The 288358-nt window shown below is 44.3% G+C and overlaps 8 protein-coding genes, 1 non-coding gene and 2 pseudogenes across 27 annotated transcripts; 3 read left to right on the forward strand and 8 right to left on the reverse strand.

The window, feature by feature from the left end:
- The first annotated feature begins 3999 nt into the window (after positions 1 to 3999).
- On the forward strand, positions 4000 to 4072 carry Trnav-uac (transfer RNA valine (anticodon UAC)). Its single transcript has one exon. It is a non-coding gene; the product is annotated as a tRNA-Val (tRNA).
- Positions 4073 to 14464: 10392 nt separating this feature from the next.
- Positions 14465 to 18862, reverse strand: LOC124086334 (chymotrypsinogen B). Its single transcript, XM_046434454.2, has 7 exons — positions 18728 to 18862; positions 17362 to 17465; positions 17192 to 17271; positions 17009 to 17087; positions 16614 to 16794; positions 15699 to 15832; positions 14465 to 14690 (listed from the first exon to the last, which is right to left on the reverse strand). Exons 1-7 carry the CDS (start codon positions 18777 to 18779, stop codon positions 14529 to 14531), a joined length of 792 nt encoding a protein of 263 aa, XP_046290410.1. The 5' UTR covers positions 18780 to 18862; the 3' UTR covers positions 14465 to 14528.
- Positions 18863 to 24143: 5281 nt separating this feature from the next.
- Positions 24144 to 29710, forward strand: LOC124086335 (chymotrypsinogen B-like; annotated as a pseudogene).
- A 2890-nt stretch (positions 29711 to 32600) lies between these two features.
- Positions 32601 to 71903, reverse strand: Bcar1 (BCAR1 scaffold protein, Cas family member). Of its 11 annotated transcripts, none has more exons than XM_058575873.1 (8): positions 71606 to 71903; positions 45625 to 45809; positions 45177 to 45333; positions 39494 to 39655; positions 39170 to 39286; positions 36839 to 37936; positions 35822 to 35911; positions 32601 to 33578 (listed from the first exon to the last, which is right to left on the reverse strand). In XM_058575873.1, exons 1-8 carry the CDS (start codon positions 71894 to 71896, stop codon positions 33066 to 33068), a joined length of 2613 nt encoding a protein of 870 aa, XP_058431856.1. In that variant the 5' UTR covers positions 71897 to 71903; the 3' UTR covers positions 32601 to 33065. The 11 variants fall into 11 exon arrangements, with proteins under 11 accessions (XP_058431856.1, XP_046290402.1, XP_058431855.1 ...); XM_046434446.2 differs by lacking the exon at positions 71606 to 71903 and adding exons at positions 70183 to 70293; positions 71241 to 71386 and having other exon boundaries at positions 45177 to 45809; XM_058575872.1 differs by lacking the exon at positions 71606 to 71903 and adding exons at positions 65737 to 65802; positions 71241 to 71385 and having other exon boundaries at positions 45177 to 45809.
- Positions 71904 to 91916: 20013 nt separating this feature from the next.
- Cfdp1 (craniofacial development protein 1) lies at positions 91917 to 202778 on the reverse strand. Of its 2 annotated transcripts, none has more exons than XM_046434456.2 (7): positions 202556 to 202778; positions 187580 to 187697; positions 185355 to 185565; positions 183786 to 183913; positions 172865 to 172984; positions 102641 to 102799; positions 91917 to 92215 (listed from the first exon to the last, which is right to left on the reverse strand). In XM_046434456.2, exons 1-7 carry the CDS (start codon positions 202617 to 202619, stop codon positions 92125 to 92127), a joined length of 891 nt encoding a protein of 296 aa, XP_046290412.1. In that variant the 5' UTR covers positions 202620 to 202778; the 3' UTR covers positions 91917 to 92124. The 2 variants fall into 2 exon arrangements, with proteins under 2 accessions (XP_046290412.1, XP_046290411.1); XM_046434455.2 differs by having other exon boundaries at positions 185349 to 185565.
- LOC124086338 (large ribosomal subunit protein eL13-like) lies at positions 122486 to 123180 on the reverse strand. The gene has a single exon (XM_046434457.2). The coding sequence runs from the start codon at positions 123143 to 123145 to the stop codon at positions 122510 to 122512; it is 636 nt and encodes a 211-aa protein (XP_046290413.1). The 5' UTR covers positions 123146 to 123180; the 3' UTR covers positions 122486 to 122509.
- LOC131423820 (small nuclear ribonucleoprotein G-like) lies at positions 133087 to 153938 on the reverse strand (annotated as a pseudogene).
- A 4508-nt stretch (positions 202779 to 207286) lies between the features above and the next one.
- Tmem170a (transmembrane protein 170A) lies at positions 207287 to 221970 on the reverse strand. Of its 7 annotated transcripts, none has more exons than XM_046434459.2 (3): positions 221713 to 221970; positions 213362 to 213463; positions 207287 to 210928 (listed from the first exon to the last, which is right to left on the reverse strand). In XM_046434459.2, the coding sequence occupies exons 1-3, from the start codon at positions 221843 to 221845 to the stop codon at positions 210798 to 210800; spliced, it is 366 nt and encodes a 121-aa protein (XP_046290415.1). In that variant the 5' UTR covers positions 221846 to 221970; the 3' UTR covers positions 207287 to 210797. The 7 variants fall into 7 exon arrangements, with proteins under 7 accessions (XP_046290415.1, XP_046290414.1, XP_046290417.1 ...); XM_046434458.2 differs by having other exon boundaries at positions 213293 to 213463; positions 221713 to 221968; XM_046434461.2 differs by lacking the exon at positions 221713 to 221970 and adding an exon at positions 221213 to 221691 and having other exon boundaries at positions 213293 to 213463.
- A 17078-nt stretch (positions 221971 to 239048) lies between these two features.
- LOC124086764 (carbohydrate sulfotransferase 6) lies at positions 239049 to 252384 on the reverse strand. 2 transcript variants are annotated; one of them, XM_046435271.2, is made up of 4 exons: positions 252360 to 252384; positions 246642 to 246703; positions 241860 to 241924; positions 239049 to 240762 (listed from the first exon to the last, which is right to left on the reverse strand). In XM_046435271.2, exon 4 carries the CDS (start codon positions 240752 to 240754, stop codon positions 239567 to 239569), a length of 1188 nt encoding a protein of 395 aa, XP_046291227.1. In that variant the 5' UTR covers positions 240755 to 240762; positions 241860 to 241924; positions 246642 to 246703; positions 252360 to 252384; the 3' UTR covers positions 239049 to 239566. The 2 variants fall into 2 exon arrangements, with proteins under 2 accessions (XP_046291227.1, XP_046291229.1); XM_046435273.1 differs by lacking the exon at positions 241860 to 241924.
- Positions 252385 to 254784: 2400 nt separating this feature from the next.
- Positions 254785 to 271339, reverse strand: Tmem231 (transmembrane protein 231). Its single transcript, XM_046434584.2, has 7 exons — positions 271127 to 271339; positions 270863 to 271032; positions 261509 to 261637; positions 261067 to 261210; positions 258083 to 258164; positions 256977 to 257082; positions 254785 to 256610 (listed from the first exon to the last, which is right to left on the reverse strand). The coding sequence occupies exons 1-7, from the start codon at positions 271263 to 271265 to the stop codon at positions 256430 to 256432; spliced, it is 951 nt and encodes a 316-aa protein (XP_046290540.1). The 5' UTR covers positions 271266 to 271339; the 3' UTR covers positions 254785 to 256429.
- A 5473-nt stretch (positions 271340 to 276812) lies between these two features.
- Gabarapl2 (GABA type A receptor associated protein like 2) lies at positions 276813 to 287954 on the forward strand. Its single transcript, XM_046434585.2, has 4 exons — positions 276813 to 276969; positions 277324 to 277379; positions 278478 to 278650; positions 287347 to 287954. The coding sequence occupies exons 1-4, from the start codon at positions 276936 to 276938 to the stop codon at positions 287453 to 287455; spliced, it is 372 nt and encodes a 123-aa protein (XP_046290541.1). The 5' UTR covers positions 276813 to 276935; the 3' UTR covers positions 287456 to 287954.
- The last annotated feature ends 404 nt before the right edge of the window (positions 287955 to 288358 follow it).

Raw genomic sequence — 288358 nt, forward strand, 5'->3', positions numbered from 1 at the left:
GGTGAGCATAGCTTCACCCATGGGGCTGTAGCAAGACACACCCATGCCCGAGACACCTACCCTCGAACCTAAGAAGGGTGGGGAAAGCTCTGCCACATTTCTGTGACTGAGCGCCTCAGCACCCAGCCGGGGAGTGTGACCCAGTCATGTGCAAGTTGGTCTCCCATACCTGTCTCTAAGTAAAATATAAAAAGGGCTGTGTCTGTGGCTCAGTGGGTACCAAAAGAAAAAAAAAAAAAGGTTTCTAGAATATAGGGAGAGTTGAGATGGAAACAGAGGATATATAGAGCCCAGGAAGGTCATACTGTCAGGGGGTGACCTGGGAATCCTAGGCCTCCTGTGATTGAATAAATGAGGATAAAGGTCTTAATGACATCAGTCATGACCTCAAGGTAGAAAAAGGTGAAGAAGCTGGAGTGTTGGGAGGTCAGGGCCCTGCACCCCCTCTTCTCTCCTGCTAATGGATGTGTGGAAGCCTGGGGAGGTGGGTCTTACATGGTGTGCTTGGGGGTCCCTCTTAACCCTTGCCAAGAGGTTAAGAAATGTTGAGAATTCTGTGTGGTTCATTGCATAAGGTAGGCACCTCAGAGCTCCTAGACTGAAATGGGTCAGACTAATTATATTGACCTGGAAAAATATTTATGATCAAGTTAAAAGCAAGTTTCAAAAAATGTGTACCTGGGATGGGTGGCAACATACCAACAACTGGCAGATCTAGGTGAAGGCTGTCTGGGTGCTCTATGTTTTTTTAATTTAATTTTTTTGTCATTGTAGAGGGACATCATGCCTTCATTTGTTTATTTTTATGTGGTGCTAAGGATCAAACCCAGTGCCTCACACATGCTGAGCAAGTTCTCTGCCACTGAGCTTCAGCCCCAGCCCCTCTGGGTGTTGATTAAACACTTTCTACTTTCTGATGGGGTCAAAATGTTGACAATAATACAAAAGAATGTTGCAGAGCAGTATATACATAATGGTGTTTATGGAAGTAGATGTTTATATGCATAAATGCAGACCTATGTTATAATCCTAGAATCTAGCCCTGACGACAGTTCCCTACAGGGATTTGATAGAAGGGCTTCGACTTCCCATCTATTGGAATCTATTCCAATCATTTTAAGCAGTAGGGTACAATAGTGATGTCTACATTTCAAAGATTTTCCCTCTATTTAGAAGATAAAAATCAGTGCAAGGTGATGAGCTCTATTTGGCCCATAGTGATATCCTCACATATTTCTAGACATATCTGTTATTTTTTTTAAAGATTGCTTTTTTGGTCAATTGACCTTTATTTTATTTATTTATATGCGGTGCTAAGAATCAAACCCAGGTCCTCACCTTTGCTAAGCCAGTGCTGTACCACTGAGCCATAGCCCCAGACCTGTTAATAACATCTGAGGACAGTTTTGTGCCCTATTTCTACCTACATTCTGTCTCATCCTCACAGGGGTCATTTGTATCTGAAAAACCCTTCTAGGATGAGTTCTCCTCAGTCAACAGTCATTACCATTCTTATTGCCTAAACTAAGCTCATAGATCCTTAAACACTACAAGTCTATTAAAATGGCTGCAGTTATGTAATTAATATCAGCTGATGAAGTGTGGTGTCAGGTGGGATCTCTTAACTACCGAGTGGCTGCTTTCACAGCTGTAGAGAATACTTGATACTGTGCGGGCAAACAGCACATATTTGACTTTCATTGTTCACAGAGGGATCCTTTCATACAAGTGTATTTAAAAAAAAAATAGAAACAATGCAGGAAGTGTCAGGCTGTTATTGGTATAAATTACAGATGCTTTGAGACAACCTAACATTCCCAACTACAACTACAGAGGTGACCATGGGTGCAACTGTTTTCCTTAGTTATTTACTCTCAAGGCCCTAAAAAATCCAGATTGAGCTCTGTGTGTGCGTGCCCGTGGTGTGTACGTGTACACGCATGTGCATGCAATACTTGGGATTGAATACAGGAGCATTTTACATCTAAGTTACATTCCCAGCCCTTTTTAAAATTTAATTTTTTGTGACAGGTCTCTCACTAAGCTGTTCAGCCTGACCTTGAACTTGAGATCTTTCTGTCTCAACCTCCCAAGTAGCTGGGATTATAGTCATGTACCACCATGCCTGCTGTAACTTAAAAAAAAAAAAAAAATGTCTTGGAGGCTGGGGTGTAACTCAGCGGTAGAGTGCTAGCATGTGTGAAGCCCTAGATTCATTCTTAGCACAAGAAAAGTAAGAACTTTTAAATAAAAAGGCGCCTTGTAATTCCCATAAACAAAAAGTGGTTTTAGATGAAACTTGGCAAAGACAGGTTCTTGTAGCACAGCCTATCTCAGGATTTGACTGTATTTCACTTAATCCTTCCACAAGCTTTGGAGGCAGCGTCCCAAGAGAGGGCGGTTTGCACAACACTCAGCTAGAAGACCTTTCAAGGTTCAACATCTTCCTGTCTGACAGCACAGTCCACGCCCACTACACTTGGCTCTCTGGCCTGTTCTTATTCTGATATTTTAACTTTGTACATTTTCTTTCCATTTTCATAATAGGTTTGTTTGTTTATTATCCAGGCTGTCCCAATTTCCTGGGCTCAAGCCTGCTTTTTATGTTAGCCTCCCAAGTAGCCGGGCACCGCCATGCCCAGATTATTTCCATAGATACCCGTTTTATAAGAGAAGTATTCAAATATTTTAGTTTGTTCACATTGATTCATGCCTTTATAAGTTGAAGCTGGTGTGGATAAACCTAGTTGGCATCATTCTGCTACTGGTCAACCCAAGGACTAGTCAAGTGGGGAGCAAGTCAAGGGCACCTCAGGCAGGAGGTACAAATCTTGCAAAGACAGAGGCCCTCAAGGTGGGGGATTTGGTGGGAGGCTGTCCCGAGATGGGGATTTAGGAGAAAGAAATCCTGAATCTTTCTACATTGAGATGTAGAAAGCACAGCTGGCCCATGCCCTCATAAAATGAGGGAGATATGCAAGTGCAGGGAAAACTGTGCTGTGAAAATTTGCAACTCCACCCTGGATCCACCTCCAATGCAGCCCCCGACGCAGCTCTTCCATAAATATTGGACCCTCAGCCCAAGTTAGGCTGCTTCTCATTGAGACAGCCTGTGTTCTCCTTGAATGCATGTCTACCTTCCTAAAAACCCTCTATCTATGCCTTTGCCTGGCTCATGCTGAAATTCTTTTCCATTATGTATGCCAAGAACCCTGCTGGTCCCAAGTTGAGTTCCTTGTCTCCTCTGGGAACTCTTGGACCCTTCTCTGGAGACATCACTTCTCCCTTGACAAGGCCATCACTGAGGCAGCAGGTGGCGTTTGAACAGGCTGATGATCTCAGGAACCCAGCATGGCCTGCAGGGAGGGGGATGGGGCCCAGATGTGAGCAGAGGTTGGTCCTTGACTTCCAGACAGATGTGGGTGTCCCTCCACACTAGGAGCATGCACAGAAGGGAACAGGGAGGCTTGCAGCCAGTTATGTTGACAAAAAATGCAAACTTTGTTTGGGATGCACACACAGCAGACCAGGGGCACAGCTGAAACTGGCTGTGTTCAGCTGGGTTGGCTGTCCCGTGGTCTCAGGAAGTCAAATGCCAATAACCCGTCACCACATACCCACAGTAACCACAGCACTGTCCTGATGCACTATCTCTGCTAGTAGTCAGGTGACCCATGAGGTAAGCTCACTGTTCTTTTTATAAATGAAGTGACTGAGGTTCATAGAAGTTAAAGACTCTCATGGTGCACAAAGTGATACAAAACCAACTCTAAAACTAGAAAAATTTAAGGTTGTAATTGAGCAATCACTGAAAAAGAGAAAGAGGTTTGTCTAGAATTCCAGTAGATAAATTAGTGGAACTCTTTTTTGGGGGGCAAGGGGAACTGGGAATTGAACTCAGGGGTGTTCTACCACTAAGCTACATCCCCAGTCCTTTTTATTTATTGAGACAGGGTCTCACTAAGTTGCTTAGGGCCTTGCTAAGTTACCAAGACTGTTGGGGATATAGCTCAGTTGGTAGAGAGTTTGCCTTACATGCACAAGGCCCTGGGTTCAATCCCCAGCACCACCAGGGGGGGAAAAAAAAGTTACTAAAACTGGCTTTGAATCTACAATTCTCCTGTTTTAGCTTCCCAAGTTGCTGGGATTACAGGTGTGTGCCACCGCGCCTGGCAAATTACAGGAACTCTTAATTTTTTTTTTTTTTAAGCACAGCACTGGGGGTCAAAACATTAACTCAAGGTGATACAACTTACTTAGGCAAAGTGGACTTCAAGACCTATTACCAGAGATAAAGGGTAATCACAATAAGGGGTCAATCCATTGAAGTACACCCCCAGACCTAACCTTTTTTGGTACCAGAGATTGAACCCAGAGGCACTTAACCACTGAACCACATCCTCAGCCCTTAAAAAAAAAAAAAATTGTACTGTGAGACAGCCTCACTAAGTTGCTGAAACTGGCCTCAAACTTGTAATTCTCCTGCCTCAGCCTCCCGAGTTTCTGGGATTACAGGCAGGTACCACAGGCACCTGGCAGCCCTAAACATTTTTAGCCTAGAAGACAGCAAGAAAGATGTACCCAAAAGGCATCAAGATGACATGAACAAATAGAAAATAAAAAGTGACAAATCTAAAATTGAACAATACCAGCTGGGCATAGTGGTCCACGCCATGTAGTTCTACCTACTGAGGCGGGAGGATCCCTTGAGCTCACCAGCAAAGCAAGACCCCACCTCAAAACAAAACACCACAACCAAAGACCCAACTGAATCATATTAAACTGTCAAATAAAAAGACTAAGCCATATGCACTAGAAGAGTCACACTTTAAATATAAAGACAGATGAGCGGGAAGCAGGTAGGGAAAACATGCCACACAACCTGGAAACATTGAGCCTGGTGATTCAACTCAGGCAAAGTGAAATTCCAGACCTATAACCAGAGATAAAGGGTCGTTACAATAAGGGGTCAATTCAGGAAGACGTAAGTGAGCACGTGCCTGATAAAAACTTCAGTGTAGACAAAGCAGAAATGGGATGGCAAAACCCCAAGCATTGGAAAGCTACTACCCTCTAAGCAATTGACACAACAAAAATTCGATGCAGAAGAATGAACAGCACTACTTGTACTCTATCAGACTCAGACTTGAGCTTGCCTCAGAATCACCTGGAAGGTTTGTTAAAACTTCATTTCTGAATCCCTAGGTCTGGGTGCAACCTAAGAATTTGCATTAGTAGTATGTTCGCAGGGGCTTCTGCTGTATTTGGTGGAGGACTCCCACACCTCGAGAGCCCCACAGTGATCAAGTCCCCTGCTTCTCTCCTGAAGCAGCTCCTGCCTCATAAGGTCTGCCATGTAGCCTGGGCCCCATCAAGTTAACAGGTGAGAGCAATGAATGGGAAGATCCGTTCCTGAGGCACATGCAGGAGGAAGCATCTGAGGAGGCAGAGGAGGGGTGTCACAGAAGGCCAGATTTTTTTTTTTATTGAGGCAATCTCGCCTGCCAGTCACCTGTTTCTGGTTTCTTTTGATTGTGAGATTGAGTGGTCCCGTGCATGTCTTTGGCCCCGGGTTGCCACATTCTTAAGCATCTGCATAATTCTACCTTGCCTGCCTCGTGCTCGTTAGGGTAATTGCATCCACTAGCCCATTAGCCCAGGCTCCCAGCACCCATGTTGCCCTCTGCACCCTGGTCTGCAGCCGCATCTCCCACCATCACCTTGGCCTGTGCAGGAGGACATCCAAAAAGCTCTTAGCCATACAGGTGGCCCCTCACCAGCACATTCCTTCCTGCCTTTCCATCAGACGTGGTACAGCCACTCCACCATGCTCACCACTGAGCCTGTTAACCCCTCTTCCACCACCTGCAGCAATCCTGGCATTTCTACCTCACTTAGTGTGCTCCGTTGCTTTGTCCACGCTTCTAGGAGTCGTTTGGCAGCACAGGGGCAACCTCTGGGGTCCCCAGCGAGGTGTTAAATCCTATGTCCCGAAATAGCGTTCCCAAACAAGTGAACTCTCCCTCATCCAGTTTAAGAGCTTGCCCCTGTGACCCAGTACTCGCACCGGGTTCAAATCATCCACTCCTCGACACCAACAGCACCCGTGGACCGGTCCTGCAGCTCCCTCTGGTAATAGTCCCTCTCCTCTCTCCCCAGCCCTGAACCCCATCACGGCCAGCAGCAGAGGTGGGGGCAGACTGGGGCTGGGTGTCTTCTGGAGGGAAGGCTGTGGATCACCTTCCGAGGAGGGGGAAGGGCCAGCTCCTGATGGGGAAGAGGAGGCCACCTCCATGAACTCAAGGATTCGGAGTTCACGATATTGGGGTGCATCAACCCAGAAGTCTGCTTGGCATATGCCAGGCTCTGCCCTGGGCATAGCTGACCCTTCTCAGTTGAGGTTAAGCCTCTCACGTGTGCAACTGTTCTTACAAATAAATCCCATCCACAGCTTTAGCTCTGAATGGGATTTATTTGTAAGCTTCAGTGCTCCCGGAGGCTCCCAGCTCCCATACATGGTTATAATTATAATTATAGCCTATTAATCACTCAGCTTTTTTATTTTTCCAAAGTCTTTTTGTGTTTAGCAACCATTACCTGATTTCACCATCCTTAGGGTTATTCTGGGCCCCTGTATTTCCCAGGCTCCTGATTACATAGAACCTGCTGATGAATTCTCTTCCACTAGAATACCAGGCAGTTCAGGCTATCTGTGCTCCCCCCACGAGCAGTAAGGGGGTCCTCAGTGTGGGCAGGTTGCCAACAACCCTAGCAGATGCTTTCTGCCCCAGCTCGCAGCTCCTACAGCCAATCAGGAACTCCCCAGGACACAGCTCTGAGACCAAGAGGAGTAGGGAAGGACGTGTATCAGGGAGTGCCCCGGGAGCCTTACCTGTGTCAGGGAAGCCGCATGAGCAGAGTTGAGCCTCAGCAGTGTCCCAACTGAGAGTGAAGCAACTAGGCCTTTAAATGCCCCGCTGACCAATCAGGACAAGGCTCTTGAGTCCAGGATGGGTCTCTGAAAACTGAGATTAGATCAGGTGAGACTCCTGATTACACTCAGGACTTTTTGCTTAACTGTGCTTTTCAGTTTAATACCTAATTGGAAAACTTTTAGGTCTATTTGAAATAATTTGGGTAGATGATTCTACTTTTTCAACTGCAAATCTTATTACGCTTTAAATACAGATCAAGTATTTCTGACAAAAACCTTCTGAAGGGAGATGTGTTGTAAATGCAAATTATATATTGGATTTCAAAGACTGCATAAAATGTAAAATACATCACTAATAATTTTAAAATGTTGACTACATGCTGAAATGATAAATTCTTGCATATATTGGGTAAATATATTATTGAAATTAATACACCTTTTTTGTGTTTTTTTTTTTTTTTTGAAAACAGCGCTGGGTTAGAAGAGAGAAGCAAACCTGGCTTGCAATTTTCATATTGGCCACCAGGGGACGACCTTATCCCAGGACTGTCCTTTCCAGATTCCCAGAAGGTTCACGCAGGTTGGTTGACAAGAGGCAGGTCTTATGAGCAAGTGAAAAAGTAACTCCACTCGTGTTACGTGTTACCTCCCGTTCATTTGTATCTGAATGGTTTTTGATATAATATATCTCCTTTGTTCCCTGTGTTTAAGAGTAGTTCTTTCCCACTGAGCTGGGAGTTTCCTTAAAACATTAAACTTTTTTTTTTTTTTTTTTTTTTTGGCGGTGCAGCCATAGAACCCACAACTTCATGCATGCCAGGAAGCCCTCTACCACAGAATCATGCCCCAGTCCCCAATCCCTGGCCCCCTTAATATTTTAGATAGTTTATTTCAATTTCTACTTCTCTGCCTAGCCTTTCTCCTTTTGCTTTTCTCATTTCACATGTTTCTTTTCCAAATCAAGCTCAGAACTGGCTCTCTTTCATTGCCCTTAGTAATTAAATTGTACACATAACTGTAGCTGTAACATCCCCCCATCAGGACAGCTACTATTCCACAGAGGAGGATACTTGGACAAACACTACAAGAGAAATGCAGGACCAGCCCAGCTCTCTTGCTGGTATAGAGCGCTGCTGCCTCCACGCGAACAACTTAAAGGGACTTTGGAGGGAGTCACAGAGAACCACAGGAGAAAGATCTGGGAGAGGAAGGCAGGATGTGACCTGTGGTGGTGCTCATGGCCAGGGGCAGGAGGCTGTTGGGTGAGCGGTGAGATGATGGAACAGAAATGAACGGTGAGAAAGCTGTTCTGCGCCTCCCCAGCTCCAGCGCCTTGTGTCAGTGGGTGCTGCCCCAAGCTTGCCTCTGACGGCTAATCCAGGGGCCCACGGGGAAAGGGTTTCTGTGCCAGTGAGGAGCAGGAGGACTGGCAGACCATATCCTTGGCCCCATCCCGTGAGCACAAAATGCAGACTGAAGAAGATTCTCCGTGGGATAAGAAGTGGTTAGTGGCTTTCTGATGCCTGGGCTCTCCAAACTCGGGCTCACCCACAGCTTTCCACAGCCTCAGCCAAGGGATTGACACCGCTAGAGATTTTGGCCTCTTTCCAAAGACCTTATGGGAATAAGTAAAATCACAAGATGTCTGAGAAGCTCGGCTACTTCAAAAGAAAATCCATAAATTGGGATTACAGATTCCCTTAGAAACACAGATACGAGGGGGGAAATGAACCCACATTTAAAACAGGCATAATCAATACTAAACACGATAAAATGTTAGTGGTATCAAGTATGAAGAAGACAGTGGCACACGCCTGTAATCCCAGCAGCTCACAAGTCTGAGGCAGGAGGATAGCAAGTTTGAGGTCAGCTTCATCCACTTAGCGAGACCCTAAGCAATTAAGTGAGACTCTGTCTCAAAATAAAAAATACAAAGGGCTGGGGATGTGACTCAGTGGCTAGGCACACCTGGATTAAATCCCAGGTGCCAAAAAACAAAAAGGAAAGAAACAAGCCCCAGGGCTGGAGGTTGAGCTCAGCGGCAGAGCGTTGCACTTAGCACGTGCAAGGCCCTGGGGGCTCCATCCCTGCGGCACAGCGTGGAATGAAAAAACAGGACAAAATTATAGGCATGAAAACTGGTGATTGAAGTGAGAAATAGAAGAGATTTTTTTGTTTTGTTTTGAGTTACTAGGGTTTGAACCCAGGGGCACTGTACTCCTGAGCTACATCCCCAACTCTCTTTAAAATTATATTTTATTTTGAGACAGGGTCTCATTAAGTTGCCAAGGCTCACCTGGAATTTACAATCCTCCTGCCTCGAATTTCCAAACTGCTGGGATTACAGGTGTATGCCACCACACCAGGCTTTTTGTTTCTCTTTCTGCTTCTTCTGGGAGAGTTAATTGACCTTATAGTCTATTCATTTATGAACTGTATTCATTTTACTATTGATTCCATCTGTTATGTTGTTGCAGGACACGGTGGCACACACCGATAATCCCAGCGCCCAGGAGGCTGAGACAGGAGGATCACAAGTTTGAGGACAGTCTTAGCAACTTAGTGAGACCCTGTCTCAAAATAAAAAATGATTTTTAAAAGGGCTGGGGATGTAGCTCAGTGGTAGAGTGGCCCTGGGATCAAACCCCAGTACTAAAAAAAAAAAAAAAGATATCATTTTCCAGTTGAAGACAGATGGAGATAAATTCCTCAGATTGAAGACAAAATTGAAAAAAAAACAAAAAACTTTGTTTGAAAAAACTCAAGGGCACTGCTGGATGATTCCACTTATGTCAAGTTCCAAAGCTGTCAAAACTGAACTATGGGGGCTGGGTTTCTGGCTCAGTGGTAGAGCACTTGCCTAGCACACATGAGGCACTGGGTTTGATCCCCAGTACCACATAAAAAGACTAAACAAAATAAAGATGATATGTCCATCTACAACTAAAATATACACATATATACTCATATTTAAACAGTGATAAAAAAAAACTCTAGGGGTGGGAGCTGAGGACGCAGAGGGCACATGGGGTCTTCTGGTTTATTTCTGGACCTAATTGCAATGTAAATGTCATTCAAATTGTGGAAAGTCATTGAATTGCACACTTCTGAGCCATGCACCTGTGTTATTCTTCAATAAAGTACACACTAAAGCTGGAGACCATGTACTACAAAGTACCTCAAGAATTAAAAATGAAATCATAATAGAAATAAAAATAGTATTGAATACATTTCAAGGGCTGGGGCTGTAGCTCAGTGGTAGAGCGCTTGCCTAGCATGTGTGAGGCACTAGGTTCAATCCTTAGCACCATATAAATATCAATAAATAAAATAAAGGTATAAAAAAATATAATAATATTATTTTTAAAAATTTAAGAATGACACCAAAGCAGCACAGCCAGAAATATATTAGGAAAGAAAAAAGGCTGAACATGAATGAGCTGACTATCCAAATTAAAATGTTTTAAAAATCACACATGAATAAACATGAAGAAATTAGTAAGCCAGCATTACCCGATACCAAAGCCTGATAAAACATCGCAAGAAAGAAAAGTTAATGCCAACATCCCTCATAAATATGAATGCAGAAATCTTCAATAAGATACCAGCAAACCGAATCCAAAAATAAATTAAAAAGATTATATACTATGACCAAGAGGAATTTATCCCAAGCATGCAAGGGTGATTCAACATGAGAAAATCAATCAGTGTAATATACCACGTTAATAGAATGCAGGGGGAAAAAAAAATCACATGATCATCTCAATTGATGCAGAAAATAACTTGGAGAAAATCCAACATCATTTCATAATAATAATAAAATAAAAAAGGCATTTAGAAAAGCAGGAATAGAAGGGAACTTCTTTAACACGATAAAGGGCACTTGTTAAAAAAGAAATACCCTGGGGGCTGGGGTTGTGGCTCAGTGGAGAGCACTTATCCTAGCGTGTGTGAGGCACTGGATTCGATTCTCAGCACCACATAGAAATAAATAAAGGCCCATCAGTAACTAATAAAAATATTTAAAGAAAAAAGAAAATATGCCAGATGTGGTGGCACCTACCTATAGCCTGTAATCCCAGTGGCTTGGGAGGCTGAGGCAGGAGGATCACAAGTTCAAAGCCAGCCCCAGCAATTTAGCATAATCCTGTTCCTAATAAATAAAAAGGGGGTAGGGGGACTGGGGATGTGGTTCAGTGGTTCAGTGCCCCTGGGTTGAATCCCTGGTACCAAAATGAATAAATAAATCCCCACAGAGAACATCATGCTCAGTGGTGAAGGGCTGGGCCACAGCCCAGTAGCAGAGCCTGGCCTGGCTTGCACGAGGTCCTGAGTTCCATCCCAGCCCTGCAGACATAGTAATGAACTTCAGTGGTTCTGAGGTCCTAGGAGAAAAACTCCTATTTTATATCACCCGAATCCCTGATGAGGTAGAATTGATCTGAAGATGCTAGTGCCAATCACAGGTTTTCAGAAGCATAAAGAGGTCTCTGTGAAGGAAGATGAAACCATACAGAGTTCCCAATCACCTCTAGAAGTTTTATCATATAGTGCCCAGAACTCAATTAAAAAAAAAAATAGCTCTACATGTGGATCAGAGCATGTGCAAACCTCAAGAGAACAACAAGGAAGCAGACCCACAGGACACGTGGATAAGACTGAAGTATCAGCCAAACTCAGGGATGCATGCCTGTAATTGGAGCGGCTCTGGAGGCTGAGGCAAGAGAATCACAAGTTCAAAGCCAGCCTTAGCAATGGAGAGGTGCTAAGCAACTCAAAAAGACCCTGTCTCTAAATAAAATACAAAATAGGGCTGAGGATGTGGCTCAGTGGCCAAGGACCCCTGAACTCAATCCCTGGTACCTCCACAACCCCTCCCCCCAAAAAGACTGAAATTTCAGCAGAGAACTCAGAAGTGTTTTAGAAGACTCAAAAGGAAATTTTAAAGAGAAAGCTACAGTAACTGGGCTGGGGAGATAGCTCAGTTGGTAGAGTGTTTGCCTTGCATGCACAAGGCCCTGGGTTCAATCTCCAGCAATTAAAAAAAAAGAAAGAAAGCTACAGTAACGAACATTATTAGCTAAATGATTGGGTTTAAGAGATGAAGGAAAAATTAGTACAGTGGAAAAAAATCCAATCTGAAATAGGAATGAAAAATACAAAACACAACAAAAGAGTCACCTGGGAGAGAGAGAAAAGTCTAGCAGAGGTTTGTTAGTTTCCTGAGATTGTTACAACAAATGACCCCAAACCAAGAGGCTTCGAACAACAGAGATTCATTCCCTCACAGTTCTGGGGCCTGGGAGTCCGTCGTGAATCCCACTGTGCTGAAGTTAAGGTGTTAACAGGGCCCCACTCCCACCTGTCGCCTCTCCAGCTTCTGGTGGTTGCAACATGCCAGTCTCCACTTCACCCCTTCGCGTCTCCGTTCCTCCAAGTACAATCTCCTGTGGCTCTCTCGGGACACTTGTAATTGGACTCAGGACCCACTTGGATAATCCAGAAACGCTTCCCACATGGAGATTTGCGACACATTCACGTATGCAGAGGCCCCTTTTCCTCATGAGACAGCAGGCATGACGTCATACGTCATTGGGTGGCCGTGACTCAGCCTGTTACAATGTGTATGACTACCGTTCCTGAAGATGGAGGGAAGGGGCAAAAGCAGTATTTGGAAAGATGACAGCTGAGAAATTTCCAAAACGGTTTTTTGATCCACAATTTCAAGAGTCTCCAAGAACCCCAAGCAGGATAAATTGAACGAAAAACCCCAAATCATGGTAAAACTGCTGAAACCAAATCTACAGTCTTAAAAGCATCTAAAGAAAAATTATAAAAACCCTTTAAAAAAGGATGCTAATTCACAAAAAGCGGGGGGCACTAGAGAAGAATAGCATTACCTTTGATTAGGTAGAGGGAAGGGAGGGGAGGGGAGGGGAGGGGATGTGGGGACAGGAAAGATAGTAGAATGAACCAGACATTATTACTGTATGTATCTATGTGACTGCATGACCAATGTGATTCTGCAACATGTGCACTCAGAAAAATGAGAAATTATATCCCATCTATCTATGATAAGTCAAAGTGCATAAATGCATTCTACTGTCATGTATAACTAATTAAAACAAATACAAAAGTTAAAATGGTTAAAAAAAAAACAGGAACAATAAAGACCTGCAGGCACTGACAGGAGCTGGGGTACCTTGTCATGGTGAGGCAGCAACAAAGGACCCTGTGGACCCCGATAAACATCTGGAGAGCTACTGGAGAAGCTCTGCTGGCCAAAGAAGGGACCCTGTGAGCTTCAATAGGCTATTACAATGGATCACAATCCTCAAGCGTGTCTAGATCCCCAAGTTCATGATTCTAAAATACAAAAACAAAACCAATTGTATCACCGTTGGAGGAGGGTGGGGAACAAAATCGCTATCTTAAAAACTGGTAAAGGACACAGTAGACCTGGTGACACATTCCTGTAATCCCAGTGGCTCAGGAGGCTGAGGCAGGAGGATTGCAAATTCAAAGTCAGCCTCAGCAACTTAGTGAGGGCTTAAGCAACTTAAGGAGAGCCTGTCTCAAAATAAAAAATTAAAAAAAAAGACTTTAACTCAGTGGTGCTTAAAAAAGTCATAAAGAGCAGGTGTCGTGGTACACACCTGAAACCCCAGCTACCTCAAGGCAGGAGAATCACAAATTTGAGGACTCCTGGACAACTTAGAGAGAACATGTCTCAAAGTTTTTGAAAAGACTACAGATACAGTTCCATGGTAGGGTGCCTGCCTAGCCTGTGTGAGGCCCTGGGTTCAATTCACAGCAACACACACCCACACACACACACAAATGGTAAAGGGAAAGGTAAAATTTTTCCCTGTGTGTTCTATGTGAATAGTGTCACTGGGACTTAAGTGATATACTGGGGAGGTATCTTCATGGAAATATACTCCAGGTAATAATGAGGAGAAATGTTGACAAGGGACACCACCAATCTGCATCTCCTTAAAGAACTGATGGCATTGGGCTTCACGGTTGGCTAACCTCAGAGAGAGAGAGAGAGAGAGAGAGAGAGAGAGAGAGAGAGAGAGAGCCAGTCCTTCCACCGCCTGAGGAAAGAGCCAGCTCTGCTGCAGCCGTGCGAAGGGTTATGCGGAGGGCGATCAGACCTCTAGGACAGCAGAGCCAACGCTCAGTGCTGTCCTCGCTAGCAGCAGGGTGTGTGTGCCGAGGCCGGGGTCTGAAGGGACACTGGGTAGGGAGAGGCTGTGGGCAGAGAAAGTGGCTGGAGCCTTGGCAGAGGCAGAAGGGCTGCTGCCTTCCAGAAAGCTGCATGGGTCCAGCTGGCTCCAGGAGGCAGGGCTTGAGGCTGACCTGCAGTGGAGTCCAGAGCAGGGAGGAGATAAAGACCTCAGCTTCCTAAGGAGAAGGGGTTGCCAGGACACCTGCACTGGATAGGGAACAGGAACGCCATCCCTTGGGGGGCAACATGGACAACCCCATTCCCATGTCCCCTGGGTCACAGAAAGACACACATGGTCAGTGTTTCTGATTAGATCAATTTATTGGAAATCACTGGAGTGAGAATGGCCAGAACCATGGTTCAGTTGGCCGCCAGGATCTCCTGAACCCAGGGCATGAGCGCAGTGACACGGGCATACACAGCAGGGGTGGAGGTGGAGCAGGTGCCGCTGCCCCAGGACACGATGCCCACCAGAGTCCAGGCTCCATTCTTCTGGCAGACCAGAGGGCCCCCAGAGTCGCCCTGGAGGAGAGAGAAGGAACTTGTCTCCAAGCCTGACAGGGGTGCCTGGCTATGGGAGACCAACCTTGTACATGACTGAGTCACACTCCCCGGCTGGGTGCTGAGGCGCTCAGTCACAGAAATGTGGCAGAGCTTTCCCCACCCTTCTTGGGTGCGAAGGTCGGTGTCTCATGCATGGGTGTGTCTTGCTACAGCCCCATGGGTGAAGCTAGGCTCACCTGTTCCTTTGTAATATAACCCCTTGCCCTGTTTAGGATAGAATCTTCCATGGAAGTGCCTTGTGTGTGTCCCCTCCTCTTACTGTGCCCTTAGGTGTGGCCTACCCAGGTGTCCATCAACCTGCTGACAGTGGACATCATGAAGATAGACTCAGCCCCCTGAAACCTGACCCCTTGCCTCATTTGAATAGCTTCTCCTCAATAAAAGGGGTCAGCGCATGTTCTCGCTCTCTCTCTTCCTGCGGACCCTTAAGGTCAGAGGAGCCGTCACAGCGACCCCAAAGAGAAAGGTAATTATGTCTCTTGTGTGGTTCTTTTGCGCAGCCCAGTTAGCCCAGTTTACCTGCAGTGACCCCTGAGCCTTTTAGTTGTGAGAACAGAAACCCAGCACCTGGCCCACTGGAACCCGGGGAGCGGGCAGGGAAACGACTTTTGTGGGCACAGTGATCATGACCGAACTGCGCACATCTGGACTGGTGGCAGTCCAGCTCTGCTCCTGGAGGAGCCTGGCCATTGTCTGAAGCCAGCTGGCTCCTCCAGCTCACAGAGCCCAAGTAGGGACTGGATTCCCGTGGGCAGCACAGCACCAGGCCTGGCCAGGGGACCCTCCTTGGGCATCTTTTAGCATCAGTCTGGCCTTCTGGTGGGCACTGGGGAAGGTGAGGGTAAGCAGAGAAGGGCAGAGGGGAGTGGGCAGCTCGGGCCTCTGGGGAGAGAGGAGAGCTGTGGCCCTCCTGGCCTGACCAGGTCTGGGCTCTGTCAGGGAGTGGACAGCACTGAGTGGCCGTACCATGCAGGAGGAGACGCCGCTGGCCCCAGCACAGATCATCACATCAGTGATCTTGCTGCCCCAGGACTTCTTGCAGTCAGCAGTGGACACCAGAGGCAGGACTGCCTGCTGCAGCTTGTCAGGGGTCTTGTTGGCTGCAGAGACAAGAGAAGGCAGAGTTAGGGACCCTCAGCCCCACCAGCCACGGAGAACGGGGGACCAGGAAAGTTCCTGATCCTTAAAATCAGCTGTGGGCACAGCGCCTTTCAGGTCCAAACTGTCCAGCCCTGGGGCCTCTGCTCGGCAGCCACTGTGGGCAGGCAGCATGAGGGGCCCCTTCTTCCTTCCCAGGGAAGGAGTAGACTTCCTTGAAGGGGACACCTGCAACCTGCCACTCTCAGAGAGGGCCAGGAAGCACCTCCCTCCTCCCCTCCTTGGCCGCTTCTGTCTGGCAGCAGAACTGGGGACTCTGGAGGGAGAAAATCGAGTGATAAGCTGAGAGGTGGCTCGGGGCAGGTGAGCCAGGCTTCCTTCTCAGGACTCTGAACAGACCTGGGCATTGAACTCCTAGCCATACGGGGGAACTGGACACTCCCTGCCTGAGCCAGACAGACGCCCACACTGGACACGTCCCCTGTGGGTCCCACACGGGCCTGTGAGGCCTCCCTACTTGTGCCTAGGTTTAGGGGCTTTCTGATCAAGCATATCACTATTTCACCCTTTTACCTTCATTTTTATTTGCATTTGGTCGGTCTTAAATTTTTAACTCATTTGGACATTTTATAGATTTTTAATAAAGGAATGGGAAGATTTACGAATGTTGGGATTTAGACAAAAAAAAAAAAAGCCAGATAAGGCCCAGCTGGAGACTCCCACTGGTCAGGCAGCCCCAATGCCAGGGACAGCACCTGCTGGGCAAAGGCAGGTCACACTTACCATTGTACTTGGTCTTGCCCCAGCCGGTGGTGACACACTGTGTCCCAGCAGGGAAATTGTCATTAGCGTCAGGCAGGCACACAGCAGACACAGTCTGGGAGAAGCGGGCAGGCGTGGCCAGCTTCAGCAGGGTGATGTCATTGCGGACAGTCAGCAGGCTGAACTTGGGGTTCTTGAAAACCTGTGGGCGAGGACCAGACAGGTGAGGCCCGTGAGTGCTCAGGGTCTGCGGGTTTCCAGGAGACAGCCTCTTTCTGGTGGCCCTTCAGGACAGCAGACCCACAGGAGCCAGGAAAAAGGATTCTGGGGCCATCCCAGCCCCACCGCGTTCCCTTCCTGTGCCAGCTCCCCTGCCCCTGAGCTGGGCCCCTGCCCTGTCCAGCAGGCCTGTGTACCTTTGCGATCTTGATGACCTGGATGTTCTCCTTATCAGAGCCCTGGTCAAACTCTCCAGCCACCACCAGGTCGGTTGTCCTAAGCAATGAGACATGGAGGGTTGAGGACAGGGAGTGGGCCCTGTGCCCTGCCTCACCCTGACTGGAGCTGGTAGCAGAATCCCGAGGCTTCCCAGTGCTCACTTGACTCCGCAGTGGGCAGCGGTGACCACCCAGTTCTCGCTGATGAGGGAGCCCCCGCAGAAGTGGAAGCCGGTTTTGTCCTGGTGAGGAAGAAGATGAGAGTCACTACTCCCACCTGGGCTGCAGCCTGTACCCCCAGCCCGGCCAGCACCCCAGAGTGCCCCTCTCACCTGCAGGGACACCTGCCAGGGCCAGGAACCAGGGATAGCATCCTCTCCGTTGACGATCCTCGACAGGCCACTCAGCACGGGGTGGATGGCAGGTACCCCGCAGCCTGAGGGGGCCATAAGGGAGCCAGGTGAAGGGCTTTAGCTGGGATTCAATCTGACCTAAACTGCCCATTTTGCAGAATTCCTGATTCCTACTTCAACCCCCGAGTCCAGCTCAGGACCCCACAGAACAGTACCACCTCCTCTGGAAAATTCCCCTAGCTTCCCTCCAACCTCCTGGCTCAAGAGTCCCCCACCCACAGGCTGCCAATCTCAGTCATGCTTCCAGGGATGCAGATGGACATGGCTGTCCCCACCCAGACCTGCCCTGCCAGAAGGAAAAAATGGGCTGGGCCATCAGACTGCCTGGGCTCCACCTCTAGGTCCCCCTTCTTCTCTGTAGACCTTAGACCAGTCAAGGCTGCATTCCAAAATCAGTTTTCTCAGCTGTTAAATGGAGAGAACAATTCAGCTTCCCAGGTCAAAGCTTTGCTGTTAGATTATTGGGAGCAGGGGATGTCATACCCCCTACTTGAGAGGCTTAGGCAGGAAGATTGCAAGTTTGAGGCCAGCCTCTGCAACTTAACAAGACCCTGACTCAAAAAATAAAAAGGACTGCGCATGTAGCTCAATGGTAGAGCAACCCTGGGTTCATTCCTCAATAAAACAAAGAAATAAATAAAAACATCTTAGCAGGGTGCTGAGCTAAGTGGTACACAGCTATAATCCCAGCCACTTGGAAGGCCAAGGCAGGAGATTGCTTAGAGCCTAGCAGTTTAGGGGCAGCCTCAAGAGAAAACCAAAACCTTCCAAAAATAAAATAAAAACAATTAACAAAAGAAGATGTAATACCTGAAGCAAACCTACAAAAAGGTAAGAACTGCTAAATCCTGACAGTAGAGATGGTGATGCCATTTTCTTTTTATCATCTCTTTTCTTCCTCTTTAATAGAAAACACAATGCTCAGCACGTGCCCAGCATGATAAATACGAACACTGTGTGGACGCCAGGGAGGTCTGCAGCCCTCACCCCGCCCACAGCACCCCAGCTGAGCCCCTTCTGGGCCACAGACCGTGGCTGGGTGTAGGTTTGTCTTTTCCCCTACTGAGCAGGGTGGGAGGGCTCAGAAAGTCCCCAAAGACCCCTTTCCTCCCTGCAGGTGCCTGTGTCCTGCTCCTGGGGACAGGGAATGGGGCTCAGCCCTGGCTCAGGGTCATGCCCCTCTGGTTCCTCCAATGGGACCCCACTGCAGGGTCCACAAAGGGCTCAGGAACCTCCTCCCTGGCCTCCTCCCAGGCCTGGCCGGTTACTGGGTCCCAACACTCACCGAAGGCGGTCCCCAGGAGGGCGAAGCAGGAGAGAAGCCACAGGGAGGCCATCGTGCTTCAGTCAGGGAAGGTGCCGCCTGCCTGCCCTGGAGCCCCTTTTATGTCGCTGAGGATCTCAAGCTGAGGCCAGTCCCTCTGGCCCTGCCCAACCAGGGAGGCCTAGGAGCCACGCTCCCTGTTATCCAGGGTCCTTGGGCGATAAGTGGGGGCCCAGCTTTCCCACTCCTGGCTCTCATCCTGGAACACCCTGGGAAGAGGACAGCTGCTCCATTCCAAAGCCACCTGCGAGCCTCAGCAACACCCGGCACCCCAGGCGCTGAGGGCAAGACAGTGCCAGGCAGGCGCTCAGCCCCTCAGAGCCAGCTCATGCAGACTTTGACAGAGCAGGGGACTCCGTCACTCCCAGTGTCACCGGTGGGCTTCCCAGCTCCTAATTAAATGCAATCCCATCACAAGGTTCAAAGAAGCCTGACCGGGTAGCCCGGAGGCCCTCAGGATCTCTCCTGCTGCTGGCCCAGGACTATAAACATGGACTTCAGGTTCTCGGTGAAGAGTGTTTCAACAGTGGACACTCAGGGAAAAGCAAAAGGTTGCATGGACACTCGGAATTATCTAGGGGGTTCACCTGTGCCCAGTCCCACCCACAGTCCCCGTGTGGAGAGGACTGAGAAGGAATAGCAGAAACTGGTCCAAGCGAGCAGGACAGTGTCACTGGTCTTTGTAAAGTCAAAGTGTGGATTTGAACTTGAATCAGTTTTGGAGTTGTGTGTTCTCCGTCACGGAGGCCAGTCACAATGCTTAGCATCTGGTTGAAGTGGAACCAGGCCATGAGGGTCCTGCAGGCCCCGGCCCGTGTCTGTGTGGCCCACAGTCCCAGCCTAACTGACACCCAGGCTTTTCTACACCCTAACCACCTGTGGGGCAGCCCAGGGGTGCGGCTCAGTGTCAGCCCTGACTTTGAGCATAAGGAATTCATATAACCCAGGTCCCAGGCCTGGGTTATTTATTGAAATATTAATATTTGAGGGGGGGTTCCCCGTCACTCATTCCAAGTAGATGGCCCACACATTTGTATTTTCCTTCTCCTAGGGACTTTACCAGAGCAGCAAGCCGCAAACAGCCCAGTTAGGTCGACTGTGAGAGCTAACCTCACTGTGAACTTGAAAACAGGAGACGTCTGTCCTGGGAAGGCTCCAGGATGAGGGAGGGGGACAAGCCTTGAACCAGCCTTTGGGGGATCCAAACTGGAAGTGTGGAGCCCCAGGGGGGGTCACAGGGCTGCAGCCAGCCATCACCTCATCTTACTTCCCTGGTGATGTCCTTATGCAACCGTGGTTTGGAACAGCAGAGGCTGGGTTTGAATAACAACCAGGCTTGTACCTTGCTTGTGGTGTTGGCTGCACTTAGAGCCACTGCACTTTAAGACACTGATCTGTGGCTTCGCCATATATAAATACTTCAATATACTTCAATAATAATTATTTATTAATGGAAAGGACAGTTGGGATATGACTCCTCAGAGGCAGGACCTGAATGGAGGGGTTCCTTCATCTACAGAGGCTAGACTCTAGTCAGGTGTCCAGGTTCCAGTGTCTTGGAAGTGCCAGTATTAAGGGACCCATGTCCAGTGCCCCACAGACCCCTCCAATGTCCCAATGTCAGGCAGGCCTGTTACTTCAGCACAACACCCACTCAAGGCCAAACCCAAGGAAGTTGCTGGGTACAGTCGTATCCGAGATCAAGGCCTCCTATTTTTACAAAGCACTTCCCCCAAACCCAGGATGCCTTGGAGAGCCCTACCTGTGGACACCATTCCCTGTGAGAACACGGATCTCCTGAGTACCTCTCTGTAACTGAACTTCTCCCGGCCTTGCTTACTAGAGGCCACATGCGACAGGGCAGTAGTGCAGACTGGGTAGGGCTTCCTGAAATCCCTGGGGCTGGTGGACCCAACCCATGAGCAGGGAATTGCTTCTCCCTAGGAATTTGCAGGAGCGGAGATGGATGCGCTCCAGGAGCCTGTAAGAGGCATAGCTCCAAGCCAGACCAGGAGGGAAGAGTCAGAAATTCTAGGGTAAAAGTGGAACCCAGGAAAATACTCTTTACTGAAAACTTGAGAGACTAAAGATCCATCAATCATCCATTGACTGATGGCTGCTTGTTCGTTGTTAAGCAACAGCCAAGGCAGAGCCATGGCCTGAGGGGAGGTGAGACTGATGTTCTGCTCCACAGTTTTCACGGTCCCTAGCTGACAGCACTCTGCCACCAATGCCTGTGTCTTCCCTGTGCATTAGCACCCAGCAGGGGAGGGGAAAGGGCATGGTGGTACTTCCTTGGGAGGTTCCCCTGGATCAGGCCTGAAAGTGACACACTTTAGGGACCCACATTCCATTGGCTAAGCTCTGCCACATGACTGCATCTGACCCAAGGGACACTGGCCATGGCAGTGGTCTAGCTGGGTGTGGAGGAGGGAGAGACCATTCATTTTGGAAGCTGTTGGCACTCTGGGAGTGGGAGCTGGCGTCCACTTAGCAGCACATGCACTGGGGATGCTGAGAGCTGGCAGGCAGAGAGGAAGTCAGCGGAAACACGGGGTTGCACACAGCACGAGAGGGGACTGTCTTCCAAGTGAGCTGCAGTGGGACCTGCTAGACTGAGGGGGCAAAATGCACCTTTCATGCAGAAAACATTCCCCTCCACCACACCTGGAGCGGGATGAACCCTGGTGGAGAGAGTTTGGGCAAAGAAGCGCTCTTAAATTGCTCCACACGGGGATTGTGGGGTCAACTACTGGCTCTGTGAGAAACGTCCTAATCTCTGGGGTAAACAGTTCCCAAATTCTATGCCCTTTAGAAGTGCCAGTACTAACGGACCCATGCCCAGTGCCCCACAGTCCTCTCCAATGTCCCAATGCCGGGCAGGCCTGTTACTCCGGCAGGGAAATTTCAATAAGGTGACCCTCAGAATGGGGCAAGGGTTCCAAAGCCTCTATTTCGCTATTGAAGGAAAAGGTGGACAATCAGTGGCATGACTTGAATGGTGGCGAAGCCCACATAACAGCAACTTTGCCATCTTAGCCATTTGTAAGCCATTGAACAGTCCAGTGCATGAGGCCCATTCCCAAGAAGGCCATCAGACGTCCACATCAAGATGCAGAGGTGACTTCCCAGACCACAGCGCACGCACAGGGACGCCCTTAACAAAAAGGGAGAAGCTGCTGCCCCCCTGGACCCCTGGGTGAGCTTCAGAAGCGTGGTGACAGGAGCAGGATGAAAGGAGGACCGCGCACGACCATGTCACATGAAGTTCCAGAGCCCATGGACAGAGTCCAGCATTCTGCCCTCCCACCCCGGGGTGGGAGGAAGGAAGGAGAAGGAAGGAGGCGACAGGGCCGGGCACCAGGGACGACCACTCCTCTGCCACCTCTGGCCTGGCTGTGGTCCCGGAGTGGCGCGGACCTCGGACCCCCGCGCAGCCTCGGACGCGCCCCTAACTCCTGGCTTTCCGGGGCTTCTGGGTCTCGGGTGGGGTAGGCGTCGCGAGCGCAGGGCGGGGCCGGTTGCAGGGTCCCCCAAGCCGGAGTCCCGCACCTGCGCCCCGACCCAGATCCCCGCAGCTGCGCGGGTTCCCACGGCCGGCGCCGGAGGTGCAGGCTCCCACTGCCACGTGTCGCAGCGGGCGAGGCTGCAGGGACGGGTCCGGGGCGGGTCGCGGGTCCCACCCCACCTGCTGGGCCCTCTGGGCAGCCGGTCAGGTGGCCCCGCCAGGCCCTTTCTCGGTTGCCCCCTTAACCGCTGAACCCCCCCGCTGCTGTCCCTGGTCTCAGCCCTTCCGCCACCGGGGGCTGCCTCTGCTGTTCCCTCTGAATGACAGCACCTCCTGCAGGGTCCTTTGGTCACTCAGGAAACTCCTAGTTTGTTAAATTGGTGTCCTTTCAGAGTGTCCTAAAGGCCTTGGCCTTTTTGTCTCAATGAAGATAAAATAACTTTTGAGCTGGTGGCCACGCATATTTGACTTATTTATTTTTAATTGACTTTTCCTTGAAGATCCGACCCACCCCATGTGTCTGCCAAAGGCAGGAATTTGGGTTTCTTTTCCTTCTTCTATTCCAGGAGCGGCCTGGCCAGCCTGGCTGACAGGGCGAACTGCAATGTGCACACAGGCCAGGGGACACTGAATCCTGTTCCCCTTCTGCTTTCCCACCGGATACACGTGGCCATGCCTCTCCCATCTTCTAACATGAGTAAAGGGCATGAGCACGCAGTTGGCTCAAGAAAAACCAAGGACTGTTAGGCCTGGTCCTGGTGCTTTCAACATGGATCATGTCCTTCTGTCCCACATAGAAAGGAATCAGAAAAGGTAAGTAAATTGCCTGAGGCTCCACAGCTTCTGACACCAAAACCTGTACTGTGAACAAATACATCATGGTCATTGATGCAATGTCATTTCTTGTGCCCTTTGGGGGCTTGCCCTACACCTGGCAGCCTAAACCCCAAATTTCTCCCTCCCCCCCAGTTCCTACCCTGTGAACCAAACCAGTAGCCAGGTCTACCTGCTGCCTCCACGCCCAGCCTGGTGCCTTGAGCCCAGCCTCCGCCAGCTCTCGTGGGGCAGCTGATGGCCCAGCACCCTGGCTGCTCCATAGTCTCAGTCTTGCCCCAAGTAGCCACATGCCCACCTCCAGGATCCTGTGCACACTGACTCCTGAAGGAGGGGACTTTGCACGGAGTGAATGGCAGCTTGTCCCTCTGAGCCACTCAGCCCAAGTGGCTACCCCAGACCTCCAGCAGAGCCCTCACTGAGCCTTCCTGGCCATTCCCAAGACCAGGTGGTGCGTCCTCAACCCCTGGCCAGTCACTCCTGTGTTCCACACCAGGGGGCAAAAACCTGGTCCCCAAACCTCTCCCCTCTTGACCATACTACCCAGGGGTATTTGAACAACAAATGGACTCAGGTATTTGTGCAAGGTCCTCCAGAACACAAGAGATTAATTTGGGGCTCATATGGTGGGCTTCTGAACGCAACCTCAGAGCAGGGCTGGAGGAGGAAGAATGCAGGTCAAATGTCCCCTTGTTCAGCCCCGGCTTGGCCCTTGGCCCTTGGCCCCACGCTCCACTGTGGACTGCAGCTGCTGCCATCCCAGGGACCCCTGCCAGCCCTGTTCTGTTACATCTTCCCACCAGGGCACACACCCCGGGAAGGGATTATCACTCCAAGGTCTCAGATAACAGCCTGGCGCTCAGGGATATAAAGGGCAGCCCTAGGCAGGTGCGCTCGTCTCTTTAACTTCAGCACCACCTTTGGTTGGTGCCCGTGCTGACAGGAAGGCTGGGTCCCCTTCACCCCTAATCCTGCCCCCGGTTGAGCCGCGCAGTGTTGGGAGCCAGGGTGAGTCCCACCCCCTCTGAGCCTCACTGGCCCCAGCTCTACAGGGGGGACATGGGGAGGGTGGGACCAGATCACATTCTCGCTCACAGGTCCAGATGCTATCCCACAACCTGGCAGCTGGGGAGCCCTGTTCCCAACCCCATGTCCAGTCAGCCTGAGGCCCCAAAGGAAGCAGAATTTGTAAAGCTGTCCTGAGGCCTGAACCCTGTCTAGGGGACAGGGAGGACTGGTATGGAGGGACAAAATCTTCTCTGAGCAGTCAGCAATGAGTATGGGGCATTGGTGCCCCTTCAAACCCTTCCCTTTTGAAACTCTGAAACTTATCCTTTTAGACTCCATTCACTGAGCACCTACTATGTGCTGAGAGCAGAGCAAGCCCTTTGCCTGCTGCTGCTTCAGGCAACTTTTTTATTTTTTTTGGTGCTGGGGTGGAACCCAGGCCCTGATGCAGGCTAGGCCAGCACCCCACCACTGAGCTACACCCCAGACTTTTGTCACACATCTTCATACCAACCCTGTGAGCCTGGCACCAGATCTTCTTTTGCTGGTGGGGAAACTGACTTCCACCAAGCAGGCAATGCTGGGCCCAGGCTGAAACACAGAGCCCAGCTCCCTGGTCCTCCCTGCTCCCTCACTGCCCCTGTTGGGCTTCCCCTGACAGGCAGTCTGAGTCTTCTGCCTCCCCTGCTCAGCACAAGTCACACCGAGTTGCACCTGGGAGATACCAGGACTGAGGTGGGAGAGTCAGGGCTGGCTTTCCAGAGGAGGAAAGGGGTGAGCCAGGCTGGGTCCCAGAAGCTGGCACAGGTAAGGGTGAAAGAAGTTGGGACTTAGTGGCCTCAGTCTCAAACTTGGCCTCTCCCCTCACCCTACCCTAACCCCCAGGATGCAGGTTCCTGCCATCCACCTGGTGCTGAGTGACCTGTTCAGGATCATCAATAGAGAGGATGCTGTCCCTGGCTTCTTGCCCTGGCAGGTGTCCCTGCAAGTGAGAGGGGCATTCTGTGTATGTCGGGGGCACTCTGGGGTGCTGGCCAGGCTTGGGGTGCAGGCTGCAGCCCAGGTGGGAGTAGTGACCCTTATCTTCTTCCTCACCAGGACAAAACCGGCTTCCACTTCTGTGGGGGCTCCCTCATCAGCGAGACCTGGGTGGTCACCGCTGCCCACTGCAGAGTCAAGTGAGCACTGGGAAGCCTCAGGATTCTGCTACCAGCTCCAGTCAGGGTGAGGCAGGGCACAGGGCCCACTCCCTGTCCTCAACCCTCCATGTCTCATTGCTTAGGACATCCGACCTGGTGGTGGCTGGAGAGTTTGACCAGGGCTCTGATGAGGAATCCAGGTCATCAAGATCGCAAAGGTACACAGGCCTGCTGGACAGGGCAGGGGCCCAGCTCAGGGGCAGGGGGAGCTGGCACAGCAAGGGAACGCGGTGGGGCTGGGATGGCCCCAGAATCCTTTTTCCTGGCTCCTGTGGGTCTGCTGTCCTGAAGGGCCACTGGAAAAAGCCTGTCTCCTGGAAACCCGCAGACCCTGAGCAGGCCTCACCTGTCTGGTCCTCGCCCACAGGTTTTCAAGAACCCCAAGTTCAGCCTGCTGACTGTCCGCAATGACATCACCCTGCTGAAGCTGGCCACGCCTGCCCGCTTCTCCCAGACTGTGTCTGCTGTGTGCCTGCCTGACACTGATGACAATTTCCCTGCTGGGACACAGAGTGTCACCACTGGCTGGGGCAAGACCAGTCACATTAGTGACAAGCCAGTCTGGTTGGGAAATGAGGGCTGTGGGCTGTGGTACTGACCACTCATCCTGCCCACCAGACTGCAGCACTGTGCCTGGGGGCCACCAAGGCAACCAGGCTGCACAGTGGTGGCCCTGCCCTCCTCTCAAATTCCAACTGCACAGTCCTCAGCAGCAAGATCACCGCTGCCATGCAAGATCATCCCCTGCACAGTCCAGGCTCCTGGCTCTCCCCACACCCTCTCCTCCCCGATCCTGGGTGGGTTCACACAAAAGCCAGGCCTTGGGTAGGGAGAGAGGAAACAGGAACACTAAATAGGTGTTTCTCCAGGACCCTTCCCTCTCTCCAGGGACATGTCAGCCATGAATAGGCAGGGAGACAGGACCCTTGGCTGATCACTGATGGCATCAGCAGAGGGTGCCAGGAAAGGGCTCTACTCTTAGAGTTGCCATTGGCATCCAAAGAACAACACTTCCTGGAGTTGTGCAGTATTCAGCCTGGACAGTGGGACATGGTGGCCCAGAAAGGCTCAGGCAGCCCTTGCCTGCTTACAGTGGCCCTATAGCCACCCCCACCCACACTTTCTTCACTAGTCAAACCAGCTTTACGAGCTTCTATTTTGGGACCTCACCCTGAGGGTGGCCCAGACTTCCAGGGGCACAAACCACCCAAGGATCTGCTGACTCTTCCATTATCCATCTACCCAGTGAGCATGTGCTGAACATCTACTGGTGTCAGGCCCTGGACTGGCCTCTAGGAATAATGTCCAGGGGTCCCTGGGCCAGGCTGCCTGCACTGCCTGATCAAAGCCCCTTCTCCCTCTCCTATAGTCTGACTCTGGGGGGCCCCTGGTCTGCCAGAAGGATGGAGCCTGGACTCTGGTGGGCATCATGTCTTGGGGCAGCAGTACCCGCCCCACCTCCAGTATGCCCGTGTCACAGAGCTCATGTCCTGGGTGTAACAGATCCTGACGGTCATCTGAATCCATGAACCAGCTCTGGCCTCCTCTTACCCTGCTCCCCACAAAGCTGAAATGCCTGGAGTGCGTGTCAGTGCTGTCTGTCTCCCTGGGGGGACTCCAAGTCCTCACTTTGCTCCTGAACTTGGGCCTTCCCTGGTTTGGACTGGGCTGGGTCAGACCAGGGTTTTAAGAGGGTCCGTTGTTAGTCTTCTTCATTTGGGCTTCAGCTTCCCATGCGGTGGCCAGGAAGGACACAGGCAAATTAAATGGGGGTGAAAAGAGGGATGATGGAAGACAGGCATGCACCTGTAATCCCAGCAATTTGGGAGGCTGAGGCAAGAGGATTGTGAGTTTGAACCCAAAAGAAAAAAGAAAAAGGCATAGCCCGGGAGGATCGTGAGTTCAAAGCCAGCCTCAGCAAAAGCGAGGCACTAAGCAACTCTGTGGGACCCTGTCTCTAGATAAAATACAAAAAGGGGCTGGGGATATGGCTCAGCAGTCAACTGCCCCTGAGTTCAATCCCTGGAAAGAAAGAAAAGAAAGAAAGAGGAAAAAGGGAAGAAGGAAGATGGGATCTGGATGGGTGGAGCTGCTGGTCAACCTGCAAGGCCTTCTCCACTCCCGTCTCATGCCATCAGGACATTGGGGCCCTTACCTGTCAGAATGCTCAGAGACCCTCCCTGGGGAGCCAGCAGCTGGGGAACTGGCCTGTTCGGCCCCACCAGGGTGCCTCTTTCCCAGGCCTATGCTAGAGTCAGTGGCCTTATCAGCCCAAGGACCGTGATAAGGAGGGATGGCAAGGCAAGCTGTGATTGGTGGGCTCAGTAAATATAATGCCCCCTCCCCCGCCATACACCATCACAGGCCTCTGGCTGGTCCTCAGCCTCCCCTGAGGGTAGCAGCTGGTGAGTGGGTGGCCCAGGCAGCCTGGAAGCCCCCTCCCCCTCACACCTGCCTGCTGGGGCCCAAACACCCAGAAGCAGGAAATGGGCTGTGGGGATGCAAGTCCTTCTACCACTGAGCACCCCCCTCTGTGGGGCACCAGGTTCCCCCTGGTGGCCAGTTGTGCCATCTTTTCATACCCTGCCAGGCACCTGCCCACTCCTCTGGGCACTCCTTCTCAGCCCCCCTGGGTACTTTTGCTTGGCTCTATTGGGTCTCAGCTATGCTTGGAGGAACCTCAACCTCAAGTAGACATTTCTGGGTCCCCTCTCTTGTCTTGGTTTCATCCATCTATTCAGTCACCCACCCCAGAAGCCAGGGGTCACCTGGTTTGTTCATCTTCTAAATTTGTCTTCCAGCCCCTGGATTCTGCCACCCCAGCCATCCCACAGCCATCCCTCCAGCCCCCTGTGAGCTCCTTGGGCTCAGCCCTGTGGCCCTGTGGGCAGCCTCTTGGGTCTGTATCTCCAGGCACCCAACCCATTCCTGCTGCAGACTCTCAGGGGAGGGTGACCGAGGCCTGTGTCCCAGAACTCTGAGCTCAGAGGGGAACAGAGCAGGTCAGAGCAGCTGCCCACTGTGGGGGTCTCTGAACCCAGCTTCCTAACTCTGATCCCCAACTTAATGCTTAATGCCCAGATTCTTGGGCCCCCTCTGCAAGGGCACCTGAAGGTGGCTGCCAGGCTAGGGGCAGGTGCCCTGCAGTGGTCAAAGCTCTAGATACAAGTGTGCCAAGGAGTCCTGGAAGTGTCAGGTCTTTACCCTGGCCTGATGGGCACACCATTCCTTGCCCTGTCCCCACCCTCCAGGCTTCAGAGTCTCCCCTCCTCCCCATGCTGAGGGGCCCATCCAGGATCATCAATGGGAAGAATGCTGTCCCCAGCCCCTGGCCTTGGCAGGTGTCCCTTAGGTGAGAGGGCATTCTGGGTGTGTGGGGGTCACTCTGGGGTGCTGGCCACGCTAGGGGTGCAGCCCAGGTGGGAGTAGTGACCTTTACCTTCTTCTTCCCCAGGACAGCACTGGCTTCCACTTCTGCAGGGTTCCCTCATCAGCGAGAACTGGGTGGTCACTGTTGCCCACTGTGTGGTCAGGTAGGTCTTAAGCTCAGGAAACTGGGATCCCCAGTGCCAGAGGACCCTCATCCCTCTCAACCTCAACCAAGCACTGCACTCAGAAGCAAAAGGGTCTGAGCAAAACCTCCTATAACTCAGCTGCAACCTGCAGAGACAGCCACCCCAGTGCTGCCACTCCACCTCCTAAGACCTGCCCCCAGGCCACCTGGATTGCAGCATGGGGAATCCTGGACGGTCAGTCCTGTGACTTCGTTGTGCAAACAGGGAAAACAAGACCCAAAACAAGAGCGGGATGCACTGAGGCCCTGAGATTCAGTGGCTCAGCCAGGGTGCAGCCTACTGGGAACACTTCCTTGCCCTCTGAGGTGTCAGCCATGAGCCCTTGTATGGGCTGCCACCTCTCCTCTCCCCAAGAAGGGACACTGCATGGTAGCCAGGGCATCTGGCTTGCCTCTGAATAGGAGCCCCTTCAGGCTGAGGTGGCTGAGGTAGTCAGGAGATGGACTGGTGTGACAGCAGGCTCTGGGAGTGAGACCTCCTGGGGAAGGGGCAAAGCCCCTGGCCAGTGCCCTTGGCCCTTCAGGGCCCACCAGCAACTCTCCCCTGATGCCTTCTCTTTCCCACGCATACCTTCTGCTTCTGAAATGTTTGCGAGGCTGGGATGTGGCTCAGGGCTGGAGCATTGCCTGGCATGAGCGAGGCCTGGGCTCGTCCCTAGCACTGTAACCAATGAATACATTTTTCTCATTGGTTTCTTATGGTGCTGGGGCTTGAACCCAGGACCTTGGGGATGCTCGGCAAGTGCTCTACTGTTGATATACACCCCTAGCCCTTGTGCATTGTTGAAAAACATGGAAATAAAAAATTGAACAACCCTGAATGTCATGTGTCATTTCTCCCTGGGTCTCCACAGCTTCCTCTGCCCCATTGTTGTTCCTATTCCACCTGCTCTGATCCCATTTTGTCTCCCAGCCCAGTATCCTCAGAATTCTCCCCTGTCCTCCACTCAGAGGTCCACCCAGGCCCCACCCTGGTCCCAAGAGTGTTTGAGCACACCCTAGGGGACCTGTGTGCTGTTCTCCTCAACAATACCCTGCCAAGGTTTCCTGCCCTCCTCTCAAGCCTGGGTTCCTGCCTGCCGGCCCAGCTCCAAGGCCAGCTTCCTTGCAGGCTGTCAGGGGTCACAGTGGCTGCAGGAACACCTAGCACAAGCCTGTGTTCCTACAGGGGCTTTTTAGGGAGATGCAATTTAGATTCTGGTCAAAATTCCAAGAACACTTCTGAATTGTAGCAGTCATAAATCATTCCATTTCTTTCAAATCCTCTAAATTAAAAATCCACCAAACACAAAATGAAAATGAGAGCTAATAACAGAGCCTGAAGCAAACTCCAAGCACAAGCAGGCCTGTGAGGCTCTTCAGGGCCAGGCAGGGAGAGTACGGTTCCCCTGCATCATGACTGGGAGTCCAATGGACAGTTCTGGTCCAGTACTCTGGGAGGGTGGCTCTGGCTCACCTTCCTCACCAGTCCTTCCTACAGTCCATGGCCTGATTTTCTTCCTCTAGAACACCTGGTTCTGCCTTCCAGGCCCAAGCCCAACCCTGCTGGGCCCAGGGTTCTCGCCTATCACTGACAGAATCAGCCAGGAAGGGGAAGAGGGAGGTGCTACCTGGTCCCGATGTCTTCATCAGAGAAAGACCAACTCTTCCATGGGAAGAAAGAAGGGGCCCTCACACTGCCTGTCCACAGCAGCTTAAGGGCTGAGGTGCCCAGAGGTGGGCAGGGCATGGCTGGTTTGCACTCTGTTGAAGCTCTGCCTGGGGTGGGATTTGACAGGTGCTGTGCCCACAGCTGATTTTATTAAGGTTCAGGGCGCTTCCTGGATGCCCCTCCATGAGGCCTGGGTGGGTCAAGGGGCCCTGTCTGTTGCCTCCTCTCTCTGCAGCCAAAGACCCCCAACAAGCTATAGCAGGTGGCTCTGCCCCCTGTGGCCACCGCCAAATGTAAAAGTCCTGGGGCAGCAAGATCACTGATGTGATGATCTGTGCTGGGGCCATTTGGTGCTGTCCACTCCCTGACAGAGCCCAGATCTGGTCAGGCCAGGAGGGCCACAGCTCTCCTCTCTCCCCAGAGGCCTGAGCTGCCCACTTCCCTTTGCCCTTCTCTGCTTACCCTCACCTTCCCCAGTGCCCACCAGAAGGCCAGACTGATGCTAAAAGATGCCCAAGGAGGGTCCCCTGGCCAGGCCTGGTGCTGTGCTGCCCACGGGAATCCAGTCCCTACTTGGGCTCTGTGAGCTGGAGGAGCCAGCTGGCTTCAGACAATGGCCAGGCTCCTCCAGGAGCAGAGATGGACTGCCACCAGTCCAGATGTGCGCAGTTTGGTCATGATCACTGTGCCCACAAAAGTCGTTTCCCTGCCTGCTCCCTGGATTCCAGTGGGCCAGGCACCCCCATCAGGCTTGGAGACAGGTCCTGTCTCTTCTACAGAGTGACTCTGGGTGCCCTCTGGTCTGCTAGAAGAAGGGAGCCTAGACCTTGGTGGACACTGTGTCCTGGGGCAACTGCACGTGCCTGTGTCACTGAGATCATGCCTTGGTTCTGAGAGGTTCTGGAAGGTAGCCAAGCCTCCTCCTACCCCAACATGCATAATCCGCTCTCCCTCAAATCCTACCAGGAGCAGCTGCCTGCACCTTTGTTGCCCCCACCTAATTTGCTAGGGGTTGCTGGGTGTAGGTGGCCCCCCTGTGGAGCCAAGAACCAAGGAGGTTGGCAGATCACCCGGCCTTACCTACTTCTGTACAGACAGAGCCAAATTCTTATGCAGAATGGCCAGAGCTGGGGGCAACAGCAGGAGTACCTGGCACACCCTTGAACCCCCACGGGCCACAGGTGCTGGTGGAAGCCTGGGGAGGGCAAGGGCCTGCTCTGGGCCTCTACCCTCCCAACTTGGAGAACCAGTTCACGTTTGATTCACATAGTACACTTTGGGAATCCCACAAACTGAAATGAGTTTCCCTATAAGAACACAGTTTTGGCTGGGCACTGTGGCGCATGCCTGTAATCCCAGCAGCTCAGGAGGTTGAGGCAGGAGGATTTTGAGTTCAAAGCCAGCCTTAGCAAAAGTGAGGTGCTAAGCAACTCAGTGGGACCCTGTCTCTAAATAAAATACAAAGTAGGACTGGGGATATGGTCAAGTGCCCCGAGTTCAATCCCGGGTAACCACTCTCCCTCCCCGCAAAAGAAGTTTTAGATAAATTCTGTGAAAATCAATTTCTTGGTGTGCACAACCAATGTCCTCCAGCAGTGTCCTTGCTCCATGGGACCCAGCAGGGCTTATCCTCTTCCTGGAGCTGCTTTCTGGCAGCAGGGGCTGGCTGCTGGTGTGTGGACACGCACTCTCTGGAATGGCCTCCACCATATGCCAGGGGGACCACACAGCTGCCGTCTTGATGGGCTGTGCTCACACTGAGACTTCTGGGCCTCAGGCCCTGAATCCAGTGGCAGGCTGTGCCCAGCCCTCTCCCCATCCCGTCCAGTACCTGAGGCTTCATCTCCCTGGTCCAGGCTGGCCCTACTTGTGAGGGCCCTGGTTTTCTTCTAAGGGAACCCACTTTTCCTTCACCCTCCTGAGAGGCCACCCAGTCCTCTTCTCTTACATCACTCCCCCTTAAATCTGCCATTCACACTCCGCAGCATCTGAGGGCTCAGGGCCCTTCTGCCTCTGAGCCACCAGCCCTGGCTCTACCCTCACACTCCTTAGGCAGCTGCTTTTCATTTTCAAAATTTTATTAAATGTAGACTATTAGTCAAATGATTGGAAAATCAATAATGAAAAATAGTTCTTTCAGGTTTTCTCCCACAGAGAAGGAATACGTCACTGCTGCACTTACCCGTCTCGGGGACAGGGTTAGGCCAAGGGCCACAGGAAGCCCGGGGGACTGGAACATATGGGCCTCCACCCTGGCCCTCTGTGGCCACCCTCCTGGTTCTATAGCTGTCTCAGGGACAGCACCAGCTGGCTCCTTGGCCCTGGCTCCTCTGAGGTGCCATCCCACCATCCTGCCCTGTCATAAATATGTACAAATCCCTGGACAGTAGAGGGCACTGGGCCCGAGGCAAAGCTGGGGTTCCCTGTCTCCAAGCCTGTGGGGCATCCACTCTCAGGATGGCTGCCTGGGGTAGCTTGGGCCATTGCTGCCGCCTCCCCTGCCTCCACACCCTTGTCATCTGCTCTCAGGCAGTGGCCAGCTGGCCTAAGACCCGGCGGAACTGTTGGGTACTGTGGCCCAACTCCTTGACCCTGTCCACCATGTCCTGGGCAGCAGAGGGTGATGGGTACTGTAGGGCAGCAGCCTTGGTGGTGGCCACAATACCACGCAGAAGATCGCACAGCAGGTTGCTATAGTGGGTAACCTGGCTGCGTACGTCAGCTGCCTTGGCCTGCCGTGACAGCGTGTCCCCAATAAACACTAGCTTGTGGGCGCTGAGGATGACGAACTTGCTATGCGCCACGAAGATCTTGGGCGGCTGGTTGGTGGCCACAGCGGTGAAGAAGGCTTCCACTGCGTCGGTCAGCGTGGTCAGGTTGGCTTCACACTGCTCGAGGTAGAAGAGCAGCAGCTGCCGGTCGGAGGGCCCTAGGCCACCTGTGCGCCCTGGTGCCAAGGGCTGGGCCGGTGTCCAGTTGGCCAGGTCATGGTCTATGGGGCGTGATACCTCCTGCTCCAGGCGCTCAAACTGCTTCAGCTGGGGAGGTGGGGGAGCAGGACAAAGGTGAGGCTCTCAGATAGACATGTGCACCACTGTTCACAAAACTAAAACTAGGGACAACCAAAGTATCCAGGAACAGGATTAGAACAGAACATGCTGGAGGCAGGAGCGGGGGCGCTCCTCTGCTACTCCAGTCACACGAGAAGCTGAGGCAGCAGGTTGGAGGATAGCCTTGGCCACTCAGACCCCGCCTCAAAACACAATTTTTTGTTAAATTTTATTTTTTAGTTATAATTGGACACAATACCTTTATTTTATTTATCTACTTTTATGTGGTGCTGAGGATTGAACCAAGGACCTCAGAACACGCTAGGCAAGCACTCTACCACTGAGCCATAACCCCAGCCCCCTAAAAACACAATTTTGAACACGGGCTGGAGATGTGATTAGTAGAAAAGCACCCTTAGTTTCAATTCCCAGTACTGGTGGGGGGATCCCATGATGCAAGAGTACAGAAGGAGGATAAAGTAGGTGGCTATTTCTTAAAACAATGTAGATTCCAGGGACTGGTGTGTAGTTCAGTGGTGAGCACTTGCCTGGCACGTGTGAGGCACTGGGTTTGATCCTCAGCATATTAAAAAAACATATTCAAAAAATATTTAAAAATGTCACAGATATATGATTTTCTCAAATATGGATATCTATATTTGGTTTCAATTATTAATGCTCCTCTTCCTAAGTATCTTCTTCGTGCCAGGCTCTCCTCAATCATTTCACATTCCACATGCCCCAGTTGACAGTGTGGAAGCCATGTGGCCAGGGCTTAGGGTGGCACAGGCTCTCTCCTCTGCCTGGCTCCGTACCTTGATGGGTAATGTCATTGTCTTTATTTTGTGCTATTCTATATTTTAACTCTTTTAATTATCTTCACAGTTGGAAATGAATCCTCTTAGCACTTTTTTTTTTTTTTTAGTTGTATATGGACTCGATGCCTTTATTTGCTTTTATGTGGTGCTAGGATTGAACCCAGTGCCTCACACTTACAAGGCAAGTGCTCTACCATTGAGCCACAACTCCAGCCCCCCTTAGCATTTTTAAGTCACCTCTTTCCTAACCTAGGAGATGACTGAAACTATGAAGAAAACTCTGCAGATAAATGAAGCAGTGTTATTTAAATAAGGACGTTTTGGTACAATGTAAAAAGGCTAGGGTAGTGGCTCAGCGATAGGGCACTTGCCTCAGATGCGTGAGGTACTGGGTTCAATCCCCAGCACAACATAAAAATAAATAAATAAAATAAAACAAAGATATTGTGTTCATCTACAACTAAAAAAATATTAAAAAAAAAAAAAACTAACAATAGATGTTATAGGGCCTTCAAAAAGAATTTATGAAGAGTGTCTTTATTGTGGAGGGGAAGTGGGTTGCTGAGAGGCCCAGAGTTTAACTGCTCACAAAGTCTCCTCTGTAGCAGGTACAGGAAGGACCTGGGACAGAAACCAGCTGGACCCAACTCCCATAACCACCTCTCCCTACCAGGGTTTGTGTTCTGCTCTATCACACAGTTCTGGGCTCCCTACAGTGTCTCTGACCATTAACAATAACTTAACTTCATTGATTGGTACCAGGGTGGAACCCAAGGCCTTTGGCATGGTAACAAGACTCTCCATGACAAGGCTATACCCTCAGCTCTAGAATAATCACTTTAAAATAAATCAGATTAATCACGGGATGAGGTGGGACACACCTGTAATCCCAGCAGCTAGGGAGTCTGAGGCAGAAGGATCAGGAATTCAAAGCCAATTTCAACAAAAATGAGGTGCTAAGCAACTTATTGAGACCCTGTCTCTAAATAAAATACAAAATAGAGATGGGGATGTGGCTCAGTGTTCGAGTGCCCCCAAGTTCAATCCCTGGTACTGCCACCACAAAAATAAATAAATAGATAGATAGACAGATGGATGAATCGATTGGTTTAGGCCAGATGTGCACCTGAAGTCCCAGTTAATCAGGAGGCTGAGCCCAGGAGTTCATGGGCAACACAGTGGGACCCCACCTTGGATAAGATAGGACAGAACTGAATATTAACAAACCAAGTCAAAATTTAGACACAGATGGTCACGAGACCGGACAGTTACTTGCTGTTGGGGGGTGGGGAGTGGTAGCAGGTGGGTCTGGAGAGGAAATGACCTTGCTGGGAGAAGCTGGGGACTAAATGTGTCAGGGCTGCACCAGGCCAAGCAGGGGGTCTGGGATCTCCCTGGCTGGACAGGGCTCACCTGCTGCAGCTCCAGCTGGCCCTTCCCCTGCCGCATGATGTTGCCCTTTTCCAGCAGCTCCTTCTGCGTCTTCTCAAACTCTTCCTTCCCCTGGAGGGGGAGACAAGCCTGGGCTGAAGAGTGTCTTCGGGACTAGAAGCACCAGCAGCCACCAGGGGCACAGTGAGGGCCCAGGCAACACTAGGTGGCACTGCATGTGCACGCAGGCTAGGAAGGCAGCCCATGCAGGAATTCCTTGCAGGAAGGGGCTGGGCACAGGTGAAGCCCCTGCACTCCCATGTGACTCACCAATGTGGCTATGGCCAGCCTCCCTGATCTGGTTCCCACAGCAGCAATCAACTCCATCCTCTCCCCTGATCTACAAAGCCTGGCCATCTGGTCCCCACCCACTGGTGCCACTGTGGGCCTTGGCACTACAGGCCCTCAGTCTGGAATGCTCCTCACCAGGACTTCTCAGCTGGCGCAAAGGTACATGATTGGGGACCCAACCTCAGAGACCTGGCCCTACCCGACCTTCCTATCCTTCCTATTTCCCCAAACCTCCATGTTTGCAGCCACCTCGGCTGGGATCACCAAAAGTCCAGCTCCAAATTGTTTGAGATTCAGTCCTGTAGCCCTAGTGCTACAGGACCCAAGAACAACCACACTAGATACTGGCACTCATCAGTGACCAAGCCTGAAGTCAAAATCTGACCAAAAGCTGGGTGCGATGGCACATGCCTGTAATCCCAGGGCTCGGGAGGCTGAGAGAGGAGGATTGCGAGTTCAAAGCCAGCCCTAAGCAAGGCCCTAAGAAACTCAGTGAGACCGTCTCTTAAAAAACAAAACAAAACAAAACAAAAAAAAAAACACACAAAAATAGGGCTGGGGATGTGGCTCAGTTGTCAAGTGCCCTTGGGTTCCATCCCTGGTACCCCCCTCCCCCAAAAAAGACTGACCACAAGAACCCTGTGTGTGTTGGGGGCAAAAAAGGTGGCAGAGCTAAAGCCCAGGAACCTGGGTAGGGAGAACACCCACCTGCAAGTGGACGTAGTCATAATCCTCCATCCAGCCCCCCTCGCTGTTCTCGTACTGCCCATCTGGAGAGTCCTGGGAGGTAAACTTTGGGGGTGAGGGCAGGGGCCGTGACTGGATGCTGCTGGCCTTGTCAGTGGGATTGGGATGCAGGGTTCCGCCCCCCTCAGGCCCTGGGGCAGTGGCCTTGGTCCGTCTGAAGAGCAGTGAGGCATTGCCATGCAAGAAGGAGGCCAGCTGCTTGGCATCCTCAGGTACAGCCCGGGAGCAGGCCACCAGACGGTCCATATCTTCAAGGGTAAATGCTGGACCTCCCCGGCCACTGTCAAGGACTGGACCATGTGCCACCAATGTCTGGTACACATCCTCCATCTTCTGTAGCTGCCGACTAAGCTTGGCATGTAAGGTGCGATCAGAAGTGTGGGCAGCATTGCTCACGGCGCTGCGGGCAAACTCCAGTAACTCATGGACAGCCGCTTGGACAGCAGCCACTGCAGCCCGTAGGTCCTGCACTGGTGGCTCCTGAGGCTCAGGGGTGCTACGCCAGCCTCCAGCCCCACCAGCACTGCCCACCAGGTCCAGAAGGTGGGACACAGTGGCACTAACACCCTGCTGCAGCCGTGCCAAGGACTCCACAGCAACCTCTAGCTCCAGGGGCTCCCGGCCTGGCACTGCCACCTCCAAGGAGGATGCCGACTGGCTGCTGCGCGTGCTGCCTGTGCTGGAGGCCGACAGGCGCTTGCCCTCGGCAGGAGCCTCTCGCTCAGCTGGTGGGGGCACAGAATACACACCATCATCAACCACAGCACCATCAACTGCCTCAGGAGGAAGCACCCGTTCACGAGGCACATCATACAGGGTGCCGGCACCAGGCCTCCTCAGGCCAGGGGGCACATCGTAGAGGTCAGGTGCAGGGGGTGGTACGTCATACACATCCTCAGCTGGCGGGGAGTCCGGGGGAGGTGCAGCAAGGATTAACGGGTGGCGAGCTGGGTCAAAGGGCTTGGCCTTGGCAAAGGCAGGGGGTACATCGTAGGTCTCCTCGCGCATCAGTGGGCCATCGGGCACATCCTTGCTCACCGATGGAGGAACATCATACACCTGGGGGACCAAGAGGTGGTCAAGGCTGTCTTTCCATCTTCCTGTCCCAAGAACCAGGGCTGGAACCAGCCACACACAGGCCCAGCCTAGGTTCACACATGTCAGCCCTAAGGGCCATGGCTGAGGAGTCAACCACTCTGAAGTCAGATGACTCTGCTTCTCTATGCCCATCTGCTCACCCATGAGAGAAGCCCCTCTTGGGTTTGCTGTGAGGATATGTTTACTAGTTTATGTAACCCTGCCCCTGTGAACACTCAGGGAGAGGTTAGTATCATACTGCCACCCCCACTGCCATCACACCATCACCTCCGCCACCGCCACCACCTCTTCCACCATCACCAACACTACCACTGCCACCATCAGCACTGCTACCTCCATTACCATCACCTCCACCTGGGAACTTTCTACTCTGTGGCAGGTACTTGGCTGAGCTTTGTATGGGTTGTACTTGGGGTTGGCCCAGGACAGTCCTATATAATTATCAGTCCCATTTTTGCTCTCAAAGTGTCCTGGTTCGGGCCTGGGGCTGTGGCTCAGTGGCAGAGCGCTTGCCTAGCATGTGTGAGGCACTGGGTTCAATTCTCAGCACCATATATAAATAATAAATAAAATAAAGGTCCATAAAGTGTCCTGGTTCATGGATGGGGTTGTAGCTCAGTGGTAGAGAACTTGACTAGCATGTGTGAGGCACTGGGTTTGATTCTCAGCACTACATATTAAAAAAAAAAAAAATGAATAAAATAAAGGCCCATCAACATCTTAAAAAAAAAAAAAAGTCCTGGTTCAGCCAAGCATGGTAGCACATGCCTGTAACTGGATGTCATACTCATCCAGATGGCAAGTTCAAAGCTAGTAAGGTGCTGAGCAACTCAGTGAGACCCAGTCTCTAAATAAAATGCAAAATAGGGCAGGGTTTGTGGGTCAGTGATCAAGTGCCCCTGAGTTCAAATCACCAGTATCTCCCCTTCCCCATACCTGTCCCAGTTCAGATGACAAATTCAGTGGTCATCTTGCTGATATTCTCTCAAGAACCTTTCGAGAAGGTCCAACAATGGGCCATCTTCTGGATGACAAAGCTGAAGCTCATAAGAAAGCCCACATCTGTTCCAGATCAAGTGAGGAGCTAAACTGTGGTCTGCAGACATAGTCCCCACCCAGGTAGTGCATAGGCTCAACCACACCCGCACAGCCCCCTCGACACCTCTGAGGTCCTAGCATTCACAGAGTGCTCACCGCGTGGTGATTAGATGGTGGCAGGCCCTTCTCCACACTTGGGGGCACATCATATACATCCAGCAATGGGTCTCGGCCATTAGGACCCTTGACAGCCATGGGGGGTGTGTCATATACCTGTTGGCAGGAAAAAAGGTACAGTAATACAAGTGTCAGGGTCACCTGGGTTTAATGGGAAGATTGGAACCCTGTGGCACCCACCCCAGGACAGACTGTGGATGCCTAGCTAGGGCTAAGAAAATCCAGTTCCCCAAGGGAGGTGCCAAGCAGAGGCATAGGCTTGCCATCTCTGACCTCTCCCACCCCTCGATCCCCAACACCTACCTCTTGGCCATACTGGCTGGGAAGTATCCCCCGAACAGGGGGTACATCGTAGATGTCCTGGGGTCCTGGGGCCAGCAGGTGGCGTGGGATGTCATACTCATCCTGCTCCAGCTGGGAGGCCTCATATACGTAGCCCTGCCCCACTCGGGTGGGCACCACCACCTAAGGACAAAGAGCTGACTTCACTACGGCCCTCGAAGCCAGCTTCTACAATCCACCCACAGGTCCTCGGGAAGACCCGTGAGGCAGGTTTAGAGGCACTGGTTCTCATCCTCTGACATTTCTGTAGTGGAATGCAGAGCTTGGGGTACAACTTAGGCCCCTAGGTTTTGTTTAGACCTGTCTAGTTGTCATGCAGCTGGACGACCACATGGTTTCAGAAGAGGGTATATGTAAGGTGGGTGGGAAGCCACAGGCAGGGTGAAGGGCTCAGACCCTAGCTTCAGAGTGCATTGCCAGTGGGGCAAGGGGCCACCCTTGATTGGGGTCCCAGCCCTGCAGGACAAGAGACCTTATGCAAGGCCTTCTGAGTCCTTCAACAGCTCCCAGCCTGCTCAGCAAGGGAACTGGCTGACAACACTGACTCAGCAGACAGCCGCAGGTGCAGGAAACTAGGCTAGGCCTAATGGAGTCACCTGAAGGAGATGCCCAACAGTCAGGGCCTAGGTCTCCCAGAAGCTGGAGGCATGGCAGAGCAGCAAGCACTCTTCCCCTGTTCCCCACTATACATCTTGGGGAGACTCCTGAGAGCAACCTCAGGGCTAGTTCTTGGGCAGATGGACAGGGATGATTTGGGAGGTCAGGTATTTGGCAGGGGATCACAACTAGAACCAAGACCCCAACCCTCTGCCCCCACACTGACAGAGCTTGCCCACCTGAAATGAAAGGGTAAGGCCTCAGTAGAAGCTGCTGGCGGGAGCAGTCCAAATCCTGCTTCCCCAGGGTCTCTGGCCCTGACTCCAGGTCTGTGTCAGTCAGCCCCAGCAGCAGAGCCCTGCACTGGGTAGTGGGTTAGCAGGAGCCTGAGGGTCTGACCTGGAACACTCACAGCACTGTCCAGAGCCATGCTGCCCTCACAACAGCACTCATCCTGGAAGGGGCAGGGGTGTGCCTGGCAGCCTCCTTCTCTGCATGATTCTCGAGCCAGGCTAAGGCAGTCTCCCCCGCGGGGCTCCCTGTTTAGCTCTCTCCACAGAAGGACCTTTTGTTCCCTAATCAAAGGGGATGTCTGGGACAGGGTTGACTCAGGCCCTCCCCCTCAGGCTTCATGCCCCTAGAGCCCTGCCCAGGCCCCCCAGCAGGCATGTGCCAGCACCCCCCCACCCCACCTCTCCCAACCAAGCAAAGCACCAGAGCCCAGGGCCTGGCAGAGCCTCCTGGGCGGCACAGTGGAGCTGGGCGGGTACACTCAGCCAGCTGGGTTCTGGGCTGAGTCTGGCAGGAAAGCTGAGAAGGCTGGTGTGCGCAGTTGCTGGGTCCACCATGGGGTGTCCCCCCCAGTCCCAGTGTCTGGGGGTGGAGTTGTGGCTGCCTCTCTAGACTCATCTCTCTCCTCCAGCCCCAGACTGGAGTCTCCTCCAGAGCTATTTTTAGTAGCTAGAACCTGCCAACAGTGGGGCAGGCAGAGTAGGCAGGGCTGGAGGGACGTGGCAGGTTGGCCAGTCCTGGAGGCAAGGATTCTCCAGGCCCCACAGCCTTCCAGGGAAAAGCAAGCCTCTGGGCTGCAGGTGAACCTGCCCTTGGTGCTGGAAGAGGGGTGAGCACCTCCCCACCCGGGCAGGCCCCATGAGTGCCCATCTGTCCTTAGGCAGATGAGGGCTGGGAGAACAGACCAGAGGGCTCTGATGGCCAGACCCCCGACCCAGGGCTAAGGGCAGCCTGCCACTTCTGCTGCCAAGTTGAGTGACTGCGGCAGCCATACAAGCCACCAAATTTGTTTTTTTTTTTTTTTTTTTCCTGTTAGAAAAATAGAGGAAGCCAGCAGCCAGCAGGGAAAAGCTTGTTAGGGAAATGGAATCCCCAGAGAGCTGCTGAGTCCTGGCTAATCACAGGCCACCCAGCTCTGCACCTGAGGCCCCATTAGCAGGATGTGGAGGTCTCTGGGGACAAGGGACGCAGCCAGTGCCTGGGAGGAGGAGACGGAGACAGGCACCACCTCAAGATCCACACACTTCCTCCCACTCTGTGCAGCAAACAGCATATCGCACGGGACACACGCATGCATATGAAGGCAAGCAGGGCAGGAGGCTGCTATCCCCCCAACCTTCCCCTCCCTCATAATCAGCTGTCTAGGGGATAAGTGAACAAACTCAGAAATAGGCCAGCTGGTCAGGGAATGAACTTCCAGAGCAGCCCCAACTCTACCAACCAGGGCAGGACATCAAGTGGCAGGTGGCAGGAACAGGGGCAAAGAAATCCCTTCCCTCTTCCCTCATTGTGCATTCTGTCCCATATACTGACCACCTCTGGGCAACTCAGCTGCTGGTCTCCCCTTTCTACAAAATGGACAATGCCCCATGGACCTGGGCCGGCACCCTCTCTGATGCATCCGTGCTGTCTCGTGTCTAGGAGTCTCAATTTGCTTCTCTGGGAATGGAGCAACACTGGAGTGCCACAGAGTCAGGCAGGTGATCACTTACTCTTCCTGAGGACCAGGACACACCTGAAGGCCAGGTCTTACAGCACTGCAATACAGTCCCCTCCCTACCCCAGCTCTAGGCATCTCTGGCCCAAGGACCCAGCATGCCTGGGAGGAAACCAAGCTTCTCAGGTGAGCAGGGCAAAATCCAGGTAAGTACAATAGCCCCCATGCCTGGCACAGCTGGCCCAAAGGAGCACCTGCAGAGTGGCTTTCCCCTTGGGGTCTTACATACATGTGCAGAACACCTACCCTCAGCTTTCTGGTGCCCCGGGGTGGCCCTGAGCTCCCATTCCCAGCCACGCACCAGATGGATATTGCTCCAGGGTCTAATCTCTTCTGGCTTCAGCCTTATTGCTTGCCCTCTTGGCTTTCTGGATGCCAGGGCCCTTCCTCTTCAGTCTAGCTGACCATGACCCTGGAACTAGGAGTCTGTTTCCCAGACATCCAAGGAGGAGGCTATAAGGCTTATGGAGGCAGGACTTTGAAATGTGGGCATGGATGGACATATCAAGATGTCTAGGAAGGCAACAACACAGCAAAACTGGGAGCAGCCATTCCAATCAGGCTTAGGGAGAAAAAATTTAAAAACTAATAAAATGCCTTGATATCTAGTGTTGGATCTACAACTTCAAAATGCAGAAGAAAATGAACAAATCTGTGAAAGACAAATAGAGAATATGCTAGACAAAATATGCCAAAATTTCCCAGTAATTACCTCTTGATTGGGGAACTTTCTCTCTAGACTTTCTCATAAATTATGCATTTCCTACAGTAAACAAGCATCCCTTTCATGATCATAAAACAAAAGCAGATGCAATGAAGGCTGCCCAGGCCAGCAGTGATGAGGCCTCCTGGAGAGGGCAGCTGGGTCCAAGGCACAGGATTCCCCTTCCTGGGCCACCAGCCAGGTCAGTATCCTTGGGACACAGGTCTCGGCAGAGAAAGGCTTAGCCAGGTGAAGCCCTGAAGCAGTGTGAGAGCTGCTGCTTCCTAGTGCATGGGCTTCTGCTGCCTGTTGCAGCCTTGGTTGCACCAGTACAAGTTTTACTACAAAAAGGAGGGAAGGAGAGAAGCCTGCTGTGGGGTGGAGTATGGACCATGTGTGCATTCGTACATGATATGGGGCTTGTACCCACGCGCACGAGATGGACCACAATGTATCGTGATGCTCACTGGCCAGGCACTGCTCCCTGCCCCTTCCCCATAGGACTGCTGGCCCTAGAGGCCCCTGCTCCTCCCCATGGTGAGCCTGGAAATTGTCCCACTTTGGGCTGTACCAGCCTAGCATGGCAGGCTTCTGTTATCTACTTGTCTCTGGCCAGATGGCTGAAGGAGCAGGTAGGTCAAGAAGAAGGAGCCTGTGACCCATAGCCCTGGTAGTTAGGCTTGAGGGCCAGAATCCCAGAATCCCATCCTCTGCCTGCCCATAACCCCTGGCCAGGTTCCCTGGGTGCCAGGCCACTCTGTGGGTAGGGCTGGGATGACACTACCTGCTGACTCATGTCCCAGCTACTACCACCAAGGTCACCCCCGCCCCCAGCCCTGGGCATTTCTGCAGACAAAGGCTCACTGCCATGACTGAGTGTCCACTTGGCCCAATGTCTCTCCAGATACAGGTGGCTCTGGACTAGACATGGTAATAACACGAGGCAGGGCTGGGATCAAGGAAGCTGGCTCTGCTCTGCCTGGGCTGCTTCTAAGGGCCACTATGCCTATCACCAGGTGGCTGTGCCCGCCTGGCTGTTCAGGTGCTCCCTGCTAGTCTGGTCTGGATCTTGGGGTCCTCTTGGTTGAATGCAATGGAGGGGCAGACATGGAGGAAACCAGGAGAGCTGGCCATGGGAACTCTACCCTCCAAGCCTGAAGATACCTTCTCTATTTTGGGGGCCCAGAAAACTCTATTCTCTCACTCTTAAAGTGGCTCTGGCATAGGAAGACACAGGTTCAGTGAAGGTGAGAAAAAGTTGCTCCTGACTCAGCCAGAGGCAGCCAGGGGGTCTTGGTCTTCACTCTAGTCCTATCTCCTTCCACAGGTAGACGGACTTGGGGGGACATGGGGGCATGCAGTCAGGGAAATACAAGGGTGCTAGGCGCATAGTCAGCAGCCAACAGGTCTTGTCCCACTGTGGAGCCAGGGACAGCCAGATGTACCTAGACCCCACTTAGGAGCTGACACACAAATCCTGAAGACTCACAGGAGCCCCTGAGCACAGTGGTGTCCCTCTCCCTCATCAGGGTCTAGAAGGCCTCTGAGACCAGAGACTGCTGAGGGACCTCCAGGAGCCCTCAGCCCTTCTTCCTCGGGAGAGCCCCTATCAGTGAGACATGCAGCACACGGCCACCTCCCGTGCAACCAGGGGAGCACAGGTTTAAGTTCTGGCCGACAAACTCAGAAGCGCCTAAGTAATGTCTGGGAGGGGTCATCAGAGAGGGTGCAGCCTCCTCTGTCCTTTCCTTCTTCTCCTGCTGGCCAGAAAGTGGATGTGAGGACTGGAGTTCAGCAGCAGCACGTCAGTTCCTGCCTGCTTGCCTCCAGGTATGGTTTATGGAGGAAGAAAATAACTGTTCCTGCTGTTCAAGGTACGCTCTCCAAACAGACATGATGCCCTCCATTCTCCTCTGCAAGTGCCACCCCAAACCCCATGCCCTCTTCCTGAACTCCCTGACCTGGTCCAGGCCCACTGGGCTCTGACATGGACTAGGGGAGGTCCCTGCTGCCCTTGCTTCACCTGCCAAGCCCCACCTGCCCACTGCAGGCCTGTCACAGGCAACACCCTATGGCTAACACCCTCTCACCTGAGACAGCCTGTTGAGGATCTCCTCATCCCCAAGGCCAGCTTATCTCCTCCCTGTTCAGGCCCGTTTCCACCAGATGAAAGAACACATTCCCCCCAAAACCTCCCATCTTGACCTCGGACCAAATGCACAGCCATGCTGTAGTGCAGGAACAGAGGTGGCTGGGCCCTCCTGTACTCCAAAAGCAGGGCCTAAAAACTGCACTAAAACCTCACTGTGCTGCAAGCTGTGCCAGGATGGCCTTACCTTTGCAGGTGGCTTCGTCCCATCCCAGCTGCGAGTGTCCATGGATGGTGGGACCTGGTAGATGTCATGCCCTATGCCAGCAGAAGGTGGCACCTGGTAAATGTCTTGGGCAGGACTTCCAGGTCCTGGGGGCACCTGGTAAAGGTCTGTAGCTGGGCTGGAAAACGGGTGATGGGGTGTCTGCTTAGAGGATGTGGATGCCTGCTTAGCTGGGGGTGACTGGAACTGTGGACTGGGACCAGGGGATTGGTATAGGCCTTGCTGAGCCTTGCTGGGTGTGGGTACCAGGTAGACGCTGTCAGACTGGGGCTGGTATGCAGCGGGGAGCATTGGTGTGTACTGGGAAGCTGGGGGTGCTGTAGCATGGAGGCCCTGGGAGAGGCCAGGCTGGGGCTGGGCTGGGGTGGCAGGTGGGCCAGGGCCAGGCCCTGCTGGCTTCTTGTCGTACATGCCCACCAGGATCTTGAGGCGGTTCCCAGGCACAATGCCCTGACGCCCATGCAGCGAGCAGAGCCACCAGCCATCCAGGCCCTGTGTGTCCCGCTCCAGCACTGTCATGATGTCACCCTTGCGGAAGGAGAGCTCATCCGGGGACTCAGCCACATTGTCATAAAGGGCTTTGGCCAGCACATTCTGGGGAGAGAAGACACAGGTGGGCATGAAGGTAGAAAGATGGGTACAGGGATTCCTCCAGCTCCCATTCCCCTGGGATCGGGAGGCACCTGGCTTTAGTTCTGTAAAACAACAACACAATTGGGGCTAAAAAGATTCTGGGACCTTTACCCCCATTGTCCCCACCTGTCCCCCAACAAAAAGGTTTACCTGATCCCAACATGTCTTTAACTGAGCTGGAGGGCCCTGAAGGTCAAGTACAGCAATCAACATCAACACCTGAGATGGCCCTGAAGATGTTCCTAAAAACCACTCCTCCACCACATGCCAGCCTCACCACACCAGGAAGGGCAGCAGTGATGATAATCATGGTACCGGGTTATGAGACAGAAAGATTATCCCAGGAGACACAAGAATCACAGCTTCTAAAGATTAAAAACACTGAAGAAATGAAATAAAGCTTCCCAAGTCCATTAGCAAAATACCAGTAATTAATGGAGAAACTTCAAACACCTTCCCTTAAGATTGAGAAGAAAATAGGATGCTCTCTATGCTTTAGTCCCAGAGCCCAGAGTCCTGCTGCCCTGGTCAGTTCAATTCACCAGGAGGAAAGAGATGACAGGGGGTGGGGGGAGGTATGCACATATTACCCAGGGACGAGATGGTCACCATTTGCACATTGCATGATCACCCATGTAAGAACCCACAAACTATGGGGCTGGGGTCGTGGCCCAGTAGTAGAGAGCTTGCCTGGCAGGTTTAAGGCATGGATTAGATTAGTAAATGTCCGTTGACAACTTTAAAAAAAAAAAAAAGCCCACAAAGTAGAACAGATACTGCCAAGAAACGCCATAGCAAAGACAATATAAGAACTACCGACACAGTGAGGCATGGTGGCATATGCCTATAATCCCAGTGACTTGAGAGGCTGAGGCAGAAGGATTTCAAGTTTGAGGCCAGCTTCAGCAAATTAGCAAGGTCTCAGCAACTTAGACCCTAACTCAAATAAAAAAATAAAAAATGGCTGGGGAGGGCTGGGGTTGTGTCTCAGTGGTAGAGAGCTCGCCTAGCATGTGTGAGGCACTGGGTTCAATAAAACACCACATAAAATAAAATAAAGGTGTTGTGTCCAATTACAACTAAACAAACAAACAAAAAAAGGGCTGGGGAGGTGGCTCAATGGTAGAATGCTGCTAGGTTCAATTGCTGGTACCAAAAAACAAAAACAAAACCAAGAAAACCCAACCAACTCTAGAAGTTATTCAGGAACTAATCAAGCAACACTGCACAAGACTGCAGAGGAGAAAATGTTTAAGTTCTGTCAAAGCACTCGATACAAAACTTGAAGTAAAGGAAAAAAAAAAAATCTATCAAGTTCACAGAGGAATGACCAACAATAAAAAGTTCACTTGCAGGCTGGGGATGTGGCCTGGCATGCGCAGGGCGCTGAGTTCGATCCTCAGCACCACATAAATATAAAATAAAGATGTTGTGTCCACCGAAAACTAAAAAAAAAAAGTTCACTCGCCCAAGCTTTCTTAGGACAGTGGCCCACCTTATCCTTGGTTTTGCTTTCTGTGGTTTCAGTTATCCTGGACAACTACAGTTCCAAAAACAGGAAAATTTCAGAAATAAGCAATCCATAAGTTTTTTTTTTTTCAAATATTTATTTTTTGGTTGTAGTTGGACACAACACCATTATTTCACTTGTTTATTTTTGTATATGGAGCTAAGGATCGAACCCAGGTCCCGCACGTTCAAGGCGAGCGCTCTACCGCTGAGCCACAACCCCAGCCCAATCCATAAGTTTTAAAATCGTAACAGTTCTGAGGAGCATGAAGAAATCTCACACCATCCCACTCCATCCTGCTTGGGATACGAAGTCCCTGTGCTGCCTGTGTGATTTGCTCTTGGTCACTTAGCAGCTGTCTTGTTTATCAGATCCACTGTCATGGCAAGGAGGTAACACTTATTTTTATTAACAATGGCTCCAAAGCTCAAGAATAGCCATGCTCGCAATTTAGATATGTCAAAAAAAAAAAAAAAAAAAGAGGCTTCATTTAAGTAAAAAGGTGAAAGTACAATAAGATATTTTGAGAGAAAATGAGACCACAGTCACATAATTTTTTTTTTTGGTGGTGGGGGGTTACTGGGGATTGAACTCGGGGGTACTTGACCACTGAGCCATATCCCCAGGCCTATTTTGAATTTTATTTAGAGACAGGGTCTTACTGAGTTGCTATGAGGGTCTCACTTTGCTGAGGCTGGCTTTGAACTCACAATCCTCCTGGCTCAGCCTCCCAAGCCATTGGGATTACATATAGGCATGCACAACGGTACCCAGCAACTTTTATTATATTTTTATAATTGCTCTATGTTGTTATTATTGTTAATGTCTTACTTGCCTAACTTATGTTAAGCTTTGTATTGTATATATAGGAAAAAACATAGTATATAGAGGGTTCAGTGCCACCTGAAGTTCCCAGTATCCACTGGGGGATGTTCCCAGGATAAGGAGGGAAGAGAGCAAATTTACTATGATTATGATAAAAATGACAACAGGGTTTTTCTTATTGGTTTGTTATGGTATTGCGTATTGAACCCAGGGCCTCCCACATTCTAGGCAAGCGCTCTACTACTGAGCTACATTCCCAGCCTTTTTATTTTATTTTGAGACAGGGTCTCCCTAACTTGCCATCCTTCCACTTCAGCCTCCCAAGTAGGTGGGATTATAGGAATGTGCCATCATGTCTAACTTTGTGTTTTTAAGAAATTTGACCAAAAAGGGAAAAAAATCTAGAATGAAATGGAGGAAATTGGGGTTTATGAATAAGGTAAATTCTTTTGAAAATGAAGGGTATGGGAGCATCCCCTTTCCAACATGCCCAACTCCAAGTGGGCCTGGAGGTAGGAACAGGGATCACAAAGCAATGGGGGAAAGGCATCGCAGGTGACAGCAGGAAACTCGGTCACTATGTGAATGCTCAACATGGACATTACCCCATATTACAGATAAAGGTGATTAAAAACCTAAATATATAAGAATCAAACACCTAAGTGTAGTGTTCTGGCACATGTTTATATTTGCAGGGGGTGTTATGGTACATGCTTATATTCGCAGCAAGATGGGAATACGGGCAACTTAGTGAGACCCTGTCTAAATAAGGATTGGGAATGTAGCTCAGTGGTAAAATGCCTCTGGGTTCAATCCTTAGTATTGGGGGGGAAAAAGTGAGAGAGAAGAAAAACCCAAGTATAAAAGGTCTGACTGTATAGTGAATAAAAGTGATTAATCACAAATTTGAAGGAGATCCTATAATCAACAAAGACAAGAACACCCACAGAAAATGCCACAAACATCATGAGTTCCCCAAGGGGAAACTGAATGCCCAAGGCCTACTGAAGGATGCTTAAGAGTTTCAGCAAGTAGAGGTACAAATTAGGTCCCATCTGAAATCCAACTGTGTAGTCCACCTGGTGTTCTACTATTTGGAGAAGTGGCACCCCAGGGATGGTGCTAAAAGGAGCTCACTGACCCCACTGACCTCTGAAGCACCCAGCACCCCAGGTGCTTGCCCATCACTGCACAAGGTCAGCTAAATCTTGTTCTTGGCTTAAGAAACAGAAAATTGATGGTCTAGAGCCATTCCTATAAATGCTATGAACATCTATGAAACAACATTCTATATATTTCAAAGACAAATTATCTGGGGACAGATCCCAGAATATTTCATTAGCTAATGTGGGTGCTTCTGGGAGACGGAGGGGAATGAGAAAAGCATGAGGAACAAACATGTTATGTGAAAATAAAACAAAGAAAGGGCCTTGTATGGACAAGAGTGCCAAAGAAGAGCAGCAACGCCCCCCTGTAGTGAAGCTCTTGTTGATTCTCACCACCACCCCAAAAGTGGGACCTGCCAGGGTCCTGTTACATCTGGCAGATCCTCCTGGAACATGGACATGTGCTCCATGTGGCCTGTGTGGGACTTGGACAGGCCATGTGGCTAGACGCAGGAGGACCACAGTGCAGGCAACCAGGGAGCAGGGAGGCACTGGGGACACAAGAGCCTGGTGGGAAGGCTCTGTGGTCCTCCATGCCCACTCATGTGCTCCTGGCACTGCCTTCCTAGCCCAGCTGCAGGCTCAGCCTGGACCCAGAGACAGCACAGAGGGCAGGAAGTGCCTGGATGAGATGAAGCTGGGTTTCTATGGCCTCCTCAGATATCAGAGAACTGTGTGCTCAGCAGGGGCCCCAGGGCTCACAAAAGGGGAAGCCAGGTCCCTAGGAGGTCATCCCCATGAGAGCTGGCAGAGAGACCCCACCAGGCAGGGCTGGGTACTGAGGGAGGCCAGATGGTTCGCTCTGAGCTGCTGTCCCCACAGCCTGGCCTCCACTCTGATCTAAAGATGCACAGCCAGGTCTAAACTTGCCATGGAAATGGGACCTAGCTCTGGCAACTCACTTGCTGTGTGTCCTTCCCCATTCACCTGCAGACTCTACCTCCAAGGAATAAAAGATGAGCTGGAATTCTAGGTGGCAGGAAGGGCCAGGGAGCAGGAAGTGGCAGTGGGGCTCCCTCCCCTACAGCAGAGCAGCAAGTCTGGGGAAAGGAGGTACCCTCCTCCCCCCAGACCATCAACGGAGGATAGCAAGTGCTCCTCTGAGTTCCCTGGTCTTCTGATCCACCATACTGAGTAGATGGAAGAGGATCACCACAAGGAAGAGGACAACACCACCTGGGGAGATGCCCTGGCAGGCAGTGGATGCTCCAGACCCCAGCAACAGGCCTTCCTGGATACACCACTCTCTCGCCTCAACTCACTTCTCCAAGGCAGCTAAAGGCCTCCAACCCAAGAAAGGGCCAAAGGTCAAGAGAATTAGGAGGCAAGAGAAGCAAGGCCCAAGGGAGAAGCCAGACCCAGTAGGCAGCCTAGAGAGGATAGAGCCCAGGGCACTCACCTCAGTTCCAAGGTGAGCATTACAAAGGCAGAGCCCAGGAACTGCGCAAGTTAGGGAAATCCTGTCCATGCCACCATTACAAGGGAATTGAAAATGCACTGAAGCATAAATTATGCCTCAATAAAACATTCTTCAAAATTTTTAAATGGGGAGACTGTCAGAATGCCACTGGTAATGTTTCAGACAATGAGGGAGTACTTTCTCTTATTGTTTTCAAGAATTTTTAAATTTTTTATTTAGTAAGTAGTTCTTCACTTGGGGTTGAAAAAAATATACATATCCTGAAAAAGAAAAGAATGGATCACCTCCTAAGCTCTGAGGCAGGATGAGACAAAGGCAGCTGTAACAGACCAAGGCCCCAGGAGGAGCAGGCAGGGGAAAGACCTGCCCCCCAGTCCACCAGGGCTCCTTGCCCCCATCCCCAGGCTGCCAGTAAGAAGCAAATTTGCCAAATATGGTCTACAGCCTGCCTCCAGGAATCATATCCCGTCAGGGGGTGGGACACGCGGGACACCCTCCCCCAGTGACCCCAGAACATAGAGCCGCCTGGCCAGGTCCCCCAGCCCCTGCCCTGGTGACCACAGGAAGTGCCAGCAGGGTGAGTCACAGGAAAATTCCCCTCCAGCCAAGTCAGGGGTTGGGGGTGGGGGTGCAGACAGAGGGGACTGCCCCTTGGAGGTCCCTCACCTCTTAGGAGGGCAGTCCAGGGAAGACTGACAGAGAGGCCCCACCAGGCAGGCTGGGAAGGAGCAAAGACAGGGAGTACCAAGGGCAGAGTCCAGTGAGGACAAGGGAGGGGAGAGAACTGGTTTGGCCCAGGTGAGCTGCTGATGCCTCTGGCCTCCCAGGGCTGCCAGAACCCCTTCTCAGCAGGAGTCACTGAGCAGGCCAAGTCCACTGCAGCTGTGTAGTGTGGGGCAGCTGGAGCCAGGCTTGGAAGCACCTCGCAGGCTGGGAATGTGGCACAGGGTGCCTGGCACAGGGAGCTCCTTTGCCTGCGTCAGCTGGCATTCTCCAACCCAGAGCTCCCCATGCAGCTTTTCCCCAGTCTTGCCTGGGTCATGGGCACTGCTGATGCTCAACCTATCAACTGCTCCACTTGGCCAAGCCCCCCGCCCTTTTGGCCTTTCTGCCTCCCCCGCTGCTCCTAGAGGCCACACTCCTCTCAAATCACTGAGCAGCAGTTAAGCCCCAGACCCGGACCGGACCCATCTCTCCCTCCCACTGTTGTGTGACCTTGGGAATGTCCCTTGCCCCTGATCACCAGATCCTCTTCTAAGATGACAGCCCTGGCTTCACTGGATTGTTCTTTTTTGGCGGTGCTGTTGATAGAACCCAGGACCTCACACATGCTAGGTAAGCACTCTACCACTGAGCACCCCTATTCCCCAGGATTATTCTTTTGTTTAACAAAAGATTCACCTGGCTCCGCCTCTTACCCAAGCTCCCAGAGACAGTGTAACTCAACAAGCCTCTATCAGCACAGGGCTTACATTATAATGGGACAGAAAGATATCAAATAATTTGCCATAGCTGAGAGGAGTAACTCAGTGGTAGACCACTTGCCTGGCACACTTGAAGCCTAGGTTCTCACCCCAGTACACACACACACAGATGACCTTCCTGAGGAAGAGATACTACTGGTGACTCACCACAGAAAAGCACAGGGGCAGAGGACAGGCATGAGGCAAGGTGCTGAAGCAGGGGTGAGGATGGAGGGAGACATGCTGTGGCCCTGGGATGACAGGTAGACAGGGGCTGATCATATAGCAGGATCCCATGGGATAATGAATGGATGGCGCAATAAATGTCATCCAAACAGTGCTATGGCCAGTAAGCTTGGATGGGGCAAAGTGCGCGCCACCATTGCATTCCTGCTCTGGATGTGCTCCCCACCTCCCTGTTTTCTCTCCTGAGACCCTGTTTGTGGAAGATTACAGGGAATGTGTGTCATGACCCAAATCAGAGGAGTCAGCCTCCCAAGCCCACTTTCCCAGGCTCCCTCACTGCTGGGTATAGTCAGTCGTATGACTCATGCTGGGCCAATCAGGTGCTTCCACTCCATTCTCTCAAGCAGCACAACTGGGATCTTGGAAGGGAGCAGAGCCAGAGCACAAGTGCCAGTCCAGGCAGATGCTATCAGCCATCTGTGTCAGGCTGCTACCTGACTTGCCCACCTCTGGCCATTGCATTCCTCCCTCTGCATCCTACCACTCCTCGGGGCACACTTACACATCACCCTCCTCCAGGAAGGCTCCCATGACTCTTGGGGAGCACCCAACCCCCTTTCCCTCACCTCAAATTACATGTGTTGTCGCTGTCCAACTCACGACCCTGACCCTGGTACACCTGTGAAGGACACTTCTTCAGTGGAATCTTGGGTGCACACACACAGGGCCTGGCGTAGGATGTGCCATACCAAGTGCCTGCGGAGTGGATGGGGCCAAGGAAAACCCCCAGCCCAATGCCATCACTCCTCAGCAGGGCCCACTCCAAACAACATCCTGCATGTGGAAGCTGACAGGGCTGCCCCGTAGGCCAGCCTGACTCTGAGAATGGCCCTTGTCATGTCCCAGCACAGTGCCTGATGTGGAGCGACAGATACTCAGTCTCCTGGACTCTGCCAACTGCCTGGAGGAGCCCTGGAAGTGCTGTGGGTATTTCTAAACTCCAGTTCTCGGGGAGGGGCAAGCTGGAGGCTGGGAGTGCTGAAGGGAGAAGACAACATAAGGTTTCTCCTCCAAGGAGCCCTCCAGCAGGCCCAACCTAGGGCGCCTGTGAAGGACATTGCAACATCAGAGGACTGCAGCTCTCCACATCTGACCTGAACCAGCAAATATGTTCTCAGCACCCACAAGCCAGCCCAGGGCGGGAGCCAGAAGGAACAGACAAGAAAAGGGCCACACAACTGATGGGTCCTGATGGAAACAAAAAGATGATATATTTACCCAAGGCCAGAGATGGAGCTCTCTCTTTCTCAGTGATTGTCTCATTTAACCCTCAAAGTGACCCTAGGAAACATTAGGATCATCCCTATCTTATGGATGGGGAAACTGAGGCTCAGAACAGGTACCTGAATTGCCTGGGTCACAGACGGGAAGCAGCAGAGGCAGATCTGGGGCTGAGAGATAAAATGGAGCTCCCTCACTGCTGGGTATAGTCAGTTGTATGACTAGGGATTCCTAGGGTGGGCTTAGATTCGTGGAATCCAGGAATGGAAATTTTAGAAGCCTTTCTTACCTGCTTAGTCCCCACCACACGCACTTACTCACCCCACCACCACCTCAAGCACAGAGCATCACATACAGCAAGGAACTCAATTAACACTGGCTCCCTTCATACCCAGAACCACTGCAAATACGGAAGGCCACAATTTTTATTTCTGGTATATTCTGTTTGTTTGTCCCAAAGAACCTCCAGTGGCCAATGGACACAGGTATGACAGGCACACAGATGACTGACAGTAGCACTGGGGATCCAATGGGAGGCAAGCAGTCACAGATCCACTGGACTGGGTCCTGATCACCCCACCTCACACTGTCCAGGCTCCAAGGCAGTTCCTAGGGAGAGTGCCTCTTCCTTTCCCTGCCTGGATGTGCAGGGTGAAACTCTGGGACCTGCCAGCCTTAGCAGTGTCCTCCCCTAACATTCCCATGGACAATTTGATTAGCCAGGGTCTGGGCTAAAGTCCTTGGTGCTTGCCTGTCAGGGAGCAAGAGTGTGGAGAACCCCGTGGCTTGTGTGCAGGTCTCACATTCAGGTGCTATTTCAAGAGGAGCCAAGGCTTTAGCCATGCCTGTCTCAAGAGTGTGTGGGGCCTAAGGGCAAAAGAGGTAGTGTGGGGGTCCTGGGCCCTGTGCCTGACACACAGGAACCAGAGGAAAGATCTGTAGAAAGAGGGAACGATGAGGGTTCTTGTGGGGTGGGCATGCCAGAGGCTCCCCTTTATAAGCACAGGCTGGCCTTGGCTGAGCAGCAACCATGAAAAATTTTGTATGCAAGGCGAGAAGCATGTCCCTGCCCCAACTCCTGCCAAGAAGCCACAGGCACTGTCCTTGGGAAGCTGACAGAGGATAGGTGGCAAGAAGAGGGCCCTTCTGCAGCCCCTAACACATCCTGGAGGGTGGGGGCTATCCACTACTGTCCTTTCCTGGGCCCTGATGAAGGACTTGTGAGATTGTGGCTGGAGTTCACTTTTATGATGAGACCCTTTACTTCAGGCACAGCACTAGGCCCAGAATAGGGGTAAATCCTCAACCCCAGATTTATCATCATGGAGGGGTCTGGGGCCATACGTAGAAGGGACAGCAAGAACTTTACTCTGTACAAGACCTTGGTTTCTCCATCTTTACATCTAAAGCCCCATGGAGCTCACCCTGCAGACCTTTATCTGGGCACTATGGCCCTCGTCGTGTCCCAGCACCGTCAGGCACTCTGATGTGGAGCGACAGATACTCAGGTGTCCTATACTAGGACACCTCCAAGCCTAAATGACAGCTTTTAGAAGTCCCTAACATAGCACCATCTGCCTGAACATGGACAGAGGAAGAGGTCACAAAAAGTAGGGTTCTAGGGCTGGGGTTCTGGTTCAGTGGTAGAGCACTTGCCTAGTGTGTGTGAGGCACTGGGTTCGAGCCTCAGCCCCACATAAAGATAAATAAAGGCATTACCCACCCACAACTAAAAAATGAAAAAATACATATATATTTTTTTTAAAAAGTAGGGTTCTACAGCTTAAAAAACATACCAAATCCCTGATTTCTGGAATGCATGTGGGGATGGGGCCCTGTGCCTAGGCCTGGGAACTGCTCCCACCTCAGAACCCATCCTTTGCTCCATTCCTCACATAGAAGCAGTAAGACAGGTGGAGCCAGGGTCTCTCCCCACTATTCAAGGGACCAGAAAGAGTCAGATGGAGAGCAGAGTTCCACCCCCTTGGAGTGAGACCACCCTGCAGACCCTTATCTGGGCACTATGGACCATGAAGAAGAGAGAATTGTCAAGTGTCTTTGCTGGAGAACAATCCCCATCCCCCAATCCTGCTCCCCACACTTCAAGTCTGACTCTGATACTGCCTCTCCTATTCTAGGACACCTTCTGGAGGGCAGGGGAGGGAACTGTCCAGGCCAAGGGTAAAAGAAAACAATGGATGCTACCAGAAGGGGGCCACAATGGCATAGACTTGCAGCCAGAGGGACCTCACCAAGTTGACAGTCCCAGTTTCACCTGCCTCAAGGACTAGAGCTTCCCCCATCCTGGTACAGGGAGTGGAGGCACATAGGGTGCAGCACATGGAAACTAGGTTCTGAATGTCTTTCTCTGTGCCTCAGTCTCCCCCCTCTGCACCATCCAGAGGGGGAGGTGAGAGCAGCTGTCTGGGGACCTTTCCCAGGGAGACAAGAGGCCCTAGTACCACTGCCCTTACTTCATTTTATTGGCTATCCCTACAAAGATGATACCAGCCCATAGTGCTCACCCTCCTGCTCAGCAGAACCAGTAATGGCCAGAGGCTCCAGTCCTCCTTTCCCTAACTAAAAGTGATTTTTCCTGGCAGAACCTGGGGCTGCCCTGCCCTGACTCCACCCTGCTCCCACTGGGCTCCTTCTATGCCCAGAGCAAGAGGGAGGTGGTTGCTAATGCCAGGAGGGTGTGCCAGCAGCTCCTCCCCAAGGGCTCCCTTCTCTACAGATTCCACCTGCGCCTGGGCCCGGATCCTCCAAGCACTCACACCTGCACTTGTGTCCTGCCATCTCTCTGCCCCCAACAGCCAACTCTCCACCTGGGGAAAGGAGGGTGTGTCCTCCAGCCCAGGACTGTAGGAAACCTCCTCACTGGCTGAAATCCGCAAGGAAAAGATGCATGGTCTTTCCGTGAAGGTGACCAAAGCCACAGCAAACCCCCAGAAGTGCCCACCGCAGAGGTGCAGAGAATGGAAACCAAATGCCCTTAACACCTATATGGGAGCCTTGTGGATGTAAAAGAGAGCTGCTGCCCCCAGTCTGGAATTCTCAATCCCCAAACGCCCCCACCCCAGCCCTAAGCGGCCCGCTCCCTGCCCGTGTGTACTACTCAGCAAATCCCGGCTTCCCCGACCCTTCAACGCAGCAGGGAGCCCCGCCCATACCCGGGCTCCCCGCGGACGCTGGGATTCTGGGGCTGCGTACGCTAAAGGGACACCCTAGCTCTGTAGGTTGTCGAGCCAAGGGATTCCCCAGCATGGACCCCAGAGCCCCCACGTCTACGTTTCGCAGCCTGCACTAGCCCCTGCCATGAATCCCCGAGGTGCGGCCCTGGACTCCCTCCGCTGGAGATCCGGCTCCCCAAACCTTCTGGCAAAGCCGGCGGATAAAGGCCCCGGCGCACCGCCCCGGTTCCCGGAATCCAGCGCCGGCGGGCTGGGGTGAATCATTAACCGGCCCCGGCTGGAGCTCCCGCCGCGCCGACCTCCCGACGACGCCACGCACTTGCTCGTCCGGCCCTCAATCCCTACCCTCCGAGCGACCAAAAGACAGACGTACGAACCGCCACCCCGCCTGGAAGTGCAACTTCTCGACCCCAAGGAACCTCCGACCCCTCCTCACGGTCGCGGAAAGGGCTCAGAGGCTGGGCGCAGAGGCCCAAGGTCACACAGCAGGCAGCCACCGGCAGAGGGAGAGCGGGCCGTCCGCCAGCAACTTTCCCGGATCCAGGAACTTTCCTGCGGGCCGGCGGCCCCTGCGCCCAGCCCTTCCAACTGCCCTCGAGGCCCACTGGCTCTGGGCTCCTCCGCAGTGCCTGCCTCCCAGCACCCGGCCAGAGCAGGAATAGGTGCGGGACCGCGGGCCCCGGTCGGGAAGCGCTGAGTATCCAGCGGCTCCCAGGACCCGCAGGTCCGGCAGGAAATGCCACTAGCTTAACCCTTTCCCTCCCGGGTGCGAGCAAGGCAGCCGCTAGGAAGCCGGTTCGCCAAGCCCATCTAAGCGCGCGGACCCCGCCCCACGGCCGGGAGCAGACCTCGGGCCGCGTCTGCCGCACTCACCAGGTAGTTCATGGTGTCCCGCCGGCCGGAGGCCTCGGCTCCCCTAGAGAGCGCACACCGAGCAACCCGGGCCTCGTACTCGGGGTTCTGAGAGCGCCGCAGCCGCCCCGGCCCGGCTCCCGGTCCGGCAGCCTCAACCACAGCCTTCGCCGCCCAGAGCCGGTCCCACCTAGCTCCGCCCGCCACCGCGGCCAGGCCGGCCCAGCCAGGCTCCCGGCATGCCTGGCCGAGCGAGCCCATTGGCGGCTGAGGCTCCCATGCAAATGAGCCGCCTGCCCGGGGGGCTCAGGCGCGCAGGGGAGGGGGACGCGGGAGCGCGCGAACCCGAGCCTGCCCAGTGGAACAGCCCCCCTCGGCTCAAGGCCCCAGTCCGGTGTCGGGCTTCAAAACCTACTGCAAGGGCTGGGGTCCTGGCTCAGCTCTAGAGCGCTTGCCCACCATGTGTAAGGCACTGGGTTCGATTCTCAGCCCTGCATATAATAAATGAATAAATAAAGGTCCATCAACAACTAAAAATTTATATTAAAAAAAAATAACAAAACCCCTGGCTGGGGTTGGGGCTCAACAATAAAGTGGGCTCGCCTAGCATGTGTGAGGCCCTGGGTTCGATCCTCAGCACCCCATAAAAATAAATAAAATAAAGGTACTGTGTCCAACTACAACTAAAAAAAATGTTAAAAAAAAAAAAAACAACAAAAACTTGCACCCAGCGGCTCGGGAGATTGAGGAAGGAGGATCGCGAGTTCAAAGCCAGCCTCAGCAACAGAGAAGCACTAAGCAACTCAGTGAGACCCTGTCTCTAAATAAAATACAAAATAGGGCTGGAATGGGGCTCAGTGGTTCTATCCCTGGTGTACACACACACACACACACACACCAAAACAAAAAACAAAACCTACTGCAAGGGATATCCCTTTCCCTCCAAATACAGGTCTCCCAGAAAATGCCTTTCTTGAAGGTCTGTCTACTCAAACAGCCTCCACTTCCTGGAAGACTGTCAGGATTGCCTTCTCCAGAGCAATAATAGGTGGGCCACAGTCCCCTCTTCCCTCCCTCCAGGCACCGGCCTCAAATCAACTTTTGTCTTTCCCACCCACCAAACCCTGGACATTCCACATGTGTCTATCAGATAATCCGTCTCAGATCTGAATCTAGATGTTATGGGGAGGGAGCATGCCCCAGCCTGCAGAAAAATAACAATAACTAAAACACGACCTTGGACAGTTTGACTGTGTGAGGACCCCAGGAAATGAAGACTCAAAGGAAGGAGATTGGAGCTCTGGCCTGACCTGACTTTTTTTATAGGCAGCACTGCCCCTCCCCCCGCATTCCTCGACCTTCCGGGGACTCAGGCTGGCCCCCAAAAGCCCAAAGGGAGCAGGGCCAAGGCTCATCCTGTCCTACCCACCCCCAACCTATGTGCTCCTGGCCATAGCAACAAGGAACTCAAGAACCAGAGACCTGATCTGATCCCTGCCTCCCTGAAGCAGCATTCTCCTACTCTGCTCTCACGTCTGCCCTAGGAGACCTGTCCCCTCCATTCTTGAGTCAGTCCTGGCCATGGATAAAACCTGTGCCCAGGACTCCCCTGAAACCTGCTCCAACTCGTGTGTGTGTGTGTGTGTGTGTGTGTGTGTTTGTGTGTGTGTGCGCGTGCGCGCACTCACTGGAAATGAAGAAGTAAAACCACCCCAGTAACACCTGAGTAAGTCTTGGCTCTCCTAAGTGCCCCCTTGGTAGGCTGCAGGTCAGTGACTGCCACCCCACACAGCAAAGCAGGATGCCAGAGTCCAGCGATGCACAATGCTCTGCAAGGAGGTCTAGGATGGAAACTGTTCCAGAACAGCCAGAACCCTCACAGTCAGCGAGCAAGTGCTCACTATCTAGAACCTCCTGGAAGCATTAGGGTAGACCTGTTTCACCCAGCAGAGAATCCCTGGCATGGCTTGTGATATGCACACAAGCCCCTCCCATCTGACAGGCACTTGGCACCCAGAGCTCAGCGCATAGTCCCTACCCAGATTTGCAATTTAGGCAACCCTCTGCATCTTGGGTTCCTTTCTCATCTATAAAATGGTAAAGTATTGTACAGTCAGGCTTCTCACAAGTCTTCTGAAGAGCTGATTCAAACAGGTTCCCGGGTCTCACCTCTCCTGAAAAGTGGGGCATCTGCACCTGCCTGAGCTTTCTGGCTTGGAACCCACTGGCCAGAACTCACAGCATGAGGGTAGGTAAGGAGCAGTGACCCGGGAGTTCTGGAGAAAAAGGGGATAACCAGCCAACACTCTGCCCTCCCCAAGACTGCCCCCCTGCCCCGCCAATATAGTTCATTTCCCCACAGAAGAGGAGCCAGCACTCAAGAGCACAGCCTAGGGCACCCCTCCTGCTGGACCCCAGGCACCCGTGCCTCTGGCCCTCCTACACCCTATCCTTGTGCAGCTACCAACTCCTTAGTCTGAAGTGAGTGGGTCAGACTCTCAGGGAGTGGTCTAAACCAGCTGGACCAGAAAGAAGTGTTGGAGGCTGAAGGCAGTCTTCAGCTTGTCCCCAGGATCTCTATTTCTGAGGGCAGGGGCAGGACCAGGCCTCACTGCCAACTGGCATCCTGCTGGTAGGCCTCCTGGTTGAAGGTCTCTGCGGGAATGGGCAGGTATACTAAAAGCCTGACCCTCAAAGGGGCTAGCTTGTCAAGGAAGGGAGATACAGAAAGGAGGTGGGACCTTGGGAATGGGAGACCCTCCCCTCTCTGGAGCTGGATTAAAGTGGCACTGGGGGTGGGGTTGCTGGTGTGGGCGGGCAGGCAGGGGGAGGGGAACTGGGCTCAGGCACAGGCATTTCAAAAATTTGCTCCTTTTCTACTTAAACTCCCCCCTCCCAGCCTGTGCCTCCTAGAATGGTATTTCCGCTTTGGATGATGGCCCCAGGATCCTTGTCCCACTGTTTGGGGAGGTGGGGAAGGCGGGTTATAGGGAGGGATGCCCCTTCCAAGGCAAGTGGTAAGAGGGGGGAACAGGCTCTGGCTGAGGTGCATGGTATATGGGAAACAGAACCTCACCCCACCCCAGTCTGGCCTCCCAAGCTGCCAAGGAGCACTGACAGGATGCACCCCAGGCGCCCAGCACAGCCTCTGTACTGGCCCTATGCCAAATGCCCACAACAATCCCCCATAAAGGGCTTCACCACTGGCCCCATTTTATAGGTGACAGGGGTGAGACTCGATGTACTGGCCCTAGCCTCATACCACACATTCCCAGGCATAGAAGGGAGAGAGCAGGCAGCCAGAAAGGGGTATGGGGGCGCTGCTAGATTTCAGCACACCCTGACTACCCTGCAGCAGGAAGGAAACCTAGGGACAGTAGCACTCCAGGCTTGAAGCCAGACTCCAGTCACATTGAGTCTCCCAAAGGACAGGCAGCCGAGACCTAAGCACCATCCCCAAACAAAACTGAATTCTGCACTGGGGGCCAACACCTCCCCCACCCCCACTAAAGTTTAGCCCATTGGCAAAGAGGGCACATTAAATATCTGTTGATTGGATGGGACCTCAGAGGTGGCCCTGGTGGGAAAGACTGGTGAGTAATTCAGTCTCCTGAACAGGAGGATAGTCAAGTCATGCCCAGTGTATGTGTGCAGGCACACACAGGTACATGGGCTGTGGGACTGGCAGAAAGGAGAGAGGCCCAGCTGAGGAGATGGGATATGATGTTGGAGGAAGGAGGGCAGTGGTGGGAGCATGGCCTGGCACCAGTGCCAACACTCTCCTGAAGGGGAGATATCACCAACCCCTGGGGCCTGAAATCGTCATCTGTGCAGGGAACATGGTGGGCCCAGCACATGAGGACCCTGGTTCTCGCTGTCATTAAAGGGTTCACTGGGAAGGGAGCTGCTGCTGCTCATGCTGGATCCCAAGTAGGGAGAAGAGCCCCAGGCAGGGTTCATGCTCTGGGCTCTCTCAGATCTTGCCTTCAGTACAGACCCACTGCACTCTTGCTTGATGCCCAATAATGTCCACTGAACCATTGATACCAGCAGGATGGGAGGGGCACAGTGTAAATGCCCAGCTCCAGGGGAAGGCTAGACAAACCACACTCCCCAAGGAAGATCATGCTACTGTAGAGAGGGCCACTTTCAAAGACCAAAATAATGCAGGAAAATGCTTCCAACAAGTGAGATCAGGCCTAAAATGACATGCACAATATGATGGTGTATAGCCCCTTCCCTTTCTGAAGCCTTGGTCTTCTCAGAAGCAGGAGGTGAGCTGGCCGGTCAGCGGATGGCCAGCTCTGGGAACAGCAGCAGGAAAAGGTTTCCCAAGGCTGGAGGCTGAGTGCCTTCCCCTGGGCTGGCCACTCGGAGTGGCAAGTTCAAACGTGGGAGAGGGTACACGGACTCTTTTCAGATGGCACAGAGAAGAGGTGAGGTGGCACAAGAGCAGAGTCCTTGCTGCTGCCCTGGGGACCAGGATGAAACTACCACTAGCCAGAGGCTCAAAGGGCAGTGCCTCAGCCAGCTCACATGGCCAAGAACACCAGAGCTCATACTATGGCCTCCCAGCCCAGCATCCCAGGGGTGTCCCACAGAAAGGCAACCCTAGTGACCCAGACAGAGCAGAGTACGCACTCTCAGGGTGGTGTCAGAGCTGTCAGCCATAAACAGCTCTCCACCCTCTGCTCTTCAAGGATCCCAGTACACCCAGTGCCTCCCACAGACCATGCAGCTCTAGCTTCTCCCTTCAGGTGCTTCCCAGAAGGGGCAGCACAACTCTCCCAGTTATTTTCATTGTTTTTCTAATGTGAAAAATAAAAAGTAGGAGAGGCACCCACAGGGAGGTGTCTGCCTCAGGGTGGGTGCTGTGCCTAGCGGGCCCAAGCTTCAGGGGGCTAGTATGGCAGCCAAGCAATGCTCAGAAGCTCTGCGCCCCACCCAGGGTGATCACCATGGTGGTCTGTTTCCCTGCTTTCTGTCCCCCTTCCCTCCCCCCACCTCTCTGTACTAGGGATTAAACCCAGGGGTGCTCTACCACTGAGCTACATCCTCAGCCCTTTTTATTTTGAGTCAGGGTGTCACTAAGTTGCCTAGACTGGCCACATACTTGTGATCCTCCTGCCTCAGCCTCCTGAGTCACTGAGTTTACAGGTGTGCACCACTGTGCCTGGCTGTTTCCCTTTCTCTTCTGCACCTTCCTTGCCCATCTCCCACTTCCCTCTCCCCTCCAGCAGGGTGCTGCCACAGCTGCCCACACATGTGTATGGAATGAGGAGGCCGGGACCTATGTACTACCCTCCCTGCTGACTGAGATCTGGCCCCTGCAGCCTTGCTCCATGGCAGAGGCAGCCCCTCAACACTGCCTGCAGAGTAAAAACGGCCTTGGGGAAGAGAGGAACAAGGCAGAAGGAGGGGCATGGGGTGGGGCAGGTCCCTGTCTTCAGAGAAAGCTCAGCTGCTGGTAGCTGCCTTTCTCCTCTGTTTGACAGGCTGGGTGGGCAGGGACAGGGTGTGGTCAAGAGGCCTCCCCAGCCTGGCCATCTGCTCTTGCCTTTCCCATGGCAACCAGCCCCAGCAGATCAGGCAGAGGGGGGTGGCTTCACAAGCCATCTGCTGCCCACCCCAGGCTGCTTCCATCAAACACAGTGCCCATACCCACAAATACCCACAGAGGGGCAGAACTGTGTTCCCTGCCATTGGGCTGGGGTTAGTAGGGCAAGGGACCAGCAGGTTCATAGGAGGGGACCTGGGGCCTCTGGAATGGGAATACAGGTAAGAGTGGATATACAGAAGGCAGAGCTATAGCAGCCACTAGGAAAGCAATGCTTTCTTTCCTTGGACGTAATGCAGTCATCCCACCTGAGCCTGTTCTAGCCTATAGACAGGTTCCATTTGCCCCAGGAGATCCAGTCCCAAGCTTTTGCTTACCTTTAGTCTATAAGGACAGGAGCAGACAATGATTCCAGCTAGCTGTGGGACCTCCAGTTAGTCACTGCCCCTCTCCGAGGCTCAGTTTGCACATCTGTTAAATGTAATCCCTGACAGCAGCTGTGCTATCCCAGACCCTGAGAAGGGTGGCGTGTCTGGGCTGCACACGGAATGGTAACACCCCGAAGGCATGCTGCCAGCAGCACATCAATACTCCACACTGTCACATGTCCAGTGCCACCCTGATGGGCACAATCCCTCCCCTGGACCATACTACATGCACAAGTATACCCTGTTAAGTCTATTCCCCAAGACCTCCCGGCTCTCCCCACCTGCAAAGAACTCCCTCTTCAGGTGCGCTGTGATTCCTTCTTCTTCCCCCAAACCTCATCTGAGGCTCAGGGGCAAAATCCTTCCTTGGAGTTTGGTTGCCCTCAAATCCACAAGCCAATACAGGGGGTGGGCAGGGTCTCCCTAGAACCAGGTTCTAGGATGCTGTTTATGGGGTCTATCTCTGTCATTCATACCTACAGAGTGAGTATCCACTGCACACTACGCATCACACTAGAATATTGCTGCGCAAATAGTCCCGTCCTCAGGGAACCTATACCCTGGGCTGCCGGGGTGCAGGACATTATGAACAGCTAATCACACAAGGACTCTGTGGGAGAACAAAGCAGACAGCAGCAGACTGATGGGGAGGGGTTGTTTTACACAAGGTACTTGGGGGGACCTCTCTGAGGAGGTGGCATTTGAGCAGATGTGTGAATCTTTTGCTAAGGCTCATTATGCAGAAAAAAAAAGTAACAGTAAAGACTGGTAAAAAAATAGCACAGGCGAGCCCACTCCTTCCTTCAGTGTGAAGAGACACTTTAGGCGCCCAAAGAACAGCTCTCAACACTCCCTCCCCAGGCTTGGCTTCTTCTGCTGGGCTTGGGGCTCCCATGGTTGAAGCAGGGGCACCCTAGAGTATCTGACTAGCAGGGCATCTCAGTAGGCCAGTAGAGACTAAGGAGAGAGGGTGGGACATAGCTCTCAGGATAGGCTGCATTCTCTCCCACCTCCTGATCTCTTTGAAGTCCTCACAGCCAGGACCTGGGGGAGGGGGGTAGGCTGGAAAAAATGCAGATGCCTCAAATGGCTAAGGTTAACCTGCCAGGTAACTGAGGAGTGGAGACAACTGGAGAGGGCTGTGAACTGGGAAGAGCGTCATTACAGCCCTTTCTAAGCAATCATGTTACTTTGGAAAATTCAGGATTTGGGAGCCCAGATAACTCTCAAGGCATGCCTCAAGGCTGTATGATTGGATACCAGGTTTTATAAAACACTGAAACAAGATATTAAACCAACCTCTGACAGTGTTCTGGTACTTAAAGATACACAGTACACAAAAGATAGTGACAGCAATCCATCAGCAAGGGAGTAGATCAATGCACTGTGACATATTCACAAAGGAAACACCTCTCAGCAACAAAACAGAGCAAACTATCAATACCACCACATGGATGAAAATCTCAAAACCATCAGGCTGAAAAAAGAAGCCAGATCCAAAAGAGTACCTACTACATGTTCCTACTTATGTAGAGTTCAAAAATAGTCAAATCTGCCAGGCACACCTGTAATCCCAGCAACTTGGAAGGCTGAGGCAGTACATATGAGGCCAGCCTCTGCAACTTAGCAAGACCCTGTCTTGAAAGAAAAAAAATCAAAGGGCCAAGATGGGCTGGGGTTGTGGCTCAGTGGCAGAGCGTTTGCCTCACACATGTGAGGCACTGGGTTCAATCCTCAGCACCACATAAAAATGAATAAACAAAATAAAGATATTGTGTCCATGTATAACTAAAAAATATTTTTTTTAAAAAAAGGGCTGAGATGTAGCTCAATGGTGGAGCACCCCTGGGTTCAATCCTGGGGGTAGAGTGGGGGAACAGACAAATTTAAGGCAGTGATAGCAATCAGAATGGTGGCTGCCAACTGAGGTAGGGACACTTGACTGCAAAGGGGCTTTTAAGAACTTTCTGGGGCTGAGGATGTGGCTCAAGCAGTAGCGCGCTCACCTGGCATGCGTGCGGCCCGGGTTCGATCCTCGGCACCACATACAAAGATGTTGTGTCCGCCGAAAACTAAAAAATAAACATTAAAAAATTCTGTCTCTGTCTCTCTCTCTCTCCCTTTAAAAAAAAATCTCTGCATTAAAAAAAAAAAGAACTTTCTGAAGTGATGGAGACATTAATTATCTTGATTTCACCAATGGTTACATGGAAGAGTCTACATTAGTCAAAATTCATCCAGCTATACATTTAACATAACTCAGTAAGAGTCTCAGCTGGTTTAAAAAAAAAAATCACAGAAGAAAAATGCATGGCATTATATACAACTTCAGAATTAAAAAAAAAATAGGTATTGCAATCCTAAACTCTTTTTTCCCTGGCTGTCAGGGAGCTTAAAATTAAATTTTTATGCCTAATTAGCCTGGACTTTCTGGAATAATCTTTCATGTTTCCCAATACATTACATAGTTCTGGATCTTTTGATGAGTCCAGACTATTTGTGTCTTCCACTATAATCTGCTTCAAATCTTTCTTGGAATTTGGCAGAGTTTAAGTAATAAATTAAAATTACTGAAAAGCCCCCTTAGCCTCTAATCCCTCCTAGAAAGGAGATTAATTTTAGAGCTGCAACTTGTGACCCTCTCTCCTGCCAGAGCAGGCATCCTCCAGCACCTTTACTGAGGTCCCTAACCCACCCCAGCTGAGTTTCTTGGAGGGAGGGAGACAATGCCACAGCAAAGGGTGACTAAGAGGAAGACAAAGAAACAAAGGGGTTTGGCCAGGATGCAGTGAAAGCAAGCAACAGCTGTTAGGCAGTCAAGTCCAGAGCTGGGAGCTGAAGATGAGCCTGAGGGGGCAGGAGGGGCACAGTGAACCACAGAGAGAATAACTTCACACCCAGGGAGGGAAGTGGGAGGTGCAAGGGTCATCCCACCCCTACAGCAGGTGCTCAGTCACAGCCTTGAGCCTACTCCTTAAAGTACCTGATCCACAGGATGAGCTGGTACCCTGTCTGCCCTGTGCCTTGCCAGGCCGCTATAGACCATGATAAGGACAGATCTGTACCACCCCAGTGGCTTCTACTACCTTCCACTGTGCCCTACTCAGGGAGCAGAGTATCGACCTGGCCTGGGATGCAGTGGGCCAGCTAGTGGCCCTACCAGATGGCACTCTGTTACTCTGTAGGCAAAGTGATGACAACAACCTCCCACTCAAGGCTTTAGGAGGGTGGGTGCCTAGGGCGGGGGAATGTGGCTGGGTGATAGAAGCTTGCTTAGCATGTGTGAGGCCCTGTGATTGGTGGGGAGGGGGAATATGGAGGGGGGTTCTTGCTGGCTGAGCCAGAGCAGGGAAGAAGCCAAGGTCATTCCACCACTAAGACCTTGGAACTACAGTCACCTCAAAAGAAGGGCCACTGGAGGTGGCCCTGAGCAAGCCACAGAGAATGACAGAGGCATGAGGCAGACTGCCTGGGAACCTTCCCCACCCTGTTGTCCAGGAGTCAGAAGCCCCAGCAGGAAAGGATAACAATCTCCACAGATTCTTACTAACAGCATTGTGCATCCCTCACCAAGTTCTCCCCAGACCCTGAAGGCTCAGTGCCATCAACATCCCCATCACACAGAGGATGAACTAAGGCACATCAAGGTTCTCACTTAGGGCACAGAATCAGCACTTTTTTTTTTTTGTAACAGGGATTGAACCCAGAGGCGCTTAACCACTGACCCACATCCCCAGCCCATCCCCCTTTTAAAAATATATTTTATTTAGAGATAGGGTCTCACTGAGTTGCTTAGGGCCTCCCTAAGTTCTAAAGTCCTCTCACACTTAACCACCAAACACTCCTCCCACCCTGAAGCAGATTCTCTGGGATCCCTCTTGGCCCCCAAGTCTCCCAGGACAGTGGCTGAAATACCAGGCTCTGCACAACAATGCAGCCACGGCTGGTGGGGTTCCACACCCTCAGCAGATGGCCAGGGGCAAGCTGGAGTCCTGAGGAGAGAGTGAAGAGCCAGGTGGGCGTGGATCCTGCTCCTGATGAAGCCTGCAGTCCTGTGAAGCAGCCTGACAGCAACCGAATGACCTCACCAATAAATGCACAATCACAAATGAAGGCTAGGAGAGCTTCCCAGGGGGTTGATGCATGGCTGAGCAGGAGCAACCTGGGAAGAAGGACAGGGCTGGCCTTGGTTTCTCCAGAGAGGAGCAAGCAGAGCCAAGCCTGTGGCAGGAGAGAGTATGGAAGGGGCTTTGGGGACTGAGCTGCAGACTCTGGACTTGGACACTGCTTCTTCCCACCTTACCCTCTTCAGCCCTTTCTACACAGCCTCAGCGGGCCACTGCCTGGCTTCCCAGGCCAGCTGTGAGCCCCAGGGCAGACCCTCCTGGCTCCTTGGCCAGCCCTCCCACACACAGCACCTGCTGGTACAGAGCCAGGCACAGAGGTCACCCCAGTAACACTGGCAGCAGTTCAACCAGATACCAAGCCCTGGCCACTGCTGGGCTGGTCAGGACTAGACAACCTTGCTACATAGCACCAGGCAAGCTGCCTGCTTCCCAGGGGCACTAAAGGGGTTACACAAACTCATGCCTGGAAGGCCGCAAGCAGAGTATTAGGCTCTTAGCAGTCTTGGCCTGTCAACATCTCAACAGGCTGTAGCCTCTGCAATTACAGAGGCCACGCAGGATGATGGTCACTTTATGGCTTTAGATTCTGACTGAGTCCAGTTGGCTCCTGCCCTGATTCCAACTCTCTCACTGGCCATGGGACCCTGGCAAGACATGGGTCCTCCCTGAGCCTGGGAGGCCCAGCCCATGCCTGGCACACAGGACATGTTCCACACAAGTCAGCATATGCATCCCTTGAAAAGACCCATCCCTTGGTAAAGGAGCACAGGAGGGGTGGGAGGAACACCACTATTTCATCACAGGAAATGAGGCAAAAAGAGACTTCAGGGCATTTCTCTGCAAGCTGGAGGTGGCCTCCTTCCTGACAGTGACAGCACAGTAAGCATCTTGCCACTCCTGAACAGATCCCATCCCAGTACTGGCCAGACATCAAAGGTAGGCCATTTCTAAGTGTGAACTGCCAACTGGGAGGTACTATCCAGGGCACTGGACAGCCATGCTCAAGAGGAAAGCATATATTAGAGAACAACCAGGAAAAGAATGTCCAGGCACTGCCAAAGCACTGATTTTGGCTCCCAGCAGAGTAAGGAGCACTTAGCAGGGGGGCAGGGACACTGTGGTACCTTCTCCTCTCCAGCCTACCACTCCACAGGAGTCAAATAGCACGTGAGATCCTTACTTAGCACAAGGCCTGCTCAAAAACCCAGGGAGTCATACCCAGCTCAAAATGGCCCATCCCAATGTCTTCTCTCCCTGCCATCACCTCCCATCCTGTTCGGAAGCATCTTGTAATTTCTGTGGGTCAAAGTGCCTGCGTCAGCCCTATCCAGAAAAAGATTGCCCAAATGAGCGGGTATGCTTAAAACCCAAACGTGTCCCTGAGCACCACATGGGCAGTTACCACTCTGGGTTCCAAGAGCAGGGCTTGAGCAAGCAGCTTAGTCTGGAAGCCTCCATAGGACCTCCCCAGCACATGAAAATAATCTGCTCCAAAAATTAACTTCTAGTCCTACTATTCTTATACACTACCCAAGGTTCTAGGAGACACCAGGTGATCTGACAGCTCAGCCACCCTCTGCAGAATGCATGAGGGCTGTGACTATAAGCAAGAAGGTGGGGAGTGACTTGGAGCAGACCATAATGGGGGGCAGATTAGTTGACCTCAACTGTAGTTCTCCAGTTATACCTATCTGTCCAGGTCCCACCCAATCTGCCACCCTCTCTAGTTATAGATGGGGCACCCAAGGCAGATTTAAGGACAGCTGCCCAAAGTCCCACGAGACAAGTGGGCTGCATGCAATTCCAGACTCCGCATCCAGAGCTTTGCACTGATTATGGACAACCAAATCAAATGTAGGTCTCCCAACAAGGCCTGACCAGGCTACCATGTGGCCAGAGTGGCATTCCGTTTACCACTGCCCTAGAGACCTTGGCCCTTAAGCAGACCTGGAGGTGGGGGTCCACTTTATTTTTCTGAACAGTGTTCACAGAGGCAAAGCTAGTTGGGCCCTAATGCTCTAGCCCAGGCAGATCCAGAGCTCTGCAGGAAAGCAGAGCAGAAGAGGGTCTGGGCAGGCATTTTCTATCTTTTCTTTTTGGAAATGAGGCAATTATGCTCTGAACCAGAACAGATGGGATGGGGGGGTTCACATCAGCTCGGCCTGGAAGCCCTAATTTTTCATCTGTAATTCTGCATTACCACTTCTGGAGGTGGGCAGGAGCTGGGATCTTTAATTCCATAATAACAGTGCTTTGAATTTACACAGCATCTCTCCTCCAGTAATCTCCATACACTTTAAAATAGTTAATTAAGAGACCACTTGCCTGCCAGGAAGCCCCAACTGTCTGCTTCACCAAAAGGATGGGGTCTCTCGGGTGAGAAGCAATTCCAGAAACAAGGCCAGCCTGGGCAGGGCTCTGGCTTATTGCCTCTTCCTGACAGAGGGAAAAGCCCCTGACTCAGCAGAGAAACAATGGCTGGAGGCCACAGCTCTCCCAGGCAAATGGTGCCCCCTCTGGCAAGAAGCAGAGTACAGATTCCCACCTCAGTCTGTCCATCTGTAAAGTGGGCTGGGGCCTGTATGTGAGGCCTGGTCACCCCAGATAGCCAGGATCACTTGCCACCCTCAGGAGGTGAGACCCAGAAGTCTAGGGATGCTGTCCCATCTGCGGAATGTACAGCCATGGTCTGGTGGCTGCCCAAAGCCACCTGTTGGGCCAGGAAAAGGGGGTATCAGGAAGAGAAGACTCATAGATTGAAGGGAGGAAGCTGCTGGTCTCAGGGGCCTCAAGGTTCAGCCAGGGAGCAAAACTTCCCGGAAAGTAAGTGGATCAGCCAGGGCAAGGGTGAGAAACGGCTGTCTCTGGAGACAGGACAGACTTTGACCCAGGCCTGGCCATCCTGGTGGGGACATAGAAGCACAACAGGGCAACTATACAAGGGAGTTTTCTGGGGGTCAGCACAGACCTCCCCAACCCTCACCCAGCCCAGACCTGGACCGACAAAGATCCCTCCCGACTAGGCCTGGCCATCCGAGTGAGGATTCCAGCGGGACTGTACAGGCTCCTGCCCAGTGGGGGCAACAAAGACCCCTACCGACCCAGCCGTCCTGGGGGGCTTCCCGAGGCGACAGCACAGACCCCCAGCCGACCCGTCTCTCCTGGAAGCTGATGAAAAGGCAGAGACAGAGAGGAGGGCGTGGGGGAGACGCCCCCAACCTGTCGCCCGACCCCTGCGCGAGAAAGACCAGATGGAGCGACCCCCAGTCTGGCTGTCCCCGCGGCATTAGGCCTCAGCCGGCAGCTAAAGGTTGCAGGCCGGGCCGGGGACAGCGGGCCAGGGGGGCGGCGGACCCGGGGTCCCGGGCGGCATCGGTACTCACCGGCACAGACATCGTGGCCGCTGCTCCCGGGGCCCAGCGGGCAGCGGCGCCGGCAGGCTGGGGGCTTGGGTCCGCCCGCGCCGCTCACAGCCCCCGGCGCGGGGTGCCGGGGCTCTGGAGGCTGCCCGCGGGCTCCTGCGCGCTCCCGGCGGCCGGACGGTCCGGCGGCTCCAGCCCGCACCGCGCATGCGCCGCCCGCCCCGCCCCGCCCCCTCCCGGCTGCTGTGCGGCGGGCTGCGTTAAAGGCGAGGACCCCGGACCCCGGCATTTTTCTGTCGGCCCAACGCAGCGAGGAGGCCCGGTCCCCACACCTTATCCCTCCTTGGAGGACCACCTCCAGACGCCTCGTCTCATGTCCGCCCAACCTTTTCTGGAGGCCAGAACCTCCGCCCACGGCACATCCCGGGTGCTGGGCGCCTATCCCGCGGCCCTGGCCGGGCTCCCAGTCCCGGTGTCCGGTCGTAGACGGGGGTGGGGCTGGGCTCCGCTAAAGGCGATAGCAGGTCAGCGGAGCAAGACTTAGAACCCTTTTGTCTTCCCCCAGCGCAGAGGGAACCCAGGGATCCCTGATACGCCCCACGGCGCCGCCCAGGGCTCCTCTGGCCACATTCCCAGGACAAGGGAGCTCCTGACTCCCCAGGAGCAGACTGGCCCATCCTTGGGTCCACCAGACGGATCTGGACGTTTTTAGGGAGGATCCTGTCTCCTGGTAACCCTCACCTATGGGCCCACCCACAGCCATCCCTGCGTGGCGGGCCAGCCCTTCAGATGCTTGAAGCCTGGCACACACGGACCTGAGCCTTCCTTTCCCCAGGTTACACACCTCCATTCTTCAGCCATTCTTCGGCAAACATGGTGGAAATATGCACCAGCAAGCAGGGAGCACATACATGTTCATCATCATCCCTCCACCTCCCTTGCTGCTTCCATATTATTCTTAGATCCTTCAGCTACCAAAAGGCCGAAAGAATCAGGGGCCATTCTGCTACCCACCCCATACAGCCTGTTCCTGCTTGGGGGTAGGTGGACTTTCAGGCCAAGGAGAGACACAGGATAGTAGCTGCCAGTTGCCCTGGGAGGATGAGGACCAAGACCAAGTGGGGATCAGATAGGGGAACTGGCCAAGGGCAGCTCCTAGAGGTAAGCCCTCATGACCACCCAGGGAAGGAAAGACAGAGCCATTTCCATGAGGCTAGTTGGCAGCATCCTTGGCTCATGGGGGATCTGGATTGCGGACAGGGAATTCTAGCCCCTTAGGAAGTATCTCTGGGTGCACTGTGGATCTGAACAGGCTCTTTAGTCTACCAGCTGTGCAGTGGCAAGAGGCCCAAGGTGATTGGATGTTGGAAGCAGAAATGGGGGTGCTGACTTCCCCAGGGCTGGCCCCAGCACCCCAGACCTTTACATTCCCCATCAGCAGATCATCCCTTGAAGTTTAGAAGGCTTTCAGCCTTCTTCCATGAGGGGTGGGATAGCATTGGTCTCCTCCCCAGGATGGTTCTGAAAAAGTTCTGATGGTGGCCACCTGCCATGAAGAGAACACAAGATGTCTTAGAAAGGGGACATCAAGTCCTGCCACCATACCCAGATCCTAGTTCTAGGACTGATTCGAGGTCCCTTTCTGCTCTGATTGAGCAAGGTTGTCCCCTTCATCCCTGGAGTGAGGGGTCCCAGTTGAGCATCTCTGTGTCCCTAGCCCAGTACTCAGCAGGGTATTGCTGGAGGGGGCAGGCGGGGCCACAGCAAGTGGAGGGGTGGGGTCTGGGCTGACAGCTGCCACCTCCTCAAAGGGTGCTCTGTGTGTGTTTGGCACATGGCCCTGCTCGCGCCCACCCTCCTGCGTCCAGCTGGCATGGGGGCTCCTAAGTTGAGAGCAGCAGCTCAGCCTGGCGCTTGGGCTCCCGGCCACACGCTCCGCTATCATGGAGGCCCCCTCCACCACGGTGGTACCCACCCCTCCCTTGCTCAGGCTCCACCTCCCTTTCACTTTTCCTAGGTTCTCTCCTGTCGCCCACTTTCTGACTCCTCTCCTTTCTCCCCCATTTTAGGTGCCCAGGCCAAAACAGGGTGAGCAGCAGAGAAAGAACCCTTCCGCACAAGGCAATGGAGATCAAGAGGAGGGCTGCAGCTGGGGCCGATCCTTAAAGCCACGTCCTCTTTGCCTCCAGCTGCCTCCGGGGCTTTGCTAACTTGTCCCTTAGCGCTAGGAAACAGGACGCTGGCAGATCTGTCTTTTGCTCTGAGGACCTTGGGTGTGGGATGGAGGCAGCTAAAAGAACCCCTTCGGGGCACTGAGGGCCCTCTCCAGACACTACCTGGGTGCTTCCTTCATTTGCCCTGCAGGGGAAATGATCCCGGGATGACTCACTCAGTCCTTTGGAGAACAGCCTCTGGGGGCCTCATTACCAGCAGTTCAGACTAGAAGCAACTGCTGGGCTGCCCAAGTAGGCGCCAGTGACCCGAGAGGGACCTTGAGGGCAAACAGGGCCCTCATACCAGCTCCCCACCCAGGGAAGGCTTATAGTTGTTCCTGACACTAAGGGAAAGGAATTTGGATGAGGCCTTTTGGCCATATAAATTAGGGTGGAGATAAACTTCACACCCGTCATCCAGACACCTTGTCTCCTAGGCCTTTCCATGTTTATAGAACCCGAGGGCTGAGATGTGGCTTGTTTCTCCTTCCCTCCAGGTTACTCTGACCCAGGAGCCTCTACCAGGAGAATGCAGAATGTTATGAAGACTTTCCCAGGCCCCGTGTAACAATCTTACATGGTACCTTGTCATTGTAAATGAACAAATATTGACACATCCTTAGTAACTGAAGTCCACACTTTATTCAGATCTTCTTAGCTTTCCCTGCTGTCCTCTTCCTGTTCTGGGCTCCCATCTAGGATCCCATATCACATTTAGTTATCATTCCTGTCACCTCAAGTCCTCCAGACTGTGGTGGTTCTCAGGATTTCCTTGTTTCTGATGCCCTTGATGGTTTTTGAGGTTTATCAGTCAGGAAGTTTGTAGAATGTCCCTCAGTTGGGACTTGTCTGATATTTTCCTCATGATTACACTAGGGTTATAGATTTTTAGGAGGAGGAATCCAGAAGTAGAATGTTACTCTCATCACATCATGTCAAGATCGCTCATCACCTGGCAGAGGTGGTACTTGTCAGGTTCCTCCAGTGTTGAGCTCTCTTTTCATTTTACTCTTGGAAGGAAATCACTGTGCACAGCTCACACCTAAGAAGTGGGGAGTTATGCTGTGCCTCCTTGAGCACAGAGTAGCGACTTAAGTGATCTGGAATTCTTCTGTATGGGAGAGTTGCTTCTTCTCCCCTATATATTTATTTATCAATCGTTTGTCTAGGGGCTGGGATTGTGGCTCAGCGGTAGAGCGCTCCCCTAGCATGGGTGGGACCCGGGTTTGATCCTCAGCACCACATAAAAATAAAGGTATTGTGTTGTGTCCATCTGCACCTAAAAAATAATAATAATTTGTCTATACCACATGGACCCATGGATATTTGTTTTATACATTGGACAATAATTATAGATATATAATCCAGTGCTACTATATGTATTTTGTTGCTCAAATTGTTCCCTCTTGGGCCATAGGGAGCTCTTTAGTTAGTGAATCAAATTTTTCAAGAGAATCTAGAAACCCAGATTGTTTTATAAAATCTTTGGATTTCAAAATGACTGAGCCAAAGAAAATGTTTCTGCAGATCAGCTTCAGGCAACTCTGGGCTCTGGAGGCAGAAGACCTGATTTGCATATTACTCTGTTGCTTGCAGGTGAATGACCTTGTGCGAGGAAGTTAACCTGCCTGAGGCTCAATTTCCTCAGTTCTGAAATGGGAGACTACTTCTCCCGGGGTGTTTGGGAGGATTCAGCTGAATGATGCAGTGATACAGGTACAGTGGGTAGGCACTAGACCTAGCATAGATTCCTTACTTTTTTCCCCCACCTGGGTTCAAACCTGGGGGCTCACACATGGTAGGCAATGCTCTATCACTGAGCTATATCCCCAGCCCAGAATCTTTGCTAATTAAACGACAGAGATTATCCCTACCCATATGCACCAGCCATACGTGGTTCGGCAGTTCTCTGTGAAGGGCAAAGAACTGAGTTTATTCTTGGGAGGTGTCAAGGGAAACTTCACGAAGGGGATGGCTGAAGGCCCTGGTGTGGTCAGGAATAGGAAGTACCCACCCCAAGCCTGGTTTTCCACATGAGAGTCAAGCCCCACCACTCTATAGTAACACTACATTGAAAGGTGGGAGGAGTACCAAGAGCCAGAGGTCTTATCTTACTCTCTCTAAAGAATGAATGTCTTCTAGCTGGGCGCCATGACCCACTTGGAATCCCACACACCTGTAATCCTAATGGCTCAGGAGGAAGAGACAGGAGGACGGCAAGTTCAAAGCCTTCAGCAAATTAGGGAGACCCTGTCACTAAATAAAATACAAAAAAGGGCTAGGGCTGTGGCTCAGTGATTGAACTCCTGGGTTCAATCCTTGGTACCAAAAAAAAAAAAAAGAGTGACTTCTTCACCCCAGGAAAGTAAACCAGACTGGCGCAGAAAGAGAAGCTGAGCTTAGTGAAATGGCTAGGGAAGCCATCAGTCAGCCAGGCTGGATGCTGGGTTTGGTCCTGATACCACCTCACACCCACTCCAGGACTTTAAGCAGGTCCAGTTTCCAGCATTCTTGAGTGGTTTCACAGTTTGAGCAAAGGTGGGCCTTTGTGAATGGGGTAAGACAACCCCCTTGTTTTTCTCCATCACAGAACCCTGGGTACCTCCTATCTAGAGAGCACCTGGTTAGGGGACGGTTGATGTTCAAGACATTGGACTGCTGGGGGCACAGAGAGACTATTGTCCCTTAGATGAGGGCTTTCAAGAACTGGGGGTGAGGATATATTAGTTTCCTCTTGCTGCTGTAACAAATTATCACAAACCTAGAGGCTTACCATAACAAAAATTTTCAGAGGGGTCTGAGGTCGTGCTCACTGGTAGAGCGCTTGCCTGGCATGTGTGAGGCACTGGGTTCGATTCTTAGCACCATATATAAATAAATAAAATAAAGGTCCATCAACAACTAAAAAAATATTTTTAAAAAGTTTTTAGAGGGGATTTTGTTTTGGTGCTGCAGGTTGAACCCAGTGGACACTTTACCACTGAGCCACATCCCCAGCCTTTTTCTTGTTTTTTTTTTTTTTAATTTTGAGACAGAGTGTCATTAAGTTGCTGAAGCTAGCTTTTATTCTTTCCATGCTGGGGGGTGAACCTGGGGCTTTGGCATACCAGGCAGGTAGGTGATCTACCAATGAGCAGCATCCCCAGACCCAAATTGGTTTTTTTTTTTTATTTTTTTAGTGGGGGTGTACCAGGCATCGAACTCAGGGGCACTTAACCATTGAGCCACATCTCCAGCCCTATTTTGTATTTTATTTGGAGATAGGATCTTACTGAATTGTTTGCCACCTTGCTTCGTTATTGCTGAGGCTGACTTTGAACTCACGATCTTCCTGTCTTAGCCTCCTGACATGCTGGGATCACAAGCGTGTGCTACCGCTCCTGGCCAAAAATATAATATTTTTCTGAAGTCAGAAGCTCAAAATGGGTTGCCAAGATTGCATTCCTTTTGGAGACTCCAGGGAAAAATCCCTTTCTTTGCCATTTCCAGTTTCTAGTAGCCACCCACTTTCCTTGGCTCACGCCCCAACTCCACTCTGACATCTGTTTCCAGTCATCAGATCTTTTTCTATAGTTCGGACCATGCTGCTCCCTCTTATAGGACCCTTTTGATTCCTATAAGGGTCCTCATAGGACTGAACTGAACCCACCTGGACAATCCAAGAAATTGTCTCCATCTCAAAGTCTTTAGTCTAATCACACTTGCAAAGCATCTTTTGCCTTGTAAAGTAATGCAGTCATTGATTTCAGGGATTAGAATGAGGATATATTTGGGGGGGTATATTAGCTGATTGCAGGGAGCTTGGGCATCACCCTACTCCTTGGAGTAAGACCGAGTCTCAGTATCTCACCTGATCCCACTCAGAAACCCAGCTCTTGTCCTCCCACTGCAAACCACACCCTGCCTGTGGCTAAGGCACAAATAACTATGAGACCCTCATGTTCCCACAGCGGCTCTCCCACTGGGCGTTACAGCCTGAATGTCTACCTTAGTGATTTGGCCAGTATAGGAATCCTTTTGCTTAGTTTAAGCAACACATCTCACTGTTCTTGGGAACAGCTAGAAATGATGTGAGGCTACAGTGTGCAGACAGGATGATATGTATGGCTCTTTTGACCCCAAGATTCCAGGAATTTATCCTAAAAAATGCACTCACAAAGAGCCAAAGAAATGCATGCAAGGATGTTACAGATTTCCTTTTGATTGGGAAACCTTGGGAATAATTTATGTGTTCAATAATGGGCATCAGTTGAACAAGTCACAGGACTCTACCATAGCAGAATCCCGGGTAGCTGATACAAATAATATGGGATGACATGAAAATATGATTATCACGTGCTATGAAGAGAGAAAATTATTACCTTATTTTAATAAAAATTCACATTTGTATATATGTCGCATATTTTCACTGGGAAAATAGAATAGAAAGCAGGATATCAGCTCTACTTATGTTGGAAGTAGGGGTGGGATTTTTTCCCACCATATGTGATATTCAGGGATGGCCTTTTATACAGGTTCAGAAGTAGAACCTCTTCTCAATCTTCCTGGGTTAGAATTTCACAAACTAGTTTTTTTGTTTGTTTGTTTGTTTTTGGTACTGGAGAGTGAACTGTGGCACTGAGCCACATCCCAGTCCTTTTAATTTTGAGACAGAGACTCACTCAGTTGCTGAAGCTGGTCTTGCAATCCTCATGCCTCAGCCTCTCAAGTTCCTGGAATTTTAGATATATGCCACTATGCCCGGCTTATTTTCTAGTTTTTCTTGAATTAATTTATTACTTATCCGATTATTCATAGTAAACACACATTTTAGATTATGTTAGAATAGGCATAACATGAAAGTATACATTTAAACCATTGTTAGGTGCACACTTCAGGGGACTAAATACATTCACCATGCCATACGTACAACCATTACTGCTGTGCATTTCCAGAGCAGTTTCATCATCTTAAACAGAAACTCTGAACTCATTAAACAATAACTCCCTTCTCCCCTCAGCTCTTGGCAACCACCATCCTCCATTCTGCTCTGTGAATTTGCCCATTCTAGGTACCATATGGATATGTGCAATCAATTGTACATGATCTGTTTTTTCTGTGTTCACCTTATTTCACTTAGAATCAGATTTTTCAAATGTATTTATTTATTTTTGAGTTGGGATCTCACTATGTCTTAAACTCCTGGGCTCAAGGCCTCTTCCTGCCTTAGCCTCCCAAATAGGTGAACTATCGGCATCAAACCCAGCTATCAAATGTAATTTTGGCACACACCTATCATCCTAGGTACTTGGGAGGCTGAGGCAGGAGGATTGCAAGTTTGAAGCCACTCTAGGCAATTTCGTGAGACTCTGTCTCAAAATAAAATTTAAATAGCCCGGGCTGGAGGCACATCGCTGTAATCCCCTCAGTTTGGGAGGCTGTGGCAGGAGGATTATGAGTTCTAGACTAGCCTCAGCCAATTTACAAGGCCCTAAAGCAACTTAGTGAGACCCTGTATCAGAATAAAAAATAAAAAGTCTGGGGTCATGGCTCAGTGGTTAAGTGCTGTTGTGTTCAACCAAAAGAAAAAAAAAAAAAAAAAGAGCTGGGCATTCAGAGGCAGAATGCTCTGGCCTCCTCCTGGGTTTAATCCCTAGAACCCTGCCCTCTGCCTCTGGAGCAATTTTTCAGGGAAAATACAATCACTAAATTCTAGGAACCGCAAGCTGTCCTAGAAAAAGTTTCCCATGGACATTCTGGGTCCTGGGTGCGGGTCTTTCCCAGCAGGTTGAGACTGAGGGAGGCTTGGTGGGGAGCTATTGAGTCATGAGCAACAGTGTGGAATCCCACATGCCAATCCCCTTCACTCCAACCAGGTGAGAGGCAGAGGGACTCCCCTCCCCAGGTAGCTGAGTTGGGGCAGACCCCCAGGCTTTCGCCTTGGCTCCCAGGATGCTGGCTTCTGGCCTCCTGATCTTCTAGGACATCTGTAAACACCAAGCAACCAGAGCCCCTTCCAGGAACAGCCTTCTTGTCCTTAGTGACTGTGACAAGTGGAATTTCACTCTCCACTGGAAAAAATCCCCAGGGCATTGTATTTCTGAATCCAGAAATGAAGCCAAGCGGCTGGGTAGTATACATTCTCTAAATTATTAAAGAGCCTGAAAGAGCGGCTGCCACACTGGGGTCACCAGTGCGAGTCCCCAGAGTCACAGTTTCACATTCTCAGCAAGGATGGATCACCAGGCATCCTGGTCAGCAGCTCTGATGTTGCCCAAGGTCAAGGATCTGCCCCAGGGTGGGAGTAGGGGGAGCACTGGGAAAATACTGCTGCTCCCTGGGAGTGAGACTGATCTCTGTGAAAACAGGAAGGAACTCACTGTAGGGAGTGAGGTCCGCACTTTGGCAACAATCCAGGCTGCCTATCACCTCTGACCTCCAGTGGCAGGATAGGGTGAAAGGCTGGCCTGGATTCTGGTCCTACCATGTGAACTTCAGTATGGTATTTAGACTCTCAAAGCATGTTTTCTTCCCATTTCTACAATGAGAGTGCATCAGGCAGCAAGGTCTCCCACAGCTGCAGGGAGCACCCATCCCCATTGTACTCTGTGAATGGTGTCCCTAGGGGCATGCGGTGCAGTGGCCCTGGTTTAAATGCACAGCAAACATTTTACTGGGAAGCACTGGGACTAGTTGGTGTGGCACAGGGCTCTCTGAATGCGCTCAGTTGAACGCTGATGCTGCAGGAGTCGCTGTGTGACTCAGCCTCTCCATTCTTACCCGCCCCCCTATGCCTGGCTCCGGGGCTTTCTGCTTCTCAGGATACCCTGTCTACTGAGTGGAGGGGAGACCCATCAGGATGCTGAAGGTTGATGCAAGTTTTGGTCTCTTGGCTACACTGAACAAGTTCTGCATGTAACATTTTTCATATAACTCAATATTTGACCAAAGCAATGCCTGGTAGAAGATTCTAGAAACAGCTGAATGGTGTGGAGTGATGCTCATTGAGAGCACTTGGCCCCATCAGAATGCATCCCCATGAACACGAGGCTAAGGCCCAGATACGTGGAGATAGACTCCAATGGAGGAATGAGAGTGACAGACCCTTCTCTCCTCCTGCTGAGATTGGTAAAAATTTCCTGGGAGGCAGCCCTGGAATGGGAGCTGGAAGATCAGGGGAAGCTGGAAGATCTCTGAGCAGAAAACTAGTATGGGGAGGGCTGGCTCTGGGATGTGGCTCTGGATGTGACCTGGGCAATCTGACACAAAATCAATCTTGTGATAAGTCAAAGGTCATTGGGGCATAACTGTCCTGTCCACTGGGCTGGTGCAGCAGAAGTTTCTGGAACTCAAAACTGTCCAGTTCTGTCTGCTCCTTGGATAAACTTTCTCTTTCTAGTTCAGAGTCGGTCTCACTTAAAGCACTGGCTGTCTACTCAGAGAAGGGCAGACAGGGTTGAAATAAGCAACTTGCCCTGTTGAAGAGAGAGACCTTTCTGGGAGAGAGTATTCTATTTCAAGCCCTTGAAAATGTCACCTTCCCTGACACAATTCCATGTGTAGAAGTAATCTAGAAATAATCAGGGATTCAGCTAAAGACCTAAAGACAAGGCAGTCCCACCCTGCAGTTTGTAATAACAAGATGTAGGTCACCTAAATGACCAATGGTGGAAAATTGGTAAAATAAATTATGGTATGTAAACCTTAAAAATCATGTCCTTAATGGATGGAGTTGGGGAATATAATGCTAAGTGAAGTTAGCCAATCCCCAAAAACCAAATGCCGAATGTTTTCTCTGATATAAGGAGACTGATTCATAGTGGGGTTGGGAGGCAGAGCAGGGGAAGATTAGATGAACTCTAGATAGGGCAAAGGGGAGGGAGGGGAAGGGAGGGAGCAAGGGGTGAGGGAGGGGAAGGGAGGGAGCAAGGGGTGTAAAAAAGATGGTGGAATGAGATGGACATCATTACCCTAAGTACATGTACGAAGACATGATGGTGTGAATATACTTTATATACAACCAGAAATATGAAAAATTGTGCTCTATATGTGTAACATGAATTCTGCTGTGTATATAACAAATTAGAATAAAAAAATTTAAAAAAATCATGTCCTTAGGTGGGTGAGGTGGTGCACACCTGTAATCCCAATTGTTTGGGAGGCTGAGGCCGAAGGATTGCAAGGGGCCAGACTCTGTGATTTAGCAAGATCATTTTCAAAACAAAAAGTAAAAAGGGCTGAGGATGTGGCTCAGAGATATTACACCCCTGGATTAAATCCCCAATACCATAAAAAAGAAAGAAAAAAAATTGTGTCCTCAAAGAAGATTTGAGCAAACAGGGAAATGTTAATAGTATAATATGGAGGGGTGGTGTTGTTTAGTGGTAGAGCAATGGTCTAGCATGCAGAGACCCCCAGCACAGGAAGGAAGGAAGGAAGGAAAGGAGGGAGGGAGGGAGGAAATAAATACAAAAAGGCACGTAGCAGCCAGTCTGACAGAATTCTGCCGTGAGGGAAATGTTCTATACCTACATAGTTCAATACTATAGCCAGGGGTATGTGACTACTCATCACTTGAAATCTTTGGCTGCACAAATGAAGAACTTCTGCTTTAATTTTAATGAATTAAAATTTTAAATTTAAGCAGTCACATGTTGTTAGTGGTTTCTATTGAATCACACAGACACAGTATAATCCCAAATGTGTTAAGAAAAGGTATGAAAAAAGAACTGAAAATATCCTCAAGTGTATAGAGTGATTTTCTCTGTTAACAAGATTCTCGAATTTACATTGTGTTATTCTGTTTTCAAAGTTTCCTTTTTTGGGGGGGCGGGCAGAAGAGGGGTGATTGAACCAGGACTTCAAGAATGCTAAGCATGCACTCTGAGCTATACCTTCAGGAACTTGCTTCAAAATGTCAAGTAATGAACAGATTCCCTTCTATAATCAGAATAACTAAAAGGACTATCAGGAGGAGGGTGGGGAGAAAAGCCCAGAGCAGGTTAAGCTGGTGCTTGGAAGGGCCCAGCATGGCTATGCTGGTGAGGAGCTGGAGACCTGACCTCGGGCAGGACTTATTTTGGCAGAAGTGCTGCCGTCTGGTGCCTGAGTTTTCTCGGAGCTGCAGGGCAATCGAGTGGACACGCTGCAAACTTGGCTAAGCTGGTGTGGGTGTGTGCACAAGGATGTCACCATCTGTTTCCAGAGGCAGCAGAGTGTTACCCCTTCAGCTGTGTCTGTGGGTCTTGGGTGAATTTTGTTGCTTGAATTTCTCCCTTGCTTCGTGGGCCTGACTCAGCTCTGCTACAGATTCCTGACATCTTGAAGGAGGTGTCAACTAAGCTCCTTGCTGGGACTCCACTGACTTTGGAAGGGAGCAGGAAGTTCCTGCAGGTGAGTCTCAGCAGACACAGGGAGGGAATCTGGGCTGGAGACTCATTATGGTTTTGCTGGTGCAGCAAGAATTTAGGAATTTGAATTATTTGGAGTGGCAAGAATAAAGGAAGATGTAATTTTCCCAAATACATAGCCAGAGGCTTAAATATATTCTCTTTTTACAGGTAAGAGGTCATAATGGTAGTTCTCAAACACTGGCGTGCCTAAGAATTATCTGACTGCTTGTTAGGTCGACGGAAGCTGGATGAGGTGGCTCATGCCTGTAAATTCCAGTGGCGCAGGAGGTGGAGGCAGAGGATTGCAAGTTCAAAGCATCCACAGCAATTTAATGAGGCCTTGTCTCAAAAAGTAAAAAGGGCTGAGGATGTGGCTCAGTGGTTAAATACCCTCGAGGTTCAATCCCTGGCACACACAAAAAAAAAGAAAAGAAAAGAAAAAGAAAAAGAAAGCCAGGTGCAGTGGTGTGCCTATAATCCCAAGTATTTGAGAGGCTGGAGCAAGAGTATTGCTTGAGCCCAGGAGTCCAGGGCTAGCCTGGGCAACATAGAAAGACTGTGTCTCTCTCTCTCTCAAAAAAAAAAAAAAAAAAAAAAAAAAAAGATTCCTAGTGTTAAATCCCAGTGATTATTAAATAATCCACCCTTAATTTTACAGATGTAGAGATGGGGTGGGGGAGGCAGAGGGCCAACCGATGTGCCTGAGGACACCAGCTGGTCAGCAGAGCTGGGATTAGAATCTGGGTGTCTGATGTGGATATCTTTCAACATATTACACTCCCCTCATTTGCTCGTGGCAGCTGTTTGGCCCTAAGGGCAGACTGAGATAGAAGTGAGGTGTATGATGTTTCTCAACACCAACCGGTTCTCTAATACCAACTGGATGTCCAGTTCAGTTCTGACACTGACTATGCAGAATTAGTGCATACCCCTCAGGGTAAGGGCTTGGTGTCACAAGACTGTCTCCATTTCACATATCAGCCAAAGATGGATTGCCCAGGCTGCTTCTGCCCAGCTGACTACACATTTGAGAGTTCCCATGACCTCTTACCCCTATCAGGTCTGATGATTTGGTGGAATAACTCACAGGTTCTGGAAAGTGCTATTCTCAATAATACAGCTTTTTATAAAGGATGCAAAGGAACAGCCATGTGAAGTACACAGGTCTGGAAGGGTCCTGAGTGCAGGAGTTTGTCCTGGTAAGTGGATGCAATCATCAACATCTCTGAACCCTGTTGTTTGGGAATTTTTATGGAGGTTTCGTTGTGTGGATAGAATTGATTCAATCCTTGACCATCGGAGATTGAACTTGATCTCTGGCTCCGCTCCCCTTCCTGGGAGGTCAGGGTGTTGCTGAAAATTCCAACCCTCTAATCATATGGGCTCTCCCATGCCAGGACCTAGTCCTTCAATAGCATACAAAGACAGTAAATTCCAAGGGTTTTAGGAGCTCTGTGCAGAGAACATGATAGCCAAATATTAATTTTTTTACTATATCATATATTTGCAACTTTTTGGAAAATACTGCCTGCATTGCAAAGACAAGACAGGCCTTTGCAATGCTTATTCTCTCATTTCTAGCCCATTGCAGCTGGCACAAGGGTGCCCACACCAGACTCTGGAGTACAAGAGGGTTGGAAGAGGTGTAACTGGGGTAGGAAGAGGTTCCCCTCTCTGAATCTCAGGACCCTGATGCTCAAATTTAAAGATCTGATAACAGAGGTCGATGGAGAGCTGTAGAACAACTATGGGCCCGCTAGAGACACAGGTAAAGAGGCAGTCTGCAGGAGCACACTCTCAGACCTCCAAAGGGCTTAGAAATGTTTTCCATTAGCCAGTCAGGGTGCCTCAAGCTCTTTCAGGCCAGGTTATAATGCAAATGTGTTCAGTGGAGAAGAGATTGGAAGGGGCTGTTCACAGGACAGCTTCTTGACCTCCCCACAGAGGAACCAGGACTGGAGGCTTAGCACAGCCAGAGTTGGCCACACCTCCCACTGAGAGAGGGCATCCACTATAGTCTCCAGTGCCCACTGTGGCCCAGAGTTCCTGGGCAAGCTCAGGATACTGGGCAGAGTTTGAACACAGATCATTCCATAACTTTTGCCAGAAAATTGAGACACTGATTGTATTTCGTTTCTCTGCCTTCAAATTTCAAGCTCGTGTATCCAGGTCAGGAACCATTGACTGTGTATCCTGCAAGTGCAAGTCCAGGCAGCGTCTTTCTAATACATGGTCTGTGCTTGTCCTGTTTCTCTGTGTCTGCTGGGGCTGTGTTGGTGAGGGAAGGCCAAAGGCAGGCTGTACCATTGGCTGCCAGGAACAATCCCACCATCCAGCTGTGCTGGAAGGGGGACTGTAGCCTGCCCCAGTCCCCTCACTTTCCCCAGCCACCCTGAACTTGCTTTTGAAAGGGGCAGAAGGGGCATCTGATAGGTCACCTGTGTCACCTGTGTGTCTTTTCTCCTGGGAAATATTCCAGAATCCACTTGAGGGGATTCACTGTTGAATGCCTAAACTAGAATGGGATGCAGAAAAAGCTCTTGGGCACGCTCATCACCATGGTAACGCTTCCATTTGAATCTCTGGAAAGGAGACTGAGGTCAAATACTAAAATGTGTCAGATAAATAGACATAATAAATAATGTAAGAAATATCTGTTTTCCTCCCTCCCAATTTAAGCCTTAACTCTCAACTGTAAATGAAGCTCCTTTTTCATCTTCCTCTCACGGTAGGGCCTTCCCTGTCCCATAGAAGGAGCCATAGAAGGAGCTCAGCTGAGTGTTATCGCTAGGTGTCAACATGTATATTTGGAACCAATTAACATATATTTTACAAGGTTTTAAATTTTTTTAAATTGATATTCACAGATTATAAAACTAGCCATTGTATTTACTTTTTGTGGTGCTAAGGATTGAATCCAGGGTCATGGGCATGCTAGGCAAGTGCTCCACTACTGAGCTACATCCCCAATGCCAAAGTAATGATTTAAAAATGGACAATTCTGTGGCATTTAGCACATTCACAATGTTGGGCCACTACTGCCTCTGTATGTGCATGTTTTCAAGCTGTGTAACTAAGATTGCACTTGGGTCTTTCCCATTTTGCTTTTTGCATTGATATGTGCCCTTGAGCCAGCTGCAAACAATTGGGCTAGAAATGGTGAGAATAAGCAGCATTAGTAGAGGCCTGCTTTTTGTGTTTGCAACGCAAGTAGTGTTTTCCAAAAACTGCAAACACACCATGTGGTATAAAAATAATGCACGTGGCCCAGCTTGTTCATTCTGCAGCCAGATCTGCTGCGGCCATCCAGTGTCTGTTTTCACAATTGATCCATTTTCCTGGTGGGCACTGGGTGGTGCAGAAGTTCAGAACAGGTCACCCCTGTTCTCATCTCCTGACTTTTTTGAGTTAAAGGCACTTGAAAGACAGTAGATGCCAGAAGGACTCTCTGATCATCCTTCCTATTCTTTCAAGAAGATGGAATTCCCATGCAAAATGTGTCCTCACTATTCCAGAAGGAAAGAGACATTCTTATCACCAAGGACAGGAAGTCAAAGGCAGAGAAAAATCTGTAAAAACAAAGCTTGTTACACTAACCTTACCCTCCTAGTCACTACTCTACCCCTTGTGCCTTGTCATATTTTCATGATTTAATACTCTTTGCCAGACTCAGTGTGTCTATTATACACACACACACACACACACATACACAAATACATAAAATACACATATTTTGTGTGGTGCTGGGAATTAACCCAGGCCTTCATGCATGCTAGGCAAGCGCTGTACCATGGAGCTAAATCTTTGGCCCCCAACTCAATGTATAAGCCTTCAACACTTGCAGCTTCATATTTCTTATGAGGATTCCTGTACATGTTAAAAAAAATACTTAAAGCTTGTATGCTTTTCTCCTGATAATCTGTCTTCTGTAGGTTTAATTTCTTAGGCCCAGCTAGAGACCCTGAGGGCAGAGGAGGGTCTTTCTCAGCTACATTGGTTTCCAGGCTTTTTATCATTACCAATAATCCAGCACATGCTGGAGCATCTCTTGGATGTAAACCTAGTAGAACTGCCATGTCACCAGCTGGGAACAGGTCCAGATTTATTAGGTACTGCCAAAGTGCTCTTCAAAGCAGTACTAATTTATACTCCTTTAAGCTTGGCTTTCTTGCAGAATGAGAAATCAGGTGCAAAATTATAGTAATTTAGCACTTGGGAAGTGTATAGCACTTAATAAAATGTAATGTGGGCAGAATAGCATCATTGTATTAATAAATCATTCACAGCAATCTATATATACATATTTTTTGAGATGTGGTAGATCAAACCCAGGGCCTTGTGCATGCTATGCAAGCATCTTACCATTGAGCTACACCCTAGCCCTCTCAGCAACCTCATGAACATGCACAATCTGAGGCTCAGAGAGGTCAAGGAGGTTGGCTGGATACACAGGTAGGAAGATCTGAGGCAGGAAGCCAACTCCTGTGTTGGAGCCAACCCGGGGTTCTCCTTGGGTTTGTTTCTCAGCCTCGTTCTCCCTAATGTGGCCACCCTGTACCATATATGCACATTCCATCCATTTATGAGGTCTCAAGCAACCAGAATTTGCTATGGGTCCTGGAGAAGCAAACCTGAAGGACAGGCTGTGTGGTCTGGGCTGCTCCAGGGAACCAGGAAGAACTCTGCTCAATTCCCACATCCTGGTTGCCTCGATGGGGTCAAACTACTATGTACAAAGATGGCATCTGGCAGTACTTTTGGGTCTAAGTTACCCTGGGAAGCCATCAGAAAAAGCAGACTAAAAAAAAGACCTTGCAGAGAAGGCTGGGGCAGGAATCAGGGAACACCTGGTAGCCCTGGGGAGGCAGTGCTGTGGGAGTGGCCCACACACTAAGTGGCTGCTGTCACCTGGGCCTCATCCCTCCTCCTCTCATCCCCTGGAGCCAGGTAACATTCCCAAGTGAAGAAAGTAATAACCGCTACGCTGCTCAGCAGAGCTTGATCATGGCGCAGAGTCTGGACACGACACTATATGCCCAGGCCTGTCGGAGCCACCTCTAGGTGTCCCTCCTGAGGGCTTCTCAGCAGCACACGTCCTCCTTGGGGAGCACCTCAGACACTGCCCTGGCTGGGCGGGACTGGGTGCTGTGGCCAGCCTGTCCTTGGTCTTGTCCTAGTGTTCCAGCTGTCATGCTTTCAACAGCAAGCATCTGTGCATCCTCGGCCCTGGCACCAGAGCCGCTCCGTCCCAGCAGGAACCCCCCAGCATGGTTGTGGGAGCCAGAAGGCTGGTCATCCTGCCCTTCCACATTGTGCCCTGCACATGTGACTGCTGGCTGGTTCTCTGATGACCTCAGACAAGTTTCCTCCTCTGGAAAATGGAGAGGCTTTAACAGCACAGAAGGAAGCACTGCACATGGGAGCACAGATGGTGACACAAGGAGCTCCTGGTTCTTCCCCAGAAGCCCACCATCCTTATACCACCTCCTGTTTGTTCACTTGTGGGTGTTAAGTCACCAGTCTCACCAACCCGCCTGAGCACTTCCAGCTCTGGAGAGTGGCACAGCAAAAGGCCTGACTGCACTCTGCAGGCCTGTTCAGGCCCTGCCAGCCCACACCACACACTATACCCCTCCTCATCAACCACTCCGCCTGTCCTGCTGATGCCTTGAGGCAGCACAGCTCCCAGGAGCCCTTCACCTGGTCCTCCAGTCCTGGGCTGGGAAGTAGCAGCTTCGCTTCACTCCCCTCTAGGGGTTCTCCATGTCTTCCCATGGATCAGCTAGTCTACCGTGCCATGCAGTTCTCGGACAGGCCCCGGCTGTCTGCCAGGGCCCCTAGTCCTGTTCTTCCTTGCTAGCTCTGGCAGTATACTGCTCACTTCAGGTCTGGGTGTTAACCTGTTCCCTTTAGCCCCTTGAGGCTCTGTGCAGAGTTCCTAATTAGAGCACTTTGTTCTGCAGGAAACCGGAGCAGAGCACAGAGTCTGGTTTTATCCTTTGACCTTTACTGTCTTAGGGCAGGTTTTTCAGTAACGAGAAGGCACAGGTGCCCTGGAAATCTGACACATCCATCTGGGACATGGAGAAGACTAAGGACTAATGGCTAGGGACAGGCCAGGAAACCCAGCCCATGGGAGTCTCTAGACTCTATAGTACCAGCTGAGAAGTGTCCCTGGACGGGACTCATCAGTTATTCAGGCCAAGGGCCGAGAGTACTGGCAGAAGGCTGTCAAGCCACCCCGAACACTGACTCATTCTTTTCACTTCCCACTTCCTGCAAACATTTCCTTGACAATTCCCAACTCCTGGATAAAGAGACATCATTTCCTTTGGGTTACTTTTCACTAAATGTGGATGTGAAGAGCTAGATAAAATTCTTTTTAGTGTGTACTGGGAACACAGCCACAGTCAAACACAGGGCCTTATGCATGCTAGGCAAGTGCTCTACCACTGAGCCAACTCAAGACCAAGGAAACAAAGCTCTTTATTTTTTAAACCTGCCGAGGACAGGACACAGGGCCTTGCATAGCCCGGCTCTACCACTGAGCAAACAGCACCAGCTCTTTTCACTTATTTTAAAAACTGCATAGAGGGTCTTGCTAAGTTGCCCAGGCTGGCCTTGAACTTGTGATCCTCCTGACTCAGCCTCCTGAATTGCTGGGATTACATGTCTGTGCCATTGTGTCCTGAGAAAAGGTGATTCTCTTGCTTGCTTTCTTCTGTGGTCCTGGGGATTGGACCCAGGGCCTTGGGCATGCTAGACAAGTGCTCTATATCCCCAGGCTGAAAAGATGATTTTTTTTTTAATACCTTTATTTATTTGTTAATTTTTTGTGGTGCTGAGGATAGAACCCAGTGCCTCACGCGTGCTAGGTAGCGCTCTGCCACTGAGCCACAACCCCAGCCCTGAAAAGGTGACTTTTTTTTTTTTTTGTAGTTGTAGATTTTATTTATTTGTATGTGGTGCTGAGGATCAAACCCAGTGCCTCAAGCATGCTAGGTAAGCGCTCTGCCACTGAGCCACAACCCCAGCCCTGAAAAGGTGATTCTATGCATTCCTTGACAGGTGGTCAGATTCTGTCAAAAGGGGATAGACTCCAGAGGCTTTTCCAAAGACTCATCACAGGTCAAGTGACACAGCAAACACGCTGGGGAAAGATACACCCAATCAAGGGACAGCAGAAAGGAATCCACCTTTCTGTAGAGTTGTGACAGTCACTAAACGCAGGACACAGAGGGAGAAGTCTACGTGAAGCCTGGATCCTGAGCGAGACAGGCAGGGCCTAGGCACACAGCTCCAATTTTCACTAAGGGGCTTTGTTCTCCAGGTGGAAAGTAAGAAGAGCAAATCCAGCTGTGTGCAGAACACACATGCTCCTGAGCTTTTGTCCTAATTTCTTAGACCTCAGAGGTGTGAGCATTTGCTAAAAGGAAAAACCCTAACTTTCCCTGAGCTCAGCACCACTTACTCCATAGGATTCCATATCATTTTCAAACAGAGAGGAGCCAGCTGATGCACTGTTTATACGCCAGCTGCTGAGCTGAAGGGCCCTGTGAAACGGTATGCGAGGCACACAGACTCTAGATGCCAGCTAGGGAAACAGTCATCTAAGCAGCAAGGGGATGGGTGATGCGCCAGACAGCACCACATGGTGGGACTTTCACCTTGAACCTCGGCTGGTAGCTCCTGCAGGCTGGAGGCCCTACACTGGTCAAAATGCTGGCTGGGCTTAGGCTAAAGAACTCTCCTATTATTCCTGTGTCCTACTGAATGGCCACAGCAGACCTCACAAGTCATGAGTTCTGATGCCAGCCTGAAATGCTCTATGACCATTTCTAGAACCTGCTATCACAGTGGATGTGAACAGTGTGTTCAAGTGTAGCTTATAAACTACCTTTCTGGGTAATGATACCCCAATATCCTAACCATCCAGTCAGGTTTTGGTAGTCACAAATGCTGACCACACATCGGCAGCCTGGATGTGGAGACCTGCTGTGAGCTAACACTCATCTCACAAAGGCTGTCATCCACTCCCTTCAAGCCTGAGGCACTGGCGATTCACACCAAAAACCCAAAGTTTAGAAAACTGATCCCATTCTTTGAAACCCCACCATCACCCACTCCCAGGCCCCAGCAGTGGTTGTGGGGCTTAAAGGTTCAATAACATGAATGGTCTCTACCCTCCCCTTCCCTCTTCACCAAAGATCAACTGTTAACCTCCTTGCTGCTCTCCAGACAATGTCTCATGCTAAGCAGGAAGTTCAAAATTTTGATTTTTTTTCAGTACTAAAAAGAAAGAGTTCTTTAGAATATTCCCTCCCTCCCTTCCTTCCTTCAGTACTGGGGATTGAACCTGGGGGTGATTTACCACTGAACTACATCCCCAATTCTTTTTTATTTTGAGGCAGGGTCTCACTCATTGCTTAGGGTCTTACTAAGTTGTTGAGGCTGGCTTTTTAAAAATTTTTATTTTTTAAAATTTTTTAGTCGTAGTTGGACACAATACCTTTATTTATTTATCTTTTTATGTGGTGCTGAGGATTGAACCCAGTGCCTCACCTATACTAGGTGAGTGCTCTACCACTGAGCCACAACCCTAGCCCCATTGAGACTGGCTTTGAACTTGTGATCCTCTGCCTTAGTCTACCATGCTGCTGGATTACAGGTTTGTGCCGCTGTGCCTGGCCTTTAGAATATTCTCTGACAAACCAAAAGTTAAAGAATTATTCAGGTGAGAACACATCTAAGTTGACTCTTCTTTGGGAAGGGGAAAAAAGGATAAAGGGAAAAACCCAGTTCAGTAATAATATATCTTTAACTCTCGGCCTGACATAACATCAGTAGGAATTCCATTCAGAAGAGAGAAAGATCAGGAGAGAAACCTGAGCAGAACCAAGAACGAATGCCCAGGGTCTTGGCATTCCTCCACCTAAGTGAGCCTCCTGGCTCCAGAAAATCCACACCCAGGCTGGTCGGTTCTCCCAGCGTGGCTGGCCAGAGCTCTGCCAGCCCAGCATGCCTGGGATGTGCTGGCTGGGCCCAGGCTGGACTTTGCAGCACAGCACAGAGAAGATGAGTGACTTCTTCATTTCCCCAGCCTCACAGAGGACTGATTTTTATTTATTTATTTATTTAAGGACAAACTTTTAAAAGTAAAATGAATGAAACCACATGAGATCAAGATACATAAACAGAACCTCAAAGTAGAAAAAGACCTTGCTGGGAAACAGTGGATGAGGAACACTGGAAATGTTTCACAGATGCACAAAAAGCTCACATTGTCAACAGGATTAAGCTGCTATGGATTCTCCCAGAACATCAAGGTTTCATTTTGCTCAGTCTGAGATCCCGTTCAATTTCAAACTGCCTGTGGTCCACTCGGTCTAGAAAAGCTTTCCGTTCAATGTACCTAGAAGATAAAAAAAAAGTTTGTTAGCAGAATCCAACAGGAGAAAGGGACTCCTCTGTGTTGTCCTGACCCTTAGGGATAAACCAGGCTGTACAGCAATCACATGCAGATGAGCCCAGCTGGTGCCTAGCCTGTCAGTGACATTCAAACCACTCCATTTGGTCTATACCAGAGATGATTCTGGTTCAGACATGAAAGAAAACTTTTATTTTTTTTTTTTATTTTTTTTTTAGAGAGAATTTTTTTAATATTTATTTTTTAGTTCTTGGCGGACACAACATCTTTGTTGGTATGTGGTGCTGAGGATCGAACCCGGGCCGCACGCATGCCAGGCGAGCGCGCTCCCGCTTGAGCCACATCCCCAGGCCTGAAAGAAAACTTTTAAAAAGGAAAGGACAAGGCAACGGCTTATCAATGGAAAGTAACTAGAGGCACTGAAGTAGGAAAACACTACACCTTTGTAACAGACTTTTAAAGCAAAAAGAAATAACACCAGCTTAGTACAAACCAGAGGGAGCACACAGGCTGGGCAATGCTAGGTGAGCCTTGTTTTTTTTCATAGTGACAAGGTGATTCCACATTTCTTCAGTCGTGGCAATGTGTTGGTTTCGTGATGAGAGAAAGCTATGCATATTTTGTGTATATCTCAAAACACACAAAGATACCATTTGAAAATGGAAGAAATAGGACAGAAAATGTCCTAAGACCTACTGAGTAAAGCAAGCTGAGATTTATAGAGTGCACTCTTTAGAGGCTATTTAATTGCATTTAGCTCTTTCCTTCCCACCATCCTTTGCTCTCCCTGGCATCTTCCACACAGTTTGGGGCCAGGTTGCTTCTGCTAGGTAACAGGAGAGGCTCTTCCCCAAATTCCACTAAGGAACAAGACTGAGTGCCTCTACCTGTGGTCCACACAGGGTCCTCTTAGGAGGTTGGCACTCTGCTTCTAATTTGGGATCAGGTCAGTGGCCCAGATCTCCCTCGGTCCTCCAAGACAGGGTGTGAGGAGGACAGGCCAAAGCAGGCAGGCACCAGTGAGGCTGGCTGCTGAATGAACCACAGCTGCATTTTAATACACCTTCTTGCTATAATGTCTGCTGCAATTTGCCTGGGGGGAGGAGATCTCTGCTGCTAATTAATCTATTGAGAGAGAAAAATTGCCATTGAAAATGGGAGACATAATTGAATCTCTGCACTAATTTTTCTTTTGTTGCACTGTGGAAAATGTGCATCTGTGGCTACAAGGTTGTTACATTTATGTGAGAATGTTACCAGGTTCAGGAACCTGTGCTCCTTTGCTGAGTTCAGGCTTTGCTTTCCCTCCCCACAGCATCCTGTGAAGCGAGGTCCATCCTACCTGCTAACCAGTTACATCTGTGGCCATTAACTCTACATCTAGTACCAAATGCTGGCCAGAAACTGCAGGCTCTGAGGCCAGAAGAAGCTGACTGTGAGTCTTGTCACTCATTAGCTGTGTGACTCTGGGCAAGACACATAAGACAGACAAATCCTCTCTACTCTGAAGGGCTGCAGAGAGGACTCAAGAAAAAATCTACACCCAATGCTTGGCACAGAGCAGGCACTCAATAAAATAGTAGCTAGCGCTGCCACCAACATTTTAGGAAGCCAGCTTCCATCAGGGTTCTAGAGGACAACAGATGGCCCAAGTTGGGATGTGTGCTATCAGCAACTAGTAGCCACCACCTGGCTGGATCAGGAACTGAGGTGCTGTGTTAAAACTGTCAACAAGGATGTAACGGCTGGAAACACTAGGGCAGGGCCACTGTTAAACTTGACATAAGCCCCAGGCTCAACGCTGTCAGATTTAGCAACTGAAAATACAAGTTGCCCAGTTAAATTAAATTTTAGATACCTTGTAGGGAGGAAAGCTGCAGATATTGTGGACTTCTAATCAAGAGAAAGTAGAGAGCCTGGAGTGGTGAAGAGTAGTCACACAACTAAATAACTCACTTCTATCACTAAAAGACCAAGGTTCACAAGAGGTGGCTGCTAACAAAAACAGACCAAGGCCTTCCTCCTGATGCAACCAATCATGCCTGCACCATGGGCCTGGGGGAAGCTGGCTACATGGGAATCAGGGTCTTGAGGATAAAGTGTTTTAACTGCCCTGGCAGAAGAGCCATCCATGTGCAGAGGGATGATCCTCAGCAAGAGACTACTCTGCTGCCAACGTCTGCGGGAGCAAGGGTAACAGAGGGAGGGTTTCAAGAGAACTCCCAGGGCTATCTGGCTGAGAGATCAGGAAGGGGAAGGAGGAGGAAGTATGAGGCTTTGAGCATTTGTGGTCTTCTCCCTGACTTTCCTTTAAAGAGGAAGTGATACCCCCACTGAGGGTTCCTGGAAGCTGTGCTGGGTCCAGCCGCCTTGAGACCATTGAGTGAAAAGCCCAGGATGGGCATGAAACAGGCGGGTACAGGCAGAATTGAGGCTTAGGGAAGGCCTCAGACAGCAGTGAGGGGCACATGTGCAGGATGCAGCTGAATTCTCAAGGGCGAGCCAGACAAAGGCCATCAAGGCGGGCGACTTGATTCCCCTGTTCACACTATCAGCAGCTGCTAACAGGATCTGTGACAGCCTTGGTTTACTGCCAAAAGCTGACCATGAAGAAAACTTCTATCAGACACAACTCCCCCATGGCCAAGAGACAGGAAAGGTGCTTCCATGGCTGACTCTGTACTTTTGGGCAAGATACTTAATTTTCTGTGCCTTATTTTTTCTTCTTGGAGAAACAGGAGTAAAAATGACAATATGTCTTTGACAAAACAATTAAACTGTGAATCGTGCTTTGTAAACAATAAAATGAAAAAATAGCTATGCTAGTTGATCTGGATTCCAGGATTCTTGCTTCCCGTTTCTGACTTGACTGCCCTGTAAATGGCCTCAGAACCTGGGCAGCCGGCACAGAACTCAGACAGTGAATGCTCCAGAAAGGGCAAAGGCTCTTGGGAAGCCACCTGTGTTCACCTATTTCACTTCACCTAGGCCTCAAGAGTTTTCAGGCATTTTAAGTGGGTCACAGTCCCAGAACAGACCTGCCGTCGGACGATGCAATGGGAATCCTGGCTTCTGCACATTTTCTGTCTTGGTGTTTTTCTGGCCTGTGCCCAGTCCTCCTGGGGGTCAGCCTGATTAAGCCCAGTCCATAGGGAAGCCTAGGTTAGGGGTGCATCATTCTTTCCTGCTGTTTTTGTCTTTGTGGCCCATTTAAGAAGTGACAGCTCTTTATTTTCATTAACAAAATATGTTAATAGTATCAAGAACCTAAGGGGTTTCTAGTTTTTCCTTTTAAAACCAGGTTAGACTCAACAGGCTCTGACATCTTTTGAATCTTCTAACCCAAATTACTTTTCTGCCACAATTTCCCTGAAATCCAGGACAATGGGGAGGGAGAGAGACATGGGAATGTGAATAAGAGAGAAGGCATGCTACCAGGGAAGATGTTGATATCTCCTGTCTGGGAACCCACCCTTCTAGGGATCAGTGAGCTTTAAGGGTGGGCAGAGCTGGGGGCAATGGCAAGATGATCTCTGAAATCTCTGTCATATGGTCATCTTATTACTGCACACTGGTCAGGAGGAGGAGCATGGGGAGGGCAGGGCAACCTGAAGCATGCACAGGTAACTCACAGGGCAATTGTGTTATTATCATCATCATCATCATTATTGTTTTGTGGTACTAGGGATTGAACCCAGAACCTCATGAATGCTAGGCAAGTGCTTTACCACTGAACTAAACTTCCATCCCTTTTTCTTTTTTATTTTGAGACAGGGTCTTGCTAAGTTACTCAGGCTGGCTTGTGATCCTCCTGCCTCAGCCTCCTGAGTGGCTGGGATTATAGGTGTGCGCTACCTGGCAGGGCTGCATCAATTATTAGGCTGTCCAAGCAGAGCCAGCATTCAGTTCCCCAAGTAAGCATTCGGGGGGCAGCACCAACATGGGATGAAAGGGGGTAAACTTCAGTTCCTAGAATAAAGCTCTGGGATTGATGTACTGAGAATTTTCTGCCCTGAGAAATGCAACTGAAAGAAGCAAACTGCCCAACATGGCACAGGCATGCCCATACCGACCCAGGACCTAACTCGCAAACATTTTGAGGGCCAGACTCAAAGGGCGATGGTTTTAATTCAGTTTCTTCTCCACTGCTTTCTTCCTGTACCACCTCACGGCTGTGATGGCTCTAGAAGAGGACTCCTGAAGGTCATGGAGAGAGATTCTTTCGAATATTATTTTCACTGGTGCCTTCTTTTTCAGGCCTCTCTGAATCACAGACACCTGGCTTCCAATCACAAGCTCCTTGACCTTCAAATTGATTGGACGGATAGCAGCAGTAATGACCAAGCTGTGTTTTTCTTCTTTCTGTGCATTCATTGGTCCCCTCCCCTAAGCCTGCTGGCCTCTGCCTTGGCATTGGCAGATACTGAACTGCTGCTGCTGAACACCACCAGGAAACTCGTGTGCGGCCTAGAGGAAACCACACTCAACACCCAGGGGGGTCTGCTGACACGTCTGGAGTGCTGCATGGGCCTAGAGGCTGAGGCTCAGAGAAAAAGCAGAAATTCCTTGCTGGGCAGACAACTGGCTCTGGCACAAGCATTTCAACCAAATTGCTGACTGAAAAAGGTGCCTGGGTGGAGACATCATTCTGATGTATTATGCCCATCTTTTCTGGGTGGCTAGTGCTAATCCTATTAGGCCGCCAAACAAAGTCACGGCTATTTACTAGCTAGCGAAACAGGCATTTAGATACCACAATGGTGCAGCACCTGCTCTGGGATGGGGGCTGTTCTGGGTGCTGGTGCAGAGTTGGGAACAAGATCCTGCTCTGGAGGGTTACTAAAAATGAATCAAAAAACAACATGAATTAGCCAATAAATGCAATGGGAAAAATTAAAGAGGGTGATGTGATTGAGGGGGCAAGGGGCTATTCTAGAGAGTGGTGTCCCAGTCAAGTCTTGGATGGCAAACCAAAGCCTTCTCGGGGAGGAGTGCTACAGGATAGCAGTAAGGCCAAGTTCCAGCAAGCAGGGGAGAAGAGGCAGAAGTGGGCAGGGAAAGGCTCAGGGAGGGTCTGGCCAAGGAGACAAACCCTGATTGGAAGTGCTACTGCAGGGCTTTCTGCAGGGAGATGAAAATGGTCTCTATTTTTAAACAATCATTTCAGCGGCAGGGGGAGAAGGGATGAAAAGGTCGAGGAAGAGGCGGGGGGACAGATCAGGGATCTTTAGCTGACACTGGGTTGGGGGGAATCACACAAAGAAGGATGGGCTGAAATACTTTGATGGGACAGAAGCACCAACTAGACTTGCTGGGTGTGGTGAAAATAAGAAATCGGGGACGATGACCCAGTTTTCTTCTAACAGTAGCTGGACAGTGATGGTGGCATTTTTCTGAGAAGTCTGAGGGAGGGAGTTCATTTATGGAGAGAGACCAAGTATTTGGTTCTGGACATTGATATGTGCGTTGGACATCATATGGAGATGCCACCTCAGTCTGGAGCTCAGTGGAGCAGTCAGGGGGGGGGGATACCAGTCAAGGGAGGCGATAGTGTGCTTTTTAATCCATCAGCAGAAAATGGTAGCCAAGTCTTGAAACTTGAAAGTGAGCTTCCCTGGGGAGAAGAAATGGCTGCTCAGGGCCCAGATCCCCAAGTTGAAAAGCTCAGCAAAGAGAGAAAAGCCAGTCAGGGAGAGTAAAAGAAGATGTCTCAAAGCTCTACTTCTTACTGATGTGGAAAAAATTCCTGAAGAGTTGGCACAGAATTAAATGGATGAAGCATCTAGCTTTCCAGGAAGGCCCGAGTCTTGGTGTGGTCAGTAATGGCAGGTGGGAAAAGAAATTTGAGCAGAGGACTAGGGGCCAGACAAAGAGAGGGAGCTCCTATTTATAAACATGCCAGGCATTTTCCCAACTTACTTAATTCCCACAAGGATCCTGAGAGTTATATTAAAGAATTTCCACTTTTTTGATGAATAAACTGGGGCTAGTACCCATGGCAGGTGGGTGGCAGGGCCAAGATTTGAAATCTATTTATTGTAAATATAACCCATGAATAGAAGAGTTCATGAAATGGGCGAGGCAGCTGGGTGTGGTGGTGCTTGCCTGTAATCCCAGCTACTCAGGAGGTTGAGATAACCAAATAAAATAAAAGGGGCCCAGGATATAGCACAGTGGTAGAGCTCTTGCCTACCATGTCCATGACCCTAAGTTCAGTCTCCAGCACCCCACCCCGCTGCCCCACAGAGCAAGGCAAATGAATCATTATAAAACAAGTGCCGACATGGATGTCACTGAGTCAAGGGGTAAAAGGCTGCCTGCCTTGAGGCCCCTGCACAATTCCTACCCCACACCTCCAAACTAACCAGGTGTGATAAGCTTGTGCAGGACTTGGGACCTCATTTTCTTGCTTTCAAGTTTTTTTGTTTCTTCAAGATTAAAGCTTAGTTGTGCCTGCTTCCGAATCTGATGTAAACAGAATTGCACTGGGTGTATTCTTTTGTGACTTGCTTCTTTCACCAACTGACCTAATGAACATATAGCTTTTGCCTGTTTTTGACCATCGCCTAAATGGAATCATAAAGCTCTTTTTGCTTTTGTTATTGTAATTTATCCATGTTCATTTCCATTGCTGAATAGCATCCCATAGAGTGAAGAGATCACATTTTACTTGCATAGTCACATGTGTCTTTTAGAGAATATATAACTGATTTTCTGTTGGGAATAAGTTAGGAATAGAACTGCAGAATTACAGGGAAATGACTATGTGGAGCTTCAGGAGGTAATGCCAAATGGCACACTCCAATTTAAACTGTTATATTTCCCAGATGAAGTGGATGTTTTTATCACAAAGAGACTCCTTTATTTCTGGTAATGTTTTTACCTAAAATCTATTTTGTCTAATATTACTATGGCTACACCAGCTTTCTCATGATTAATATTTGCATGATTTATTTTCTCCATTTTTAAATTTTCAATAGTCCTACATACTATATTTGGGGCAAATGTCTTTAAAACACCAAACAGTTTGCTGGGTTTTTAAAATTTATCTATCTGTTTATTTATTTATTTTGTGGTGCTGAGGAATGAACCAGGGCCTTGTGCATGCAAGGCAAGCCTTCTAAACTGAGCTATATCCCCAGCCTGGTTTTTAAAATTTAATTTGTTAATCTGTTATTTAATTAGAGCATTTAGTTTACTTAATTAAAATATTAATAAATTTAGTCTTAAACCCACCATTCTATTGTGTGCTTCCCTCTTTGTCCTGCCTTTTCTTTTCCTTTCCCTCCTTCTTTCCTTCCTCTTTTTGGTATTGGGGATTGAATCCAGGGGCACTCAATCACTGAGCGACATCCCCAGGCCTATTTTGTATTTTACTGAAAGACAGGGTCTCACTAAGTTGCTTAATGCCTTGCTTTTGCTGAGGCTGGCTTTGAACTCGCAATTCTCCTGTCTCAGCCTTTCAGCTACTGGGATTACAGGTGTGCACCACCACGCCTGGCCCTAGCCATTTTTATTTTGAGACAGGGTCTCACTAAATTGCTTAGGGCCTAAGTTGCTGAGGCTGGCTTTGAACTTGTAATCCTTCTACCTTGGACTCCTGAGCTGCTGGGGTTATAGGCATGCACCACTGTGTTCAGCTTTCTTTCTTTCTTTCTCCAGTACTAGTGAACCCAGGACCTCCCATATGCTATGCAAATGGTCCACCATTGTGTTATATCCCAGCCCTTTTTATTTTGAGACAGGGTTGCCCAGGCTTGAACTTGTAATCTTCCAGTATCAGTCTCTCAAGTAGCTGGGATTACAGACATGCACTACTGTGCCTGGCCTGGTTCTGTAACTCTTTTTTTTTTTAATCTATCTTCTTTGATTACTTAAAAAAAAATACAACATTCCATCTTTTCTCCATCCCTTACTCAGAAATTATATATACTGTTCTTATTCTAGAAATTTCAGTATATACATTTTTTCCCCCCAGAACTAGAGATTGAACCTGGGGTGCTCTACCACTGAGCTACATGCCTAGATCTTTTTATTTTTTATATTGAGACAAGATCTTGCTAAGTTTCCCAGGCTGTCTTCAAACTTGCATCTTCCTGCCTCAACTTCCCAAGCAGTTAGTATTATAGGCATAGGCCATTGTACCTGGCTCAGTATGCTCATTTTGTCAACATCTTTCCCTCTTTTCAGTGCTGGTACTGTTCACACATCTCAACATTACCTACTTTGAAGCTGGCTCTCTAGCTGTGTGTGTGCTGGGAAAGCTTAGCCAGCAACTGGTTGTCTGGCTCTCGGCTCTATTATTTTGATTCTGTGGTCTAGTGATTGTGAACCCCAGCTGTGCATTAGAATCCCTTGAGGAGTGATTGAAAGATATAGGTATTTCTGATCTGCCTATTCTAGACTCAGTTCAAAAGCAGTTCTATCCAGGGTGGCTTTATTGCCTGAACTTTGGGGAATGTTCTAAGGCATTCTCAGGCTTAGCTAAGGTGAGCCTCAGAGCTGTAATCCCTTCCCTGGAGTAGGAGTCAGGCCTCAATAATCTGCCTGCAGGAGTTGAGAAAGGTTAGTAAGCGGAGGTGTTAGCTGTGCACTGAAGAAGGCAGGCATGAAGAGCCAAGGCAGAGCACAGAAGTCACCAGATCTGCACTGGAAAAATACAATCAGACCTCTGGAATCATCTAGTTGTGGTAGTTGGGGGGAGAAGAGCCTCAGACATAGGAGGGAAAAGCAGAACACAAAAGTGGCATGCTAGGGGCTAGGGTCATGGCTCAGAGGTATAGCATGTGCCTAGCATGTGTGAGGTACTGGGTTCAATCCTCAGCACCATATACATACATACATACATATATAAAAAATATAATTAAAAACAGTGGCATGCTATTAATTGTTCCCTAATTCATTTTTTCCACTACCTGAAAAAGTCCTTATTGGGAAGATGTCCTTTTTAATCCTGTTTTCTCTTCTTTTATTAACTTTCCCTTATTTTCAATAGTGCCATTCCTTACTTTTATAAGACCTCTGTTGGCTTGAGCAGAGTGAACAATGTCCAACCCATATAATCAATACTCAAGAGAAGCATGGAAGTATAGCTTAATATCCTTGTGCAAACGTGAACAAGAGGGGAAAAAAAAAGTGAATAGCAGGGAGCTGAGTCATTAGAGCTGAACCAGAGAGAAAAGGTTTGGGCGGATGTCAGAGCCACACCAATTTCTGTCTTCACTCCACCCAGGCCTTCCCCGGGGAGTGCTGGTGCCCCTGCTTCTGTACTAAGGCTTTCCACTTAAACACACTGACCTGGATCTGATCCCTGGACAAGCTTACAAAATCATTTGCACTTTTTTATTTTAAAACATATTGGTTGGCTTTCAGACTCATTCAAAAAATGTTGAGGACTATTTTAGAAATATGGCTCCACCCAACCCCCCCCCATCTTAATTATAATTTAGGTTATTAATAGCCTGAATAATTTGTACTTAATGCAGGTATTTACATGTGTTATTTCATGAGATCCTCACAACCACATGGTGGAGTGGTATCATTATCCCAATTTTATCAGTGAAGGAGATGAGCCTCCATCTTACCTCCTGTGCTGACAGAGATCCTACTGTGAGGGTGGGGCTGATGAGCACCCTCAGCTGTAGGAGAGGCCAATCAACACTTTCACTGTTAGGGGTGGGGAATGTTGACCTGGGGCTACAGACACGCTTCTACTGTAACTCTGTTCCTTGTGGAACCCCATTTCTTTCTCATTTTAAAATCCAATTATCAGGAAAAGTAATATGACAAGGAAGAGACCCTTTTACAACTGAACAAACAGTTCACAGACACCCTCTCAGTATTCCAAAGTAAAGAGAGAGGGGTTCAAGCGGAGGCCTGGAATGCTGTCTGAGAGTCTGTGCCTCATACAGGTGAGGGTGAAGCCCCATCTAGGGCCACAATGACAAGAACCAAACCAAAACCAAACTGAACAAAAAAACCTCAAAATAATGTGACAACACCTAAGTACTCTCTGTTGGCTCTGCTTTTGAAGTATTTGAATGACTATTTTCCCAGAAGGCTCAATGGTCCAGACTAGGCCAATATTGCGGCCATGAGCCAGATCTGACCATGTGAATAAACCATGTGACTTGGAGGTTCACTGGAGCTATGATTTAGCAAATTCAGCTTGGCAGATGTGACTGGCCCAGAGCAGTGCTGCCAGCATACCCTCCCTCCTTCCCTTCACCCTGGTGGCTTCCTCACTGATGAGACCTGCCCCACGTTAGCACAGAGCGCCACTTGACAAATCAAAGCACATTTTTCGCTTCACCATGAAAAGTTCCTGCTTGCTGAGGCTGGGCAGAGTGTCTGTAATAACTCATCCAGAGTTCTGTGGAGGTCAAAGGAATCCAATCCACTCCTTCTTACCCCTCTTTCCCTCGATTATGGATGGCAAGTTCTTCTCCTATCCCTTCCTCCTCCTTGAAGTTCTCCCAGTCCAATTTGGACTTCTCAAGGGTGCTCATTTTCTGCTTCTTGGATCCAATTTTCCCCAAAAGGCTGCTCATGCCACTTGATCTTTTTAACCTAAGGAAAGAGAAAACATGAAATACGTAAAAACTCTGATGCCTCTCTCTCTTTAAAAATTTATTGTAACAGTACTGGGGTTGAACTCAGGGGTGCTCTACCCCAGTCTTTTTACTGTTATTTTGAGACAGGGTCTCACTAAGTTGCCCAGGCAGTTGCTGCTGTGCCTAGCTAAAAACTCTGTTCATTTGATTAAGATTTTCTGTTGGGCACAGGGCTCCCTGGATTGGAGGCATTTATCTTACTGGAATCCATGTTCACACTAGGGTATTTCCTTCCTGGTGTGAAGAACAGTGTAAGTGGAGCAGAATTCTAATGTGCTTTTCCTGCCTAACATCTCTGACTGCTCTGAGGCACTGCAGACAGGAAACCCTAACCTCTTCAGACCTCTGTGTACTTGGTGTGGCAGGTCTCTGCTTGCAAAGAGGGAGGAGAGTGGTGGGACTCAGGCAAGGCCTTGGAGTCACATGCTCAGGTCCAAATTCCAGCTCTGCTTGAATGACTAGAGGCTGGTTATTAAGTGTATGTACCTTGGTTTCCTAAGGGACAAAGTGAATGCTTACTCATGGGCTGTGGCATCTTCTAAGCAAAGGGCTAAAATAGCACCCAGCACAGGGTCAAGGTACCACGAATGTTGGCTACTGAGTCACTGTCATTATTGTGCTCTAAAGCCCCAGGGGGCTCTTTCAAGAGTAAGAACCAGTTCCCAGCACTGATGAGCAAGAAGTCACAGTACCATAAAAGGGATCTAAAGTCAGTTGCCTTTCAACCCTATGAGTCGGGCCTGGTTTTTCCCAGGAGTGTGGAGAACATCTCACCCTGAAAGCAGGGAACGTATATCCCGTGCTCTGGTTGCTGGTGATGCTATCAAGGGCTGAGGGAGAAACCCCACATGCCCAATTCAAGCCTTGGCAGGTCAAATGTTTCTAGTCAATGTTACATGTATTAGATAAAAATAAGAAAAACAGAGGGGCAGCTACTTTGTAAGAAGATGGTTCCGGGGTGGGGTGGGGAAGGAACTATGGAAGAAACATAGCTTTTGGTCTTTTTATGAAACTAAAACAAGTTATCTACCAGCAGGTAGAAAACTGGAAATTATTTTCTGCCTCATGGAGATATGCAAGAGTTAAAATATTTAAAAACTATGAGCTGGGCTGGGGATATGGCTCAGTTGGTAGAGTGCTTGCCTTGCATGCATAAGGACCTGGGTTCAATCCCCCACACCACAAAAATAAATAAATAAATAAAATAAAGTGAATTGAATATATATTCAAAAAACCTATGAGTAATATCACAGTGCTCCATCTCTCAGTGCTTTCATAGCCATTGTCTCATCTGACCCTCATTACAGCCTGGGACAGTGCATCTGAGTTAGACCTAGTATGACCTAGTATCCCCTCCAACCCATTATGAAACCCCACGTGTACCCTGGCGAGAGCCAACAGGACAGTTACAGACTAAACACAAGACTTCTGAGGCCAAACAACTGCCCTAAACGTTCTCATTCTATTAACCTTGGTCCAGAGGATGTCAGCTTCCCTCGTGGTCATGCCCCACTAACGCTGAGCTTAGGCTCAACTCAGAACAGGCCCGCACCATCACCCTTGTGTTAACGAACCTGGACAAATAAAGTTCAGAGGGGTTAAATGATACAACGAAGGTCAAATCAATAGAAAATGTGGACCCAGGAGAAGTGAGGTTTCCTGGACTCAGTGTAGTTTACTGCCCTGTCTTGCCTCTAAGATAAAAAGTTGCTGGAGAGATTTTTGACAGTCATTTTACTTTGCTTAAGATAACTCCAAATTGCTCTTTATGAGCTTTCAATGCATTTCTAAAACTTTTATTTCCCAGATAACCTATTCCTTATGACAACCTACACATACACACAATTTTATCACAAGCACAGCAGAGTGGGGATATAGAAATTCCTCCCTCCTTCCCTCCCTTCTTTCCGGTGCTAGGATTAAACCTGGGGCCTCACCCATGCTAGGTGAGTGTTCTACCACCGAGCAACATCCCTGGGATATGGAAATTTAATGTTTCAAATCTTTCACTTTCCCCTTCCCCTGCTACTGTTCTGACTCTCTTTCACCTGGATAATTTGGACTCTTCACTAGTCTTCCTGGTTTTGTTTTGTCCCACCCCTTATTCAATGGCCCTAACCTGGCATCTACTGATATGCTGTTTTTAGGACAAATTTTCTAAAACCCCAAACTTATCCTGTCTTTCTGCTTGTATCTCTTCCCTGACCCTGTTACTGCTCTTACAATAAAGTCTAAACTTGTGAAGTCCATCTCGACCTTCTCTGGTCATATCTGCCCTTGTTACTTATGCTTTACAGTCCTGAACTGCAAAACTTGCAGTTCATCTCGACCTGCTTTCTTTCATCCACCTAGTTCTACCTCCTCTTAGAAGCCAATTCTTCCTGGAAGCCTTCCCAGAGTCTTCTCTGATCTCTGGGTCAGATGCCAGTGGTGTTTCCCTCACTCCCTGGTTCTCTTCATCTGGTAGGACTGATCCTTCTGTAGCAGACAGTTGGGGCTCTCACTTCAGCTGCAGCTGATTGCACAGTTCTGGGAAAGCCAAACTGTCAACAACATTCCATCAAATGCACACACCTAGAAGCTTTACTGAGCTGGCCACAGAGCCTCCTCTGATTCTGCCTGCCATGTTTCTTTGTTTTGGGTACTGGGGATTGAACCCAGGGGTGCTTAACTACTAAGCCACATCCCCAGACTCATATATATATATATATATATATATATATATATATATATTTTTTTTTTTTTTTTTTTTTTTTTTGAGGAAGGGTCTTGCTAAGTTGCCCAGGCTGGACTGGAACTTGTGCTCTTCCTGCCTCAGCTTTCTGGGTCACTGGGATTATAGGTGGGTGCTACCCTCTGCCTGCATGTTACAAGCTCGGCCTGGACATGTGGTTAAATGGCCCAGCCTCCTATCTTCTCCCAGACAATTCTGGGAGATTAAATACTTCTCAGAATTTTTGGTGGTGGCCCCATGGCCTTGAAAACACAGGCATGTACTGGTTTTTCTTGCTTCTTTGTCTTGTTCTTCCTGCCCCTCACTTTTGCTTTCTACCATCACTTCCCAAATAAACTCCCTGTGCTTGAAATCCTGGTCACATTTTGCTTTATGATTTTCCTCATTTAATCTCTTTCTTTGTGGATATTTAAGTTCCTGTGTCTCTAAACCTCCCTATGCTATGTGGCTGTTGTTCTGCAGATAATGGGCACTTAACACAATTAATGATGTCCCCTGGATCACAGAACCAATTGTTGGGAAAGAACCAGGTATCTGTAGAATAACAGGTGTTCAAGAGCATTTCTAAACTGGGAGTTTTAAGAGGAATAATGTCCACGTTTATTCTCCTACCCACTCTCAACATCCCAGGGATCCTCATTTTTTAAAATTTTATTTTATATCTTTATTTCTTCTTCTTCTTCTCCTTCTTCTTCTTCTTCTTTGGGTCTCATCCCAACCAAGAGATAAGCAGCTTCTTCCTAGAATCTGGTATGTGGGGTCCCTGAATGTGTCTGGGTGCTCCTAATCACTCTCCCACCTTGATGTGGGGTTTAGAGGCATAATCCTGGCATTAATCCACGTTTTAGGAGGGCAGATCTGCCACAACTCTGCCCCCTCTCTCACTAGGGTACATCCATCAGGCCTTCTGGACCCAGGGCGGTGAGTTGGCTTTGGACAGAAGCCCTGTAGTGGGCCTCTCTCTCTGAGGATGCAGCTACCTAGAAAAGAGTAAATCAGCACTGATTTCCTTTGGGCATTTGGCAGCTGGGAGGGAGGTAGTCAGGAGTCCCTGGGGATATGGATCTCTCTGTTGTTACTAGGACCAGTGCAGTTCCAGATAATCAGAACCACTGATTTCTCTTTGTTATAGATCTGGAGCCATAGGGAAAGGTATTGACAGAAAGTCAGCTTTGACAGACCACCCCCAAAACAATGCTACTTCATTCAAGAGAATGCTCACCTTCCCTACAAGTCAAAGTTCAAGGAAACACACCATGCATTTGCTCACTCACAGATTACACCCAGAACATCACAGAGACCTGTGCAGATATTTCCAAGATATGTCTGATGTCTCAATGACATTTCTACCACCTAACCACCTTCTCCTGAATATCACACTGCTAATGACTTTGCTGCCATAGATTCTATGCAAAGACATGGAGTGTGGGCTTCACTCTAACCAGCCAGCTTCTGTGCCACAAGAGAGCAGAGCTGAGTGTAGTTCACACTGGTGGATGGAGACTATGACCAAGCTTTCTTTCCTTGTGTATTTGGTTCAGCTGTCCATCAAATCAGTTAGCATGATTATATTCAGCAATTCCTTCTCACCACACCTAGCCCAATGACCTGTCCTAATAGTAGACCCCAATGAAGACCTTGTACAAAAAAGACTCATTAATTCAGAAAAGCAGAAGCAACAGAGAAGGCAAAATGACAGGTCATCTTTTCCATTTCTGAGTTCAAAGTTTACAATCATAATTTGCTAGAATACACTCTGCTTCTCTTTTAGCCCCCAAAATATAATTTTAACAAACTTCATTGTAACTAAATGACAAACTCCATCCTGTGCAGTCTGTCATGAAGATACTATAGTAACTTGTTTGCTTTGTTCCAGGCCCCTCAGCACAGGCCCTGCATCCCAGGATTCACACTGTAGCGAGAACACTGAGAACACTGCTCTATCTGCTCGCCCTGGGCTGCTGCTTTGTGTTTACAAGCGGATCTGGAAGGAAGCTGGGAAAGTGCACTCCCACAAGGAGAGGCTGGCAGGGTTTATTTACCAACTGCCAATGAGGGCGGGTGGGATGATCTTTCCCCATAGTTCTTAAAATTAACCCCAGGCACCCAACCATCCCACTGCAAAGAATTTTTGGTTTGGGGAAGAATTTAAGAGTCATTCATTCACTCATTGTATTCAACCAATAGAGATAACTGAGCTCTTATGTCTATCAGACACTGTGGTTGGAACTGGACGTAAAAAATATGAGGCATCAATCTTTAGCTTCAAAGTGAAAATCTAATGGAAAAGAGAGCAACATATAAGCATACTGTACCCACAGACTTTTGGGTACTACAGGATGAGCAGCCAGGCATGTACACCTGTAATCCCAGCTATTTGGCAAGCTGGGGCAGGATCCCAGGATGGGGCCAGTCTGGGGAATTTAGCTGTCTCAACAAACCATTGAACAAACAAACAAAAAAGAGGGGCTTTTTAATCCAAATTTTTTTCTTATATAGATAAGTTGTACTCCCAAAAGGAAATGAACCTGCAAGTTCATGGTGGGAGACTCTGAAGTAGCACTCAGTGCTTCTGACACTTAGCCTACTATATTCTCCCCTGTGCTTGATGCAGCTGGGGGAAAAAATACTCTGGAGATCCTACCACACCCCAGTTTCTGTTACTGGAGGTGGCGAGGGAGGGGGTCTATTCTTATTTTGCCGGTTGTCCTGAAGCTCCCTGTACAGAGTCCATGTCTTTCTTATTCTTTTCTTGCTCATGGTACATGACCCTTATATTTTAAATGACCTAAGTCCCTGGAATTTGACAGTGGACTTACCCAAATGATTTCCCCCCTCATAACAAAGAGATTTAACACTGTGCTCGAACTGACAGGCCAGAAAAACTAGTTCCAATAGTGGATCAGTAAGAACAGGGTTAGCATGTGTGTACTGATGCACTCTGGACCTTTACTCAGACTTTGACATAGGGAGCTGGATTCAGGTCTCTGCCTCCCATCTCAGAACTGGCATAACCACCAAGATGCAAATGATCTGAAACAGTAATTCTTTGGCAGAGGCATGCAGTTTCCTTAGTATCTGTTCACCACACAGGAGTGAACCTTTTTTTTTGCCGGCAGGGGGTGGGGGGGAGGGGTTCCTGGGGTTTGAACCCAAGGGTGCTTAATCACTGAGCCACATCCCTATCCCTTTTTATATTTTATTTAGAGACAGGGTCTTACTGAGTTACTCAGTGTCTCACTAAGTTGCTGAGGCTGATTCTGAATTCCCGATTCTCCAGCCTCAGCCTTCTAAACTGCTGGGATTACAGGCGTGTGCCACTATACCCAGCAAGAGTGGACCTTTTTGTAGTTTACACATGAACTATTTTCCAGAGGGTCTGGAAATAGTGACACTCTTGGACAGATAGGAAGAAAGTTCAAGATGAAAATTCCTCACTGAGTGCTTCTGCTTGGAGCTACTGCTATCTTTCTGGATTTAGCTGAAATCCACAAGAGTGAGAAATAAAACCCAAATCTCTGGGCCAATTTCACTAACTACCTGTGTAAGTCTCTACGTCATCTTCCCAAAGCCCAAGATCAGATCACTCAAGGAAAGGGACTGGAAGTCAGTGATACATTAGGGAGACTATTCAGCTTCTGTTCATTTCCCAACACTGTATTGACAGAACTCTAGGGACTTTGGGATAGGAAAGCAAAATGCCAGAATGCTCCTAAACATCCTGTGGCTTGAGAACTGTCAGGACTCTTGGTATGATTTGGATGTGAAATGTTCCCAAAAGCTCTTGTGTGAGACAATGCAAGGTTTTGAGGAGAGTCTTAACCCAATCAGCGAAGTAATCCCTTGATTGGGATTAACTGGGTGGAAACTGAAGGCAGGTAGAGTGTGGCTAGAGGAGGTGGGCATTGGGGGCATGGATTTGGGGTATATATTTTGTATCTGACAAGTGGAGTCTCTCTTTCTGCTTTCTGATCATCATGTGAGCTGCTTCCCTCCACCATATCCTTCCGCCATTATATTCAGCCTCGCCTTGAGCCTGGAGGAATGGAGCCACTGTCAATGGACTGAGACCTCTGAAATCGTGAGCCCTCAAATAAACCTTTCCTTCTCTACAATTGTTCTGGTCGGGTCTTTTGGTCAAAGTAGCAAAAAAGCTGACTAAACTCTCACCTACCACTGAAGCTGATACAATACCAGCAAAAAAAAGTGACATCTATCACCAAAAGGTGAAAATAAAAGCTGGCAAATAGCAGCAGTGTCAGTTTTTATACAAATAGAAAATAATCTGCTATTATTCAGTTCTATCACTCTTGTGCCAATCCAGGAATGAAGGGCATTTAAGTCTGTCTGAGTCAATTTCAATAGTTCTGTATCTTTGGAACATGTGAATGAAACATATATGATTATCCTGGTGGCAAAAGGCCTGGACTCTTACCTCTTCTGAAACAATATATTACAGAAAACCCTTTCTAGCTCTTCCTTCCATGTGGTAAATGCAGAAGTCTGTTTTGCCCTGTTCTGGCTTCTCAGCTGACGCTGTCGAGGAAGACAAGGTCATTCTGGCTGACTTTGGTTTGGCTTAAGTGAAGAGCTGTTGCTAGATAAGACAATACCATCCATTATAGCCAATAAGACATGAAGATTTTTACCAAAAGCAACCAAGATACTCCAACTGCACAGTCTCCTGGTCTCTGTTATGATCAAGGGCTTTCATTTTGGGATAGCTAATTGGGGTTAGGTATTCTCAAGTGACACTGAAATGGACTTTTTCTCTGGAACAAGTTAACTGATTTGTTGGGCAGGCTCATTCCTAGCATCATACTCCAAGAGGCAGCCATGTCCCTCTCTATAAACAGGAGACCTCTACTGGTCTACTACTCTACTGAAATGGTCAACGCAGTGGGTTTCAGTCCGCTGCCACAAGGGGTAATGTGTTGTCTGTTTATTAATCTGCCTAGTTTAGACCTTTTGGAAAGAGCCTAAGTTTGGTAAGTGTTAGGAAAAAGTGGGGCCCCTCTCCCGTCTTCCTTGGTACACATAAGGTGTCTGCAATGCCTGATTCACATGTGTGATACAAAGAAATGCCACTCAAGGATGCACAAGGATGTGCACTAACAGTGGGGTACAGTATTCAAGTGTTCATCCCATTCCTGCTTCTGAGGGATGTCAGATGATGGAACCTGCCTCAGTTCTTCAGAGAGGAAAATACTATCAAGCTGTCTTTTTTTTAAAAAAAAAAATATTTTTTTTTTAGCTGTAGTTGGACACAATACCTTTATTTAATTTATTTATTTTTATGTGGTGCTGAGGATTGAACCCAGGGTCTCGCACGTGCTAGGTGAGTGCTCTACCGCTGAGCCACAACCCCAGCCCCATCAAGCTGCCTTTTATCTTTGCATGTATATCCTTGAATTACAAAAAAGAAATTCCAACCTTAAGTTGAAAATTCAAGTTGCTCAGTTTGCCCCTAACTAAAGCAAATGAGATGCATTTATTAAATTGAATGACTGAATGTTTACTGTTACATTTGTCTATGTGGATAGAGAAGGAATGGAATAATTACTTTCAAAGGCAACAAGATAAACTACTTAATGGACTACAAAAATAAATGAACCAATACATGCTACAACATGGATGAACTGTGAAAACATGCTAAGGGAAAGAAGACAGTCACAAAGGACCATATATGGTATGATTCCATCTATATGCAATGTCCAGAACAGGCAAATCTATACAGACAAAAGTAGACGAAATGTTGCCAGGATAGAGAGGGAATAGGAGGAGTTGGGGAGCTGACAGTTACTTGTAGCTAAGGGTACAGGACTTCTTTCTGGAGAAATGAAATTCTCCATTGGAAAGACTGTGTGGGAAGCCACAGCTTGTTTTCCAGATACTGGTCCTAAAATTGCAGCAATGGATGCACAAGTCTGAATACACTAAAGTTTCCTGACAGAGTAATAGGTGGGGAAATCCTTCAATAAAACTATAGAATTTAAATGGGTATAGAGAATTATATTTCAATAAAGGTATTTGAAAAATATAAATAACTACTTTTTCTCTAGGCACTTAATTTCAATGTCCAGTTCATCTTTTCTCATTCAGGAAAAATAAAAGAAACTATTTTTAAAACAAAAATGTTTCCCAGATCCACCAAGCATTTTAGAGTTGACCTATCATGCAGCTGGTCTAAAGGAAGGCTTCCTGCTGGGCATGGTGGCTCGTGCCTGTAATCCCAGCAGCTTGGGAGGTTAAGGTAGGAGGATCACGAGTTCAAAACCAAACTCAGCAATAGCAAGGTGCTAAGCAACTCAGTGAGACCCTGGCTCTAAATAAAAAAAAAAAATAGGGCTAGAGAGTTGTTGCTCAGTGATTGAGTGCTTCTGAGTTCAATCCCTAGTACCAAAAAAAAAAAAAAAAAAAAAAAAAAAAAGGCTTCCTGGCACACCAGTTTATAATAACAACAGAAATGGGCATCAGTATTAATCAGCTTCTTAGCTGTCTCTTGTTTTTTGTCTTCTTTGCTTTATAATCTTAAGGAGGTAATTGGCAGGGCTATGAGAAATCAGTCACTTGGTATAAGAACTCTAATGTGGCCTGGAATGGTGGGGCATGCCTGTAATTCCAGCAATTTAGGAAGCTGAGGCAGAAGGATTCCAAGTTTGAGGCCAACCTTGGCAATGATACCCTATCTTGAAAGGGCTGGGGAGGGAGTATTGCTCAGTGGTAAAGTATCCCTAGGTCCAATCCCCAGTACTGTATAAATTAAATAGATAGGTAGGGCTGGGACATACTCAGTGGTAAAGGACTCTGGGTTCAATTCCTAGTACCAAACCAAAGAACTGCAATATGATCTAGTGAGAAATTTCCCTCAACTTTCTAGTTTGGGAAATATCAAACTGACAGAAAAGTTGACAGCACAGAGACACCACTATCTGAATACTCTTCACTTAGATCCATCAATTATTAACATTTAGCCACATATGCCTTTTATTTCTATATATAAAAATGTACTTCTGGAGGGAGAGTGTGGAGTTATTTTTAAGGAATTTGTATATACCATGTCACTTTACCTCTAAATACTTTAGCATGTATCTTCTAAAATGCTCTCCCACATAAACTCAACATCTTATATCAAGTTCACATTCAAATGTCCCTAATGCCAGCTCAAAATGGCCTTGACTATTGTTTCCCATCACACACCACATTTGGAAGTTTCTTTAATCTTTTTTCCCAATACTGGAGACAGAACCCAAGGCCTTGCACATGCTAGGCAAGTGTTCTACCATTGAGCTATATCCCCAGTCCTCTTTAATGAAGCACAGTCCACTGCCTTTTGGCCTTTGGTGTCACTGTCAGTGTTGAAGAGTCTACTTTGGTCGTCTCATAGAAAGCTGCTCAGCGGATTCACTGTTTCCCGTCAACAGATGAAGGTTAAACATTTCTGCTGGGTATGTTGAGTAGATGAGGGTGGGTACTTGTTACTGTACCATCACCAAGAGGAACATGGTATCAGGTTAGCCCACTCTAGGGATGCTAAGTGTGGTCTCCAGGGTACAGTGACTGCGGGAATTCTCATTTGTAATTAATTTGTAACTAATGAGTAATCCATGGGGCAGTATTCTCAGAAGTAGGGAATTTTTGACTACTTCTTATTTCTGTTGCTTTGCTCTGTCATTCTCTGGCCATATCTAAGGACAGACAGGGGTGAATGAATGAGAGAGGATCCGGCCTGAAGGACAAATATAGAAAATACCCAGAGGATAATAAAGCTCTACCTTTGAGAAAGCATTGAAGAAGTAAAAGAGCAGTAACTACAGAAAAGGCAAAGGGTTATGGGACTATCAGTAGAGGCTAGGTTAGACAGGACAATGGTGAGGATAGCATCTCTGGGGCCAACAATAAAGCACTCACCTAGAAGTGGGGGTAATCTTCTCGAGAGGCCTGGTACATGTCAGGGTTAAATAACATGCAATCAGTGGCAAGAAAAACCCCCTGGCTGGGTCTTGGTCTCTTGGAAGTGAGACTTCTGACTTCCCTTTCCCCTTTGTCCCATTCCAACGCAGCTTTGCTCATTCCCGGGAAAGAGATAATGCCACAGCCCTTCCTGCCTGTGCTCCGGCAATATCCTTCCTTGAGCCATTTCCAAGTGGGGGATTCATGGCAAAGCAGGGACGTGCCACCATTTCCCAACAGTAAGGGAGCAGAAGAGGCTGGTGGGCTCACTAAGGAGGAAATGTTGAATTTGCTGGTAACTAGAATTGTGCCTGGGGTGGGAATGTTTGTTGCAGAAGTGCAAACTGTTACTGCCTTTATTTGTACAATCAGATACGACTGGGAGAATAATTTTATTGACCAAACCAAACAGACCATTTATATTTCTAAGGCAGAAATCTTAAAGGGAATATTAAATACAGTTTCTAACAAAAACCATACTATTATTTTTCTTTACACAAAACCTTGTGACCCAGCAGCTCAGGAGGCTGAGGCAGGAGGATAGGGAGTTCAAATCCAGCCTCAGCAAAAGTGAGGTACTAAGCAACTCAGCGAGACCCTTTCCTCTAAATAAAATACTAAAAAGGACTGGGGATGTGTCTCAGTGGTCGAGTGCTCCGAGTTCAATCCCCAGTACTCCCCTGCCCTGTCCCTCCAAAAAACCAAAACCTTGTGAGCTCACGTGAGGAAGATATGGCTGTTTTTTCAGATACTGATTCCACGTGGGTTCCCAACTAATCGCAAGCACAGAGAAGCAAAAGCAGAAACAGGAACTGGCATTTAAAAGGCAATGACCTCTCTATAGGAGAACACTGCCTGGCTTTCTGCTGTGGCTGTACCATGCCTGTGCAGGTCTGCACTGGGCTGAGGGCAGGAGCCACACGCATACCATCATTCTCAGCAGGACAACACTGCTGGGCAAAAGGCACCTCTCTCCAACTAGCCAATGTGAGAAGCAAAGCACCAGGCACAGAAGACCAATGTGAATCAAAGACGGGTTGTTTGTCTAAATGCTGACAGGGGACTTGGTATGCTTTCTCAAACCTCAATGTTCTGCTTTTTCTTTGACTTTCAGCTTTCTTCTTTTCTCCTAGGCAAGCCTCTGCTTCCTCATGGAAAAAAATCTGAGGATGTCAACATAAATAAATTTTAAATTCCTGGGTACCACCCAGATTGAGGTCACGTTCAAGTTTTCAAGGCATGGGGGTGTCCTCCGTCAGACCAGAAATGATTCCTTTAGGCTTATATCACAGAGACCTCATTTAAATTGGATCGTGCCTGCCCCTTTTTAGAAATGGGTAGACATATTAACCACATGGCCTTAAATGAAACTCAGATGAGCTGGCTAGCATACATTTTGCAAAATTATTCCCCCTTCTTCCCAAACTTCTCACTGCTACTAAATAAGCATATGAAGTCTCAGATGAGAAAGATATGGATGTTGGACCTGGCTGTGATTCCCGACACCTCAGAGTTATGTCTGGAGGGAAGTGTGCGTTACAGTCCTTTCATTTGATGAGGATGAAGTGGTAAAGAAGGTAATTTTTCAGCACTTGGTGCTCCTGCTGGGATCCTACCCCCAAATCCCTTTCTTGGCAGCATGAGCAACACTGCTTGCTTACTCAGTTGCCAGGGTAGTGTCTCTGGTCTCCTCGAGGTCCCAATCTGCCAACTTCAAAGGGCAACTTAATGAAGCTCATCCCAACCTGCCCTTCTCCTCCTAGGGGCAGCTCCTGCCTCTCCTCAAAAAGTGAGATGTAGCACCAGCAGCTTTCCCCTTGTCATAAGTCAGGGTTTAAAGAGCCTTTGGAAAGCAAAGGCCTGCATAAGGGTGACCACAGGAAGGGGCTATTTAAGAGGAGTCTAAGATGTCACTCTGCTATGGGAATGCAATGGATTTCAACAAAGCAATATTTGTTCCCATGTACTTTGGTACTAAAAGCAGAAAACTACTGCATGCAGGAAATGGTTTTCATAGATGCTAGCCACAGCTGGGCCATCTGCAAACCACAACATCATTTCTCTTTAATAAATGGAAGATTTTTACTCATTGCATCACTGACCACCAAAAAATATTCCCATCTTTAGAGCAAGAGAAAATGATAAGTAGAGTCTCTTTCCTTAGTCTGCCAGCTAGGGGTTGCTAACGCAGCTTTTTCATACAGAAACAAAGATTGTTCTCCAGGGTTCCAGTCATGCATTCCTACTTCTGAGTAAAGAATGAACTCTTGGAAAAATCCAACTTCTTTGCATTCTGGGACCTGTCAGAGTACGTGCTTTTGTGACCATGGCCCATAATGGGTCACAGTGTAAAACATATGACTATAGGTCCTAGCCAAGATGACTAACACAGGTGTTTGGCCATTGCTGACTGGCAGGTGAAGGTCTGCTGAAACAGACCATGCCAGGAAGAGCCTGAGGAAAACAACAACTACTACTACTACTACTATTACTACTACTACTACTACTACTACTACTACAAAAATCCAAGTGTGATCAACTAAAAAAGAGCAAGCTATTCAGTTTTCAGATTTGTCCTCATGCTCTGGGAAATTTGGTATCACCCTCCCTGCTGAGAAAATGAAGCCTCTGACTTGTGGCTAGCTGTGACTAACACCCTCTCCTGGGGGACCGCTGGCTTTGTGCTGTCCTTCCCCTTACCACGAGGCTCGGCTAGAAACTCTGCAAGGACTGCATGAGTATGTGGCCCAGATGCAGGAAGGAGGCTCAGAGCTAGGGGACACTGTCGGTGTCAACTGAGCAACACAACAAAAAGGTGGAGCATTCACAAGAAAACCAGAATCAAACTCAAAACAAGACCCCAGTCTCACAGAAGATAAACTTTCCTCTAGGAATAAAGATAATGAAGACAACCCAAATATATCAGTTACTAAATTTACTTGTACTCTGAAAGAATGCTGGAAAAGCTGACCCTCAATCCATCCCTACTTTTAGCTAATATGTTTTTTTGGCAATATTGGAGATCAAATCTGGGGCCTCATGAATACCAGGCAAGCATTTTACCTATATCCTCAGCCTTCAGTGAAAATAACAGCTTTCTTGAGATATGAGTCATAAAGAATTCACCCATTTAAAATTGTATAATCAAATGGTTTTAAATGTGTCCACCATCACAACCTGATTTTAAAATAGTCACTTCACCAAACCCCCTGTGCCCATTGGCAGTCACTCCCTGTTCCTCCCAGCTCTATGCAACCATTCATCTACCTTCTGTCTCTACAGATCTATCTCAGTTTTGTGAAGCATACTGGGCTATGTGAGCATTGTTTGTACAGTGAAGTCTCAGATACCACAAATACTATTTTGTTTTGAAAGTACTCACATGCAGCGGCTTTGCAGTAAGTGCAAAATTTGCCTCTGTCACTTAATCACTATTTATTTATTTTTACCCTGGGCAAGTTAATTTCTCTGAATCTCAAGTAACCAAGTAAGGGGCAGTATCTGAGATGGGAAGGATGAGAAGGAATTTGCCCAAAGGACAAGCTAGGATAGAGAAATCCAGAAAGAGAAAATAGCATTTGTGATGTGCACAAATGCATTTGGCACAATGTTGGGTACACAGGAGATGACCAATACTTCTTGTTGTCCCCAAACCTCGAACATTGCCTTGGCATCTGGTAGGGGTTCAATAAATATTTGTTTACAGAATGTTAGAATCTCAGAAAATGATGTCAGCCTTGTTTATCATAATAAATTCCCATATATGACACCTAGTAAAGTAACAACTCTGCATTGGCTAGTGTCTCAGATGTTAATCACCCTTACCTACCTGTTAATCACCCTTTCTAGAGGGGAGCTAAGTCCTTTAAAGCAAACAGAGGAAAAACATGTGTTTATCACAGCAGTTGATAGACATTCTTGAATAGTTGTTAGTATTCTGGAATTTGTCTGGGGCAGGCCTGGGCACCATCCCCGAAGGGTCCTGTAGAATGCCTGACAATTTTGTCAGAAACTGCAATCTGAGATGAAGGAGTTAAGATATCTTAATTGAGATACAAATAAAGGATAGAATTAAGAGGAATGATGAACAAATCTTTGCCCTCCCTTCTCATGATAAAATGCAGGAAGGGGAGAGGGAGACAGGAAGAAGGAAGAAAGAGAGAGGGAGGGGAGATAGCGGGAGGGAGAAAAGGAAAGATTCATTTTATGTGAAAATGGTATTCTATAATAAATAGGCCAGAAAATCAGCCAAAAAGACTTTCTTATATATGGCAAAAGTTTTCTCCATTGCCACTGGCTATAACACACCTGGGATGCTTTTGGTTGGTGGGAGGGGGCAGTCCCCCCTTTGGAGTGCTAGGGATAAAACTCAGGGCCCTACACATGTTAGGCAAGTGCTCTGCCACTGAGCTACACTCCCAGCCCCAGGGGCCTGGCTTTTAAAGTCCTACACACTGCTACACCATGAGCCAGGAGCACTGCTTGGATACAGCCTGGAAGCTAAAAACCTACACGGGATGGATGTAATTGGAGCCATTAGCTAACTCAGTACTCAGTTAACTGAACAATTTCTTGTCAGAATCTGAATTATTCAGGTGTACAGATTTGCTACAGCAGCAAGCTGAGCTGCAGAAAAAAGATGGCCACTTCCTCCAGTTGTCATAGCCTGCTATGGCCAGGCAAGAGAATTACACAGACACTTAACACTTTCATTTTGTGGGGATCTGAGCTGTAGGCACAGTAGAACTGGCAAGGCAGCTACTAGCCGCTAGAAAGAGAGAAGCAAAAAGAAACCGTGTTTCTCACTACTGGTGAGTGTGGTGTCCGTTAAGAACCTCAGTTAAAAAAAAAAAAAAATCCACATACTTTCAAAGAGAGATGGGGGTAAATGAGGTCATGCACAGATTCAAGACTTCCAAATGGCTTTAGCCTTTTCAATGCTGGAAGCTAACAGTAGAGCAATGTCCTCACCATTCTGAAGGAAAATCCTTTCCCACTGCAGCGCTGCACCCAGCAAAAGCACTAATAAAATGTGGAAGGCAGAAAGACATTTCCGTACATGCAAGCTTTCAAAAATTTAACTCCTATAAACATTTTCTTCAGGAAATTACTGGAGGATGAGCTTTATTGAAATGGGGAAAGATATCTAGAAAAAGGAAGCTAAGGATTCCAAGAAACAAGAGAGGTCCACAAAGGGGGAGAAAAAGCAGTTGTTCAGCCTAATAGGTACACAGAAGGCCAAAAGAACAAAGACCCAAATTGGAGCAGGAGAATGGAAGGTTCTAGAGGGGATGTGTAGGGGGAGGGGTTTGTAGGGGGAAAGAGGGAGCTGACAGAATTCAGAATGTAATAAAATACAGAATGGAGTACAATATAAAGTATAGAATACATAGAAAACAGTCTTGTAGGTCTGGGGGGTGTACTCAGTGGTACAGTGTTTGCCTAGTACGCATGAGGTGGCCCTGGGCCCAATCCCCAGCACTGCAAGCAAGCAAGAGAAAATATGCACGCACACTCGTATGAATGAAAGTGAGAGTCCACTGACTTTGGCTCCAAAGTGAACAATATTAACATAACGATCATCACAATAGTATTAAACTAGAGGAACTGAAAGAGAACTGGAATGCCAAGGGGTAGGGGTTGGTAGGAGAATGTTTGGCTCTCTTCTTGTGAAATAGGAATCGGTGCTGCTGCTGTGGCTTCTCTCTCAGAACTCATGATTCTCCTGCTTCAGCCTCCAGAGCTGCTGGGATTACAGCAGAATGACCCTCATAAGAATGACCCTCAGTTTACTAATCTTCAAGTTCCACTGTCCATCCCTAAATACACTGAGTCCAAGAAGCACAATTTTACTATTATTTGGAAGCCTGCTTCTCAGGCAGACAGCATGAATTCACTGCACCCAGCATGAATTCGTGGTCTTATCATCTAATGTGCGCTTCTACTAAGCTACACCCCTGACCAAGTTGGTGCTTCTTAAAAACTAGAGTGAAAAGGAAGTTAAAAAATGTCTAGGTAGGTGTGGGAGCACACATCTGCAATTCCAGTGAGCCTATTTTAATGTACCTGTTGTCAATTTTGTTGAAATATAGAACTGAAAGCCTGGGATTTAATGATTTAACATGAGGTGAGATTTTAAAAACGATGCACATATAGATATGGGATAGAGGTAGCCAGGTGCAGTGGTGTACACCAGTAATCCCAGCTACTTGGGAGGCTAAGGCAGGAGGATTGCAAGTTTGAGTCCCAGCTTTAGCAACTCAGTGAGACCCTATCTCAAAATAAAATATTAAAAGAGGCTGGAGATATAACTCCAAAATAAAGCACCCCTTGGGTTCAATCCCTAGTAACAAAAAAACAAACAAAAAAATTAGGTAGAGGTAAGGCCAAGATGGGGTGATTTATCTTCTACATCTGCTTATTTGTTTGGTACTGGGGATTAAAGCCAGGACCCATATGTGAGCACCGCTGGCCCTGTCCCCTCACAGGCAAGCTGTCTACCACTGAGCTACTTACTCTGCCCCTACATCTCTCTGTGTGTATATATTTTAGTTTTAGATGGACACAATACCTTTATTTTATTTGTTTTTATTTTTATGGTGCTGAGGATCGAACCCAGTGCCTCACACGTGCTAGGCAAGTGCTCTACCACTGAGCCACAACCCCAGCCCCACAATACCTCCTTTTATTCATTTATTTATATGTGGTGCTGAGGATCAAACCCTGTGCCCCACTTATGCTGGCAAGCACTCTACCATGAAGCCACAATCCCAGCCCCCTATAAATGTTTTTGAATTCCTCATTAGGGGGCAAAAAAAATCACTCAACTTATTGCTCTTTCTCTATTGGCAAAACTGATGAATCTAGCTGAAATGATGTCAGGGATGAGAGCTAGAACATTCTTCCAGCACCTAATATACAAGGTTTTATTGTTTATTTCTCAATAGATTCTGTACTCTGTTCACTATAATATGAAGAGTGTATATCTCTCATAAGAATGGCCCTCAGTTTACTAATCATCAAGTTCCACTGTCCATCCCTAAGTACACTGAGTCCAAGAAGCACAATTTTGCTATTATTTGGAAGGCTGCTTCTCAGGCAGACAGTCCAGTCCTTATGAAAAAATAAAGCAAATTCCAGTTATTAAAAAAAAAAACACAAAGCGGGCCTTATTCAACAGGACTACTTCAATGGGCAATGGGACTTATTCCCCAGCTATTTAGGACCAGCCTCCTCTGTCACGGGCACTTGCTGCTCCACCTGCTGCGTGCAGGCATCAAGCATTAATGGTCAGGAGCTTAGAAGGAGAAATCAAAGGCACGACAAAGCCTGCCTTAGCAAGCACCTGTTCTGCTTCAGTGGGGACCCAATGTAGCCCCTACCCCTCCCGCATTTGCACACTGATGGCAAAAGAAAAGGGTGAGCAATCACTTCAGTCTTTCCCAGGCTCCCTACCCTGTGCTGCTTTTTTTGGCCCTGAAACTTATATATAGTGAGGCGCACAGATTTGAAGATATGGTTTATCTTCCATCAATTTTAGCAAATGCACACTCTGCGTAACTCACACTTGTAGTCAAAATATAGAACATTTCCATACTGGAAAGTTCCCCTCCCAGTCAGCTTCTCACGTGCCCAGCCATGACTATTCTGATTTCTATCATCAGAGTTCTGCCCTGTTTTGAACTTTCTTATGGATGGAATAACACCGTATCGCTGTGTCTGGTTTCTTCCAGGCAACACAGTGTTTCTGAGATGCTTCCATGTGGTGTATACCAGGGGCCTTTTCCTTGTTACTGCCATTTTGTTATTCCTTCTCCTGCATCCCTGGACACCTGGGCTGTTCACAGTTCTAAACTATCATGAATAAAACGTCCTTGTATTGAGTTCTTTTTGTAGACATGTTTTCATTTCTTCTGGATGAAAATCTAGTAGGTAGGTATATGTTTAAGTTTACAAAAACAAAAACAGAACCTGCCAAAGACTTCTTCAAAGTCGTGAGCTCTCATAATTTATGCTCCCACCAGCAATGTATTGGAGTTGTAGCTGCTCCGCTGGTAACACTTGGGGCCATCGGCCTGCTGCTGAGATTGTCAAGTCAGAGTTGTGGGACTTTTTGTTTTGTTTTTAAATACAGGGAGAAAAGTAAGAGAGACAAAAAAGGAAGTCCTTAAAGCCTTTCATACCATACCCTCTTATTAATGTGCTTATTCCTCTTCTTGCTCTCCACAGGCTGATTAAAAAGAAGGAAGTTACAGTGGCTAGAGCAAGGTGTGGAGATGCCATGGCTTCCGGGCACCCTCCTCATTCATCTGCATGTGAGCTGGCCCCTCCAGCACCCCATCACTCCTTCACTTGTTCTCCTTCAGTGACTTAGACACAGAATCCGACTGACCTCTGGGAGAAACTGAGTTTTATTAATCATCAATGCTCTGTAAGAGCCTCTGTGAAACAGAGGTGCTGGATTCTCAGTTACTTCTTGATCGTTGGAAAAGCCCAGCACCGCTGGCCCTGTCCCCTCACATGCATCTAGGATGGGCCGCTTCCTTGTAGTGCCTAAGCCCCTGCTGCTGGGGAAAGGTTTGCTTTCTTTTGTCTCCTGCAATTAATCCCAAGAAAACCCTTTAAAAAAACAGAAAAGGTGAACAGGACTAGGAAAGAGGAGAACGAGGATAAAATGGCTACAGTAGTATCTTCTTGTCCAGATCATCTTGCCAACCCCAATGATCTAAAAACATTTGTACTTCCCTGGGATGAGAGTTCCCCAAATAAGCTGCTGGTGGCTCAGCTCCTGTGCACTATGCTGCCAAACAGAAGCCAACACAAGAGGAGGTGCAAAGGGTGGGGGAGGCTGCCCACAGAGTGAAGGAGAGACACGGAAAGGCCACTTGCCCCCTTACACTATTGGAGTTAAAATGTCAAACCAGTCTTTTTTTTTTTTTAGCTTCATGGAGAGCATTTATTACAAGACCCCACAGCGCTTTATTTTTTCTTTTCGACATCCTGTTCTGCAGCTTCCTTGGCCCTTTTTGCCCTGATGCCAAAGAGCCGTGCATTGGCGCGAGCCATGCGGAGACTGGCAAAGGCTTTGAAGTTCTTCTCCTCTTCGGTGATGACTCTGGCTTTCTCCTTCTTGTACACGTTCCGGATGGGCATCACCGGTCCTGTCAGCTGGGTGGCCAGTTTGAGTTCTTCAGCAGAGCTGTCTCCCTTCTTGGGGGCAGAGGGCTTCCTGGGGAAGAGGATGAGCTTGGAGCGATACTCCTTCAGCCGCTGCACGTTGGCCTGTAGGGACTCGGTGGATTTGTTCCGCCTCCTGGGGTCCACAGAGATGCCAATAGTCCGGGCCACCTTCTTGTGGATGCCTGCCACCCTCAACTCCTCCAGGCTGAAGCCCCTGCCAGCTCGGACTTTGGTGTGATACCGCACCGTGGGGCACCTCACTATGGGCCGGATGGGTCCCGACGCAGGGCGCGGCGCGATGCGGCGCGCTTTGGCTTGCCGGGCCTTGCGCCTGCGGATCTTCCAGGCCGGCTGGTTGAACCACGTGGCCACGCGCCGCTGCCAGTCCTTGTGGAAGTGGGGCTTCAGGATCATGCCATTCCGGCTGGGCGCCATGGCGGCCTACGGCCTCTTGCGCGGAATCGGAGGACGGAAAGCTCAAACCAGTCTTAAAAAGAACATGCACGGCACAATCTCAGTCTTACCAAACTGAAAACTCTAGAAACAGAAAAACACCCATTCAGTAGGTCAACTGACAGATATAGAGCATCACACGTGAGGGCTGGGAACAGCTCAGGTACTACTAAAGTTGGTCTCCCAGTGGGTTATGGACCCACCTAATTCTATGACTATTCTGAGCTGGTCCTTAGTTTTGGGTTGGTCTTGCCAGCCATAAATGTAGCCTGCCCTGGATTGGGTTTCAAATGCCCTCGTCTCTTTAATTACAACTAAATGTTTGCACTATTAGAATATAAGTGGGATGTGACAATTCACTGTAATCCTAACAACTGGGGAGGCTGAGGTAGGAGGATCACAAGTTGGAGGCCAACCTCAGCAATTTAGGGAGACCCTCAGCAACTCAGCAAGACATTTTCTTTTTCTTTTTTAAGAGAGAGAGAGATAGAGAGAGAGAGAGAGAGAATTTTAATTTTTTTTTTTTTAGATTTTGGCGGACACAATATCTTTGTTTGTATGTAGTGCTGAGGATCGAACCCGGGCCACACGCATGCCAGGCGAGCGCGCTACTGCTTGAGCCACATCCCCAGCCCTCAGCAAGACATTTTCTCAAAATAAAAAATAAAAGGACTAGAGATGTAGTTCCAGGATAAAGCACCCCTGGTTCAATCCCCACCCCCCCAAAACATGAGGTATAAATTTGTCAGATAACTTGTCTATGCCTCTTTGCCCTTATGGGGCAAAATAACAAACAAACAAACAAAAAACCCCACCCAACTTTGAAATGATCAAAAAAGAAACCCAGTGAAAAATAATCCCCTACCTGTCCTCTCACTCCCTTGCCACTCATTTTTTCTCCCAGGCAACCAATATTATGTTTTCAAGTATCCATCCAGAGAGAGTCTCTGCATATACAACACTGACAGTTCATTGGCAACTTCTTCAGTAGTTGATTTCCAACTTGATATAAAAGCATTTGTGATAAATTTTCATATACTTACTTTTCTTCCTTTTTTGATAGTAGGGATTGAACCCAGGGGCCCTCTCCCCCTAATCGATATTCCCAGCCCTTTTTGTTTTGAGACAGGGCATCACTAAGTTGCCAAGGCTGGCCTTGAACTTGTGAATCTCCTATCTCAGCCTCCCAAGTCACTGGAATTACAGGTGTGTGCCACCATGCTCGGCCCTATTTAGTTTTCATTTGAATCAGGACATAAAGCTCAATAAGATTAAAAAATGTGAAGGATATAAGAGGGGCTGAATCCAACACAAAAAAATAGGTGACTCCTTCCAAAATAATCACAGAAATAGGAGATGATTGGGAGACACACACAAACAAAAAAAAGATCATCAAAGTGAAATTAACATAAGCACCCCCTGCCGCAAGTTGATGCTACCCCTGCTTCTTCCTCCCACCCCCATCAGAATCAGGTTCACGTGGGGTTTTAATTGTCATTGAGATTTGAGACCAGGAAAGGGTGGATTCAGGACACATTCAGGGCAGCGTGAATGTGAGCACTGGGAAGATGAACACAGTCTGGAGGACTGAACTTCGGATGGCCATGAGACCTCAACACCGCTGTCGTCAGGAGCATGCAACTTCTCAAGTGCCGGATGGTTACTGACTTCATGCATTGTTTATTTTATTTGCTCTTCAATGCTTTTGTTCCCTGGTCTGGTTTCTAGACAATATCACTGTGGTAATTCTATAAAATTGAGAGGCCGGCCTCATTCTTGCTATTGGTAGGCTGGGCTGTTTTCTCTCTCTGAAAGATCTTAACACATTTTCTCATCCTTAGTATTCTGAAATTTCCATTATTTGTGTGAAATGTAAGTCTTCCTAAACTTACCAGTTGACAAATTCACAGTGGGCACTTTCATTCTTGAAATTCTTGTTTTCCTTCTGTTCTAGGAAACATCCTTCCATTGTCTTGTTGGGTACTTGCTCCCTCTTCCTCCATTTTTTCCCATCTTCTTTTAGAACTCGTGGTGGATGGACACTGGAACTTGTGAAACATCCCTCATTGTGTTCTTTTTTGGGTCACCCTTTCTGTCTCTTTTTATCATGTTATAGTCTAAGAAAATTCTTTGCCTTGCTCCTCCTGCTCACTAACTCCCTTCCGCTGTGACTTGTCATTGGAGGAGGTGTGAGGAGTTCTCAGAGGGGAAACTCAATTCAGGATGAGTGGGGTTCTTGAAACACCTAGCAGAAATGAATTTAAGGAGCCAGAAACCCAGACTGAAGTTTATTTAGGAAAGTAAGGATTATGCACTAGAAAGGAGAGTGCAGGCTTTCTTGAGGGTGAAAGTAAGGCCTTAGTCTGGGGTGTTATTTATAGAGGGACAGGAGCTAAGGGGCAGAGGAGGAGCCAGAGGGGAGCTGCACAACTTCATGCTAGCTCTTCTCATACTCTAGTAGAATGCCCCCTTTAGGTTACTTTGCAAGCAAAGACTTGAGCCAAGGACTCAGGCTTACTGCTCGCTAGTTGGTGTTTTGTACTGCAATGGTTCCTGGGTACTTCTCTTTTGAGGCTTGTTATTTCTTTTCTTCCTGTATCCTCCAATTCCCATATCACATATTCAGCCCCTTTAATCATGTTTTACTTCCAAGATCCAGGAAATAAAATTTGCTTTCCCCCTAACAGCCTGTTCTTATGAGTGTTTTATGAGTGCAGTACTTTCTCTTCATCCTTACGGGATATAAACACATTTCCCTAAGTCTCCTTTATGTTCTATTTCCTTGGATCCTCTGATGTTAGCTCTTCCTGAGCTTGGTGCTTCTCTCCAGTGTTTGACAACTCTTAGTTACACGCTTGTCACAGCAGGTATCAGATCCTCTGTGTGTAACAGCTAGCTATGCCTGCTCACTACAGCAGGGAAGAGTGGGATGTTCAGGGCTTTTGGACTCTATGATTTCCACCTTTAATCTTATTCCAGCTGCCGCATCCTTTTAGAAATTCCTCAGGTTTCTAGACTATTCCAGACTTTTACTTCCAGCATTGTTATAAACCTATTATTTTGGGATTTGGGGCATATGTGTGGTGGTATGTGTTTAGTTTGTCATCATGAGCCATCTTAGGATGGGCCATTTAGCACTAACCAGGTAGAGACTGTCTTGGATACAAACCACTCACACAAAGCATTCAAAATGCACATAGTAGAAGCATTGGTGGTTCAGTGGTAGAATTCCTACCTGCCAAAACGTACATATCTTATAGTGGAAAACAAAAATTCCTTAAAAATCTCCAAACAGTATGTTTAGAAACTGTTTTAAGATGATCAATCAATCTCCTTGCCTTGGTTATCAAAGTTTCCTGCTACTTTTTATGATTTTCTAGGTACTGGTTTTGGTAGGCCCCAATATGACAAACTCCTCTAGTTACTGAAATATATTTATAAGTTAACAAACAAGCTTTTGGGTTTTCTAAAACAAATGTTAACACAAGCCTTACGACTGTCATTAATCAATCAATCAATCAAGTAGACTGATAAAATCACATTTCTAAAACTGCAGGGTTGTTGACAGAGAGACTGTCAACAACCCTGTATCCTCTTTCAAATTATAGAACATTATCAACAATCACTAAAGAATTAATTTCTGGTTACTCAAATATAACTGATTTAAAGGAGATGGGTCTTCTTAAGTAAGCTAAAGACAAGATCTGCCTCCTTTAATAAGATACTTGATTCCTTTTTTCTCCCTCACATTGAAATGTTTACATAAAACACAAACCACTTACATTGTTCTATTTAAACTAGTTTCTTAACAGAGTAAAGGGTGGGGAAATCCTAATAAAATGTCACTGCCTCAGGGTAAAAGGACATAATTAAAAAACCAATTTGGATGGGAGTATAGCTCATGCACAATCCCCAGCACTGCAAAAAAAACCATAAACAAGAACAACAAAAAACAGTTTTATGAAGGTTCTGCAATAGCAAAAAAATGTGAATGAAATTTCTTTTTAAAAATGAGATTACAGTTCAAAAAAAGATTTAAGACATAGAGGCTCCTTGGTAGGCTCTGCACTTTTCTGCTACAGGTTCTTTTCTTGCCTCCTGTTTCTCATTTGCTGACTAATGAAGAGTTAACTCATAAATTAGAAAAATGTTGTTTCAGCTCCACAGAAAGCTTTTAAGAACAGGGTCAATGCAAGGACCAGATTCTTCATTAACTCATTAACAGAACAGGTCAACGTGGCCTCGGGGTTCATTTATCAGCAGGAAAACCTCAGCTGGTAATGGTTGGTTGCTTCCTGCACATCTCAGAATGCAGAGTGGAGAAGTAGACTCCATTGTGAGTCTGTTTCCTGACTCAGAAGGAAAGAAAATATTTTCAGGATAACTATTCTTTTCTTAGGCTGGCTACATTTGGCCAAAGGCATAATGGGTAAACTCGGGGGCTTCTACTCCCAAAGCACTTTCTAAAGCTTTTCTGTCCTCCAGTTAATGGCATTTTAATGATGCTATGTGTACCTCATTGGGCTTTACTGACAAGGCCTTAGTTTTTAAATGGATTTTTATGTAAATATTAATAGCTGTAAATTAGACAAGTTTCAGCAGTAATTGCCTGCCCATACACCTGTACCACATACCATGAGCTTCAATTCTCCATGGCTGTTGATCTTGACGGGGACCTACTCCAAAGTGGGATTCAAAGGTATTAGTAACCCTTGGAAACCCAAATCGTTTGCTATAATGTTCAGCAAGCCTTTCTTTTATAATACAGCATCTGACATCTTCCATGAAGAAAACTGCAAGACAGAGAAATTATCATACTGTCAAGAGAAGACTGTAGTTTCCAAAGTAAGAGATTGGCTGCATTAGCAGAGAGCTTAAAGCACAAGTCCAGAGGAGATTTCTCAGTGAGTAGATGGTACTACTCAGTGGTTGTATTTGCCATTGCTGTGGTAATTACACCTTGGAAATGTTTCTTTGGCTTTTCTGCAAATAGCAGGTTTCAGCTGGGTACAGGGGAAGGAAAAGAAAAAAAGACCTGACCCAGCAATACCCACACTTTCAGTAGCTCCAGCTGTGCACTTCTAATGAGGCCAAGCTGTTGAATTCCCTTTTCATTCTTGCTTTTGCAATACTGTCCCTGTTTCTAAGCCTTCTGTTTCACACTCAGTTTACTGCTCTTCTCAAGTGGCCAGGTAAGGAGGCAACAAGGTTCTATGGAAGAATAACTGGCTGGACAATTCAGAAGCTCCGCTCCTGGGCTTCTCTGAATTTCATTTCCTTGTGATAGAGGGTCCCTGTGGTCTCTTTCACTTCTTAAACTCTAGTGGCATTTTATTAATTCCATTTGTACTGTAAACACATTCCATGTTAAGAGTTTCAAAGATGGAATTCATGGGACTGAATATCACAGGTCACACCAAAAATTGCTAGCACAATGCCAGAAATCCATTGCTAGAATCTATTCATGACATCTGCTATGCTAGAGGCTGAACAATGCTCTTAGCATCAAAGCGTACTTTTTTCAATTTTTATGTGGTGCTGAGGATCAAACCCAGGGCCTCACCCATGCTAGGCAAGCACTCTACTATTGAGCCATAACCTCAGTCCCCCGCCTTTTTTTTTTAATATTCATTTTTTAGTTGTAGTTGGGCACAATACCTTTATTTCACTTATTTTTTTATGTGGTGCTGAGGATCGAACCCAGGGTCCCACATGTGCAAGGCGAGTGCTCCACCACTGAGCCACAACCCTAACCTCCTTACTTTTTAATATAAGTAGAAAACAGGGAGCTGACGCTGTGGCTCAGTGGTAGAGCGCTTGTCTAGCTCATGAAAGGTGCTGGGTTCGATCCTTAGCACCACATAAAAATAAATAAATAACTACAACCAAAAAAAAAAAAAAGGGATGTAGAAAACAATGGTACTTTCTTTCTTTTTAAAAAAGTGTTTGCATACTGGGCATTGAATCCAGGGTTGCTTTACCACTGAGCCACACCTCCTTTTATTTCTTCAATTAGGAGACAGGGTCATGCTAAGTTGTTGAGACTGGCTTCAAACTTGCCTCAGCCTCTCAAGTTGCTGGGATTACAGGCATGTGTCACCATGCCCCGCAACAGTGGTACTTTCTAATTATTGTGAAAAATGCGGTATCTATGGTTTTGAAAAATTGCCACTCACTATAGTCACAAGTCTTTGATGGCACTTCCATTTTCACTGGTATTACTCCCTATTTTCCCAGGGAAAAAAGTCAGTAGAATAGAAACTTATGTGTTCAGAACTCTATGTCTCAGCTTCATAATAGCTTTGACAAAAGAAGTACGTTTTCTTTACCAGCTGACTTATTAACAGTAAGACTATAAAAGTCTATTTAATTAGAACAAGGGAATAGGTGTTAAGAAGTCACCGAGGCCATCATCCGGGGTCACCGAAGACAAAAGCAGAGTTAGAGTTCTGCCTGGCTCCTGGATGCCAGACACCTGGGTCAATCTGTATACCAGAAAAGAACACTCATCCTTTCTTTAGGTTTTATTTGGGAAAAGAAAAATATTTTGGGGTTGGGTGGCTGGGTCAAGGATTAGGAACCTTCATCCTGCCTTTGGGAGAAATGGCAGGGCAGTGATACTCCACATTGAGCAACTGTGCCTTCAGGATATGTTTAGCAATGACCGGAAATTTTTTTGGTTCTGACGTGGAGGCATTGGTTCTGGAGAGGCATTATGGAAATCTAGTGGATAGAGGCTAGCAACACTGCTAAATATCTGTAATGTACAAGACAATTAACTATCCAGCCAAATGTCAGGGGTGCCAAGGCTAAGATGCCTCATGTAAAACGGCACTTGCTCCATCCAATCTGGGCAACTCTGCATATCCAATGCAATGAGGACAGCAGTCTCCATGACAAAGCTAGTGTGCTCCTCTGAAGAAAGCAACCAGATTTAAGGTGAGGGCCACTAGTGAACACACCCCATTAAGTACCAACTTCTGGATGTTCTTGGAGTGGACAGATGTACTTGGCTATCAGAAAAATGAAAAAAATCCCTTGACTAAAATGACTCTATTACATGATGCTAAGCATTTTTAAATATCAGTCAGCAAAACCCCTTCACAAAACATTCTCTTGTCTAACACAGTTCTTTTGTCAAGGATTCTAACTCTAAGAGGCCCTCAAAGGGTAAGCCTGGGAAGAACCAGGCTATGATTCCCTCACACTAATTGTGTTGACTTCATTTTTCTTCAGCAAAAAAGGAGCTGCTCTACATCCTGCAGACAAGGAATAAACACTAATGGAATTTTCCCCAAATGTAAAGGAGTTGTATGGAAAATATACATATATGATAAAACAGCCTGGGCAATTCCCAGAGTCACTAGGGGGACAGGCCCCAGAGCACACAGGAGACTACCAGGGAGCTCATGACATACATACACACACACACACACACACATATATATATATATATATATATATATATAGTCAATGGATATTTATTTATTTATGGTGCTAAGAATTGGACCCAGAGCCTTACACATGCTAGCCAAGCACTCCACCACTGAGCTACAACCCCAGCCCAAGGTTAAAGTGTGGTAAAGAACAGGGAATAAGGAGCTGGGGTTTTGGCTCAGTGGTAGCATGCTCACCTAGCATGCTTGGGGCACTGGGTTTGATCCTCAGCACCCCATAAATGTAAAATAAAGATGTTGTGTCTACCTAAAACTAAAAAATAAATATTAAAAAAAGAACAGGAAATAATCCAATAGATGATCTGAGAGCTGAGTAACCTGAACAATAGATGAGCATGCAGTATTTTTTGTGAAATTAAAAAAAAAGTTCGTTCATTTATGACATTTCAAAAATCTCTAATAGGAAATAGTTACCCCTTATTATGAAATTAAAGCAGCACAATTTTATAGCTCTTATTTAGTGTGATTATAGTAAGTCAATAGGCTGAAATAAACCATGGTTACTTAAAATCCAAAAGACCAACTACATGGCTGCTGAATAAACTGTTAGCAGTAGTACACCAATTCTGAAGCCAATGAAAAGCTTTCCCTCTCAGCACAGACAATGCTTTGGGGACCCATGCGTATTTTTTCCTTTGTTATACACAAACATAAAAAGGAATCAGAATTATGACAATATTATGAATGTACTAAGTGTCACTGAATTATATACTTCAAAAAGGTTAGTTTTTTATTATGCTATTTTACCCCAGAAGAAACCAAAGGAATTAGGAATCAAATCGCTTCAATTTAGAAAACAAAATTAGGAGCAGTACATCCAGTAGGAAAAAACCAATAAAATAAGGGTACAATTTATGACCAAACTACCACATTATAAGTCATGTTCATTTGTTTTACAGCAGTATATTCACATGAGAAGAAAAAAGGAAAACAAAATGAAAGACTACTCAAAACATACCTTTAGAAAGGGAATAGAAGAGCCTTAGGGAGAGTCCAGAAACAACACCATTTTAGAAAGAACATCTCCCAAATCTCTGACAGTTTGGTAGCAGGAAATCAAAATAATTTGTTTTCCTACTGTGGTTGGTTTGAGGTAGACCAATTTGGAAGCTGGATTACAAGAATATAACTAAAAAAGATCACCCTTTCAAGGCACGTTATCTGATCCTGAGTCAGTGTCCAGTTGCTGTTAAGACCTGGTCATGTAATCAGTGGCTAAATTGAGGCTGCGCCAGGGAATAATTCAGGTCTTTTATGGATAAGGTCTGAAGGGTCCCAGGTCTCTATCCAAAAAGAAATCTGAATGTCTGTTAAAAAAAAAAAAAGTGGAATTGGATGTAAGGGCGAGCCACATGGAGTGAAGGCTCAAATGCCAAAGTTCAGCATTCAAAATCCATCTCTTGTGAACACTTCACCCTTCGTGCTTACTAGAACACAGCTAGTGTTGGGAGTAGAACGATGGTGGGGCTGGAGTTGTAGGCCAGTGGTAGAGCACTTGCCTAGCATGTGTGAGGCACTGGGTTCCATTCTCAGTACCACATATACATAAAATGTCCATCAACAAAAAACAAAGAATAGAAAAGTGGCGAGACTTTGTCCTGGATTTTTTAAAAATATTTTTTTAGTTGTTGATGGACCTTTACTTTATTTAAGTATTTGTATGCGGCGCTGAGAATTGAGCCCAGTTCCTCACACATGCAAGACAAACACTCTACCACTGAGCCACAATCCCAGCCCTGTACTGGATTTTGACATAAAAGCTGCAGGTGAATGTAAATGAAGCAGCCCAAGGACCAGGAATGTCAATTTGCTGAAGTTCTCTAGGGGCAAACTCTAATGAATAGAGTACCAGGTGGACAGATAAGATGAAGGAAGCAACAATAAATGAAGTTTTTAGATAATCTACACTGGGCATAATTTGATTTTCCAAGATAGCTCTAAAAGGCTCTACTCCTCCCGATCCCCCCCAAAAGTCAACACTCCCTGAAAGAGATTGGTGAGCCACCCAAACTCTGGAAATAATTCTGTCCTATACCTCTCAGAGACAGTATTTTGCTGTCTAACAAAAACTTAGAAATCCTGTTGATCAACAAAACTTCTCTTTCCCACCCTAAAAAATGGCTTTATTTTCTTTGGGAAAATGCAGATGGTCTCTTTTTTTATTATTATAGCCGCTCTAGTGGGTGTGAAGTAATATCTTGCTGGTTTGAACTGCATTCCCCTAATGAATAATTATAGACTGTGAACTCTTTAACTAAATATTGTTGTTATCTTAAAACTATTGCAGACCTTTAATCAGCCTCAACTTAAGTAGAAAACCTTGCCAAAACCCACAAACACATAGCATAAGACAATTCACTGCAGGAATCTTTGTAATAACAAGACTAGAAAGCACCCAAATGTTTATAAAAGAAAAATTAACCGAATAAACTGTTAGATCATACAATGAAATACCTTGAGTGTAAAAAATAAAAAACGAATGAGGAGCTCCTAGGGGTGCACGCCTACAATCCTAGCTATGGGGCAGATTGAGGCAGGAAGATCACGAGTTCAAGGGCAGTCTTAGCAACTTAGTGATACTCTGTCTCAAAATAAAATATAAAAAGTGCTGGGGCTTAGTGGTAGAGCACCCCCTAGATTCTACCTCAGTACCAAGAAAAAAAAAAAGAAACTCTAAGTACTACTTTCAAGTGTCATAAGTAGAAATGAGCAAGGTGGAGGAAGCTATCTGCTGTACTACTGTAAATCCAAGAAAGGGTAGATAAACACCAGAAAATTTAAACAACAAAAGCAATCACTAAAAATTTAAAAATTAATCTAATATATATCTAATGTTGACATTGAAAAAAAAAAAGACAAACTGTTCAAAGTGACTTTGGAACACAGTATTATACCCTAAGGACAAAACAAACTGCAAAAACAAAACACCCCAACTTAAGCCACTTGTACTAATTCCAACAGGTGATGGTGCTGACATTGTCATTCTGAGAGGTGTATGTACCTTGAAGTAAAGTAAAATTTCAACATTCCTGTTGTTTTTGGCTTATAAAGGAAGAAGCTTTAAATTATAAGCTGGGAGTTCTAAGCTTGATTTGGAAGTAGTGGTATTCTTTTAGAATTAAGGAAATAACAATAAAGCAAAATGTAATTTTTTTTTGCTTCTATGTTTTGAAAAACTCTGTAAAAAATGACCGACTGAGTAAGAACAGGCATCCTCATCCCAAGTGTCTTGAAACATTTCCTGCTAAAAGGGACCAGGGCTCCAGGGGTAGATGACTAATACCAGATGTGGGGCAGAAAAATGTACAAAATGCGCCAATAACATGGAAGCTATTGAAAACTACTAGGGTCAGTGTCAAAAGGACTTGTGAACTTATCTAAAGGACTACTTACTGGCCAAAGGTAAAATGATTGAAGAATCAATACAGATAATGACTGTAATGGACTGAAATAATATCAAAATGTTTAAATTCATGAATTCATAATAAAAATACTAACTAGTTACAACTGGAGGATGTTAGTGAACCAACTGATTTTTAAAATGGGTAAATAAAGGAATTTGTCCTTCCTATTTGAACTAGGAACTATGCTGAGGAAGAAGAGATTTATATATTGAAGGACTGTAACTAAAAATCAAGGAAGCAATGATAGAATCAGACCACCATCATTTTATAGCCATGAAGGGATCTAGAATCTTCAGTAGCTAGCTGGGCATGGTGCGCAGGCCTATAATCCTAGAGGCTCAGGAGAATGGCAAGTTCAAAGCCAGCCTCAGCAAAAGCAAGGTGCTAAGCAGCTCGGTGAGACCCTGCCTCTACATAAAATACCAAATAGGGCTGGGGATATGGATCAGTTTCGCAGCAATCCGCACTGGCGAGATGAACTGGGCTCAAGAGCTGGCTGCAACATTAAGCTAGGAAAACAGCAAAAAAAGCACAGGACACAGAAGTAATTTTCATAACGAGGGTGGGACTGCTCTGCGACCTTAATAAATCAGCTTCCACACCGGAAACAGTCTTTCATTTATTTTTTAAAATATTTACTTATTTTTTAGGTGTAGATGGACACAACACAATGCCTTTATTTTTATGTGATGCTGAGGATCAAACCCGGGTCCCGCCTGTGCTAGGCGAGTTCACCACCGCTGAGCCACAATCTCTTTATTTTTATAAGGGGACACACGAAGGAGTTTCGATAGAATGTTCTTCACCAAATAAGGCAGGGGATAAAGTTTCAGGGGGGGGGGGGTGTTCAATTCCATTAGGTAACACCCAAATCCAGAGTTAGAGCAAACTTCTTTGCCAAATGAGGGTGGAGGCCACTTGCATTGCACAGGGCAAGGTACCAATACCCCCTTACTCAAGGCTGAGAGAGAATGTTTAGCTTATAGGTGGGTGGCTTTCCACAGCTCAGTGGTCAAGCGCCCCTGAGTTCAATCCCTGGTATCCCACTCACCCTAAAAAAAGTTTGAGGTTAGTCTTAGCAACTTAGGGAGAACCTGTCTCAAAAAAAAAAAAAAAGTACACTGGGATGTAGTACAGTGGAGAGCACCCCCTGGGTTCTGCCCAAGTACCAAAAATAAAAAAGGGCTGGGGGTGTAGCTCCATCATAGAGCATTTACCCAGCATGCCTGAGGCCTTGGGTGAAATCCCCAGTACTGCAAAACAGCTTCAATAGTAATTTGTGTGTGTGTGTGTGTTTATGTAGCTGGAATCTGATCAAGTCCTTAGATCCAATTGTTAATTTGTAGGAAAATAAGAGGATAGAGGAACATATTAAACTTTACCACAAGACTGTAACTAGTTAAATCCAGGATGTGGGAAACTCTTTATGACAAAAAATCTATCAAGACCCTGCCTCAAAATTTTAAAAAAATTAAAAGGCTCAGTGATAGAGTACCCCTGGGGTTGATTTTACAGTATCAAAAAAGACAAAACTAAATAACCAAATACGTGAGAAAAATTGGATATTTGAACAGTGACTGAATAATTGGTAAAATTATAAAAACACTGTTAATTTTTTCCAAGAATTATAACAGTGATTATATTTAAAAAAGAGATACATATTGAAATATTTATGGGCAAATATTTTTTAAAGATATGTATTGAGCTGGATGTCAGACATGAGCCTGTAATCCCAGTGGTTCAGGAGACTCAGGCTCGAAGTAGCTTAGTGAGACCCTGTCTTAAAAAAGACTGGGGATATGACTCAACACCTCTGGGTTCAATTTCCATACCCCTCACATCCCCCCCCAAAAGTATTTAAATATTTATAGGTAAAATTATGTATCTGAAATTTGCTTTAAAATAATATGGGCAGGCTTAATAGGAATACTGGTGAAATAAGAAAAAGAAAGAAATGGAACCAGGGGTGATGGCGCATACCTGTAATCCCAGCTACTCAAGAAGCTGAAGCAGGAAGATTGTAATTTCAAGGCCAGACTGGGCAACTTAGCAAGATCCTGTCTCAAAATAAAATTTTAAATAGGGCTGGGGACATTAAAAAAAGAAAAAAAAAAGTAAGAAGGGAAGAAAAGGAGGGAGGGAGGGAGGGAAGAAGGAAGAGGAAAATAGGACCATGATGTTCATAATGGTAAAAATACTCCTAATTTACTGAACCTTTATTCTTTTTCTCTTTCTGGGAACATAAGACAACATTTGTAATTGAAGTAGAATGTTTATACCCTCTGTTGTAATTACTTTTTATGTTTAGAGGAGGAATTTCTACCCAAATTATCATAAAAACCCATGTCTCCAATGAAAGAAGTATGCTTCCCTTATTATCAATAACAACAAAAAAAAATTTTTTTTCAGGTAACATAAAAGTTTACCAGAAAAATAAACTTGCTTACTTTAATGAACTAAGTGGTTTTCACTGGGGGAATATTCAAATATATTAGAAAAGGTAAATGTGAATCTGGCCTTCAGGTGATTTCTCAAAAGAATATGTAAAGTCCACAGAGAACAAAAGCCCTTCATTTAGAAAACTGAAAGGGTGAAAAGCCAAAGGAAGAAAGGATGGCCTACAGCAGGGACATCAAATATCTTGCAATGTATCAGTGGTTCCTCCACTTCCAAGGTGATGGCCATGATCAATGTGATCAGGTGTCAGGAAACCTATCTGCCACTTGTATTCATGCCTTTGCTTCCCGGCTTCCATCTCCTTGGAAAAGCATCATGATGCAGCAGAAAGAGCTCAGGTTTTGGAGGTAGACAAACCCCATGAATCTGGTTCTAAGCCTGTTTCAACTCTGGGCAAATTAACAAACCTGTATAAACATCTGTGTAAAATGAGGATAAAACTCTTCTTCAGGATTAGAGACAATACACATTAAATAGCCACGGTAGGCATTCATTGAATAACTACTACCATCATTATCTCTTGAGACTTGCTGAAAGAATAGAAAAAAAGCCAGGGACATGCCTGTTATCCCAGTGATTCAAGAGGCTGAAACAGGAGGATCTCAAGTTCAAGGCCAGACTGGGCAACTGAGCAAGACCCTATCTCAAAATAAGAAAGAAAAAGAGATGTTGTTCAGTGGTAGAGGGCCCTAGGTTCAATCCTAACTAAAGAAATAAGTTTGCAAATAAGCAATGGGGTGTTCTGGACTGGATCCTGAAACAGTGAAAGGCACTTGAGAGAAAGTGAAGAGATGAAAATAGTATGGAATCTGGTTATCAGTACTATCCTAATGTTAATCTCTATTTTTTTTTTTTTTTTTTGGTACTGTGGATTGAACACGGGCACTTTACAATTGAGCTACATCCCTAACCCCCAGCAAAGCCAGAGTTACTGAGGCTGGCTTTGAATTTGTGATTCTCCTGCCTCGGCCTCCCAAGTCACTGGGATTACAGGCGTGTGCCACCACACTGGGCTTTAAATCTCTTATTTTAATGAATGTTCCATAGTTATATTAGATGCTAACACTAGGGAAAGCTGAGTGAAAGTATATGGGAACTCACCATATCATTTTCAGAAGCTTTTCTGATATAACCTATTAAGATTACCCAACATAAAATTATTCTAAAACAAAACCTTTTTTAAAAAAGCCTTTATTTTTATTTAAAAAAACCTGAAGGGCTGAAATTAAGTAAAATAAATATTTTATATATTTGTAATATAATTTGTGTGTGAGATACTGCAGATCGAACTCAAGGCCTCACAATTAGGTGAGTGCTCTACTGCTGTACTATGGGCCTCAAACCTGTCATATATTTTATCTGTAATGAAATAAACATAGTTCTATATAAAATAAAATGATTAAAACCTTAATTTTTAAAATAGATATATGTTTTTTGTGAGGATGGGAAATAATCATAAAACACTTCTGCCAAGATTAGAGGTCTCCCAGAAAAGAATTTGTGCAAGCAAGCTGCAAGCTGAAGGATCTGCTTGGATAACAGAATGACAGTTTTACTTCAAAGAATGGAAGATAAACTAAGGCTATTCACACTTGGGTATTTGGCTGACATTTTTTTCATTACTCAAAAATGAACAAAGTCAGTCAGTCTGTCACTTCAAGGAGAACTGACAGTATTTTTGCCAATGCTACATTTCGAGGTTCAGAATTTTGGAATATTTTTGTATAGATGATTGTGAGCTGGACAGCTTCCCAGGACTTAAAGACTTCTGATGAGACTGGTTATGCTATTAATGACTGTGATTTGCTCTAACGAAATTAGGCAACAGAAGATCTGTATAATCCAGCAAAAAAAATATGCTCCAAATGACTAATGCACAATGTTACAATTCATGCATATTGGTAATAAGATCATTCAAGGTACAAGGCAGAATGAAGGATTTTAATATACTAATACAAAAATTTTATTGACGTGGTTTAGATTTCACATCATGACTAAACTTGAAGAAACCACCACTGTTCACATTTTGATGTAGTATCACAGAAGGTTACCAAAGTTATCAAAACAGCTATTAAAATACTCCTTTCTTGTCAGCACAATGGTGTCTCTGATCCCAACCAATTGGGCGGCTGAGGCAGGAGAATCACAAGCTCAAGGTCAACCTTGTCAACTTAGTAAGAATCTGTCTCAAAATAAAAACTAAAAAGGATTTGGGATATAGCTCAGTGAGTTCCACAAAAGTACCACAAAAGATAAGGGAGGGGGGGACACGGCAGTCAACTCTTTCCTTTTCCAACTACATATCTGCTCAAGGCTGTATTTTCTTCTATGATTCAACCAAAACAACCTATCAAAACAGACTGGGCCAGGCATACGCCAGTAATCCCAGCAGATTGGGAGGCTGAGATAGCAGGATCATGAGTTCAAAGCCAGCCTCAGCAATGGAGAGGAGCTAAGTAAGCACTCAGTGAGACTCTGTCTCTAAATAAAAATACAAAATAGGGCTGGGGATATGGCTCAGTGGTTGAGTGCCCCTTAGTTCAATCCCCAGGACTCCCCACTCCCCCCCCAAAAAAAACACTCTAGATTGAATGGCGACGCAGCTCTAAGAGTCCAGCTATCCTCTATTAAGTCAGATAATAAAAAGATTCTAAAACTTGTGCTACTTTTCTAATTAAAAAATACGGTTCTGTTATTTTAACATGTAACAGGTTTTTTAAATTATTATTATTAAAATGAGCTATTTTTAATTTTCTTAACTTCAGTTACTTATACTATAAATAACAACAGTCCATAACCCACTCGATAATTTTGAAAAATGCAAACAGGCCCTGAGAATGAAAAGTTCCAAAACTGCTGATATAGAGTAATGTGCACAATAAGCTGCTTTTCTCCAGTAGGAAGAAAAGCCAGATTCATATTAACGGGGAATAATTCACACCAATGTTCCAAAACGGCAAAGCTCTGTGGAGGCAAATATACTGTGAAGTGGATTAATTGTTGGATTTTAGTCGGTCTGTGCAATGAATTTTCCCCAAAAGACTCTTAGAGAGGGGGAGATAACACTGGGGGTGGGGGAACACATGACTAAAATCTCATGCCTTGAATTTGTCAAATCATCCAACCAGTCTTTCCTGAAAGTCCAGGGTAGTTACAACGTGCAAGCAGGCACTACCTCTACCTGGTACTAACCAACAGTGTTGACCTCCTATCAGATTCTCTTATCTTTTTTTCCAGGGGTAACAGCCTTAAGCAAATCTCAAGACATATTCTGACCACTGAAAGTAAGTTTGAACTCAGAACAAAAAGGTAACAACCTCTGGCCCCACAGGTATAGGTATATATATATTTGTCTACTTGACCAAAGGTGATTTCCCTGGGTGCCAGTATTTCTTAAATGGCAACTACAGTTTTCAATGTTTTGTTTATTGTGTGATATAAACACTCACATGTGCATTGCTAACTCCCCAGAAAAAGCTAAAAAGATTTGCTGAGAGACAAGTTTTCTACCTCAATGAATCATCTATACTTCCTTTTACAACTCTGATTTCCCAGTTGGACATGGGGGGTGGCATACCTATATTCCCTGTTATTCTCCTGCCTCAGCAGGAGAATCTCTGTATGCAAGAGATTGAGACCAGCCTGGGCAACAAAGAGACCCCATCTCAACAAATAACCCCCATCCCGGAAATCTCTCTGATCTTCCAATAAAGCTTAGAATATCTGTTTTGTGACTTACCCGCACATATTTATCACATCAAATAAAAGATGGCTTCTGGAAGAAGTCATTTCAGAAAGTAAACACAAGGGTCCTCATATATTGCAATACAGCTTTTATTTCAGTCTTGTAGACTCTGGGGTAGAAGGTGGGGAAGAACTAAAATGTCTCAGAAGAGAATATAGTGCCTAATTAAGTTTCAAGCTCTGAATGAGTATCAGATGGCTGGGTAGAGAATAAAGCTCCTTGGAACTAAAGTAATGGGACTGATTCTAAATCCTGGCATCAGATGAATAATAGAAGCCCTGGGGAAAAGACAGCTGAAATTTTTTTTGTGGTACTGGCAGATAAAGAAAGCATAAACTAATTTTCTTTCAAGATTAGTTTACACATGTAGAATTATACCTGTCTAATAACTATATCAGTAGCATGAACAAATTATGTTGTACATAACTGGGGTCCACGTAACCCTTATCAGTTACCAGGTATCACCAAGGCCTCAAGGCTACTACTGGATTATCCTGTCCATTAAGATTTAAATAAAACTGGTACAATTTGCCATTTAATGGGAAAACATGTATCTCATTTACTCCTATAGTCTTGGAGTCTTTCTTTTATTAGCTGCTTCCAGCTTTTTTTAGTTGTTGTTTTGTTCTGATGAATTCCCAATCTCTGTTCTGTGACTCACTCATCTTTAGCACACATTGTATACATACACACTGTTCCATATATTGAGAACCCAATGTATAAAACTCTAGGTTATCCACTTTACACCCATGAGACTGGCAACACTGAAGTCTGCCAACAGAAAGGACTGATGCAAAAGAAACTCACCTGCTGCTAGACTGGTTCAATCACTTCAAAAAACAAAACGACCATATCTCTTTAGGTTAACATTTAAACATATTCATCAAATTCATTCTTAGTTTTTTAAACTAGCTGGTTGTAATCCAAAGGATCATGAATTAATTTAGTGGGTCATAGCCTGTATGCATGCATGCATGCATGCATGCATATATACATGTGTGTACTGTGGTGCTAGGGACTGAACTCAAGGTCCCCAAGCATGCTAGGCCAGTGCTCAACCACTGAGTTACACCTCCAGCTCTAAAGGTAGTATTAAAATGAAACAGAATAGAACACAATGTGACATTTTGCCTCATTACACACTATGTACTGTATTTTACCTTATTCTGTGTAAGTTCAGTAAATTTTGTTTTAGTTGTGAACCCAGTTAGTATGTGTGTACATAAGGCAGTCATAATGAAACTATATTTCTTACTAGGGGGTCACAAAAACTGGACCTGTAGAACTATTTTTCACATGCGCAAGAAACATGCAACAATGTTTGTGGTAGTATTTTTTCCAATATTGGAACTCTAGAAATAACACAGAAGCACACAAAAATTGTGATATATTTGTACAGTAAGATATAATAAAGTATATGAATGTCTGGCACCATGACAATGGATAAATTGTGCTATAATTGTACTATTGTATAATTATCTAGGCAGCTGTTTAAATGGTGAATGAATAAAATAAGTTACATAAAAAAGATATAATAAAGTAATAAATACTAATGAAGTTAAACTGCATCAACATGGATCTAAAAATAACATGACATAGAAAAAAAATCAAAAAAATATATTGTAAACTATCAATTATTTCAAGTTTAAAAACAAGCAAACCTAAATAATGACTATTTAGGGGTACTCATATTAAATGATTAAAAAAAAAAAACACTATAAAGAAAAGGATGAGAGGGGCTGGGGTTGTGGCTCAGCAGTAGAGTGCTCGTCTAGCAAGTGTGAGGCCCTGGGTTCTATCCTCAGCACCACATTAAAAAAAAATAAATAAATAAAAATAAAGGTATTGTGTCCAACTACAACTAAAAAATAAACATTAAAAAAAAAAAAAGATGAGAATGATAAAATTAAGATGGTGCCGGGCCTGGTGGCATATGCCTGTAATCCCAGCAGCTTGGGAGGCTAAAATAGGAGGATTGAAAGCTCAAAGCCAGCCTCAACAACTTACTGAGACCCTGTACCAAAATACAATATAGCTGGGCATGGCAGCTCACGCCTGTAATCCCAGCGGCTGGGGAGGCTGAGGCAGGAAGAGAGTTCAAAGCTATCCTCAGCAAAAAGTGAGGCACCAAGCAATTCAGTGAGACCCTGTTTCTAAATAAATACAAAATAGGGTTAGGGATATGGCTCAGTGGTCGAGTGTCCAAGTTCAGTCCCCTGGTACCCACTCCCTCCCGAAAATAAATAAATTAAAAAATAAAAATAAAAAGGGCTGCAGATGTGGCTCAGTGGTTAAATGCCCCTGGGTTTAATCCTTGGTACCAAAAAAAAAAAAAGGGAACCAGTATTTGGATGGGAAATGACTTCATGTCTAGAGGCAAGAAAACAATCAAGAGTGGGCTAGGGATGTAGTTCAGTGGTAGACTGATTGTCTAGCATGTGCAAGGCCCTGGGTTCAATCACCAGCACAAAAACAAAAACTAAATAACAATAAACAAGGCCATCCTGGTATTTTAAGTAACCAGAAAGCAAGAATACTTTTTATTTCTCCCAGTACACTGAGGATTAAAACTAGGGGCCCTCTACCACTGAAATATTATCCCCACTCCTTTTTATTTTTTGAGACAGTGTCTCACTAATTGCTTAGGCTGGCCTTGAACTTATGCTTCTCCTGCCTCAGACTCCTGAGCAGCTGGGACTACCAATATGACTGTCATAATCAGCGCTGAAAGGACAAAGAGGTCAGCTCAATGACAATGCTATTAGCTAGACAGTGACAATCTAAACATCAAAACCTCCTGAGGGAACATGAAGTAAGGACAAACAGAAGAGAGCTCTTTTTTAAATTAACTGTTGAAAATCAAGATAACTGAAAATCTACCATCAGATTACCCCCAAACAGACAGTAGTGCTTTGTAATAACTGTATTTATATTTTAACAGTTAAGGTATTTTAAAGTGTTTAAAAGAACAAGCCATATTATATATCAGTTCACATTTAATATTTAAGCAACATTAATTTCTAATAGACAAATAAACTAGACATTAAACATACCACAAATATGTCACAGGGAAGATGTTAAGAAGATACACACAAGACTTCTTTCTTTTAAGAGTAATAGTAAAAAATAGTGGTTGAAACCTATTCTCTAGAAATGTTATTTAATTTCTTGCACAGTAAGATGCATTTTGGCTATCCTGTCAGACATACCCATTCATTTCTCAATTTTCTTCCTATAAATCAATTCATTAACCAACAAATATTTATTGCATGCATATTTTTAACATAAATTGTTCTAACTGTTGCAACTGGGTTCCCACTGTCTGGTGCTTACAGCTTTATCATATAAACGTGGCTCTGCACACATTAACAATACCTGACCATTGCCCAGTAATGCAGACTTTGAGAGGTAAAATACTGGGTTCAAGTCATTGATTCAGGTCTCTATTAATGTGTTCCAGACATTAACATCAGAGCTAGACTGCTGTCAATGTCACAGATTTTGCTGCTTTGGGACAAGAGATCCAGAAAGAACTAAAACTATAATTTTAAAACAGAATATTTGGTCAGATAAAAAAAATAAGTAAATAAAATTTAAGAAGGGATAACCTTTTGAGAAGCTAAGAGAATGAAAAAAAAATCTGATTTTTATAATACACAATAGAACTGCCAAGGCATCTGTACTCTCCATAAATATACTATAGAAAATAACTCAGAACACACGAACATGTTCTCTACTTGTCTGGTTTCTTTTGGAATTTCTCAATGTCTGTTTCCTCTTTGTTCCCCTGGTTTCCTTGTATTTGTTCTCAGAACTTTTGTTATTTCTTTGCTCTCTTCCTTCTCCTATTCCACAGCGTGCTGGAAGCATGGCCTAAGAAAAACAAGCAAAAGAGCCTATCTTGACCATAATTGTCAGATCTATAGGAAACCATTTGTAGGACGTGTAGAAAAACACAAAGAATTCAATGAAGTTATTGGTCCCCTTAGGTGCTTTCACTACCATCAAACAGCTAGTTCCTCCACTGTAGGATCTATCAAACTAGGTGAGGTTAGAATGGGACAGTTCTGGGTCAGTACTGTCATCTTGTGTTTGTACTGTCTGTCCTACAGTCTTCCAGACAAAGAACCAAACCAAGGTTTGCCTACAGGCAATACTCTATTTTGGGTACAGAGGGAGGACCAGACTACAGCTCTAGGAGTTCTGATACCTTCACTGTGGTGAAAACCCACAAGAATCAAATTTAAAATTCAGTATATTCCTCTCTTAAAGGGTCAAATTCCTGTCCTCCAGGAAATGTAACATGGATTTTCTTGGATATATCCAATTGTTTTACTCCTAAATGTATAATTATATCTGGCTTACTTTAAAAAAAAATAATATTTAGACTTTATTAAAATTAAAATTTTCTGCTCTACAAAAGACACTGTTGACAGAAAATGCAAGCAATGGACTGGAAGAAAATATTTATCTTAAAACTCAACATTTCACCAAAAAAGATATATGAATGACAAAAAACATAAAAATGTTCACCATTATATTCACCAGAGAACTGCAAATTAAACTAACAATGAGATACTACTATAAAACTATTGTAACAGCTAAAATCCAAAACACTGACAATGCCAAATGCTGGCAGGGACGTGGAACAAGAGGAGCTCTTATTCATTGTTCATTAAGAATGCCAAAATGGTACCAGATGCTTTGTAAGACATTAAGGCAGTTTCTTTTTTTATTTTTTTAAATTGGTTCTTTTTAGTTATACATGACAGTAGAATCCATTTTGATATAATCATATGAGTATTCTAATTAGGATCCCATTCTTGTGGATAAATATTTGACTTTCTTCTGAAACCACCATAAAATCCTTCTGATAAATAATTCTATAAATAAAAAAAGATGCTGTCAAAAAAGGTATGCTGATTTGGGGTTTAGAAAATACACTCATGATAGCCCAAGAAAACAGGCACCACAAGAATGAACCAATCTTAAAGACATACTCCTCATTTCTTCACTTACAAGCAAACCTAAGTATTGTGTAAGGAAAAGGATTATTTCACTCTGCAATTTCCCTTCCCCGGATACTAGGCAAACCCTCTGCCTGTTTTATATAAAACAAGTGCTAATTTTTAAAAAATATTTATTTTTTAGTTGTAGTTGGACACAATACCTTTATTTATTTATTTTTATGTGGTGCTAAAGATAGAACCCAGGACCTTGCACGTGCTAGGTGAGCCACTGTGCCACAACTCCGGCCTCAGTGCTAATTCTTTTTAAAAACAATATTACAGGGAAATGGAGAGGCAAAGGCAGGAAGCTTCTGAATGAACTTCAATGGCTGTAGCAAGAGCACGAGCTGAGATTTTTTTAGGATGGCAGGGGTAGATCTTGTGGCAATGGGTGGCCTTAAGTTTGCAAGGAAACTGTCTGCTCTGAAATCCAGCCACTGGCCTTCTACTGGAAGAATCACATTTGGCCAACTTCATTCAGGCACAAGAAAGCATTTGGTATAATGCTCTTTTTTAATTTTTTTGCTATTGAAGTTTATTTAACAAAAAGTTTAATATGAAAATGTACATGACCTAATTTTCAAGTCATAGTTAAACAGGGCTTCTGGAGGGAGGACACGGATTTCTCTGCTAAACAGCCGTTATTTATACTCATTCTAAGGCTTCTAACATGATGATACTGTTTCCTCATATTACCACCATTCCAATATTGTTCTGTTGTCCACTAGTTGCCGTCTCCACACATTCATCTATTACAAGATTCATGAAGGGATCAAATCCCCACAATATTCTTGGACATGTCTGCCACATTTAATTTCAATGATAATTTCTTGTCCATAATTTTTTCAGCTCGGGAGGGTGAGCTGCTCATATTGTCTACTCTGCAGACTCAGAGATGTTTTGAAACGGTGGTATAATGCTCTTTATTCTGGCACTGGAGTCAGGGCTTACAAAGCCAATGAGGTCTTCTGGGGGAAAAAATGCTAATTTTGTTTATCTAGAGAAAAACACAACAAATCAAAGAACGAATAGGAATTTTTAAAGTAGCAAAAAAAAAACTGTGCTTAAAAGTCAGCATAAGAGAACCACTTTGTGGTCCCCTCTTGTGAAACCTGACTTCCTAAATTGTTTATTACTATTGACTGCTCATCTAGCACACCACCTATAAGGAACCAGTACAAATGCTGCAATCACTAACCTATGCTAAAAAGGTGTTTGGGTAAGACATCTGTCTCTGGCAACTATCCAGAATTGCTCAGCACTGACAAATGGGAAACTGGTACAAATTCCCACAGATCCTCAATCATTCATTCATCCAGTATAACCAACTATTACGAACCAAGTCCTGAATGAAGAATAGTGAGCAAAGAGATTTGACTTATGCTCCCACAGAGTTAACAGTCTAGAAGGAAAGAAAGGAAGTGAAAAAAAAAAATACACACATACACAATAAAAGAAAACAGGGGCAGTGAGAGTTAATGATAGTGGAAACCTAACCCAAATGGGAGAGGTTTCTCCAATGTACTTCTCCCTATCCCATACGTTTTTGCAGTGCTGGGAACTGAACCCAATGCTCTACCACTGAGCTACATCTCTAGCCCCTAAAGTAAAATAACTTAAAAAAAAAAAATCTACCTTTTTGAGAAGGAAGATAAGGACTTTAACAGTTTACCTTTTAAAAATAATAATTAATGTACAAGGCAAAATATTCAAAATATTCAAGAAGAGTCAGACTCCAGTCTACTCTCAGCTACCAAATTCTCGTTCTCCTGAAACAAATATTATGCTTAGCTGATTGAGAATCCTTCAAGGGATATACCAAACCTACAGTACTTAAAATGTGGTTCAGGGATCCCTGAGAGACCTGAGAATTTTTTCAAGAAGTTGAAGAGGTTAAAACAATTTTAATGACAACACTAAGACACTATTTACCCTTCTCTTTCACATTCTCTAAAGTATACAGGAGTGTTTTCCAGAGTCCCATGATTGGTGACAATATCAGCAAGGGTCCATGTGAAGTGGCTATGAATGTTGGCTACCTTCTAAAACATCATACAGCTGTTGGTCCTGCACAGTCTACTAAGATAGATATTAAAGAAACTTGTTAAAAATGTAAGATGCACTCTCCTTACCAAATTCCCTTTTCATTTTAGAAAATATACTTATTTTTTCACAAAATTATGCTATTTATGTTAATATATAATGAACTTACTACTGTTACTTGAAAATCAATATTTTAAGTTTCTCAGCTTTAATTTCTAATACGGTAAAATGTCAGTAGGCATCAAAAGCTCTTTGGAGTCCTTTATAGTTTATATGGATGCAAAATAGTCCTAAGACAAAATAGTTTGAGAACCACTAATCTAAGCACTTATAAATGTATGTCAATTGTTCATTTTTTTAAACCCTGCTAAATACTAGTTACCTAATATACTGTTTTGGTAGATATTTCTGAGAATGGTTATTTACTTATTTATTTTTATAGGGCTGGGGATCAAACCCATAGTCTTTCACACATGATGGGAAAACCCTCAACCAGTGAGCTACATCTCTAGGCCTTTAATTTTTTTAAATTTTGAGACAGGATCTCACTAAGTTGCCCAGGCTAGCCTTGAGCTTTTCAATCTTCCTGACTCAGTCTCCTGAATAGGTCATTAGAGTTTTAAATGGATGAGTGCTGAGAAGGAAACCAAGTTACTTACTTGTGGCTATGATCTGTTGTGAATTACCTGGCCATCAATACAATACAAAGTCGGCCAAGGTGACTGGCTACTTATTTTTCCATCTCCCCTTAAATATTTAGTGGATTAATACAAGGAGTTACTCTAAGCCTTTAAAGAGCCTACAAATTAGAAAGGAATGATAATTTAGATGTAATATTTGAAGTTGAATAACAAGGTTAAACATTTATCCATGATGTAAGAATAAGAGAAAAGCTATTATTAAATGGAATAACATGGTAATGGAGTAGGGTGTTTTTTTTTGGACAAATCCTCCCCGACGCATAACAATTATAAACTCCAGCTATCACACAGAAAACACAGGTTTATTTAAAGGCACTGGAGAGCAACCAAAGACAGGTAGAAAGTGGAGTGGGATCAGCCCTGAGGAATTGGGGACTGACTTTGTGAGATCTGACCGACTGCCTGTGGTACAGAGGGGCTGGATTCAAGCTGAAACCTGATTCTCCATGACTGAATCTGGCTGTCAAAACAGCTGGAAAGTAAGGTGGGAAATCCTAACTTGATCAGAAGGTGTACAATCTATAGCCTATTACAGGAGATATACACGGCTAGAAAAGGCATGGAAAGGATGCTCAACATCAGTAGACATTAGAGAAATGTTACTTAAATATAATGAGGTACCCCTACAAACTTGCTAGACCAAAAGGATTGACCCCATAAGATGTTGGTGAGAAAGTAGACAAATGGAAACACTTGTACATTGTGGTCAATATGTAAACTGGTGAGGCCACTTTGGCAAACAACTGGAACATTTTTAAAAACATAAATTTATCATATGTCAAGTAATTCCACTCCTTGTTATCAAACCTAAAGAAATGAAAACATGTCTATACAAAAATTCATACAGAAAATGTTCACAGCAGCATTATTAAAAACTACAGCCAACAAGTAGAAATAACCCCAATGACTGTCCATCAATGAATAAATAAAATCATTATAATGGAATGTTATTTAGCAATAAAAAAGAATGGATTATTGATATGTATTATACCATGGATGAACTCAAAAACATTAAAGTAAAAGAAACTAACAAAGACTATATAGTATGATTCCAATTGAATGAAATTTCCAGAAAAGGCAAATCTACAGAGACAGAAAGTAGATTAGAAGTTGTCTGGTGTTGAAAATAAGAGCAGAAATTGACTGTAAGAGGGCAGAAAAGAACTTTATGGGGAATAGAAATGTTCTAAAACTGATTTATGAATGAAGGCTACAAATGTTAAAAATTTACTAAAAATCATTAAACTATTACAGGCTTATAGTAGACGAATTTTAGGAGTATGCTAAATTATCCCTAAAAAAATGCTGTTAAAAAAAATGCTGGAGAAAGATGTAGGGTAAGGAAGGTAAAATGAGACTTAAAAGGTTTATCAGTCAAATGTAACATATGGACCTTATTTACATCCTTACTCAAGCAAACTTGTCAGAGAAAACATCAATTTTTGATAGATCAAGGAAATATGAGCACTGAATGACTATTTGACATCAAGCGATTATTGTTTGTTTTATTTTGTTTTCCTTGTACTAGAGATTGAACCCAGGGGTGCTCTACCACTGAGTCATACCCTTGAGTCCTTTTTACTTTTATTTTGACACAGGGTCTTGCTAAGCCCAGGCTGATTTTGAACTTGGGATCCTCCTGTCTCAGTCTCCTAAGCATGCACCACTGTATCCAGTACCTCAGTATAGTTTTTGAAGGTAAAATGAGACTAATCTCACTAGGCATAGAAGAATTAAAAAAAAAAAAAAATTGTGGAATAATAATAAAAGTAGTACAAAGCACATACTGCTTTGGAGAATTCTAATTTGTGCTTCTGCTCTAGATTTATCTAGGCTCATGGCTTTGTAGCAGGAGCTACTTATTCTCCAATGATCTAAACATAGACTATTGCTAGAGACATACATGCCCCCAAGCTTGTTTCTTCTGATGAAATAGAAAAAGCAGTATTACAAATGTGTCTATTGGATCTACAAAGGCCATTGAAAAAGAATTGTATTAAGGCCAGTCGATTCTCTGCCACTCAGAGCCTCAAGATAAGTGAAAGGAAGCTGATCAGATCAAGTCTTCAAACTGGCCTACTTTCTTTCTTTCTTTCTTTTTTTTAAACTATATTTTATTTTTTTATGTGGTGCTGAGGATCAAACCTAGGGCCTCACGCATGCTAGGTGAGCGCTCTACCTCCGAGCCACAACCCCAAGCCCCAAACTGGCCTACTTTCTTTTGACCCACTTAAAAAAAAATTTATACAAATCCACATAAACTCCAAATCTACAATATCTCTTGAAAAAACCATAAAATATGGTAATGTTTCCATGTGGCAAAAACTGGCTATTAGATTTTGGAACTGGTGTAGTGGTGCATGCCTATAATACCAGATGCTTGGGAGGCTGAGGCAGGAAAATCCTAAGTTATAGGCCAGATCCAGCAGCTTAGTGAGATTCAGTCTCAAAATTAAAAAAAAAAAAATTTTTTTTAAAAAGAGTTAAGAAATATATCTCAGTGGTAAAGTACCCCTGGGTCCAACCACCCCCCGTTTAAAAATGACACTGGAGTTGGAGGACCCCTGTATAAAACTGACATGAAGACAAACACATGTTCCCTATATTTGTTAAGCAGGTAATATTAATTTAATTGCAACAAGTGTATGTGTGTGAGTGTGTATGTGTGTGTGTGCGTGCGCACGCGTGCATGCAGGGGGAAAAGGTGCCTCTTAAAATTATTTGCTTTTTTGGTGACTGCTTTATTACATGCATCTTTAATATTTTATTTATATGTCTTAAGAGCTTTTAATTGTCACTAGGCTCATAACAGTCCATGGCTCTTGCTAAACAAAATTCAAGATTCATTTGCAAAAGAACCTGCCTGCTACAAAATTTAAGACAGAACTTACCTTTCTTTATTAGTTTATTCATTTTATCAAATATCTCCTATATAAACATATACTGTGCCATGTGCAACAAAGGCCAATTCCAGAATGATAAAAAACAAACTAAATATCTTCATGGGTTTCACTGTAGTGCTTAACAAGGTTTCTCAACCCTGTCACTATTGACATTTCGAAGGGGAGAACTCTGTTGTAGGGAGCTGTCCTTTGTACTGTAGAATATTTAGCAGCATCTCAAACACTCAGAATCTAAAGGCCAGTTACATTCCCTATCCTGCTCTGGTTATGACAACCACAAATATCTCCAGACACTGCCAAATGTCCCCTAGGATATGCTACAAACTGAAACAATAATATACAGCTTCATAAGTATCTCTCTCACTCTGTCTGTAAAATAGTCAAACACTAGCTAATATCATTTTTGTGTGTATGATGTTGAGGATACAAACCAGGGTCTCACACATGGTAGGCAAACACTCTACCACTGAGGATAATATCTTAAGTAAATGAAACTGTGGGCATTTAAAAAATACTATGTCAAAGCAAATTAAGACACTAAATAATGTCTCTATGAAATCAGATTTTTTTGAAACAGACTGCATGAAAAAGGAATTATGATTTTTATTTTACAACCAAATGAATCATGCAAAGCAACAATAAGAATCAGGCAAGTCTGGGGCTAGAGTTGTGGCTCAGCAGTAAAGTGCTTGCCCAGCACGTGTGAGGCCCTGGGTTCAATCCCCAGCACCACATAAAAAAAAATATAAACAAATAAAATAAAGGTATTCTGTTCAATAAATAAATATTTAAAAAGAAAAGGAAATAGAGTTTTCTAGTGGGAAATTAAAAAAATAAATAAAGAAAGAATCAGGCAAGTCTGCCCAAGTCAAAAGCACAGACAAGTGCACTCTACCTACTTCCCTTCCCAGAAGCCAGCAATACTTACAATGGGGATCATCTTCCCTCTACTGTAAGATAAATCTTAAAGAGACTCAAATAATAACTATTAGCAGGGTTTTAATCTGAAGAGTTGGAAAAAGAGCTAAGAATGTCCAAGTTAATCAAAAAAGAAAAACTCAAAACTATCTACTGGTACCCAAATTTGAATGTATACATGTTTTTTTTTTCTTTTCTTAATTTTTTTATAGTTGTAGATGGACAGAATGCCTTATTTATTTTTATGTGGTGCTAAGGATTGAACCCAGTGCCTAACATATGCTAGACAAAGCGCTCTGCTCCTGAGCTATAGCCTCAGCCCATATATATTTTATTATCTATTTGTGAATAACCACACTAAACAGCAGTAACACTCCCACAATTATTATAAGACTGTTGACCAATCTCAGTAAAATGTCAACTGCTGCCAAAGGATCCAAATCAGTGGGACTTTCCAGTTCTCTAAGGAAGCAATGCAAGATTGTCTGCAAAATGGTTCCAGAACCCAACCCATACTAGAAATTAAAAGTAAAAACAGATGAAGCTCTGGGCATCAAATAGCTCCATGAAAGAATCAACAAAATCTAAGTGACTACTCTAGCTGTGTCTCAATTCAGAGTTTCAGGTCTGGAAATCCATTTATTTTCTCAACTGTTTGGAAAGTTCATTCAATTTTTCCTTCTAAGTTTTGTTTCATGGAAGAAAAAACCATCATATCTCTCTTTCTCTCTCTCACACACACACACACTCTGAATGCCTGTTTCAATTCTAAATAAACCAGAACATGTGTCAGGGAGGGTATTAAAAAAGTCTCAGCAAGGAACATTTTAGTTATGTTCCAAGGACAAACTGTTAGCTGAAAAGGAAAATTAACTTTACCAACTGTATGAGAAAGAAAAAAGCTTGTGACCTTGCTGATTTAAAGGCGTTTCCAGGCATGGAATCAGACCATAGCTTTAATTCCTGGTGTAGGAACTAAACCACTCTGGCCTGAAGATGAAGTGGTGACAGTGTGCTTGACACACCTCTCTTGGAGCAGCTGCTCCCATCTGTCCACTTTCCCTCCTTCTAAAAGCTCCTGCAAGGTTGGGTTTATCCAGTTAACATGTGCTAAGTGAAAAGGCGGCACATTTCATAGGCCACAGCTATGAAAATAACACAACTACTTCAACACTTCCACAAGCAAGTGAAATCAGCCAAAGTATATTTAAATAATTTTATTCATTCTTGCTAAAGTTTACCAATATCTTTCTCTTATGGGACCTTCCTCCCACAGGAAAAAAAAGCAATGCTGGGGATTGAATCCAGGGATATGCTAGGCCAACACTCTACCACTGAACTACATCCCCAGCCCTGATTTTGTTAAATGGAGAAGGGGATTACATACACATATACATCCATATACATTCATATACATGCTTAGGGAAAGGTCTTCAACAAATCTGTATAACAGGAATACGGGAGCCATATACATAACTTATAAATTTATAGTAGCATGTTAAATAATATGAAAGTGAAAATATATTTAATCCTTTATTTAATCCAATAAATCCAAAATGTTGCTTCAACAAAGGAACTGATATAAAATTACTGACAGCTTGCTTATTATTTTTTTTCTTACTAATTCTTCACACCTTAGTGTGGTTTTTACACTACACACCTCAAAATTCAGACTAACCTCATTTCAAGTGCTTAATAGCTACATAGGGTCAGTGACAAAGGAGGCCTAAAAAATAAACACTAAACTATTAACTTCCATTTTGTTTTCCGTGCCTTTCTGGGTCGTTAACTTTTTTTTTTTTTTTTTTTTGTGGTGCTGGGGATTGAACCCAGGGCCTCATGCATGTGAGGCAAGCACTCTACCAACTGAACTGTATCTCCAGCCCTTCACTGTTAAAGGGTTAGGGATGTAGCTCAGTGGTAAAGCACCCCTGGGTTCAATCCCAGTACCCCAAACTAAAAATTTAAACATAAAAACGACCCTTAGTTTAAAAAAGAAAAAAGAAAGAAAAAACTTCTTAACCTCAGGTTAGGCAGATTTCTTAGGGTTCACCAAGCATAAAAAAGATACAAATCCCATCAAAATTGAATTTTTTTTGCCCATATAAACACTTCAGGGGAAAAAAAAAAAAGGCAAGACAAGGCCCACAATATATAAAGAACTACAAGTCAACAAGAGAATGACAACCCAATAAAAATGGGTAAGACTGAGACAATGCGAAATTTTACATATAAAATTTGCAAAAGATTACATATAAATGAAAAGATGAAAAGATATATAATCATTAGTATTCAGAGCAATGCAAACTAAAACCACAGGAGACATTATTTTTGCACTTACTAAAAACAAACAAACAAACCCCGACAACACTACACATAGATAAGGATATGGACTAAGTGAAAATCTTAGGCATCAGAAATAGGAAAATGAAACAATATGACTATCTTGGAGATCTGTTTGGCAGTTTGTTATAACATTAAGTGCACATCTACCCTGTGACCCAGCAAATCCATTCTTAAGCATTAAATAAATACACCTAAAATAAATAAAAACCTATGTCTTCAAAAAACAATGCATAGGCCCATCAACAGAATATAAAAAGAAATGAACTGCTAATATACATAGCAACGTGATAAATCTCAAAACTATGTTGATTGAAAGAAGTCAGGCACAAAAAGCTAAACAATATATGATTTGATTAACATTAAGTTCTGGAACAGGCAAAATTAACCTACCACAATGAAAATCCTTTTCTGGGGTGATGTCACCATGCTATACCTTACTTTAGCTTGTGGCTACATGGATGTATACAATTGTACAAACTCACGGAACTTAATGGTTCTATGATAACTAATCTATCTCTTCTCATGAAAATCAAATGCTAGGGGAATCAAAAAAGTAGTACTTCATAGATGCTACATACAATGACAAATAGATTAAAACTGAGAAACTAATGCAGCTTGAAGGAGAATTATCATTAAAATGCTCTTCATCATTTTAATACTATATTGATGTGAGTTCACACATCTCTGTATTTTTGATATAGTTTATCATTTATAAATAAGACAAAGAAATACTATAATTAAGATGATATATCCTTGTCTCTTTGAAACCTTGTTTTTTGTTTTTTTAAAGTAACTCAACCTTTTCTTCAGGATTTCTTTTCTTTTATTTATTTATTTTAGTTTTCGGCGGGCACAACATCTTTGTTTGTATGTGGTGCTGAGGATCGAACCCGGGCTACACGCATGCCAGGCGAGCGCGCTACCGCTTGAGCCACGTCCCCAGCCCCTTCTTCAGGATTTCTAATGAACATCTATAATAACAAGGCTACCAGGTCAAGTAACCAGAAAAGGGGGAAAAAAGAAAAAAAAGATATGGTGGCAAAGAGAAGAAACTAAGTAGGAGAGAAGATTAAAAAAAAAAAAAAAAGGCTTCTTGTGTTTAAGTACAATCTAGTAAGTTTAGTTCCACAAGGGGAAAGACATGAAGCTACTATATGCTCAGAACTAAAAATCAGGGGAACCACTGAAAAAGGTCAACATTTTATACCTCCTCCTCCCTAGCCAGTAAAAGTCACAGAAAATCACTTAAAGCAATAAACAGGGAGTCACTCCAAATCATCTTAGCAATAAACAGAATACCATGCCAAATGGCAGTAAGTTAAGCTCAAGTCCCTGTAATGTCCCTTCCATCTCTTCCATCTATTCTACCCAGCACCAGTCACAGCCTGAAAAAATTAGTAATGGGGTATATCATACATCAAAATCCCTTAGATACATTTTAACCAATGCTGAATGGGAGAAAACAAACGAATGGCTTTCCTGTTATCCAGAAGGCAACCCAGCAAAGTACATGAAAAGCTGAGGGAATACCATGTGTTTCCTGACTAGGAAACAGGGCTCCCGGGCAAATGGCAGGGCTTCTGCATACTCCACAAGGATGTGCATTGTGAAATACACTGCTGTGGGAACAACACTTCTATGAGAGGACAAGTCAACCTGAAATAAAGGAAATAGCAGGAATTGCAAAATAGGTTCTTGTGGAATGAGTAAGAAACTTTCCACATGTCTATGCTTGAACTCTGGCATGATTAAGCTGAAATAAAATGTCATTCTAATCATATAAGAAGATATTACACAGTCTGTTTCCGGGTTTAGTTACTTCCTGAACTCAAGCTGTGGAACCCAAACCACCCTGCTGTTGAGATTATAACTGACAGGAGAATACACATAAGCAAAAAAATAAGAATTAAATCTTAACAGATTCAAATTTATTCATTAGTTTTTTTTTTAAAAAAATGTGGTGCTGGGAACCAAACCCAGGGCCTAGCGCATACTAAGCACATTCTCTGCCACCTAGCTACACCCTCAGCCTTACCCATTACTTTTTTGTGTGTGGTGCTGGGGATCTGAACCCAGGGCCTTGTGCATGCGAGGCCAAGTACTCTACCAACTGAGCTATATCACCAGTCCCTTATGCATTACTTTTTAAACATAATCACCATTAATAAAAGCTATTCATTTACTCATTCATTTAAATACTTGTAAGTTATTTACCACACACCAAGCTGGACAAACAAAGAAAAGATAAGATCTGTGCCCTCAAGCTCACAGTGCAGTGGGGAAACTAACAGGTAAGCCAATTGGGAGTTCAGTTGAGTAATTATAATAAACACTACTAAGTGCAGTTCTAAAGGAATACTAGAGTTTTTATATGTAAAACAGACCAACTGGCTAATTTAGACAGAAAAGGAATTTATTATAAGATATTGGAGTAATAAAAAGAGATACTGGGCTTTCTAAGTGTACTGAAACATACAAGATAAGGCCATCTCCTGGGACCACAAAACTAATGCAAACAAATTCAAAAGAGAGTCGAAATCTTAAGAGTATGTTCCCCCAATGATAATGTATTCAAACTAAAAAGCAACAGTAGAAAGACAACAGAAAAAATTCTAAACACTAGGAAATGAAGTTATACACTTTTAAATAATTCATGTGCCAAAGACAAGTCTCAAGGGAAATTTAAAAAATATAATTAATAGAATAAAAATAAGACTAATGTATCAAAATTTGTGAAACAGAGATGAAACAAGCAAGAAGGAAATTTATAGTGCCAAATACTGTTAAAGAGAAAAAGTCTCCAATCAATAATCTCGGCTCTCTCTCAAGGAACCTAGTAAAAGGAGAATAACACATAGGTCAAGTATCCCCTATCCAAAATGCCTGGGACTGGAAGTGTTCCAGATTTCAAAATAATAAAAATTTTTTTAAAAGAATATTTGCATAGAGTTTACCAGTTGAGCATCCCTCATCTAAAAATCCAAAATCTAAAATGCGTTAAAGTTTGAGACATTTTGAGCACCGATGCTTTTTGGATTTTGATTTAAGGTTTTTGGATAAGGAATGCTCAACCTATGTAAGCAAAGCAAGCAAAAAGTAAGAAAATAATAATAACAGAGTAGAAGTCAGTGAAACTGAAGACAAAGACAGGAGGGGGAAATTCTCTGAAAACATAATAAAACCAACAAGAGTCTATCAGACTGACAAAAAGAGAGGACACAAATTACTAGTATCAGAAATGAAACAGGATATCATTTACAGACATCAAAAGACAGTGAGAGAATACTTTGAAGAACTCTACCCACTAATTTGACAACCTATACAAAGCCCACAAATTACCACAACATACCCTTATGAAATAGAGAATTTGAAGAGCCCTAAAACTATAAAGGAAACAGAATCTGTCGTTTAAAAACTCCCCCAAAGGAAATTTCTATATTAGTGGTTGCCAGAGATTAAGGAGGGGAATTAAGGAGCTATAAAACTGAAACATAAGGGATCCTAGTGGAGATGAAAATGTTTTGTACCTTGACTGTATCAACCTCAACAGCCCAGTTGTTCTATTAAGATGGCACTTTAGGGGGAAACTGGGTCAAGGATGCAAGGGATCTCTGTTATTTTATAACTGTGTAAGTCAATAATCTCTCAAAATAAAAGTTTTTTTTTTTTTTAAGGTATTGGTTTACTTAAAAAATCTAGGAGGACTTAAGAATCAAGTTCAGAGACCAAATCAATGACCTAAATCATATGCAGACCTAGGCAGCCAGCACCCTCAAGGGCCCAAGAAAATTTTCAGTGTTCCTTCCCTCTGCCTCACCAGCCCTGGACTCAAAGTCCTAGGTTGAGGTGTAATGTTAAAGCTGAGGACCGTGAGTGACTAAGAACTAGATGCAAAGGAGCTGGGAAATCAAATATTTTGATTCATGCCTCCTGCGCCCATCAAGAGTGGCATCTATGAGGTTTCTTGAAGATTTCTAAAGGAGTCAGATGTTAAACAAACAAAAAGGTTCCAATAATGAGAGGTAAAGATTTTCAAGAGACATTAAAAAGAAGCCAAATAGAATTTATATAGACTGATATGGATGAAGGGAGCTTCAAGCAAGCAAATTCATGTTTTAGAGTTAAATATTCTTAGGGTTGGGGGTGTAGCTCAATGGTGAGGCATTTGCCTAGCATGCATGAAGCCCTGGTGTGATCCCCCAGCACCACCAAAAAAAAAAAAAAAAGGGAGCTGGGGTTGTGGCTCAGCGGTACATCGCTCGCTTAGCTTGTGATAGGCCCTGGGTTCGACCCTCAGCACCACATAAAAATAAATAAATAAATAAAATAAAGGTATGTGTCCAACTATAACTTAAAAAAATCTTGGGTATTTTGTTTCTAACTAGAACAGAGAAAAACAGCAGATGGTACAATGTAAATATAGCTCAAAAGAGAAGAAAAGCAACAAAAATTTAAGTTATAAAATATTTTAATGATGAAAATCAATAGGGCTTGGCTAGAAGAAGCTCCTCACATTGCTCAAGAAAGAAAAGTCATCAAATGTATTTCAAAAGGATATTGACTATTCCTTCCTATGTGACAATAGAAAGATAACGTTCCCTTTAAGTCTATTCAAATTTGTCAAATGCAACGAAAAACTTTAAAATTCTGTACTAGATGCTGGGAAACCAACCAACCAACCAAACTACATCCCCCACACCCCCAAAAAGGGTATCTCTACCCTTAAACAAAAGAGCTCATATTTTAGGCAAGAGAGAGATACTTAAGATAATCTAAATATCTTCCAGAAAAAGACACAGGAATGCTAGACAAAATATATTTAAAAATATTTAAAATGTATAGCTAAACTCGCAAAAAAAGAAAGGGAAAACCCCAGGTGCTAGACTCAAAGAAGGAACTGAAAACCGCAGTAGTACCACATGAGCTGAGGGGGGGAGGCTGAAGAGGGGGAAGACTTTTAATAACTTCCGGGCTTGGGTTTCGTTAGCCACATGAACAAAGTATTGGCCTTGGGTTTACAAAAGGTAGGGAACTGGAACTAAAATCCTAACTGAAGTGGAAACTATGCATCCGCAATGAAAGGACAGAATGGGGAAAAAATTCACCTAATAGCCCAGGGAGCAAACAAGAAAGTTTGTCTTTGGTTAGGTTGTAGCGGAGTAGGGAAAGTCTCTTCTGAAAATAGAATTGTGAGTTTATCACTCATATAGATTTGGGGTTCAAAATTATAGTACATGAATGGTCCAGGAAGTCCAAACTAAGAAAACAACATAACTAGAACATCTAGATCCTTCCCCTGGACCCTTTTTCAGAGTTGGGGATTGAACCCAGGGCCCGATGCTCAAGCACTTTACCACTGAGCTACAACTCTAGGTCCTTTAACCAGGACACCTAGAAGAAACAAATTCATACCCACTTCTGAGAAATACAACTTAATCCCAGGCCTTCACACAGCTGAACTTTTGCCTGGCTTAGGCCTGCATGATACTGTAAAAAATAACTGACTCAAGACACCCCAATAGGAAAGCTGGCTTCATTCACCATACCAGCACTGAGAAACTGATCTAACCTGGGACAAAATGGGATGACTTTCTGAAATGCTGTAAAAAGTCTGAATTAGTTAGCCCAGGGCACAACACAGAAACATGCTGGGAAGCAGACCTGATGATGTGGATTCCATCTTAAATGGAACTTTTCCTCAAATCCTTCCTTTGAAGGTAGCCACTCCATACAAGCAACCAAGATAAGAGTGATTTGTACTTGGTACTCCTTGGATCTTACCAGATCTCACTTTGGGTCCAAACAAGTCATGTCATGTGCTATCTGGCTGTGGAGAAAACTCCTCCTTTGGCTTCCACCTCCCATAGCATGCCATCACTCAAGCAGCTGGACCTAAAGAATCTCAGCTCAAAGCAGAAATCAATGCAAAACATGGGCTTTTCCTGCTCACCCTCAAAGTTGCAACCACTGACAATGTACAACATTCAAATTCAAGCAAGCTAATTATCAAAAGGCTGTGATTTTTTTTATAATGATCTTAAACATCCAGATTATTAAGTCTAAATTCGTATGTTTGCCTAGGCTGCTATTTTCTTAGTGATATGGACATACTAGCCTAGTTTTAAATTATTTCAGCTGAATTTTATCATAGGTTCACTTGAATAACAACTTTGGCAAGAATCCAGGACTAAGTGACCGAATATAGTAAGTGACAGATTTCTGACCAGTCTGATTTTCAATCCCTAACCAAAATAATTAGAACACAGCTGCTCAGCCTCTCTTATAAGAAAAATTCTCCAATCAAAACAAAAATATTTATCTAATATGAATTTTTCTGTATAATCATATATAATCACAGCCATCCACAAAATGGTATTAAGATTCCTTTATCAGAACCTTGCCAGCATACATGAATCGCTGATAGTCATGCTTTGAATGAACATTCTTCACTCACATTAGAAATTTGGGGGCTAGTAACTTTCAACACAAGATATTTTCAAAGGATCAATACTATACAGTACCCAAAGTGGCTCATAATTTCTCTTAGTGTTCATTAGATAGATTATTTTTTTAAAACCTGAACTTAAATTGAGAATTTACTTTGATGATTTGATATAGCTACAATACCCAAATCTAATGTATTCATTCTGTATACACTTAACAAATGCACAAAAATGTAGCATTAGTTTAATTTTTGAAATAAAAGTCTATTTTCAGTGGAGGTTTTCAACGGAGTGGAAATTGTAAGGCACAACTCAGATAAGCATGTTAAGAAGTTTTGGTTGATATAGTGATTATAGAGAATACCCTGATGGATGCTGGTGATTGTATTGGAAATAGGCACTTTCATGTAATATGGGTAAATCGGTATTACTTTTGGCTACCTCTGTTAGAATTTAAAATGCACACATTTAATGGCCTAGCAATCTCCCTTCTAAGACTGCTTAGAAGAAATGACAGAAATGACAGAATGAGAACATAAAAATACATGATCAAGGATTATTACAGAATTATTCTTAACTGTAAAGTTTGGAAAACTAAATGTTCATCAGGAAGGGAAGGGCCACTCAAATTATGGTACGTTCACAAAATGGAGTACCAGGTAAGTGTTAAAAAAGGAAAACAAGATTTTTATACTAAACCTGGAAAGATATCCAAGAGTGTCTGTTAGATAAAAATATAAGTTGCAGGACTGGGGATATAGCTCAGTTGGTAGAGTGCTTTGCATGCACAAGGCTCTGGGTTCAATCCCCAGCACCACAAAAAAGTTGCAGACCAATATAGACAAACTGAGTGCATTTTTTCCTTAACTGTTATGTATCAAAACAATATGTCAAAATGGCACAGGGAAGGATCTGCATACAACTGATAAACAGTTAACAAAAGCACAAAACTATTAGCCTCTGGGGCTGGGAATAAAGAATTAGGCAGGCAGAAATGAAAAAAAAAAAAAAAAGACCTTTTTTTTTCCTGAAAAAATTTAAGTGGTAAGAATATAGGTCATTTTTACTTTCTTGTATGTAATTTAAAAAGTAAACCCACAAGCAACAAAAACACTTCTGCATCTCAAGGACAAAAATGAGAGGGAAAAAAATATTTCTCTAATAAACACATATGTAGGGTTGAAAACAAATTCTAATAAAAATGAAGAAACTGCATAGAACAAAGGAATCTCATATCAAGAAATGACCCTAATCAGAAAATAAAAACATACCACACTCATATATCTGTCCTAGAAATGTTTCAGGTTCCTGAGAGCTATCTTTTCAGGGGGAACTCTGCCCTCTAGTGCACACTAAAAGACAAAGTCCATGAAGAAGTAACTACCAACAAATAAATGTTACAAAGTTAATTAGAATTTTCTCTTCATGCCGAGAGCATCACAACTCTCCTTAAATGAGGGTCTTCACATTCTTATTCCTAAATAACTATCTATTATTATACTGAATAAACTTTGACTCTTCTCTTCTACACACCCAAGAAACACCAAAAGTGCTTAAAGACTCATTTTTTACACCAAGAGAAATCCAGAATGGTCAAAAGTGTAAGAAAATATAGAAAATTAGTTTTACAAATTTAAAATACAGATAAACATCTCACTCTTAAAACCATGTTTTTTTTTTCTTTTTGAAACTTGTTGGGACTATAATTCAAGAATAAGAATAAAGGAAAAAGGCTGCCGTGTGTAATAAAGTTCATTTCCTTATAAGATTTTCCTTCTAAGAACACTAGAATTTGTTCAACTGTGGACAACTCTGAAAACCATTAGTGACACTTCCTAAATTCATTGTATTTGCTGTAGGTATCCAATCTAAATTATCAAAGATTACCCCATCCTGGTAACTACAAATGAATAAGTTTTTGCTTTGAAAGCTTTCCTATGTTTGGCATCTCACTTAAATGCTCACTCTGACAGAGACTTCAGTTCCTGATCCAAATGTTAAGTATCAACCCCTCTGCCCCATTTCCAAAAGAATATCACTAGTCTCCCCATTCATACATCTCTCAATACTAGCTTGGCTGGAACAATATCTCTGAATCAAGAAGGTAAATGAAATCACCATTAACAGATTCAAAATATTCGAAACTATTTATCTTTAAAGAATTATTTTCTTTATTTAATTTCAAATCTAGTTTCTACGTATTTGCAACAAAACTTATGAAGGTATGTTTTAGTCTAATTCAATTTAATTTCTGGAGGGTGCTGGGGATTGAACCAAGGGCCTTGTGCATGCTAAGCAAAAAAAAAAAAAGCTAAAACCAAATGGAGTATTAGCACTCACTGAAGAACATGGGCATTCTTGCTCCAACACAATTCACCATTCTACAGCTGAAAGGTAAGACAACAGCAGTAGTATTACCTGGGTTGCAAAACCATTTACTTCACTACCACTAGTTTCTAAATAGGATTTTTCTTTTTTGAGGCACCAAAAAAAAAAAAAAAAAAAAATAGTTTAGGGGTGCTCTGCCAATGAACTACATTCCCAATCCCTTTTATTTTTCATTTTTAGATTGGGTCTGGCTAAGTTACCCAGACTGGTCTCAAACTTGCAGTCCTCCTGCCTCAGCCTCCCCAGAGCTGGGATTACCCATATGTGCCATCACCATACCGGGCTGAAGCATCCTTTTAAAAGCTATCTCTAGTTTGTCATATCCTGGAACAAGTGGCTGCCAGAAGAAATACACTTAACCCAAGTTGGGCCAGGCATATCTTATTTGACTCCCCTAGAACAACCCTCACATAAACTGCCCACAGTATATGATTCACATCCCTGCAGGAGTTGGCCATCATATGGGAAGAGCAACAGCCATTATTCCCCTGGTGCCGGATCACATCTTGTCCTCAGCTCTACTGTTGTTAACAGATATCAACATACAAACACACTGAGAACTCACCTTAGAAATGTTCCTGTCCTTCAATTTTTTTAAAATATTTTTTTAGATGTTGACGGATCTTTATTTTATTCATTTATTTATATGCAGTGCTGAGAATCGAATCCAGGGCCTCACACATGCTAGGCAAGTGCTCTACCACTGAGCCACAACTCCAGCCCCCAGTCCTTCAATTTTATGAAGCAGAAATCATACGGAAATACAGTACAGAAAACTTGGGTTTAACCATAATTAAAGGAAAAAAGACTTATAAAGGAATTACACACTAGCCTTCAAAGTCTCCCTCATTAGTTATAAAGTTGGGAGATCCTTTTAACAAATAAACAGGACCAAACAGGAGGGCAAGAAAGAGCAGTTGCATGGAAAGAGCTCAGGCTTTGTTCTCAAATGGATCTGGACTAGAGTTCTGGCTCCAGTAATCATCAACTCTGTAACCCCAACAAGTTAAGTGTTTCTTTAAGTCTCTCTAAGCCTCAGTGTCCTGATTTGTGAAATGGGCATGAAGCTCAACTGTGGACGCAGTAAGAGGTAGCACCTACCTCTTAAGTGTTTATGTTGACTAAATGAATTAATGCAGGGAAAACACTTAGCACTGTGCCTTAAATGTGACTCAGCAGTTAACAAATAGGAAGTATTTATTCTTTTAAAAAGGATGATGAAATTCTTTTAATTCTAGAAAGCAAATTGTTTCCAAAAGGAAACTCACATGGGCATTCAAGAGAAACATGTCACCCTAAACTTGGGAGAAACAGCTTCCTGTAAGAGCTAAGGAGTGACACTGCCAATTAAGGACAGAGAAAGGCTGAACTCAAGGTATTCTGCATCAATCCATTTTTGCAGTAGAAAAGAAAGGCAGTAGCAAAACGTCTCATCTCTCAAAAAAACCCAGTCATTTAAAAATCAACATACTGACCAAATAAAAACATATACAGATCCAGTGATTTAGGAGACTGAGGCATGAGGATCTCAAGCTTGAGACCAGCTTGGGCAACTTAATGAGAGCTTGTGTCAATATAAATAAGAAAAGAGTTGAGAATGTAGTTCTGAAGTATAGTACCCCAGGGTTCAATCCCCAGTACAAAAAATAAATAAATCAACAAACAAACAACCCCCTTCTCCCCAAAAAACAGGAGAGCAGATCTGGCTCATGAATTGTCAGTTTTTTGAATTAGAGCCCTGAAGCTGAAGGAAAAGCGGTTATGTAAAGCTGGCATTTGGGAAAGGAAAAGTATTCTATACCCAAACTACATTAGCAATGCAGGACATTTAACATCCCTGAACCCCATCCACTAAGTACCAGTGGCTTCCCTGAGTCATTATGACCAAAAAAAAAAAAAAAATCTTACCACACATTTCTGAACACGTTCTATTGGCAGCACCACATCCGCTACAAATAACAAAGTTTAATTCAAAATTCAGTGGGAAGATCAAGAATATCTATTTACAAACAGTAATAAAATCAGAACAGGGCCAGCTGTGAGTCAACTAAACTAAAATCCAGAAATGTCATCAACTAGGAAATCTCACAGAGTAGAAAGCTTGAAGCTGATTTTGGAAACAAACCAAAAGACTTAATTCCCTCTTATTACTTCCAGAATTAAGTTGGACGGAGAAAACTGCTTTTTTTCTCTTCCCTCATCATTGTTTTACAGCATTACTGGATATTATAGTTTTTTCATTCGTCTCTTTATCTGACAGCTGGAGCTTACATATAAAGCTATGTGCTTCAGAGATGTGACAACGAAAGAAGTTGAGGCACAAAAGGCAACTTACCCCTAAGCTGCGCTCCTGAACTTTCCCTTATGGCTCGTTCTCCTACTCAAGAGGCTGTCCAAGTTACCACATAAGCCAGCAATTCCACTCCTAGTTACATACTCAAGATAACCACATAAAAATTTGTACACAACAGTTCACAGAAACTTTGTTCATAACAGCCCCAAACTAGAAACCACACTATGTCCACCAACTAGTGAAAGGATAAACTAAACATGGTACAGTCATATCATGAAAGATTATTCATTCTACTGTATGAATAAAAAAAGACATAAAAAAGAATGAAGCAGAGATAAATGTTATAAGGATGGATGGACCCTGAAAGCATATGCTAAGTCAAAGAGCCAGACACCAAAGGACAAATATGACAGGATTCCAACCATATGAAAAGTCCAAATAAGCAAATCTAGACACAGAAAGTAGATTAGTGATTGACTGGGAGTGGTGAGAGTGTGGAGGTGGGGATGTGGACAGGGATAGGGCTGAAGAGTGACCTCTAAGAGGTTCAGGGTTTCTTTTGGGGGTGATAAAAATGATCATGGCTGCATAGCACTATGAATGTGCAACCCTGTGGATATGTCATGGGTATTAATTAAATGGGTGAATTATACAATATATGAATTATATCACAATAAAGCAGTTTTTAAGAAAAAAGAGTACAACCCATTATAAAATATTTAACTGACATCATTTCTTCCCTTAAAGAAAATCACTTCTAAATTTAAAAAAATATCATAGGTTATGTTTGCTGAAAAATTTGCCTTCGTCTAATTCTCTCTCTCTCTCCTTTCGGGAGGAGAAAGGACTGGAGACTGAACCCAGGGGCACTTAACCATTGAACCACATACCCAGCCAGCCCTTTTTATTTGAGATAGGGTCTCATTAAGTTGTTAGAGCATCTCACCAGCTGCTGAGGCTGCCTTTGAACTCTTCAATCCTCCTGCCCGAAGCCTCCTAAATTGCTGGGATTACAGGTGTGAGCCCCTGTATTCAGCTGCTCTAATTACCTTAACTATTACAATATTTAGCAATAAGCCCTCATAACAGTTACTCTTTTGAAACAAGCGGGATTTCCTTTTGGAATGGCCATTCTCTTGCATCATATGACCTCATATGCAGATCTATTCCCCAGGTACATGGGCTCATGCCAACTGATCATGAGTCTCACAAAAGGATCAAACCAGGAAATGATGTCAGATTCAAAGGTAGCTCTTTTTGTTGTTGATATAAATGTACTTGCTGTTGAATAATCCAGAGCCCCCTCTTCCCTTTTTAGCAAAAATTAGGTCCTGTTTTAAAAAACACACTCCCAACAACATGACAGCAATCCTTCAAAGGTTAGAGGCCCTTGGGCTGAAGATATGGTTCAGTGGTAGAGCCCTTGCATAGCATGCAAGCATTCTGGGTTTGATCCCCAGTAATGCAATCAACCAATCAAATCATCATAGGCTAGATATCTGATTGTTTCATCATCATAACAAGAGATTCTAATTGAATATCAGAAACACTTCTTCCCAACATTGTGTCTGATTTTTATTACTTTATGTGAAATGGTTAATGTTCTGTATCAAAAGACAATATACTGAGAAATTTTGAAACTTAAAACCATGAGTATGAGCTGGGGTTGTGGCTCAGTGGTAGAGTGTTCACCTAGCAAGCATGGGGCACTAGGTTTAAACCTCAGGACCACATAAAATAAAAATAAAAATTGTGTCCACCTAAAACTAAAAACAACAAAACAAAACAAACACCACATGTAAAATTTATATTGACTCACTCAAGGGGAGTGGGAGAGATCAGTCAACTGCCCAGACAGAAGACTATTGCACAAATCAAAGGTTCTGGGACTGGGCAAATACACTGAAAACTGGCCAACCACTGGGTCAGGCCTGGGTCTATTTTGGGGGATGGGGGTATACCAGGGATTGGACTTGGGGGTACTCAACCACTCAGCCACATCCCCAGCCCTATTTTGTATTTAATTTAGAGACAGAGTCTCACTGAGTTGTTCAGTCATCTTGCTTTTGTTGCAGTTGATTTTAAACTTGTGATCCTCCTATCTCAGCCTCTGGAACCACTGGGATTACTGGTGCGTGTCACTGCGCCCAGCTAGTCTGGGTCTTGATCATAAGTATAGCACTATGAAGAATTCTACCCACCATTGGGACAAACACTGCTTAAACTGACACCACCCATAAGGTTGTTTGAAATTCAACAGTAAGGCATTTTTCTTTGCTCAAGAAACCAAGATGATGAGAAAACCACATGTGAAAATAGTAGGTTTTACTACTCTAGGTCATTCCCAATCTATAAGGAGGAGGCTAAACAGCAGGCCCTCAATGCCTGAGGAGCAAACCCAGGCCTCTGGCATGCCAGGCAAGTGCTCTACCAGCGAGCCACATCCTCAGTCAATTCCTACAGTTAGGATTATAAAATTTGAAGACTAACAGAATAAGTAATAAATGCCAGGTTGAAAGCAAATGTAGCAAATGAGGGGCTGAAGCCTGGTCAAGCAGTTACTAGTACATGCTGGCAGAAGCTGAGTGCAGGTAATGAATAGAAGAGGTAGTAAAAAGGACTGGAAAAAAAATAAATAAATAAAAAATAAAAAGATGTGGGGGAAGAGGTGATCGCGGGCTTGGGATGACAAGACCATGGGAATTTAGACACACCAAGTAAGCACTGTGCTTTCTATCACCAAACACAGACAGTGTACTTCTTGTAGTCTGATTCCGGCCTCTAATTAAAAGACAGTTTACTCCATTTTCAAAGCATAAACTTTGGCTTTTTATAGTCTAAGCAGTGTGCTATTTTAAACATGTGGAGGAAATGCATTTCCAGTTACAAACATTTGTTCCTCTGAATCTGTTCTTATTTGCTAGCAGAAGATGTGGGACAGGATGTTTTACTCTTCTGCTTTGGCCTTCCTGTATTGCTTAAATCTGTTTAGAGAAAAGGAAAATAAACAGTGTTTCTGTTGTGTAATTTCTATAAAGTAAAGCAGCTCCCAAAGTGAAAATGTCAATGGAAAAATATTTTACTACATGAAGAAATACATATATTTAAATTTATTTTTTATTAATTTATTTTTTGGTACCAGGAATTGAACCCAGGAGTGCTTAACCACTGAGCTACATCCCAGCCCTTTTTATTTTTTATTTCTTGCTAGGTTGCTTAGGGCCTAAGTTGCTGAGGCTGGCTTTGAATCCTGAGCCGCTGGGATTACAGGCATGCACCACTGCACCAAGCATTTATTTCTTTTAATATATTAGATTACGCCAGTAGATTCTTCCCTGAAAACACCTCCCCATGCTCTGCATGTGAAGTCTGCAAAAGATCAATGTTTGCACTGACAAAATGAGTCCACTCGACATCCCAGAGCAAGTGAATTCTCTTGGCAGTGTCTCTTTACAAGCATAATTGCAATCATAAAAGCTTTTCAAAATGCATTTCAGAAAAATGAGCAGGCCAATCTTGAAGGTCATTCTGGATTTATCAGAAATTCAAGACACAATGTATCATAATTAAATGTATCCCCATTTTCATGCACAACTCTGAGGACTTTTAATCAGGCATTTGGTAGACAAGGTTATAATCCGTAATGTTCCATTATAGCTTTCAAAGAAATTGATTTTGGTCAAACTTCACTTTACCTCCTTTATAAAGGAGTCAGCAGTTCCTTCATCTACTAAAAAATATTTCCCTGGAATAGCTCCCTGGAACAGTTCCTGGTATAATTATCAGATTCCCTCTATGCCCACTCCCTTGTCCTCTCTGCCCCAGAAACTTGCCCTGTAGAAACAATTTTCCTTAATCAAACTATAGCCAGACTCCTCTCACTCCTATTCTCAACTAAGCCTAGATGTTGACTCCTGTCCTTGCTGGGCATGACCAGTTTTAGAAGGAATCCTGCTAAGTCAGTTTACAGAGAATCCCCTACATTTATAATTCAATCACCGTACCTGCCTTTAGCAAGAATCCCTCTACCCTCTTAGTACTTTTCCACCCAGTGGCTCTCCTTTCTGCTATCTTTGTACATAACAGAATTGAGCTCTTTTATTCTTGATACCTATCAAAACAAGTCTTCAATCAAGTCTTCCTGACTATTTTAATAAGTGTCAGAGTAATTTTTCCTCTAACAATCTGCAATGGGCAATGAAATACCCTGGCAAGAGATAGGAGGGAGAGAAGAAAAGGATATCTGAACATATGTTCCCTTTCCTTTTCCCTGGGAGGGTCCATGGCCCAGCTGAAGATCTCAGCTCCTTTGGGGTGAGCCCATTCCACATAATCTTGTCTTCCACTGCCAATGACTGTTCCCTTCTCTTGCCCCTTTGGGCCTACAGATCCAATGGAGTCTCATTATTACTAGCCCCAGGGACACCACACTATTCCTGTCCCTGTGGTTTTTCCATTACTTTGTGAGTTATTAAGCTCTCCTCAAAGTATCGGAATTTGAGGATACCATCTGTTTCCTGCTGGGTCTCCCTAATACAGATATCATCTCAGCAGATTTCTTATTTTAGAAAGGCAGCAAGAATACAGGAACAGGAGAGAGAGATTTTCATGTGAGCAACCCAGAAGTTTACCCAAGCTGACTGTCAAGCTGACATTTCTCTCTCCCCTAGCTGTCTCCATACTCTGCAGAGTACTTTCTGAAATATATAAATTCCACGTAGAATTTTGCATCAATAGGGATTATTAAGAGATACGATGGAAGCTAGAAGTAAAAACCGTGCTAGCTGAAACTATGCTAGAAACACAATGTAAAAGAATTTGTCTTTTTTTATCTGGTAGTTATATCTTAAGGTCACTTTCATAACAATACTTCTAATAAATCCAAGAAAACCTGTTTAATAACAGCAGATGCAAGTCTGGTAACCTATGTAAAAGCTGCTGAAGGCTAATTCCATATGTAGCAATATGTGCCAAATTCAAGTCATAGTAGACTGCAAAATCAATTCAGGGGTAATAACATTTTTTAAATGGCACATACTAAACAGAAAATCAAAGTGAATCATATGTAATAAGTGTAAATATCATTTCAGTAAGTGCACAGCAGTGTACATCTGTAGTCCTTGCTACTGGGGAGGCTGAGGTAGGAGGATGGCTTAAGTGCAAGAATTTGTTGTTTTTCTGTGTGCTGCATAGAACCCAGGGCCTTGTGCTTGTGAAGCAAGGACTCTACAACTGAGCTGCACCCCCAGCTAGAGTCCAAGAGTTTGAGGCAAGCCTAGGCAATATATCAAGACCTTACCTTTTTTTTTTTAAAAAAAAAAGGGTGCTAGGGATGTAGCTCAGTGGCAGACTGCTTGCCTAGCATGTGTGAGGTGCTGGCTTCAATCCCCAATACTGAAAAACAAAATCATCTCACCAAATTTTCATTCCCGTTTTTTACAAATCTATTTTTTATGAGTTTAAAAGCACATAATGTAGAATGTATTCCTTACTATGGATGGCAGTCTTTTGACTTCTTAGTCTGAGGTTCTCTCTCCCTTTGGAGATAGCCTACATTCTCCCTTGAATAGGTAAGCAATCCTAAATAAACTTATCTATGCCTTTAGTGGGTGGGTGCTGAAATTCTTTTATTTTTGTATGACAAGAATGCAGCTGGTCCTAAGTCAAGTTACCCTTCTCTCTGGGAACTCCCTGGACTGTTCTTCAGAAATCTCTCTTCTCTGGTGACAATACTACCTGAAAGCTACTGGTCTGAAGAGAACCCCTTCAGACAATACAGTGAATAAAAGGCTAAAAACACACTTCATCAGCCTACAGATTCCTATGTGCTTTTTATCTCAACCCTCACTAAAAACTGTTTATCTTTGTCACCCAGGAGAAGCACATCAATAACTAAAATAAATATTTTATAGAATAAAATATAGCAATATTTTAACTAATAAATGCAGATCACAGATTGAAGGCATGCTGACCCAGGGAACATTAACAGGGCCAGGTCTGGAGAATTCTTCACATTTCCATGAAGTTCTGCTCTTCTATAGAGACGTTCATCTGCTTTGTGTCAATTTTACTGTGGTATCAAGCAGTCAAATCCTTTTCCTTCTGAGATTTCTTTGAACACCATTGATTTCTGCTACCTGGGAGCTCCAGTGCAGAACAATTAGGTAAGGAAATAAAGATTGGTGCAAGGCAATATAGCAGAGTGGAAGGAGCTCCCTCCACATCGCCCCACGTTAATCACCAAGGAACATGCTGATCATTGTACTCCCAAGCACCTACAGCTCATGGCCAGAGGACTGAGTGCAGGGAACATGCAGAAGCAATTCTGAGCCAATGTCAGGCCAGAACTGGAGGGTAAATATCTGAGCTTCTTGGCTCCTCACTCTGTTCTTCATAGTCTCAAAGTTTCTCAGCAGGGCTGAGTGGCAGCCACTATTAGCAGCAACCTGTTTAAGAACAACCCTTAAACAGCTGCTTTCTCCCTTTCACCTCTCTTCTGGGGCTTCCTGGAATCACCTCTCACATAAATGACTCGACTCGCATGCAAACCTTTGACTCAGGACTGGGCAGACACATCCTAAGAGAGTATTCCAGCATAACACAGGATTGTTTAGAGTCAGGGCTGCAAAAATTAGAAAGGCCTGCCCTAGAAAGCTCACCATCTAATAGAAAAATCATCTTTTTTCTTTTTAAATGTAGAAGAAATAAAAGTTTACTATTTGAACCAAACACAAGTTTGGAGAGAAGGAAGAAGTGACACAGAAGGAAGAAGTAAGGGTCAAAGAAGCCAATTTAGAGACACCTGTTCTATCCCAAACATCTAGGGATATTAAGAACACAGAAATTTCTTTAGCAGTCAGCTGGGTAATCAGAGCTGTGCAGGGGATGCGGTCTGTGTGCAGTCTCGTGGCTGCAGGCTGCCACTTTCTTATTTACTATGATGCTTTATTTTTTACAAAGACCAAGAATTCTAATCTTCAGCTAAAGATAATTCAAGTTACATAGAAAATACAAAGGAAGAAAACATTAAATTCAAAACAATATGTTAAGAAAACTATCTACAAGTCACCTTTGATTCACCATTTTTCTTTAAGGCAGGGTTTTATTATGTTGCCCAGGCTGGCCTCGAACCCCTGGATTCAAGTGATCTTCCTGCTGCAGCCTCCTGAGTAGCTGGGACTACAGGCACATGCCACTGTGCCTGGCTTGACCTTTTTATGTTCCTTTGAAGTCATGGGGGATGGGAGCGAATACTCAACTCAAATCTTCATTCAAAGTTCTGATGAACTGCTAAATATTATCATTCAAAATTTATTATTTTTAAATATAAACTTTACATGTTCAGCTTGGCGGTCAACACTGTAAACCAGGGCTTCCTTCAGGCTGGAATTAAAGGAGACCTATGGCCCATTTTCCTTTGCCTCTTCCATCTTGGTAAATAGTTCAGCAAAGGCAGCATAGTGTAATAGTTCAGCAGCATAATTCCTTCTCTCAGGAAAGGAGCCATGAGCGCTGCAGTTAAGGCAGGTCCTTGCACGGAAAACAGCTTTTCCAAAGTGCCCAGTACACCTGTGACTGAGACTTGAGTACTCACCCTGACCCAGCAGGGAGTGACGGCACAGCTGAAGGGACATTAGCCTGTGGTTTTTCTTTCTCATTTTGCTTGAAGAAGGATTTGGCTTCTTTAGATGTAGCATCCACTTCCTTTGTTACCCTGTTCCAAGGAAAAAGAGACATCGAATTCACAAGAGGAATAGAGAGAGAGAAACAAAATCTAGTAAAAAGAGAATAATGAGAACTAGAAACATATCCATCATAGGGCTTTTAATAAATTCTGGCTGTTGAGTTTTAGGATAAAAGTTTACTACAGTATTCTAGATAAAAGCTTTTTCACTGACTAAAGTTAACAAGTAAAACAACAATGCATGTAAATTTTATCCCCCTAAGTCCTCCCGTTACAGCTGTCAGCAGGAAGCACACTCCAGAGTCAGTCTTGTCAGTCTTACAGTAAAACAAGAAAATACAAAACCAAAATGTGTGAGTCATGTTCAACCACTCACTCAGAAAAACACTGGCCAAGAATAATGATAGGAAAATCCTATAAATCCACCTTGAGGGAATATAAGTCTATTCACCTTCAAGGACGAATTTTCTTATTAAGGATCATCTCATTCCTGAACCTAGTACTGTGTCTTGTATACAAGTGGCACAAAATGATGGTTAAGCTTGAAGCCAACATAGGATTGGCCAAACACCACATACCCAGAGGCAAATGAGGAAAAAAATGCATGTTTACTGTTGTTACCACCAAGACTGGCATGGTTTGCCACACAGCACCACTCTAGCAACAGATGGCTGACAGTCATGCAGAATGGCCCCAAACAAGCAAGCCAATCTGTATGACAGCACCCTCAAAAGCTCATTCAATTGAGATGACAGGAATTTTGAAGAAGGTGGAGGAGTAAAGTAGGCTGAACCCACCTGAGAGTCTGTTTCAGGAGAAACTAGGCCTCAGATCCCTTTTCCAACTCAATACACAGGCTACTGCCCTCCACTCCCAAGCCAGCAGGACCCTGTTACCCTTTGAAGAAACAAAAACCACAGAAAGTCCAGACTCACAAAGGAAAGGACTAAAGCCCATTCTTAAAACAGAATTAAGTGAAAAATCTATTGATTCATTCTTCCCTTACCATAGCACCTTCTAAGGTCACGTGCTCTAGAGGATAGTGTTGCCACCCAACTCATAGTGGAGTCATACCAAAAAGAAATACATATACTACATTATGCTACTGAGGTGTGGAGTTCATTTGTTACCCAATCCTCGCCTCATCTAACGTCACTGCATCAATTCCACTATTATGAATTTCAAAGAGAGAAAACTGGGAGGTTACGATAATAAAAGAAAATTTCCTTTAAGTAAAGGATGACATTCCACAAAAAAAAGCAGAAGCCAGGCTCAGTGGTGCACACCTGTAATCCCACCTACTCAAGGAGGCTGAGCAGGAAGATCGCAAATTCCAGGCCAGCCTTGGCAACTAGTAGACTCTATCTCAAAACCAAACATAAAATCAGGAAATGTAGGCTCAGTGATAGAGCGCCCCTGGGTTCAATCCCCAGTATTAGGGAAAGCCACAGAACACCTGACAAAGCAAAATCATATCAAGGCACAACATTGTGAAATTTTAAAATAATGATGAAAGAAAAGATGAAGATCAAGTGGCCCAAGTTACAGAAAAAGGAAAGCAGCACTTACGCAACACATTTTGGTTTTGTGTTTTCTTGTTTTACTGTAAGACTGACATGACTTTTTGTAGCAGGCACCTAATTAAGCATTTTTTGAAAAGCAACCAGATGCAGGCACTATGTTAAGATATTGGATGTGCACAGAAATACAACATGGCTTCTGCCCTTAAGGAGCTCACAGTCCAGCATGACAGCCAACCATGAAATCAAGATGTGATGCTACATGATATAGAGCGCCACAGAGGGGGCATAAAGAATGTATAACATGTGGAGAAATCTTTATTTCTTAGTGTCAAACTCTTATCCATATTCACTAAAAACATGTTACATAAATTGGTACATTTCTCAGGGCTTTTGATAATTGACACTAATACAGATTACTCTTCAGATAGTATTCCTAGAATAACTCCGTTTTTAATAAGCAATAATAGATTTGGCTATCAAAATATCTTCACGGGGCTTGAGATATGGCTCAGGGGTAGAGCACTTGCTTATATACATGAGACCCTGGGTTCCATCCCCAGCACCACCAAACAAACAAACAGACAAAACAAAAAACAAAATCAAAACCAAAATAAACAAAAAAAAAAAATAACCCTTCAAACCTTCAAGTAGAATAGTTAAGTTATAAACCATTTCATACACAAGAGGGAACCCTTACAGGAAAAGGCCCATTATCAGCAATAACTAATGTAAGTATTTTAAGTAGAAATTCCAGTTTAACTTAATTCTCACTCAGTATTTCCTGAAGTTTTTATATGGGGAGAAACTTTTCCATGACTTATCTTTTCCAAAAGCTGAATCATTTAGGAAAGTCTGAGCTAACTGGCTCAGCTGGTTAAATGACAGGGAAAGATAAAAAGTACTATTTCCCCCCATTTCCCAAGGTAAATAAACTATCTATTTTTCAAGTAGGGAAAAACAAAACAGCAAAAACCCCAAATTTAATTAAAACAGTTATTAAAAAAACTAAAAGACTAGCTTTGTACTAACACTACCTTATGCTTATACTTACAAATTCTTCCCAGTCATCACTAGCTTTTTCTCACATTTCTTAAAGGTGTAGTAATGCTCTTAACTTGATACAAAGACAAAAAAGAAAAAGCAGAATGACATCAAGAGATTAAAAGATATGCTAAATCCACATACCAAATCTGTATATGGGTTGTCAATTAAAATTCAGATCTCTCAAGTTCCCTCAAGAGGATTCCTTATAACACCTAAATTTAAGTATAAATAATTTAAGCTTAAAAAAAAAATTGCCAACAATTAAGGTTTTTGTTCTCCTTAGGGGTAGGAGTTACAGAAGACTTTCACTTGCCCTGTCATTTATTTCTTTAACATATGACTTTTTAAAATAATAAGCATTAATTACTTTTCAAGTATAAATAAACACATGCTTGTGAGAGTATGTAATTTATGGAAAAAGTGCCTCCATATTCTTATTTCCTTATTTTCTTTTTGATAGAGACACATCACTGCCCTCTTCTGGCAAATGGTGGGAATAGTTGACTCACTAATAATCATCCAGTATTTAAAATCACCATGCATTGGCTTTCAAAAAAGAAATAAGACATTTGTGTTATATAAATATCATATTCATAAACAAGCACATAAAATTTAATTTGATCAGAAATTTAATGATTTCTCATAGCAACAGTTAGTGATCAACTTTCTGTACTCTTTATATAGAAACTTATAAATAAATCTTCCTTTAGGTATCTTGTTTTAAATTTTTTTTTAGTTGTAGATGGACACATTATCTTAGTTTTATTTATTTATTTTTTTATATGGTGCTGAGGATCGAACCCAGTGTTTCACGCATGTGAGGCAAGTGCTCAACCACTGAGCTACAATCTCAGCCCCTTTAGGTATTCGTATGTACCCCAAGACACATGAGAAATAATCCAAGCTGAGAGAGACTTAACTTCCAAAATTTTTGAAACCTATATTCTTAATGGTACGTTAGTACAGTTTCTATATTACTGTTATAGGATTTCTAAACCATTAAACACTGTCAGTGTTCTGCTACTTATTACTGGACAAGGCAAAAGCTTCCAGTATGATTTCTGGAGGCAAAATACATCATTAATTCACATCAATAATTACTTAATGAGTCCCAAAAATGATTAATTACAAAGGAAAAGGGTGTCTTACAATGGAGAATTCTGACAGATATTGCTTTAACTTATCACTACAAACATTAGTGATTAGTAATATTTAATATATTAAAATAGTAAATATCCCTGCTGGATGAGAAACATTGCTAATGTAGTGTTTTTATCTAACATAATTAATCTGAAAGTAAACATGAGAAAACAGTGCAACAATCCAAATTGAGGGGCATTCTGCAACACAAATGGTCTAGACTCTCTGTTCATTTAAGACTGGGTCTCGCTATATTGCCCAGGCTGACCTTGAGCCTCCCAACTAGCTAGAATTACATGCCAAGCTGGTAGACTCCTAAAAGATCAAATGCAGCCGGGCAGGGTGGCACATGCCTGTATTCCTAACAGCTCAGGGAGGTTGAGGTAGGAGGACCAAGAGTTCAAAGCCAGCCTCAGCAACAGCAAGGCACTAGGCAACTCAGTGAGACCCTGTCTCTAAATAAAATACAAAAATGGGCGGGGGCTGTGGCTCAGTGGCTGAGTGCCCCTGAGTTCAATCCCCAGGACACCCCCCCCAAAAAAAAGACCAAATGCAGTATTTAATCTTGGGTTAAACCTTGGACTGCATAAGAAATATAATTAGCAAGGACAACGCTGAGATAACTGGGGAAAGTCTGAATAGAATTGTGTGGGCAGCCACTCTGAATGACCATGCCTTCCAATCCTGAAGCACGAGGCTCTGACCAATCACTACAGTTCATGGTGACTTGGGTGTTGTCCCAGCTCAGATAGTAAGACTGTAGGCGTACCGGCTGGGGTTGAGTTACACTCACCTGCTCCCTTGTAATCCTACCCCTTGTGCCCTTTTATGGACAGAACTTTCTAAGAACAGTGTCCCCCCCCCCCAAAATAGCCCACTTCCAAACGTGCTCCCTCTCTCTTATTAGCCTCTCGTTGACTTTCTCTTGATCTCCCTTTTGGGGAGCTTGAGGCTGAAAGCCGGGGGAAGCCATCCTGAAGTTTGTGTAAAGGTAATTTGTGTCTGTGTTTATTTTGCATCACCACAAATTCATGAGTGACCTTAGTTCAGCTGCCCGTGCTGGACAGGGGTAACAGGCTTGTATATAGTGATACTCAAAGTATAGGCTATAAAACTACGTATTATTGGGAAAAAACACTTAAAAACAAAACAAAAAACTACCTGTTACTGGTTCAAGACAAGATGGGTACAGAAATTACGAGTACTTAGAAACCTGTTTAGCAATTTGACAGAGTCACAATATTCAAGACATGATCAGTAGTCACTGCATTAAACAAAATTAATTTAGTTAACATCAAACTTCTGAACTGAGTTGCATGCAATATAAACTGTTATCCAAAGTAAAACCACATTATAATGGGTGTAATATTTTATGGTTATTGTATCACCTGAAATCCAAAAATCTAGTGAAATAAGAATTTATGTTATTTTTATAAGCACTTTAATAACCAAGTGTGATTTTTAAAAAGCTTAGTTTAAAATTAATAATTAATTTAAGAAAGTAAAATTGGCATTATTTTTATTGCTAGTAATTTAATGACAAAACAAAGTCTTGCCCTGCTGAATGTTTCTGAAAAAAAATCACACACCTTTTTCTGAATGCAGCAACAGTAGTAAACCAGAACACTAATCAATATCATATGGGCTTGACTATGATCTTTCATGTACTGAGTCTGGGTTTTGATCATACAGTGATAAAATTATAGTGAGTTCTTTTCAGAGATGTTCTGGCTAATGGAGCAATGAATCCAATAAACTTCAGGAGCGTTTATACAAAACATAAAGAAATAAGTTCAAAGGGAGTACTCAGGCCAGGTATGGTGGCACATGCCTATAATCCCAGCAGCTTGAGAGGCTGAGGCAGGAGGATTGCGAGTTCAAAGCCAGCCTCAGCAATTTAGTGAGGCCCAAAGCAACTCAGTGAGACCCTGTCTCTAATAAAATACAAGACAGGGCTGGGGATGTGGTTCAGTGGTTGGGCACCCTTGGGGGGGGGGAGGAGGAAGAAGAAGAAGGAGAAATAGATGTAAAATTTTACACATTAACAGTGCACTGAGGTCTTCTAACAAAGGACAGTTGCTTTGTCTTTTGAGAAAGAAGCACATTTGTTTGCTAAAACTAAAAAACAAACTCATTGTCTAGATATGAGAAAAAGACTATCAATGAGTCTGCTCTGAAACATCAATAAATTCAAAGGTGATTCAAGTGTAACTTTCCAATGACAATACAGCTTGATGTAGTCAGGCTTATAATACTAAGAAAACTATAATACTAAAACTTATAATACTAAAAAAATAAAATTAACAAAGTACTTTTTTCAATGCAACTTGCAGAATGCCAGCTACTGCTAACATGAACATTCCTTTATTATATCTGTGATTTAAACAGAAAGGTAATGCAAAGTATTCTATGTAATAAAACTAGGATCACATCCTCAACAGAGGTGGTTGGTTTGTTTTGGTATTGGAGACTGAACCCAGAGATGCTTAACCACTAGGCGACATCAATTAAAAAAATCCTTTTTATTTTTTAGTTTGAGACAGGGTCTTGCTAACTGCTTAAACTGGCTTTGAACTTGACATCCTCCTGCCTCAGTCCTCGAGCTGCTGGGATTATAGGTGTGTACCACCGTGCCCAGCTCAACAGATGTGGTTTGGAGCGTGTTTGAAGAAGTATATTTTAATGTTGCAATTGCAAGAGAGAAAAACACTTTGGATTAGGAGTTTGTATTGGAAGAACAAATAAATACACTGCTTTCATCATCAAGAAAAATTTTGCTATCAAAGGAAAACTAAAAAACACAGCAAAAAATGAAGACACTATACTTAATAAAGTAGTAAAAATTGAGAATTATGTAAGGGTAGTATACTTAATTAAAAAAATTTTTTTAATTGAAGGTGGACACGATACCTTTATTTTATTTATTTATATGTAGTGCTGAGGATTGAACCCAGGGTCTCACATACACTAAGTGAGTACTCAACCAATAAGCCACAACCCCATCCCTTAATTTTTAAATTACTCTCTATTAAGAGATCAACTAAAAACTTGTATGCTGAGGTACAATGGTTATGAAAGGAAAAAATTCTGTTGAGAATGATGAACTACAAAGTAAACAGTGTTTTTAAAAGGGGGAAAAAAAAAAAGACAGGTGGGCAGGGGTTATGGCTTCAGTGGTAGAGCACTTGCCTGGAATGTGTGAAGCCCTGGGTTCAATTCTCAGCACCACACACAAATAAATAAATTACATGAAGGCCCATCAATGACTAAAAAAAAATAAAAAACAAACAAAACCTCAGATGGTCCCCAATTAGCACAATTTGCTTCAGCCATTATTGTTTTAAATAATCTTATTATTTTAAATAATCTTAGTTCTTCTATGCAAGAAAGCAATTCATCATGCTTTTCAGTAGCAAATAAATTATAAGGGTAAAAATGAGTTGTAAGCCTGAAGGAAAAAAAGTTTCTACATATTGACATGTTTCATAGAATGTTTTCAATTATATTTTCTATCAAAAGAATATCCATGGGCTGGGGCTGTAGCTCAGCGGCAGAGCACTTGCCTAGCATGTGCGTGGCACTGAGTTTGATCCTCAGCACCACATACAAATAAACAAATAAAATAAAGGCATTCTGTCTACCTATAACTACAAAAAACTAAAACTTAAAAAAAAAAAAAAAAGAATATCCATGCAGAGGAAATTCATGCATCCAGAATTCTTTATTTCCCCCACCACTAAAACATATCTTAAATTTAATTCTAACTTCCATGGGATAAATATTAGAAATGGCTATTTATATATTTTTAAAAATATCTTTATTTTGTTTATTTTTATGTGATGCTGAGGATCAAACCCAGTGCCTCACATATGCAAGACAAGTACTCTGCCGCTGAGCCCTAATCCCAGCCCCAGAAATGGTTATTGAAGAATTAAAGATGAAGCTGGGCGCAGTGATGCACGCCTGTAATCCCAGAACTCGGGAGGCTGAGACAGGAGGATCACAAGTTCAAAGCCATTCTCAGCAATGACGAGGCACTAAGTAACTCAGTGAGACCCTGTCTCTAAATAAAATACAAATAGGACTGGGGATGTGGCTCAGTGGTAGAGTGCCCTTGGGTTCAATCCCCAGTACCAAAAAAAAAAAAAAGAAGAAGAATTAAAAATGAACTTTGAAAATACAATATCATTAGTTTCATTCTGCATAAAAGTAAAAATAAAAATCCTGAACTTAATGAAACTGCTTTAAAGTGTAGACTTCCATTCCCATGAAAATATACTGAGTTTCTTTATGATGACTGGAATTGGGGGAGGGGGGGGCCAGGGAGTCAAACCTAGAACCTCAAGCATGGTAGGCAAGTACTTTACCACTAAGCTACATCCCCAACCCTGAACTATATATATACTTTTAAAAGAAAACCAACACAAATCCAAACACAAGGATGCACACCTGTAATCCCAGCTACTCAGTAAGCTAAGGCAGGAGGATCCCAAATTCAAGGCCAGCCAGGGCAAAATTAGCAAGATTCTGTCTCAAACAATAAAATAAAAAGGCAGCCAGGCAAGGTGCTATACACCTGTAATTCCTATGATGCAGGAGGATTAAGAGTTCAAAGCAGCCTCAGCAATTTAATGAGGTCCTGTCTCAAATCAAAATATAAAAAGGGGGCTGGGGATATGGCTCAAGCGGCAGCGCGCTTGCCTGGCATGCATGCGGCCCAGGTTCGATCCTCAGCACCACATACAAAAAAAATGTTGTGTCCGCTGAAAACTAAAAAATAAATATTAAAAAAAAAATTCTCTCTTAAAATAAATAAATAAATAAATTAATTAATTAATTAATTAAAAGGGCTGGGATTGTGGCTCAGAGGTAGAGCGTTCCCCTATCATGTGTGAGGCCCTGGGTTTGATCCTCAGCAGCACATAAAAATAAATAAAATAAAGGTGTTGTGTTCAACTACAACTAAAAAGTATATATTTAAACAACAACAACAACAACAAAAAAGGGGCTGGGATGTTGAATGATTTCCTACCATGTGCAATGCCCTGGATTCAATCCCCCAATATAGGAAATAAGAAGAAAAAAATAAAAGAGGAAAGGGGCACAGAAATAATAAACATATACATTTCCCACAGGATAGTGCTGTGACCAATCCAACTTATATTAGACAAACTATAAAAAATGAATTCTCACAATAGAAACTTTAAATATTAAAACAGTATTATTCAGAATGTGTGTCTGATGTTTGAGAACAAATATTTCACTCTATTTATTTTGTTTCAATTACAGAATAATAAAAGGTGCAACACTTTCAATGAACAGCCTGTATTCTTTTCAAATTACTTAGGGTTTTTTTCTCTATTGTAGTGGAGTTTAAATCCAATGACTTGCATGTGCTAGATAAGCACTCTCCAAGAGCAATAAATATCCCCAGACCTTTTTATTTCATTTTGTGACGGGGCTCACTAAATTGCTGAGGCTGGTCTGAAACTTGCAATCCTCCTGCCTCAGCCTCTTGAGTAGTGGGACTATAGTCAAGAAATATCATACATTGTTGCTTTGGTTCATTTTGTCTCCAATACTGAAATGGAATTTTATGTTTGTTTAATATTATCAAAAACTGGGGCTTGTATTTTATATATCTTTTTAAATTATTTTTCTAGCAATTTCTTTTTATTGTGTTTTACAAAAATATTTGTCTGCAACAGATTGAACAATTTAAATCATAAGAGAGTAAGCTAACGTTAAATTTACTGATGTAAGTGCTATATTAGGTTACAAAGAAGAATATCTGTTTTTAGGAGACATATTAAAGTACTAAGAAGGAAGTATTACAATGTATAAAAGTCATTCTCAGATGGCTCCTATAAGGTTAAAAAAACAAACAAACAAATCCATATAGAAATAGAGAGGCAAAACATTAGCCATTGGTGGATCTGACTACAGTGAGTGTTGTAGTATAACAGTTAATACCAAATTCTGATTTCCAAAATGTATTTTCACTGTATATAATACAGTTGGCCTTCTGTATCAGTGGGTTCTACATCTGGTAGATTCAACCAAGTATAGATAGAAAACATTCAGGAAAAAAAACTGCATCAGTGCAGAACATGTACAGACATTTTCCTTGTCATTATTCCCTAAACAATACAGCTATTAACATAATATTTACATTGTATTAGGTATTATAAGTAATTTGGAGGTGATTTAATGTATACAGGAGGTTATACTTAAGTTATATGCAAAGACTATGCCATTTTTATTTGAGACTTGAGCATCTACAACCTTTGGCATCCTCAGGAGGTCCTGGAACCAATCTCCCATGGATACTGAGGGATAACTGTAATTGTCAGAAAACAGGTATCATTTTCAAGAATAATTTCAGCCCAGGTGTAGTGGCATTGTAAATTCCAGCAACTCAAGGGCCAAGGCAGGATTGTGAGTATAAAGACAGACTTAGCAACTTTAGCAAGGCCTGTCTCAAAACAAAAATGCAAAAGGGCTGGGAATGTGGCTCAGTAGTTAATCCCCAGTACCACACACACACAAAAAAAAAAAAAAAATTAGGGGAAAGTCTATTTTCAGAGAGTTCCTAATTTGTTACTGTCAAAGAAAATAAATGAAACCAACTACAGAATTACTTATTGGCATTTCATCTGTTCTCATTTAGCTCAAAATTATAGATTTGCTGTTTTCACATAATAAATTTAAGTAAATGAGAAAAAATTCCAGGCATGTAGCTCTTACCTATAACAGCCAGAAGGCTAAAGTTGTCATGACCCTAAGCCCTACTATTTTCCTAAAGTATAGTAAACAAACCTTACAACCCAATTCAAACAATACTGGAATCAAATTTCTCTTTTCAATTTTTATCTGATTTCAGAGACCTCACTGTGGATTCTATTTCACAGTTGAGGAAAGTAACAGAAATAATGACTTACGCAAAGTCACAAAGCACAGCAATGAGCAAGTAGAAATATAAACTCTTCTGATTTTAGTTGGACTGAGGCTGTATTGCTATAGTGCGCTGATTTTAGTTGGACTGAGAAAAGATGTCTAATACCATTTAGAAAGTTGCTCATTTTGAAAAGCGTAAATTTTAAAGTTTGTAAAGATTCTCTTACCTCACTTCTTCACCAGCAAAATCAAACACTTTGGTGATTTTAACTTTTTCGGTTTCTTTAGGTTTCTCTAGCTCCTCTGCTTTGACCAACAATTTACTTGAACTCATCTCTTCAGTCTCCTCTCCTGTCTATGGAAAAAAGCAAGAAATGCAATTAGTTTCATCAAAGTATGAACCTATAAGAGTCATCTAAACATGCTGCTTATGGTTATCTCAATGTTTCATCTCTAATTAGTCAATGATTTCTTTATTGGGAATTTATTTGATTAAAAGGCTTCAGGATTTTTTTGAAGAACAGCTGAGATGTGATCCCAAGGCAATTTTTTTCTTTTTTAATTTTAGTTGTAGTTGGACACAATACCTTTATTTTACTTATTTATTTTTATGTGGTGCTGAAGATTGAACCCAGTGCTTCGCACATGCTAGGCAAGCACTCTACCACTGAGCCACAGCCCCAGTCCCCCCAAGGCTATTTTTAAAGTTTGAAATTTGTGTCCAGTAGGTAGTTTTATTTTAAGGCAATATAATTGAAAAAAATAAACTCACTGTCCATCAGTGAACACTGTAAGTCCACCATATAGCTTGTCCTTAAGCTGGTTTTTCAATAATTGTCTTTCTGTTCTAATCTTACCCTTTCTGTTCAAATCTTAATATTTGTTTTATTTTATTAGAGCATTATAATTATACATAGTAGCTGAATTCATCCGGACAAAATCACATGCATAGAATTTGATTTCAGTTCATGATCTCCTCTCTTCCTCCCATCCTCTCCCATCCCCTGCTCTGCACTGCTTCTCTATCCTCTACTCTGCTAGATTTCCTTTTGTTCATCTATTTTTATTAGTTGTTTTTAGTTATACATACAGGGAAAATTCCCTGTGGTGTATTTATATATACACATAGCATGATTTTTTAAGAATTCACTCCGTACTGCCTCCCCTTTCCTGTCCCTCTGTTCTGCCTCTTGATCTTCTATGCTACTGATCTTCCCTGTATCTTTATGTTATCCTATCTTTACTTCTTCCTTTCCTTTACTTTAGTCTAACTTCCACAAATGAAAGAAAACATTTGACCTTTGAGTTTCTGAGTCTTATTTTACTTAGCATGATGTTCTCCATTTCCATTAACTAGCAAATACCATAAATTCATTCCTCTTTATGGCTGAGTATATATACCATAATTTCTTAATTCATTCATTTATTGACAAACATCTAGGTTTATTCCATAATTTAGCGATTACGCAGCTATTAACAATGAGGTGACTGTATTGCTATAGTGTGCTGATTTTAGTTCTTTTGGAAAATCAACAAAGTGTAGGATAGCTGGGTCACACAGTGGTTCCATTTCCAGTTTTTTTAGGAATCTCCATACTGAGAAAGGCTTCTTTTCATAAAATATAGAGTGCTTTTGCTTTTCACCAGTAAACTTACAATCAAAAGGCATCTATCTAGTCTGCTTTCTGTTTAAGATTCAAACTCAGTTTATAAATTAAAAAAAAAAAAATTATCTGGGAACCCTAGGGTATTTCTGGAGATGCTATCATACCATTCATCTCCAGCCTCACCTTCACCTGTGTACTAGAGGGCAATTTTGATTTTGGTCCCACGTCGTTGAGGAAGCTGGCCCAGAGCTCATCCTCCTTCTTTTTCCTTGCATCCTCTGATCCAGTCCCTTTTTCCTGTTCTTCTGTTTCATCTTCCTCCTCACTGCTACTTCCTCCAGATTCAGCCTTGGCATCTTCTTCTTCCTCTTCTAACAAGAGGCCACTTTGTTTTCTCTTCCTAATCATCAATAGTCACAAGAAAAGCAAGACAAGACAGATAAGGCAAAATGTTTTGTTACCCCTTCCTCAATTCCAAATGTAATTCTGTATACCTGAAAAAAAAAAAAAAATTAGATCTGGGACTACTAGATCTAGGGGAGTGGGGAACAGAAAAGATAAACAAATATTTTATAGAAGATTTGAGCTCTTACTGTTAGCATCTTCCCCAATCACTTGGAATCATTATATAGTGTTCTAAGTCAGGACTAGCTATTTTCATTTAAAAACAAACAAAACAAAACCCAAAATCACCTCACAGAATTAATCTGTTCAAAACAGTGTTTTTGTTTTTGAACTGGGGATTTAACCCAGAGGTACTTTACCATAAGTCACATCCCCAGTCCTTTTTTTAAATTTGGAGACAAGGTCTAAGTTGCATAGGACCTTGCTAAGTTGATTAGGACCTCGCTTAGTTGTGGAGGCTGGCCTTGAATGTGCAATCTCTGTGCCTCAACCTTCTTGACTCTGTGATTACAAGAATGTGCCGCTGCACCCAGCTATTTGTGTTATTTCTTCTAGAAGTTCTCAGGGCAAAATATATATCAGTGTTTTGTTCTACTTTCTGAAGATATGAAAGCTGGAATAGAGACAAAAGAACTAGGTCCAAAGCGGCTGGGGTGTGGCTCAGTGGTAGAGCACTTGCCTCCCACGTGTGAGGCACTGGGTTTGATCCTCAGCATCACATAAAAGTAAATAAACAAAATAAGGATACTGTGTCCATGTATAACTAAAAAATATTTTAAAAAAAAAGAACCAGGGCCAAGACTTATAAAATATATTGCTTTCACTAATACTTTGATTTTAAGTGAATTATCTAAATCTAAAATTCTTTTTTTCCTTTTTATCAATTATAATCTGCTTTTTGATTCAATGCCCAGGAAAACAAAAAGCAGTGAAGTAAAATACTTCCATAGAAGATGTCCCTGAGTTAAATTACCTATCAAAATTTTCCTAATTCTGATGGAAATGTAATTCAGTATAGGCTTATGAAAGAAAAATTGCTAGGTCAGGCATGGTTGCGCACGCCTATAACCCCAGTAGCTTGGGAGGCTGAGCAAGGAGGATATCAGCCTCAGCAAAAGCAAGGCACTAAGCAACTCAAGGAGACCCTGTCTCTAAAGAAAATACAAAATTGGGCTGGACATGTGGCTCAATGGATGAGTACCCCCCTGAGCTCAATCCCTGGTACCAAAAAAAAAAAAAAAAAAGATTGATAAAAAAAAATTGAACTGCACATAACCTTAGATCAAACAATTCTACATGTACAAATCTGACTTACATGTATACAAAGACATGTACAAAAACTATTTACTACAAAAACTAGATACGATCTAAATGTTCCTCAATGAGAGGATGCACAAGTCAAGTAAGGCCTGTCAGTGCAATGTATGTTTAAATGTACTGCGGTGGTACCATTTCCAACTTGTAAAACAATGACAGTGAAAAACAATAGAGAGTGTTGTAAAATAAACAGGGTAGGACATATATATATATCCTTGTTATACACGGACAGAACATCTTTGGTAACATTCTTCTTCAAGGCTAGAAACAAGGTATACATTAATAGTTTTGTTTTAACCATATACACATTTTACTTATTAGGCTTCTTTGTTTAATTAACCCTAAATATTTTGCCAGATATGTTAGTACACTCCTGTGATCCCAGCAACTCAAAACACTGAGGCAAAAGGATCGAAAGTTCAAGGTCAGCCCAGGTAACACCCCTGGGATTCAATCCCCAGTGGCACACACACACAAAAATAAGTAAATAAATAAAAATAAACCTAAAAATTTTAAAGCTTATCCGAGACCAAGAATTTATTTCTAAAATACCAGCAAATGTTTTCTTCAAAAAAAAAAAAAAAGGGTCAGAAACCCTGGCCATAAGAAATCTTATCATCAGACTAATCTCAGCAATTAGGATGACTGTAGCATAAGCCCCTGACTTCTAGGGAACTTGAGAGCAACATCACCTGGCCGGAATGCTCTGAGCCTTTCTCTGTTTCCCTTTGGGTTTCTGTGTCTGCTCTTCACCATCCACTTCATCTTCCTTCACTAATTCATTTACGTCATCTTCACTATACTCTCCACCTGAAATCACATAACAGGGTGGTCAGACAGATAGGAAAGAAAGATTTTTCACATCAAGATGAAACATTTTCATTAAAAAAAAAAAAAAAAGTCCTGTATTTTTCTTCATTCTTAACCTAAAATGTCATTTCCTTAGGGAAGACTTCTCTGTCCCTGGAGACTAGGCTGTTTTCCTAATCCTTGGCTTCCATAGCAGTCCTTTCCCCTCCCTAATTCATTCCCATATAGTAAAGGTTCGAAATTTCTGCTATGCTGTTGTTCACTTTTTGAAGTCATGGACACTGCCTGTCTTGATATGTAAATATTTGCTTAACAAATGAGTGAATGAACAAATGAATGGAGATTCTAAGTCTACTAATATACTTTTTGAAGAAGAAATTAATGTTCCCGTCTCATCTCAAATATAATAACAAAGACACCTTGTCTTGTCCACAAATGGGGTTTAGAAAGAAACTTAAAGACTTTCAGTTAAATATAGCAGAAAAAACAAAAAAAAATCTATGTTCTATCTTCAGACACTGATATTCAAGGGTTCCCAGCAAGTGTTGTCTAGATGCCCCCAGTCTGGCCACCCTCTGTGGACACCAGTCAATAAACCAAACCTACAAAGAGGTTCAACTTCTATTTGAAGTGCACACACCAAATGTACAGCTGAAATGAATCTGATCTAGAGCTCCACGAAATGACACATAGTAAAACAGGACGCAGCTTGAGGAACAAATCATGGCCAGCATCCCAGAAGGTCTCCTGTATCTGCTTCCAGTCACCACTCACTGTCCCCACTCCAAAGGTAACCACTATCTTGACATTTAACACCACAGGTTAGTTTTTGCCTGTTTTTTGAATTTTAACCAAACAGAGGCCTCAATGTACTTTTTTGTCTAACTCAACAGTATGCCTGTTAGTCACCATATTGCTACAACTCGCTGTAGTTTATACATTCCATTCCTGAACAGTATTTCACTGTATGACTACACCACAAGTTATTTATATATTCTATTGTTGAAGGACATTTGTGTTATTTCCTCTTTGGAGCTATTTTGATACTCCTATATACATCTAATCAGCTTTTAAGTACTTCACTCACAATGAATCAATGACCCCCAAACACCTGAGGAAAGCCTCCAACACGACAGGCAAGATTCAAAGAGAATAAGAGGAAATAATCAGTGCAGGAATCAAAGTGGAAAAAAACCACCAAAAACCTTAAATATTGTGTCCACCTATAACTAAAAAATAAATATTCTTTAAAAAAAAGATATAAGAAGAAATGGGCTGGGGTTGTGACTCAGTTCAATTTTCAGCACCACATATAAATAAATAAAATAATTAGGCTGGGCATGCTGGTGCACGCCTGCAATCCCAGCAACTTGGGAGGCTAAGGCAGGAGGATTGCAAGTTCAAAGCTTGCCCCAGCAACTTAGCAAGGCCTTAAGCAACTCAGGGAGACTCTGTCTCTAATAAAATATAAAAAAGGGCTGGGGGGGCTGGGGTTGTGGCTCAGCGGTAGAGCACTCACTTCACACGTGTGAGATCCTGGGTTCGATCCTCAGCACCACATAAAAATAAATAAGCAAAATAAAGATATTGTATCCATGTATAACTAAAAAAATATTTAAAAGGGGGGGGGGCGGGGCTAGAGATGTGGCTCGGTGGCTAAGCACCCCTAGGTTCAATCACTGGCACCAACATAAACCGACAGATAAATAGATAAATAAGTAAATAAAGGTCCATCAGCAACTAAAAAAATTTTTTTTAAAAAAAGGTAAGAGATGGTAGTATCCATGAAATAAGATGACTTAATTTAGAAAACAAAACTCTTGGGCTGGAGATATAGCTCAGTTAGTAGAGTGCTTGCCTTGCATGCACAAGGCCCTGGGTTCAATCCCCAGCACCACAATAAATAAATAAGTAAATAAATAAATTCTTAAAAACTAAAAAAAAAGATAGCAGAGATTTAAAAACAGATAAGGAGATAGGCATGTGAAAACCTAGAGAATAAGCATCTCTTTCTCTCACACACAAACATACACACTCTCAATATGAGGGTCCCAAAAAGGGAAATCAGTTTGATATCCCCAACACCAAGCAAGAACTAATTAATGAAAGAATTTCATAAGAGAAGCAAGTTTCAGGTTAATATGGCAGTGTGAACACACATGAAAGTGTGCTTCCTTATACCTCCATAAATAAACTGCAGCCAAAAGAATTTTTCATAGGACCCACAATGCTGAAGAGAAAAGGCAAGAAGACAACAGCCACATTTTCCTGAAACCTGGAGAAGAACTTTTAACTGCAAGCAGGTCTGGAGAAAGTAAAAGACTAAACTGATGGAAGATGTAGACTCCTCAAGAGGCATATGGACCAACAGCATCAGCTGCCTCTGGAACCAGGGGTGAAGGTGAGTGCTCCAAATAGGGGAAAAGCTGTATGCAGAGCAGCAGTTAGAACCTTTATCCTCCACAGTTCTAAGCCATGGGCCTGTACCACCTCCACCCACCAGTAGGAGTCTGAAGATTTTATTGAAAAGGAATCCAAGGTTTCTGGACAGGTGATGCCAAGCACAGGTGAAGGCACAAAGACTCTAAAGAACTCGAGTATTAAGTGACCAACATAAATGCTATGACTAAATACTGAGAGTCCCAGAAGTACTGCCTTTTCCATAGTCAGATTTTGCTTTCTACTCAAGCGTTTTGAGGCTGATATACCCATAAAGAAAAGCAAGAGGTACACAGGAGTTTCCAAGGAGCCAATATTCTAGTTCTTAAACTGGGTAGTGAATACATGGATATTAAATTCAATTCTATGTATACAGCTCACATTTTTTATTAATTAATCTGTTTATTCTAGTTAGGTACATATGACAGCAGAATGCATTTTGATTCATTGTACATAACTGCAGCACAACTTTTCATTTCTCTGGTTGTACATGATATAGCATTGCACCATATGTGCAGTCACACATGTACCTAGGGTAATGATGTCCTTCTCTTTCCACCATCTTTTCTGCCCAAAAGCCCCCTCCACCCCCTTTGCCCAAAATTCCTCCATTTTTCCCATGCTCCCCTGCCCCCGCCCCTCCCACCCCCACCCCTTTATGGATCCCCTGCCATTTATCAGAGAGAACATTTGGCCTTTGGTTTTTTGGGATTGGCTTACTTTGCTTATATAGTCCACATTTTTATAATGTAAGAAAAGCTAGGTAAAAGCTGGCATATGCTTTAATCCCAGCTACTGGGGCGACTGAAGCAGGAGGATCACAAGTTCAAGGCCAGTCTTAGCACTTAGTAAAACCCTGTCTCAAAAATAAAAAGGGGAAAAAAAAAGAATAAAAGGGAGGGCTGGGGTTGTGGCTCAGTGGTAGAGTGCTAGCTTAGCATGCATGAGGCACTGGATTTGATCCTCAATACCACATAAAAATAAAATAAAGGTATTGTGTCCACCTATAACTAAAAATATATATGTTAAAAAAAAAAAAACAGATATGGTGGCACATGCCTTTAATCCCAGCAACTTGGGAGGCGGAGGTAGGAGGATTATGAGTTCAAAGCCAGCTTCAGCAACTTAGCAAGGCACGTGCAACTCAGTGGGATCCTATCTCTAAATAAAATATTGTAAAAAGCTGAGGAGGGCTGGGGTTGTGGCTCAGTGGCTCAGTGGTAGAGTGCTCATCTAGCCTGCACGAGGCCCTGGGTTCGATCCTCAGCACTACATAAAAACAAATTAATTAATTAAAGATACTGTATCCAACTACAATTAAAATAAATAAATAAATTTTTAAAAAGGTCTGGGGATGTGTCTCAGTGGTTAAGCACCCCTGGGTACAATTGCCAGTACAAAAAAAAAAAAGAATAAAAAGGACAGGATGCAGCTCAGTAGTAGAACATCTGCCTATCATGTGCAAGGCCCTGGGTTTAACTGCCAGGACAGGAGAGAGGGAATGGGAAAGAGAAGGAAAGAAAAAGAACAGTACAAAATACTATAAAAGGATAATTATTGTTATGCAAATACTGTTTGCACAAACAAAACTATGAAGTAACCAGCACACTCATGATTCTGCAATTTTGTCAGGTATTGCCAAATTCTAACAAATACCTCATGAAAGAGAATTTGGCGATATCCAATAAAATTAGATAAATGTATTTACCTTTCAATTCAGCAATCTCACGGAATTCTATCCCAGATTATGTAATAGATTATCCACTCCAAAGGATTAGAGGGGCTGGGTGCAGTGTTGTGCCTAGAGTCCTAGCAATCAAGAGGCTGAGATGGGAGGACTGTTCCAGTCCATGAATTCAAGACCAGCCTGAGCAGCACAGTGAGAACCCCATCTCAAAAAAGAAAATTAAAATGAAATGAAATAAAATAAAATAGCCCAACCACAGTGGTGCACACCTGTAATCCCAGTGACTCAGGAGGCAGGAGGATCTCAAGTTTGAGACCAACCTCAGCAGTTTAGCTTAGGCCCTATAAGCAACTTGGCAAGACCCTGTCTCAAAAAATAAAAAGGACTGGGGATGTGATTCAGTGGTAAAGTGCCCCAGGGGTTCAGTCCCCAGTACCCTCCTAAAAAAAGGATATTATAACTTAGTACAGTTAATCTTAAAATAAAAATTTTGGTGGCAATCTATAATTTTGGGGGAGAGGTACCGGGTATTGAACTAAGGGGCGAGCGACCACTGAGCCACATTCCCAGCCCTATTTTTGTATTATATTTAGAGACAGAGTCTCACTGAGTTGCTTAGCACCTCACTTTTGCTGAGGCTGGCTTTGAACTTGTGACCCTCCTGTCTCAGTCTCCCGAGCTGCTAGGATTACAGGTGTGTGCCACAGTTCCAGGCTATAATTTTTTTTTTAAAGGTGACTGATTGAATAGAATGTGGTACATCTATAAGGAAAATATTAGCCAGGCATGGTGGCTCATGCCCGAAATCCCAGCAACCCAGGAGGCTGAGTCAGGAGGATCACAAGTTCTAGAGCAGCCTCAGCAATTTGGCAAAACCCGGTCTCAAAATAAAAACTAAGGGGCTAGGGATGTGGCTCAAACGGTAGAGCGCTCTCCTGGCATGCGTGCAGCCCGGGTTCGATCCTCAGCACCACATACAAACAAAGATGTTGTGTCCGCTGAAAACTAAAAATAAATTAAAAAATATTTTAAAAAAATAAAAAATAAAAAGGACTGGGGAAGCAGTTCAGTGGTGGGAGCTCCTGGGTTCAATCCCCAGTAGAAAGAAAGACACAAATATTATACATCCATTAAAAAGAATGCACAGGCTTTAGGATATACTACTAAAATACCTACATAAATACTAATCCTTTTTGTGATATATACTTTCTATCTAGCTCTGTCCACTGAAGCAGCACAGAATGTATATCACTCTGGCAGACATGTGCATTTCTAAAGTTTAAACTGCATTTTATTTTTTATTTATTTTTCCCACATTTTTTATTGGTACACTGTAGTTGTACATACTGATGGGATTATTGCTACATATTTGTATATGCACACGATATACAACATGATAATGTAATTAGGCCAACATCACTCCACAGTACTTCTCCCACCTCCCACCCCTGGATTCCTTTCCTCTACTCATCTCCTTTGATTTTTCACGAGTTCCACCCCCACTTTCCTTTTCCTTTTCCCTCTCTAGATTCCACATGAGAGAAAATATACAATGCTTAACCTTCTGAGTTTGATTCATCTCACTTAACAAGATGGTCTCTATAGTTTCATCCATTTTCTAGAAAATGCCATAATTTCATTTTTCTTTATGGCTCAATAAAAACTCCACTGTGTATATAGTACATTCTCTTTATCCATTCATGAACACCTACGCTGGTTCCATACCACAACTGTTGAATTGTACTGCTATAAACATGGGTATGATGTATCACTGTAGTATGATGACTTTAATTCTTCAAGATAAATATAGAGGAGTGATATAGCTGGGTCATATGGTGTTTCCATCCTACTCTTTTGAGGAACCTCCATACTGATTTCCATAGTGGTTGTACAAATTTATAGTCCCACCAGCAGTACAAAATTGTTCCTTTTACACTTTTGAAACAGAGTCTCACTAAGTTGCTTCAGATCTCACTAAATTGCTGAGGCTGGCTTTGAACTTGTGATTCTCCTACCTCAGGCTCTTGAGCCAATGGGATTGCAGGTGTGCACCACCATGCCCAGGTATTACCACAATTTAAATTCTTTTTATATTTATTTTTTAATATTTATTCTAAAAAAATTATTGATATCATTGAAAGGAAAAAAATCTGCTGGGTGTGGTGTCAGCACTTCTCATTATTCGTATACTTTCTTTTTAATATTTGTAGTTGTAGATGGACAGAATGCCTTTATTTTATTTTTATGTGGTGCCAAGGATCGAACCCAGTGCCTCATGCATGATAGGCAAGCGCTATGCTGCTGAGCTACAGCCCCAGTCCCAGCCCATATTATTTGTATTCTCGCTGACTACCATTCTGGCTGGTGTGAGATGAAATCTCAGTGTAGTTTCTTTCTTTCTTTTTAAAAATCTTTTTATAAAAATTAATTACTAATTAACTTTTTAATGTGGTGCAGAGGATCCAGCCCAGTACCTTACATGTGTGAGGCAAGTGCTCTACCACTGAGCTACAGCCCCAGCCCTCAGTGTAGTTTTGATTTGCATTACCCTAATAGCTAATAATGTTGAACATTTTTTCATGTTTATTGACCATTTGTACTTCTTTTGAAAGTATGTTTAATTCATTTGCCTATTTATTAATTGGGTTACTTGACTTTTTGGTGTAAAGGGTGTTTTTTGCATTCTTTATACATTATTTTTAAAATATTTTTTAAGTTGCTGATGGGCCTTTATTTTATTCATTTATTTTTATGCAGTGCTGAGAATCAAACCCAGTGCCTCACACATGTGAGGCAAGCACTCTACCACTGAGCCACAACCCAGCCCACATTCTTTATATGTTCTTGATATGAATCCTGTCAGAAGACTAGGTAGCAAAGATTTTTCTCCCATTTTGTAGGTTCTCTCTTTACATTCCTAGTTGTTTTGTTTGCTGTGCAGAAGTTTTTTATTTGATACCATCCCATTTATTAACTCTTGGCATTATTTAATGAGTTTTAGGGGTCCTACTGAGAAAGTTGTTCCCTGTGCTTATACGCTGAAGTGTTGACCCTACATTTTCTTCTAGGAGTTGAATAGTCTTCCTTGCCTTCCCCACTTCCTTCATACTGGGGATCGAATCCAGGGTGCTCCACCACTTAGCAATCCCCCAGACCTTTTTATTTTATTTGAGAGAGGTTCTTGATAAGTTGCTCAGGCTGGCCTTGAACTAGTGGTCCTCCTACCTCAGCCTCCCCAGTTGCTGGGATTAGAGGCATGTGACACCACACCCAGCAGATATTTTTCATTTCAACCACATCATTAATTTTTAGAATAAATATTAAAAAATAAATTTTTTAAAAAATTTAAATTGTGGTAACAGCTGGGCATGGTGGTGCACACCTGTAATCCCATTGGCTCTAGAGCCTGAGGTAGGAGAATCACAAGTTCAAAGCCAGTCTCAGCAATTTAGTGAGGTCCGAAGCAACTTAGTAAGAGACTGTCTCAAAATAAAATATAAAAAATAGGCTGGGGATGTGGTTTAGTGGTTAAGTGCCCATGGGTTCAATTCCTGATACCAAAATAAACAAATAAATAACTGTTCTAACAACCCAGCTTGGTCACTCATGTCGGTAATCCCAGCAATTTGGGAGGCTGAGGTAGTAGGACTGCAAGTTAGAGACCGACCTCAGCAACTTAGCAAGGCCCTAAAGACTTTGCAAGACCTGTCTCAAAATTTAAAAATAGAAAATGGGCTAGGGATGTGGTTGTACACCCCTGTGCTGAATCCCTGGTACCAAAAATAAAATAAAATAAAATTCCTATTTTGAAAATTGTAATTAAGGAAAAAGAGTCAAATATTTATCCTGTTCTGGTTTATGAGAGAAGGCTACACTTTAAAGAACAAAATCAACTAATAAATGTAGAAGAATCATAGGATAAGGAAAATATCCCAAACTCTAATATAGTAGTAATTTATGCAAGGGTTATCAAGTAATGTTAAAAAAAAAAAAAAAAGGGCAATTTTAAGTGTAACCAACACACACACACACACACTTTGGTACTAAGGACTGAATCTGGGGCAGTGGGTGGGGGGTTAACCACTTAGCCACATCCCAGGTTTTTTTGTTATTGTGAGACAGTATCTTGCTGAGTTGCTTAGGGCCTCGCTAAATTGCTGAGGCTGGCCTAGAACTTGCAATCCTCCTGCCTCAACCTCCCGAGTCACTGGGGTTATAAGCATGCATCACCGTGACTAGCTCACCATTACATATGTTGCCACACAGAATACTCTCCAGTTCCAAAGGAAAAAATATACAACATCAGGATCAGACTGTCATCATCCTTATGCAGAAGTCAAAACTATGGGAGTCAACTAGGTATTATCTTCTGATGTCATGCAATATGAACCACAGAAGTCATCTACAATGTGTCTAGCCAAAAGTATTCCACTGAAACTCATTAAGCATTTAGATCTAACTTCCCATTTACAGAAAATCTGAAGAACAAAGAAACAATCCAAAGCACCATCATGAGGAACAATCGGACAAATCTAAAAGATGCTGCAAAACACTGCGTCCAGAGTCCCCTCTTATGATTCCTATTCAACATCATACTGGAAGTATCAAGTACAATAAGACAGGCAAGGGAAATACAAAAGTCCTGGAAAGAAAAGAAAGAAATCTGTTGCTATTCAGATTTGACATGACTATATGAAAAATCCCATGGAACCTACAAAAAACTCTAGAATTGATCAAATAAGTCTAGCAAAACTATAGAATACAGAGTTTGCTGGCTTTGAGTTCACAATACAAAACCAAATGTACTGTATTTCCATGTTGTAGCAATGAACAACTGAAAAGCAAAGCTTAAAAGGGCTAAATAAATAAAGAGGGCTGGGATTGTGGCTCAGTGGCAAAGTGCCTGCCTCACACACGTGGGGCAGAGTTTGATCCTCACCACCACATTAAAAAATAAATAAACAAAATAAAGATATTAAAAAAAATGATTACTGGGGCTGGGGTTGTGGCTCAGCAGTAGGGCATTCACCGTGCATGTATGAGACCCTGGGTTTGATCCTCAGCACCACATAAAAATAAATAAGTGAAATAAAGGTACTGTGTCCAACAACAACTAAAAAATAAATACTAAAAAAAAAAAGATTACAGTATTCATAGTCTGGTAGAAAACATTGTTACAACTGTCAATTTCCCCAATGGTCTACAGATAAAATGCAATTTCAAACAAAATCCAAACGGGTACTTTTGGAGAGACTTACAAGGTCATTCTGAAATTTATATGGAAAGCAGTACAACTCTGAAAAAGAACAAAGCTGGAATACTCTCTCCACCTGATTGTAACACTTAAAACTAGAGTAATCAAAACAGAATACAGGTGCTGAGCTCTGTGGCGCATGCCTATAATCTCAGCAGCTCAGAGACTGAGGCAGGAGGATTATGAACTCAAAGTCAGCCTCAGCAAAAGCGAGGCAGTAAGCGATTCAGTGAGACCCTGTCTCTTAAAAAAATAATAATAATAATACAAAATAGGGCTGAGGATGTAGCTCAGTGGTTGAGTGCCCCTAAATTAAATCCCTGGTACCCCCTACCCAAAATAACAGAATACAGATCCAGAAATAAATCTATAAAAACACGGCCAAATCATATTTAACAAAGGTATAAAGGCAATTCAATGGAGGAGGGACAGTCTTTTCAGCAAATGGTGCTGGAATAATCAGACACATCCATATACAAAACCAATCCCAACAGACAAATCATACCTTATGCAAAAATTGACTGAAAAGGACTGATAATATGAAAAAATGTAAAATATGAAACTTTCAGAAAGCAAAAGCACAATCCATAGAAAAATTTGACAAATTGGGCCAGGAGTGGTGGCACAAGCATGTAATTCAGTAACTCAGGAGACTGAGGCAAGAGGATTGCAAGCTTGAGGCCAGCCTCAGCAACCTAGCAAGGCCCTAAGTAACTTAATGAGACCCTGTCTCAAAATGAAAAAAAAAAAAAAAGGGGGGGGGGGGTTAGGAAATGGCTCAGTGGTAAAGCACCCCTGTGTTAAATCTGCAGAACACCAAAAAAAAAAAAAAAAGAGAGAGAGAGAGACAAATTGGGCCTCATCAAAAGTTAAACAAACAAACAAAACAAACAAACAAAAAAACTGTGCAAACAACACTATTTGGTAAATAAAAGACAGGCCACAGACTGAGACATAATATTATAAAACACATAACCAACAAAGAACTATATCCAGAATACATAAAGAATTCCAAAACTGAACAGTAAAAACAACCCACCATTTTAAAAAAGATTTGAACAGGCACATGACCAAATAAGAGATAAGAATAGCAAGCAGGCACATCAAAAGACAGTCAACAGCCCGGGGCAGTGGTGCTTGCCTGTAATCCGAGCAGTTCAGGAGGCTGAGGCAGGAGGATTTCAAGTTCAAAGCCAGCCTCAGCAAAAGCGAGGCATTAGGCAACTCGTGAGACCCTATCTCTAAACAAAATACAAAATAGGGCTGGGGATGTGGCTCAGTGGTTAAGCACCCCTGGAATCAATTCCTGGTACTCCCCTTCCCCCCACCCCCCAGCAAAAAAAACAGTCAAAGTCATCATTATAGAAATGTAAATTAAATGAGAAAATTAGCTAAAATTAAAACAAAAACAACTTTACAATCCAAGTATTGTAGAGGATGAAGAATAATTGGAACTCTCATATACTGCAATGACATGGAAAAGTTTAGCATTTTCTTTTAAACATATACCTACCATAAAACCCAGCAATCCCATTCCTAGGCATTTACTCCAAGAGAAATGAAAGGCCGTGTGTGTGTGTGTGTGTGTGTGTGTGTGTATTAAACACACAGCTTTTTTGTTAAACATCCACACTGGGAACAACCTGGTATCCCTCAACAGAGGAATGGATAACCGTGGCATATTCATACGTGGGCTACAATACTGATGTGCACAACAGCATTGGTAAATCTAAAAACACTTCACACTAAGTAAAAGTCATGCACATAAAGCTACACCCTGTTATTGTTTTTCACTGCTGTGACTAAAGGATCTGACCGAACAATTTTAAAGTAGGAAAAGTTTATTTGAGGGCTCACGGTTTCAGAGGTCTTAGTCCACAGAAGTCCAGCTCCATTACTCGGGGCTCAAGGTGAGGCAGAACATCATTGTGGAAGAGTGTGGCAGAGGGAAGCAGCTCACATGGTGATCAGAAAGCAGAGGAAAAGTCCACTTGCCAGATACAAACATATATGCCAATTCATGCCCCCAGTGAACCACTTCCTCTAGCCACACCCCACCTGCTTCCAGTTACCATTCAGTTAATCCCATCAGGGATTAATTCACTAATTATGTTAAGGCTATAACCCAATCATTTCTCCTCTGAACCTTCTTACATTGTCTCACACTTGAGCCTTTGGGCTTACCTCACATCCATTAACAGTTATGCTTCCATTTATATTACTTTCTGAAAAAGGCAACACTTACACAGACTAAAAATAGGACAGGAGTTAGTTGCCAGAGGCTAGGGTTGAGGGTAAGGGAGTACTGTCCTAAGAGTAACACAGGGATTTTTAGTTTTCTGGGGGGGTTGAGGGACCTGAAATTGCGAATTTGGGTATCGATTACACAATTCTACACATTTGCCAAAAATCACAGAACAGTGAACTGAAGAGTAAATTTTACTGTATATAAGTTAAAACAAATAACTTCAGTGTTATTAATATCCTTTAAGTGATAAATACTACACTCATGAAACAAGAACATAAAGCTATTAAAAAAGAATAATCAAAGAAAAAGTTATTGAACCTTTTTTGTCTTGGCAGCTGACATGCCATCTAGATTGAGGAACCTGTAAACTATAGGGCAAAGTGAGCCAGGACCATGGCCAGATAAGCAAGCACCAGAAGCACCCAGGAGGCCGGGGTAATGCTAGTGGTATGCATAATCACAGGATTAACCTCAACAAATATTACACGGGTTACTTTGGCAAAGTTGGTATGAGACATTACCTCTTAAAGAGGAACCAGAGCTTCTGCCCGACTAAAACTGTATATAATGGTCAGTGAGCAGATACAAGTAAATTCTGTCAAAAACAAGTCTAGAGCTGCTCCCATAACTGATGTATTGCAATCTGGTAACTACAAAATTTGGGGGAAGGGAAAACTCCCAAAGCAGCCGGTCACTGAGAAGGTAATTTGAAAAAAGGTCAATGGGATAGGAAAAAAGAAGAGGATAAAAATTAGAGAAGTTCAGGTCTATGGCTTAACACAAAAAAATGAGGATTCCACAAAAATAAAACAGAGAAAATGGAGAGCAGAAACCATCAAAAAATCTTCTGGAGCACCAGAGGATCCTAAAAGGTCCAGTACAGTGACTGAAAACATACTCATACCAAGGTTATGTCATAATGATGTATCAGAAAATGGGAACAAAAGCCCAGCACAATGGCATGTGAGGTAAACCCAACTACTTAAAAGGCTGTCGCAGGATGATCACAAGCTTGGGGCAGGCCTGGGCAACAAAGTAAGTCCCTGTTTCAAAATAAAAGGTGCTAGGAGACTGTTGAGTGTGGCTCAACAACAGTAGAATATCTGCCTAGCAGGCTTGCCCTCCAGCATCACAAAAGAGGAAATAAAAGGAGCGACTTTGGATGTAACTCAGTGGTAGAGTGCTTGCATAATATGCTGAAGGCCATGGGTTTGATCCCCAATTAAAAAGGGAAAAGAGAAAAAAACTTCTTAAAAGCAACACTGGAATCTAGAAGATGAAGGAACACCTTTCAAATTCTGATGGAAAATTATTTCCAACCTTGAATCAATCAAGCCTGACAGTAGCAAGTAGTATAGTTACTTTTAGACATTTGAGATCTTAAAAAAATGTTTCTGCCATGCATCCTTCCTCATGAAGTTATTGGAGAATTTAGTCTCACTTTGGTGGGACATTAAGAAAGATAACATAAGATAAAAAACAAAACAAAAAATAGGCAACACTATATAGACTAGAGAATACAGAAAAGAGATAAAAGAGAATATCCAGAGTGGTGATGATGGACATCCTAGGTTTCATAGTCAGAGAGAGCAATCAAACCAGAGTCAAGGGCAAATATGTGCGTCGGCTCCCTCTCGTCCAGCGAGGAGGTCCATGGAACAGGGTAGATGAGAGTGTGGCTGTGTAGTCGCTAATCAAGACTTCTGGAGACCAAGCAGAAAGCTGGTCTGATTTTATTGGGCAGCTACTGTGTGTGTATATATGTATATATATATACACACATACATACACATACATACTCACACAGTAGCTAAGCAGATTACAGGCAGCCACCAATGCAATGTCTACTAACTGTCCTTGCAGCGACCAATCGAGGAGTGGGCTATGGAGCAAGCATAGGGACAGCAAAACCCAGCCTCATGCCCAGGGCTGTGTCTATGGGGTAAGTGGCCTGCCACTCAGACGCCCTTAACTTATGCCATGTATATGCAGCACTCCATGCACTTGTCCCCACAAATATGGACTTAAAGAAGAAAAGTGAAAACCTAAAGAATCTTTAATATTTTGGGAAATGATTTAGACAATCCTGAAAGTTCAGAGTGAAATTAGTGGTAAAAAACACAAAGACAGCTAAGCAAAACAAAACTAACAAAAAAAGGTAATTACCAACTCTAGAAAAGAGTTGTGCATGGAAAACAATCACAGTACACCAAATGGTGTAGCTGTGAACAAGGTGTCACTTGATCATAGGAAAAACGTAAACAATGAGTATTACTTGTCTAATCAAAACCTGACATAGAAACACGGGCAAGCTGAGGTGCGGAGGGTCTAAAGGTTGACGAGGGTGTGTATGTGTGTTGGGGGTTGAGGGTCAGTGGAACAAGTTGGGGGGGGGGGGGGGTAAAAAAAGACCCAGCATGGGTGAGTTATTCAAAAGACAACCAAGGCGCTAGGTTGACCTCTATAGTGCTTGATGAAGCCATGGAAAAGATGGAAAATTCCAAATTGAAAAAGTGCAAAGCAGTTTCCCCCAACTAGGACTGAACAGGGATGAGAATGACGGGAACTGCTAGCTTTCAAAAAAAGCCTCTTAAAATGCTTGTCTATGTTTAAGTATGTGCATGCACAACTTTAATTAAAATGGAAACCAGAAGGATAAGCTTGGGGAAGGTGCAGGATGGGGCGCGGGTAGGTTTGGACGGTTAGCTTTATCTTGACCCCACTTGGTTTGAGACACTCATGGGGGGGGGGGAGTTCTTAGAGGACAGCAACTAGTAGGCCCTGCAAAGTGGCAAAATGCACCCTCGAGTTAACTTTCTAACTACATCTCTTGTGAAGGTAGAAGGTGGACAGATGGACAAGGAGGGAGCTAGCAAATCCCTCAAACTGAAAACAAGCTCGGTCCAGAGGACTTCGGAAGCCGCGCGTCGTTCGGGGGACACCGACCGCGTCCCCAGCGACAGAGCCGTGTTCACGTGCCGTTTCCCGCGCTGGCTACGAGAGGGGGCGGCGGCCAAAGTCGGCCCAGGCGGAGCGGCAGTACCGAACTCACCCACGCGCACGCTTTGGTCCAGCCTGGCCCGCGGATAAGGGTCAAGAGGACCGGGATGCCCGAGACCGCGTGCCACCGGGCCACCGCGGGCACCGCACGACGCCCGCGGGGCCAGGCGTGCCTCACGTGAGGCGCGGGGCGGGGCAATCCGTCTCTCGTCTCAGGTCGCAACGCTCACCCGACGGCACGTAGTCCTCGTCCTCCTCCGAAGTGGAGAAGTCTTCGGAGTCAAATTCCTCCATGTCGCTGCCGCTTGGGGCCAGGCAACCCAGAGGACTGCAGCAGCAGCCTCCACCGGAAAAGCTCTAGGGAGTGATCATAGAGCTGCTGCTATTGCTGCTACGGCGGCGACGGCGGCAGCAGCACCTTGGGCGGCCCCAGCAGCGTCTGCACATGCGCAGACAGTGCCACGTGGTCGAAACACGACACTTCCGGTCGATGCCTCTGGGCGGGCACGCCGGACTTTGCGGAGCTACGGGCCCGCCCGGACGTGGTGTATGCTGGAACTTGTAGTCTTTGGTGCTGCCTCACCTCCTAGATGTAATAAATGTGCTTAAAGAAAATTGCATATCTACAGAAAGTACAGTTGACGCTCATTATCTGGGATTTGTATTTTCAAATTCACTTAACTCGGTAAGATGTTTTTCTCGTAAGCCCCAAATCAATAATGCGCGCTTTCTGGGGTTACTCCCGGGCATGCGCAGGGGGAACTTTTGGAGTCTGCAGGGATTTAAGTTTCCAGCTGTGATTGAACCAGGCGGAGGCTCCAACTTCTTGGTTCAGCTCTCCCTGCTGTAAACAAGAGTCGTTTTCGCAGATCTATCCAGTGCCACTTTTTACTGCATTTTTGTGCTTTTATTGGTCTTTGCGGTTTAAAATGGCCCCAAAAGGTAGTGCCGAAGTGCTGTAGGGTGTTCCCAAGCGCAAGAAGGCTGTGATGTGCCTTGTGGAGAAAATACGGGTGTTAGACAAGCTCCGATCGGGCATGAGTTACAGTGCCGTTGGCCGTGAGTTCAAGGTTAATGAATCAACCATCCGGTATATCAAGAAAAAGGAGAAGGAAATTCGCTGGTCTGTACGTGAGGCCGCTCCAGAAAGCGCTAGATTGACCTCTATAGTGCGTGATGAAGCCATGGAAAAGATGGAAAAGCGGCTTAATTTGTGGATTCATGAGATGACTACCGACAAAAAAAGCATAATGGCAGCATTGTTGTGAGACTGAAAGCCAAAGAAATCTACTGTCACGTTACCCAGGGTCAGAAATGTGAAGCCCTTCTCGGCCAGCGCCTGCTGGCTCGCCCGGTTCAAACGGCGCTACGGGGTGAAAAATGTTACCCTGGCAGGAGAAGCAGACCTGAAAGCTGCGGAAGAATTTAAGAAATACTTGCTAAGTGTTATACAGGAGAAGGGTTATGTGGAAGAGCAGGTTTTCAATGCCAGTGAGACCGGCTTGTTTTACAAGGATGTTGGAAAAGGAACCTATGTAACGCAAATGGCCTCTAGAGCCTCTGGCTTTAAGTCATTCCAAGACCATGCAACCTTGCTATTGTGCACCAATGCCAAGGGTGACTTTAAGTGCAAACCCTTAATGGTGTACAGAGCCCAAAATCCACAAGCACTTAAAGGGGAAAACGTGAACCCTATGCCAGAACATTGGAGGTGGAACAAAAAAGCGTGGATGATGTCTGATTGGTTCCATAATTACTTCATTCCAGAAGTTGAACACTATCTCCAGGGCAGAAACCTTGCTTTCAAGATTTTATTAATTTTGGATAATGCTCCAGTCCACTGCCATGAAGAAGTTGAAAACGCACACCCCAAAGTAGAAGTTCTTTTTATGCCTCCAAACACTACATCTTTCATCCAACCCCTTAATCAGGGTATAATAAAAGCTTTCAAAGCACATTATACTAGAGAGTTTTACACAAAGGCTTGGGAGACTCTCAAGGCCAATAAGGAAACCACCATGATGGACTATTGGAAGTCAGTCACTATACGCAACGTATTGATTATGTTGGCACAGCCTGGGACAGCATCAAGCCAGCTTCTATCAATAACTGTTGGAAAAATGTTTGGCCTGACTGTGTGGAAAATTTCGAAGGCTTTGAAGGTATTACAGAAAATATAATGAACAGTGTCCTAAACATAATGCACATTGCACAGCAGATAAGCGGAGAAGGCTTTGAGGACATGAAGGAAGAAGATGTGGAGGAACTTTTTGCAGAGAAGACAGTAGAATCCACCAATGAAGACCTGGATGAGATGGCTAAACAAGGCACCAGAGTCAGTGAGGATGAGGATGGCAACAGCAGTCAGCCCAAGACTCCAAGAATTCTCCCTCTCACAGCAGCCAAAATAACAGAATGGAATTCTGCCTTGGAAAAAAAATTTTAATGACATGGAGGAGTGTGACCCTCTGCTTGATCGCAGCCTCAAATTCAAGCACCTTGCCTCCACTGCATTTGCCCCATATACTGAGATACTTAAAGAAATGAGGCAGAGAGCCAATCAGACAAAGCTGATGCAATTGTTCAAGCCCAATGGGGAGGGACACCTGCCCACCCCGTCGACAAGTGGCGATAGCCCAACTCCTAAGGTAGAACTGCCAGATGTCAAAATGCCACTCTCTTCCTCTTCTGCAGAATAATTCCACCCAACTCTCCCTTGGTTTTCATGGATCAAGCCAAGGTTGAGGTTTACACACCATCCACTGCCCCTCCACATCCTGCAGTCCATTAACAGTAAGCTTTTAATGTTTTTTAAAACTTTAAATGTTTAATCTTTTAATTTTTTCAGGACGTTATTGTATTACTGTACTGTACAGTATGTGTTCACAGTGTACAGTGTGTCAGACTGTTTTCTGTACTATATGTACTATATGTACTGTATGTGTATGACTATAAAAAAGTAGTACAATTTCAGTACAGAAAAGTACATTGTACCAAAATGCTGTAATTGAGATGTTGTAAAGAAATACTGTGTATAATTATGTGCAAAAGTATATGTATTAAATAAGGTGTCTTTGGATAGAAACACACATAAAACAAGGTTACATGATGGTCATTTGACAAAGGTGTTGTGACCAGCAGCTCATAGGAGTCTAAAACCCTGGAGGAGAGGTTATTAGAGACAACAGTATAAATGTAACTACTGTCAATAACTAGAATCCACTATATTCTAGAATGCAGACATCCACATGGATCTTTCTTTCAAGTTGATCCATATTATAATACAAACATATAATCTTTATTTTTTTCAGATGAAACATTTTAATTATAATCTAATTTGGGGACAAAGTAATCAGAATCAAATGCAGGTGAGACATTGATGACTGCCATGCTGTTTGTTCCATACTTTCTAAAAATTGAGGGTTTTTTTCCAACTGAAAGTTGCTTCTCACTGATACTCTGGACTGGACTGGATCTATGTCATCCAGTCCTTGAGTTATCTAAATCAGGGAATAGATTAGACATGTGAGTAGAGACATTACAGAAGGCTCTATACTAGCAAACTTATGTATCAAAAAACACTATCTCCTTTAAGTGTACAACTATTTTCATATATATTCAAAGACATGAGCAATCACCATCAAATCAATTTTAGAATAATTTTATCACCCCAAAAAGAAACCCGGCACTCATTAATCATTCCCGTTTTACCTGATCATCACATCTGAACATTCCCTGTAAACAGACTCATATAATGTGTGACTGGTTTCTTTCACTTTGAGCCACATCCCTAGCCCTTTTTTTTGAGATACGGTCTCTCACCAGGTTGCTTACAGCCTCGCTAAATTGCTGAGGATGGCATTGAACCTGCAATCCTGCCTCAGCCTCCCTAGCTGCTGGGATTATAGGCAGGTGCCACTACACCTGGCTCTTAGAACCTGACATTTTCAAAGCTCACCTAGAAGTGTCAGTCATGAAGCTTTACCTTTTGAGGAATTGCCAAACTGTTTTCCAAAACAGTTGCACCACTTGATATTCATGAGATCCCAGTTTCTCCACACCCTTACCAACACCTTGTGTTTTTGACTGCAGGGTATGCAGTGGCAACTGAGTTTTGTTTTTGGCTTGGATCTCACTAACTGTAACTCAAAACCCTTTTTCCAGTTGCCAGATCACTGGGATTACAGGCACCTACCAAAGCCCTGGTTTCTCAATGTAGTTCTTTTTGGAAACTGAAAATTCCTCCCCTGCTGTGTCCTGAATACCCATAATTTCAGGGGCTTCTGGTCGAACTATGTGCATATCCTCTGCTCTGCACTCTAGCTGGCTACTAGAATCATCCTGTTTCTTGAACTGAGTGGCAGTCACATAACTTTTATATATATATAAAATATCAGGTTATACATTTAAGGTTTTTGTACTCTATTGCCTGTTAAACCTCAATTTAAAAAAATTACAATGAATAGGCAGTCCCCTGCCAGACAATGTACATCTACAGTGTCAGCAACTGTAGCAGTCATTTTATGACCATGAGGTAAACTACCCAAATTGGAATAATCCAACTTGCTGAAAATGGCAGAACAGAAATCTGATTTATTATGTCACCAAGGTCATTAAATTAGCCTAATTTGGAGTTTTTCTTCAGGTAGATTTAGTGTTGAAATTATTAGCTTTTCACACATTACATCAATATTCATCCATCTCAGCACAGAATCACAAATATTGGTGGTGATACATGGCTCACAATGTGGAGTTAATGTATCAAAGGCATATGTAAATACAGTGTAATCACATCTTTGAACAAGAATTTTCCTACAAATTAGTAAAAAGTTGAACATAAAATAAAGTTCAACATACATGTTAAATATTAAGTTACTAAAAAATACCAAAAACTAAAGTCACACAATTTTATTACAAAAGATTAAACTCATTAGCCACTAAAAAAGAAATGCAGTTCCAACTCACAGGATTTAAAGTAATTCTTTATTGATAAACATTTACACTTGAATTAGAAATGTCAGTAGAAAAATAAAATTTAAATAATTTTCTATTGTACAAAGATTTGATCCTTTTGACTGTTGCAGTTAGTGAAATAACCTAATACAAAATGTTATGCTGATTTGGTCACAACCAGCCTTACAGAATGCACAAAAAGAAATGCAAGTTCACAAAAACGTTCTGCGTGTTGATCACTGATGGCACCAGGGCTTCACATTCCAGGAAATGGTTCCTCAGGGACAGGAGGCGTGTGCTGCAGTGTAGTAAGAACTTTATACAAACCAGAGCAGTCAGAAAGGATATTGGAATCAAAAGTCAACATACCATGTAAAAACTTAAAAAAACATAAGGAAGGATTTAAAGTTCATTATTTGCATTAACTGTTTCTCACTAGTTTAAACGTTTCATGAAAATTAGTATCCTGCTGCAAAAAAAAAAAAAAAATAGCTAATAGCACAGAGAAAAATCTTTCTCATAATATTCATTATGCATTTGTTTATGAACTTAAGTTCACAAAATGCCTTTACCCCAAAATCCTATTAAAGAATCAAGAAATCAGCTTTAATGGTTGGGGGCTGCCTCCCCACATTAAAAAACCGTTGGGGGGGGGCAGTGGAAGCATAGCTAGGGGAGTGGTGGTTACATCTATCTCTAAGAAAGTCAGTTGTTGGCAAAAGTTCTCAAAAAACTATATAAGGTAAAATGTTCAACATAAATGCCAATATTCTTCCATCTGAGCAACCACCTGCAAATAAATCTGTATTTGAGACAAGGAAGAGAGAAAGAAAAAGGGAGGAAAAGAGAAAAACAAAGTGGAATACATTCTTTGTTTAGCATTCAAATAGTTTTTCCCTGAAAACATTTCAAGCTACACAGCGCAATCTATACATTTATTCACAGGAAAATGCTTCACATACTGGGATGGAGGAAACATTTAGCAATTTAAAGATACAATTTATATTTGAAGTTTTTAAAGAGTAGATAATCAAATAAGAAACAGATGCCTAAATTTCAAAATGCCTAAATTTTTGTCTTGGCTCTAAAAAAGGAAAAAAAGAAACTAACATTTTAATCATGGATCAATACGTTGAAAAATTAGATTTCAGGGGGAAGGATCCAATTACTGGCCCACATGTTTGTGACATATCCAAAAGAATGTTTTAGGCAAGAAAAAAGCATTTTTTCAACAGAGATGATCTAAAACCATTTCCCAAAAGAAGGGATATAATACCCATATTTCTTAAACTGAAGGGATATTTTCTAAAATCATAGCTTTTCAACTGAAAACTGTAATCTTTAAATATTTTTTGGAAGAAAGATTTGAGCTTATTTTTTTGTAGCACTGAGAACTGAACCCAAGAGTGCTCTACCATTAAGCTACCACCCCAGCCTTTTCACTTATTTGAGATGGGGTCTCACTAAGTTCTCTGGACAGGACCCAGACTTGTGATCCTCTTGCCTTAGCCTCCTGAGTCAGTGGGATTACAGGAGTACACCACCATGCCCAGCTTAGATTTGAGTTTCTTGTTGGGGATTTTGAAAGGAAATTCAGCTGCACTCAATTAGTTTTAACAAGCAGTCTAATTTGTTAAAAGAAAATGTCCAGTGAATTTTGTAATTCCTTTATAATTTTTCTCTATGAATTCCACTGGCAAATGTCCTCCTAGCTTCTTCTAATCAGAAGCCAGAGTGCATTTTGTTTTAAATGGAATAGATTCATGTGCATATGACCTCGTGGGTTGTCAGCCTTAATCTCATAATGAAAGTTCTCCTTTAAAAATGTCAGAATTAAGGAGAGGTAGAGGGGGCAGTGATACTGGCCAAATTATATTGTTATATTGTGTGCACACGTAGGAATATGTAACAACAAATCCCAATATTATGTGCAACTATAATGCACCAAGAAAAATGTGGAAATAAAGAAAGTCAGGGTTAACGATCAGAAGTTATTTTGAAAACAGGTAACATCACTGATTGTATTCTACACAAACAGTTTAGGGGTAAGGATCAAATGACTTAATTTTTGCAATGTTCTTGCTTTTGAAGGTCAAAGTTTTCAGGCCTTTTAATAAAAAAGAAAAGCAGTAGGATAAAAATTAAAATAGCTAAAATCGAGTTTAAAAAACTTGATATTTAATTGTCTTTAGGGGTATCAATTTTCTTAAAAGAAGTGTAAAGGGCAGAATGGGGACAGATCTGAAAATAAAACTTCAGGCACTTAATGGGAGTAGACACTCAAAAATACTGCACAAGTGGCTGAAGAGCCACCACCAGGTAAACACATCAGGACTAAGGAACCAATAACCACCAATGCTATTTTCAGCTGTACTTCTATAATTGTCTCAAGTCATTAATCCACCCCAGTCACTAAGAAAATCTATAGCAGAATGTTTTAAGTATCTTATTTGTGCCTCGGTGTCCAAAGAATATTCTAAACAATCTTGCTTAAAATTTTCAACTTAGCTGCTTCAGAGGGTATGTAGATTTCTAATTAAACTAAATAAAATAAGCCAAATTAAAAGCAATAAGAGGGCTAGGGTTGTAGCTCAGTGGTAGAGCACTTGCCTAGCATGCGTGAGGCACTGTGTTCCATCCTCAGCACTGCATATAAAGTATTATGCCCACCCACAATTTAAAACAAAAAGCAATAGGAAAAAGTATAGAAATCCTTTCTTTCTTTCTTTCTTTTTTTAAAGTGCCAGCCAGGTGTAATGGTGCATTACTGTAGTCCCAGTTTCTCAGGAGGCCCAGGAAGGAGGATTGCTTGAGCACAGGAGTTTGGGGCCAGAATATAACAAAACCCTCTTTAAAAAAAAAAAGTCAATTAGCTAGCTTCTTTTAATCAATTGTAAAAAAACAAACAAACTCATATCTCTTAAAATATTTTAACGGTGGAACCAAAGTCACTACTTGAGTTATACTTCAACTTATTTCCTGTTACATTTCACCAAATTTGCTCTCAAAGCTATACTCAACCAAAACCTAGTTGGCTTTACTGTCATGAAGATACAGTGAAAGAAGAGTTTCCCAAATATTAATCAAGATTAGATCAACTAAGATTTTAATGCAGCTTATTCTGCTCATGCTAAATACACCAATATTGCCCAGTTTCTCTGAAATATGCAACATTCATGAAATATGGATTTTCTCACCAAATATAGTAAGGGATATTCCAGTGTAAGGGAAGCCAACCCAAAGGCACAGTTGGCCTGGTTTAGGTAAAAGTATGTGTGTAAAACTTAATCTACAAAAAAGAGGCCAAGAAACTTGTTTTGTCTTGGTTGAGAATGATAGGAGTCCAAAAAGATCTTCAATGGCTACAGCTTCAAACTGAAGAAATATCTGATATGTTCTTCACATTCCTGTTGAACCAAGTTGCTTCCACTTGAAGAAATAAAACACACTACACTCCATCATGTATTCTCTGAGGATTCTAGAAAACTTAGGTTGGACATCACAGCATAAGGGTGTATGCTATAGAGTAGCTAAAATCCGTAAAAAGGAGACCACCACCACACAGAATGTCTGTCCAGTGCCCAAGGTCAAGGCTTCAAACGGTATCATCTCCTTCCCTGCTGCTCGGTAAACTCCAGCAATTGCTGCACCTGGTTCAAAAATTCAAGTACATTGAAGAAAAAAAATGAGGTCAACAAAATCGTGAAATTTAGCATTTAAAATTCTACTCTAAGTAGAATGTTCCAGTTTTTTTTTACTTTAAAATTTAAATACTATAGAAATGTCTTGTTTCCCCTATTCTTTCTGCTGATCACCTGAGGTTTTGTTGTTGTTTGTTTTTTTCAAGGCAAGGTCTCACTATGTTGCCTAGGCTGGCCTCAAACTTGCAATTCTTCTGCCTCAGTCCCCCAAGATTATTCTAGTTAAGTATTCTTTATATGGTTTGCAAATCACTGACCTGTGATTTTAGATGTAGACTCTATAAAACTCAAAGTCTCCTAGATTTACTGAGTAGAATAATCTGGAAGTAATAAGATCACAAAGAGCAATTCCTTCATAACCTTGAATGTGAACTCAAAAACATCTCTTTATTCCTGTGCCAATTAGCCCCATGCCCAGCATTGAAGAGGTATGAAATAAATGACAAACTTCTAAGTGAGACTAAGAAAGAAATGTTCAGGCCACAGGAAATCCCTGCTCTACCTTGTTATATTCAGGGTTCCCTTCAAGAAGGGGAAGAGGAGGGAGTAATGGGATGGTAAAGGAAGAAAGGAGGACTTAGCCTAAGCCACAAAGTTCTTAATTCAAAGGGTACACAAAAACAGGGATACTTAAGGGTTCTGTTTTAGTCTCATGCTATTAACTTTCCTATGCAGTCACTGTAACTGCCTAGAAATTGAGAACACAAAACAAAAAACACCTGTATCTACCCAGATACACACACACATATATATGAACAAGAAGAAAGAAGAGTAATTAGCCAAAGTTGGTTTTCTTGAACATTCGACACTCTAAAATGCCTACGACCCCTGGCATTGTCACTAATGTCTGAAAGCACATCTCACTGGGACTCTTTGTGACGTAAGCTTAAGCTACTTGAAATGGGTCCTAAAGTGGTATGTATTTATTTTTATTTTTTTAAACCAGGGATTGAACCAAGAGATGCTTAACCACTGAGCCACATCCCCACTATTTTTTATTTTTTATTTAGACATAGGGTCTTGCTAAATTCTGAGGCTGGCTTTGAACTCGTGATTCCCCTACCTCAGCCTCCTGAGTTGCTGGGATTACAGGCATGCGCCACCATGTCCAGCCCTAAAGTGGGATTTAGATGATGGAGGGCAGAAAGGAAAAAGCCCACCAGAGAAAACAGCAAATGGGAAGGGAATAAACTCCACCCTAATGCCTAAAGATAGAAATAAACACAGCATTTATACATAATCACTGCAGAGCAGGCATCAGTTTAGGTGCTTCATTGTGTGTACTATCTCATTCAGTCATCACCCAGGCTGTAAAACGGTTACATTACCAGGGAATAAACCCAGAGGTGCTTAACATTTAAGCCACATCCCAGCCGTTTTTATTATTGTTTTTGGTACCATGCCAGGGTCTCACTAAATTGCTGAGGCTGGCTTTGAACTTGTGATCCTCCTGCCTTAGCCTCACCAGTTGCTGGGATTACAGGTGTGCACCACCATGCCTGGCAGTATTATCCCTATTTTACTGATGAGAAAAATGAAGCTGGTGCCTGGGGCCAGTAATCAAGTGTAGAAACTGGAGCAGAGGTCTCTGCAACTGCAGGAGGTAATGCCATCAACAGAAATTGGGTCACACTGTCTCAAAACAAAAAACAAAACAAAAACCCTTAAGTCAAAGAGACCAAGGAAATTTCTGTTTAAAGCTCAAGGTTTAAATTCACAGTGAAAAAACTAAAGTGACAAATTTGTGGGACTATTAAGTGTCTGTGTTCTATGAATATATTTATGTTTATATGTATACCTAAAAAAAAAAATGCAACAAACTGTGGTAGTTATTATTAATATATATCATAATTTTTTAATTTTGCTTCCTTATAGTTTGCAATTTATATAAAACATGTTTATATGCTATTGTGAGCTTAAAAATAATTTAAACTTATTATTCTCACCATTGTAATTGTGTCCTATGACATGAGCCAAAAGCCAAAGAGCAAAACAAAAACAAAAAGCAGGTTTAAAAATACAATTATTTTAAAAATAATATCCATGTTTTTCCAGTTATTTTTGAGAAAGTTCTAAGGGGCAGGGGGAAAGGAAATAAACAGAACACAAATCAGGTACTTCTCAGGAAGTCAAAGATTAGCCAAACAAAGGGGGTTTGGGAATAAGAAAAAACAATACATTAAGGAATAGGACCTAAGATTAAAAAACACTTTTTATTATTTATCCTACTCAAATACGTTCTAAAACAAGTCCTGAAATTAACTGACTTATCACATTAAACGTTTTTGACTGGTATTTTAATGTCTAACATACTTGTCAAGATTCCAGCAGTAATTGGTCCCACGATGCCCATCAACAGGATGCTTACAGACATGAACCTACCATATTTGTGATGTCTGAGGGTGAAGAGGGCCAGTAATCCAGCGGGGACATGAAAGAAGAGGGAGGACACCAGTGCCCACAGGAACACACCATACCACATCTCTGCGAGAAAAGAGAAAGGCAAGCTGCAAATCACTCACCTTCCCAGTTAACTTCATTTTCAAAATCATTCAGCTGCACTATAGGTTAGTTCATCAGTCCTATGTCCAAATACTGATGGTTTCAGCAGGTTCAGCAAATGACCACTCCCAGGCCACCACCTGTTTTTTGTACTTAAGGACTTATCTGAATCCACTAGAAGATTATAAACATAAAAACTTCTTTAAACCTACGTCTGTTCACTTAAGTATTGTCTATGACAGTTTCCAGCTTCAAGGGCAAAGCTGATGTTATGGTTTGGATATGAGATTCCCCACAAAAGCTCCAGTGTTAATGTTAACATAGGAATGTTCAGAGGTGGACTGATAAGATTGTAGGGACTGTACCTGAATCAGTCCATTCTAGTTTGAATGGTCTGTCTGGGTGTTAACCATAGCCAGATGGGGTGTGGCGGGAGGAGGTGGGTTACTGGGGGAGCACCTAGAAGAGTCTATCTTCCTTGCAGCGACCACACTCCCTTCCTGACCTGCCCTGAGCTGAGCAGTGTTTCTCTGACAGGCCCTTCAGCCATGATGTACTTCTGCCTCACCTTGGTCCCAGAGCAAAGGACTCAGCCAACCACAAACTAAACCTCTAGAACCCCTTAGCCAAAATAAACTTTTCCTCCTCTTAAGTTGTCAGATATTTTGGTCACAGTGACAAAAAACTGACTAACATATCTGACACAGGAACAGAGATCACATGGCCTACAAAGCCTAAAGTATTTACTTTCTAGCTCTTTACAGAAAATATTGACCAACCCCCGATAAGCTACCTACAGCCTCAAACTGAAACAACAAACATCTAGATCTGTAAAAAAATCCAAATAATTTTCCAACTATGTGAAGCACAAGACTGAGTACCAAACTGAATACGCTAACATGCAGCAGATGCCTGTTGCCCTTTCCTGTCTTTGATTATCTAGTCTTCTAAAATGGAAAAGCTATTCCAGTATATTTATGCAACAGTCTCTTAAAGACAATGCAGTAAATATCAAGCCATCACCTGCTATTAGGATATCAAAGCTCTTTCTTTCTTTCTTTGTACCAGGGATTGAACCCAGGAGTGCTTAATCACTGAGCCATATCCCCAGCCCTTTTTATTATTATTATTATCATTTTGGTACTGTGACAGGTCTCACTAAGTTGCTGAGGCTGGCTTTAAACTTGCAATCATCCTGCCTCAGCCTCCCAAGCCACTGGGATTATAGGCATGCACCACTGCACCCTGTAGGATATCAAAGCTTTTTAAGCTGTAAAATAAACACCAGAAAATGTTTGTCTTGAAGAAAATGGCAGGTAAGAGATAAGGCAGGTTAGAAGAGCTAGTTCCTAAGGAGAGACTCTACCCACTCTTAAGATGACTGAAAATGAGCACTCTCCCCCACCCCTTTTTGGTGCTGGGGATTGAACCCAGCATGATAAGCACACACTCTACCACTGAGTTATGAGCTATACCCCAAGCCAAGGTTAAAATATTTGATCACCAACTATGTTTGAAAAAAACTGTATCAACTAGTCATGGTGGTACATGCCTGTAATCCCAGTGGCTCAGGAGGCTAAGGCAGGAGAATCATGAGTTCAAAACGAGCTTCAGCAACTTAGTGAGGCCCTAAATAACTAAGCAAGACCCTGTCTCTAAATAAAATATTTAAAAAGGGCTGGGAATGTGGCTCAGTGGTTAAGCACTCCTGGGTTCAAGCCACAGTACCAAAAAAAACCCCTACATCAGGTCCCTTAGAAAATAGACTAGCTATCCTCATGAGCTATCCAAAAGACAGAATGAAGGTGGCACATTAGCTAAAACTCAATATTCACCGTTAGGCTGGGGCAGGGAAGTAGCAGGCAAAGGTAGAGATCAGTGCTCAGCTTAACCCAGCAGGGTTTTTCCACCAGGTACCACTGCCATGTCCACTGGATAACTTTGTTGGGGTGGGAGGTGCTGTGCTGTGCTTTGTAGGAACATGGAACAGCATCTCTGGCTAGAAGCAGCACTCCGCCACAGAAGTGACACTGAAAATATCTTTAGACATTGACAAATGTCTACAAGGAGGCAAAATTGTCCTGATTAAAAACTAGTAGCTTGCCGGGTAGCCCAATGGCACACACCTATAATCCCAGTGACTTGGGAGGCTGAAGCAGGAAGATCCTAAGTTTGAGGTCAGCCTCAACAACTTAGTGTGACCCTGTCAAAATAATTGGCCTTGGGGCTGGGGCTGTAGCTCAGTGGCAGAGGGCTTACCTTGCAAGTGTGAGGCACTGGGTTCAAACCTCAGCACCACACAAAAATAAACAAATAAAATAAAGGCATGCTGTCCATCTACAACTACAAAAAAAAAAAAAAAATTTAAATAAATAACTGGCCTATTTTAGTTATTTGCAAATTCTATTAAAAACACATTTAAATCATGCAATATGGACTATAAATACTCATACCCCAAGCTTAAAAAATTTAAGTACATATTATATAGAAATAAAAATAGTAGCTCTGTGTCCCAGAGTTTAATCACCAGTACTAAATAAATACATTTCTGATAGGATTGTGGCCTTATAAGAAGAGATCCCAATCTCCAAGAAGAGAGATGATCCTAGTCTCTCTTTCTCTCCCTCCCTCCCTCCCTCTCCCCCTCCCTCCCCCATATCTATCTATGTATCTCTCTCTCTCTCTCTCTCTCTCCTGCCATGTGGAGATACAGCAACAAGGCAGCCACCTGCAAGCAGGAAATCAGTCCTCACCAGAACATGACAATGGTGGCATCATGATCTCAGACTTCCAACCTCCAGAACTAAGAAAATAAATGTCAGGGGCTGGAGATGTGGCTCAAGCGGTAGCGCGCTCGCCTGGCATGCATGTGACTTGGGTTCGATGCTCAGCACCACATACAAATAAAGATATTGTGTCCACCGAAAACTAAAAAATAAATAATTCTCTCTCTCTCTCTCTTTAAAAAAAAAAGAAAATAAATGTCTATTGTTTAAGCAATTTATTGTATTTGTTTTGTTAACACCACCAGGAGCTAAAACACCATTCCCACCTCCTCTGGAGCATGGCACCTGCCAAGCAGACCTACCAGACCCACACCTCAACTCCTCTGAGAGCTTAATAGCCAATTTGTGAACAGTTTATAGCAGGTGGGCGCTTCCCCAAGTTTCAGAAGGGGGAAGCATACTGCACCCCTACAGCCCTAAGCCACATCCACCGGCTACTTCAGTGCCTACATATAGTACCACTTAAGTCACTTCAACTAGAAAAAAAATGTTTTATTAGACGAGTAGCACAGTTTATAAAAGCACTTTTCTGATGGATGGGATTTTTACAGGACTCTTAATAGCAAAAGCAAAACTGGATCTATAAAATGCTTTTTTAAAACCTAAGTGATTTCTCTTTAATCTACTGCACCTTAATTTTCCATCTATTTAATAGCTATTTATTGATTGCCATGTAGCACTTTCATCTCCCTGGCTCAATAGACTGTCAAAAATATTTGTCTACATATCTTACAGTATTTCCTTTTCACTGCTTCAAATCAAGCACATCATCTTCAGTTCTGTTTACCTTGGCAGCTATGTTAGTCTATTCTGTGCTGCTCTAACAGAAATGTTTTGGCTCACAGTTCTGGAAGCTGAGAAGTTTAAGACTGGGAGGCTACATCTTAAGAGTCAAGCATGGTGGCACACCCCTTTAATTCTAGCAACCGGGGAAGAGCAGGAAGGCAAATTTGAGGCCAGTCTCAGCAACTTAGACCCTGCCTTAAAATTGTAAAAAAGGGCTGGGGCTATAGCGCAGTGGTACAGTACCGCTGGGTTCCATCCCTAGTACAAAAAAAAAAAAAAAGAGAGAGAGAGAGAGAGAGAGAGAGAGAGAGAGAGGAGCTACACCTGGTAAGGGCATCCATGCATGTAACACTGCAGAAGTGTCAAACTGAGGGGAAAAGACATGGAGAGAGTGCAAGAGAGCCAAACCTGCCAGGTGTGGTGGCACACTGTAATCCCAGCAACACAGAAGGCAGAGACAGGAGAATTCCAAGTTCAAGGGCAGCTTCAGAAACTTAGAGAGGACCTAAACAATTTAGTAAGACCCTGTCGCAAAGAAAAAATAAAAAAGGTCTGGGAATGTGGCTCAATGGTTAAGTGCCCATGGGTTCAATCAATCCCTGTTACCAAAAAAATTAAAAAATAAAAAGGACTAGGGATAGCTCAGTGGTATAGTGTCCCTGGGTTTAATACCCAGTACCAAATAAAGATTATAGACCTGTGCCACCACACCCGGCTTAAAGTCAGAGTTCTAAGTACACCACAACAGTCCTGGGGATGACAGTCCTATCGGATCCCCCAACTCCTGGAGTCAGATTGCCTTGAGGCTCATCACCCAGCAACCTGCACCTCTCCACTGTCCACTGGGAGACCCTTCTTTCTTTTTTTAATATAACAGTAGGTTTCTTCCTTTTTCAAAAATATTTTTTAGTTGTAGATGGACACAATACCTTTATTTATTTATTTTTATGTGGTGCTGAGGAGCATACCCAGTAACTCACATGTGCCAGGCAAGTGCTCTACCACTGAGCCACAACCCCAGCCCTGGAAGACCCCTCTCTTTACAAATCCCACCTACCTACAAGGAGTATGCCTGTTCCATTCCCTCCTCTCTAACAACTTGCCTTTGGGACTCTCACTACCAACTGAGGTCTGTCACCTCTCTCCTGACACTGTTGCCAGCCTGCCCACTTACCACTGGCCTTCCTCACCCCAGGGGTCTCTTGACCCTGATCTGGCCTTCCATCTTTTCTCTACACAAAGCCAGTCAGTCATTGTTATTGGAGTCAAGGTTTCTTGTAGGGGTGATGAACATATTTTCAAACTGACTGTGGTGATAGTCATACAATTCTGAAATATACTAAAACCCACTGGATAATACATTAAAAAAAAAAAAAAAGCAAGTCAGATCATCCCTCCTTCCTCCTCAAGTCCTGCAAGACCGCCTTCCAGGATCTGATCTCAGCTCCTCCTTTCTTCCTTACCCCATATTGCACTCAGGGACCCTGAATGTCTCCTAGTTTACTCAGAAGCCCAGGTTTAGAAAAACTGACCGAGTTCACCTACTTGTTTGACCTGAAACATAAGGTCTGAGAAAGGAACACAGGGCCAGCTGAAAGGAGCCTCTAAATCTGGAGCCCTCTTGCCTACACTTTCCTGTTTTCCTCGATTCCTTCAGATCTCTGCTCCAATGTCACTATCAAGGCCATCCTGCTCACCTGATGTAAAATAGCAGTCCATAGCCCCTTACACACACATAAGGGACTAGGGACTGCTATTTTCCATGCACCCATTACACCAAGCATAACAGCTAAGGGTGAGACACTGCCAGGAGGGTATGTGCTTACCACCACATTCTGATCACCTAACTTGAAGTCAAAGGGCTACACCTCATACATGTACTCAGCCAAATGTATGAATGACTCCTGGTTATCAATAACTTCAAGTTACATGTCCATGGCAGCAATGGTAAACTCAAGAACATGTTGCAGTTTAATATTTTCAGAACCATTTCTGAGAGCAAAACAATTTTCATTGCTACAGATTCTTTACTATGATGTAACTATCATCCCAGATCCCTTATCTCAATCTTTTCTTAAAGCGAACTAAAAGCCAGACAGACTAGATAGGACATTCCATTCCAAATTATCACCCACATAAGACATTTAATTATGAAAGGATTAAGGTATCCTTAGGTGGAGAGATTTGACAAACACCATCTTCACCAAATGGTCAAAGTTACCATTATCAGTAAAGGTACACACTTACATTATCACCTGATGATACTCTAACAAGTGCAAAATATCACATCTGTTGGAACATTCTGATAAAAAAATGTTTAATCAATTCATGAAGAAAAATCAAAGAGCTGGGCGCAGTGGTGCATGCTGTAATCCCAGCAGCTCTGTAAACTGAGCAGGAGGATTATGAGTTCAAAGCCTAACTCAGCAAAACTGAGGGGCTAAGCAATTTGGTGAGACCCTATCTCTAAAGAAAATACTGGGGATGTGGCTTAGTGGTCGAGTACCCCTGAGTTCAATCCCCAGTACCAAAAAAAAAAAAAAAAAAGAAAGAAAAATCAACAAACCTAGAATATTAGACATTCTACACAATTAGCTTAGACTGTTCAAAAGTGTCAGTTTCAAGAAATTGAAATAAAAATAGAAGAATATTGTTCTAAGTTAAATGAGACTAAAGAGACATAACAACTAAATGCAATGGGTGAACCTTGTTCAGATCCCCCCAAAAATAAGGGGGGACCATTTGATCAATTGAGGGGAGATTTAAATAAGGCCTATTTGATCACTGTTAAATATCTTAGGAGTGATATAATTTTGTAGCTATGAAAGAAAATCCCTTGTGTTAGCAGCAGCATGCTAATGTATCAGACATTAAGTGCCATGAATCCTGCAACTTCTTTTGAAAGGGCTCTGGAGGAAGTTAAAACATGAGTATGCATATATATTTATAGAAGAAAATTTAAAAGTCATGCACCCCCATGTTTTAATTAGTGATAGATCAAATATATGATGGTGGTCTCATAAAATTATAACATAGCCTAAGTATGTAGTAGACTATACCATTTAGAGTTGTGAAGTACACTAATATTCACAAAACAAAAATGCTTAATGAAAAGAGAAAAACTAGGGAATGGACAAATTATATTGTGATATTGTGTGCATGTACAAATAAGTAACAAATCCCACCATTATGTACAACTATAATGCACCAATAAAAATGTGGAAAAAATTAAATTTTAAAAAAGAACTGCTTGCTGGGGTTGTGGCTCAGCAGTAGAGCGCTTGCCTAGCACTGGCAAGGCCCTGGGTTCGATCCCCAACACCACATAAAAATAAAGATATTGTGTCCAACAACAACTAAAAAATAAATATTAAAAAAAGAACTGCTTAACAAGCCCCAGTTGTTAAATGATGCATGACTGTATCACTGAATCCTAGCATATGAGTAACTGCTATACTATTCTTTCAATTTTTCAGGAGGTTTGAAATTTCCCAAGTAAAGTTGGGGGAAGGGGGAAGAATAAGGCAACAAAACCAGACTAACCTAGTCATGATAGTGTATGAATGTTTCAGGTTTTGGACAGGGTCTCCAGAATGTTGTGTATTTTTGTTTTCGGTGTCAGCTGTGCTCTTAATACTTTTTGAAACAACTTGAGCTGCCAGATTCTCATTTTAGGCATGATTACAAACTTCCATCTTCATTCACCCCCAACACAGATTACCATCATCTTGTCTGCTACTTCACCAACGGCGCTAGACATGTGATACACAGCAAGTCTCAGGTGTCCACTGAATGGTGCCTGCCAGTGGCTGCCCACTGGATGACAAATCACAGGTGCCTTGTTTAAGACTGCAGTCCATCCGCCTTCCCTTTGCACTGTCTCAGGCCCGTTCTTTGTTTATTGGGTCAGTCAACCGCCAGAGAACCCCCAAATCCCCCTTCAATCGCCACTCGTCTGTCTTCTGGCCTTTAAAGGTCCAATACAAATAACTATGCCCGCCTCTCGAAGAAGTCTTTATTAATCTTCCTAAAGGAGGTAATTCCTCATCTCTAAGCACTGACAATTCTATTTTGTATTACAACTTTGAGAACCCCACCAGGCCGAGCAGAAGGTCAGATGGGGGTAAGAGGAGTTAAAAAGACTCGGTCAAAGACGTACAAGGCGTGGTGGGAGAACCGGCAACAGGTCTCAGCAAGTGATTCCAGGTAAACCAGCTGGAAAAGGGGTGGGTTTGGACCGGGTGCCAGCGATCAGCAGCCGGGCTCCTGGAGCAGAGGGGCTGAGCTACAGGCTACACACAAAGGAGGGGTGGGTTCTGACCGCTGCTCGGCCAGACAGACACGATCCAGCCAGGGTCCCCGCGACAGGCGGCCAGGCGGCCAGGCGCCATTCCGCGCCGCCAACGAGCCGGGCGCGACTCTGAAGCAGGCGCCTTCAAAACTGCAAAACCCAAGACCGGCCCCTCCTGCCTCCGGGTCCACCTGCGGCCGCTCCCTCCAACTTCGGCCGCCTCCGCGCTGGCATCGGGTGGCGGGGCCCCGGGGACCTGCGAGGACGTGGCCGGAGACGTGGATCTGGGAGCCTGAACCCAGCTCTGCGAGAGAAGTCGCAGCCCGCCGGCCGGAAGCACAGTGCGCAGGCGCGGGGCGGGGCCGTACCTGGGAAGGAGCAGAGAGAAGTGGAGTTGGGGCACAGGGTCCCGTTGCCCACCCGTGGCACGAGCTTCAGGCTGAGGATCTGCTGCAGGAGTCCGGCCGAGCCTCCGCTGCCGCCGCTCCCCTCGTGCTCCATCCCGCCGCCATACACCGCATAAAGATGAGGGGAGAGCGCCCGAAGTGCTGCACAGCCTAACTCCCCGCACCTCAGCAGACTCAGCGTCACCTTCGGTCGAGGCCCTCTTCCCCCCCCACCCTTAACGGCGTGGCCAAGAGATAGTTCTTCCTTCCAATCACAGGGCGCCGCCAGATGTAAGGGGCGGGGTGAAAGTTGTCTCCGCCTTTGACGTTGCGTACGGCTCGCCAAGAACTAGTGCCCGGCGGGTTACGCCCCCTACTGGAGAATCTCCTGCTCCTTCGGAGCAGGCTGGCCTCTGCTCTGCTCTACAGCGCCACCTATAAAAAAATAGGCCAATTGCATACGTCCTATAAGACAAAAGATGGAAATTTAAAAGGGGTCAGACAGTAATCATAACAAATTTGTTGATCTTAGCAACTGTTGTTCTAGCTAGTACTGGATCCAAATATCTATGAGGTTCTTTCTTTTTTTTGCGGTAATGAGGATTGAACCCAGAGAGTGGTGTCCTACCACTGAGCCATATCCCTATTTTTATTTATTTATTATTTTATATTTTATTTATTTTTATGTGGTGCTGAGGCTCGAACCTAGTGCCTCACACGTGCTAGGCGAGCACTCTACCACTGAGCCACAACCCCAGCATTATTTTTTATTTTGACTCAGGGTCTCTCTAAGTTGCAGAGGGTGGCCTGGAACTTGCCATCATCCTGCCTCAGCCTTCCCTTATGAAGCTTTTTTGAAAAGAACATGAAAGTTCTGTAAAGCTAACTACGGGAGAAAGATTCCATTCGAAGACATGTGTGGGAATGGGAAGGGAGACTATGGATATATGTGCTAAAGTTTTTAAGTGAAGTGAAAATTTAAGAGAGATTCCAATTCAATACTGCAAAATTGTATCATTTCCCTTCAGCAATGTTTAAATTAAAATTTAAAAATCAAGACAAGGAATAAACAAATAGAGTTCTCTAACAGAATTTAGTAAGAATGAGAGGTTTCAACAAATTTCAGAAGACGGTATAGCTGTATAAATAAATACTTATTGAATATTTTATTATGTGTCACCAAGCCAAATGATAGCTATGCAATATCTGATTAGCCTGAACATCTCAGTGAAATTATTATTCTTATCTTATTTTATGCCTATTTCACAGGAGAAACTGATATTTAAAACACATAATTTGGCCAACACCACAAAATTAATAAATATCCAAGATGAGATTTTAGCATAGATTTTTCCAGCACCTACCCTTTATACCATGTTTTGTAAAAGGAAGCCATAATTCAGGGACACCATGAAGGACAAGGAATCCTCTGGAAGCTTTGTGAATAAATAAGAAAGGAGGTTGGACACACAGAGATTCACTGAGAGTCCACCTCCAAGATAGCTCCATCAATTCTCTCCTCCATCCCCTGCCCCACCTGTGCATAAAACAGCTGACCCTAGAAGAAATAGAAAATGCAGGAAACAGAAAATAAATAATTTTCCTAATTAGCACACTCAAAAGAGCAGCAAGGAGATGTTGTATTCATAAAATCAAAATAGGATGCTATGAAAAAGGAGTAGAAAACAAGAGAGCTCTTAGAAATTAAAAATATGACTTCTGAGTTATATAATTTCATAGATTAATTAGAAAATGAAGTTGTGGAAATTAATGTTAGAGCCATTAGTGGAAAGGGAGAGCAAAGATAAGAGACAGAGAGGGACTGGGTACAGTAGCACACATCTGTAATCCCAACAACTTGGGAGGTTGAGGTAGGAGGTTCTTACCTTCTAGGCCAATCTGGAGAGCTCAGTGAGACCCTGTCTAAAAATAAATTTTTTAAAAAGAGCTGGGGATGTGGCTCAGTGGTAGAGTGTCTCTGTGTTCAATTCCCAGTACCACGGGCAGGGAGGCAGAGATCTGGAAGGTTAAACCATTTAATTAATGGGCATTTTCGAAAAAAGTAGCAGAAAAAAATCGCAAGAATAAACTTTAAAACATAGTTGATGCAGAACTGAAGAGATACAAAAGTGATCAAGTGTGTAAGAGAAGGAAGGAGGGTGGGGCCATATATAACACATCCTTGTAAAATTTCGTAACTAAGAATAAACAAAATAAATAGTGAGTTATATGATATGCAGTCATATTTCCGTTTTAAAATATTTTTAAATGCTTAACAAGTCAGACACACACAGAAACTACATATTACATGATCCCATTTCTATGAGAAATCCAGAAAGGCATGCCTTTATAGAGACAGAAAGGTGAGTAGGGATTGCCTGGGGCTGGCAGTGAGAATGAGGAGTGATGGTAATCGAGCATGAGGGATCTCTGGGACGATGGAAATGCTGGACTGTGGTGATGGTTGCACAACCCCCAAAGTTTATGAAGACCTTGAATTGTACACTTAAATCAAATGAATTTAAAGGTGCATGAATGACATATTTAAAAAGTGTTTTTGGAAAATTACCAATAGAATACTAAAATCTCTGTTTAGGTTAGTTGGAGTGTTCAAATGTCATTTTTAACATTAATAACGGTAGCAATCATCTTAGCTTTCTACTCTTAACTTTCAGAGTCATTTCATTATTTGACCTAGGAGGGAGAAAAAGAAAAATACTTTAAAGATGACTTAGGAATTTAGTAAGTCATTGAAACTGAAACTTTTCATGGTGTTAGTTGAAATTAAAAGATCGTGTGAGACTTACAGATATTTTCCCAGTGATTCTAGACTTCTTGTCAGTATTTCATATTCTGTAGAATTTGGGGGCATGTGACAACATGTGATTACTGCCAACAACATTTTTCCATAATTGTGCTGTATCCAAGGCACACTCTGGTAATAAATGATGCTGTTGAACCCTCCCAAAGAAAAGAAGAAAAAGGAAAACAATAAAGAGAAAGTCCCTGGGCCGGGCATGTCCTCCAGTTGTAGAGTGTTTGTCTAGTGTGCCTGAAGCCCTGGTTGGATACCCAGCACAAAAAATAAAATAACATGGTTTGGCAGTCAAGTGAAGGAGGATGGTAGACAATGCACTAGTACCTTCAATATTCAGAGAGCAAATTTTTTTAAGCCTAATTTATTTTAAATTAAAAAGCATTGTAGAAAATACATAATATTTTCCCTTTAATTCAAGGACATTAGCAAGATTGTTTATTAGAGTTCTCTCCTGAAGACTGCGTTTAGAGTCTTTCTAATGCCAATCCCCTAATACTGTGGCTATGATTTTGCATCAACCAAGGAACTTATCTAAAATAAAAATAGTAAGTATTAAAAATGTCATGAAATATTTACCAATGCTTCCTTTTCAGTACATTGCCCAGAGTAGCAGGGTACATTAGAAGTGGAACAAACCAATCATTTTAGGTTTATGTAACAATCAATTGTGCATCACATTAGGGAACATTATTTTGAATTTAAAATTCCCAGTCAAATTATGAATTGAGAGGTCAGAAGAAAGACATTTAGATTTGCAGAACTCAGAAAATGTGTTTTATGTGCCCTTTCTTTCTTTTCTTCTTTCTTTCTTCTTCTTCTTTTTTGGTACCAGGAATTAAACCCAGGGGTGCTTAACCAATGAGCCCCATCCCCAGTCCTTTTAAAAATATTTTATTTAGAGACAGGGTCTCACTAAGTTGCTTGGGCTTCACTAAATTGCTGAGGATGGCTTTGAACCTACAATCCTGCTTCAGCCTCCCAAGTCGCTGGGATTATAGGCATGCACAACCTCACCTGGTTTATGTGCCTTTGGAAACTAAGGGTATATTCCAGCAAAGTTAAAGAATAGTAAACAAGAAATAGAAAGATGTGCAAAGCAAGAATGGGGGAATTAACCAAGAGTGCTACTTTGACCTCTGTGCAATAGTCCTAGTAGCCACCTGTCCAGATTAAAATAGAAAGACCAGTGTCCTCAGGAAGAATAACAAAATTACTCTCAAGCTGTAGACAGTGTCATTACTGTGATTATGGAGTAACACGTCGGTGCTCTGCTACTGAGCTACACCCACAGCTCTTTTTTAAAATTTTTATTTATTTAGGTACTGGGGGTTGAACCCAGGGATGCTTTACCACTGAGCTACATCCCCAGTTCTTTTTATTTTTTACTTTTTAAATTTTGAGACAGGGTCTCTCTAAGTTGCTAGGGTCTATCCAAATTGCTGAAGCTGTCCTCAAACTTGTGGTTCTCCTGCTTCAGCCTCCCTCAGCTGGGGTTACAGGTGTAGCTAGGAGTGCAGCACTTAGATGATGTTCAAAATTTAATGACAAGATGAAATTCCAATTTCTTCTCTAAGTAGAAAAAAGTGAAAGGCAATACAAACTCTCAGAAAAACACAAACCTGTAAGAAAATTACAAAACAAACAAAATTACAACACAAACAAAAACTGGGTGTTTTGTTTTTGTTTTTGAGAAACTGAACACCCCACCTCATTTACAGCAACGCGCAGAATCGTAAAACGTTTAAAAGGCAAAGTAAAACATGTTCTCAAGATAGTGAGAGTTCTTAAACTAGATGCCAAAAGCACAAGATGAAAAAAATTTTTTGATCAATTTAACTCTCTTAAACTAAAAAAAATCTGTTATTTAAGTATTAACATAAAGAAAGTAGGACAAGCCACAGACTGAGAGAAAATGTTTGTGATACATGTTGACTGACAAAGGAGTAGCCACAAGAGTATTTGGGCTGAGGGGTAGTGGTAGAGTGCCTGCGGGCATGGGTTCAGTCCCCAGCCCTGAAAAAAAAATAGAACCTGGGAGTGTAACACACACTTCTAATTCTAGCAACCCACAAGGCTAAGGCAGGAGGATGGCAAGTTTAAGGATAGCCTGGACACTTTGTATCAAAATAAAAAATAAAAAGGACTGAGGAGGTAACTTAGGGATAAGGCACCCCCCTGGTGTACAGAAAAGAAAATTTAAAAATAAAGTATTACTAAAAATCAATAGAAAAATGACAAAGAGACGAAACACTTGTGTGGTATTTTATCAAAGAGAATGTACAAATGGCTAACAAAAATTGGCAAAGATGCAGGGCATGGTGGCACAGGCCTGTAACCCCAGTGACTCAGGAGGTTGAGGCAGGAGGATCACAAGTTGAAAGCTAGCCTCTGCAACTTAACAAGATCCTGTCTCCAAAAAAAAAAAAAAAAAAAAGTAAAAAGGGGATGTGGCTCAGTGGTTAAGAGCCCCTGGGTTCAATTCTTGGTATCAGAAGTGGGGTGGATCTGGGGTTGTGTCTCAGTGGTAGAGCACTTGCCTCACATGTGTGAGGTACTGGATTCAATTCTCAGCATAGTATATAAATAAGTGATTAAAATAAAGGTCCATGAACAATTAAAAATTTTAAAAAAACTGGAAAAGATGCTTAATTCTGTTATTAGTCAGTAAAACACAATGAAATATCATTTGTCAATTACAAATAGCCAAAAATTATGAAGTCTGAGAATGTCAGAGGTATAGAACAATTGGAATACCTTAGGCAAAAACTTGTTGTAACTATTTAGAATAATGTTGAATGAATGTCACTCTCAGATGAATATCCTACAGCATCCTGACCTGGAGATATATTGTTCCTAGTAGAACCATGACGCAAGTAACTGAAAACAAGTTGATATCCTTCAAGGGAAGCATGGATAAATAAAATTGTGGTATAATTACTCATGAAGTACAATAAAGCAGTGAATATGAATGACCTGAACCTGAACAGCAAAAAGACAAATCTCAGGAATGTAAAGTTGAGGGGGAAATCCTATGTCAAAGAGCACAGAATGATTCAATTTAAACCCAGTTTAAAAAACGGGCAAAATTAATAACATAATAATTCAAGAGATTACCATATGGAGTAAAATTATAAAAAAATTACAAAAATGGGGCTGGGGTTGTGGCTCAGCAGTGGAGCACTCACCTAGCATGGGAGGGGCCCTGGGTTCGATCCTCAGCACCACATAAAAATAAATGAAGAGTATGAAGGTGTTGTGTCCAAGTACAACTAAAAAATATATATATTAAAAAATTACAAAAATAAAAAGGGCTGGAAATGTAGCTCAGTGTTCTAGTATTATTTTTTATACCTTGCACATTTCACACATATGACATATATTTATTTATCTAAGGGAGGCAAGACAGTCAAAGTGTCAGTAACCGTCTATTTTATTCCCAGTAAAAGCCAAAGTTCCTGTGGCAGATGGCAAGTGGCACTCACCTGTAATCCCAGCAATTTAAGAGGCTGAGGCAGGAGGATCCCAAGTTCAAGGCCAGCTTGGACAATTTAGAGAGACCCTCAGAAACTTACTGAGACCCTGTCTCTAAATAAAAAGGACTGGGGATTAGAATAGTGGTAAAGTACCCCCAGGTTCAATCCCTAGCACCAAAAAAAAAAAAAAAAAGTAAAAATTTTAAAAGCCCAGGTCTTCACTAAGGCCTCCAACACCCTACGTGACCTAAACCCTCCCTCTTACATCCTAGCACTTTCCCTTTGGCCCACCATACTGGACACATGGGGCCCTTGCTCTTCTTCCAACATGCCAGATATGCTTTCTCATTAGGACTCTTGTGTTAGCTATTTCCTCTTCCAGGATAAATATCCCTAATTACCTTTAATTAACTCCCTTACCTCTTTTAATTCTGCTCAGAAGTCACTTTCTCAGCGAGGGACCTACCCTGACCACCTCATTAAAAACTACAGCTTGAGCCAGGCGCAGTGTTGCATGCCTGTAATCCCAGTGACTTCAGAGCTTGAAGCAGGAGAATTGCAAGTTCAAAGCAATTTAGAGAGACTTGTCTCAAAATGAAAAATAAAAAGGGCTGGATATGTAGCTCTGTAGTAAAGTACCCTGGAGTTCAAAAAAAAATTACTGCTTGAACCCCTTCCTATACTTATACATTCCTAATCCCCATGATCCTTCCTTAATAGGATTTCCTAATATTTTATGTAATTAACTATTTGTGCTATTTATTATTCATTGATCATCTCTCCATCATCAGAATGCAATCCCAGAAGGGCAGGGGCTTTTGTCTCTTTGTCTGTTTTGTTCACTAATGTGTCCCCAGCACCAACAGTGACCTGGTACCAGGTTGGTGCTGAATTCATGAGTGTTGAGGGCGTGAATGGAGTTCTTCAAGAATGGGAACAGAATAGCACAAGAACCACAGGCTGGGCCAGTCTTATCTGGATAAAACATTAAAATATCCTTAACATATTCAGTTGTCCAGAAGGACTTCCCACACTGGGAAAATGTGTGGTTGGCCAATCCCATACGTTTTGGCAATACTCCACACTTTTGCTCTAGTGTTTGAGGAATAGGATCTGAAGAGCCATTCATAGAAAACAGTTGTGCTGGGAGGGAATATTTATATTGTAAAAGAAACTGATGGGAGATCCAACTCACTTCTGAAGGTTGGGAGATGGTCCGTTTGATTTGGGGCATGGGGATCTTTAAAATATGGTCCAGGTGATCCAATGGAGCACAGAGAGGATATCCGTGAAGAAGCTGAGTGTAATGAACAAGATCTGTCAGTAGAGGGCGATGGGACAAAGAATACCTGAAAACAAAAATAACTAACCACCCCCACACACTGGTCAGGAGTGTTGCTAATTCCTTAAGACTGTGGATGCAAATGTAAAATACCCAGCTACCAAATTATTGAAAGCAAACACGAAGACTGATTTTATAATCGTGAACAGGACAAAATCTTTAGAACAAAACAAAATCCAGAAGTCATAAGAAAAGAATTAACATTTAATAATTAGGGTAAAACATTAGAATTTGATTATAGTTTTAAAAAAATAATTTGTGGTCATGTGATGACTTGATTTCGTATATATGTATGCTGAAACTAGTCAAGTTTTACACTTTAAAAATGTATAGATATTGTCTGTCAATTACATTTCAATAAAGCTGTTTTTTTTATTGTTGTTTTGCTTCCCCCTGCGCTTTAAGAAGCCTCAGAAGGAAAGTCTCATAAAGTAGGTTAAAAAAACAAGTGACTACATCCAGGCATGGTGGCATGTGTCTGTAATCCTGGCAGCTCAGAGGTTGAGGCAGGAGGATTACAAGTTCAAAGCCAGTCTCCACAACTTGGTGAGGCTGTAAGCAATGTAATGAAACCCTGTCTCCAAAAAAAAAAAAAAGAAAAAAAAAAAAGTAAAGGCTTGCTAACTAAAATATATATATATATATATATATATATATATATATATATATTTTTTTTTTTTTTTTTTTTTTTTTTTTTACTTATTTAGAAATCTTGGAGATCAAGTCCCATGGCAACCACTCTATCCTTGGAGATTCGAACATTCCTCTTTGGTCACTCTAGCCATTAATCACTTGTGTGCCCGTTGTGTGAGATCCTCGGGTATGTGACATTTTAGTTATAATATTGAAGTGGCACCCCCCCTTTCTCCATTGAAAAGGCTTAACTGGGCTTCTCCAGAAACCTTTACCCAGACTGATTTTAGGACTGTCAGCAAAAGAGTCTCTGCAAAAGAGTTCAATGTAGATAAACATCCTATTTTTGTGTTGCCCTGTTTAGTTGGCCACTGGCCGAGAAGATACCAGCACTCCAGGTGCTGGACACCCCCTTACTAGTTTTTCACAAACATATCCAGTATAGTACTTTGAAGAAATGTGCAAACAAGGCCTCTGGCTTCACAGAGGTGTCTACATTTTTAAGATAAGGGAAGTTACCAAGTGGGCTCCATGGTAACAGCTGTCAGGGGGGAGAATAGAACGGGCAGAAGAAGCTCTCCCCTTCTCAGGTGTTGTCCTTGAAGGGTTAACTTGCTCAGAACAGTGAACGAAAAAGCTGCTTTTATGTGAACTTTTGCAGACTGTGAACTTCTGAGCCCCTCCCCTTACATGCTGGGTATAAAACTCTGAAACTCCCTGAACTCGGGGTTCAGGGGATTAATTGATTACAGCAAAAGCTGTGTCCTCTGAACCTGGCTGCAGCCAAATAAAACAGTTTCCTGCTATCTTCGGTGCCTTGCCTCCTTTGTCCCTATAACAGTATGTCTAATCTTTTATACACTGAATGTTTGTTTAACTGAAAATAAGCTCTAAGTAATGCCATGTTTTCAGAGATCTCTATTTACTAAGGGCCTCTCCCATGGGCCTATTTTACAGTTTTCCTATCTTATCTTCATCCTGTGGTGGATTAATTTCTGTTCATTGTTCATTTATTCACACCAGATGTTTTCCCTTCAAAGACCTTCCATGCCCCCTCTGACAAAAGGAGGTTACCCTCTATCCTTTCTTATGGTTTTTTTTTTTTTTTTTCATTCTTATGATGGCATGTTTATCCTTGGGACATTGATTTAGTGTCTGAATTCCTCAGAAAGGAAGAGCTGTGCCTGCTCTGTCCCCTATTGTGTCCCCAGGGCCTGGCACTAGGCCTGACTTACTGAAGCACTCTTTTTTTTTTTTTTTTTAATATTTATTTTTTAGTTGTAGGTGGACACACAATCTTTATTTCATTTTTTTTATGTGGTGCTGAGGATTGAACTCAGTGCCTCACTGTGTGCTAGGCAAGCACGCTACCACTAAGCCACAACCCGGCCCCTTAAACACTCCTAAGTCTAGAGGAATCTTGCCTCCCTGGATTGTGGTAAGAGTCAAATGAGCCAGACATGGTGCCTATGATCCCAGGACCTGGGGAGGCTGAGGCAGGAGGATTTCAAGTTGAACACCAGCCTCAGCAACTTAGTGAGACCCTATCCCAAAATAAAAAATAAAAAGGATTGGGGATGTAGTTTAAAGGTGAAGTGTCCCTGGGTTCAATTCCCATTACAAAAAAAAAAATTCAAATGAATCAAGACAAAGCAACTAACGCAAGAAGTGGCCAATACAATCTGAGTACATGTAATAAGAAGAGAAGAAAAACTCTGGGCTAGGTGATGGGAAGCTTTGGAAGTGTATCTTTCTCTTCTGCTAGACTCTAGGGATTTGAATGTGTAGAACCAACTGGAAAGTCAAAACTTCTTCTGTTTTTTAAAAATTTCCAAAGCATGGAGATTAGAAGTAGAGGGCTTTTCTCCAGACAAACATCTTAGTGAGATTTGGTTATAGAAAAACCCTAGGGCAAGGCAGGCAGAAAAGTGTAACAAGAATGAGGAGTCAGCCCTGGACTGTCCAATATGGTGGCCACTGGCCATGTGGGACCACTGAGCACTAGAAATGCAGCTGGTCCCAAGTGAAATGTACTACTGATATAAATGTACTACTACACACATATTGGACTTTGAAGACAGCATGAAAATACTGAGATCCTGTCTCAAAAGAATGCACAATAAATTAGTATTTTTTAATATTGGTTTGATGTTACAAGTGTAATATTTGGGATGTATTGGGATATATAGAATTTGTGATTAAAATTAATTTTACCAGTTTCTCATCTTTTTTTCCTTTGGTATCAGGGATTGAACTCAAGGCACTCAACCACTGAGTCACATCCCCAGCCCTATTTTGTATTTTATTTAGAGACAGGGTCTCACTGAGTAGCTTAGTGCCTCCCCTTTTGCTGAGGCTGGCTTTGAACTTGTGATCCGTCTGCCTCAGCCTCCCAACCTGCTGGGATTACAAGTAAATGCCACTGGACCCGGCGTCTCATCTTTTTTAATAGCTACTAGAAAATCCAAAGCTTAGAACTACATAGAGGGTATCTGGGTGCAGTAGCGTACACCTGTAATTCCAGCAACTTGTGAGGCCAAGGCAGAAGGATCACAAGTTCAATGTCAGCCTTAGCAATTTAGTAAAACCCTCAGCAATTAAAAAAAATTTTTTTAAAACAATTAGGGGAGCTTGGGTTCTGGTAAAGCACCCCTGGGTTCAATCCCCAGTACCAAAAAGCAAAACAAAAAATTTACATCAGTGGTCCATATTCTATTCCTATTGGAGAGCACTGAGTTAGAGGCTAGCAGTCAGAGAAGGGTAGGAATACGCTCCTGGGAGCAAAGCTTGAAGATGGCGGCAAACATGGCCTGAGGGGTCCCAGGGGTAGTGTCAGTGTGAACAGTGGACACAATCCTAATGTAGAAAATAGAGTCTCTTGATTGAAAAATAACAACAAAAATAAGGCACATTATTGATATCATAATGGCTTCTTGAAGAGTTGGTGGGTTCTCTGTATTCCAGGCAGTGTTTTACTTTGTGTACCCAGGGGTCCCACCTGTGCTTTGCTTATGCCCTCCTGAATTCCCACACCCACAGGGGGCCAAAGGCATGCTTCACCCTGACTGTGGGTGGCTGTGGGCCTAGACCCTTCCAAGCTATATCATGTAGGAGAGTGATGGGAAGGTCTAATTTCATTACAGGTAAGGGTGCAGGGACCAGTTCTAACCCCATCAGTGGAGATGGCAAAGCCTGAACTCTTGTGGAAAGATGGGAGCTACAGGCTGCCAAGAGCACTCTATTCTTTTTTTTTTTAATCTTTATTTATTTTTTATGTGGTGCTGAGGATTGAACCCAGTGCCTCCTCACAATGTGAGGTGGGCGCTCTACCAATGAGCTACAGTCCCAGCCTGAGCACTCCATTCTTAATTATATCTGTTGGCCAATGCTGTGTAACCAACCAGCCTAAAATGTGAATGATTTGAAGACAGTGCACACGTTGATTGTTCTTAAAGTTTATGACTTGGCTGGGCAATTTGGGTCTTAGTTGGTCTCACTGATATATCTAATAATCAGTTTATACAAAAGCTTTATTCAGGGGTAAAATTAAGCTGCTAAAACCTCATGTTGGCTGCTACTATTGAAATAATGTGCTTGGGGAGTAAAAAGAAAATAAATAAAAATAAGTTATTTCTTTGCCTTAAAATTTATTTTTAAAAGTGAGTTACTCATGGGACTTATTCGTCTTTCCAAGGAACATACTGACTGATCTTAAAGATTAGAAAGTTCAATAAATGGTGTCTTGAATATCTGCAAAACTGGAAAAATAAACCTGGTTCAAGAAGAATGTACAAAATATGTAGAGTTGACTCTTTGAAAACAAAGGAACCCCCCCACACACACACACACACCTACACACAAAGTGAAACAGACTCCTCCTGTCAGTATATGGTGGAGTCTAGGTGGCACCCACCTGTAATCCCAGTGACTCAAGAGGCTGCGGCAGGAGAATTACACGTTCAAGGACAGACTCAGCAACTTAGCCAAGACCTAAGCAACTTAGCAGGACCCTATCTCAAAATAAAAAAATAAAAAGGTGGGGATGTAACTCTGGTAAAGTGCTTCTGGGTCCAATCCCCAGTACTCGCCCCAGCCCCCAAAGGATCTGGAGTCTATTACCCCACCTAGCTGGCTTGGGACTTTCTTTGGCCAGCAGAATATAGCAGAAGTGACAGTGTGTTGACAGTTGTCCCTGATGGCGCAACTGAACTCTCCCTCACCAGGTCTCTCCTTGTCCACCATGCTAGCCTGGACTTGTTTTCATGACAGAGTCAGGAGTCCCCCCAAAAGGACAAAGGCCCACATGAGATTGGTGGGCTCTCAGAAAAAAGAGATCTTTCTAGACAGAGACCCAGATCTATGAGCATGACTGGTCTCTTTAGTTAGACGAACAAAACCTCCAGTATATGCTTGTATCAGCTCAACTCGGACAAAAACAGAATCAGTTTAAATGTCACCAGATTCAAAGACCTATACGATGTGCCCACAATTGATTTACGGTGAGACTGCTTAACCAGGAGGAAATATTCTGAGCCCCAAATATCAAATGATTGACATAGATTTGATTTTCACAAAAGTTTACGTGGGAACCTGTGCTTTTCTTCCCAGGAAAATCTTATATATAATGAGAGAGTCCACCCCTGGGTGTGTTACTGATCTTCTCCTCTGAGAGCCAGTAGCACCCTGCTTTGGGGGATGCATGCTTTTGCTTTGCTGTCCTTTAATAAGTCTTTGCTTGTGGCTTTCTTGTTTGCTCTTTTCTTTTTCTTTTTTTGTACTAGGGATTGGACCCAGGGGCACTTAACCAAGAGCCACATCCTCAGACCTTTTTATTTTTTATTTTGAGACCGTCTCACTAAGTTGCTGAGGCTAGCCTTGAACTTGCCATCCTCCTGCCTCAGTCTCCCGAGTCTCTGGGATTACAGGGTGCATCACTGTGCCCAGCTTTGTGCTTTGTTTCAACACAAAATTCTTTTCAGCAGCATAAATCAAGAACATGCCCAGTTGGAGTTGAGATCCTGTGCCACTTGGAGGGACTGCCTTGGACTCCTCTTGTGACAGAAAGCAAGCAGAATATGCCACCTGAAAATGTGGCTCTTTTACATAAAAATTAATTCTAAGCTGAAGGCACCTAAAAAGCAACAAGTACAGCAAAAAAGCTTCCTTTGCCCTCCGCCTTTGCTGCTGGTAGGCAGGATATAAATTCTTTAGAGGAGACAACTATAAACTCTTATCAACCCAGAGTTGGCAAGAGCACAATCTACAAACAAATCTACCTTATCACTTATGTCTTGTAAATTTATCTTCCTTGCTTCACTGCCCTGGGAAGCCTAAAACTGCTTTCCTTTGTCCTGTCATTTCTCTACAAATGTATTGTTCATTTTGAAGCTGCCATATGAGCTGAAGTTTGAAGCCACTGCTTTGAGTTATTTTTCTTTCTCTGATATGATTTATGAATTCATTCATTAGTGAGCTGTTTTTTTTCTTAATCTTTCTTTTTTATTTGTTTTTTTTTAGTTGTAGATGGCCACAATACCTTTATTTTATTTATTTATTTTTTTATGGTGCTGAGAATTGAACCCAGTGCCTCACACATACAAGACAAGCACTCTACCACTGAGCCCCAGCCCCAGCCCCTCTTGTTAATTTTTCTTTTTGTTAAAGAGCCCCAGCTAAAAACCTATGATGGATAAAGGTACCGTTTTGCCTCCCCTACAAGGCCAAAGCTGGAACTGGTGCACCATTTCCTAGGCTACATTCTGCTGGCCAAAGTGAATCACAGGACCAGCCCAGATTTAGAGGCCAGGAAAGGAGGCTGAGGCAGGAAGATAGCAAGTTCAAGGCCAGCCTTATCAAGAACTAGCAAGGTCCTAAGCAATCTTAGGGAGATCCTGTCTCAAAACAAAAAGGGCTGGGGAGGTGACTCAGTGGTTCAATCCCTGATACCTGATTTTTAAAAAAGAAGAAGAAGAAAGAAAAAACAGTCATTTCTAAGTCAACCCAGAGGGCTTTGTTCATCACAGACTTCAGTGACAGGGCTTTCCTCTGTGTGTGTGTGTGTGTGTGTGTGTGAGTGAGTGTGTGTGTGTGTGTGTTTGTGTGTGTGTTATGCTCAGAGGCCAGGATGACATTGGCATTCTACAAGTTTCATTTGCTCCTGCTTGGGTCACAGATTCTTTTGATGGCTGCAATTAGTGGCCTCTGTGTGTTCCACATGCTTTGCTGTATGACTCATCCATTCTTCTCTGTCCCCCAAGGTATTCTTGTAGAAGCAAGGCATATTTAGCCAGTAACACAAGAATCTGTCTCCCCGGGATCCCAAACCAAACTTAGGCTTTACTGTTCCCCCTTGGGCACTCCCCTCTCCTTTGTCCTGAGTCTGATCTGGGTTCACCCTGAGGCTTGTCTTGAGTGCCTGCTGTGCAGGGAGCCCTGGGCCTTTATCAAGCTTGTCCAGAGTTCAGGAGAAGACACAGAGCTACTGGAGCCTCTCACAGAGATCAGGGCTCACCTGAGCCTTACCTGCAGTGCTCCACGTACAGGGAGCCAACTGGGAGCAACTGGGAGCCAGTCATCTCTGTCCTGGCACCTTGGGAGTCAGAAAAGAATGGATGATCATATGGCAAAGTGCGTGGAACAGCATAGGCCATTAATTGTGACCATCAACAGAATCTGTGACCTGAGCAGGAGCAAATGAAATTTGTCAGATGCCATGTCAGACTGGGTTCTAAGCTCCCCACCAAAACTTCTTGAACTCCACTAGAGATCAGTGTCTCCTCGTTCTTAGCCTCTGGCATCGTGAACCTCTTTGCTCATCCTTCTTTGCCTTAACATTCCACAGTAACTGGGACTGTCTGTTCCTAGGCTGATTCCTCCTCTTGACACTGGACTCCTTATAGGAAGGGCCAGCAGGTTGCTTTTGTCTTCAGTGGTCAGCAGAGAGGGAAGGTAGTTTGGGTATGGACATACCGGCAGGAAAGGGACCAGAAGCAGGGTCCCCGATGCCCCAGCCAACTGTCTACCATACCTCTTGACATTCTGGTCCTTGAGATTTTTGTAACCAAATGCCAGGATGACTCCCTGACCTCCAGTGATCTGTGGCAGGGGCAAATGATCTGGCTTTCTGAGCCTGTGGTGAGGTTCTTTGGAATGAAGGTCCACCTTCATTCTTAATGTGGTTTCCTTGTTAGGACTATTAGCACTGAAGTCAAAGAGATGAGTTTGAATGCCAGCCCATATGCTAAGCTATGTGATCCTAGCCTTTCTGCTAGCGTGTGAATTGTGTCTCCCCCAAATATTTGGGTTGAAATCCTCACTCCTAAAGTGGGCATTAGGAGGAGGGGACTTCAGGAGGTAATTAGAGGGACCAAGATTGTGACGCCCTCATGATTTGGTTTAGAATCACTTTGGGTGACTGGTGGCAAGCATCAGTTTACAGGCCAGCTGTATGGATTGAACGAGGGGTGCTCTGCTCCTGAGTGTCTTCCCCGGGCCTTTTTATTTTGAGGCAGGCCCCAGAGAGCTGCCCTGACCCTCCCACTTGGTGAGGACAGAGCTAGAAGGCACCATCTGTGAGGAAGTGGGGCCTCAGCAGACCCTGCCAGCACCTTAATCTTGGACTTCCATCCTCCAAACTGTGACAAATTGATTTCTGTTGTTTATAAGTTACTCAACTTAAGGTAGTTTATCATAGCTGCCCAAATGGACTAAGACATTTTGTAAGTTATAGAATCTCCATTAATCTGAGGTCTTAAATGCCTTCCCACACTATTGTCAACAGCAGCAGATCCAGGCTTTATGTGACCTGACGCTTCTAAAACTGGAAGGGTCCTGAGGTATCAGCTTTGACGTCAATATCTCTGCTCTCTCCAAATAAAGAAGCAAAAAATGTCAGCTCCTCTTTGCCCCACCAATCTAAGGTTACATCTAAGATGACAATCAGGAGTCAGGGACCCCCAGAATTCCTTCTGGTGACTGACAGCAATAATGATTGGTGGCAACCATCAGAGATTCCAGACCAACTGTGTGCTTCAGTGTGATGTGTGTGGTACGGGGTTTGAACCCAGGAGAACTCTGAAATTGACCCACATTTCCAGCCCCTTTTATTTTTTTATATTGAGATAAGGTCTTGATAAGTTGCTGAGGCTCACCTGGAACTTGCAATCCAACTGCCTTAGGCTTCCCAGTATCTGGGATAACCGGTGTATGCCAGCACGTACTGGAGCCCCAGTGTGATTTAGTGTTTTGTGTGAACTCAAATCTATTTCCTTGTTCCTAGAGGTTCTGTGAACTTTTTTTTTCCCTTTAAGCATTTACAGAGCACTTATTGCCTCCTATTTCCTGAGCTCAGTACTAAGTCTTCTGCATACCTAGTATCTTTTTAATAAGCCTTTAGCTGCCAGAGTTACGTGTTGTGGCTTAAAGGCAGGAATCTTAATCTTTCCTCCTCTAGGGCTTGACCTGGAAAGACCAAGGGAAGATAGAATCACCCCCAGAGCCTTTCTGCCTTCCAAGCTCCTTCACCCCATGAGCTGCCCCACCTGCCTTCCAGGCACGGATCCTGCTGCCAACCTCTTACTCTGCCATCCACTTTACCTGGCTTGCTGCCCAGCCATCTCCCCACTCCTTTCCTCCTCACTGCCTCCCTCCAGGCTTATCCAAATTTCTCTCTGGCCCAGAATTCAACACCTCTTATATACCACAGTTGTGTCTCTGGCGGTGACACTGCTTGCTTTTTCCTAAAGGAAATAAAACGGGGAGAAGATCCACCCTTTTGATAGGAGACAGGTCTGTGCAAGCCTGATTCGTAGCTTTTTTCCCTACTGCAGTTCCAGAGCAAAATCCCCCTCCCTGCTTCCTCCTCTTTTCTCACCAGATGACCTTGGACAAGTCTCTTTACTTCATGGGCTTCACTTCATGGGCTGCAAACTCTAATCTGTATCACACAGGTTAATTATCGTTTATTTTCATAAGTTGGATCTCTCCTCTCAGGGCAAATCAAAGGTTCATCGTACCTGAGCAGGGTGATGGGGAGGGGTGTGGGCTCGACAGAGGCATCTTCTCTGATTTCTCACTAAAGATACAGGTGACAATAACCTGTGGCTTTGATGAAGTATGGTGCAGAAGGCGCGGGGAACGGAGTCCAGGATGCATATGGGGCGGGGGCAGCACGAGATGATGTACAAACTTCAGGAGCCAGCTCACTGCTGTGCCCCTCCATTCCCAGCCAGAGCTAGATGTCCTTCTCAACTACTGCGTAGAGCGTCCCAAGGGAGGAAAGAATCAAGGGGAAAGAAAATGCTTGAGTAGTGCCCAAGGGAAGTGGGATGAGAGTTTTGCTTTCCGTGAAGAGCATACGTGTAGGGAAATCAGCTCCTGAAGAGGGCTCAAAGGAAAGAAAGCCGAGAATCGGGGAGAAAGACTTGGTTCTTTCCTAGTACAGGGGAGAATCCTGGACTCTCCCTGCTTCTCTGGTGGCTGACTCTACTTTCCCATGCGATGAGCCTGTCCACGTCTCTTTCTTACACGCTCCTCCGGCACCCAAACTACTGTCGCAACTAGGGTCCTCCGCTAAGGCTTGGAGTGCTCATCGGTGGGCGACGCCCACCTGAAGCTGCTCGGGCCGCGAGGCACCACGAGGTCCAGGTTAAGGTCACGCTGCTCATCCTCAGAGTACACGGGCCGGTAGCCCAGCAGCTGCAGGGCGCCGGCGCACAGCTCCTGCACGCGCCGAATCTTGCTGAAGGGCAGCGAGTGGCGCCAGGCCTGGGAGACGTTGTGTGCATCCCTAGACGTGGTCTTGAAGGCCTCTCGGCGCGCACCGGGCCCCGACCCGTGCGTGATATTGTGAATCCAGGACTCGAGCTGCGGCGTAAGGCTCAGGCCGGTGAAGGCGTAGAGTGCGCGGATCTCGCGCAGCGGCTCCCTCGCCAGGTCCTCGAAGCGCACCAGGAGGTAGCGACCCTGCAGGAAGGGCGGCGGCTTGTGCAGGGCGGCCTCAGCTATGCGCACGTGGCTGCGACACACCTCGCTCACCACGCGCAAGCGGGGGTCGGCCTCCACCCACGTGCCGTTGGTGCCCAGCACTATGCCATTATCGCGCGCCAACGCCTTGGCGGTCTGCTCTCGGGAGCGCAGCACCGCCCTTGGATCGCGCACCAGGTGCACGATGCGTAGGTTGAGCGCTGGGTCGTTGAGTAGCGGGTAAAGTACCTGCAGGTTAAAAAAGCGCACCTCCTTGAGCACCACGTGGCTATAGGAGCGGCAGGCCTCCTGGGCCAGGCCGAAGGGCCGCCGCGCACACAGTGGCTTGCACACAGCCTCACTGCTGATGGCGTCGCGACTGAAGGCGTTGCAGGCGGGGGGCGAGCACAGCGCGCGGCTCACCGCCCACTGGAAGAGGTCTGACAGGTTGCGGCGCCACGGCAGGTAGGCGTCGAACACGTCCATGTCGCACAGGAAGACAGAGCGCACCAGATCGCGAACAGCCATGTGCAGCGCTGGAGCACTGCCCTGCGACAGGGCAGCCCAGACGTGCCACGCGGGCTCCATCAGGTAGAACACGTCTGGATGCTGGCTGAAGAGCTGGCCCACGAAGGATGAGCCTGAGCGCCAAGAGGACAACACCAACACGTGCACACGCTGCTTGCCGCCGGCTGGGTACCACGGTCCTTGTCGGGAGACCAGGAAGAGCAGAAGGCAGGTCTGCGCCAGCAGGAGTGCAGTCACTACAGTGCCGGAGACGCGCGGTAGCCGCATGCCTGGGCCTGCGAGAGCCGAGCGCCAAGGTTAGGGAACGTGGCACAGACGCCCAATCCCACGTCCAAACTACTGTCCAGTTGTGGGTTGGCAGTAGCCTCAAGACTGAACCACCCGACCCGACTGGACAGAACGAGGGCTCCCAAGGCTGGTCTCAGTCCAGCGCTCTCCTGGGAATGTGAAATTAAAATACAAGCCATTCAAGCCATGATCGAGTCTAGGCTGACAGCTAAAATCTAGTGGCATAATACTGTGGGAAATCTATTTCTCCTTCTCTATCCACCTGTCTACATAGCTTGGACTGTCTATCTAGAAAAGGACATATATATATATATATATATATATATATATATATATATATATATCAATGTGTTTTAAAACAAAATTCCTGAATTTTGCTTAAGAACTCCTCTTAGGGAAGCATTTTTTAGGTGGCTTAACTAAAGAGCTTGATGCCATTTGGCACACCAGTGCACTAAAAGTCTCCTTCAGGTTGAATCCTGGCTCTTCCACTTTCTACCCTGTGATCTTCCACAAAACATTTAACCTCTCTGTGACTCAGCCTACCCATCTGTAAAAGGGGGATAATATTGGTACCTGGCTCTTAGGGCTTGGGGATATGATTGGAACCAGCATGGGGAGAGGGATCATGTAGTAACCCCTATAACTGAGGACTCAAACTTTCTAGGGTGAGTCCTAGAAAGGGTGCTTCTGTGCTGTATGATTTTTATTAACAAGCAAGTATACTGTTGTTAGTAAAAAATGTACAAAGGCCTGTGGATGTGGCTCAGTGGGAGAGTGCTTGCCTGGTAGGTGGGAGGCCATGGATTTGATTCCCAGCATTGCAAAAAAAAAAAAAAAAAAAAAAGGGTGGGGGGGTGCGGGGTAAAAATAAGTAGAATGAACAAAGAACACCAACTGTTCCCATCACCCCTTCCAGGTGCTAAATGTAGCCCAGGCTCCAAAATGAGAGGATCCTATGGGAGCCATGTGTGTTTTCAGAAGAGACCAGTTAAGGAGGAGGCAGGAAGAGCTAGAGAAGCAGAGGTGGAGCAGAAGACGCCCCTGAAGGGCTGCTTGCCCCTTCCCTACTGGGGGTACTCACTGCTGTCCAGGGCTGCTGGGAGAGCTGCCCACGCTGATCACAAATCCATTGGAGGTGCCTCAGGCCTGAGAAAGCAGGAGGGAGACTGGATCAGAGCCCCATAGGGGAGACAGTTCCCACACAGGAAGGTCTCTAGGGGTGGGAACAAAGTTGCCCTGTCCCTAGCCTGAGCTGAGTATTTTTCCAAATGGATTTAAACAGATGGGCTCTCCTGATAGATGGAGGAAAGAGGGTCAAATTTTAATCCAAGCACTGCCACTCAGGAGCTGTAAAACTTGGAGCAAGTGTCTTGACTTCTCTGAGGCCCAATCTCTTTCTCTATAAAATGGGGGGATGGCAGCATTTAACTTCTTATATTGTAAAGGTCAGTGCCACAAACACCTTTGAGGAGAGGGCTTGTTAAGTATCATACACAATCTCATGTTACTATTACTATTCTAGTATTGAGTTCAGTTTCGTCCAGAGAAGAAGAAGCCCTTCTCCATGGGAAGCCTCCAAGTTTATGAGACGCCCTAAGATACCTATTCCTTGAATCCCAGCATCTCTCAGGCCCACTTCTAACAACCACTTACCCCTGGTCCCGTTAGTAGATCTTTAGACTATCAAACTTGTCCTACAGGTGAAACACTAGGCCCAGCTCACATACCCCAAGGTCCCAGAGTTTCCTGCTCTGTGCACTTATTGTTCCTGCAGTTATCTCCAGGCTTGGAGATAACATTGGAAGGGAAGGCCTGGAAATCTCCTCATCGCTTTTGCAGTGTCTGTTTCTCACCAAACCTGCTTCTGTATCCATATCACCACCAAGAGAAACTGGACTTTAAACTATGTGTCGGTCCCATCTCTGCTCCTTCTCTTCATCAGGAGGCCCCAGGAATGGGTAGAGGACACTCAACAGTTCTGTTATCTGATGAACCCAGAGCTGCTTCCTGTACCCCACACCCAAGCTGGAAAACCTGGCAGACAGGGGGAGTGGCCACCCATCTGCTCTGCACCCATTACCAACACTCCTGGGCTGCTGGCTGATGGATGGCAGGCTCCCCTGAGATTAGGTGCCAGAAAGGAAGGGAACTCTTATTTGCCAACAAGTACTTTACAGATCCTTGACTTAACTGACAGATCCTAAGGCAGGCATTATGATTTCAGTTTTTAGTTGAAGGACTCAAGGGTTGGAAAGAAGCTAGGAATCTGATTGTAAGCTCTTGCACTTCTGATCACTGGCTGAGGGCATCTCCCACTCCTAATCACTCTCCCCAGATTTCGGAATCTTTATGCTTTGGCCCAAACAAAAGACAGTTGCCCTGGCTGCCCCAGCCTTACTCCAAGCACAGGAGGACCTCAGCCTCAGGCCAAGGTGTTAGTTACCTGTGTTCTGGGAAAGCCAGAAATCTTCTTAAGTGACTCATCATGCACTACAGGAACTGCTTGCTATCTGATCCTATTACAGGAACGCATAAGAATTATGAGGAAGATTGAAATGTTCTGTGCTACCTGGGGTATCCAGAGAAGCCTAGGTCCTGGCTGAGAATTTTCTGATAAGGAGCCTTGTGTTTTGCTAGCCAGCCAATCGCTCAAGGGTTCCAAGTCAGGAAGAGCATGTCAGTAAGGCATTGTGCTATGTACTTTCACCTCAGTGACTGAATTTTTTTCCTCCTTGCATTCCTAGGAGGTCAGTGGGGCTCAGAGACAAGAATGCCCAGTCAGCAAGGGTCAGGGCTGAGGGTGTAGCTCAGTGGTAGACTGCTTGCCTGCTTGAGCATGCAACACACACACACACACACACACACACACAGGACAAGGACCAGACTCCCAGTGTTAGGCTTGGGGAGGGGAGAAAGAAGAAGACAGTCTAATCAGGAGCAATCTACAGAGTGGTCTTTTTCAAGTTGCTGAAACTTTTTCTGTTATAAAATCTTTTTAAAATTCTACTTTTGTCAGAATAATACATATGGCTTGAATAAATATAAAATTCTCCTGGAAATTTATACAAGAAAATGATGTTAGTTTATCTTGGGAGGGGAATAAAATAGCATAGACATTTTACGATTAATTCTTTTTTTTTTTTTGCACCTTTTGAATTTTGACCCATAGGAACATATTATCTATTTAAAAACAACTAAACACATTTTTAAATAACTAATTTAAAAAAATCAAATAATTGTCACAAGTCATTTTCTTGCTCCAAAATTCTATTTCCAAGAGGCAATTCCTTTCAAAACTTTTAGCTGTTTCTTCTGCTAATTACCTTCCTATTTCTAAAAAACAAGAAAGCTTAAATTATTACTGTTACAATTTTTCTAATGACTTTCTAGTGATATGTCTCCAACACAAACACACACACACACACACACGTATATACACAATTTTCTTCTCTTAGAAATCTCTTATTAATATAAGTCTAACTAAATCAATATTCAAAATTTATATTATGTGCTTTTATAAAACAATTCACAGATGAAGCACATATATACTAAGAGTACATTACCTGTCTTGTAATGAATTTTTTTTTCCATGGAGTTAAATTGCCTTAGATAACATTAAAATTGTAATAAAAGACTCTGTTTTTTGTAGAGCTAAATTGCCTGGTATATTAAAATGATTTATAGAATGGATGAAAGATAAATTGAGGAAATAACAAAAATAATAAATCATAGATAAAAGAGGGAAAAGAAAAGAAAGCAAGATGCTCAGTGGAGGAAGTCCAATACAGCGAGAGTTTCTACCCTGGTGGAGCTGATAACCTAGCTGGGGACATTAAAGACATACTATGTGATGGCAAAAGACCAGATGGTGGCCCAGACATCTAGCCATGGGAGACTCACGGTAGTCTTGGTATGCATATTTCTCTCTTGGATTCTAGAAAAATCTCCTAGCTGACCTCTCTCCAGTCCATCTTGCATGGTTCTAAACCACATTCCTGATTGTTTATTTCTACCCAATTTTCCTATTTCACTTCCCAAAATTCCCATCCAGTACCCTTTGCCTCAGATGACCAGGAATCATTACTGTTCTTCAAATGACTCACACCAGGAGTCACTGGCTTCCTGTGAGGGTGCCTCCCCGTGTGTTAGAGTCTGTAAACAAGTCAAAATAACACCTGGCATTTTGCCAGGGGAATGTTAGAGTTCCTAAACAAGTCTGGATGGTGCCTGGCAAAATGCCAGAGGGAGTGGTTTGAGAAGTAACAAAAGCGAGCCATTAAGTGTGGAGATTCCTGATTGGTTAACTGATGTATCTAGTTTATGTTAATTAGATAAGCTGTGTGGAATGTATAAATACTGCTCCTGTCCTGCAATAAACGGCTCCCACTCCTGCTGTATCAACGTACACAAGTTGTTCGTCACCCCCCCAGCTATTTTGCCCAGCCAGCCGGACTATGGCACTCGTGTGCCTCTTGCAGTGCATGCACTACTCTGCTGTCCATTATCCTTCTTGCCTGCAAGCAACTTGAGGGTTGGGATTGTGGTTTTTTTGCAAGTGAGCATCTGACCTCAGGTATCCAGTGTGAGGCTCAGCCCGGCATAGATACAGCAGATATGATTGGGTCGACTCAATACCTGCTCCCTCTTCCAAAGCCAGCCTCTAGATTGACCCATCACACACCCACTCAAAGTGCTTGTGGTTTGGATGAAGCTGACCCTGGTTGCTAAGGGTCATGTGTCCCAAGATGTGCTCATCTATTTATACCACACACTGACTCCCTCTAACCCCCACCCATATAAGAACTATTGGTTTAGGAATAGGACACCTGTTAAACTACAATCCAAGGATTTTTCTTTTCTTTTTTTTTTTTTTTTTTTTGTAGATCTGAAGGGAAAAGGGAAACTGGGTATAAAGCTAACACAGAAGAGAACTGAGCAGAGAATGAATGGGAGTTTGCAAGCAAGCTGAGAGCAAAATCTTTACATCTGGAATTGTCTTTGCCAAATTCACCCATGGACTTCTCAGTTGGGGAAAGTATTCCAGTTTTGCTTCAACCAATGTGAGTTGAGTTTCTGTCACAACAAAGAGTTCTGCTTAGATGGTGGATGCCCTGGGTGAGTGAGTCAGGTAGAACTAGAGGGGAACGTGGGCAGACCTTCTGGGCATGCATCATGCTGTGTTCTAGTGAGGGTGCTGATTATATGGGTGTGTTCAATCTGTGAAATTTCATCACACTGTACCTCTATGATCTGGGTTCTTTGCTGCTATGTTACACCTCAATAAAAAGTTAATAATCCTGACTGACTAAGACAGTAAGTATCATGACCGGAAATATGCTAAAGACTAAGTAGATGATATTAGCAAATATTCGCCGAATTGAAATTAGATATCCTATCATCAAATCCAAAGACAATAACGAATTCCCCACTTGGCCCACATTTCTTTCTGTTCAGTTCCTTATAGTATCTTTTTTTTTTCTTTTTTGCAATTTCAGAGGTTGAAACCAGGGCCCTGCATATCCTAGGCAAGCACTGCTAACACTGAGCTGCATTCTTGATCTTTTTTAAAATTTTAATTTTGAAATAGGGTCTTGATAGGTTGTTGAGACTGGCCTCAAACTTGCAATTGCTCCTGTCTCACCTCCACAGTAGCTGGGATTATAGGTGCATAGCATTTGTGCCCAGAGAAGTTACAGTATCTTCTAAACATCCCTCACCATTTCTTGGCCTGAGAGAAACAGGAAGGAGCTACGGTTCTGCCTGGTTTGTGGATGGGAAAACCAATCTACAGGGGAAGGAATGGTTTGCCACAACAGATGTGCGGCTGAAGCCCAGGAAACCTGGCTCTCTGGGCAATACTCACGTTTGGCCAAACTCTGCCCGCCTTGACTCAGCGGATCCTCTTGTCACCAGCCTGTCCCAGCCCTGGCATGGAATCCAAGAGAGTGAAATGTAATACTAGGTACAAATCCCGGGCTCATATTTCTTTTTGTTTGGTGTCAGCTGAAGGCCACCCCTGTTCAGGAGCCCTAAGGGCTAGAGAAAGTAGATTCTGGATGAGGAATCAGTAAACTCTAGGCATCGAGGACCTCCAGCAAAGTAAAAACCACTCTATGGAGCCCAGTGCATTTGTCAGGGAGAAGAAGGAAAAGAGGAGGGGAAGGGAAAGGGAAAAAAGAAATATGAAGGCAGGGAGGGAAGCAAGAGGGAAGATGGGTGTTCACAGTGGGCAAGAAGAAGAGCACAGTAAGAACTGTCAGCTGAGGGATTCCTGTATGCCAAGGCCTTCCCACCCAATTTCTGATTTGATTGTCACAGCAACTCTAACAACTAGATGATCTTCTCTACCTTATAGGTGAGGAAGCAGGTTTAGAAAGACTAAAAGACTTGCCTAAAGGATCTAAACAGTAGCTGAGTCAGAAGTTGAAGCCTAATAGTCGACATTTAGAGGCCTTTGCTGCGTAGCATCAAATGGAAAATGCACAAGTAATAAAACTTACATACAAATATAATCATATTGAAGGATACCAACTGTGTTACAAAACATAATTATCAAAGGACACCCAGAAATGGGAGAAGATAACTCCAAATAATATATTTGGAAAGGGACCTGTAACTGGATTATATAAAGAAATCTTACAATTCAATAATAAAGCGACAAGTAACCTGATTTAAAAGGGGGCAAAGGAAGCCAAGCATGGTGGCACATGCCTGGAATGCCAGCAACTCGGGAGGCTAAGGCAGTATGGCAAGTTTGATGCCAACCTTAGAAATTTAATGAGACCCTGTTTTAAAAATAAAAAGGGCTGGAGATGTAGCTTAGTGGTAGAGCACTCCCCTGGATTCAATCCCAAGTACTAGGAAAAAAGTATGGGGGGGGGGGAGTCGGAGAAGATATTTCTCCAAAGAAGTTATACAAATGGCCAATAAGTACATGAAAAGATGCTCAAGGTTTCTAGTTTTGGGAAAATAAGAATCAAAACCATAATGATAGGGGCTGGGGATGTGGCTCAAGCGGTAGCGCGCTCGCCTGGCATGCGTGCGGCCCGGGTTCGATCCTCAGCACCACATACAAACAAAGATGTTGTGTCCATCGAAAACTAAAATAAATAAATAAATATTAAAAAAAACCCATAATGATATATTGCTTCCCATACACCAGGACAAGATGGCCACAGTAAAGAGAGGAGCTGGGGGGGGGGGGTAGCTCAGGGGCAGAGCATTCGCCTAGCGTGTACCAGACTCTGGGTTCAATCCTCAGTAGATAAAAAGAGGGGGAGAGAGAGGAAGAGAGGGAGAAGGAGAGAGATGTAATAATTTAAAAAATTACTAGTGTTCATGAAAAGAAGAGAAATTGGAACGTTTATATAGCGCTGGTGGGAATGTAAAATGAATAGTACAGCTGCCATGGAAAACAGTCTGGCAGTTCCTCAAAAGGCTAAACATAGAGGTACCAGATGATACTACAATTCCAGTCCTAGCCATCTACCCAAGGAAATTGAAAACATATGTTCACAAAAAAAAAAAAAAGTTGTGCGTGAGTTTGCATAGCAGCATTATTTATAAAAAGTAGAGAGCTACACCTTAATAAAGCTCTTTTGTCAGGTGCAGTGGTGCACACCTGTGATCCCAGCGGCTCAGGAGGCTGAGGCAGGAAGATCACTCAAAGCCAGCTTTAGCAAAAGCAAGGTGCTAAGCAACTCAGTGAGACCCTGTCTCTAAATAAAATATAAAATAGGGCTGGGGTTTAATCCCCCGTACCAAAAACAAACAAACAAACAAACGAAAACTCTTCCCCACTCCCCCCAGCCCCATGCTGAGGATCAGTCCCAGGGGCTCACACATGCTAGGCAAGGGTTCCACCACTGAGCCACACATCCAGCTCCATTAAATCTATTCTCTAAAAAATACATAATACTGGAGGAAGAAGGGTGAAAGGAGGCACACTGGATAGTAGTGTTTATTTTTCTATGGCCAGGGTACAGGTTATTTTTCTTCTTATTAGCACATTGCTGCAGTTTTCTGGTAGTCTATAATAGACATGCATTACTTTGGTAATCGTAAGTTGATTATTTTTAATTGATTAAAGGAGACATAAGTGAAATCCCCCCCACACACACACATGCACACCACTCTCATTGCAAGGAGAGGTACCTGCAAATACATCTTCCAGTTCACCTGAGTACTCAGTTGGTCAGAGAAAGCCGGGGCATAGGATGGAGAATCACCTCCTGTGTGTGCCATGAAACATGTAAAAATCCTCAAGCCTACCCTCAGTCTGAGGACGGTGGACTAGGTCAAGCTGTGACAAAAGACACATCTGTTCCCCAAGCCCTGGCCACATCTGCTGTTCTCTAAAGTTCTGATGAGGCAACTTCGTGACAACTGACAGAGGCAGGGAGGTTGGAGTCACACAGACCAGATGCTGCTGGAGGAGATAGATCTGCCTTCAAGAATCTCTTAGGAAATGAATTCAAATTACTCCGGGGAAGGAGCCTCAAGATTCTGTGGCTTAAAGCCACCCTAGGGCATTATGAAGCAGATGAACAGATATAAACCCCTTTCCCTGGCTCTGAGCTTTTGGGATTCTGCTTAGGAACAACAGTTTTGTTTCTTCTTCTGTTCTCTCAACCACAGTAGCCACAGGGGACTTCTGTGACCCTGAAAAGCATGGGGATTTCTGCCCAATTGCTGGCAACCAATCAGCTTGTTCATCAGACACCAGCTGGAAGTCCTCAAATTCAATTCAATTCACTTCTGACACTGACTATCTGGATACGGTGTCAAATGCCATGGGTTGAGGGCTTAGTCTGTAAGACTGGGCCCTCACCCCCAGATGTCACTTGCAAGCTTCAGGTTGTTTTACTGCCCAACCAGCTATGAACCAGGATTCCAATTACCCCATCCTGGGGTTCACTGAATTTCTCTGGAGAGTTCACAGAAACACACTTACTGGTTTATTACAAAGGCTCCAGATGAAGAGATGTGCAGGGTGAGATATAAGGGAAAGGGCCCCACTTCCACGTCCTCTTCAGGTATACCACCTTCCTGTACCTTCACACGCTCCCCTCTCTGAACCCTGTCCTTTTAGTTTTTTTATGAAGACTTCATTGTATGTCTAATGATAATATACTGGTTGGGCAAACCCAGCAAGGCCTGTCTGTTTAGATTCTTTTTGACCTCTCTGTGCAGCATTCCTTCCTTTAGGACATGGGGCAGGATCCTTCTGAAATGAGAATGTTATGATCTACTTCCAGACAAGGTAGGTCAGAGAATTTCTTCATACCATTAGGTGAAAGGCAGGGGGAAAGGGGAAGATGTGAGTCTCTATGACCTGCCTTAGGGAAAGGAAATTCTAGTTTCTATGACCTGCTCTGGGAAAGGAGTTAAGAGTCAGGAAGTGCGAATGAAAAACCAAAAAATACGTACCGTACCATCCCAGGGATCCTCAAAGTGCACTAATTACAGTCGAAGAGCCCTAAATTCTAGCCCCCCCCATTTCTCTGCAGCAATTCACACAGGATATGAGGAAGGACTGTGCAGGCAGCACATTCCCATGTTTTCCTCAGTACTCACAAAGCCTTCCATTACTGAGATAATTGAGAATGTTCTCTGGTTTATTTTATTAACTCTTTATTTTAAATCATTCAGTGAGGGGCTGGGGTTGTGGCTCAGCGGTAAAGCCCTCGCCTCGCACGTGTGAGACCCTGGGTTCAATCCTCAGCACTACATAAAAAAAATAAACAAGTGAAATAAAGGTGTTGTGTCCAACTACAACTAAAAAATAAATATTAAAAAAAAAATCATTCAGCGACTCGAGGAGGCTGAGGCTGGAGGATTGCAAGTTCAAAGCCAGCCTCAGCGACTTAGGTAGGCCTTAAGCAACTTAGCAAGACCCTGTCTCAAAAAATTAAAAAGGGCTGGGGGAGTGATACAGTGGAAGAGTGTTAAATCCCCATTGGTAGAGGGTTAAATTCCCGGTATCAAAAAAAAAAAAATCATTCTTAGAAGTCAATGAAAAAGGAAAAAGGGATTGTTTTATGGAACTTGTTTGGATCCTGATCAGAACAAACCAACTGTAAGAGATAATCACAGAAATTTCAGGTTTCAGTATGGACTAAGAATTGAATTAGGTGATATTGAATGCTGTTATCACTACCCGGGATATTGTTGTCCATGCATTTCTGTACCTATCTCTGCCTTTGAGATTAGACAAACCCAGTTTGTCTCATTAGAGACAAGTAGTGCATAGTGATTAAGATTGTAAATCCCACTTGATCATTTACTTAATCTCTGCCTGTTTTTTTTTCTTTTAAATCTATTAAGTGGAGGAAAGAGTGTAACCCATTTCATGGGCTTTATTTGAAGATTGCATTAATATTTGTAAGGAACCCAGAACAATGCTTGACACATAGTATATTTATAAGTATTTGTTCAGGAATCTTCCAAATACTGGGTCACAACTAAGGGAAAGTCTATGCATTAGAGAAATCCAAGGACACTAGCCCTACCAGATTTTGGTGGCCCTTTTGCCTAGCAACAGAAGGTGGCAACCAAGGCAGAGACTGTAGAAACACACAGAAAACAAAAGACAATGGGGGATAATGGCTTTGAGGCCAGACTGGGTTTAAATTCTGTGTCTACCATACATTGTGTGATTCTGGGCCAGTTGCTCACCCTCTCTAGGTTTCAGTTAATTCCTTGGTAAAATGAGGTTATAACTGCACCTACCACACAGGTTGCAGAGAACCAAGTCACTGCTCCTTCACAGCCTACTATTCCTAGTAGCTCTGGTATTTGACCCACTGAAGGCATCTGGTCAGCCAAGACCTTCCTGCTCTTCAGGCCTCAGTTTTCCCATCCTTCAATATGGGATTTTTTTTAAATGTGAATTTTGCCTAGTCTCTCAGCTCAGTCTGTAATTCCAGCGACTGGGGAGGCTGAAGCTGAAGGATCACAAGGTCAAAGCCAGCCTCTGCAATTTAGTAAGACCCTGCCTCAAAATAAAATTTTAAAAAGGACTGAGAGGTGATGTGACTCAGAGGTGGTGTGACTCAGAGGTAGAGTGCCCCACGGTTCAATCCCCCTGTCCCCACTTCTCTCTCTCTGTCCCGTACATACACGCACAAAGTTCATTTTGGCTTCCTTGTTTCGAGTTTAAGGGGGAAGAGAAAGGAATGTCTACATTTCTTGGACACCTACACAGAGGCCAAGGGGGCCTCTAGGCCCAAGGCGAAGCAGCCAGAAGCCTGATAGTAGGACTCAAATTCATCTGTGTCTGATTCCAAATTCACTCACCAAACTACTTTTTCTCGGAGCTTTTCAAAGCCGTGCTTCTTAGATAAAGGATCCCCAACAGTGATCCGGGTGTAGCTCAAGCTCCAGGGGAGACGCTCTCAAATCGCGCTACAAGCGCGATGCGCTTTCCACAATGCAGACAGAATTGCCACCCTCGGATCTCCCCGTCTGCCCCGAGCCTGGCTGCAGGATCCACGAGCCTCCCCAGCTGTGCCCCTCACCCAGCCCCAAGCCCACATGAGAGTGGGGACATCTGGCGTGGAGAGTGGGCGAGCCAACGTACCCCAAAGCTTGGCGTCTCTGCCTGACGCTCAGCAAAGGCTCCTATACGTCGTCCCTTCCAAGTTCCAGCCCACAGCCTGTTCCTTCTCTTCACCGGGAGAATCTGCAGGGGCTGATTTGGTCCTCAGAGTCCCACGACTATTAAGGGGCCCGCGGTGACACCAGGGACTGGGCTCCAAGAAGCATCGATGCGAGTCCGAGGCACCAAGGTTTTGGAGACACCTGGACACTCCAGTCGGAGCGAATCTGGAAACAAGACAGGAGTCCAAGGGAAAAAGGGAGGCGCCGTCTCAATGCGATGTTGGGGATGCGGGTGTCCTGGGGCTGCGACACCCACGGGACACAGGCCTCCCGTCCCGGCGGGGCAGCCCCCACCGTGGCCCAGCCCGGCGCCCCGCGCCCCGCTGTACCTGTGCGGCCGCGGCGGCCCGCTGCGCTGCTCCGCGCTGCCCGCCCGGGGCGCACACAATGAGGCACTTTCAGACGTGGCTGCGGTCCCGGGCCGGCCGGCAGGAGCCAGGGCGGGAGCGAAGGAAGGAGCCAGTTGGCCCCCAGCTCCTGCTACGCTCCCCAGCCGAGACCTTGGGGCCACGCCTCGGGGGAGGGGCGGTGGCCGAGGGCGGGCGCAGCTGGGTCGGGGGAAAGGGAGGGCACAGGTGGGCTCGAGGGACACCAGGGCCACATCGTCGGGACGAGGATGCCAAAGGGCGCTCGCAGGGTCACCTCTCAGCCCACTAATGGTTCAAAAAAGTTGTCGTCCCCTCAATCTCCAGAGGAGGGAGGCTCCCGGGAGGACAAAAGGCCCTTGTGAAGGAAATCGAATCTTAATCTTGCCACCCCCCATTCCCCCACCCCCGCCTTCTCCGCTCTCGGTGGCCTCCTCGCAGCGGAGTGACTTGGAATCCAAACTGCTCCCCAAGTTCTCAGCCTCAGCACAAAGCCAACACCCAGACACCTTGATGCCAGGGGTACCCTCGCAGGCTCCTTGACTTAGTAGCCCAAGCGGGAAGGCCAAGAGGCCAGGTGGCTTTCAGGAATTGGGCCCCGCAGTTCACCCCGCTTCCTGTCTCCTCCCTACCCTACTCTCGACCCCAGGCACAGGTTTGATAGCAGGTCCAGATAAATACAGGATACATTTCAACAAATAAAACATATCATCCCTACCCCCCCCCCTTACAAATAACAGGGCAGAGTCCAGGCGAAGGACAGAGCAATGCAAAGACTTGTAATCCCTGATCTGAAACAAGTCCCTGCTGAGTGTGAATTAGTACCAACCCTGGCTGTGGGTTGGCAAGATGAATTAAGGTCCTTAACCATGGTCATCAGCTTTTTGAATTAGTAATTCCTTTCTAGGACCTATCTTTTTAAAAAATATTTATTTTGTAGTTGGACGCAATACCTTTATTTTATTTATTTTTATATGGTGCTGAGGATGGAACCCAGGGCCCCACACATACTAGGGGAGCTCTCTACCGCTGAGCCACAACCCAGCACCCCACGCCGCCCTGCCCCGCCCCGCCCAGGACCTATCTTAAGGAACTAAACCAGCAACAAGTATTTATATAGAGAGGTTCATAGAAAGTGGGTTTTTTGGGGGGGATGTGGAGGAGTTGTGGGAAAAAATAGGAAAGAGTAGAAATATGTGTATCAGAATGCCAAATGCCAATCATGATAATTTAGGGATTCAGACAAGAGTTATTATTATTTTAAATTTAAGGTTTGTGTCATTTTTTTTTTTTTTTTTTTTTTTTAAGGTTTGTGTCATTTACAAATTTTCCTTAGTAGGCATTTAGAACTTATTTGGTCCAAAAGTTACAAAAATCTTTTTAATTGCATGAATAGAAAGAGGAGAAGAAGATGGAGGAGGGCAAATGGGAGAAAAGAGGGAGAAGGGAAAGCAAAGGGGAGAGAGAGCTTTACTAACTTTACATGACAGAACCTTGGTGGGTCATTAGGTCCTGGCGCCTGATTCCAGCAGAAACTGATCATTTGACAAAATTAGGAATCTTTGTCTTGCCTTGACCCCAAATACTGAGTAACAATCTCAAATCCTGATTTAGCTCTGGGTTGTAGCTCAGTTGATGAAATCCTACTTCTCACCTTTTCTTCCTCTTGCAACTCTGCAGTGTGGTTCAAGTTCAGAAGCTACCATCATATGATCTGAAAATAATTTGATATTCACCAGACACAGTTGTAATTTTCCATGCTGTGGTTTCCACAGGCCATGTGGATTCCACCAAAAACTCACATTTACTTGGGGTTGGACCAGAAGACTTTTGCCAGAGAACCAACAAAAGCTCCAAGGTCTCTGGGCAGAGTCTTGGCAGAGGAAGCCTGCCGGTGAGTAACGGAGAAGAGTGCGCAACTTCTGCACTCCCTATTCTTCCCCCTCCAAACCCGTTCCCTCTATAAAGCCACAGACAACCTTCCATTTTGAATATTTTAATTAGAAAGTTATAAAACATAATTAATTCTCCATATAAATCTCACATTAGAATAATTTAATAAAATGCAATGCTTATCTTCAGCCATCTTTCCATATCGCATTACCTATTTGAGATTTAAACCAGAAACCATTTTTCATTTATATCTCAAGGGAAAAATATGTAGGCATATAACTAGCTCTAAATATTTTAAAAGAAGTCAGAGAAACTAGTGTTCGGGAATTTTCCTGCCTGAATACTTCAACATAGCTGTTTCCAACAATCTCATTTTGGTCAGCCTGAAAGAAAAGATGCTTTGGAAATAAGAATTGAATCTCCAAAGTAAGTTGAGGCATACACAGAGGGGTGTTTGTTAGTGGACATGAAGCATGGGTCACAGGGGACTGTCCTTCCAGTGCTATGATGTGGTGGGGATCATAAAGCAGAAGACCTCAGACCAGACTGTATCCTTGCTCAGGGTGAGACTGGGGCTGAATGGCGTCTTCCGTGTACAGCAGAAGCCCACTCTCCCTGCCTGGAAGAGCTGGCAGCTTATCATGCAGCTGCTGGCCAGCCTGGACAGGACTCCCTGAGCTAGCATCCTATTCCTTCCCTTGCTTCTCCTCCTGTCCTCCCCAAAGCACCCCTCTGCTGGGCACCCAGTTCCTCAGTCAAGGGGAATGTGAGGAGCTGGGCTTCCTGCTAGCCCTCCAAATAAACCCTGCGGTTGTCAGGCAGTGGGAGCCAACACCAACAACAACTCCTCTGTCACCCACGTCCTTTCAGGAAAGGGGAGGGCTGTCAAGGAGAAGGAGTGGCAAGGGTCCAGGCTGTTGGGTGAGGGCCAGAGAGAAAGGACCTGTTGTTACAACCCTTGCGTCCCCCACTGCTGCTGGGGGGACTGAATGAAACAGCACTTCTGACTTCAGCCTGCCATTCCAGGGACACAGACAGAGGGCAAGAGGCAGGGCAAAGAGCCAGCCTCTGTAGCGCAGGGAGAGAGGGTGGTTCAGCTGAGCTGGTGACAGACGGCGTCTGTTAGGCTGAGGCAGGTGGACTGTCCCAGTGTCCTTAAGTCGCCCACCCTCTGCACAGGCTTTCGCTGCTCTTGTGCTGTGCCCTCCCCTTGCAGTTCTCCAGTTAAAGGCCTATGTTCTAGAAATCAAAGCTCTGAATGGGAACTGTAGATACCCAGGAGTAGCAAGTGCTAGGGATTAGCATATTTATCATGAAAGCCCTGAACAGAGTAAAGAGTGGCTTACAATAGGGGGAGGAAAGCACAGGGCTTCTCAGTTCAAAAGAGGAAAAGTCTTTCCTCCACCAGAGATGGGACTCTTTCCAAGATGTCAGAACTGTGATTTTCTCCTATGGGTAAGGCTAAAAACAAAAACAAAAATGAATGATAGCCTCGGGGAACCTTCTGACCTTCCCACAAACTAGTCCCTGACAATTTTGTTGGTACTTAAGAAAATATGGGATTTGTGTAGAGCAAGATTGGAAAGAACTGTCTTTTGTCTCTGAGGGGAAAAACTCTTATGTAAGCCTTCACGTGTCCACCGCACTGTTTTCAGAAATGTGGTAACACGGCAGTTCTCAGAAGACAACAGTGAGGTAGCCTCGGATCTGCTGAGTCTTCAGAAAGGTCTTCTTAGGATAAGTGCTCCTTATAGACTTCTCCGGGGGGCATTGCTGTTACAGGGATTGTAGTCACCACTTGATTCTGAAACACAAATATTTTGATTCTCTTGAACACCCAGAGGAAGATGAGCAAGATGCTGACATACTGGACCCAGGCAAACTTCACCATCTCCCAGAATCCTGGCTGGTAAGTACAGAGAGTTAAGGAATTGCAGATGACACGTAAATAAAAGTTGCACTAAAGTGCAGGTCAGACAGGAAATGACAAAAATGTTTCAAGTGCCCTTAAGATAAAAGGAGTAATAAAAAATTATTAAGACATGAATATGGATGATCCTGACCTAGGAGAATTGCTCAGAAAGAAATATGAACAGGAAATGAGCTTTTTTCCCTGTATGAGCAGTAGCAGACACGGCACAGTTACTTGAGTGGGGCTACAGGGCTGCAGCAACCCTCAATGTAAGGTGTCCCACATCTGTTCCTACTTGGGCAACCTGAGAATCCTTCCTTTCTTTGTGGACACTGAGCCCCCGCTGGCTCTCTAATAAAAAGGATATGAAATGACTTCCACAGGGTATCGGATGACAGCATTAATCACAAATGGAGCTTCCGCGGCCCTGCCCACCAGCCAGATGGGGTTGGCGTCATTCAGGACGGTGGTAACTGCAACACAATTATCAATCATTAATTTAGGATGGCCCTTTGGCAAAAAAGAAAAAAATATGTATGGGGAGGCTATAAATATTCTTTGATTATTGGGATACATATATATACACACATATATGCACATACACATGTATTTTATACTGGAGATTGAACTCAAGAGTTACTTTTCACTTCAAAATTCAGAAATAAAAGAAGAAAGAAACTTGCCTGTGCAAAGTAACTCAGGTATTATTCAAGTACTTGTTAAAAACCTGGAAGCAGAGTCCTACTATTGCTGCATAGAATACTATATTGCTGCAGGAATACTATATTGCTAGTAAAAATAAGGCCAAGTAGAACTTTGTATCAGTGTGGCAATATATTTATACTACATAGTTAAATAAATATGAAGAATCTGAATCCCAAAGTGTTTCTACACTATAATAGCTATATGAAAAAGAAGAAAAAGTTGACTTGCAGGTCAATAGTTTTTAATTTTTTAAAAAAGTTCTTCTATCACTAGAATAATGGTATTATTGTATTGTATGAAATTAGGAATAAATATTGGAGATGGCTGGGTGTGGGGTCCATGCTGGCTGGTTGACCAACAACACTTTTGATGCCTTTAGAGAAAACCCTAGGCCACCGATCAGCCCAGCCCAGCATGCTGAGTGGAGCACCAGGATGGCCTGAGTGCCTCAACCCTGTAAGGACTACACATGTTCTGCCTGCCACCAGCACGGCAAGGCTCTGTTCCTGCAGGGGGCTGCTCATGGCGGGGTGACTCGCTCCTGTCCTCTACTTCTATCTGAAAAATATGGACATCAAAATGTCTTTGGTTTCTTTTATTGGTGTGGCAAGAGGAACATCTCAATTAGACTTCATACACATTAAATAAGGAAACCCATCAAGCCAGTGGTCACTAACTTGCTGGACCACAAGAGGGGCACTGAGGTGGGAAGAGGCCAAGCTCTGAAAGTGATGAGCGGTAGCTGAATGGCCTACACCCCAGACTTACCATTCCTTTCCTGGTAGGCAGCAACAATGTGGGTTAGGTCATAGTCGTAGGCAAAAGGGCTGGTCCCATTGATCACAGACACCTGGGACACAGCAGGAGGACCTGGAGTGAGCACTTGAGACCTCGCTCTCTTCCCTCTACCCTCCCCACCCCAGAGACCGCCTTCTTGTTCTTGTTGACCTATGCCAGTATCAATAATATTTTCTTCAAGGAGGAATAAGCTCTCTTGCAATAATTTTAAGTTCATTTACTTTTCCAGTAATTCCTTTTGTGGGATTGGAAATGGTGCCAATGTCCACCTTTCACAGGTTTTAAAGCTATTTATACAACATTCCTCTATTTCAATGGGAGAAATAATTTCATTAAATTGTTTTTTTTTTTTGGGGGGGGGAGGGTACCAGGGATTTAACCCAGAGGGGTCTTTACCACTGAGCCATATCCCCAGGCCTTTTTTTATTGTTTTGTTTTTGAGACAGGATCTTGCTAAATTGCTGAGGCTGGACTTGAACTTTCGATCCTCCTGTCTCACTCTTCCCAGTTGCTGGAATGTGGAATTACAGGTGTACACCACCATGCTGGGCAATTCCTTCAATTTCTTTCCTCTCTTTCCCCTCTCCTCTCCTCTCCTTTCCATACTAGGGATTGAACCCAGGGGTACTTTACCACTGAGCCACATCCCCAGCCCTTTTTAAAATTTTATTTAGAGACAGGGTCTTGCTAAATTGCTTAGGGCCTAAATTTCTGAGGCTGGCTTTGAACTCATGATCCTCCTGCTTTAGCCTCCTGAGCCGCTGGGATAATTGCATGTGCCACTTCGTTCAGCAATTCCTTTAATTTTTAAAAATAGACCATATCAGCAATTTAGCAATGCCCTAAGCAACTTAGTAAGATCATGTCTCAAAAAATAAAAAGTGGTAAAGTACCTCTGGGTTCAATCCCCAGTACCAAAAACCAAACAAATGGACAAACCACATATTCAATACCTTTGTCTTTTTTTTCTCCTGATTACTCTCTTTATTTTATTTTTTTTTAAATATTTATTTTTTAGTCTTCGGTGGACACAACATCTTTGTTTGTATGTGGTGCTGAGGATCGAACCCGGGCCGCACGCATGCCAGGCGAGCCCGCCACCGCTTGAGCCACATCCCCAGCCCCTTACTCTCTTAACTTTAAAAAAACAAACAAACAAACAAAAAAAAAAACTCTTAAATGTAGAAGTGGAAATAGAAAATGCAAAGGTAAGCATATAATCCTTTATAGCAGGAAGTGACTTCCCGCCCTCTATTATCACAGTTCTGTTGATGTAATCTGATCTTCTAAGTTCCATAGTATGTTTACAGAGTATAGTCCTCTCCCTTTGTTACTTAGGCTGACTATAGTTAAAGCCACCATAAATCCCAGTTCATTGGGAACAGTTGTGGTATATGGCTGTAATCACTGATAACATCCCTCTTTCATTTAAAAACAGCTGAACTGGGCTGGGGATGTGGCTCAAGCGGTAGCGCGCTCGCCTGGCATGCCTGCGGCCCGGGTTCGATCCTCAGCACCACGTACAAACAAAGATGTTGTGTCTGCCGAAAAACTAAAAATAAATAAATAAATTTTCTCTCTCTTTAAAAAAAAAATAAAAAATAAATAAAAACAGCTGAACTCAATTTACATGGTTCCCCTGTGATAAAGATAGGAATAAATGATTATCATGAGGCATGAGGTATGGACTTAGCTTCTGGCTCTGTTACTTGGAAGCTATGAGATTTGGGGGAAATTAATTAATGCCTATAAGCCCCAGTTTCCTCATGTGCAAAATAAGAGTTCATTCATTCATTAAATACCTCTGAACTGACAATGTGCCAGGCACTGTTTAAGCGCTAGGGTGATGGTATACAAGATATCAGCACTTTTAACACTGAGGCAGAAAACAAACACACCAGAAACATATCTTTAGAATGTTAGATGGCAGTAGGAAAAGTCATTCTGCCTGAAGAATGCTGGAGGAAGGAGGTCCAGGGAGAGACTGTGCTCAGGGACCTGTGTGGATTGGTCCAGTAGGCTCCCTGCATAACTAGCAGAGGGAATGGCAAGTGCAAAAGCCCTGAGGTAGAAGCTGCTTCTTAGATTCAAAGAATAGCAAAGGCCAGCAGGGCTAGAACAGAGGAAGGGGGCAGTGACAGGACAAGTGGCTGGAAAGCTGGGAAATGACAAGTATAAGCAACCAAACTCAGGAGGTTGCTGTGATGATTAAATAAAGCCGGGCATGGTGGAGCACGCCTGTAATCCCAGTGGATCAGGAGACTAAGGTAGGAGGATTGCAAGTTTGAGGCCAGCCTCAGCAACTTGGTGAGGCCCTAAGCAACTTAACTAGACCCTGTCTCAAACCAAAAAATAAAAAAGGCTGGGAATGCAGCTCAGTGGTTAAGTGCCCTTGGGTTCATTCCCCGGTACCAACACCCCCCCCCCAAAAAAAAAAAAAAAACCATTAAATAAGATGTTGTATGCAACCTTTTTCTCTTTCTTTTTCTTTTGAGACATTGTTGCCCAGGCCTTGCTCCAATTCCTGGGCTCAAATGATCCTCTTGCCTCAGCCTCTTGAGAGCTGGAAATAAAGGTGCAGGCCACCACACCTGACTATAAACTTCTTAACTCAGGCCTGGCAGATGTTACATATTCAACAAATGGTGGCTAGTATTATTTTTATATGTTTTACATGAAAAGCTTACATGATCATATGGAATACACTGTGTGTGCGTACCTGAAAGCAATAAGCAATTTAGTTCTTCAATAAAGACAGACATTTCCCCCCTCTCTCTTCCTGGATATAAATCAAGGTAAACCTCCATATTCTGTAAGAATTTATGGCAAGAATTCCTCAGAAGTCCTCATCTGTACCACCCACAGGGAAATGCTATTTCCAACTTTCATTTCTCTTCAAAGAATGTGATAAACATACAGGAACAAAGAAGGTGGGTGACAAGAAGCATTCTTACATTATATCGGACATCTAGGCCACTGTAGCCTAGCGGCTGCTTCTGCTGCAACCTTAGGTCTCCATTTACATACAACTGGGACCCAGGAACAGCAAAGGAAGACTGGAGAAATGCCATGCTCTGCATCACAAAGGTTGACATCCTCTGAAATCATAAGAAGGAGAGATGATATTAATTGCCATTGTATCTGAAGGGTTCTGGGTTGATAGTCACTGTCTATGGCTTAAGCTGAGGGTCTTCATGTATCTGGGTTAGCCACATGAGAGGCCCTGTTCCCAGAACCCTCTGAGCTATTAATAATTAATGTATATTCATATGACCCCAATGAAAAACATGCAATTTGCTTAAGTCAAATTCCCTATAATGCTTCTGGAAAGCAGGAGGATTCCATTATTTTAAAAGACAAAAAGGAGAGGATGGGCCTCCTTAAGGACCAACTCACGTGCAATTGGTAGGAGAAGGTCAAGATGAGCTGCACACCAAGGACGTGCTCTGTGGGCTGCAGAGGAAGCTCCAGCTTAAGATGTAACATGTCCATTTTCCCATCCTGGTTCCTGTCTTCTTCTCTAGACTAGGAAACCCAGAGAGGGTCAGTGGCCTGGTCCTTAACAAGAATCTGAAGAATCCACATCACTTCTGTACCTACACAATGACCCGCTGTTCTGCTGTACACAGGTAATTACCTCCCTCAAGGAGAGAGAGAGAAGAATAGGTGTGAATGGATCTTTACTGGGAAAGACACAACGTATACAGCCCTTGACATTCACCCCTGTGCCTTTCCAGGGTTCACAGGCTGAATGGAATAACAATAAACATCTGGATAGCATCATCTCTTTTCAGTTATCTAATTTTAACTTGCTTATTGGTATTTTTCGGTATTTGGTATTCTTAGTATTTTCTCTTTTCTTTTTCCTTCTGGTATCGGGGATTGAATCCCGGGGCACTTTACCACTGAGCCACATCTCCAGCCCCTTCTTATTTTTTATTTTGGAACAAGGTCTTGCTAAATTGCTTAGGGTCTCACTAAGTTGCTGAGGCTGGCCTCAAATTTGTGGTCCTCCTGCCTCAGCCTCAGAGTTGCTGGGATTATAGGCATGTACCACTGTGCCTGGCTTCTTTTCTTTTTTAAAATAAATAAGTCTGAATTTATATAGAAAATTTAAACAGCTCATCAGAATTGTTTGCTATAGCTTTAGAAGTCCTCCCTCCCTTTTTTTCTAAAGTGCTGGGGGTAGAACCCACAGTCTCATGTGTACCCCTTCTCCCACTGAGGTGTACTCCCAGTCCTAAGCCAGATTTTAAAAATAGAAACAAAGAAAGAAACCCAGCACCCCCATTCTAATTACTATGTTCCTCCAAAAAATTCAACAGAAAATCACTAAGCCCTGAATATACAATCTCCAACCACAATTGTCTTTGCTTCAGGGTCCTGGTGAAGGCCCATCCATCTCAGGACTTTTAAGCCTTGTGTATCTTTTAGTACCAATCAATAAAATAAAAAAAGGAAGCTAAGTGAAATCAGCCAGGCCCTAAAACCACAAATGTTTTCTATTATGGACATGAAACTAAAGAAAATAGATACAAATCTGAGGGCAAGAGAGAAATCACAGCTCATAAATCATATGTAGGCAATATTCAATGTATTAAAATATCAATACCCAGTCTTGCCATGCAGGCTTGCCCCATAGTGACCCTACAATAACCAGCAGAAGAGGACAATCACTGAAATGTAATCACTACTGACTCTGGTCCTCAGCACGACTCTGGATCTTGGTGCTATAAGCGGTCCCCTTCCCACCACGTTCCCAGATGCTACCAGGGAATGTCAACATTGCCATATGCTCCTCCCTCTTTTGGTTCACTTTGCTCCCTACTATTACCATTTTGTGAGGAAGACTTTTTTTTTTTTTTTTTTAAATGTCTTTCAGGCTAGTAAGGCTGTTTGAGATAAAGATGTCAATTTTCAGAAACTTTCAATTATTTCTTTCTTTCCAGACAATAATGTCCATGTCCTTGACCTTATGATAGACAAACCTACCCTCCTTCTTCCACTGGATTCTACTGTCTGGCCTGTCGCATCAGCTTCACCAGGGTAGTGGGGAGATCTGTGCTACCAGGACTGATGATCGAGTACCCGAGGCAATTCTGACTTAGTAATTAAGAGTGGGCTGGAAAGAGGCTGTCTGTGTTCCTGTCCGTTTCCTTCAGCTGATATCTGGGAAGATGATGAGGGATTGACTTTCTGTAAAGAACCCTCACCTTCAGGATCTTAGGACTGGACATGAAAACAAGGAACTGTCTTCTCCATTTGAATCAATTTGAGAGAAGGCGGTGGCCAGACGCCAACACAGTGTGGGAGGAAGAGAAACTCATCTCATTTGGTCTTTTTAATAAATGTCAAGCCTAGATATCAGGCCCTCCAGGCAGAGCAAGTATTATCCCCATTGTATAAATGAGAAATTTATACAATTTAAGCTGGGGGCACAGGTACAGCTAGTAATGATAAAGACAGGATTTGAGATAAGGTCTTTGACATCAAATCTGGATCCCTAACTAGGACTATGTTCAGATCCACCCCCCCTAAAAAAAAAATTCAAAGAGAACTGTTGACTAGGACAAACCTTTTTGCAAAAAGGTTACATAGATATTTGTGTGCACATTTTCACTCCAAGTTCACAGAGGACAAAGACATGGCAGAGTACCATAATTAGTGTCTGCTTTTAAAACTGGCTCATTAATCTGTCAAGTACTGTTTTACAGAGATTGAACCCAAAGGCACGACATTCCCAGCCCTTTGTGGTTTTTATTTATTTTGAGCCAAGGTCTCCCTAAGTTGCTTAAGCCTCCCTAAATTGGTGAGGCTGGCTTTGAACTTACAATCCTCCTGTCTCAGCCTCCTGAGTCATTGGGATTACAGGTCTGTGCCACCAAATTCAGTTGTCAAGTACTTTCTGAAGCCCTACAACGGACCAGGCACTATTTCAGATGACTGGGAATAAAATTACAACAAAATAGACAAAGTTTTCATCCCAATGGAGCCAAGATTCCCAGCAGGAACGATAGAAAACAGTTAAAAATAAACAAACATGTTAACAATACCGGGTAGCGTTAAGTACCCAAAGAAAAATAAAACAAGCTAAAATTAGAGGATGATGAGTGAAGGCAGACATTAACAAATTTTTACAGAAAATTCTATAACCTGATCTGTTGGTGACTTGAATGAAGAGGAATGACAAGGCACAGGAACGTCTAGGGGAAGGGTGATTCAGGCTAAGGAAGGCCCTGTGCTCTAAGTGTGGGGCCGGGGTAGTGGCTGGGAGCTGGGCAGCAAGAGTAAAGGGGAGGGCAGCAGAAGAGGAGGGTGAGTGAATGCTGCATCTCCCACAGATGACCTCTTACCCGGCTGGACTCTCACCCTCTGGGCTGGCAAGAGGGGCTACCTGTCTATGCTACTGCTCGAACCATTGATGAAATCAATTCTAGTGCAGGTACCTCCAGAGTATTGAGGAAGGACCCACCAGAGGAACCCGTAAGGTGGAGGAGAGCTTTCTGTTTGCTTCTTGTCCCGGTTTGGGTCACCCCAGCAGTGGTTCTTCATTCTGGCAGGTGGCAACTGGTTGCAGCTTGTTCCCACTCTTAGAACCAGGCACATCGTGGCTCCTACTGGCAGAGACTAAATGAGAGCCAGCAGGCAAAGGACAATGTGGTTTTTCAGCATCTCAGCATGAGCATCAGGGAGCAGAGCATCAGGGAGCAGAGCGTGCACCGGAGGTGGCCTTGGGGTTACAGGTACCTCATAACGGGGCACACCCAGGGCAAATGGCTAGCTGTGACCACACCCAGGGCACACTATCTAGCTGTGACCGTTGTTCCCAGGACGTCCTGACTTGCAACATTTTTTTTTTTCATCAGAGTTTCTACAGAATCTGATAGTTTGTTGGAATTTTGTTTGGTTCCTACTTCATTTTTACCTTTCATTCTGAGTCAGGTTCTTTTACTAAGTGCTGATTTCATAATTTATATCAGGGTCCATTTCACCATAGACTTGTCATTACTGGGTTCTCATTTTTTTCTTTTTATGCTGAAAATACAGATGGATACTGATATTTAGGTCTCTAGCAAAGTAGGACTGCTACTTCATGATTCCCATATCCATCAAATCCTTACCTCCTGTATTTGGATGAATCTAAAATACCATCAATTACAAACTGCATCATTACTTTACATAGCAGGAAAAAAGGGGAAATATTTTCAATTAAATGATGGCATAATGTTTTCTAATCTCTGGAGTATTTTATACTTATTGAAGGAATTTTTAGATTTATATCAGATATCACATTTATATCAGATATTTATATCAAATTTCACATTTATTCACATGGAAATATAAGCAAAATAAATTGATCCAGAGATTCCTAAAACTTCTTCATAGTCTCATTCTTTTGAATCACATTTTAACTCATTCAATCATATCCATACTTTTCCATGAAATCTTGTCTTCGTACCATCAAGCATGCTGGTGATACAGCATTTAAAGAAATAATTCATAAAGAGAACTTAAATCCATTGGTCTGTGTCCTTAAGCAGGCTTTGAAATCATGCAGCATTATCCTATTTTTAAAATGCCCCCTGAGCCTTCCCTTATCCAATCTCCGTCTTTAGGGGTTTAGAATAATGTTTCACTACTGACTTGGGGAAGGTGTTTTTTGTTTGTTTGTTTTTTCATGTTGCTGATTCCCCTTCTGCAAGTTTTGACAATGGCACTTTTGATGTTTGCATGTGGGTAGACAACCGGGCCAGGCCTGCCTTATGGTTAACAGCTAATGTCAGCTACCCTCACAGGAAGACACACTCCAATTTCAGAGATGAGGAAAAGTCGGGGCTTAGTCGCGTGGTTCTCCCAGCTCTTGCTCCAGCCCAGGATCCTCCTCTCACCTTCAGCTCCCCATCCCCCAGCTCCACACAGGCCTTCAAGAGCCACGCCCGGCTCAATAGGGTTCACTCTGTTTATTTCTCTCTCTTTTGAAAAACAACAAAAGCTAGACGTTCAGAGGATTAAAAACATATGGATTTTAGAGATGCTGTCCAAGGTGATCTGACTAAAGCAGACTGCGACTTCTGAGGCATCTTCCAAAATTAGCAACAGCAAAGCTGTCTCCCAGCATTTTGGTCAAGCCCTTGACCTAAAAACCATCATTTCTTGGCTTCTTGGGCAGACAGTTTCCAGACAGGTTGAAGCCAGTCTGGCTTTATGTTCAGCCTTGGAAAATAAAAAAAATAATTTTGTTGTAATAGGATTAAGAGTATAAGATTTGATGGGCTGGGGTTGTGGCTCAGTGGCAGAGCACTTGCCTCACATGTGTGAGGCACTGGGTTCAATTCTCAGCACCGCATATATATAAATAAGTAAAAGGTCCATCAACAACTAAAAAAAAATATTTTAAAAAAAGCATAAGATTTTAATCTGAAATATGAAGTTTCCATCCAGACTCTGGTCACCTGAAAGCTTGAGCAAATGACATCACTTCTCTGAGTATATTTCTTCATCTGTAAAATGCAGGTATGACCTCTATCTCACAGGGTTACTGTGAGGATAAACAGAGACTAGCTCTTTAACAATGAAGAAACACAATGGAATATTACTCAGCATTAAAAGAGAATAAAATTATGGCATTTGCAGGTAAATGGGTGGAGTTGGAGAATAAGTGAAGTAAGCCAATCCCCAAAAACTAAAGACTGAATATTTTCTCTGATAGTGGATGCTGACCTATGATGGGGGCGGGGCAGGGGGGCATGGGAAGAATGGAAGAACTTTGGATTGGGCAAAGGGGAGGGTGGGGAGGGGTTATAGGGGTAGGAGAGATAGTGGAATGAGAATGGACATCATTACCCTAGGTACATGTATGACTGTACGAATGGTGCATCTCTATATCGTGTACAACCAGAAAATTGAAACGTTGCACTCATTTGTGTACAATGAATTGAAATCTATTCTGCTGTCATGTACAACTAAGTAGAACAAATTTAATTTTTTTTAAATGAAGAATACACAAAAAAATGTTATAGTTAACACTAAGTGATTACTATGGGCCAAGTACTATTAAAGAACTTTGTTATGTAACGATTAAATGCTTATCACCTGCCTAAGGCATAGTAAACCAATAATAATTTTTACTGCTATGGCTTATAAGCGTATTACTAAGCTATTGCTTGTATTTACGAATATTGAAGACATGATTCACATGCCATAAAAATCGGCCTTTTACAAAAACATTTAGTTGAATGCAATGCCACATTAATTCTCAGAGACTCCAGAGGCTTAGGAAGGAAGATTGCAAGTTCAAGGCCAACCTTAGCAACTTAGTGTTCCCTCCCCTTCCCCACAAAAAAATTGCTGGGGACTTAGCTCAGTGGTAAAGCACTCCTGGGTTCAATTTCTGATCACCAAAAATAAAATTTTAAAATAAAATAAAAAATAAAAACGTAACTCCACACATGTGCAGGCACACAGGCACACACCACTCCCAGGCTCTTCCCCCATGATGCCCTGCTCTGCCTTGGGACTTTGCCAGTAGGAGAAAGACTGGAGGTGACGATGTCATAAATTATAGACCCGGCCCATCCCAGAATGAAGGGCATAGGGAGACTAAGAAACTAAGAAAAAAGGAGTTATGGTCTTGTGTTTTACTAACAGTGTAAAATTATCCAGTCTGGGGATAGTAGTCCTGAGTTCAATCCCTACCACTGAAAACAAACAAGCAAACAAACAAAAGCAGTATTAAAGAGAATTAATGGTCTGGGCACCATAAAAATAAGAGGTGGTCTTGGCTTCTTAGATTTAAAATTGGAACCTGCACAGCAGAGGCAGGGGGAGACCATGGGTGGTGCCTTCCAGGGAGAAATTTCTGGTTATAGAGATAAGAGCTAACTAGCAGTTCAACTGGGGAGCCAACCAGTTGTGATGAATGAGCAAGTAAAAAGAACGAGTGAATGAAACCTAATGCTTATCCTTGTTTTAATGATTATTGTAAGTTTTCACGATTATTTCTTAGACTTAAGTATCTAGAAGTATAAGAGAGAAATACACAAATATAAAGAAAAAAATCTACCAACAATTCAAGGCACAAAATGCTATCTTTTTTTTTTTTTAATTTCAAACAAAATAACTAGCAAGTTATTTTGTTTGGAATTAAAAAAAAAAAATGTTTGGATTGAGTCCAGGCTTCGGGCCTGCTAGGCAGGTACTCTTCCACTGAACCACAACTCCTCCCCCCCAAAAATAAAGTTTTTCACTTTTGGAAAGGAGATACATAAAAAGTTGAACACAAAAAATATGAATACTGAGTACATGATGAAAAGTCAATCTACAGCTGGGCATGGTGGCACATGCCTGTAATCCCAGCGGCTCTGGAGGCTGAGGCAGCCTCAGCAAAAGTGAGGTGCTAAGCAACTCAGTGAGACCCTGTCTCTAAATAAAATACAAAATAGGTGGGGATGTGGCTCAGTGCCCCTGGGTTCAATCCCCGGTCCTGTGCCCACCTTTCCTGCCTCACACCCCCAAAAGTCAATCTACTTCCCTGCTGGCCCCCCATCTAGTCATTCTTCCTCAGAGACAGTATATTCTCAAATAAGAATAAAAATGAGCAACATGTAATCATTAGTGAGAAGCAAATGAAAGATACGTGTTTCCTGCTCTAATCCCTGCCCACCTCCTAGGTGGGGATTGAATCCAAGGCCTTCAGAGTACATCTGCTTTGCCACTGAAATAAATCCACGGCCCTCCAGTTCTACTTTTAAATTCACTGTAAAAGACCACATCACGCCAGGCACAGTGGCGCATGCTTATAATTCCAGTGATTTGGGAGGCTGAGGCATGAGGATTGAAAGTTCAAAGCCAGCCTCAGCAATTTAGGGAGATGATAGACAACTTAGCAAGACCCTTGCTCAAAATAAAAAATACAAAGGGCTGGGGATGTAACTCAGTGGTAAAGCATCCCTGAGTTAAATCTCAGTACTAAAAACAACAACAACAAACCTGATCATTTAAAGAATCAAAGAATTCAATGATGTTACAAAAACATATAGCTTCCACAGCAAAAAAATTTTTTAATCTCATTTACCTGATTAGTGTTTTTAGAAATGTATCCCTAGGTCTTTAAATAACATTTGCATTAGCCTTGTCAGTTTCTCAGTTTTCGGAATTCTCTATTGGCCTCCCAAAGGAAAGATGATTTAGCTCCCCTCCCCTTCCACCAGCCCTGTCTGCACACTTCCCCACAATCAAGTTAAACCCATGTTTTGGTCAGCAAATATTCAGTGTTCACATAACTAAGACTATGTAAATCCTATTCAAAACCCTGATTACTTTTTCTTCATCACATTTTATTTCCCTGCAGTTCATAATTACTTTGTTTGCTTAGATTTCTATGTACTTATGCAATTTCAACAAACACCTTCTATTTCAATTCCTCACAACTTACAATTTCAAAGTTTAAAATTTAAGCTGGTCACAGTGGATGTGCACCTGTTGGCCCAGCTACTGGGCAGGCTGAGGCAGGAGGATCACTTGAGCCCAGGAGTTCAGGACCACCCTGGGTAGGATAGAGAGACCCTATCTCAGGGAAGGAAAAAAAGAAAAGGTATAAGATTTAGTCAAAACCTTGGGGCTGGAGTTGTAGTCCATTGGTAGAGTGCTTGCCTAGCATGTGTGAAACATTGGGTTTGATACTCAGCACCCATAAAAATAAATAAAGATTTTGTGTCCATATACAACTAAAAATATTTTTTTAAAAAAAGATTCAGTTAAAATCTTGTTCATGGAAATAGTGTCCTTACCAATTAAAAAGCTGGAGCAAATCAATATGGGCCAACAGGGAACTGGATAAATTTATTAGTTTTTCCATATCATGAAATACTTTGCAGACCTAAAAAGGGTAGGTTTATTAAAAGTATTCATACATGCACCAGACTGTCTTTAATTTGTCATTATATGAGAAATTCTAATATTTCACAATGAACATATACACTTTTGTAATCAGAAAAAATAAGAATAAATAGGCTGATGGAAAAAAGTGAATTTTTTTTTCCCTCACTCGAACAAGTTTGCCTTGAAGGCCAAGCATCTCAGAGATGTCCGAAGAGATCTTTTCATACTTCTAAAGGAAAATGTTTTCAGAGAGTGAATGAAAAGGGAGGGGACTGTAAAGAAAGCATTCGCTTATGCTAAACCAAGAGCCAAATTGTAAACAGTAAAATCAACTTGATGCCCTAAGGTTGCAGGATGGAGCAGCATCTATCTAAAGGAAAAAGTCCAGGCGGGCGTGGCTTGGCCAGAGCACGCTGGGGAAGTTGCTTAGCCAATCAGCGCCTGGACTTCCCCGGTCCAGTCGGCCTGAAAAAGCCTCCCTTCGCGTGCCTAGAGTTAGGATGCACCAACGCATCGACACGAGGGAGTTAGCAGAACAGCTATCGGTCTCAGGGTCCGGAACGGGCTTCCACAAGCACCCTCTCATCGGGCCATTAACTCGAAAGTGACAGGGAACAGGGTTTTGGCTGGACCTAGGAACTGCCAGCAAGGCTGGCTTTCCGGGAGCCGTGATGTCTGGGAGAAGCAGAATGACAAAACAGACCCACTCTCTAGGAAATTAAACACGGCAGGCCAAAGAGCCCGAACAGCCTCCGTGGGCCAAAGTCCTTAAGAGCCAAGCTGCTGTGCCCGGGGTCGAGGCCGTTCGTCCCGGTCCATCCCCTCTCCACCCAGTCCCGGGAGGGTTAGGACCAGGTGGGAACCACACACCGAAACGAGCGGGACGCGCAGGTGATCCCCCTGCAGCCGGTTGAAGGCGGGGAACGTGCTCCAGGCCAGGAACCCGCCGTGCTCCGGCCCCAGCAGGGCCACGAGGAGCACCTGGTGCTGGAAGCGCACGGTCGGCTGCTCCTCGTAGCTGCTCCGCTTCAGCCAAAACCCTGAATTAAAGAGGGCGGTGAGGAGATTAGGAGGGCCGGCCGGGGCCAGCAGCGAACCGCGAGCTGTGCCGCGCACCGGCCCGGACAGTCTCACCGTGGCTCCGGTAGGCCACCAGCAGCGGCGGGATGTAGGTGAGGGCGGCGGCCAGCAGCAGGAACAACGCGGCTTTGGAGCAGAGCCCCGCGCGGTAGCCGCGCTCGGCGGGGTGAGAGAAGAGCTCGTACAGAGCCATGAGCAGCGCGTGCAGTCCCGCCGCTGGCCGGGCGCTCTTCGCGATTCCAGAGGGATGACTAAGTTTGGCTTCTCCTGGTTGCCTTCGCTTTGGTCTCCACGGCAACCAGCAGCGCAGGGAAAGGAACCAATAGCAAGGAAGCGGGGCCTTAGCAGGGAGGAGCTAATGGGGGCGGTGCCCGCTGGAGACCATAGTCTCCTTAAAATCAGAGTCCAGTAGAATGTCTCCCTTCACCCAAGTCGTAGGCATCTTCTTTGTTAACGTTTATGTAAAACAAGATGTTCTTAAAAGTTTATTTAAATGCTTCATTACAGGTCGTCAGTTAAGCCCCAGTGTGGTTCGTACTGAAGTCTAACAATGCACATTAATCCGGCTGCAGCCCTGAACAAGTTTCTGAGCTAAGACCAAAGCCTCTGTTTCCCAATTTTCTGTTCCTTCCACTAAGTCCAAAGAAGGTTAGGACACAAATCCCCTGGCTTTTCGAGAGATAGAGGGTAGTCACTACATAGCTATTTCTAGTATACTTTGTTACTTTGCACTGGGTACAAGTACGGCTGCTGGTTTTAGGAAAGCTATGGTCCTGCTCAAAGATAACTTTGGCTTATCATTTAATTGAATGCTTCCGACACCTAACCAAATTTTCAAACATGGCCGATTATCTTTATGATCCTTAGCCAAGTTCTCATCGCAACGTCCTGAGGTATCAAATTGCTGTGTCAAGAGATAGTGTGAGGTTATGCTTTGAAGTAGAATCCAGTAGTGGATGCCTCTATTTTGAAGGCATATCTAGAAGTGGAGGTTAAGACCTGCACATTTTGGAAAACTATCCCAGGACCCTTACTGTAATCCAAGATGTCAATTAATGCTGTTAGCAATAAAATGCTTTTGACATCTTTTGGTCCAGTACTAATCTTTCTTGCTTTAAATCTTTACTTAGGTGGCAACATAGTTTAAAACACAGAAATTGTGCCAGGCGTGGTGGTGGTGCACGTCTGTAATCCCAGCTGCTCAGGAGGTTGAGGCAGAAAGATTCCAAGTTCAAAGCCAGCCTCAGCAATTTAGTGAGACCCTAAGCAATTCAGCAAAACCCTGTCTCTAAATAAAATATTAAAAAGGGCTGGAGATGTGACTCAGTGGTTAAATGCTGTTGAGTTTAATCCCTGGTGCCAAAAAACAACAACAACAAAAATGTGTATGGGCTGGAGTTGTAGCTCAGTGGTAGAGTGCCTGCGTAGCATGTGTGAGGCTATGAGGCACTGGGTTTGATTCTCAGCACTGCATATAAATAAATAAAATTTAAAAATATTTTTGACAGCTAAAAAATAGTTTTTAAAAACCAAACTGTTAGCTTAATTCTGTAGTATGATTCTGACATTATATTGTGTCTATACTTTTTTGTTTGTTTGTTTGGGGACAGTGGGGTTTGAACCCAGGCCCTCAAGCATGCAAAACAAGTGATACACTACTAAGCTACATTCCTAGCCTGTATCAGTTCTTTAAGGATGACTTTCATTTATTTAAATAAGCACTAAAAGAAGGGTCCTTTGGAAAAGATGGATCTAATATACTGTAGATAATTTACTGCTGAGATACAGGGAAGTGACTGATAAGAAAAGAGAAACAGAGGTGTATAAAGTGCCTCAGCTCTCCTGAGATGCCATGAACTTTTCAGAAATAATTAGTAATAATGGATGCTAACAGATACTCTGCTTCCATGATTTGAAGAAGCTAGTCTTTGTGGTTTTATTTAAAATTTTTTTTTCCAGTACTGGGGATTGAACCTAGGGGTGTCTACCACTGAGCTACATTTCCAGGCCTCTTTATTTTTATTATTATTATCATCTTGTGACAGGGAGGGTCTCACTAAGTTTCCAAGGCTGGCCTTTAACTTGTGATCCTCCAGCTTCAGCCTTTCAAGCTGTTGAGATTACAAGCATGCTCCATTGTGCTCAGCTGCTCTAAATTCAATTCTTTGAGAGTATTAGATTTAGAAAATGCTAAAGATCTGTGTATACTGCCATTTTTTCATATATTCATGATGGAGAACTGACTTCTCATTTTCCATTTCCATAATGCTCTTATGTTTCATACAGTTATCTCCAAAGGAGCTCATTCTCATAAAACTACACATTTTAGTCCTATTCCTCTCCTTTAAAGAAGCTCTTATTCAGTCTTTCTAGTCAACTTAGAACTCCTGAATATTTGCTTCAAGGCTTCCAAACATTTATTTTACCTTGGTATTTATATCACTTTCCATTTTCTTCCAACCCCAGGCTTCGTTTTGTTTTTATTTTTGTCTTTTGTTTTTGGCATTGAGGATTTTTTTTTTAAAAGAGAGAGTGAGAGAGAGAGAGAGAGGGAGAGAGAGAATTGTTTAATATTTATTTTTTAGTTATTGGCAGACACAACATCTTTGTTTGTATGTGGTGCTGAGGATCGAACCCGGGTCGCACTCATGCCAGGCGAGCACACTATCGCTTGAGCCACATCCCCAGCCCTGGCATTGAGGATTGAGCCCAGAGGTGCTTTACCACTATATACATACATCCCCAGTCCTTTTTATTTTATTTTGAGCATGTATCTCACTAAATTGCTGAGGCTGACCTCAAACTTGCAATCCTCCTGCCTCAGTCTCCTGATTTGCTGGGATTACAGGTGTGTGTGCCACCACACCTAGTCCCAGCCTTTTTTTTTTTTTTTAATTTTTAGTTGTCAATGGACTTTTATTTTATTTATTTATATGTGGGGCTGAGAATCGAACCCAGTGCCTCGCACATGATAGGCAGGCACTCTGCCACTGAGACACAGATCCAGCCCCCCAGCCTTTGTTTTTAACTGGAAAGTTTACCTTTGAAAAATATATCCTTCTCTTTGCATCAGAAGATTCACATTCTGTGTGAAGTCCTCTCTTGCTTAGCCCCACCTGGTTTTGTGCTGGCCTTTTTGTCCTAGTTATCCTTCAGAATCTATGTTCAAATGCCTCTCCAATATTTGAAACTCATCCTGTGAGTTTTTACAGGTCTGTTAATGTGTCATTGCATGTGTCTATTATCCTATTTCTCCTTCTGATTCAGCTCCTCAACTAACCACCTCCTCTAGGAATGCATCCATGGATCTTAGAACAGTCAACAGCTAAATACAATGACCCAATAGATAAAGAAGATGATGGATGCATATTAAGGCAGATCATACAAGCCAATTAGAATGGCGAACTGAAAAAAGATATCAAAAAAGCACATGAGGAAAGTACATCATTGGGACATTAGGAGATAAGCCTATGAGTTGGTGATCTTTTCCCTGAGAAGTATACTTAGTGTTTACACATTGCCTGCTTGGACTAGGGCACAATGACCAGCTGTGTAAAGGGAAGCAAGGGGCCTTGAATCCAATCCTTTTTCTTTATTGGGGGGGGAGGCAGTACTGGGGCACTTTACCACTGAGCTACATCCCAGTCCTTTTTAATTTTTGAGACAAGGTGAGACAGGTTAAGTAGCCCTCGCTTCAATTCCCAGCTACACACACACACACACACACACACACACGTTATATATACACATGTGTATATGTGTGTGTGTATACCCATATGTGTATCTCTCGAATGCAACTGTTTTCCATCACCTCCACAGACACCATCGTTGTCTAATCCAGTGTTATTTTCCACCTGGATTATTACAATCTACTCTTAATGATTTCCCTGCTTCTACCCTCATTTCCCTACCGTCTCTAACTATTTACACAGAAACTAGTCTGATTTTTTTTAAAATACTTTTTTAGTTGTCAATGGACTTTATTTATTTACATGCAGTGCTGAGAATTGAACCCAGTGCCTCATACAGGCTAGGCAAGGGTCTACCATTGAGCCACAACCCCAGCCCTTTTTTGTCATTTTTGGTGCCAGGGATTGAACCCACAGCCTTGCACATGCTAAACATGCATTCTACCAGTGAGCTTAATTCTATGCATCTTAGCCCTGATTGTTTTAAAAGGTCCCAATGTGTTTGTTACAATTCTGTTTAAACCCCTTTACTCACTTCTCATCTCATTCTAGTAAAATCCAAAGTTCTTTGCATGGAATTCATAGTGCCACACACATTGGTATCTTTGATCTCATCTCCTGACACACTTGTTATTCAGCTCCAGGCATGGGAGTTCTTCACATTCCTGGTGTATTCCAACTACTTTATCTAATTAGCATTCTATCCCACCATCACTCTTTAGCAACCTACCAGGCTCTATTTTTCTAAATAGCACCTATCATTACCTGACATTTATTTTTTGTCTTATCCCATTAGAATACAAATCCCATGACAGCAAGGGTGTTGTGTGTTTTGCTCACTGTTTTTCCCCAGCCTCTGGAACAGTGTACTTGTATGCAACAATACCATTTCAAAGCATGAAATTCAAAGAATTTTTCGCTCCATTAAACAAAAATCTATTCTGGTTGCTCCAAATCACAATCTTAAAATAACAAAAATACTTTTAGAATGAAGCTAGATTCCACAGCACCCATCAGGAATTTCAGCTACAGGGAATGATGAATTACAGTGCTCAGACATACAGGCCTGAGAGATGCATCAGAATCACAAGCACGTGACAGAGGTCATGTGTGTAATTATGTGAATATTCTTGTTACATGTTCACTAGTTCATAAACAGATGATGACCCAGACCAGACTTCCTTGATGACTCTGCTTGGTAAAAAGGTATTACATCACTGAATGGAGAACCTCAAGGATATGCCTAGGCAGGTGACACACATGCTGAGTCCAGATGTGATTGGTAAGTCACTCCCACTGCCAGACAGGCAACTTGTCTCATGACCAGTTCTCAGAGGAATTCTCCAAGTCTAAGGATGAACATTCTTTGCCTCTGTCAGATAAGGATAAGGGCTTTCTGTGATCAGTGATGTTACACCACTCAAATGCATATTTGTCAATGAATTCCACTACTGTGTATAAAGCACCAATACAAATTAATTAAAAATGTGTATTTGTTATATCTTTCCTAGATGTTTATTCAAATTCTTACTCATGAATTAAAGAAAGAAATGGGATATGTTTAAATCCAGGGCAACCTATTATGCACTCTCCAATAATGGACCCCAGGTGGTCACCAGTAGCCCTCCACACACAGAGCCCACGAACTAGTCTCCTCCAAATATTAAGCCCTAGACCTGTCACCAATCCAAAAAATATTCCCCAAACATTTCCCTTGTCATCGACAATCACTAGAAACCTCTTCTGTCATTAATAACCCCAATACGCAGTCACCAAAGCCACTTCTCCCAAAAATACCCCTTTCTATAAGTGCCCTATATTATTAGTCTCATTCTTTCCGGAACCCCACGGCCCCGACACCACACTCCTGTCCACCCCTAGCCGGCGTCCACAACATCACTCACGCACGCACCCGGTAGCCACCGTCCAGTTTTCACCTTCCCCACCCTCCCGCAGCTCCTCGGCCCCGCCCCCTGAGAGGGCCCCGCCCCCAGGTGAGGCGCCCTATCGAATGGCGCCGGAAGCCCCGCCCTGACCGGTTGCTAGGCTCTGGCAGCAGGAAGTCCCGCCTGTCGTGTAGTCGCCGCCAGCGCCGCCGCTGTCGTTGTTGTTGTGGTCGGTTCGCTCAACTCCGCGGCTCCGAGAGCCGGGTTCGTCCCCTCCCCGCCGCCGCCATGAAGTGGATGTTCAAGGAGGACCACTCGCTGGGTAAGCAGTCGGCCGCCTGCCCAGCGGCAGGGGACCGGAGCGGCGGGAGAGCCCCCTCCCCCACCGGGCCGCTCTGGGCCAGGGCGGGCGGGGCAGATGCCGCGCTCCGGGCTCGGGTCGCCAAGGCCCTGCCACCTCCCCATCCCTGGGCCCTTCACTGACCGGTTGCCACCTCCGCGGGTTCTTCCGGGAACTAGGGGACGAAGGACTGCGGCTGTGGGGACGACACATCAGGGCCCGGGGTGTGCACGGGTCGCTGGGGGGGGGGGAAGGGCGGAGGAGGGACAGCGGCCCGGGAACCGAGGACCTGCCGGCGGGCAGGCGCGACGTCAGCTCGGTGTGTTTCTCTCACAGAACATAGATGCGTGGAATCCGCGAAGATCCGAGCGAAGTATCCTGACCGGGTTCCAGTGAGTGTTTGGACCCTCGCCCCCTCACCCCACTGTCACCTGTGTCGTTGAGGAGCCGTGATAGGGCCTTAGGCCATTCAACAGTTGACAAGTTGGGGTTCCAGTCCCTGTAGCAGATGGGCCAGTCTGGGTCGGGGCGGCGGCGGCCAGGGGGTAAGGGGCTAGGGCTGGTGCTGTTCAGGTGCCTCAGTGCTGAATCTCCCGATCTAGGCCAGTGAGCTGTCTGCAGTCTCTGGGCTCCCTCGCCAATTATGTAAGGAACGATGTTCTAGGACAGGGCAACAGGTCACTGCCACTTTGGGAATGGTGGTGGAGACTGTCACTTTAGTCTTGGAAGTGATACTTTAGTCCCAGGACCTTCATCTTTAACTTTGAACCTCTATCTTTACTAGCTTCTTTTCTTCACCCTGACCCTGTCATCATGCCTGACCAAAAAAAAAAAAATCTGAAATTTTTTTCCCTTTAATCAATAATACAAATGATCTGATATTTCATGGGGCGGGGGGATAGTTTCTATTATCCTTATTGATTTTCAAGGGACATCGTGGTCTGTTATTATAGCTCTTTGCTTGTAACCGATTCCTTTGGGGAGGGAGCTGGAGGGGCAAATTCAAAACCTGTTCAGAGAGAAGTAACAGCCCATATGAACAGCTTTATTCTTGACTGGCTGGGATTGCCAAGCATGTTATAAGTCCATTCATCCTTGTTTCCTGTGTTCCTTGGGATCTTACTTCTCCAGTAGTGTGGGTCCATTCTGGGGTACTAGAGTAAGAGGCCATTGGAGAAACCCTCACCAGATTTTCTTGTGTCTGCCTGGATAAAATGTTGAAAAGCTTAGTAGCTGTATTTCTCTTTCAAATGCTGAGATCAGGGGTGAGAGAGATAATTGACCACAGAAAAGCACTTAGGTTTTCCCTATAACACAGTTATATTGGTTCTTAGCCTCCAGAGTGTGGCTTATTAAGTCATGGGCATATTTTCTCATGCTATGCAGTTTCCCACCCACATCCCTCCCCACACTGTTCATCACCTCCCTGACAGTGTAAGGCCAGAGCCTCATTTAGGAAATCCAGTCTTGACCTCTTCTTACTTTTCCAGGTGATTGTGGAAAAAGTCTCTGGCTCTCAGATTGTTGACATTGACAAACGGAAGTACTTGGTTCCATCTGACATCACTGTGGCCCAGTTCATGTGGATCATCAGGAAAAGGATCCAGCTTCCTTCTGAAAAGGCAATCTTCTTGTTTGTGGATAAGACAGTCCCACAGTCCAGGTGAGAGATGTTTACTAGATGAGCCCTCTGGTATTAGACATCTCTTTGGCTGCTTATTGAACTCAAAACTTTGGAGGTCTGGAAACTCTAGGGGTCCTGACCCTGCAAATGTGGAGCCACAACCATAGCTCCAGGAAAATAATAAAGGGCTGAAATACTTTTGAGTGAACTTTGGCTCAAGAAAATAAGACAAGGTTGGACTTTAAAAGAAAATGTTCTAGCTTCAGATTCCCTTATTCAGGTTTAAGCCACAGATAGAATTTAGGCCTGAAATGAGGTTTTCTGCTAATGGTTCCTGAAATCAGCACTGTTGCTCTCCACTGGAAGCTTATGGGCCCTCCTGAGGCTCAGCTTCAGTTAATAATCGTGCTTGCTACAAAAGTCTGCTCTTTGCCATTGTGAGTCAGTGTCTTCCTGATCCTTAAGTCTGATAAAATAGCTGCTGTCCAGTTAAGGACTCTGAAGTCCCTTCACAGACCTGTACTACCTTTGTCAGCTTAATTGTTGTGCTGCCTGTTGACACCTGAATCTAGACAGGAGCACTGTAATTTCTCTCTTCAGTGTAGTTGACAATTCAGCTTTAGTGCCCTGTGAAAAATGGACAGGCTCAGTTTGAATCTTTGGTCAGTCCTTTCCTAGTACTGATTGGGCACTTCTGAGCTCAGAACTAGATTCTGGCCCCCTCAGTGTAAATTCCTGGTCACATCTTAGTGACTCAAACTAGGTTTCATGTTACCACCCAAAAGTAAACTTCTAAAAGCTAAGGTTTCATGCCTATAATTCCAGTGACTTGAGAGGCTGAGACAGGAGGATCCCAAGGTTGAGGTCAGCCTGGGCAACTTAGTGAGACACTGTCTCGAAGTAAAATAAGGAGAGCTAGGGATTCAGTGGTAGAGCACTTGCCTAGCATGCATGAGACCCTGGGTTCAGTCCCCAGTATTGTAATCAATCAGTCAATCAATAGTTAAGGTGTTCATCAGCCCTGGGAACTAGCCAGAATATGTTCCTGTTAAATTCTTAAAAGCTCCAGAAGAGGCCTGAGCCAAATTCCAGACCTTATTTTTACTAAAGGTGAAAAACTGGCTATTCTTTGGTCTGATTGCTGCTTTCACAGTCTCTACCACCTCCACTTCCTGTTGTGTGTTAGCAAGGCGGGGCAGGAAAGAAATGAAAGGCACTGCTCTTTGAGTGCCTTGGTCTGCTATTGCTGTAGCTCTGGAAGCTGTGGTGGTGTTTCTAGTAGTGATCTTGTCACTGTTGGGATCTTGTAGCCTCCCTTTATAGGCCTCTGGGCAGTGTGTTAGCAGGGGAGGAGACCTTGGGCCCCTGAGGTCACTCTCAGCTTCCCTTAAGGTGTTGGAGGAGGAAAATCTTATTTCATACCACCTGGAACTTTACAGAGCCTTGGCGATCCTATTTTCCTTCTTCCTGGAGGTGGTGGTAGCTTAGTCGGAGGAAGTAGATGACTAGGATCTATGGCATTTAGTTTATTTTTCTCCATGCTGATCTTCTGATACTCCTTGAGGAAATGAAGCAGGCTTTTGGAAACATTATTTCTCTGATGGTGCCATGGTAATCTAGCAATTAAAATGGCTGTAGATTTTATGAGCTACCCCTTTTTTATTATCCCTGAGATAAATAGAATTGGAAATGAAAAGTGATTCTCAGGTCAGGAGAGGTTGCTTCAGGGCCATTTTCTCTCCAAGCCCCATTTGCCTTTTCAGTCTGGGAGAATCCTTCCTAAAGTAGATTATATGTGACCCAAATCTGGATTTTTATTTGCAGTAAATAAAGTTGAACCCTTGAACCTGGAATGCTCTACCACTATACCCCGAGTCCTTATTGTTTTTGTTTTTCAAATTTTGAGACATATGGGGCTGGAGATATAGTTCAGTTGGTTGAGTGCCTGGCTCCCATGCGCAAGGCCCTGGGTTCAATCCCCAGCACCATAAAAAAAAAGTTGCTAAGGCTGGCCTCAAACTTGCCTCAGACTACTGAATTGCTTGGACTATAGGCATGCCCATCACGCCTAGCAACAAAGAGGAATTTTAGAACTCAAATCCTCACTCTTCAGGATGTAGAGAAAGAACATCAGCTGGGGCCCCTCTGCCCAGGTCCATAGCACTTTTGGGTACAGTTAATGATATCTTGCCCCACAATTTATGTAGCCATTCTTTGTTCATCTTGGAGTTTTATTCTTTTTTTTTCTTTTTTTGTATTGGGGATTGAACCTAGGGATGCTTAATTACTCAGCCACATCCCCAGCCCTTTTATTTATTTTTTATTTTGAAACCAGGTCTTGCTAAGTTGCTTAGGGTCTTGCTAAATTGCTTAGGCTGGCCTTGAACTTGGATCCTGCTGCCTCAGTCTCACAGTCTGGGATTATAGACCTTTGCCACCACACCCAGCTTATCTTGGAGTTTTATTCTTTTTCTTTTTCTTTTTTTTTTTGTAGATGGATGGCATCGTTTTTTAATTTATTTTTTTAATGTGGTGCTGAGGATTGAACCCAGTGCCTCACACACATGCTAGGCAAGCGCTCTGCCACTGAGCTACAGCCCTAGCCCTGGAGTTTTACTCTTAAAACCAAATTTGTTTATAAACAAAAAAGGCATGTGACACCATCAGGCCTTATGCAAATGTAATCACCCATAGCAACACAAAAGAAAGTGAATAGCCTCCTCTTTAGCTCTTTTCCAGCCTCCTTGGGGAAGCCTGGAGTCTCTTTTAACCTTCATCCAGTGCTTGCAGCCTGCAGAGAGTAGCTGGGGAAATCAGAACATACAGAGGATGCATCAGGCCTGCAGGAGCTCTTCTTGCATAATTGACAGGTCTGCACAGGAATCACTTATGCCTGAGGCTGAAGAAGTAACTTCAGTTATTTTTGCCTTGAGGTTTCATTATAGTTTAGAATAATTAGAGTTAAATAGAAACGGGTTTATCCCTAAGAGTTTTACTTCCTTAATTCTTTCTGAATTCTTGTTTTAATAAATGGGGGAATCTCACTTTCCTTTTTCACTTAGCAGTGGAAAGCTGAATTTTCAGTTTAGGTACCTGTATCAGGAATCAGGGCAAAACCAGAAAGGGAACTAACTTGACAGAACTGACAAAGAACATAAGTTTCCCAGCCATGGCCTTAGCGGGGAACCCAGATCTGGCAATGGTCTTGTATCTTTAGAGCACAGACAGGAATCATCTTCTTTTTTTGGTGGGGGATGAGAGTGCCAGGGATTGAACTCGGGAGCACTCAACATCTCCAGCCCTATTTTTTTTTTTTTTTTAAGTCCATTTCTTTCTTTCTTTCTTTCTTTTTTTTTTTTTTAAGAGAGATTGAGAGAGAGAGAGAGAGAGAGAGAGGATTTTAATATTTATTTTTTTTAGTTCTCGGCAGACACAACATCTTTGTTTGTATGTGGTGCTGAGGATCGAACCCGGGCCGCACGCATGCCAGGCGAGTGCGCTACGCTACCGTTTGAGCCACATCCCCAGCCCTATTTCTTGTATTTTATTTAGAGACAGGGTCTCATTGAGTTGCTTAGCACCTTGCCATTGCTGAGGCTGGCTTTGAACTCGGTCCTCCTGCCTCAGCCTCCCTAGCCTCTGGGATTATAGGCATGCAGCTAGGAATCTTAATTCCCTGTTTAAAAATAGAAACAAAAGTCTGTTATTAAATATCTAAAATATTATAATTCGACATCACGAAACTGGTACTGTTAAAGATGATGGTGTCTTATGGTACATCCTTTATTTAGAAATGAGCTTAAATTAGCAATTTTGGTGCTGGGGATAAAGTTCAGTTGGTAGAGTGCTTGCCTTGCATGAACAAGGCCCTTGGTTCAATACCCAGCACACACACACAAAAAAAAAAATTTAGCAATCTTGATCATTTCTGGGTAAATACCACAGGGTTTATTTCAGCAATGGAACAAGGTCTGTTCATTTCAGAGAAAAATCTGATAAACAGGTATAACCTGAATTTCTTTATATTTTAGAATCTTGGGGATCTTTCAGAATGAATATATACATAGACATCCACATGTATATACAATCTATACACATATATACATATGTAAATAATTTTAAAAAAAAACTTTTTATTATTGAGGATTGAACCCAGAAATATTTTTACCAATGAACTACATCTCCAGTCCTTTTTTTGGTGGGGGTTGGGGGAGAACCAGGGATTAAACTCAGGGATGCTTAACCACTGAGCCACATCTCCAACCCCTTCTTATTTTTTGAGACAGAGTCTCACTAAGTTGCTTAGGGACTCACTAAGTTCCTGAGGCTGGCTTTGGACTTGGAATCCTTCTGTCTCAGCCTCCTGAGTTGCTGGGATTATAGACATGTGCCACCATGCTGGGCCTTTTTTTTTTTTAATGTTTTATTTTGAGACAGGATCTCCCTAAGTTACCTAGACAGGTCTTGAACTTGCCATCCTCCAGCCTCAGCCTCCTTTAGCTGGGATTACAGGTGTGTGTCACCATTCCTGGCTCTTCAGGGCCATATGAACTTTTCCTTTTCAGCCATTATGTTTCCAATTTCCATAGTAGTGGTTACTGTCCTCTGTCTTTACCCCACCTATCCTCCTGCTGAGAAATAAGTCCAGGTCCAGTGAAAGGACATGGGTTCCTCAGCAGATGGCTGGCCAGTGTGTTTCTCAGTCCAGCCAGTTTATGAGTCAGCCTGAATCGTAGCCTCTGTGACCTGCCCTTGATCTGGGGCTGACAGCAGGTTTCACATGGATTCAGTACTCATAGTTGTAGATCAGCCTCCCTCAATTCATAGGGCTGTTGAGTAGCATAAAACTAATGTTTGAGGCTGGGGATGTTGCTCTGTGGTAGGGCGCTTGCCTAGTGTGCATGAGTCCCCGAGTTCAATCCCCAGCACTGTAAAACAAAACAAAAATTAATGTTTACCTTCAGGAGCATGGCTATTTTTGGATGTGGATCTTGCTGAAACTTGCCCTTTTTTGTTGGTTAATTCCTCCAGTGCAAAAGTAGTTTTGCCTGGGTCTGTGTGATCCTGAATAGAGGAGTGGGGAACAAAGTTTTAGGAAAAAATTTAGGTTCATCTCACTCAGTACTTCAGGGTCCTACCTCACCTTAGATTGGCCGCATGCCTTCCATTTGTCATTATCTTTTCTTGTTTCTTTCCTCATCAGACTTAGAAGGTGGCAGTGCCCCTGACATCCAGGCAGCATCCTTCTCAGATGTGTGTATGAAGTACTTGATGACACAGCATTAGGCATGCATACGCAGGACTGGAGGTTACCTTTGGGTGTCTTCTAAGCCACCTCCCACTAACTTGAGCAGGAAGCCTTGGAGTTGCAGTGCTGCTTGTGAGATGTTCCACCACCTAGCTGGCCTGGGTAGCGTAGCTGGGCAGAAGCATTAGAGTTGCCTCTATGCTTCAGGGTTCTCGGCCATTCCAAACAATTCAGTGCTTGTGGCTCAGGCCTCTGGATTTTGAGAGGGGAGCTCGTTCCCTGAGAGGCTTATGGAATGTGTTCCAAACCAACATACCAGCCTTCTGCTATACAGACTACCTGCTGAGTAAGGTTACATTTTGCCCCCCTGTACTTCCACTTGAATGCACTTTTAATGGGTCTTTAAACAATTTTTTTTTTTTTTAAACTCTGTTTGTGGTCCAGCTCTTTTTGGCTCCTGCCAAGTTATTCTGACATTGCATGAGTGTAGTCCAGTCCCGAAACGGCTATTTTCAAGTCATTTGACCATACCAATGTGCCATGGCAGCCACTGAAGCCTCAAAATCAGGAAGTTGTGTAGCATTGAGCACTGTCTGGTTATCAAGTTCCTTGCCCTACTATAAGGACACACTACTTTGCTGTCAACTATATAGAACTTCCACATGATTCTTTGTGGGAAAAAAACAGGGTTGGACTGTACATTAGGCACAACCATTAGCTGTCACATTACAACATCAGAAAAGACATAAGTCTTTCTTTCTTAGAGGGAGCACAAGTTGATGATAAGAATGTTTCCTAGTTTTGTGACATAGGGTGCATTATTTGACCTCTCTGTGCCTTAGTTTTCGTATCTTTGAACTGTGAATTGTGATAGCACTTGCTTTATAGGATTGTTATGGGGATCGAAGGACTTAACCTGTGTTATGTATTTGGAACAGTGTTTGGCCCATGCTTGCTGTTATAACTAGGATTTTTATCAGCCTCTGTTGTTGCTTGGGCATTGCTTAAACTGACAAAACCAATTTTTACTTAAAAGACAATGGAATCTCAAAACAGAAAGAAGCAAAAGCCACATTTTTATGGGCCTCTACCCTGCCAAAAGTCAGGGCTGTCTCAGAACCTGCCTTAGTAGTGGTTCTGTAGTCATTGCTCACTGTGCGCACCATAGAGTCTGGGGTAGGCTGCTGGTATGTATGAAGTTCCATGAGTATTTCTTATTTAGTAGTGGATTTAGAGTCATTGCACTAGGGCTTCTAACTTGCTAGGGAAAGAGCAGAACGTGGTCTCCCAAATGGAACCCAACTAAGTGCCAGGGGACGGTTGTCTTTGTATTGCAGTGTCTGCTAACTGTGTTAACACATTTGGTGGTGGCAATGGTGAGATGTTACCACAGGTCTCATTTGTGGCACCCTGAACACTGACCATGTGGGGTAAAGAGAGTTGTGGCACTAGCTTTAATTGTTTTCTTAGTAGTCTCATCCTGAAGAGTCTCAAATAAAACTGGGTTTTCTCTCCAGGCATTCTGTCACTGGGTAAAAATCTGGGGAGGCTCAGCTGCATGTTCAAGCTCTTCTGCTGGTTGCTGGCTTTGTACTCACTTCCTGGTTTCCTACTCCCTGGTAATATGGGCTCTTAAAGATGAGCATCTCCCCGCACCCACAAAAGAATGTTTCTTTATTCTCAACTTGGCTGCATAAGGACTCATCTTAGGCATTTAAAAATGTGCTAATGCCTGGGTCCCTCCTCCAGAGATTCTTAATTGTCTGGGGTGGGGCTTGGGCAGGGAGATCTTTGTAAAGTTCCCCAGTGATTCTGATGTGCAGTCAAGGTGGAGACTGAGCACTGTAAGTATTCTCATGAGCTGGATTCCTTCCTCTACCTACCTACGCCCGAGTCCTCACATGTTTTAGGGCATGCAGACCTCATATATGATTTGCAAATTTTCTAGTAGCTACAGTAAAGAAGTAGAAACAGGTGAAATTAATTTTAATAGTTTGACCCTAAATATCTAAAATTTTATCTTTTCAACATTTAATCAAAATTGAGATTATTTCACTTTCATACTAAGTCTTTGAAATCTTGTGTTTTACACTTATAGTACATCCTAGTTCAGACAAGCCACATTTCAATTGCTGAATGTAGTCAGAGGCTGCTGTATTGGACAGCATCGATACAGGACATTTTTGTCACAGCAGACATTTTTATTAAACAGAGCTGTTCCAGGGAGTTCTTATTTTACAAATTCCAGGTCAAGAGATCCTCACAGGGTCACTGTTCTTATTTTACAGGATGCTGGCAGCAGGCCATTTCATATTCATAGCCGTCCACCCCGCATCCTTAATAGTCTTCCCACACAGCTGTCCCAAGCTTGAAAATGGTGCAGGAAGAATAGAAAAGGAGAAAACAAAATCCCCTTTTATAGATGTGCCTGTGTCTGTTTACATGTGGGTCCCAGTCAGCCCACTAGCAGCAAAGCAGCAGGGGGTGGGGCTGCCATTGCTTTACCAGGTTGAGGCCTGGGACTCCTCTCTAATCAGGCTGCCCCCACACCTGGTTTACATGTTGAGACTTGTCAAGGCTGTTAACCTCAAATGTCTGAGGTGAGCTTTTAGACGAGCATCTTACTGCTGCTTCTAGTTACAGTGTCGTTCGTGGTCACACGTTTAGCACGCATACGCCTCCTGCTGTCTCAGGTAGTTGCATGGTGTCGTGGTGTTACTAGTCTCACTCTGGAGTTGGGACAATTCAATTTCATGACAGAACTAGATTAGATTTCCACTGCAGTCTGTTTTATGGTCTAGGGAAAGCCAGCTTCCCACCCACACTTTTAGTTTAAGGAAACTCTTTATTTCGGAAGGGTTCTTTGGAGCTTGGGCAGGCAGGCCTCTTTGGATCCCAGATACAGTATGAGCTTTTTTGCCTTATGTGTGAGGGGAGAAACTTCTCTTAGATGATGCTGACGCAGAGGTTTTGGGGACACAGGCTTTGGCTAGGAGCTTCCACAAGAGGAAGCTCCTACCTGTACCTACCATAAGTTATAAATCTTCAAATAAACCAGCCTGGAGGAAAGAGCCCAATATACTCTTTCTTACCAGGGTCCTTTACCCACACAGGAATGGTCTTTAGGCTCTTCATTTTGCTTAGTTTCTCCCACCCCTTGCTCTTGGCATTTAAAAAGAATTCAGGTGCTAACCAGCCTGAGCTCATTCAAGGAGCTGGCTTTTTAAAAGGATTTACTTACATGGTTCTGCTTCTGGACTGGAGGATGGAGAATTTAATTCTGGTTTTATCTACTGATTCCTAATTTGTTTTAATCTTTTCATGGCTCCATTTCCCATCCATAAAACAGATTGCAGGTCATAGCAGATACTGATTCCTGAATTATTTTTTACTATATGTCCCTAAAGATCAAGCTCCTTATCTTTGGGTTTTGCTCTCCTGACACCCAGACTCAATTTTCAATTATGTTTTTTATTTTTCTTTCAAGCCTAACTATGGTACAGCTTTATGAGAAGGAAAAAGATGAAGATGGATTCTTGTATGTGGCCTACAGCGGAGAGAACACTTTTGGCTTCCAAGGGCCAGTGCTGGGCTAGGCTCATCGTTCCTGCTTGTGGATCTTGTAAATAGCCGGCCATTTTCAGTTGTTCCAGAACCTCTTCACATAGAACTATTAGTGCATTTGTAACTGGATTTATTTCTTAATATATTGGAAAGTTTTGTTTCCCTAGACTAGTAAATTATCATACAGAGTTTTATTTTGAGTTTTTCTTTTTGTGCACTGTCCTCATGGCTATATTCTCCAGAGAACTTGTTCCTCTGGGAATCATATTTAATGAAGATATTTCCATAATGAAGTGAGGTAGGTGTGGTATTAAAAATGAAAGGGAAATAAATGATGCATTTAATCTGGATTATGTTTGAAGTGTTAGATGGCTAAGTATTAAAAGCATCCAAATTAAATCCTTAGCAATCAGAACACTTGCTTCACTAGATTCTGCCAACTGCCAATCATGTTGGACTGAGCTAATCTGTTCCTCTTTCTGAAACTATTAAGGTAAATAATTAACAATAAAATTTCCTCTTATAAAGGCATTTCAGTGTGACCATGTTCTTTATTCACTTTCATTTGAATGGGTTAGAGAAATGGTGCCTACTTTTGCCAGGCTGGGAGAAGGGCTTATGGGGGCCGTAGCAGCCCAGTCTGGAACTGGAAGCAGTGTTTGGTATCAAAAGGGGACTTTTTTTTAAAGAATAGTTAATGTATTCACATGGTGCAGGTACCATGAAAAGATAGGAATATGTTGCAAAGTCTTGTTTCCCCCACTGTTTTCTGACTCCTGCCCCTTATGGGAAACTAGTTTTACTGGCATATTTCTTTTTATTATTTTTTTAGTAGTATGCTTAAATATGAATATATGTCCTTATTTTCTTACATTATAAATATATAGATATTGCTTTTTAAAAATATATATTTATTTTTTAGCTGTAGTTGGACA

This window comes from Marmota monax, unplaced genomic scaffold (genome assembly GCF_021218885.2).
Source record: "Marmota monax isolate L192 unplaced genomic scaffold, Marmota_monax_Labrador192_F-V1.1 WCK01_AAM20220418_F8-fsc00024, whole genome shotgun sequence".
Lineage (NCBI taxonomy): Eukaryota > Metazoa > Chordata > Mammalia > Rodentia > Sciuridae > Marmota > Marmota monax.

Coding starts and splice junctions, on each gene's coding strand:
- LOC124086334 (XM_046434454.2), bottom strand. CDS start 18,779: ATGGCCTCCCTGTGGCTTCTCTCCTGCTTCGCCCTCCTGGGGACCGCC. Junction 17,088..17,191: donor GCTGCCCACTGCGGAGTCAA/GTGAGCACTGGG, acceptor CTCATTGCTTAG/GACAACCGACCTGGTGGTGG. Junction 15,833..16,613: donor GGGCAAGACCAAGTACAATG/GTAAGTGTGACC, acceptor TTGTCTCTGCAG/CCAACAAGACCCCTGACAAG.
- Bcar1 (XM_046434443.2), bottom strand. CDS start 71,896: ATGGGCCAGTCTGCTCCTGGGGAGTCAGGAGCTCCCTTGTCCTGGGAA. Junction 45,810..71,605: donor GGTTCTGGCCTCCAGAAAAG/GTTGGGCGGACA, acceptor TTCTCTCCCCAG/AATGTGCTGGCCAAAGCCCT. Junction 39,287..39,493: donor CCAGCCAGTATGGCCAAGAG/GTAGGTGTTGGG, acceptor TCCTGCCAACAG/GTATATGACACACCCCCCAT.
- LOC124086338 (XM_046434457.2), bottom strand. CDS start 123,145: ATGGCGCCCAGCCGGAATGGCATGATCCTGAAGCCCCACTTCCACAAG.
- Cfdp1 (XM_046434455.2), bottom strand. CDS start 202,619: ATGGAGGAATTTGACTCCGAAGACTTCTCCACTTCGGAGGAGGACGAG. Junction 187,698..202,555: donor CGAGGACTACGTGCCGTCGG/GTGAGCGTTGCG, acceptor ATGTGATTTCAG/GTGGAGAGTATAGTGAAGAT. Junction 102,800..172,864: donor TCACTCCCTGCTGGGTCAGG/GTGAGTACTCAA, acceptor CTCTTTCCTTAG/GTTAAAAAGATCAAGTGGCA.
- Tmem170a (XM_046434458.2), bottom strand. CDS start 221,845: ATGGAGCACGAGGGGAGCGGCGGCAGCGGAGGCTCGGCCGGACTCCTG. Junction 213,464..221,712: donor TTCTCTCTGCTCCTTCCCAG/GTACGGCCCCGC, acceptor CTTTTCTCGCAG/AGATGTGGTATGGTGTGTTC. Junction 210,929..213,292: donor TACTGCTGGAATCTTGACAA/GTATGTTAGACA, acceptor TTTTTGAACCAG/GTGCAGCAATTGCTGGAGTT.
- LOC124086764 (XM_046435273.1), bottom strand. CDS start 240,754: ATGCGGCTACCGCGCGTCTCCGGCACTGTAGTGACTGCACTCCTGCTG.
- Tmem231 (XM_046434584.2), bottom strand. CDS start 271,265: ATGGCTCTGTACGAGCTCTTCTCTCACCCCGCCGAGCGCGGCTACCGC. Junction 261,211..261,508: donor CCTTCTCCTACCAATTGCAC/GTGAGTTGGTCC, acceptor TTATGATTTCAG/AGGATGTCAACCTTTGTGAT. Junction 258,165..261,066: donor GCCTAGATGTCCGATATAAT/GTAAGAATGCTT, acceptor GCTGTGTCCCAG/GTGTCTGTGATCAATGGGAC.
- Gabarapl2 (XM_046434585.2), top strand. CDS start 276,936: ATGAAGTGGATGTTCAAGGAGGACCACTCGCTGG. Junction 276,970..277,323: donor CAAGGAGGACCACTCGCTGG/GTAAGCAGTCGG, acceptor TTTCTCTCACAG/AACATAGATGCGTGGAATCC. Junction 278,651..287,346: donor AAGACAGTCCCACAGTCCAG/GTGAGAGATGTT, acceptor TTTTCTTTCAAG/CCTAACTATGGTACAGCTTT.